A 288,358-nucleotide genomic window follows, 5' to 3' on the forward strand; every position below is an offset into this window, starting at 1 on the left:
AGGCTGAAAGTCGCGTGGCCTGTCACGTGACTCTCGCTCCGCCTACTGCTCGAGTTTCATCTGCCTCCTGCACTCAGTCTGCCCGTGGCGTCTGTTTTAAGTAGTTGACGTTTTGTCTGTGCGTCGGAAAATGTTGAGTGTACAGAAAGAACAGCGTGTTAACATCAAATTTTGTTTCAAACTAGGAAAATCTGCAAGTGAAACGTTTGTAATGTTACAACAAGTGTACGGCGATGATTGTTTATCGCGAACACAAGTGTTTGAGTGGTTTAAACGATTTAAAGATGGCCGCGAAGACACCAGTGATGACACTCGCACTGGCAGACCATTGTCAGCAAAAACTGATGCAAACATTGAAAAAATCGGTAAACTTGTTCGACAAGATCGCCATTTAACAATCAGAGCAGTGTCTGAGTTAACAGGACAAGGAAAGTGTTAGGCAGATTCTTCAAGAAAGTTTCAACATGAACAAAGTGTGTTCAAAAATGGTTCCACAGTGTCTCACAATTGAACAGAAGGAACGCCGAAGAATGATTTGTTCTGACATCCTGGAAAACATTGAAAGTGATCCCACCTTCTTACAAAATGTTATTACTTGCGATGAATCGTGGTTTTTTACTTACGATCCCGAAACTAAACGCCAATCGATGCATTGGAAAACTCCTGGTTCTCCACGACAAAAAAAAAAGCACGAATGTCAAAATCGAAATTCAAGGCAATGATGATTGTTTTTTTTGACATCAAAGGGATTGTGCACATTGATTGGGTACCAGAGGGACAAACAGTGAATCAGCATTACTACATTAGCGTCCTGGCTACCCTACGTGAGCGAGTACGGAGAAAATGGAACGATTTGTGGAGAAAAAAGTCATGGATCCTTCACCAAGACAATGCCCCAGCTCACAGTGCGTTGTCAGTGAAGACGTTTTTGGCAAAACACAACATTCCCATCTTGGATCATCCACCCTACTCACCTGATTTGGCCCCCTGTGACTTTTTTCTTTTCCCTAAAGTCAAGTCAGCTTTGAAAGGAACTAGATTTGAGACTGTTGAAGCAGTAAAAGAAAAAGCGACGGAAGTAATGTATGGACTTACCGAAAATGATCTGCAGCATTGCTATGAACAGTGGAACATTCGTATGGAGCGGTGTAGAGACCGAGGAGGAGAGTACATTGAAGGAGATAACATGAAATTGTAAATACTTGTAAATAAATGTTTTTTCCAGCATCAGTCCGGTTTTTTTCTAGCCGCACCTCGTATTTTCGTCCTCTACCTGTGAAGAATGTCTACTGGAAGTCTGAGATTTCTTTTTTTTACACCTTGTATAATAATAGTATTAACATGGAGTCAGACAACGCTTCGTGATCAGCTAGTCTGTAATAAATCAGGCACGCCTTAACAAACGAGTTGTGTAACGTATGAGCTATTTTTCCTGATCGCATTTTATAATCTTCAAACACATTATGACACTTGCTCAAGAACTGTGAGGTCCGGACAGGGGCACGCGATGTATGGTAGAGCTGAGACAATAGCGGTGCTAGTTGAACCAATGACATTCTGGATAGGAGACAAGAAGTGCAAATCAATACTGTTACATACGCCGCCGGCGCTGCGCTGCGTTCTGTTTTATAGATATGGCTGCCATAAATTCGTTTCTGGAGGCGCCGCCTTATTCTGCAAAGCGAAAACAGTCTCTGCTCCTGCGCCGAAACGTACACTGGCGCAGTGGCGTAAACCATCCCGCCTGTCACGCGAGGCCAGAACAGAGAAGAAGCCTGACCCCTTTATGTGTGTTCACCTCAATCTATATTTCCCGAAACAACAAAAAATGGAAAGAAAAATGAATGGCCATATCGAGAAAATTCTATAATTTTTCATGTTAACGGTCAAAGGCAACTGAAAATTAATAGGGAATTGCTTTTCTCGAAGTAGGGTTAAAAATAAACAAAGAAGAATCATTAAAGTATGGGGGTTCCAACTGCTCGGATACGTTTTCTTCCTTTGCAATAGGCTGTCTCATGTATTACATACTACACTCCTGGAAATTGAAATAAGAACACCGTGAATTCATTGTCCCAGGAAGGGGAAACTTTATTGACACATTCCTGGGGTCAGATACATCACATGATCACACTGACAGAACCACAGACACATAGACACAGGCAACAGAGCATGCACAATGTCGGCACTAGTACAGTGTATATCCACCTTTCGCAGCAATGCAGGCTGCTATTCTCCCATGGAGACGATCGTAGAGATGCTGGATGTAGTCCTGTGGAACGGCTTGCCATGCCATTTCCATCTGGCGCCTCAGTTGGACCAGCGTTCGTGCTGGACGTGCAGACCGCGTGAGACGACGCTTCATCCAGTCCCAAACATGCTCAATGGGGGACAGATCCGGAGATCTTGCTGGCCAGGGTAGTTGACTTACACCTTCTAGAGCACGTTGGGTGGCACGGGATACATGCGGACGTGCATTGTCCTGTTGGAACAGCAAGTTCCCTTGCCGGTCTAGGAATGGTAGAACGATGGGTTCGATGACGGTTTGGATGTACCGTGGACTATTCAGTGTCCCCTCGACGATCACCAGTGGTGTACGGCCAGTGTAGGAGATCGCTCCCCACACCATGATGCCGGGTGTTGGCCCTGTGTGCCTCGGTCGTATGCAGTCCTGATTGTGGCGCTCACCTGCATGGCGCCAAACACGCATACGACCATCATTGGCACCAAGGCAGAAGCGACTCTCATCGCTGAAGACGACACGTCTCCATTCGTCCCTCCATTCACGCCTGTCGTGACACCACTGGAGGCGGGCTGCACGATGTTGGGGCGTGAGCGGAAGACGGCCTAACGGTGTGCGGGACCGTAGCCCAGCTTCATGGGGACGGTTGCGAATGGTCCTCGCCGATACCCCAGGAGCAACAGTGTCCCTAATTTGCTGGGAAGTGGAGGTGCGGTCCCCTACGGCACTGCGTAGGATCCTACGGTCTTGGCGTGCATCCGTGCGTCGCTGCGGTCCGGTCCCAGGTCGACGGGTACGTGCACCTTCCGCCGACCACTGGCGACAACATCGATGTACTGTGGAGACCTCACGCCCCACGTGTTGAGCAATTCGGCGGTACGTCCACCCGGCCTCCCGCATGCCCACTATACGCCCTCGCTCAAAGTCCGTCAACTGCACATACGGTTCACGTCCACGTTGTCGCGGCATGCTACCAGTGTTAAAGACTGCGATGGAGCTCCGTATGCCACGGCAAACTGGCTGACACTGACGGCGGCGGTGCACAAATGCTGCGCAGCTAGCGCCATTCGACGGCCAACACCGCGGTTCCTGGTGTGTCCGCTGTGCCGTGCGTGTGATCATTGCTTGTACAGCCCTCTCGCAGTGTCCGGAGCAAGTATGGTGGGTCTGACACACCGGTGTCAATGTGTTCTTTTTTCCATTTCCAGGAGTGTATTATGAGAATAATTTATTTTCCAGCAAAATCTCACGAAATTACCGGATTCGAGTGCCGCCGGTTAACATTCAACAGAACCTCCTTGGACCTTGTGATAAGGGAGCATAATATTCAATATAATTATTAAAACAATACTGTTGGCGAGTTGTACAAGACTGTTTAAATCACAGGTATTGCACAGGTAGAATTAGGTATAAAAGGAAGGTACCTGCAAAAGAAACTTGGGCAACAGATGAAATACTTCAGCTGATCGACGAAAGAAGGAAGTACATAAGTGTTCACGGAAAGATAGGAACACTGCAGTATAAATCAATTATCAATAAAATAATTAGGAGAGTGGCTGCTCGAAAAATGAGAAGAAATCGAAAAAGAAGTGATTGTGTGAAGGACTGACTCAGAATATGGAAGAGTCAAAACAACCTTCGGTAAAATTGAAAGCAAGCGTGGTGATATTAAGAGTACAATGTAAATTTCGCTGTTAAAAGCAGTAGAGAGAACGGACAGGTGGGGAGACTACATTCAAGGTATCAAAATGTTCAAATGTGTGTGAAATCTTATGGGACTTAACTGCTAAGGTCATCAGTCCCTAAGCTTACACACTACATATCCTAAATTATCCTAAGGACAAATACACACACCCATGCCCGAGGGAGGACTCGAACCTCTGCCGGGACCAGCCGCACCGTCCATGACTGCAGCGCCTAAGACCGCTCGGCTAATCCCGCGCGGCTTCAAGGTATCTTTCAAGGGATAATACTTGTCCGATAATAGAAGAAGAAACGTCGATAGAGAAGAGACAGCAGATACATTATTAGTATCTGAAATAACTTTGGAAGAGATAAGAGCAAATAAGGGACAAGAGTGATAAAATTTCATCGGAATTTCTAAAATCGTTGTGGGAAGTGGTAACAAAACGACTATTCACGATAGTGTATAGAATTTATGAGACTGGAGATATGCCATCAGACCTTCGGAAAAACATCTCCACACAATTCCGAAGATAGAAAGAGCCGAAAAGTGCGAAAATTATCGCACAGTCATCTTAATAGTTCATGCATCAGAGTTTATAACAAGAATAATATACAAAAGAATGAAAAGAAAACTGAGGATGTGATAGATGACGATCAGTTTGGATTTAGGAAAAGTAAAGGCACCAAATAGACGGTCCTGACGTTGCGATTGATAATGAAAGCAAAACTGAAGAAAAATCGAGACATTTCCATAGGATTTGTCGATCTGGATATAGCGGTCGACAATGTGAAATGGTGCAAGATGTTAGAAATTCTGGGAGAAATATGTACAACATGTAGAAGAACCAAGAGGGAAGAATAAAATTGGAAGACCAAGAAAGAAATGCTCGGATTGAAAAGAGTGCAAGTCAGGGCTGCGGTCTTTTACCCTTGCTACTCAGTTTATGCACCGAAGATGCAATAGCGAAAATAAAAAAAAAAAACGCTTTGAAGAATGTGTTCATTTTTGGAACACAACTTACTACCATCTCAGAGACAGAAGTGATGACACTTTCTGCAGGACCTGATCATCATTTTGCAGGACAATGCTCAAGCACGTACAATGCAAGCTGTTACCGATTTGTTTGACTGATGGGGCTGCTAAGTGCTATACCATCTACTGCACTCCCCTGACTTAAACCCTCGTGAGTTCAACTCGATTTCTAATCTAAAGGAAACACTTCACGGCATTCGCTTTAGAACTGCTACAAACTCGTCGGGCAATAGACCGCGCCGAGCGAACTGTCAACACAACTGGCACTGCTAAGAGTATCCTAAGACTTCCACATCGCTGGCAACGGGTTATACACAATCCTGGTGACTACCTTCAAGGTCAGTAAAACTTTGAAACACATATCTATTTTGTACGAGCTGTAAATAAATAGTTGCCACTATTAAAGTTCCAACCCTCATACAATATAGGAAAGCGACGTGCAGATATTTTACATTTAACATTCAATTTTGCATATAGTTCGTGCGGCTGTCAACAACGAATAAGAGACAGGAACCCAGTCATGTGTGGTATATTTTTCCGTTAGAGACGGAAGTGAAAAAACTACACAGCGAGATGTTTGCGCTCAAACGTTTGATTAGTGATTGAGAGTAACGTGTTGTGAAATATACCGCTACAGATACACAGCTTTCATTTAATTTACACTTACATGTTTCTGTGGTTAGCAGACGACTCCAGTGTGCTCCACCTTTTCAATAGTTAATACGTTTCTGGAGCGTGTTGCGGGAACCTGTGGCGGAACAGGGAACACGGTATTCAACAGTTAGTTTGAGGTTCAAAAAAGATTATGATAAGCCAGTAAATTAGTTCAGACTGCTTTATTACAACATTGACTTCGAAAACATTACACCATATCATTATTTAACTACCCAACTCCGCATTTGCATTGAAAAAAAATGAGAAATGGTAATTTTCCCCGATTTGCCCACCGGTGGAGCAAACTGGGGAATAGTATTTCACATACAAAATTTAGTCGTAAATGAAAATTGTAGCAGCTTATAAATATTTTACATAAAAAATTAGTTATAAATAATATAAAAAACTATAAATGTTACTCTTCACCTAAAATGAATGCATGCTCGTCCTCACTGTCGACCCGCCGCTCCTGTGTTGTGAGCCCACTTGAGGCACACGTTACAACAGATCCAGTCTGATCCAGCCCTCTTCAGAAGAGTCAAGACAGTAAAAGTATTCATCGGCTTATTATATTTACCACTATTATTGGAGGAATTCGGCTGATTTAGTTTTGAGGGTGATTTGGAGCGTGGATAACTCTTCTTAATTATTTTTCATTTAGCCGCGCGGGGTAGCCGAGCGGTCTTGGGCGCCTTGTCACAGTTCGCGCGGCTCCACCCGTCTGAGGTTCGAGCCTCCCGCGGGCATAGGTGTGTGTGTTGTCCTTAGCGTTAAGTAAGTTTAAGTTAGATTAAGTAGTGTGTAAGCAGGTGTTGATAGATGTGAAAATTACCGAACCATTAGTTTAATAAGTCACAGCTGCAAAATACTAACACGAATTCTTTACAGACGAATGGAAAAACTAATAGAAGCCAACCTCGGGGAAGATCAGTTTGGATTCCGTAGAAACACTGGAACACGTGAGGCAATACTGACCTTACGACTTATCTTAGAAGAAAGATTAAGGAAAGGCAAACCTACGTTTCTAGCATTTGTAGACTTAGAGAAAGCTTTCGACAATGTTGACTGGAATACTCTCTTTCAAATTCTAAAGGTGGCAGGGGTAAAATACAGGGAGCGAAAGGCTATTTACAATTTGTACAGAAACCAGATGACAGTTATAAGAGTCGAGGGACATGAAAGGGAAGCAGTGGTTGGGAAGGGAGTAAGACAGGGTTGTAGCCTCTCCCCGATGTTATTCAATCTGTATATTGAGCAAGCAGTAAAGGAAACAAAAGAAAAGTTCGGAGTAGGTATTAAAATCCATGGAGAAGAAATAAAAAGTTTGAGGTTCGCCGATGACGTTGTAATTCTGTCAGAGACAGCAAAGGACTTGGAAGAGCAGTTGAATGGAATGGACAGTGTCTTGAAAGGAGGATATAAGATGAACATCAACAAAAGCAAAACGAGGATAATGGAATGTAGTCGAATTAAGTCGGGTGATGCTGAGGGAATTAGATTAGGAAATGAGACACTTAAAGTAGTAAAGGAGTTTTGCTATTTGGGGAGCAAAATAACTGATGATGGTCGAAGTAGAGAGGATATGAAATGTAGACTGGCAATGGCAAGGAAAGCGTTTCTGAAGAAGAGAAATTTGTTAACATCGAGTATAGATTTAAGTGTCAGGAAGTCATTTCTGAAAATACAATCCTGGAAATTGAAATAAGAACGCCGTGAATTCATTGTCCCAGGAAGGGGAAACTTTATTGACACATTCCTGGGGTCAGATACATCACATGATCACACTGACAGAACCACAGGCACATAGACACAGGCAACAGAGCATGCACAATGTCGGCACTAGTACAGTGTATATCTACCTTTCGCAGCAATGCAGGCTGCTATTCTCCCATGGAGACGATCGTAGAGATGCTGGATGTAGTCCTGTGGAACGGCTTGCCATGCCATTTCCACCTGGCGCCTCAGTTGGACCAGCGTTCGTGCTGGACGTGCAGACCGTGTGAGACGACGCTTCATCCAGTCCCAAACATGCTCAATGGGGGACAGATCCGAAGATCTTGCTGGCCAGGGTAGTTGACTTACACCTTCTAGAGCACGTTGGGTGGCACGGGATACATGCGGACGTGCATTGTCCTGTTGGAACAGCAAGTTCCCTTGCCGGTCTAGGAATGGTAGAACGATGGGTTCGATGACGGTTTGGATGTACCGTGCACTATTCAGTGTCCCCTCGACGATCACCAGTGGTGTACGGCCAGTGTAGGAGATCGCTCCCCACACCATGATGCCGGGTGTTGGCCCTGTGTGCCTCGGTCGTATGCAGTCCTGATTGTGGCGCTCACCTGCACGGCGCCAAACACGCATACGACCATCATTGGCACCAAGGCAGAAGCGACTCTCATCGCTGAAGACGACACGTCTCCATTCGTCCCTCCATTCACGCCTGTCGCGACACCACTGGAGGCGGGCTGCACGATGTTGGGGCGTGAGCGGAAGCCGGCCTAACGGTGTGCGGGACCGTAGCCCAGCTTCATGGAGACGGTTGCGAATGGTCCTCGCCGATACCCCAGGAGCAACAGTGTCCCTAATTTGCTGGGAAGAGGCGGTGCGGTCCCCTACGGCACTGCGTAGGATCCTACGGTCTTGGCGTGCATCCGTGCGTCGCTGCGGTCCGGTCCCAGGTAGACGGGCACGTGCACCTTCCGCCGACCACTGGCGACAACATCGATGTACTGTGGAGACCTCACGCCCCACGTGTTGAGCAATTCGGCGGTACGTCCCGCATGCCCACTATACGCCCTCGCTCAAAGTCCGTCAACTGCACATACGGTTCATATCCACGCTGTCGCGGCATGCTACCAGTGTTAAAGACTGCGATGGAGCTCCGTATGCCACGGCAAACTGGCTGACACTGACGGCGGCGGTGCACAAAAGCTGCGCAGCTAGCGCCATTCGACGGCCAACACCGCGGTTCCTGGTGTGTCCGCTGTGCCGTGCGTGTGATCATTGCTTGTACAGCCCTCTCGCAGTGTCCGGAGCAAGTATGGTGGGTCTGACACACCGGTGTCAATGTGTTCTTTTTTCCATTTCCAGGAGTGTATTTGTATGGAGTGTAGCCATGTATGGAAGTGAAACATGGACGATAAATAGTTTGGACAAGAAGAGAATAGAAGCTTTCGAAATGTGGTGCTACAGAAGAATGCTGAAGATTAGATGGGTAGATCACATAACTAATGAGGAAGTACTGAACAGGATTGGGGAGAAGAGAAGTTTGTGGCACAACTTGACCAGAAGACGTGATCGGTTGGTAGGACATGTTCTCAGGCATCAAGGGATCACCAATTTAGTATTGGAGGGCAGCGTGGAGGGTAAAAATCGTAGAGGGAGACCAAGAGATGAATACACTAAGCAGATTCAGAAGGATGTAGGTTGCAGTAGGTACTGGGAGATGAAGAAGCTTGCACAGGACAGAGTAGCATGGAGAGCTGCATCAAACCAGTCTCAGGACTGAAGACCACAACAACAACAACAAGCTTGGGGACCGATGACCTCAGAAGTTTGGTCCCACAAGACCTTACCACAAATTCCCAAATTATTTTTGATTTAGCTGTAGCCTTTTTTTCGGACTTTTCCAGGACTTTATGAACTAGTTGAAAGCGTCTTTTTGCAGACTTAGGCCTGTATGGCTTTGTTTTTTCTTCCTCTTCGTTAATTAGTTCCGTCTTATAAGGAGAAGAGGTCCCAATAGCTGTTTTGTTCCCAATTTTTTGACACACGTTTGTTTTTCTGTGCTATTTTTGGAATTGATAATACGCTCTCTGGACTGTAACCTGGGAGTTACACTCTGGAGATATCGCAACTCCACGAGGAGTTCTAGGAATATGGTGTAGAAGCTGTCCCCTGTGATGGAGTTTCGAGTCCTACTGTGCTAGACAGTGTGGCGGTCCTGCTGAAGTTTCCTTTGGAGTTTGCAGCTCAACGTCAATGGTTGCTAATGGCAGAAAATCTTCAGTTCTGAAGACGTAATTATCAATAGATCAAATCCCTAAAGCTTTAAACATGCCTGCGTTGTCAGCGACCGTTATATGGTAAAATTAAAATGAATTCTTTTTGACCTAGGTTTCGGCCACTTCTAAGAGTGCCTTAATCAGAAATAAAACATTTAAAACTGGCATGTCACGTATAAAATAAATATGAAGCGATAACGCTTTAGTCACAAAGTATTAAAACAGAAAACATAGAAGGCAGGCCACTAAGGGCTGCACCACATGTCCAGCTGCGGTAGCATCAGACTCGATATGTGGTGCAGCCCTTAGTGGCCTGCCTTCAATGTTTTCTATTTTAATTTTTTGTGACTAAAGCGTTATCGCTTCATATTTATTTTATACGTGAAATGCCAGTTTTAAATGTGTTATATCTGAAGAAGGCACTCTTAGAAGTGGCCGAAACCTAGGTCAAAAAGACTTCATTTTCACGACCGAGGGCTGTAATTGTTGTAATTTTAGGTCGAATTCTAGATTTTAAAAAGCCATTAACAGCATGTAACATCGTTGAAGACTGCAAAAATTCATTGCTAAAAAAGATCGCAATTTGAAACAGTGTGATTACCTTTGAAGGATTTGGTCTGAGCCGTTTACGAATTTAATCCTCGTAATACGAGTATTTGCAAAGTGATTTCATGGTGGCTACATCCAGTGACTGTAGGGTGTGAGAGGTATGTGGCGGCAAACAGGAAAGCATAACCCTGTTATCCCTTGCTAGACTGATTAGTCTGAAACTTTTTGTTTGAGTCGAATGTCCGTATAGAATAAAAAGAAATGGATTTTGCTTATTCGCCCCGGTGTTTGAACCATTCTACAAAGTGCTCTTTAGTCATCCAGCCTGTCTCGTAAACCTCTATTATTGCACCACCTGGGTGACTAGTTTGAGATTCCTGCCTCATTCGTTTCTTTGGGATAACTGACATTGGAGAGATGTACACACCAGATGCGGAAAAGCAGATCTCCACTGTCACAAAAAATGGTCCAAATGGCTCTGAGCACTATAGGACTTAACATCTGAGGCCATCAGTCCCCTAGAACTTAGAATTACTTAAACCTAACTAACCTAAGGACATCACACACATCCATGCCCGAGGCAGGATTTGAACCTGCAACAGTAGTGGTCGCGCGGTTCCGGACTGAAGCGCCTAGAACCACTCGGCTACACCGGCCCGCCTCCACTGTCACAATATCACCTCTTTCAGCATAGGTGTACTACACTTGTCTACATCCTTTCGGAGCAGGTATTCTTGAGTGGCCTTTAGGGTTCACTAATAGTCTGGTCTCATTACAGTTAAGTATTCTGTTCCCAGGAGGAGGAGATTAGAGTTTAATTAATGTCGACAACGAGATTACTAGAGACGAAGCACAAGTTCGGATTAGGGTATGATGGGGAAGGAGCTATCCCCGCATTTGCCTGAAGCGAGATAGGGTAATCACGGAAAATGCAAATCAGGATGGCCGGACGCGGGTTTGAACCCTCGTCCTCCCGAGTGGGAGTCCAGTGTGCTAAGCACTGCCCACCTCGCGCGGTCTATTCTCAGCAACCTTGTATTCACCGACAAAACTATCGAGAAAGTCAAGAGCCCATAGCTCGAGGTTCTGGCTTTCGTTGACTGATGCCGCGTCAAATAATCCTCTAATCCACTTTACTCCTGCTTTTCTATCGTTGCCAAATGGATGGGACAAATTGTTACTATTTGCCGTTTCATAAGCCAATTCTCGGAGTCCATTAGTTGTTAATCCAAATAGTTGAGCTTCCATTTTAGTCAAATGTCAAACTAGTGCGGCCTCTTGTTGTACAATAAAGACACAATTATAAGGAACCATTGCCTTTTTAACACAACAAACTTTGTGTTCTCGTTTTTTATTTCTTCACATGACGTGCTAATTTGATTTGAGGGACGTTTAAGTGAATTGCTGCTTCCTTACATCTGAATCTTTCAGTTATTAAAGCTTCTACAGCCTCTTGCATGGATATAGTACACCAACTTTGTCCGTTAGTTTTTCTTTGGTAGATTCGAATCATTCTGTACAGAAAACAGAAAAAAACCTTTGTGTAGAAAATCCAAAAAACGCATAATTACCATGGGGTAGAAGGGGTACTAATGGGGCAGAAAGTGGCAGTACCCCGTTCTACCTGATCAGTTTCTGCCACAAGAATACCCTTTCAGATTACTTAACATTCAGTGACCACCATGAAACATAAAGGATATTTAAATCATGTAAAAATGATGCTGAAGGTATACTGAAGATAATAACGATTCAGTTCAACTGTAACAAATAAATGTTTACTCACATGCGAGATATTAAGACTTGAACATTGCGGAAACGTGTAGGAAAAAACGTATCGACACAGAACAAACAAAGGCACAGTACCTAATGGCGTCGTTACTTTGTTAGGTATTTCGTCTCAACCTCTCCACATAAAAGTAACAATATCCGAAAAATGGCAGCACATACAGGCAAAAAGACATCATTATCCCGATCTGACTCACTATTCCGTTCTGCCATATGTTCCGCTACCTGCTTGCTGGAATGTTGTAACCTGTTAATCGCAGTTTGAGTATCTCGTGCCACCAAACAATCTGCTGTTGCGGAATTGTTTGTGGGGTCTAACATAACACTGCTGCCATAAAATTGCTGTCAGTGACACGTCAGCCACGTTTAGGCAAAACTCTATAGGCAGTAAATGTTCCCGTGCGAAATCGTTCAGCAATGTACAGCTTGTTACAAATTATGGAGTGTATGACGTTTCTGTCCAGGGGAGACCGCAGTCATTGATTGTTTTTGGAATAATTTAATAAACCGGCACAGTCGCAACATTTTCTAACGAAATAAGCGTTTACTGTCGACACCAGTATCCTGCGGGTTGCTAGGCGCTTCAGTACGGAACCGCGCTGCTGCTACGGTCGCAGGTTCGAATCCTGCCTCGGGCATGGATGTGTGTGATGTCCTTAGGTTAGTTAGGTTTAAGTAGTTCTAAGTCTAGGGGACTGATCACCTCAGATGTTAAGCCCCATAGTGCTCAGAGCCATTTGAACCTGCGGGTTACAGGTTTATCTGAAGAGAACTGCACATGCCCCGATTAGTCATTTTCGCTCCTCTGAACATCGAGAAAATTTTCAGCTCTGTATCGTGTTTTTTACTCCTTTGAAGATCGAAAAAACGTTCAGAACTTTATAGTATTTTAGCTCTGCTTATAAATTCATCATCATCACTAGCTGATTTTCACAGCTGCTTGAAGGCCTGCTGTAGACTTCTCCATGCCTTTCGTTGATTTTACTTCGGCATGGGCTCACAGTTGCAAAACTTTTTTTAATGACTTCATATTGCCAGACACTGCGATTTTTTTAATTTATTGACGCCCTCTCTTACACTCTTGTTCTTAGGCTTCTTTCAAGTACGTACATACAGTCATTGACTTCAGGATCATCAAAAATCTGTGATTGTCATTGTTAGCATACTGGTCTCTTGCTCGTCTTGTACATAACTCATATTCTTAGCCTTGTAATTCCGAGGGAAAATACCATATTCGTTATTAAAACTGTACCACTGGTATGGCAGTGCGTCACAATTTGTATTGTAATACATTCTTGATATTGTAGTCAGAAATGTAGGTAATGGAAAGTGGTCAAAGACCGACACTAGACGATGTCAAGAAATATAAACAAAAAACGAACAATTACAGTCGCTTTGGAGTCATTAAAACACTTTTGTTTGCGTTACAGTGTTCAGATATAGCCATCCACTTTGCTTTCTGCATGTTTTATAATGTCTTGTGCACACCTTCCAGTAAGTGGTCATATCGGTGTTTTCATAACCCTTGGAAGCCAGATAGAGAATACTTGGGCCATCTTCTATCCATTCTTGTGTCTGCATGTTCTGCCTGTTTTTATTTGATTTTCATTAGGGTCATCATTACGTCTTTCATTCTAGTCCGTCCACTGATCTATTTTTTCATTTCCCTGTGTCTTCTACTAACTTCCGCACGCATCTGTGCATTATTCTCTGAGCAAGCATTAGTTTTTGAGTAGTTTTTACATTAAAAGTCCACGTCTCACTTAAATACTCATAGCGATCATAAGCAATGATTGTAAACTTTCCTTACCAAACACATAGGAAACTAAGCTCTGAAAACTACATTTAGTGTGCTATTTTTGGCAGCAATTGACATTGTGAGGGACCCATGTTTGTATCATAAAATATGTTGTAAAAACAGCTACCAACCACTAATTTAAAGACTTTTTGTCCAACGCATTTTATTTTTCCAGGCTAATATCAGTTTCGAAATTTTGTTCTCCGTTAGACAGCTGCATTACAGGAAGTTGGTTCTCTTGCTTGCCGTGTTGTCCTACCGTCACAATGTATTAGCTTATAAATATTCATGAAAGAAATGGTCAGTGAAGCTGGAAATTAAGAAAATGAAAAGTGAATGAAACTAGGAATATTGAAATAACACATACTTTTTTTTTGAAAAAATATGTAGAATAAAATAATGACAGTTAAAATTTATTGTCGCTAGCCACACACATAAGTTATGCTACGCTAAAAGAACTCTTGAACAAAAGGCGTTTAATGATTTAAATGAGGACCACCGGACGCCTATACTCTGGCAAAGGAACAGTTTTTAAAAGCTTTTTTTAATTTTTAAAAATTTCAAAATATTTTTAGGTTATTATCATATCAGTGGATGTCTCAGGGTTGTTACTCTTTGATGGAGAAATGCTTACCTGAAGATATGGTTCTTAGTACCATGAACCGAATCTAAAAATAAAGCACTAAATGCTGCTGAAGTGGTTTATTAATACTCAAGATGACTACTTGTAGCTGTGGTTGCCCTATCTGCATTGCAGTTCGCAGTATTCTTTGGAGTTGTGTCACGCACGCCCCAGTGACGGAACATGATCCACTACGGCCCTACTCACGATTTTTATGCTGGGTCAATTAATATTTCCACGAGATATTCATCTCAGGCTCCTAATAACGGCATCTCACCTGAGTCAAACTACATAGAACTTCAATTTCCAAATTTTAGTTCGGTTTTAAACTTTATTTCAAAACTTTGGACAAGGGAGCTGCTACAACTTGCAGATTCTAGATTGCTTGCCATTTTCGATGTCCTAAGTTTCCATGCTGCTTTATTCTCCTGAAGTTAGCTGCGAAACTTGGAAGTTGATAGATGATTCAGTATGAACGCTTCTATAGGAATGATGTTTAACTGGGAGGACAGTTGGCGGCTCTTGACTCTCCCACCCTCACTCCCCCATTATATCGGCGCCTGGGACGGCCACGAAAAGTCTTTGGATGTTGAAGCACAGGGTGACCTAGAAGTCGCTTAATATTTGAAAATCCAATATTTCAAGGAATCATGTAGGTAGAGGGGTAAAAATTGACACACATGCTTGCAATGACACGAGGATTTATTGAAACCAAAAAAATGCCCAAAATGACCAGCAGATAGTGCTGATATGATACCAAACCAAGTTTTAGCAGCGACAGCGTTCTTTATAACAAATGCTCAGCATGTCGGTCGTCATTCATCAACAATACCTGCAGTCGAGGAACAATGTTGTGGAGAGCACTGTACAGTATACAGGTGTCAACGGGTATGTGAGAAATTGTCGTTGGGTGTTGTCTTTTAGTGTTCTTATTGAGGTCGGACGATCGCAGTCGACTTGTGACTTCGGGTAGCTCCACAACCACATTCACACGGATTTAGGTCTGGGGACCTGGAAGACCAAGCGTGATTGAAGTGTCGGCTCAGCACGCAATCCTCACCAAACGATGTGTAGTAACATGCGGTGGAGCGCCATACTGCATAAAACTCTTACTTTCCAGCAGGTTTACATCAGCCAGGATAGAAATGTCGCGATATGTAACATACAGTATTGGCATACATTGCACCCGCCACTATTCTCATGCGATGTCACTAAAGTGTTGCTGCCCAGTGGCCAGCTTTTACACTCCATAAAATCTCATGTCATTTTAAGCATGGGTGTCAGTGTTAACCTCCCTACCTACATTATCGGTTGCTTGGCTGATTTGGGAGATGGGATCAAACAGCGAGGTCATCGGTCCCATAAGATTAGTGAAGGATGGGGAAGCAAGGCGGTAGTGCCCTTTCAAAGGAACCATCCCGGAATTTGACTGAAGCGATTTAGGGAAATCACGGAAAGCGTAAATCAGGATGGCCGGACGCGGGCTTGAACCGTCGTCCTCCCGAATGCGAGTCCAGTGTGCTAACCACTGCGTCACCTCGCTCGGTAGCTACATTATTCAGTGAATTAGCGCGTTTTCAAATGTTAATGGACTTTCCGGTCACCCTGTACATGTGGTACTAAACACATACATTTTCTGTGTGCTGTCCATGAGTAAATGTATTACGTAAGTTATAACATGAAAATGAAGCATTATCGCAATCTTGTCCATTTAAGGTACACTACTGGTCATTAAAATTGCTACACCACGAAGATGACGTGCTACAGACGTGAAATTTAACCGACAGAAAGAACATGCTGTGATATGCAAATGATTAGCTTTTCAGAGCATTCACACAAGGTTGGCACCGGTGGCGACACCTACAACGTGCTGACATGGGGAATTTTTCCGACCGATTTCTCATACACAAACAGCGGTTGACCGGCGTTGCCTAGTGAAACGTTGTTGTGATGCCTCGTGTAAGGAGGAGAAATGCGTACCATCACGTTTCCAACTTTCATAAAGGTCGGATTGTAGCCTATCGCTATTGCGGTTTATCGTATCGCGACATTGCTGCTCACGTTGGTTGATATCCAATGACTGTTAGCAGAATGTGGAATCGGTGGGTTCAGGAGGGTAATACGGAACGCCGTGCTGGATTCCAACGGCGTCGTATCACTAGCAGTCGAGATGACAGGCATCTTATCCGCATGACTGTAACGGATCTTGCAGCCACGTCTCGATCCCTGAGTCAACAGACGGGGACGTTTGCAAGACAACAACCATCTACACGAACAGTTCGACGACGTTTGCAACAGCATGGACTATCAGCTCGGAGACCATGGCTGCGGTTACCCTTGACGCTGCATCACAGACAGGAGCGCTTGCGATGGTGTACTCAAAGACGAACCTGGGTGCACGAATGGCGAAACGTCATTTTTTCGGATGAATCCAGGTTCTATTTACAGCATCATGATGGTCGCATCCGTGTTTGGCGACATCGCGGTGAACGCACATTGGAAGCATGTATTCGTCGTCGCTATACTGGCGTATCACCCTGCGTGATGGTATGGGGTGCCATTGGTTACACGTCTCGGTCACCTCTTGTTCGCATTGACAGCACTTTGAACAGTGGACGTTAATTTTCAAATGTGTTACGACCCGTGGCTCTACCCTTCATTCGATCCCTGCGAAAGCCTACATTTCGGCAGGATAATACAGGACCAGATGTTGCAGGTCCTGTACGGGCCTTTCTGGATACAGAAAATGCTCGACTGCTGCCCTGGCCAGCACATTATCCAGATCTTTCATCAATTGAAAACGTCTGGTCAATGGTGACCGAGCAACTTACTCGTGGTGGTGGTCGTGGTGGTGGTGGTGGTGTGTTGGGGCTTATGGGCGCTCAACATCGAGGTCATCAGCGCCCTGACGCACATTAAAAGGAACGAATGTGGACAGACCTAAGAAAACTAAAGCACACACTCAAAGAAAGCAGGAAAAGAAGGAAAATGCAACATAAGAAAGTAAAACCTAAGGAAAGGGGAAACATAGCAACAAGAATGTCACAGGAAATTGTTATTGGCTGGCCACTTACATAAAATATGGGCGAGCTTGTCACACAGTGAGCAAATTAAAATCCTCTCCCTAAAATCTTTGTAAAAACATTTGACAGGGCACAGAACTTTAAAACTTTAACCACATTCGTCCGAGTGTTGCCTAAAAGAGATGGCAGGTCCGCTGGCAAGTCAGCCGCGATCCGCTGGTCAGAAAATAAAACGCAATCCAATAAAACGTGGCGCACAGTGATCTGGACGACGCAAGCACCACAAATTGGAGGGTCCTCTCGCCGGAGCAGGAAGCCATGCGTCATAGGGCTGTGGCCTATTCGAAGCCGAGTGAGGAGAACCTCGTCCCGTCGATGGGGCTGAAAGGAAGTACACCACACATGCGTTGTGGGCTTGACTAGACGGAGCTTATTGTCAGTCACTTCCAGCCACTCATCCTCCCACCGACGCATGACCAGTGAGCTCAACAGCGAGGTGAGTGCGTGCAAGGGGATAGCACACTGAGATACTTGTGGGGCGAGACACGCCTCCTTGGCTGCGAGATCTGCCCTTTCATTCCCAGCAATGCCAACATGCCGCGGAACCCAGCAGAAAGCTACAACCTTCCCCAGTCGCTGTAGTCGGAGGAGGGCATCGTGGATGGTCTGGACAATTTTGTCTGCCGGATACAAACGTTGCAATGAGTGAAGGGCACTGAGTGAATCGGAACATACAAGAAATTTAGGAGAGGAAGAATGTCTCATGTGCTCCAGTGCCCGCAAGATCGCAAACAATTCTGCATCAAAGACAGTAAAAGTCTGAGGCAGTCGGACCTTGAGGACACGATATGGAAAAACAACTGAGCAACCAACAGAATCCCCTTGTTTCGACCCATCCGTAAAAACAGCTACATAGTCGTGGTGCTCAGATAAAATGGCAGAAAATGCTGCATTAAAAACGGTGGCAGGAGTGCAATCTCTCTTGTACTGCAATAAATCTAAAATCACTCCGGGCCTCTTCAGTAACCAGGGTGGCAGGTGGTTAAAACCCAGGATTTGGGGTTGTACAGACTCCACACCGAGGGACTCAAGCACACGTTGCACTCGGATCCCAAACGGCAACGTAGCCCGGGGACGGCGGGAAAAAAGGCGGTCCAGAGGTGGATGGGCAACAAGATGGTGAGCAGGCGATCTGGGAGCTGCAAGAAACTTACAAGCCTGGCGCACCAGCAGGAGCTGCCGCCGGATGGTAAGTGGCGGTTCGCCAGACTCAGCACAGAGGCTGGGTACGGGACTGGTCCGATAAGCACTCGTGGCCAGTCGGATCCCAGCATGGTGAACAGCGTCAAGGATCCGCAAATAAGATGGCCTCGCTGACCCATATACTGTGCACCCATAGTCCAGCCGTGAACGCACAAAAGCTCCATAAAACTGTAGGAGACGCGCCCTGTCCGCGCCCCAAGACCTGTGGCTGAGGCACTTGAGGATGTTCAGTGCCTTCAGCGTTCTGGCTTTCAAGTCACGTAGGTGTGGCAGCCATGACAACCTGGAGTCACAAATTAGGCCCAGAAACCGCACTGTGTCTCTAAAACGTAGGACAGTATCCCCCATATGTAAGGCAGGCAAAGTAAAAAGATGACGAGAACGATTAAAATGAACACAAACACACTTTTCGGCAGAAAACCCGTCTTTGCAGCCCACTCCTCTAACCGCCGCACTGTTAGCTGCAACTGACGGCTCACGGTTGCAACACTGGAGGAGGAACAGAAAACAGCAAAGTCGTCCACAAATAAGGAGCACTGTACTGGACTCCTCACTGTAGACGTTATACTGTTGATGGCTATGGCAAAGAGGGTAACGCTTAAAACACTGCCCTGGGGGACACCGTTCTCTTGCTCAAAGCGATCAGACAGTGTGTTACCAACACGGGTCCGAAAAAACCTCTGAGACAGGAAAGACCGAATGAAAATCGGGAGGCGGCCACGAAAGCCCCATTGATGCATTTGTGCAAGAATACAGTGTCTCCAAGTAGTATCATATGCCTTACTGATATCAAAGAAGATACCGATACAGTGATGCTGACGGAGAAAAGCCTGCTGAATAGCCGCCTCTAGGAGGGTCAGGTTGTCGACCGTGGACCGAAATTTTCGGAATCCACACTGAAAGCGGCTAAGGAGCTGTCTGGTCTCTAACAGCCAGACCAGACTCCGGTTAACCATCCGTTCCAGGGTCTTTCCGACACAGCTTGTCAAGGCGATACTACGATAACTACCGGGACATGTGCGGTCCTTTCCTGGTTTGAGGAGAGGGATGAGAATTGCCTCCCTCCACGAGGTGGGGAACGCTCCTGTCTGCCATATGAGATTAAAACATTCGAGGAGGATTTCCTTTGACGCCGCTGGCAGATGTCGAAGCATGGAGTACCGGATGCGGTCGTAACCTGGTGCAGTGTCAGAAGTCTCAGTAAGTGCCGATTCAAGTTCCCACATGGAGAAAGGGGAATTGTAGGTCTCAGAACTGTTCGACCGAATGTCCAAGGTCGCTCTTTCGACAGTCGCACGGTAGCGACGAAACGCTGGATCCTGGTTTGCAGTGGCAGTACTTTGTGCAAAATGCTCTGCCAGCGTCTGAGCAATGGCTCTGGGTGTCGTTTGGAGGCATCCCTGGTTCAGGACAGCAGCTTTTGGTAAACGGCTATGTTTACCGGAAATCCTCCGGATGGCTTCCCATACTCTTGTGGAACAAGTGGAACGGTTGATGGAGTCCAGGAACTCCTGCCATGACCTTTTATTGCCCTCTTTAATGACACGGCGTGCCCTGGCTCTCGCGATCCGAAAGGCGGTAAGATTGACCGCTGTTGGGCGGCATTTAAATCGGCGAAGAGCCGCACGCCTGTCCCGGATGGCTGAACGGCACTCTTCTGTCCACCAAGGCACAAGGCGCCGCTTAAGAGTGCCAGAGGACTGTGGTATGGACAGGTCAGCAGCATGATGGACCACAAGCGTGATGTGATCCACTCATTCCTGTACGTTATTGTGGCGGTCAAAGACAGCCAACCGAGTGAACAGTGGCCTGTTAGCCCTGCCAATCATCCACGATGGTGGCCGCTGCTCCAGCAATACACCATCCAGGAGATGAATGCGGATAGGGAAGTGATCGCTGGAATGAAGGTCGTTAATGACCTCCCAGTGAACAGAGTCGGTGAGGGTTGGAGAGTAGAAAGATAGGTCAATGGCTGAGAATGACCCTGTAGCAGTAGAGAAATGAGTCGGAGTACCTGTGTTGAGGAAGCACAACACTTGAGATGTTAGGAGGCTCTCCAAAATTCGACCTCGAGCGCAAAGAGAAGTGGAGCCCCACAGGACATGATGGGTATTGAAGTCTCCCAGGAGGAGAAATGGGCGGGGGAGTTTGTCGATAAGATCTGTGAGAGCGTCTAAGGTCATTGCATCCAGAGGGGGTAAATAAAGGGAGCAAACGGTAAGCCTCCGAGGTGAATGAATTTCAACTGCAACTGCTTGCAGGTCAGTATCTAGGGGGAGAGCAGAGGAGTGGTTGTCATTATTGACAAACACAGCGACTCCACCTTTGGCCCTTTCTCCAGTCAGGTCATCTTTGCGATATGACGTATAGCCCCTTAGTGCAGGAGCATCAGATGGTTTTAAATGCGTTTCCTGTAAACACAAGCACAGGGGGCGTTGCCGTGCTAGGAGGTTCAGTTCCTCCACATGTGCCCGGAATCCATTCATGTTCCACTGTATAATGGGAGCCATCTATCAGGGTGGGAGTATCTTTATTCTCACTTTCTGTCGGGGAGGAGAGCCCACAACAGGTGGAGGCTCAGTTTTGGGGCGAGATGATTGCCCCAGTCTGACATCAACCTCCATCGCCTCAGAAGAGGAGTCGAGAGAGACGTCAGAGAGAATGACATCCACATCAGGAGACTGTATAACTGCAGTCTCCTTTAGTGGGCGAGTCTTCACCTTTGTCTTTGGCTTAGATGTTCTGGCCTAAGGTGGCATTGCACAAGACTGGACCCGGGAAGGGGCAGGAAGTTCCATGATGTCAGCTACCACGGCCTGGTCAGAAGGCCGGGGGGGAGCAGCAGGCTTCACAGGAACGGCAGCAGCACACGTACATTGACAAGCGCAGGTGCTAGTGCTGACAGTAGCAACCTCCGTTTGTGTAGCGGCATCGGTTTTCAAGACTGGTTGTTTGAGAACAGAAGAAAAGGAAGCAGCGAACGTGGGCGGCTGCATGGACTTGTAGATTTTCTTCGCCTCACCATACGGGATGCGTTTTGTAGTTTTTAGTTTCTGGATCTTCCGTTCCTCAAGGAAAACTCTGCATTCCCTACTCCACACAGGGTGATCCCCAGAGCAGTTGACACACTTGGGAGGAGAGGAGCAACCAACTCCCTCATGGGCGGCTTTACCACAATTCCCGCAAGTGGCTTCCCCTCTACAGCCGAGAGTAGTGTGTCCAAAGTGTTGGCATTTAAAACACCGCATGGGGTTGGGGTAATAAGGCCGTACACTGAGACGTAGGAAACCTGCCTTCACATGCTCTGGCAATTTGGTGCTATTAAATGTAAGGATAAATGAGTCAGTCTTTATGAGAGCACCATCCACCCGTTTCATAATGTGTTGCACGTCGACAATTCCTTCCCGGGACCATTCAGCCTTCAGTTCGTCTTGGGGAATGTCAACGAGATCTCTGCAAGTCACAACACCCTTGCTGTAGTTCAAGGTGTTGTGAAATTCAGTCTCTATCGCAAACTCCCCAAGATATTGTGCCTTCTGAAGGTTCTGGACTTGCTTGAAGCTAGATGTTTCAACCAACAAGGTGCCATTTCGCAAGCGCTTTACAGATTTTAATGTGCCAGCAATACCTTCTAAGCCCTTCTGTATATAAAATGGCGAAACTTTTTCAAAACTCCCATCTTTTCTTTTAATTATGAAAAGCACATTCTGCGAAGCAGCATGCGTTCTGTTACTACTACCTGAATCAGGAGGACTGGCTACACGAGCCCTCTTGTTGGATTGGGTGTTAGAATCCACCAGCGGTCCACCCTTTCCACTGGCAGGAGAAGAATAAAAGTTCGAGGGTTCCGTCTCGGTCCCACGAGCAGCTAGGGAACTAGAAGTCCACCTAGACAGAGCCCCACGTGCCTAGGTAAGCCTTATACAACTGGGGTGCGGCAGGTGCCCCAGAGGTTGCCCGCTTGCGACTGTTCCACCCCAACAGCCATGCATCTTATAGGCGCGCAGCACACCGTAAGATTGAGGGGTTTTTATAGAGGTTTACCTTCCTCGCAATCCAGGCGGTCAAGCCAAGATTACCATTCCCCGCAGCACACAACATTCCACCGCCGCGCCATGCGGTGGTCGCTGAAGCATGTCCGGGGGTTACGGTGACAGGAGACTGGCGGCGCTGACCAGTCCCCAGCTCAGGACCCCGGGGTCGCCAAACCCGTACTCAGCAAATGAATGCTGAGCCCCTGGGGGGAACTGGCTCGTCACAATACGCCAGTCACTACTCTTGATGAACTGTGGTATCGTGTTGAAGCTGCATGGACAGCTGCACCTGTACACGCCATCCAAGCCCTGTTTGACTCAATGCCCAGGCGTATCAAGGCCGTTATTATGGCCAGAGGTGGTTGTTCTTGGTACTTATTTCTCAGGATCTATGCACACAAATTGCATGAAAATGTAATTACATGTCAGTTCTGGCATAATATATTTGTCCAATGAATACCCGTTTATCATCTGCATTTCTTCTTGGTGTAGCCATTTTAATGGCTAGTAGTGTATTTTGTCTATGTGAGGAATGTGTCCTGAAAAGTTGACCATTCTATTTTGTTACACGATGTATAGGAGATTCGAATCGTGAGTTAGCATCCAATGCCGTTTAAGCTATTCCATAAAAAAACACAGCGATAAAAAGCTATGAATAAGCACAGAGGACTAGCTGCCGACGAAAAATGAAGTATGATAGTGCTTCTGAGAGTAGGAAAGGGGGAGGGGGTTTGGTATGCAGGAGGGGTGAAGTGGGTGTGAGGGTGGAAGCAATATATCGATGGACCAAAGATCAGTAGGTAGTAGAAGGAGGGCAGTTTTATATGAACCGGAAGCCGTTCCTCAAAATCTTTTGAAATTCCCGCAGCTGAAGGAATACTATGTCCGGGGAACCCGCGCTTCTCGAAGGCGGAGTTGGCTACTATTGAGTCGGGCTTTCGGTGCACTCTCTTCAATCCGTCTGTGCGTCCGCCTGCACCGTAAAAGTTGGCAAGCGATCAAATGAGACCGAAGGCGGGAAACGGGTGGAGGGTGGGGGGAAGGGACGAGAAGGGCGGGGGGGGGGAGAGGGGTTAGGGTGACGCGGGTGTTCGCGACCGTGGAAGGTGGAGGAAGGCGGAACAGGGGTGGGAAATGCGGGACGACCCGCGCGCAGCGAGACGAACTCTTTTCCTCGCAAACACTGCCTTCTCCTGAGGACGTTAATGGATAGCTACAGGAATGGCCAATTAATTTCTAGTGTGGGCGAACGAATTGACTATAACTCCTCTTAAAAAAAGGAGAGAGGAAGAATTCTTAATCCAGCGCTCTCTTTTTATTGTACATAAAAAACAAGCACTGGCATAAAGAATCTCGTTCCCTTCTTTTAGCTCTAGCTATTCCGGACGCGGCAGCAGACACTGCTTTAAGTAAATGAAGCGTCTGATTCATTTCGGTCGCGGTCGGTGCCCTTAGCGTAGCAGCAAGACCCGCGAGTTTGGAATCGCAATCACTTGCCCGTTCCTTTTGTGTTGTCTGCATAGGGACGATGACTGCTCTGTTTCGTCGCGAAATCAGAAACGTGCAGAACCTAAAAGACTATGGGAAACGGCCATGATTTCTAAGTAGAGAAGTGTGATGCAATGTAAAACGATTTTTGGAGCAGGAAGGGGCGTGCAGTACGGACTCGTGAAAACGCGTCGTAATGCGCTGCATGTCGAAATATCGTCTTACAGAAGTTTCAGATATAGGATGTTTCACTACTATAGGGACAAACGAAATGTTCTAGTAGAGGACAATCTTCTTCCTCTTCTTCTCCTTCTTCTTTTTCTTGTCCCCATGTTCCGCATCGGCGCAGGGTCGTTATGATTGTTAACGGATTTGGCATGGGTCGTTCCTTTCGAGATTGATGGGATACGTATGTTCCACTTAAGTTCCACTTTTGAGTGTTTGGATGTCTATATCCCATATCTGTCAAGTACTAGCATGTAGCAAGATGCTTTTGGAACTTGGAGAAAAATACTACTGCCTATGAGGTGGAGGATATACGGAAGGCTATGAGCGATCAAATGGGGCAACGTGTGTTTATAGGTGACACAGTGCGTTTCTTTCCCGAAAATCAGATCGAATAACCTCCTTGTTCATTCCAAGAATGTCTGAAGTAGGCCGGCCGGAGTGACCGATCGGTACTAGGCGCTTCAGTCTGGAACCGCGCGACCGCTACGGTCGCAGGTTCGAATCCTGCCTCGGGCATGGATGTGTGTAATGTGCTTAGGTTAGTTAGGTTTAAGTGGTTCTAAGTTCTAGGGGACTGATGACCTACGATGTTAAGTCCCATAGTGTTCAGAGTCATTTGAACCATTTTGTCCTTAGGTTAGTTAGGTTTCAGCAGTTCTAAGTTCTAGGGGACTGATGACCTCAGAAGTTACGTCCCATAGTGCTCAGAGCGTATTGAACCATTTGTCTGAAGTAAATAATTGTGTTTTCTTATCATCATAGACATTGTTTTGAAACATTTTTACACGCCTCAGTAATTCTACTGGTTTGTATATGATTTGTGTGTAGTGAGATGCATATGCCGCAGAATGAATGAATGTCAAAGCTATCTTCAAATACTTGTGTCCTAATTCGCCGATTTTTAAAATGGAACAGCTTACAACGTTTTTGGTAGTGAAAGCATATTATTTATCACAAAGAAAGACAGTTTTTTAGCTTTTATTTTTCAAATATATGCAAACTAAATTTTAACCGTGGAAGGGGTGGATACATGCCCTCATGTGAAGGGCTTGTGCAGTAGTGCTACAAGTCCATTATTGTTCATTCTGAGATACAGAGTCCTAAAGTCAAATGAGCGCTGAAAAATCTGCATTTGAGATCTCAGAATGAACAAAAATGGACTTGTACCACTATTGAAATAAGCCCTTCATATGTCACCACCCCATTACGCCCCCCCCTCCCCCCCGCCCCATCGTCGCATCCCCCGCAGAACGGAATATAATATGTGTAATATAGCAAATCGTTATGACTCAACGTCAATGGTTTAATTGTACTACAAAAAGTTTAATTCTTCTGCATGTTCTACTTTCTATAGGAATGTCATTTTCCGAATATTTCGAAAAGTGTGAAATAACGCACAACTCTCTGTTCTTCATCTTCCTCATCGAGCTTGTGCACCAGAAGGTCCTGTGTATTTTGATAGCGTAATTTTATAAAGAAATGATAATGAGATATGTAAAATGCATTATGTTTTATTTAGTAGAGGTATATTTAATACCATACACTAATTAAAAATATTTTAAGTATTTTTCAACCTGTTGAATTACACACATCAAAAATAGTTCTGCATCACCTTGGTTCCGAGAGTTCCGGAACCTGTACAGAAAATTGAAATAGATATCAACAGAAACATCTTTTTGCCCTTTTTATTGCTCATGAAAACCACACATTGCATTTGTACCATCATACAGTGAGACCTCCAGAGGTAGTGGTCCAGATTGCTGTTCACACCGGTACCTATAATGCCCAGTAGCACGTTCTCTTGGATTGATGCATGCCGGTATTCGTGTTGGCATACTATCCACAAGTTCATCAAGGCACTGTTGGTCCAGATTGTCCCACTCCTCAAAGGCGATTCGGCGTAGATCCCTCAGAGTGGTTGGTGGGTCAAGTCGTCCATAAACAGCCCTCTTCAAAGTATCCCAGGCATGTTCCATAGGGTTCATGTCTGGAGAACATGCTGGCCACTCTAGTCGAGCGATGTCGTTATCATGAAGGAAGTCATTTACAACGATGGTGACGCGAATTGTTGTCCATGAAGACGAATGCCTCGCCAGTATGCTGCCGATATGGTTACACTATTGGTCGGAGGACGGGATTCGTGTGTCGTACAGTCGTTACGGCGCCTTCCATGACCACCAGCGACGTACGTCGGCCCCACATAATGCAACACCGAAACAGCAAGGAACCTCCATCTTGCTGCACTCGCTGGATAGTGTGTCTAAGGCGTTCAGCCTGACCGGCTTGCCTATAAAACACGTCTCCGATGATTGTCTGGTTGAAGGCATATGCGACAATCATCGGTGAAGAGAACGTGATGCCAGTCCTGAGTGGTCCATTCGGCATGTTGTTTGGCCCATCTGCACCGCACTACATGGTGTGTTGTTGCAAAGATGGACCTCGCCATGGACGTCGGGAGTGAAGTTGGGCACCATGCACATAACACGACGTCCTGTGGCTGCACGAAAAGCATTATTCAACATGGTGACGTTGCTGTCAGGGTTCCTCCGAGCCATAATCCGTAGGTAGCGTTCATCCACTGCAGTGGCCTGAGTGGGGCATGTCATCGACAGTTTCTGTCTCTCTGTATCTCCTCCATGTCCAAACAACATCGCTTTGGTTCACTCCGAGACGCCTGAACACTTCCCTTGTTGAGAGCCGTTCCTGGCCCAAAGTAACAATGCGGAAGCGATGGAACCGTGGTATTGACCGTCTAGGCGCGGTTGAACTACAGACAACACGAGCCGTGTACCTCCTCCCTGGTGGAATGACTGGAACTGATTGGCTGTCGGACCCCCTCCGTCTAACAGGCGCTGCTCATGCATGTTTGTTTACATCTTTGGGCGTCTGCCATGCAAGCAAGAGATCCCGGGTTCTGGTCCCGGTCGGGTCACACATTTTCACCTGTCTCCGTCGATATATATCAACGCTCGTCAGAAGTTGAAGGTATTAATATATAATTAAAAATATTTCTAGACGGCTGCATGTCCGAAAGAACAGACACCATATCCATTATAAGTATATTCTATTCATCGGGTTTATACGCTAACCATTTTTTAAACCATTCCCCTAAGCCACAAAGGTGTGTCAATCAACTATATTACTGTAACGACCCAGTCGCAACGATGAGCTGCAGCTTTAAAAAATTCGGCTTCACGCAATGTCGTGCGAAGCTCATCTACTGTAAACCTATCTCTGCGGTTATGATAATGTACATGTGACGCTGAATCGCGTCCTGTGCAGAAGTATCCAGTAGTGTTTGGTTAGTGATGTGTATGAAACGTGTGTATTTCATTAGCATCGTAACGTATGTGTTTTTCTCTTGGTTATCATGTGTAGTAGAACACTAAATAGAAATGCCAGCCTCTTGATTTCGGATCCAACCGTTCCAAAATAGAGTGCCGGAGAAGATATTGGAAGTGAGCTGACCAATTGTTATGGCGCTATGGCAACAGCTAACGGGTGGGCGTGACATTGAGAGCTCTGATTGGTGGAAACCAGCTCCAACGCCTGAAGTCTCAACTATCGAGTAATTTTAATCGTTCTACAGAGTACATGCCCTCTTGCTGGCTGAGCTGGCGCATCTCCGTTCAAAATTTCATACAAAATTGTTAAGGCTTTCGTGGCCGCTTGTTGACAAACTGCCTATTGGCTTCTGTCTCGGGTTCTTCGGCCGACGTTCATCTAATGATTTTTTTGACGTTTCGCCAGCACGAGTGGCTGGCATTGTCAAGGATTCACCCTCCAATGCCGATGGTGAACTGGAGCCGAGCTCGCGACCGCAGACATCATGTATGTACCCGACGCGCCAACGCCCGAGGACTTCTCCGCGGTCATTTCCGGTGCGGTTCTCCTCTTGCTACCTGTGACGGTCGTTCGCTGCAGTACGGGAAGCCAGGATCGGTTTACCTTAAGGCTTTCCTCTTTCTTGTTCAGAGAAGCTGTAGAAATACAAAAGCACGCAAACAGTTTCATCAAGAAATAGGAAAACCTTAAGGTAAACGGAACCTGGCTTCCCGTACTGCAGCGAATGACCGTCGCAGGTACAGTGTGTAATCTTTTAGATAGCAGACCTCTCCCTAGTCCCGAATCGGTAGAAGTCGGTAAACGTCGGGAGGCTTTGGTAGGCACGCAGTTTCGACTGCTGCCAACATTACGTAGCTGACTGTGTTGTACAAGGTAGCCATTGTCGTCTGCTTCGTTATTGTTTTGCGCTGTACTGTTCTGCGTGTTTTTATTGTGCAGTTGTGCTAAACATTATCAAAATGAGTGAAGAGGCAGTTGCTGGCCCATCTCGGGAGTCGCCAACAACCCATACCGGTAGGCCTACGGTTAGAAGGAAACCAGTATTACGTAGCGATGCTCGCAAAATTATATTGCATGTGATTGAATGCTGCGAAAGGGAAAGGGAGCAGAAAAAATTGCTTCACCCCATTTACAAATCTGCACTGACAGCTGCTACATACACAGGACAAAGCATGCGTAACATTGGAAGATTCAAACAGTTTTCCGAGAATCATCCTGGCGTATCACCACAGACGCCTGGCAAGAAAAGGTGAGTTTCCATTTCATATATTTTGTTCGCGATCACTTTGAAGGAGCCCCCTATTTCGTCCGAATTACCTTATATTTCATTTTTCCTTGCTTCCGTATTGCTTTGTATGGAAACACCACTGGTTACTGTATTATTTCGAAACACATTCATATTACAGTACATTTACAAATTAAAAAAAAATACGTGCAGTGCAGAAGGCATTTTCTTATAAATCTTTTTCTCTCTTTTAACTTAGGAAAAGAAGTGGAGAAATCGAAGTCATGATCGATGATTTCAACCAGCGTGTCATTCGCGACACGATAGCGGAATTTTATTCAGTGCGGAAGATTGTGCCGAGCCTGCGAACACTGCTTCCAGTTTTGCACGACAAAAAAGGCTGGAAGTGGAGTATTGTCTCGCTGAGAAAAGCACTTTTGTCTATGGGATTCATATGGCGTAAGGTGGAAAAGGTGTTGTTAGAACGTCCAGACATTGTGCACTGGCGATCTCGTTTCATTGTTGACATTAAGAACTTCAGGGAAGCAGGCAGAGAAATATTTTATCTCGATGAATCGTGGATCGATAATAACTTAACGTTTAATAAATGTTGGCGGAGGAAGGGTGACTTAGGAGAAGAGAGTGTCGTTGGTGTCACTGCATGGGGGAGCTCATCGAGAAGACTGATAGTTGCAAGTGTCGGATCCAAGAATGGGTTCGTCAAGGAAGGGCAACTTATGTTCTGGTCAAAGTCGACAAAGGGCGATTATCACGGTCAGATGAATTCGGCAAACTTTGAGAAGTGGTTCGGAGAGAAGGTACTGCAGAATCTCCCGCCTAATTCAGTAATAGTTATGAGTAACGCTCCTTACCATAACAGGCAAACAGAGAGGACTCCAACGAAGTTTCACACGAAAGTGCGAATGCTGGAGTGGCTGCAACGCAGAAATATCCCCTGTGATGAGAGTATGAGGAAGAACGAGCTGTATGCAAAAGTACGAGCGAATGAGCCAGCTGAGAAGTCTTTTGCTGTAAACCTGTTGGCTGAAAGCAAAGGCCACCAGGCCGTTCGCTCGCCACCTTACAACTGCGACTTAAACGCAATAGAATTAGCGTTGGCGAAGATAAAAAGGCATGTTAGGGAGCACAACATATCAGGAGACTTGGCTGCCACAAACATGCTGAATCTTGTGGACGCAGCTTTCCAGTCGGTTACTGCCAATGATTGGTAGCAATATTGCAAGAAAGTTAAAGAAACAGAATAAGAATATTGGGCACGTGGTGGCGTCGTAGAAATATCTGTGGACGAAATTATCATTAACACAGCCACATCAGATGTAAGTGAGGAAGACTCAGACACACAAACGGAAGACAGTGACAAATGGTTCAAATGGCTCTGAGCACTATGGGACTTAACAGCTGAGGTAATCAGTCCCCTAGAACTTAGAACTGCTTAAACCTAACTAGCCTAAGGACATCACACACATCCATGCCCGAGGCAGGATTCGAACCTGCGACCGTAGCAGTAGCGCGGTTCCGGACTGTAGCGCCTAGAACCGCTCGGGCACTTCGGCCGGCGAAGACAGTGACAGTGAAAGCAATTGATCACATGGCGTGAAATGTTTTTTTACAAAAGATCACAGCTTGAATAAATAACAAAAACAATCTCCTATTAGTTTGTTGTAAATTGTATTTCTGTTCTATTTTAATCAAATCAAGCGGTGGACCACATGGCTTTAAATGTTTTTACAAATGTATGACATCTCGAATAAATAAGAAAAACAATCTGCCATTCATTGCGTCGTAAATTTTATTTCTATTTCAGACTGTTTCCTTTCCTTGCGATAAGCGTACTTGATTGCTGCAGTTAAGATATTTATTAAACACTAGCTGTACGCCCGTGCTTCGCAACGGAAGAAATCTCGGAAAGTTGTTGACCGATTGACTTAAAATTTTGGCGCAACGTTTTTTAGGAATACGTCCATGGTTTTATATACTTTTTTTAACACGTTTGCGAAACGTGTTGCGAATAGTGTTAGTAGTGAAGAAATAATAGAACCAAACGTCTTGCCTGACGCAGGACTTTTTCACGCACCTCGATGTTTACCACGTCATATCTCCTGAATTATATGTCGTAAAGAGACATAAATTTGCCGGCGCATTTACTGATATATGTGGATACTGTATGCGAAATATGTTGCGATTAGAGTTAATAGTAACGAAATAATACATTAAAACGTCATGCCTACTGCGGCAGATTTACGGTATGTACTGAGAAAATGTAGTAAGCGACAACCTTTTTTCCTTTCATTATTTTGTGGGGGGTGTCAGCGAGAAAAATTTTCGTAAAGGTTTGAAATTGTATGTAACGTTTGTTGCTCGTCGCTAAGTGCTCTCATTCTCAAATAGTGGATGCATAAATCTGGGTATTTTCCCGCGGTGGCATCTCATTGTTTATGACGTCATATCTCCTCAAGAATGTGTCTTATTTCTTTTTATTTCGGCTAGGAACCTTCGTGGGGGTACGGAGAACAAATCACCAAAATTTCATCGCAATCGGATGAATGGTTTGTGAGTGCATAGTAGATAAACATACATACATTCATTTTTATATATATATAGATTTTAATGCACATGAAGATTTCAGTTTCGTTTACGAACAACATTTAAAGCGAGTTTTACATACAAGCCTTTCGTCTGCTTTCGTGTAAGCATGACGTGCAATTTGTAGTGCCAGCACTGCAACTGGTAGGCGTGCCTTGTCCCCCCCCCCCCCCCCTTCCCAACGGCTCCTCACCCTCGCCACCCAATGCTTGCTTCCTCCTGTCCCCCCACTCCCCTCACAACTCTGCCGTCTTACAGTTAACACACTGTATCAAGAGGAGAACCGCACCGGAAATGACCGCGGAGAAGCCCTCGGACATTGGCGCGCCAGGTACATACAGTCTGCGGCCACGAGCTCGGCTCCAGTCCACCACCTTCAATGGATGGTGAAGCTTTGACAATGCCAGCCACTCGTGCTGGCAAAACGTCAGAAAAGTCATTAGGTGAACCCGAGACAGAAGCCAATTGACAGTTTGTCAAAATTTCATACTCTGACACCCTAAAACACCCACAAATGTAATCTTGCATTCTTCCCTCTGCGCTGTTCACGCGCAGTAAGTATAATTCGCTATTCGGTATCTTTCAGGATGTTGCAATTTCGGTGGCCAGCAGATACGGGAGTGAACCGACACTGAACCACCTTCTCTGGCACCGAGAAGGAGCGAATATGAGGACAGAGAGACGGAGGCAGAAGTCACGGAGCCGGGAACAGGCAGCAAGCGGCCGACCTCGGCGGGTGGCCGTTTGGCGGCCCGGCTCGATATAAGACGGCTGTGGCCCAGGAGGCGGGAGGGGTGGCTATTGGCACGTGCGAGACTTACGGCGGCCGACCGACACACCCCCGCTGTTCGTTGACCTCTCACGCTACGCCACCGACTTCCTCACTCACCACTCTCGCCTTCTGGCTCGGTAACTGCGTGCTACCAAGTCATAGCTGCGTTTGTCGTCATAATGTTAAGCGCGTATACAGCGATTGGGCAAAATTATCGAAACACAAAATACACATTACCATGCTTAATACGGTGTGGGAAATACCTTGGCATACGAAACAGCTTCCAGCCGTCTCGGAATGGATAAATACAGGTCCTGTACGTTGGAATCTTATGCCATCCTTCTTGCAAAGTAGTGGCAAGTTCAGGTGGATAGCGAACATACACGTTTTTCTTCGAAGCAGACCACAAGGGCTCACTGAGATCTGATGACTGTGGTAGCTAGAGCAGATGCGATAATTCATCCTCGACCTCATGAAACCACTCCTGGATGATGCGAACTGTGTGACCTGGGGACCTGTCGTCTAACCGTTGGGAAAAAACTATCTACGACGCTGCCCCTGCCATGTCTCATTCTTGGGACGTAAACTCTGCCAGAAGTTGGAAATAGTGTGAGACGAGACTCTTGCGACCAAATGACTTTCTTCCTTTGCTCCATAGTCCAGGTGGTACGGCTTCGGCATCACTTTTTCCTGTTATGGTCGTTTCCATTTGGTCCTGGAATTACAGATTGCCCTTCAATCACAGCTTACTGAGCGTCCTTCGTGTTCTTTTGGTGCTGGCAGACTTCTTGAGTTCGACATTCAATTCTGCAGTAACTTTAGAATCTTTCGTCCTCTAATTGTTCGTCACAGTGTTCCTCAACGTCCGCCGTGACGATCGCTCAACATACACTTCGGTGCACTTTTTGACGTAGCGTACGACCTTCTCCCACTTTCGTAGTATGTAGTATACACTACTGGCCATTAAAATTGCTGCAGCATGAAGATAACGTGCTACAGAAGCGAAATTTAACCGACAGGAAGAAGATGCTGTGATATGCAAATGACTAGCTTTTCAGAGCATTCACACAAGGTTGGCGCCGGTGGCGACACCTACAACGTGCTGACATGGGGAAAGTTTCCAACCGATTTCTCATACACAAACAGCAGTTGACCGGCGTAGCCTGGTGAAACGTTGTTGTGATGCCTAATGTGAGCAGGAGAAATGCGTACCATCACGTTTCTGACTTTGTTAAAGGTCGGATTGTAGCTTATCGCGATTGCGGTTTATTGTATCGCGACATTGCTGCTCGCGTTGATTGAGATCCAATGACTGTTAGCAGAATATGGAATCGGTGGGTTCAGGAGGGTAATACGGAACGCCGTGCTGCATCCCAGCGGCCTCGTATCACTAGCAGTCGAGATGACAGGCATCTAATCCGCATGGCTGTAACGGATCGTGCAGCCACGTCTCGATCCCTGAGTCAACAGATGGAGACGTTTGGAAGACAACAACCATCTGCGCGAAGAGTTCGACGACGTTTGCAGCAGCATGGACTATCAGCTCGGAGACCATGGCTGCGGTTACCCTTGACGCTGCATCACACCTGCGATGGTGTACTCAACGACGAACCTGGGTAAACGAATGGCAAAATATCATTTTTTCGGATGAATCCAGGTTCTGTTTACAGCATCATGATGGTCGCATCCGTGTTTGGCGACATCGCGGTGAACGCACAATGGAAGCGTGTGTACGTCATCGCCATACTGGCGTATCACCCGGTGTGATCGTATGGGGTGCCATTGGATACACGTCTCGGTCACGTTCGCATTGACGGCACTTTGAACAGTGTACGTTACTTTTCAGATGTGTTACGAGCCGTGGCTCTACCCTTCATTGGATCCCTGCGAAATCCTACTCTTCAGCAGGATAATGCACGACCCCATGTTGCAGGTCCTATGCAGGCCTTTATGGATACAGAAAATGTTCGTCTTCTGCCCTGGCCAGCACATTCTCCAGATCTCTCACCAATTGAAAACGTCTGGTCAATGGTGCCCGAGCAACTGGCTCGTCACAATGCGCCAGTCACTACCCTTGATGAACTGTGGTATCGTGTTGAAGTTGCATGGGCAGCTGTACTTGTACACGCCATCCAAGCTCTGTTTGACTCAATGCCCAGGCGTATCGAGGCCATTATTACGGCCAGAGGTGGTTGTTCTGGGTACTGATTTCTCAGGATGTATGCACCCAAATTGCGTGAAAATGTAATGACATGTCAGTTCTAGTATAATATATTTGTCCAATGAATACCCGTTTATCATCTGCATTTCTTCTTGGTGTACCATATTTAATGGCCAGTAGTGTAGATCTTCGATACGGTCGGTCTTCAAATACCAGACACGTCGGTTCCATTGGTTACGGAGAGACCCACAGAAGGAGCACCAACGATTTTCCCACCTTAGAATTCACTTAGCTCCGACATAATGCAGTCACAACTACGCGGAATACTGTGCTGACCACGACTAACACTTGCAAGGTATTGGCGAGATTGCACAGATCACGTTTGTAATCATATACAACAGCGTATCCTGCAGGCTTGGCTATTATCTACATTTATTGTCAAGCATCCATTTCTCGCGGTGTTTCCATATTTGCGTTCAACCTCTGTAGATTTTGCACCGATGTACATCTACACACATACATCTGATCAAAAGTATCCGGACACGTTTCAGTGGACATTTGTGACGGTTTGAACTCTGCTTTGGGAGGGGTCGAAGGGGGGGGGGGGGGAAATAGTCCATTCATCCTCAAGAGCTGGAACCAGAGTAGGTAGTGGTGTTGAGGGCTGCTGTCTGGAGCGAATTCAGCTTTCTAACTCATCCGAAACGTTTTCCATTGGGTTCAGGTCGGGACTGGGCAGGCGAGTCCATTTCAGAAGTATTATTGCCCACAAACTGACACCGTTTGCTGATGATAGAAGCATCACTATTAATCCAGTAAAAGTAATTCCGATAGAAAATGATACAAATAATGTCTTTGGAAAAGTTATTGACTGGTTTTCTGCTAATGGGCTTGGTCTGAACTTTGAAAAAAAAAAAACAGTAGATCCAATTTTCTACTGCAAGGATTACAGTTCCTTCAATAAATACAAAACAGCAACAGAAGTCAGTAGCCACGGTAGAGCATACTAAGTTTTTGGTTGCACATATAGATGAGAATGTTATTTGGAAAATTCATTTGTTGGATCTCCTAAAGCGACTAGGCTCAGGAACTTTTGCAATCGGAATAATTGCTAATTTTGAGGATACAGAAATTAGTAAGCTAACATACTTTGAATACTTTCGTTCTCTGTTGTCATACGGAGTAATATTTTGGGGTAACTAAACACTTAGGCAAAAAGTGTTCACTTCCCAAAAGAAAGTGGTTGGAATAATGTTTGGGGCTCATAGTCGCACATCTTGTAGGCATCTCTTTAAAAGGTTAGGAGTTCTTACAAAAGGCTCACAGCCTCACAGTACATTTACTCAGTATTGAAATTTGTTCGAAACAGCATGGACCACTTTAAAAACAACAGTGACATTCATGATTATAATACCAGAAGAAAGAAAGACTTACACTATCCTCTACTTAACGTATGTTTGGCACAGAAAGGCGTAAAATATGCTGCTGTAAAACTTTCTGATAAATTACCAGGTGAAATAAAATGTCTGACAGACAGTAGTACCAATTTTAAACATAAATGAAATCATGTCTCCTTGACAACTCCTCCTATACCATAGATGAATTCTTGAATAGGAATAAATAAATCTATAGGTACAATATATGCATTTTGTGCATTTTAAGGGAATGCGGTAGGTAATAAAAATTTTAAGCTCTTATTTTTTTTTAAAAAAGAAACTTCTTATGCACTTGACACGTTCCACATCATAACAGTTACCGTGAGATTGATCAGTGGAACACTTAACTAACTAACTAACAAAGCATTGCCTTACAAGTGCTGGTTTAAGACAGTATGCGGTGTCTTGCTGATGCAGTCATCGTCTCCGAATGTTTCTGTAGTGTGCACGATACGCAATGTAGTAAAATACGTCTACATCTACATACATGCTCCGCAATCCACCATACGGTGCCTGGCGGAGGGTACCTCGTACCACAACTAGCATCTACTCTCCCTGTTCCACTCCCAAGCAGAACGAGGGAAAGATGACTGCCTATATGCCTCTGTACGAGCCCTAATCTCTCTTATCTTATCTTATCTTTGTGGTCTTTCCGTGAAATATAAGTTGGCGGCAGTAAAATTGTATTGCAGTCAGCCTCAAATGCTGGTTCTCTAAATTTCCTCAGTAGCGATTCACGAAAAGAACGCCTCCTTTCCTCCAGAGACTCCCACCAGGGTTCCTGAAGCATTTCCGTAACACTCGCGTGATGATCAAACCTACCAGTAACAAATCTAGCAGCCCGCCTCTGAATTGCTTCTATGTCCTCCCTCAATGCGACCTGATAGGAATCCCAAACGCTCGAGCAGTACTCAAGAATAGGTCGTATTAGTGTTTTATGAGCGGTCTCCTTTACAGATGAACCACATCTTCCCAAAACTCCCAAAAAAACCACTGTCCGCCTTCCCCACAACTGCCATTACGTGCTTGTCCCACTTCATATCGCTCTGCAATGTTACGCCCAAATATTTAATCGACGTGACTGTGTCAAGCGCTACACTACTAATGGACTATTGAAACATTACTTCTTTTTCCTATTCATCTACATTAATTTACATTTATCTATATTTTGAAGTAGCTGCCATTCTTTACACCAATCACAAAGCCTGTCCAAGTCATCTTGTATCCTCCTACAGTCACTCAACGACGACACCTTCCCGTACACCACAGCATCATCAGCAAACAGCCGCACATTGCTATCCACCATATCCAAAAGATTATTTATGTAGATAGAAAACAACAGCGGTCCACCACACTTCCCTGAGGCACTCCAGATGATACTCTCACCTCCGATGAACACTCACCATCGAGGACAACGTACTGGCTTCTATTACTTAAGAAGTCTTCGAGCCACTCACATATTTGGGAACCAATCCCATATGCTCGTACCTTAGTTAGGAGTCTGCAGGGAGGCACCGAGTCAAACGCTTTCTGGAAGTCAAGGAATATGACATCCGCCTGATACCCTTCATCCATGGTTTGCAAAATATCATGTGAAAAAAGGGCGAGTTGCGTTTCGCAGGAGCGATGCTTTCTAAAGTCGTGCTGATGCATGGACACCAACTTCTCTGTCTCAAGGAAATTCATTATATTCGAACTGAGAATATGTTCGACTCCGTCCTGTTTTAGCATTTTCTTAAGCGCATAAAGAGGACCACATCCTAACCACTGCCGTTGTCACCTTATACGATGCCAGGTAACGTTCTCCAGGCATTCACCGAATCCAAACCCTTCTATCGGATTGCCACAGCGTGATCCATCATTCCAAATCACTCCTTTCACTCGACAATTGCACCCTATTCTTTTTAACTCCCTAAGCGCAATCATTTTGCTACGTGGACTGTTGGTAGCACTTAGTAACTCACGAGTGATCCCTTGTGCTGATTTCATGTGATTTTTTACTCACCCTCCGCAATTCTCGGCGTTCGTTGTCCGTCAGTACACGAGGTCTAACTGGTCCTGGTTTAGTTTTGGTTGTTCCTTCGCTTTTCCACTTCAAAATCACATCAGCAACAGCCGACTTGGCCAGTGTTGGAAGGTGAATAAAAACAAAAATACTCTATAACCATTCAAATTATCATAAAAATTATTACAATTAAAAGTCAGTACTGATGAGGTGTTTCTAGAAGCCGCATAACCGTATGAAGGGCTTTATTCACAACCATATTTCCATTATAAACCTGAAGATGCGCCTATACTGACGTGAAGCCGATAGTTACGAATAAGCACCTTCACACAGATATGCCGCTTTTGGGAACACCTCATCATTCTTGACTTTTTAGCTGTTATAATTGTTTTGATAATTAGAATAGTTATTGATTGTTGAGTGTTGTTTTATTATCAATGTCTCTGAACTCTGGTTACACTCCACAGGAAGTTGTTTGTAGCTTTAGAAGGGTTTAAATGTCTCTTATTGATGCACTACTGGTCATTAAAATTGCTACACCAAGAAGAAATGCAGAAGACGAACGGGTATTCATTGGACAAATATATTATACTAGAACTGACATGTCATTACATTTTCACCCAATTTGGTTGCATAAATCCTGAGAAATCAGTACCCAGAACAACCACCTCTGGCCGTAATAATGGCCTCGATACGCCTGGGCATTGAGTCAAACAGAGCTTGGATGGCGTGTACAAGTACAGCTGCCCATGCAACTTCAACACGATACCACAGCTCATCAAGGGTAGTGACTGGCGCATTGTGACGAGCCAGTTGCTCGGCCACCATTGACCAGACGTTTTCAATTGGTGAGAGATCTGGAGAATGTGGTGGCCAGGGCAGCAGTCGAACATTTTCTGTATCCATAAAGGCCTGCATAGGACCTGCAACATGCGGTCGTGCATTATCCTCCTGAAATGTAGGGTTTCGCAGGGATCGAATGAAGGGTAGAGCCACGGCTCGTAACACATCTGAAAAGTAACGTCCACTGTTCAAAGCGCCGTCATGCGAACAAGAGGTGACCGAGACGTGTAACCAATGGCATCCCGTACCATCACGCCGGGTGATACGCCAGTATGGCGATGACGAATACACGCTTCCAATGTGCGTTCACCGCGACGTCGCCAAACACGGATGCTACCATCGTGATGCTGTAAACAGAACCTGGATTCATCCGAAAAAACGACGTTTTGCCATTCGTGCACCCAGTCGTTGAGTACACCACCGCAGTCGCTCCTATCTGTGATGCTGAGTCAAGGGTAATTGCAGCCATGGTCTCCGAGCTGATAGTCCATGCTGCTGCAAACATCGTCGAACTGATCGTGCAGATGGTTGTTGTCTTGCAAACGTGCCCATCTGTTGACTCAGGGATCGAGACGTGGCTGCACGATCCGGTTCAGCCATGCGTATAAGATGCCTGTCATCTCGACTGGTAGTGATACGAGGCCGTTGGGATCCAGCACGGCGTTCCGTATTACCCTCCTGAACCCACCGATTCCATATTCTGCTTACAGTCATTGGATCTCGACCAACGCGAGCAGCAATGTCGCGATACGATAAACCGCAAACGCGATAGGCTACAATCCGATTTTTATCAAAGTCGGAAACGTGATGGTACGCATTTCTCCTCCTTACACGAGGCATCACAGCAACGTTTCACCAGGCAACGCCGGTCAACTGCTGTTTGTGTATGAGAAATCGGTTGGATACGTTCCTCATGTCAGGACGTTGTAGGTGTCGCCACCGGCGCCAGCTTTGTGTGAATGCTCTGAAAAGCTAATCATTTGCATATCACAGCATCTTCTTTCTGTCGGTTAAATTTCGCTTCTGTAGCACGTCATCTTCGTGGTGTACCAATTTTAATGGCCAGTAGTGTATGTTACTCAGGTAACATCCAATGGCTAGTTCACGTGTGGATTCAATGAGCTCTGCTGAAGGACCAGTTCTGCTGTTAGTGCTTTTGTACTGACAACACAATACCTTCCACTTCAGTAAATTCTGGCGGGTCCGACACTGGTGACATCTGGTGGTCATTTCCGCATTACATAGGGGTGTCCAGATACTTTCATTACATAGGGTAGTTTGCAAGGCATTGCGAAGTGCATGGCATAAGGTTTGTATCGTCGTTCCTCATATTAGTATTCCTTCCCGTTCCTCTTCGCATATCGAATGCTGGAAGAACGACTACTTAATTCCCACTGTGCCCGCTGTAGTTGGTCTAATACTGTCTTCGCATACTCTACGAGAGCGTTACGTAGTAGCTGAAAAGTATTTCTGGACACATCTTCAAACGTCTGCCTATCCAGATTTTCTGCATTTCCACGATTATCTCGCTCGAGTTAATCAGTCCTGGGACGAGTGGTTTTCTTCAATATCCTACTTAGTCCTATTGAGTAATATTCTGGATGGGTCGCCCATTTATCTTGTAAGCAGTCACGTTAGATGTATTTGCAATACAGAATCAGATATGTCTGGAACACCGGCTACGTCTATTGTTCCTTCCTTTGTTCCTCGATCTGAGGATTTGTTGACAGCAGTCTTGTCGACCGCTAACCTCCAGACTTCACGCTTTTCTCATTTCTTCTTCATTTCTGTGTAGGAATTTCATCTGCATCTTCATGATTACTATGAAATTCACCCTTAAGTTTCTGGATGCTAAAATTCTTTTAAATGTCGCCTGTGGGCTGACAGATTTAAATTAAATTCATGTATTACAGTACATTACTGGTCAGTTTCAGTTTGCGAACACTTTAAAATGCAGTTGTCCCGTTGGAGAGCATAATTAGTTTTCAAATATGACATACATTTCACCGACACAACTGCATTTCAAAATGAACACGGGCTGAAACTCTCCAATTATGAAATACGTAATGCCATAAACTTAATCTTTATATAAAAAAACCTAACAGTTAATGATCGACATTAAAAGTGATTTTGGCTTTCAGAAAATATGCCGTAGCTGTGGACCTACACACGACGGAACTAATCCAACTTAGCCGGAGAGGACGCACAGAACCACTATCAGACTATTTGTTGACAGCTCCGCTCTCCAATAGCACGTGGATTTCCAGGTGCGCTCCGATTTCTTTTATTTTATCACAATGGTCATTTTTCCTACATAGATGAGTATCAGTAAAATACTCTGGCATTCGCAGGAGAAAGTTGATTATAGTTTCGTGAAAAGATCTCTCCCCAGTGGAGAATGCCTATATTTTAATGATGGCACGTAGGTGTAGATAGCAACTCCAGCTGGCTTATTGACCCTGTTTTGTGATGATCCGATCTGACCTTCTAATGTTCAAATGTGTGTGAAATCTTATGGGACTTAACTGCTAAGGTCATCAGTCCCTAAGCTTACACACTACTTAACCTAAATTATTCTAATGACAAACACACACACCCATGCCCGAGGGAGGACTCGAACCTCCGCCGGGACTTGCCTCACAGTCCATGACTGCAGCGCCTTAGACCGCTCGGCTGATGTGACCTTCTCTGAACTCTGAACTTATTTTATACGGTGAGGATCCCATAGCGCACACCAGTATTCTGAAAGATGACGGACAAGCATAGAGTAAACTGTCAGTTCCGTAATTGGATCTACGTGTTTCAGTTGAGGTATTTCTCTAGTTCTTTACTCATCGACATATTTCTCTATTATAGGTTTTAGCAATCTCATGCTTAGTAGGTGGCAGGGTGAAAGGTTTTATGCAATCTGCCACACCTTCAAAACCCACACGCGAGATTTTCATATTCTTTAGCTCGCTATGCCCAAACTTCCTGTAGTCCTTCAGGAAAAATGAACAGGATATTTTTGTAGGATATTTAATGTAGTTAAATTTTGTTTTTGCTAGAGGCTGTAGTTTTCGAATTGTTCAAGAGAAACGTAAAAAAAAGTGATCTCAAATGGTTTTTTCTAGAATAACTCGAAAACCGTTGCTTCCAGCGAAAATGTATCCCATTACAAAATTTAACTACAGTAGATTTCCTGCAAAAAGGTCCTACTAAGTTCCTGTGGGACTAATAGTTTGTGTCTAGCGAGCAAGAGAATATGAAAGTCTCACATGTGGTTTTTGAAGGTATTGTGGGTTGCATAAAACCTATAGGAAGGGGCAGCTATATCACCCTTCAGAGGTTTCCGTGGCCAGTGTCAGTTTGCATAAAATTATTTTCGGTTTTATTCCGTGTCATTACGAAACACTAAAACAACTGAAATGTCGACGTTTCGACCGTCTTTACGACGCTGTTCTTCAGGGTAACGGCTGGATTCTGGTGATGGACTTCCCTTATATATCACCTTATTTCTGTTGTTAGTCGGCTACTAATCTGATGTTCTCGGATACCACTGGGCACTTCAAAGTAACGTCCACGACTGATAGCTGAGTGGTCAGCGTGATGCGTTGCCGTCCTGCGGGCCCTGGTTCGATTCCGTCTGGATCGGGGATTTTCTCCGCTCAGGGACTGGGTATTGTGTTGTCTTCATCATCATTTCATCCCCATCCGGCGCGCAGGTCGTCCAATGTGGGGTAGAATGTAATAAGACCTCACTGAGACGGCCGGACCAGCCCCGCAAGGGGCTTCCCGGCCAATGACGCCAAACGCTCATTTCCATTAGTTCAAAGTAAAGACTGCTATGGAGGGGATGCTGTACGGTAAGCTATTGCCTGTACGATTTCTTCCAGGTGATTTGTAGGCGATAGCGAACTGGCAGCTTGTGTTATGTTTGCGTACAGCGAGACGTTTTTGCCAGACGGCATATCTTTTCTGGCCGCCTGCATAAGCGTTGACTCAGGTCAGAGTTGACTGAGGTCACGTGGAGCTGCCGCTGGCGAACACACATGGGCCGTCAGAATGGGATTGCTGGCAGTGAGGCTTTTGACAACTAGCAGCAACCCTCTCTGTTAATGATGCTACGGATTCTAGCAATATGAACAAGGATGATGCTACAGGGTGTGTCTGACCAAGCTATCCGTTCTTTTAATAAAGTTACGCTAATTTCTTTTTTCCCCATTTCGATTCATTAAGTCGTCGTCGTTAGGTACGTGATCTGCCCATCTTTTTTTCAGCATTCTCTTGCAGCGCAAAATTCTGAACCAGTTATTGTCCACGTTTAACTTCTATACAAGGTTGCACTCCAGACACCTCCAGAAAAGACTATTCGATATTAACAAATTTCTCTTTTTCTGAAATGAATTTCTTGCTACTGCCACTCTGCGTTTTATATCCTCTCTGCTTCGGTCATCGTCAGTTATTTTGACCGAGCGAGGTGCCGCAATGGTTAGCTCACTGGACTCGCATTCGGGAGGAAAACGGTTCAAAGCCATCTCCGGCCATCCTGATTCAGGTTTCCCTGATTTCCCTAAATCGTTTCAGTAAAATACCGGGATGGTTCCTTTGAAAGGGCATGGCTGACTTCCTTCCCCAAAAAAATGGTTTAAATGGCTCTGAGCACTATGGGACTTAACATCTGAGGTCATCAGTCCCCTAGAACTTAGAACTACTTAAACCTAACCAACCTAAGGACACCACACACATCCATGCCCGAGGCAGGATTCGGACCTGCGACCGCAACGGTCACGCGGTTCCAGACTGAAGCGCCTAGAACCGCACGGCCACACCGGCCGACCTTCCTTCCCCATCCTTCCCCAATCCGGGCTTGTGTTCCGTCTCTAATGACCTTCTTGCCGACGGTACGTTAAACACTAATCTCCTCCTCGTCAGTTATTTTGTTGCTTAAATAACAAACGTCATCTACTGGCTCTTTCCATATCAGATACATGGGACATACCTGACTTAGCCAGAAAGTAATGCCTCCTGTTTTCTTTTTCCATTCATGTAGTTGGTAATGTAGTTATAACGACTTTTCCGCAAACCTTATGTAACAGTCCACTCCAGTGACAGCGTCCAACATCAACAAATGTTAGCACTGTATAGGTCAATAAAACAGCGTCCTGTGATTAAATTCCTCACTGCAGGAGGTGAGAGCTCCAATCGCATCCATGAAAAGTTGAAGAAGGTGTTTGGAGATGATATGGTGGATGTCAGCAGCGTTAGATGGTGGGTTCGTCGCTGTGGAGAAGCTTAAGTCTGAACGTAGGGGGCTGATGCATGGCGGAGCGGAGTAGCGCGCCAGTAACTGCTGTGGTGTCACACATCCAATCTGCTAACCACAATTAATTTTCCGTGACCACCGCCCGATAACAACAGATAAATTGTACGATACTCATCCATCGACATGGGGCAAGCGACGTTCAATTGAAATGTCTCCGCTTTATGGGAACATACATAATGGTAAGACGACCGCTAGCGATGAGCGGGGAATCCGGGTTCGAGTCCCAGTCAGGCACAGATTTTCATTATACAGCTGATGGTTGTTCATGTTCGCAACCGCGAATACGTTTCATGTACAGATGAATTGTGTCATATTGTTAGCCAGTAGTAAAGACAGTGTGGTGGCCATTATTGAAAAGCTGGGCTACTCCTAGATTCGTTCACGCTGGACAACGAAAATGCTGATCGACCACAATAAAGAAGCAAGGAAAACAACTTCTTCAGTATTGTTGCACTATCAGACCTTCATCTATTCGGTCCACTCAAAGAAGCTCATCTGGCACGTAACTTTGAAGACTGCGGAGACCTTGAAAAATTCTGTGTGCTAATGGCTGAGGAAGCAAGGACATGAATTTTACCGCAGATGTATACATGGTGTTTCAAGATGGGAAGAAACAGTGGACAAAGATCGTAATTGTGTTGAAAAGTGACAAATTAATCGAGAATGCTGTAGCTGTTGTTCTCATCTGCAGGGTGAACCAGAACTCTGCCGACAAAATTTTGTAGTTTGTTTAGGGGTATTTTCTGAGTAGTCAAATATAAGAGAGTCGTCGTTACAGAGAAATGACGTAATTATGACTTATTCAGTTTTTCAAAAAAATGGTTCAAATGGCTCTAAGCACTATGGGACTTAACATCTGAGGTCATCAGTCCCCTACACTTAGAACTACTTAAACCTAACTATCCTAAGGACATTACACACATCCAAGCCCGAGGCAGGATTCGAACCTGCGACCGTAGCAGCAGCGCGGTTCCTGATTGAAGCGCGTAGAACCGCTCGGCCACACCAGCCGGCTCAGTTTTTCATCTCAGTGGCCTTTACTAGTGGGAAAATAACTCCACAATAGTGAAAAAGTCTGTAGTATGACAACACAAAACACAGAGATACGTAAAAACGCTGAAGCAAGTATAAAAGTAGAGTAACGGAGTTTTCGTCGATGGGAGAACATCTCAGCAAAGATCTATTGTATCGGTCTTCCATTGCATTCAGTGTCGACATACGCCAGATGGATTTCGGGAACCTCTCCATCAAGAAACTTTCCACACTACTGTGTATCACTATTGACGAACAACTAACTCAGCCGGAAGAAAAAAGAGACAGAACCGAGCAATACTGAATGTAATAGAAGAGGAAAGTAGGCTTTAGTGTTGCCAACAACAGGTAACAGGTGTGAATGGAACAAGTGTTTGCGAACAAGACGCACAGTGGTTGCCGTCGATATCTGCAGTGTTGTGTAGGTATTTTTAGTACCATGGAGATACAAAGAAAACGAAATGCTATAACTCTACATCTACATCTACATCTACATTTATACTCCGCAAGCCACCCAACGGTGTGTGGCGGAGGGCACTTTACGTGCCACTTTCATTACCTCCCTTTCCTGTTCCAGTCGCGTATGGTTCGCGGGAAGAACGACTGTCTGAAAGCCTCCGTGCGCGCCCTAATCTCTCTAATTTTACATTCGTGATCTCCTCGGGAGGTATAAGTAGGGGGAAGCAATATATTCGATACCTCATCCAGAAACGCACCCTCTCGAAACCTGGCGAGCAAGCTACACCGCGATGCAGAGCGCCTCTCTTGTAGAGTCTGCCACTTGAGTTTATTAAAAATCTCCGTAACGCTATCACGGTTACCAAATAACCCTGTGACGAAACGCGCCTCTCTTCTTTGGATCTTCTCTACCTCCTCCGTCAACCCGATCTGGTACGGATCCCACACTGATGAGCAATACTCAAGTATAGGTCGAACGAGTGTTTTGTAAGCCACCTCCTTTGTTGATGGACTACATTTTCTAAGCACTCTCCCAATGAATCTCAACCTGGTACCCGCCTTACCAACAATTAATTTTATATGATCATTCCACTTCAAATCGTTCCGCACGCATACTCCCAGATATTTTACAGAAGTAACTGCTACCAGTGTTTGTTCCGCTATCATATAATCATACAATAATGGATCCTTCTTTCTATGTATTCGCAATACATTACATTTGTCTATGTTAAGGGTCAGTTGCCACTCCCTGCACTAAGTGCCTATCCGCTGCAGATCTTCCTGCATTTCGCTACAATTTTCTAATGCTGCAACTTCTCTGTATACTACAGCATCATCCGCGAAAAGCCGCATGGAACTTCCGACACTATCTACTCTACTCAGCTACCGGAGAATACTGTTCCTTATACCAATACTTTCAGAAAATATCCCTGAACACCCTCCGAATTTTTGGTGGTGTTCTGGTTCACCCTGTACATTGAGGTGACGAAAGTCATGGGATAGCAATATGCATCTATACAGATGGCGATGGTATCGCGTGCATGAGATATAAAAGGACAGTGCATTGGCGGAGCTGTCATTTGTACTGAGGTGATTCATGTGAAAAGGTTTTCTACGACGGGAATTAACAGACTTTGAACGCCGAATGGTAGTTGGAGCTAGGCACACGAGACATTCCATTTCGGAAATCGTTTGGAAATTCAATACTCCAAGATCCACAGTGTCAAGAGTGTGCAGGGAATACCAAATTTCAGGCGTTATCTGTCATCACGGACAACGCAGTGGCCAACAGAATTCAATTAACTACCGAAAGCAGCAGCGTTTGCGTAGAGTTGTCAGTGCTACCCTTCGTCAGAGGATCGAGTCCTCCCTCGGGCATGGATGTGTGTGAGTTGTCTTAAGCGTAAGTTGGTTTAAGTTAGATTCAGTAGTGTGCAAGCTTAGGGACTGGTGACCTGTGCAGTTTTGTCCCATAAGATCTTACCACAAATTTCCAATTTGTCAGTGCTAACACACAAGCAACATTCGCCAAATAACTTCTGAAATCAACGTGTGGCATGCGATGATCGTATCCGTTAGGACATTGTGTCGAAATTTGGGGTTAAAGGGCTATGGCAGCAGACGACCATCGCGAGTACGTTTGCTAACAGCACGAAATCGCCTGCATGGTTCGTGACCAAATCGTTTGGACCCTAGACGACTGGACAACCGTAGCCTGCACAGATGAGTCCAGGTTTCAGTTGGTAGGAGAAGATGGAAGGGTTAGAGTTGCATGGGGGCTTAGTTAAAATACAATGAAAATAATTTTAATTTTTTGATTCAGTAGCTGTCTGTTCGGTTACGAAGTCTCGTAACGGTTGGCCCTGACTAGTATTATTACGCTATCTGACTGCAAAGAACAACAACAAAGAATGAAATGGAAATTTTCATTAACACAATTAATTAATTAAGTCCCCAGCAACTATAAAACCTACGAAACCAAAGCACAAGTGTAACTGTTCTGTGTGTGGAAGTATGACTCAACGTACGCATCTGGTACGGTTCTTCTTCAACAACACAAGGAATTTTAAATATCATTTATACTGAATTAATTAAAGAAAATAGAAATACCATAATTACTCAAGAAAACCAGAATTACACTCTAATACAAGAACACAAGCCAGATGCTTTGTTGACTGAACCTGTAATGACGCATTATTCAGGACATTGAAATAATGAGAAAGAAAAGAAAAGTAGTTTGTTACCTTAATTTATATTGATGAAAAGCACTCTAGACATTACAATCTCTCCACACCGACTCGCTACTATCACATCTCAACAAGAACTTTTCAGTATCACATCTCAGCAAGCACTGCCTACTAGCTCATCTCAACAAACACTCCTCACTACGACATCTCAGCACTGACTACCACGAGTTCTCCCAAAGCACTGCCCACTACGAGTTCTCAATAATCACTGCCAGTGGAGGCGGCGGAACAATGCTCTCTAGCGCGATCTCTGGCGCTTTGGCTCAGTGTAGCCACCTTTCATATGCCCTTCCTCCACGGGCTAGAATTTGATGGTATTTTTGCCAGCATTGGTGGTGAAAATACCACCAAATTCGTAAAAAAAATACAGACAAAAATAAAAGATAATATTCATGCGTAAATATCATATAACGAGATAAAATTTTGGCTTTGCACTGACCTTTCAATAACCTAATATATAAAATACAGTAAGCAATACAAATTCTTTCATACATGTGACTTTACATAACAGTTTACACAAGTATTATGTGGTTAAACAGTTCAATCAATAGCGTCAGCAATGACGAATATGTGCAGGTAAGAGTCTCATAACTTTTCACAAACAGTAATACACAAAAAAATCAGTTTATACAAATATTCACATAAACGCTTTCCATAGCTCAAGAATAAGCAGTTGACAGTTCCAGCAGTAGCACCCAGCAATGGTCAACAGGTGCTAATACCAACAAGTGACATTTTTTCAGTAGAAACAGTCCATCAGTGGCACACAGTAATGTTGAATAGGTGCAGACACCAACAAGTAACACCATTTCAGTATAAGCAGTTCCATTAGTGGCACCAGCAATGTTGAGCAGGTGCACACAGCAACAGGTGACATCTTTTCAGTAGAAGCAGTCCATCAGTGGCACCCAGCAATGTTGAATAGGTGCAGACACCAACAAGTAACACCATTTCGGTAGAAGCAGTCCATCAGTGGCACCCAGCAATGTTGAGCAGGTGCAGACACCAACAGGTGACATATTTTCAGTAGAAGCAGTCCATCAGTGGCACCCAGCAATGTTGAGCAGGTGCAGACATCAACAGGTGACATCTTTTCAGTAGAAGCAGTCCATCAGTGGCACCCAGCAATGTTGAGCAGGTGCAGACGTCAACAAGTAACACCATTTCAGTATAAGCAGTTCCATTAGTGGCACCAGCAATGTTGAGCAGGTGCAGACACCAACAAGTAACACCATTTCAGTAGAAGCAGTCCATCAGTGGCACCCAGCAATGTTGAGCGGGTGCAGACACCAACAAGTAACACCATTTCAGTAGAAGCAGTCCATCAGTGGCACCCAGCAATGTTGAGCAGGTGCAGACATCAACAAGTAACACCATTTCGGTAGAAGCAGTCCATCAGTGGCACCCAGCAATGTTGAATAGGTGCAGACACCAACAAGTAACACCATTTCGGTAGAAGCAGTCCATCAGTGGCACCCAGCAATGTTGAGCAGGTGCAGACACCAACAGGTGACATCTTTTCAGTAGAAGCAGTCCATCAGTGGCACCCAGCAATGTTGAGCAGGTGCAGACATCAACAGGTGACATCTTTTCAGTAGAAGCAGTCCATCAGTGGCACCCAGCAATGTTGAGCAGGTGCAGACGTCAACAGGTGACATCTTTTCAGTAGAAGCAGTCCATCAGTGGCACCCAGCAATGTTGAGCAGGTGCAGACGTCAACAAGTAACACCATTTCAGTATAAGCAGTTCCATTAGTGGCACCAGCAATGTTGAGCAGGTGCAGACACCAACAAGTAACACCATTTCAGTAGAAGCAGTCCATCAGTGGCACCCAGCAATGTTGAGCGGGTGCAGACACCAACAAGTAACACCATTTCAGTAGAAGCAGTCCATCAGTGGCACCCAGCAATGTTGAGCAGGTGCAGACATCAACAAGTAACACCATTTCGGTAGAAGCAGTCCATCAGTGGCACCCAGCAATGTTGAATAGGTGCAGACACCAACAAGTAACACCATTTCGGTAGAAGCAGTCCATCAGTGGCACCCAGCAATGTTGAGCAGGTGCAGACACCAACAGGTGACATCTTTTCAGTAGAAGCAGTCCATCAGTGGCACCCAGCAATGTTGAGCAGGTGCAGACATCAACAGGTGACATCTTTTCAGTAGAAGCAGTCCATCAGTGGCACCCAGCAATGTTGAGCAGGTGCAGACGTCAACAAGTAACACCATTTCAGTATAAGCAGTTCCATTAGTGGCACCAGCAATGTTGAGCAGGTGCAGACACCAACAAGTAACACCATTTCAGTAGAAGCAGTCCATCAGTGGTACCCAGCAATGTTGAGCAGGTGCAGACAGCAACAAGTAACACCATTTCAGTAGAAGCAGTCCATCAGTGGCACCCAGCAATGTTGAGCAGGTGCAGACATCAACAAGTAACACCATTTCGGTAGAAGCAGTCCATCAGTGGCACCCAGTAATGTTGACCAGGTGCTGACCGCAGTCCATAAAATTCACTATCACTAATCACACTGTTCATCAGCAGAAATTAAACATGTCCTAGTGGCACCAATCATGTAGAAAAAGTGCAAATAACAGTTCATAATATTCCCTATCACTAATCACACAGTTCATCAGCAGAAATTAAACATGTCCAGGTGGCATCCACCATGTTGAAAAGTGCAGCACCATCACTAATCAGACAGTTCAGGCATGAACAATAGTTTGAATACACATACAATGCTTTTACACTAAACATACAAATCATAACAAACACACAAATGATATCAGATAATTGTCCTATTAACTATTACAATACACAAATACCAGTAAACCTATAATTTTTATGGGTGTCAATGCAAGCCACAACAACAAGTAAAATAATATTTAGGAGATAGGTTGGTACCAATTTGGGATAGGGAAAGGAAAACACACAAAACACACTCACTCATCTTTCATCCACATTAGTGCTACTGTGTAATTGAATAGTGTTAACTGTGTAAATGCAATTCTGTCAAAATTTTATGTTCATCATGTGTATCAAGTAGTAGTGGCAGCAATGATAACAGTCAATAATAGTTAGTCAACGTCATAGTCATCATGTCAAGACCAATGTTTGCCAAGCCAGATCAAAATGTACAGTTGCTGAACAACTGTCAGTGAGCCAAGATATGCAATTGCTTCCTCTCTCCAAAAAAAAAGTATATACTGCTTAGTGATTTAACAAAGTGTGTGTGTAGACAATCTTCCTTCTACTTGAGTGTTCTAGTCTGCCATCTTCATCCTCCTTGTTCCATATGGACCAACAAAAAAAATATGCTCCTCACTTACTTTACCTCTTATCCACCAAAACTCCAATAAACATCAGCATTACATAATCTCAATACTTCAATAATACCTCATTTACCTTACCTCTTGTCCACGAAACTCCAATAATCATCAACTTCACACAATCTCAATACCTCAATAATACGTCGATACATATAAACCTCAGCACCAATATCATTTCACTCCCATAACAACTCTTTCCTCTAGTCAGTCTCCTCGAACAAGTACAGACAAAATCCTAGTGCAACTTCAATTCAGCATCCCATACAATCCGAAGACACAGTGTCCACACACAACCTCTGTATAATCCATCTGACCCAAATCTTCTACTCATTATAAATTATAAGATACATTTTGGTTCCTTGTCCATCGTTAAATAAAAGAAATGCATACATGACCTCTAACAGACTTTAGTTTGAATAACTTTCAGTAAGTAAGTACGATTACGAAGTGTTAATGATGGTGATATTTGAGTGTGTACACCACTTCAAAAATTATGGCAAACAGAAGCAAACATGTGGAGTATTTCTCGTGTCAAGTGTCACTTCCTATTTCAATTGCTCACGAAGAATGCAGTGTAATAACTGTCAATGGTCTAAACCTAGTGTTGGTATGTCATGTCGTTAGCTTCCTTCCTATTAGCATAAATTTATACAGCTTCCATAAAACCTCCAGCTCATGTGACTTCCATGCAGTTTTTTGTACCAATGTCGTTCGTAGAATTATAGCAGTTCATTTTCTTATCTTAAAAATATAAGGCACTGAGCGTAAGCAAAACATGCAATAGCGAGTAAATATACCAGTAGAGAACAGAATGTCAACAAGTGGATGCAGCACAATCCCTACAACGAGGCTCTGCCAGGCGAACAATCTATAATTAATACCATAGTGTGACCTAAACTCTATGTTTGTACACAGTATATCAGCATTTCTATATACCAACTTATAGTTATGACAACAAAACAGAAGTGTGTAAATATGCAATCCATACGCACAGCAGCAAACATATATCTTACGTAATAAACAAGTCATTAGCATCATTCAGCATAAGCAAATAAATGTTCATATGTAATCTTAATAAGTAAACATGAAGGCGCAAGCAGATAAATCACAAAGTGTAACCTACATACCTAACTACAGTCAGCACAATTAATCAGGTGACAATTATAATTTAAATAAATAAGCACAGCAGGCACATAATAGAAAAATGTGACATCAGTGAAAAAGCAGTGCAGCCAAGCGATGCGTAATATATACAAATAACAAGCCTGTTCATTAATCAATCATCGTCAAAATCAGTTAATGTGCGTAAGCACGTCGCTTCACAAGTAAATTCATAGAACACGAAATTTAGCACAAAGTATGAGTCACGTAATCGCAAGCAGCAAATTATGTCTAAAGTACGTACCTAAGTGGAAATATGTTACCTGAAAAATAAACTCAATTAATCGTTACCTTTTTTGTTTATTACTTTCTTCTTCGAAATGACATTCTTCCTGAAATTTTCTCAATAGCAAGTCGTCTTAACGTCGGACACGCACAGAATTTACCTAAAGGTCTTAAATATTTTACACAACCGTATCCTGAAAAATACTGAACGTTAATAACATAATTTATAAAGTCACCATAGCTTTATACAGAATTTAGTCGGAAAAATTAGACTGTGTATTTGTTTACGGCTGTCAGTGCATTCACACTGTGCGCTCGATCAGCTGTAGGTGCGTGACGTATGAAGTAATTGTTTGCGGTCAACGACTGCCTTGTGCGGCGCGCAGACTTCACTGTTGCTTTGAGTATCTGCCGCCGCCGGAAGACGGCGCGGTATCCTTGCATTCTCCACCTGTTTACGTATAACTGTTGGTTTCTCAAAAGTATGTCATTCCACAAAAATTTTTACGTTCGATATATGATGTATTCCCTTAGAGCGCCGAGATTTAAGAGTTTCTACTTCCACAGTATTATCATGTATAATTTTGCGAATCCTATATGGACCGTTATAAAGCAGAAAAAATTTGCGACACAAGCCTTTTCCTTTATGAGACAAACGATGAGACTTAATTAACACCTTCTGACCAACTGACAAGATTTTTAAACGACCAGGACGTTTAGCTGATTTCTCTCTTCTAGCAGCCGCAGATGCAATATTTTGTAGAGCCAGGTTGACAACTTCAGAATGCCGCAGTTTCCGTGAAGGCGGAAATGGAACGATTTCAGAAATGCGATTTGTTTAATATCAATAGAGGCGGTAAAGAAGTTGAGTCATTAGGAAGTTCATTCAGAATGTTTTGAAAAATATGAAGATACTGATCCCAAGTTCTGTGATTCTGATGACAATAAAGACGGCACAATTTATTGATTTCCTTCATCCATCTTTCTGAAGCATTAGATTGAGGGTGGAAAAGTGAAATGAAAATTGGTTCAATCTTACGACGCCGTAGAGTACGAAGCCAAATTTTAGAGCGAAACTGTGATCCATTATCTGATATAACCTTATCAACATGACCAACTTCTTTAAGAAAATGTTTGATGAAAGCATTAGATACTGAACGAGCTGTTGCTTTGCGTAAAGGTGTAAAACACACATATTTTGATGTCAATTCCACTGCTACGAAAATGTACGCAAAACCATTAGTAGAACGAACCACTGGACCGAACAAATCGACTGCAGCCATGTCCTTTAATTTCGCTGGAATGATAGGAAACAACGGTGCTCTGTGAGAAACAGTTGGCGGCTTAGCCTGTTGACATAATTTGCATTTGGCAAGAACAGATCGAATACGTTTTTCCATATTACTGAAGTAGCAATTTTCTCGCAATTTATGAAAGCATTTTCTGGGACCAAAGTGTGCATAACTGAAATGTGTAAACGAGGTGTGGCCAAATCATCCAATCTAACAAAGCGTCTAAGAAAATTACAGACACCAAGGAAACTACGAACAGCACGTTTTGTGGAAGGAACAGCATAATTACGAATAGCGTCTACTTTCTCTGGATCAGGGAGAATACCTTCTGTAGAAATAATGTGACCGAGAATTTTCACCTGTGAACGACCAAATTCAGATTTTTTTCAAATTCACTGTAATGCCAACTCTTGCAAAATACGTAATAATGAATCCAAAATTTTGTTATGCTCGCTCCAAGAATGTTTCGCAATAAGAATATCGTCAACATATGAAGTGATATTGTCACGAAAATAAACAGGTAAAATTTCGTTTAAACTACGAATGAATGCTGCTGAAGATGCAGTAAGTCCAAACGGTAATTTCCAAAGTCACTTTTGGGTAAAACAGTCAAATCCGGTTATTCTTTAACTACTGTCTAGATAGATGGATAGTAGAAGAATTGTTTTTATAGATGCAAAGAATAGTGAAAGAGTAGGCAGCGGTGCAGAAAACTAAAAGGGAAATAGCACCACTACAGCTCGGGGCCCTGTGATCGCTACGGCACATATTCACTTAGTGTAGTGAATCCCCTGAGGACTTTAATAGCTGCACATAAATTTCAGTTTGTAACTTAGTGGCACATCTGGCGGAAGTGCGCACGTAAATCGATCCAACCATGAACATGGACGTATGTCATTCCTAGAATTGCAAAAGATCTTAAATTTCCGGACAGTCAAGAAGTGTTTACAGTCAAAGCTTCCGCCTCGCGGCGACAAAGACCTACCGCGTCTGTTCCAGTCCCAATGTTGATTATTGTCAAGTTCGCGCGCCTGGCGCTCCCTTGTTGCGTCCCGTAAATGAAACAAATTGTTTTCTTCAAACCCCTCCGCTAACTGTGATTCCAAATTTCTTTTGCTGTCTTTACCTACGATTTCGCTTTCAATATGTTTGTCTTGCTTTAGTAATGCCTCAAATTCCCTTTTAACGCGTTCATTAATTTTTCCTTGATTTTCAACATGTTTATTTATGTTCTGATACTCTTCAGTTTCTGCAAACGGTAATGGAGCTGTATCATCCGAATCTCTGTCCCCATTTAAACCAAGACCTGTCAATTTATCCGAAATCTCCTCATCTCTCTCCAACAAGTCTACGTCTTCCGTAAGTGTCGCGATTCGGGTTTCAGTATTGACACATTTGGTAGTTAACTGTTCATATTGTTGTGTTAGATTATTTATTCTGTCATTTGGTACGGATTCCTCGATTCTCTCAAATATTTCTTCCTTATCATGTGCACGTTGTAAATTTAACTCTGAAAATTTTTGTACTATCACGCGATCTCTTTCCTCCTGTTCTCTATCCTGTTCCCTTTGTCTAATCTCTACTGCAATTAATCTATTATTGTGAGCATTCAAAATCGGTTGTACTTCTTCTCTGATTTCTTTCTTTAATTCATCTTTCATGTTTTTGAAACATGTCCCTATTCGTGAGTCTAACTGTGTTTCCATTGTTCCCATCTGTGTTTTTAATTCAGATCCAAACCGTGTTTCCATTGTTCCCATATCAGTTTTTAATTCAGATCGTAAAGTTCCCATCTTTGTTTTAATTGTTCCTATTTGTGATCCCAGTGATTCCATTGTTCCCCTCTGTGTTTTTAATTCAGATCCAAACCGTGTTTCCATTTTTAATATAGCACTCATCAACTGCTCCGTAGTAACTGATTCGAAACTCCTTTCGCCCCTAACATTTCCCGCAAAACCAGTTTCCTTCGTCATAGCTGTAAAGCTATCTGTGTTCGATACTATTTCAGACTCTTCTATCGTTAATCTCGTATTCTGTGAATTTCCTGATTGAGAAAAATTTTGAAATGGTTCCGGACTATTTTCCCGGCTTATTAAATTGTTTTCCACTCCATTATTCATCATACTGTTGTCCTGTGTTGGCGAGTTCGCCATGTCAACAATTTCGTCATTCTCACTGTCCATCATCTTTGCCTTTTTCATCGACTGCGTAATCATTTACAAAACATACAAAACTCGTCACTATATGAAATTACACACAATGACACTTTATCTCCAACAATACCATTCACACGAAATGTTTCCCTCAAACACGATTAATCGAACAATTGAAATAATTGCACTAATTGTCAAACCCATAGACAAGACAACAGAGATGAAATTTTGCAAAAAAAAAAAAAAAAAATTCCATTAGAAGAATGACAATTACCAAATCTACACATGCAAAATAGACTACAATTGCTAAACTACAAATTACTACAACAATACTACTGTCTACTATTTTTACAATCAGAAGATTCCAAGGGACGATCCGAAGCAGCGGTCGCCACGTGCATGGGGGCTTAATTAAAATAGAATGCAAATAATTTTAATTTTTTGTTTTAGTAGCTGTCTGTTCGGTTACGAAGTCTCGTAACGGTTGGCCCTGACTAGTATTATTACGCTATCTGACTGCAAAGAACAACAACAAAGAATGAAATGGAAATTTTCATTAACACAATTAATTAATTAAGTCCCCAGCAACTATAAAACCTACGAAACCAAAGCACAAGTGTAACTGTTCTGTGTGTGGAAGTATGACTCAACGTACGCATCTGGCACGGTTCTTCTTCAACAACACAAGAAATTTTAAATATCATTTATACTGAATTAATTAAAGAAAATAGAAATACCATAATTACTCAAGAAAACCAGAATTACAGTCTAATACAAGAACACAAGCCAGATGCTTTGTTGACTGAACCTGTAATGACGCATTATTCAGGACATTGAAATAATGAGAAAGAAAAGAAAAGTAGTTTGTTACCTTAATTTATATTGATGAAAAGCACTCTAGACATTACAATCTCTCCACACCGACTCGCTACTATCACATCTCAACAAGAACTTTTCAGTATCACATCTCAGCAAGCACTGCCTACTAGCTCATCTCAACAAACACTCCTCACTACGACATCTCAGCACTGACTACCACGAGTTCTCCCAAAGCACTGCCCACTACGAGTTCTCAATAATCACTGCCAGTGGAGGCGGCGGAACAATGCTCTCTAGCGCGATCTCTGGCGCTTTGGCTCAGTGTAGCCACCTTTCAGAGTGTGGTGCAAAACCCACGAAACCGTGGACTCAAGTTCTCAAGAAGACGCTGTGGAAGCTGGTGATGGCTTCATAATGGTATGGGCTTTGTTTACATGGAATAGACTTGGTTCTCTGGTCCAACTGATCCGATAATTGACTGGAAATGGTTATGTTCGGCTATCTGGAGACCAGAGACCAATTTCAGCCATTCATGGACTTCATGTTCCCAAACAACAACGAAACTTTTATGGATGACAATGCTCCATGTCACGGGCCAAAATTATTAGCGCTTGGTCTGAAGTTCGAACGAATGATTTGGGTATCCAGATCGCCCGACATGGACCACACCGAACATTTGTGGGACATAAACGAGAGGACAGTTCATGCACAAACTCTTGCGCCGGCAACACTTTCGAAATTATGGACGGCGGCATCATGGCTCACGGTTTCTGCAGGGGACTTCCAACAACTTGTTGAGTCCATGTCACGTCCAGCTTCAATACTACGCCGGACAAGAAGAGATTCTATGCGATATTAGGAGGTATCGCACAACTTTTGACACCTCGTTGTAACGGAGACGTGGTCTCTGGTGTTGCAGAGAAATGATGTAATTATGATTTATTCAGTTTGCTACCCCAGTTACCTTTACTTATGGAAAAATAGCTTCACACCAGTGAAAATGTCTGTAATACGACAGCACAATAGTTAGAGCACTGAAAGAACCATGAAACAGATGCAAAAGTAGCGTAAAGGCGTTGCCGTCGATGGGAGAACATCTCATCACAGCGCCGTTGTGTCGTTGGTACATAGCATTTAGTGAGCCCACTCTCGGGGCGCATTTCGGCAACCTCTTCATGAGTAAATCTTTCCACACTACTTTGTGTCACTGTTAACGAACAGGCAGAAAAAAAGCGAGACAGAACCGGGCAGTACTGAAGGCAGTCGAAGAGTAAACTTGGCCTTACTGATGTCAACAACAAGTGTTTTCAAACATGACACACAGAGCATACCGTCGATATTTGCAGTGTTATACAGATAATTTCAGTGCAATGCAGATACAAAGATAAATGAAGGCAAGAAATGAAACGAAACGCAATAACTCTCTAGACAGCTACTGGACACAATGGGTCTATAATACCTAAAAACTCAGAGGATGTCCCTGAATAACCTCTGGAACTTTATCAGTGTCCTGGTCCAACCTGTGTATGGTATTTTTTCCTGTGAAATAAATATAAGAAAGAGTGGGAGCCACTGCTATCTGACTGAACCTCGTATGTCCTCTAGGGTCTTTTATTCCAATAAATTATCATTAGCTAGAGCATAAATTGAAACGAGGCTTTTTAAAATTTTATTGCGCTTTTGAAAATCGTAACGCAACACAACTCATCTGCTGGAATTCAACCAGAAACCTCCCTGGTTCGCAAGAGAAAGTTTCTTTCGACCCCTTATTCACCAAAGAATCGCATGAATCAGCAGATAAGTGGGTATTTTACAGCTGCTCCTCCAGGCGCAGTAAAAGCGAGTCTAGTGAGACATTAAACTTGGCCACTGACCGTATTTATTATCGCGGGGAAGAATCTAAATTCTTTCACGAGTGCTGGCTAGGGGCACGCGGCTCTTGAATGTGTCCCCGGGCGTCGCCGAGAATAATCACCATTATCACAATTATTAGAGTAAATTAGCTTAACGGCGTGCCGCACGCGCTGAGGGTCTCAGGCCGTGGGGACGCCGCGGAGAATTTTGTTCGCACGTTGCAGTACCCTGCTGCAGTTATTCACAGCTCCGTTTCACGTCTGAGCACCGGAACTGTCACCGATGTAGGCACGGAAGACAAAGTGAGCGTAAAAGAAATGTACGTAAAAACTAAAAAAATAAATACATAAAAACGACGCACCACTAAGGAATTATCCGAACGGGACGGCGATCGGTAGATGTGATGTACATGGGTAGAGAAACAAATGATTACTGACCAGGGGAGGCCGCCAATTGCGAAATTCAGATTCGATTCATACTGCGCATAATAAAAGCTCATGGTCAGAGGTGTAATGTGGCAAAGCACCAAGATGCACTTCTCAGCCGTTGTCGAGAAAATCGACAGTTAAAAGAAACCGTTGCGGTGAAATACTCTCTACGATTGATAATTCTCTGCAGCGTCGTGGCGCAGCGGTAAGCGCTCTGGTTCGTAATCCGAAGGTTGCCGGATCGAATCTCGCGCTAAGCAACCTTTTTTTTTTAGTATTTGTTTTTATAATTCATATATATATATATATATATATATATATATATATATATATATATATATATATATATATATTATTTCCGGCAATCAGTTGCAACAATTATGCATATAATAAGTTGTTGAAAGTCGTTTGTCGTGGAAAAACTGGCGACTTCGAACATCATTATGTTTTCCGCAAACAAAGTTGTATTTCACAAATGTTATTAACTGTCTTCATAATGTTAACCACGCATAGTTAACGGAAGACGTAGAAACGATATTCCGAAACGAATACGTATAGCGTAAGTCAAACGTTGGAATTAGAATAGAGACCCCACGAACACAAATTTGCTGTGGCGGGTATGAAATATAAACTCCGTTACTCGCTCGTTACACTTGAGTGACAGATGTTGAATGGGCCGAAACGAGCCGCCGCATAACAGCGTAGTTGCCTGCTAACTTCGAAAGAAGGTAGATGCGGTCCCTAGCGCAACTTATAACATCGTCGAAAATCAGTGCAGACGGGAGAGCTTTGGTACACCCTGTTAAAAAAAACGGGAAAATGGAGGCGGTACAATTGGAGAGCGATCCGCCTTCACCAGTATGCATAAGCAATTAATTAATAGTATATATATATATATATATATATATATATATATATATATATATATATATATATATATTTGAATTACAAAAAACTAATAATAAAAAAAATTGCATGGCGCGAGATTCGATCCGGCGACCTTCGGATCACGAAACCGAGCGCTTACCGCTGCGCCACGAGGCTGTAGAAAGTTATTAATCCTCGAGAATATTTCACCGCAACGGTTTCTTTTAACTGTCGATTTTCTCGACAACGGTTGAGAAGTGCATCTTGGTGCTTTGCCACATTACACCTCTGACCATGAGCTTTTATTATGCGCAGTATGAATCGAATCTGAATTTCACAATTGGCGGCCTCCCCTTGTGAGCCGTGCTCACTCCCAACTATGCGATTTAGTGAACTTGGCTGTCTATATGTGTTTGGTTTCCCGTCCTTTCTGCGGTTACGCCGTGGTTATTCTTACTTCTACGTGTGGCAGCAGCGATGTGTATCGATATTTGCACCGTGTACCATCTTTGGTTTTGTGCATATGGTTTCTGGCTAGGGGGTCTGCGAGAAGTCGGTCGGTTGTTGCGGACCAGCGAAGTTGTCTCCGCGGGTGCAGTCGGCTGGGTCCGCTGGTGGTCCCTGCACAGTGTCGGAGCGTGTGTGGAGGTGTCCGATCACTACGAGCTTCGTTGTTCACTGACCCAGGACGTCAAAGTTGAGTAGTGATTTCAAGTACCCAAGCCACGTCCATTCAGGTTGTGTGGTTCGTTTCGGTGGTTCGCTGTTGGGGAGGTTATCCTGTGAGCGACACTGAGTGTTTGTATCGCTGAAATTTAGCCGCCTTGCGGTGGAATTAACTATATTGGTTGACTACAATTCTAAGTGCACCAGCGTAATTTGCTGCCTTGTGGCCGTTAGTGTTCCGGTTACCTGCCATGGCCACTAACGTAATTTGAGGCAGTGTCCTTTCCTCACCTGCTGTCGCTGTCCAGCATGGTGTGTAGTTTTGACAGCTTAATACGTATACATATTTGATTGTGGATAATCATGTCCGTAACATTTTGTATTTAAATTCTCATGTACCGATTGGTGGCAAGCAAGTCGTTTGTCGGTCGGTCCGTGTCTGTCCCTTGTTTGGGTTCCGACGGATCAAGTGTAGTTGGGCTCACCACCTGTCTCACCTAAGTGAACGAGGGCAGACTGACAACCTGGAGGGTTCTGAGTGCTGTTGTCTTTACTGTCCTTCTCACTGGTGTTTAATTGACTGTTTATAATCTATCATAGCCAATGATAAAAGAAAAATTCTTCGTTTTACTGTGTTTTATGTAAGTAGGTTTGAATTTCCGCAAGTGGATGTTTGCTGAAAGGTTACTGCCATTGTGTTGTCTTTTCTTTTAGTTCGGTTTCAGCTACTTAAAACTTAAGGCTTATGGTTATATTTTTAAAAATTTTGGAAAATTAAGTGTAGGCCTTCAGCCTTGGAACCTTATTTTTAAAATTACCTTTCAAGCTTAAACATTGCGGCCTTCTGCCTTTGAAAGATTATGGTGATTTATTTTAAAATCTTGAAAATTTTATTGTGGGCCTTCTGCTGTTTGTATTGCATCTTGTTTATGTTTGTCTATTCACCCTTGCCTTGAGGCTTTCAACCTAGCTGCTATATATAGCCCGGTCGTAGTCGCCGATCGGTTCTAGGCGCTACAGTCTGGAACCACGCTACCGCTACGGTTGCAGGTTCGAATCCTGTCTCGGGCATGGATGTGTGTGATGTCCTTAGGTTAGTTAGGTTTAAGTAATTCTAAGTTCTAGGGGACTGATGACCTTAGAAGTTAAGTCCCATAGTGCTCAGAGCCATTTGAACCATTTTTTGCTATTCATAAATTATTTTATTTCCATTTTTAACTGCATTTTACCTTGTTGCCTTTTAAGATTTCTTGTTTGGAGGTCTTTAGCCATGAAAGATTGAGAGTTTGAAACTCGTAGTTGTAAAAGTTCGGCTATGTGCCGCTTTGATTGTAAATGTGTTATTAAATTATAATAAATTACAATTTTAATGTGAAACTTACTCCAACCTTATTTGGCCCTTTCCACAATCCAAATCACCTGTTCTGCCCAGCGGGTTTAGCGGGGGTCTCAATTACAATTTCAGAAAAATTGGATGAGAGGGAGCTTCACAAATTGAAGAAGTCAATAGCGCGTTGATCCACCTATGACACTTACGCAAACAGCTATCCGGCGTGGCACTGATTGACAGCGTTGTTGGATGTCTTCCTGAAGACTATCGTGCCAAATTATGTCCAACTAACGCCTTAGATCGTCGAAATCCAGAGCTGGTTGGAGGCCACTGCCCACAACGCTCCTAACGTTCTCAAGTGGGGAATGATCCGACAACCTTGCTGGCCAAGGTAGTTTGGCAACTGCGAACACAAGCACTAGATACTCTAGCCGCGTGCGGGTGCGGCATTATCTTGCTGAAATGTAAACCTAGGATGGCTTGCTATGAAGGGCAACAGAACTGGGCGTAAAATGTAGTCAAAGTACCGCTGTATTGTAAGGGCGCCACCGATGACAATCAAAGATGTCCTGCTATGGAAAAGAAATGGCACACCAGACCACCACTTTTGGTTGTCGGTCCGTATGGTGGGCGACAGTCACATTGCATCATTACGAAGTGTCGTATTCATGATCTATGGAACAAGGACTGATATATGTATGTATGTATAAGAATTTTTCTAATGCCTGTAAACTAATGCTTTTGTACTTTGTACGTTTGTACTTTGTACACTGATATACGGTTTTGTGCACACTGATAAATTCTTTTTGTAATGGCTTTGCTTTTGGTACAATTTAGACCCGACGATGAGAGCAAGATTCTGTTGAAATCGTTCATTGTGAAATAAAATAAAAATACTAATCGATCTGGACTACAGAAGATTTTTCTATTCATCAAAGCTTTTATTTCTATCGAAATGACTTTAATTCCCTTTCCGAGTTTCTCCTTGGTATCCTTCACTGCTTCCTCAACATACATATTGAATATCATCAGGGATAGGCTACAAATCTGTCTCATTCTCTTTTAAACTACTGCTTCCTTTTCATGTCCTTCGACTCTTATAACTGCAGTCTAGTTTCTGTATAAGTTGTAGACAACCTTTCGCTTACTGTATTTTATACCTACTAGCTTGAGAATTTCAAAGAATGTGTTGCAGTCAGCATTGTAAACAGCATTCTCTATTCTGTTATAAACGTAGGCTTGCCTTTCTTCAACCAGTTTACTGAGATAAGTCGTAAGGTCAGTATTTTCTCGAGGGTTCATGAATTTCTCCAGAACCCAAACTGATCTTACCCTAGGTCAGCTTTGAATAATTCGCGTATTTTGCAACCACGACTTATTAAAGTGATGGTTCGGTAATATTCACAGCTGCCAGCTCCTTTCTTCTTTGGAACTTGAATTACTTGTTTTCTCTAAAGGTCTCTTTAATTTTCCAGTAGGATTTATCTATTCCCTAGTCATGCATACTTCCGCAGCGTTGCATCTACCCTGTTGTCATTCTTGGTTAGACATTTCGTACTCTCTGTTAATCTTATTACTTAGACATCTATATTCCTTTTTTACGTGATTCCTACATAAGTGTTAGTAACAATTCATTTACGCTTTGTGGAAAATTCTGCCTCGTATCTTCCCTTTCATTCCTTTCTCCATTCCATGTTCAAAAATGGGTCAAATGGCTCTGAGCACTATGGGACTCAACTGCTGTGGTCATAAGTCCCCTAGAACTTAGAACTACTTAAACCTAACTAACCTAAGGACAGCACACAACACCCAGCCATCACGAGGCAGAGAAAATCCCTGACCCCGCCGGGAATCGAACCCGGGAACCCGGGCGTGGTCCATTCCATGTTCTGCTACTATTTTCCCTTCTCGTCTTTTTATCGAACTTCAGTATCCACATGGAATTAAATTATAGTCTCCTTTAACAATTTGATTAATTTCTGTGATCTCGTCATACGTTCTTTCAGTCTTTAGTACGCATATGAACTCGTGCTACTTGGTAGATCTTAGCTTCCAGTCTGTCTTCGCCACTGTAGCTTACCCTTATTCCGATTTACTCATTCATTATTAGACCTACTCTTTCATTATCCTTATTTGAATTTTGTATCTCTGTACTAACCTGCCTGAAAAACCTTTTTTTACTGGCATCGTATTTCGCTAAACCCCAATATATATGTTAATTTAAACTGTTCATTTTTAGAATTCTTGAATCTACCTCTCCGATTAAGGGATCGAACATTGTACACTCCGATCCTAAGAATGTCAGTTTTGTTTTTGTATTAACAGTCCTCGCCCGGAGATCCGAATGAGGCGCTATTTTACCTCGAGAGTAATTTGCCCTTTCAGGACGCCGTCATCACTAAGCCATGTGACAGAGCTGTGTGCCATCGGAAAAAGTAACGGTTGTAGTTTCCCTTGATTTTAGCCGTTCACATTATCAGCATATTAAGAGCATGTTGGCTAATGTTAGAAGGCCAGATCAATCATTCACAAAATATTGCAACGTGCGGCTCGATTCCACATGTATCGCAACTGAAGTGATTTCAATTCCAGACTTACGCCATTGGTCACGTGCCGACTTGGTCTGAAACAGATCGAAATCATTAATTCTACGATGTATCGAAAACTAATAGCTAGGGAGCCTAATATATACAAATAAAATTTCCTTGGATGACTTAATAATAAAATCAATTCACTGTCTCCTCAATAGAGTTTTTGTGTCTTCAGTGTACGTTTCGAAACACAGCTTCAAAATCATGGCATTAGTTCCTGTATAGGTACCGGTACCTTCATTGCGACGTCAACATGCCAAAACAATTTCGATAACAACTGAAGCACTGATGGTGAACCTGCACTTCGAAATGTTCATTGGCAACATAAGAAGGTAACTGATAAGACAGTGGACGGATTTGATCATTACGTTTTGCATTCATTTAACTGTCTCATTTTTGGCAACGAAAGCCGATATGGCTACGATGAAAAAAAAAAGTCCTTGACGAGTGTGCTAATGTCTCTTAACTGGTTCGAAATATATTCTGCACCACGACCTTTGGAATCGATTATTTAGAAAATGGAAGATGTCACGGACAATGTGATTCTATACAACGTGAATTACTAGAGAGGCGCTAAAATATTGTCTGTGAGGACGTGCATAAATAAATGTTTTTCTGTTAATCTAACACGGTTATGGCACAGCATAGTTAGATGTAAAAATTGTGCATCATTGTAAAGAACGCCTATATTTTTAACGTTTCTAACAAGTAATATTTGTGTGTTCAGAACTTTGGATAACGATTCTGTAAAATTAATTTATTTATTTACACGTCAAGCTCCAAATTGAGCAGCAAATCTCCAAGATCATGAAACTTGTCAGGACATGAAATTACAAAATTAATAACAGAAAAAAATAAAATATTTGTGAACCCAAAAAATCAAACTATAAGTTTCAATACATGCAATCAACAATATAACGTAAGAACCAGCTTAATTTTTCAAGGAACTCTTCAACAGAATAGTAGGAGTGATCCATAAGAAAACTCTTCAGTTTCAATAAAAGCTCGTGGATTACTGCTTAGATTTTTGAATTCTTGTGGTAGCTTATTAAAAATGGTTGCAGCAGTATACTGCACACCTTTCTGCACAAGGGTTAAGGAAGTTCGATCCAAATTCAGGTTGGGTTTCTGCCGAGTATTAACTGAGTGAAAGCTGTTTATTCTTGGGAATAAGATGATATTATTAAAAAGGAACGACAGTGTATATATATATATATATATATATATATATATATATATATATATATATATATATATATATTGAGAGAGGCCAATGTCAAAATACCCAGACTAGTGCACAGGGGTCGACAAGGCGTTCGCGAACTTACATTACTTATTCCCCGAACCGTCCGTTTCTGAGCCAAAAATATCCTTTTAGAAAGGGAAGAGTTACCCCAAAATATAGTACCATACAACATAAGCGAATCAGGAACGATCACTTACTTCAGATACCGATCGAATAGTGAAAATGGCAGCATTAAGTTTTTGAACAAGAATTTGAAAGTGGGCTTTCCGCGACAGTTTACTATCTATCTGAACACTTACAAATTTGAACTGTTCAGTTTCACTAATTATATGTCCGTTCTGTGAAATTAAAAAGTCGGATTTTGTTGAGTTGTTATAATTTAATACTATTTCTATTTAAAATTCGTAAATTATTTGAACTATGTTCTCGCGAACGATCAAAATGCAGGGTAATTCACGAAGAATATAAGTATTTCGAACGCATATAATTAATAAACTGTAAGACATATAACAATGAAACTTATATTTACCAATCTCTCAAGTTTAGCTTACAGATGTTTATTGTGTCCTCCACCAGCGACACAAACAATATCACATAGGTAATCGAATTGCTCCAATTCTCGGGTGAGCGTGTCCATCGTCACTGATGTTCTGACAGTACAGATCCGATTCTTCACCTCTTCTAGGTTCTGTGGTAGCGTTACTGCGTAAACATTGTCCTTAATGGAACCGTAGAAGAAGGAGTCACGGGGTGTCAAATCTGGTGACCGTGGAGGCCAGCTGAGAAGTACGAAGTCGCGAGCTTGACGACCAGTCCAACTGTTCGGTAGAATTTCAAAAATGGTTCAAATGGCTCCGAGCACTATGGGACTTAACATCTGAGGTCATCAGTCCCCTAGAACGTAGAACTACTTAAACCTAACTCACCTAAGGACATCACACACATCCATGCCCGAGGCAGGATTCGAACCTGCGACCGTAGCGGTCGCGCGGTTCCGGACTCAAGCGCCTAGAACCGCTCGGCCACAACGGCCGGCGGTAGAATTTCATTCAGATATTTACGCACTTGGCGACTTCAGTGAGTGGGTGCCCCGTTTTGTTGAAAAATGAAGTTGTCCTCGTTCAGTCTCGCAAACAACCAGGGATTGTGTAATATAGCGAGATACTGCTGACTAATAACCGCGTTTACATTAAAGAAGAGTGGGTTCTAAACAGATGAGTGAGATATCGCACAAAACACTTTGACTTTGGGTGAATCTCGTAGGCTACGTGTTCATTGTGAAAATGTGGGTTTTGTAGGCCCCAAATTCTAACATTATATTTGTTTACCTTCCCACTAAGATTGAAAGTCACTCCATCAATGAACAAGATGCGTTGTGCGAAAGTGTTGTCACTGTCAATAGCATTCTGAAGCTCGTCAGAAGATTTCGAACTTCTGCTTTTGTCGTCATGACGCAGAGTGTGTAACAGCAGTAGCTTGTAAGGCTTAATAACCAGCCGACGTCTCTTGACACGCCAAATTGATGTTGTAAGCCGTTGTAATTCCCTACTGGCAGGGCGAGTTAATTTTGTAGGACTATGATGGAAAGCGTTAAATTCGTGTGACATTTTCGTTGGAAACAAGATGGCGGCCACGACTCTTTGCTTCACATCCTCATCCTGTGTCTATAAACTGTTGATACCATCTTCGAAAGCTCCATCCATTGGAAGCATTAGTTTGGCACTTCAACATGAAACCTCTTTGCACTGTAATCACGGAGTTACACTTGACAAACTCGAGAACTGCGGAGTAGCCATTTTGCAACATGTGACACTAACCAAGCGAACGGAAGACAACCGACATCTAGTAGAAATGAGTATAAGCTAAACACTGTATTCGTTCGTCCAATAACCGAACTGTGGCGCAGCGACCGATAAGTTTGACAACAGAATGCTTTGTAATATGTATACTCTTTCTGAAACACGCTGTATACATTCAAATAGGAAATGGAACCGTTACAGAACCATAATTTGAAATTTGTAAGTAATTAAAATGTGATTGAGATATGTGAAAATATAAACTTCCAGACAGTTTTTAAATTCAAAAGTAAATATTTTCAGGATGTTTTCGTTAGCAACTGTGTTTCAGAGCCAATATTGTAGAGGTGCTAACAACATTATGCAGCTGACCGTAGACACAATAAAGAGTACATTAGGCAGACTGGGCTTCAGAGGGAAATGGTGGTACATGTGAATATAAATAAAAAGTATTTCTCGACAAGGATGATAAAACAATTACACTGAAAATTAATACGAAGACGGTTAAACCTCAAACGAAAATATTACTTAAAACTGAATGGAAAGGACTGTGGAGAAAACTATAATGGAACACGAGCAACAAAGATCGCTCTGGACGAACGCAGAAGTATTATTCTCTTATAACACTACACTTACAGTTCTCCAATACTTTTTTTGCATAAGGTGCACAATATCCTCTGTAGTTAGGGCTAACGCACTCCTTTTGCCGTATGAACTGCTTGTTCAGAATTTAGAAGTTACACACGGAACGTGCGAAAAACAAGTGACTAAAATATGTGACTACAGGAGCTTTTGGTATATAAAAAACGTCTTGAAATGGTATTCTACAGGAACTAATAGCTGAAGGAAATTAGCACATACAAAAATCGATAGTAGAAAGAATTGAAATAATACATGAACACTCGGCTCTCTACAATATTATATGTACTCTGATTTCATAGAACTGGCGGCAGATTGAAACTCATGAAACACGGCAAAAAACTGGAACTGTCTAAGAATCGCTCTCTCTCTCTTTCTCTTTCTCTCTCTCTCTCTCGCAAACACACACACACACACACACACACACACACACACACACATACACGCGCGCGCCATGGAAACAGGTAAACACACCCACTTCAAAGCCTACCGACAAAGATTTCGAAATAGCCGCCCAGAACTGCTAAATCATGATGGCGTAAGAGGGGAACCTTTCGTAAACAGTGATACAGCGTATGTTTGCGAGAACAGTTTCATAGAGTCACGACAACGTGGGGACCCTAAAAAGTAGGTAAACCCAAATTACGTACCCAATCTACGCATTGAAATTTACGAAGACCACCATCAAATGCCCTTACGACCAAGAAGGCGATATGTTCGCGGAGTCAACCACAGTACTCTAGTAAACGAAAGGTAAAGTGTAATCAACATAGCAGCGTTGACAGCAGAAAGTAATAAAAGATTAATAGCAGTAAGCTAACGTAACGTAACAAAAATGCAAAATAACTCAAACAGCAATAGTTTCATTTTAGGTGCGACTTTTTTGTTCCATATAAGTAGTTTTCAGAAATGTGCCATATTCAGTTCTGTACGACAGAAATCATATTAACAATTCATGTAGGATATGAACAGGAGCAAGTAAACAGGGTAGACTGTTCGAACTTTTTGTACCTATTGATGAAACTTGAACTGAATGAAACGTATCTCTGAGCTGCTCAAACAATTAAATTTAGCTACTGTTGCTCTTCGTATAGTAGCGTCCTAAAATACTTTGCATATTTCCGCTCAGTAATGCCATATGGAATAATTCGCTAAGATAACTCATCACTTTGGAAAGAAGTATTGATTGTTCAAAAGCAAGAAGTGAGAATGAGATGTGGTGTTCAGTCGCTGTTAGCTTACAGGTACCTTTTACGTGAGTCAGGGATTTTAGCTGCAGATTTACAATAGATAAAGAAATATACAGACACTGCCCGACATAATAAGTGCAGCAGCCAGAATGGGAGGACGAAACGAAACTTCACGGGTTGTGAGAGAATATGGTCTGTGACGATATTTTAGAGATTACCAAATCGTGGCACATTTACAAATATCTTGGCAGTATGAGACGATATTTTTCCCTCTTGGTTCTTGCACAAATTGTATATTACCCATCTTTTGCCGTGCGGTTCTAGGCGCTACAGTCTGGAGCCGCGTGACTGCTACGGTCGCAGGTTCGAATGCTGCCTCGGACATGGATGTGTGTGATGTCCTTAGGTTAGTAAGGTTTAAGCAGTTCTAAGTTCTAGGGGACTGATGACCACAGCAGTTAAGCCTCATAGTGCTCAGAGCCATTTGAACCATTTACCCATCTTTTCCTACAGCTTACCCTTATTTTCCTCAGAATTTCGTACGTCTTGCACCATTTTACATTGTGAAACGCCTTTTCCTGGTCGACAAATCCTATGACGTCTTGATTTTTCTTTAGTCTTACTTCTGTTATCAACTGCAACATCAGAATTGCCTCTATGGTATCTTGACCTTTCCCAAAGTCATACCGATCGCCATGTAATGGATTCTTAATTTTATTTTCGCTTGGATGCACGACTTTCTGAGCTGATTGCGCCATAATTCTCGCACTTCTCAGCTCTTAATGTCTTAGAAATCGTATGGATGATGTTTCTCCGAATGTCTGATGGCATGTCGCCAGTCTCGTACATTCTGCACACCAGCGTGGCACTTCCTCCAATAGTTTTAGAAATTCCGATGGGATGTTATTTATCCCTTCTGTCTTGTTTGGTCTTAAGTCGTAGGAAGCTCTTTTAAATTTTTATTATTTGGTGCTTATAAAAAAAGTGCTAAGGTAAAAACGTTGTTTGTATCTGAACGTGAACTCCGTGCACCAGACGCTTGCGGGCCCACAGGTACCAGCTATCCGCCGTGTCAGCCCGCGGCAAAGGAGTACTAGGATGCGGTATGGAGGGGTGTGAGGTTAGCACAGTGCTCTCCCGGCCGTTGTGTTTTCCAAATCTGCAACCACTACAATTCGGTCAAGTAGCTCCTCAACTGACATCACGAGGCTGAGTGCGTCCCGCTCTAGCCTTCCAACCATGGAAAAAGCCCAGGCAGCATGGGGGATCGAAGGCACGTCAGCCGTGCTGGCCTCTCTCTTACGGAGGCAAATACTGAAAAACTGATGGACGAGCTACATGTTGAAATCTCAGTGGAAATGAATAAAATAGGGGGACATGTTGGACAGATGTCTCCCAATTATGCACGGGAAGTTGGACACCATATGGCATGAGGTCACCGTGAGTATAGCGCAACACGTGTCAGTTGGAGGAACGGGAAAAGACAGTTTGTGGCAATCAGCGAGCATTTACAGTTTACTGTGGTGGTGTTATTCATTACAACATGGCCCAGAGACACCATTTGGATGACTTCACATGGGGAAGAGTCACCGGAAAACTTAAACGACGGCAATGTGAGACGAGTGTTGCCCAGAAGTTCGGCATTACTCGCAGCGTTGTTTCATGTGCATGGAGAGCGTTCCGAACTACAGACACTGCTGCCCGAAGGAGAAGAGGTGGTCGTCCACGGTCAACTACAACAGGAGATGGCCGGTAGATTGTTCGACACGCAGGCGTCAAGCAGCGGGTGCGATGGCAACAACGTCTGACAGGACACGCAATCTCTCGCTCCACGGCGGTACGGCAGCTGCATGGGTGTGATCTCTCTGCCCGACGATCAGCGCACTGTATTCTGACGATACCCACCCACTGCCGACACCGCTTGCGATGGTGCCAAGAGTACAGGAGCTTGACCAGCGAGAAATGGGGTCACGTGTTTTTCTCGTATGAGAGCAGATTCAGCCTGCATAGTGATTCCGGTCGTACAATCATATGGCGAGAAGTAGGAAACGTAATGCACGGTTTGGTGGTTCAGGTGTTTTGGTGTAGGGAGGCGTCATTTTGCCCGAGCATACTGATCTCCAAACCTTTGAACTCGTCACACCCCACAGGTCAATGGTATTGTGGCACTATTCCTTCCACCTGCGCGTCTTTTCAGGGGTCCATTTTTATGGATAACAATGTGCGAAGCACTGAACAGGTCAGGTGGGGAAGCTCTTCGAACGAGACATTCGGCGAATGGACTGGGCTACCCGTTCCCACAACTTAAATCTCATCGAGCACGTGTGGCATGTGTTGGGCAGACGTTTTGCAGTTTCTCAACTGCTCTGGTGTAGGAATGGAACGCTCTACCACAACAACTGATCAGCGTTGTACCCAGCATGGGAGCACGTTGTAGAGCATGCATTGCTATCTGTGGTGATCACAGACCCTGTTAAGAACCATGACCTGCGTTTTGTAATGTCCAGGGAACCATCATAAACCGTGATCACTTCAGCGCAATTATCATCTTTGAATAACAGCATCGCTTGTCTTCGTCTCATTGCATGTTTCTTTCAGTTACCTTTTGTAGTATACTGAAATAGTTCTTTCCGTGTAAGGTACAAGTTTCTTAGACTGTGCTACTGGGCAGTGACACATCATGTGAAAGTTACTTTCGCTCTTGCTTTCTGCATACCAGTGTAGATAAGACTGACTCACGAGGAAGGTTTGTGTGTATAAATTATTACGATTACGCCAGACAAGTCTTCCGGTCGTAAATATTTTGTACAACCAGTGCGGGGTGAGTGGCTGGTTGCCTTAAAAATATTATTTGATGTGTGTATATATTTTCGTTGTAAAATTAATGACGATGTTTTGAAATGTTTGGACGACACTTTTCTTGTTGTATTACTCTTCAGCAGTTTACCTTACCAGCTTAATCAAAAACTTCCGTTACGAAGTTTGCTTGGTCATTCATAAAATTAGTCATTGCTATTTACTTAATTCAGGTAGTACATTCTGACTTTTTACATCACGGAATATCACTCGACTGTACTGTGCTAAGTTAAGTCATGTCTTGTTGACCTTTTATGTAGTATGAACCTTACACAATTTGACAATGACATCGCCTCACGCTCCTTTTCGTTTTGTTGACGTCTAGTGTGAACCGGTCTTAACTAAGACAAACTTCCACTATGCATTTCAGAACTGGAAGAAACGCAGGGCATCAATGTATTGGCTACTGAATTAAATTTGCATTGTCTATAATAGTAATGTTCCTTGTCTTTGTGTTTTTCTGCAACCATCACCCTAACATTTAGATGGCTACCTATCGTTTTACTGTGGCATCTCTCTCCACACTTTGTTGGTTATTCCTTCACTGTGACAGAAGGACGGCTATAGGTTTTCGTTATTTCAGTTTATTTTGACTAATTTATCTTGAGTAATCTGCTATCACTACTCTCTTACAAGACCATATACTATTGCAGCGACGACAAACAATTTGACTATTACAATTACAAAATGTCGGTAATACTACTGCCAACATGAAATGGTCATATTACATTCCAAGGAATTTGTAGGAAAACATTCACATGGAAAGACTTGACCCCTAGTCGTTCAACAGCATTAAATGATCTATTTCAAACACATATACATATTTATCATACTCACCCAGAAAATAGCAAATTGATTAAACAATTAATCAATGAAACGAAGGTTACTTTAAACCATCAATTAATCCAGAATCAGCTTTATCAATCTCAAGACTATGTAATGTGTCTCTTAGCAATAACACCAATATCAGGGGTGACTGGTTGGTCGATACTCAGAGTAAAACTGTACATGAAAGTTTCTTCTTTTACAAAAAACAAATCAAATTCATTTGCCACAGGGAACCAGCCCTTTAAGCAGAGCAGAACCAGTTAAATAAAAAATTGCACCCTTTAGGAAAATTAAGTGCATAAAAATTAAAAGAATAATTAACATTTTATCAATAACATTGCGTTAAAGAAATAAGAGTCAGAACAATATGTAATTAAGGGAAACTAGGCCCGTAAAACTATTAATCAACACAGTAACAGATCAGTTGCAAGAACATCAAACAGTACAGTAAGCAAGATCTTGGAACATGAAATACAAAAAAGTTTCAGTTATTACCTGAAATACTAAAGTCCCAAGGCCAGCTCCCAACCACAATGAACAACAACTTAACTTTGCCAGTAGGTTGCGTGGACTGTAGGTACAATATTCAGACAGAGTCCTCTTGAATGGTTACATATGACAAGGTGCATCGCCCTGGAACGCTCTAAGCAACAGCATCGACGATTAACGCAAGTAAGGTAGCCTCACGCAAGGAAATACAGCAACAACTAGAATTGAACGCAGAAATAGCATACAAAAATTTATTAGTCGAGATACAAGAGAGAAAACGCGTTAACTGCACAGAGGTATAGACCAAACTTGAACTACGGTATGAATATTAAATTTTCTGTTGCAAAACCTTGCACCGGGTCACTACACTTGGGACTGACACAAATTTAAGCAACCGTACGAAGTATCTGGACGTCACTCAACAACATGAACAAGCTTTCAATCAAAATAAGGTGCAATTATCCTGCTGAATAGACGTCAGAATAAATTTACGGAAATCTTGAATATATAAATTGCAATAAAATATTAGCTAGGTCAGGAATTTACATCATCAAGATCTGCAATGCTGCGCAGCGTGCAACACGTAAAACTACAGACCTTAAACCAAGACAAATTAAGCTTCAGTAGCTTACAGTTTACCACGGTCCCAGCAGTGAGTTCCTTAGTAAATAACCGGCCATATACTCCCAGCGGAAGAACCGTCCAGTGACGTGACTACAGTTTAAACTTAGCAGTCCACGTGGGCAATACTAGAAAACACCAAGATTTCCGTGAATTTTCAGTGGAAATGAATGCGTGAATTTAAAACAAATCGCTCACATCCAAACTTAAACAAGGCCACATTACACACAGCCGGACCAAAGCAGGTAAAGGCAGTCATTTAAAATACAATCTCAAGCCAGCTATGAGCCACGCTGGCAATACAAATGCAGAAATGCTTGAATCCAGACTTCGGAACAGTAATATCTTCACATCGAGAAGATCAACTTCGTTCTCCACAAACATGGCTTCACTGACAAGCGGAAGGCACCAAAAATCAGTTCTGCCCTTCGGCCAACGTGCAAACAAAATACAGCACGACCACAGGACAGCGACCGCTGCAAAATGCTGCCTGCACCCAGAGCCCGCGGACCTATCACCGGCCTGCATCACGCCCAGTAACGCACACTTCCTCGTAAATGTTCTTTCCAAGCTCGGCTCTCTCGCCTATATCTCCATCTATATCTACATACATGTGCCTCAAGTCACTGTAAGGTGCGTGGCGGAGGTTACCCCTTACAACTAATCTTTTTCTTTCCTGTTCCACTCGCAGATAAAGCGAGGGAAAAATGACTATCTATACGCCTCTGTATGAGCCCAAATTTCTCATATATTATCTTCGTGGCTCCTACACGAAATGTATTTTGGCGGCAGTAGGATCGTTCTGCAGTCAGCTTCAAACGACGATTCTCTAAACTTTCTCAGTACTGTTCTTCGAAATGATTGTCTTCTTCCCTCCAGGGATCCCACTTGATCTCCTCAAGTATATCCACAACACTTGCATGCTGATCGAACCTACCGGTAACAAATCTAGCAGCTCGCCTCTGTGTTGATTCGATGTCTTCCTTCAATTCGACCGGTTGCGGATCCCAAACACTCGACCAGTGCTCAAGAATAGGTCGCATTAGCGTCGTACATGCGATCTCCTTTACAAATGAACCACACTGTCCTAAAATTCTCCCAGCAAACCGAAGTCGCCGGCCGGATGGCCGAGCGGTTCTAGGCGCTACAGTCTGGAAGCGCGCGACCGCTAGGGTCGCAGGTTCGAATCCTGCCTCGGGCATGGATGTGTGTGATGTCCTTAGGTTAGTTAGGTTTAAGTAGTTCTAAGTTCTAGGGGGCGGATGACCTCAGAAGTTAAGTCCCATAGTGCTCAGAGCCATTTGAACCATTGGAAACCGAAGTCGACAATTTGCCTTCGCTACCACAATCTTCACATGCTCGTTCCATTTCATATCACTTCGCGACGTTTCTCCCAGATATTTAAGTGACATGACTGAGTATGCGAACATGACGGTTTGTTTTTCCTGCTCATCCGCATTCACTTACATTTTTCTACATTGGGCGACAGCTGCAGTCATCATGTTGTTGTTGTTGTGGTCTTCAGTCCTGAGACTGGTTTGATGCACTCTCCATGCTACCCTATCCTGTGCAAGCTTCTTCATCTCCCAGTACCTACTGCAACCCACATCCTTCTGAATCTGCTTAGTGTATTCATCTCTTGGTCTCCCTCTACGATTTTTACCCTCCATGCTGCCCTCCAATACCTAATTGGTGATCCCTTGATGCCTCAGGGCATGTCCTACCAACCGATCCCTTCTTCTATTCACGTTGTGCCACAAACTTCTCTTCTCCCCAATCATATTCAATACTTCCTCATTAGTTATGTGATCTACCCATCTAATCTTCAGCATTCTTCCGTGCGCCACATTTCAAAAGCTTCTATTCCCTTCTTGTCCAAACTACACTCCTGGAAATGGAAAAAAGAACACATTGACACCGGTGTGTCAGACCAACCATACTTGCTCCGGACACTGCGAGAGAGCTGTACAAGCAATGATCACACGCACGGCACAACGGACACACCAGGAACCGCGGTGTTGGCCGTCGAATGGCGCTAGCTGCGCAGCATTTGTGCACCGCCGCCGTCAGTGTCAGCCAGTTTGCCGTGGCATACGGAGCTCCATCGCAGTCTTTAACACTGGTAGCATGCCGCGACAGCGTGGACGTGAACCGTATGTGCAGTTGACGGACTTTGAGCGAGGGCGTATAGTGGGCATGCGGGAGGCCGGGTGGACGTACCGCCGAATTGCTCAAGACGTGGGGCGTGAGGTCTCCACAGTACATCGATGTTGTCGCCAGTGGTCGGCGGAAGGTGCACGTGCCCATCGACCTGGGACCGGACCGCAGCGACGCACGGATGCACGCCAAGACCGTAGGATCCTACGCAGTGCCGTAGGGGACCGCACCGCCACTTCCCAGCAAATTAGGGACACTGTTGCTCCTGGGGTATCGGCGAGGACCATTCGCAACCGTCTCCATGAAGCTGGGCTACGGTCCCGCACACCGTTAGGCCGTCTTCCGCTCACGCCCCAACATCGTGCAGCCCGCCTCCAGTGGTGTCGCGACAGGCGTGAATGGAGGGAGGAATGGAGACGTGTCGTCTTCAGCGATGAGAGTCGCTTCTGCCTTGGTGCCAATGATGGTCGTATGCGTGTTTGGCGCCGTGCAGGTGAGCGCCACAATCAGGACTGCATACGACCGAGGCACACAGGGCCAACACCCGGCATCATGGTGTGGGGAGCGATCTCCTACACTGGCCGTACACCACTGGTGATCGTCGAGGGGACACTGAATAGTGCACGGTACATCCAAACCGTCATCGAACCCATCGTTCTACCATTCCTAGACCGGCAAGGGAACTTGCTGTTCCAACAGGACAATGCACGTCCGCATGTATCCCGTGGCACCCAACGTGCTCTAGAAGGTGTAAGTCAACTACCCTGGCCAGCAAGATCTCCGGATCTGTCCCCCATTGAGCATGTTTGGGACTGGATGAAGCGTCGTCTCACGCGGTCTGCACGTCCAGCACGAACGCTGGTCCAACTGAGGCGCCAGGTGGAAATGGCATGGCAAGCCGTTCCACAGGACTACATCCAGCATCTCTACGATCGTCTCCATGGGAGAATAGCAGCCTGCATTGCTGCGAAAGGTGGATATACACTGTACTAGTGCCGACATTGTGCATGCTCTGTTGCCTGTGTCTATGTGCCTGTGGTTCTGTCAGTGTGATCATGTGATGTACCTGACCCCAGGAATGTGTCAATAAAGTTTCCCCTTCCTGGGACAATGAATTCACGGTGTTCTTATTTCAATTTCCAGGAGTGTATTTATCGTCCATGTTTCACTTCCATACATGGCTACACTCCATACAAATACTTTCAGAAACGACTTCCTGACACTTAAATTTATACTCGATGTTAACAAATTTCTCTTCTTCAGAAACGCTTTCCTTGCCATTGCCAGTCTACATTTTATATCCTCTCTACTTCGAGCATCATCAGTTATTTTGCTCCCCAAATAGCAAAACTCCTTTACAGGCTGTTGCAGTCATCATACCAACTAGAAATTTTGTCTAGGTCATCTTGTATCATCCTACAGACTGTTATCTTCGACACCTTCCTGGACACCACACCATCATCAGCGAACAACCGCATATTGCTGCCCATCCTGTCTGCCGGGTCATTCATGTGTACAGAAAATAACAACGGTCCTGTCGAGCTTCCCTGCGGCACTCCTCATCTTATCCCTGTCTCCGATGAACACTCGCCGTCGAAGACAACATACCGGGTTCTACGCCCGTTCTCCTTCGCTTAGCTCACCTCCTGGCCCCGTAGCGCCATCTAGCCACACCGCGCGGCAGCGAACGGAAAACACACAAGCAGAAATGGATCGTTTCGAAACGGGCCGTCACGACTCTTTTTTTTTTTTTTTATAGAAAAGGCTACTCTGCTGGAAGTTACATTGCTTTTAATAACGCTAATACCAATATTTCAATATTTCTACTAAGATTACGTGCGATCCCTAATTGTCTTCATTGTATAACGAGACGGACGTCCGCCCAGATAGCTGAGTGGTCAGCGTGACGGATTGCCGTCCTATGGGCCCGGGTTCGATTCCCGACTGGATCGGGGATTTTCTCCACTCAGGGACTGGGTGTCGTGTCGTTTTCATCATCATTTCATCCCCAGTCCGGCGAGCAGGTCGACCAATGTGGCGTCGAATGTAAAAGACCTGCATCAAGGCGGCAGGACCTGCCCGCAACGGATCTCCCGGCCAATGACGCCAAACGCTCACTTCCATTTACAATGAGATGGACGCACATACACTTGAGTACTATCGAAATCAAAATGTAACTAGTTCCTCCCTTTCGTACGAGCTCGGTCGCCACGTCGGGCGCAGTAATACACTGCTCAACAAATGTCTGGAATACAATCGTAAAATGTAGTCTATGATAACAGAGATGTCATGGCACTAGGCACTTCATGCATTATCCACTTAGAGCCCCTATACTGGATGCTGTTTACCACTGGTGTGCTTTGTGACAGTTTCCCAGTCATGTAAACGTACCTCTGCCACGCCGGCACACCGCGAGCAGTCCAGTCTCAACAACAGCTTCATTCAATTTGTATTCATCACTGCAGTTACATGCCATGTATATGCGTACAACACAATGACAGAGTCCGGATAGTGGCTTTACTTTCAGCGGGTCACACACAGCAAGCTGTTACCGATCGGTTACGTGTCACTCAGACCGATGTGTCTAAGGTGTGGAGAAACTGCAGAGAGACGGGAAATGTGAATGATAGATCTCATAGTTGTCGACCTCGTATGACAACACCAATGCAGAATCGTTTCCTCCAACTGTCGGCTCGCAGGCGCCTAGCGTCAACTGCCAGAAATATTGGAAATGACTTCTCCTGGCCAACAGACGCTCGTATCTCAGACCAAGTAATGCGTAGAATTCGCATCAGGGTGATCTTCATTCCAGAAGACCGATGAGAAAATTTCCATAGAACCAATGAAACCGACACAATCAACAGATCTGGGATCTTGCAAAACAGCATTGGACCATTGCAGAATTCAGTTATCTCGTGTGCGCTGATGAGACCAGGATCGGTTTGCGACCGGACACTAGACGTGTTAGGGTATGGAGAAGCGCTAAACGACACAGGAAACGCCGACAGGTTCAGTAAGTCATCCGTTTGCAGGTGAAAGTGTAATGTTTTGGGCGGCAATAATGATGGGACATTTGGTCCCTCTATTTTCCATCTACGGCAATTTGACTGGTTCCTGATACCTCGTACACACGATTGTAGGGCCCTACAGTCGTGAAGTTGGCGACAACTTCATCCCAGTCGATGACAATGCAAGACAGCAGCGTACTCTGGCAGTATCGCGGTATCTTCAAAGATGCAACATCGACCGAGTGCATTGGCGAGCATAGAGTCCAGACATGAATGAAACTGAGCAAGCATGGGACCTGTTGAAGATGTCCGTTGTACAGCGTTCGAATCCACCTTACAGTCTTCAGGATCTCACTGAAGGTGCCATTGAGGACTGGACCTCATACTCCAAGATAAACTTGATGGTCTAATCCAGAGTATGCCTCACAGAGAGAAAAAACTCTCTCGTGTGCGTGGAGGATTACCCACTACTAAAGACTAATGATGTTCATGAGAAATAGATTTTACCTTTTTTTGTTCTCATGATGTACACTTAGGAGAGACCCTGCTTCGTTTTGCGATAATTTTTTTTGTAACTAACCTAAATCATTCTTGTTTTCACAAGGAACTATGTTTATTTTGTTAGTAAGGTGTTGTACAAACCTCAAATGTGCGTGAATTCCTAAGGGACCAAACTGTTAAGGTCATCGGTCCCCAGACTTACACACTACTTAAACTAACTTATGCTAAGAACAACACACACACACACACACATGCCCGAGGGAGGACTCGAACCTCCGGCAGGAGGGGCCGTACAAACCTCAGTGAGTGTGCTATAACAAGTCGTTGTGGTAAAATTTATCATATTCCAAACTTTTGTTGGAGTGTGTATTTTCCTGCCGCCACTCAGTATGGTGACGGATGAGAGACTTCATTCTTTTCACTGTTATTGGGGACGCCTGTGATCACTTTCCTTCAATCCCTCCCTCACAGCGCCATGAGCTCGTAGAGCTATTGTGCTTCGTCCACATTCCCTAGGATCGTATACAGCCCCTACTCAGCTCTACTGTGGTGCCTGTTGGCTATAGTTGACGCCTTGTTCTTTTTAAGACGGCATTAGCTAAGAGATTTAAGGTATCAAAGTCATAAACTGTTTTATCTCCTAAAGCCTGCCTAGCAGTGCTTGCTATATTTTCAACTAGAGTCATTCCCCTAGGATATCATCTGGTGAGCTGCTGTCATAGGTGGTCTCTGCCCTTTTACCCGTGCTACTGACATACACTCCTGGAAATTGAAATAAGAACACCGTGAATTCATTGTCCCAGGAAGGGCAAACTTTATTGACACATTCCTGGGGTCAGATACATCACATGATCACACTGACAGAACCACAGGCACATAGACACAGGCAACGGAGCATGCACAATGTCGGCACTAGTACAGTGTATATCCACCTTTCGCAGCAATGCAGGCTGCTACTCTCCCATGGAGACGATCGTAGAGATGCTGGATGTAGTCCTGTGGAACGGCTTGCCATGCCATTTCCACCTGGCGCCTCAGTTGGACCAGCGTTCGTGCTGGACGTGCAGACCGCGTGAGACGACGCTTCATCCAGTCCCAAACATGCTCAATGGGGGACAGATCCGGAGATCTTGCTGGCCAGGGTAGTTGACTTACACCTTCTAGAGCACGTTGGGTGCCACGGGATACATGCGGACGTGCATTGTCCTGTTGGAACAGCAAGTTCCCTTGCCGGTCTAGGAATGGTAGAACGATGGCTTCGATGACGGTTTGGATGTACCGTGCACTATTCAGTGTCCCCTCGACGATCACCAGTGGTGTACGGCCAGTGTAGGAGATCGCTCCCCACACCATGATGCCGGGTGTCGGTCCTGTGTGCCTCGGTCGTATGCAGTCCTGATTGTGGCGCTCACCTGCACGGCGCCAAACACGCATACGACCATCATTGGCACCAAGGCAGAAGCGACTCTCATCGCTGAAGACGACACGTCTCCATTCGTCCCTCCATTCACGCCTGTCGCGACACCACTGGAGGCGGGCTGCACGATGTTGGGGCGTGAGCGGAAGACGGCCTAACGGTGTGCGGGACCGTAGCCCAGCTTCATGGAGACGGTTGCGAATGGTCCTCGCCGATACCCCAGGAGCAACAGTGTCCCTAATTTGCTGGGAAGTGGCGGTGCGGTCCCCTACGGCACTGCGTAGGATCCTACGGTCTTGGCGTGCATCCGTGCGTCGCTGCGGTCCGGTCCCAGGTCGACGGGCACGTGCACCTTCCGCCGACCACTGGCGACAACATCGATGTACTGTGGAGACCTCACGCCCCACGTGTTGAGCAATTCGGCGGTACGTCCACCCGGCCTCCCGCATGCCCACTATACGCCCTCGCTCAAAGTCCGTCAACTGCATATACGGTTCACGTCCACGCTGTCGCGGCATGCTACCAGTGTTAAAGACTGCGATGGAGCTCCGTATGCCACGGCAAACTGGCTGACACTGACGGCGGTGCACAAATGCTGCGCAGCTAGCGCCATTCGACGGCCAACACCGCGGTTCCTGGTGTGTCCGCTGTGCCGTGCGTGTGATCATTGCTTGTACAGCCCTCTCGCAGTGTCCGGAGCAAGTATGGTGGGTCTGACACACCGGTGTCAATGTGTTCTTTTTTCCATTTCCAGGAGTGTATATAGGATACGGCCCATGTCGGGATACGTAGTGGATAGTCCCCTGCTTGGCTCAAAATGTGTCATCTGAAGCCTTCCGATGAAGAACTGGACGCTATTTCGTAGAACAAATACAAGCGGACTGGCGGCAACTTAGGGTATAGTGCCCCTTTGTTGGCAGCCCTGGAGCACGCGGGCGCCTGCAGGCTGCTCACCGTTTAACGGCGCCTTGCTCGTTGCGGGAAACGCCGGCCCATTCTGTGGCCGGATATCGCGCCCACTTTGTCTGGCGCTACCCCACGCCACCCACCCCGCCTCCGCGCGGCCTGGAGTGCCGGGCGCAACAACTGGAGCACTGTATTCAGCAGTCACTCAATGCGGCTGGCAGGCGAAATCCCGGCGTGCTTTATATGCGGATATCTGCTTTACGAGCCACCTGTTGCGCCGCAGCCCGGCTGACACGGAACGCTCTGTTCTGCCGCTTGCCGCACAGTGGAGAGAGGAGGCGGCGGCCTGGTGGGGGTGGCGGGGGCGGCAGCGAAAAAGGGCGAAAAAATCCTAGCCGCTAGAGCGGGGCCCGCGCCCGCGCCCGCGCCCGGCTGTGCCACTTTGCGGAAATTGAGTGCAATGTCATCACTGGCAACTTTGTCCGACGCTGCCGGCGGAGGGGCGCGAGGCGCCGCGACGGAGGCGCAGATGAAAGATAAAGTTAAAAATCTGCAAGTCGCGTTGAATGCTACAAGGGCGTTACATCCATCCACTTCAAAGCGACCGAGGATGCTCTCTTTCTCTCCTTTTTTTCCCTCTTCGCCACCTCCCACTCCCGTCAGTCCACTTTTCTCGTCGTTTTTCTTTTCCTCGCCTGTCTTTTTCGAGCGACCTCTTCAGTGGAGTGTCCTCGCCACAGTAAGGCTTCTGATTACCAAAAGATGGAGCGTCATTTTTTCGTCTCTTCCACAAAAAATCCTCAATTTGTATGAATCTTTTGGTATCTAGCTATCCAGTTCTTAGAAATAGTTTATCGTTTCAGAATTTTGATCTATTGCTAGAGGGAGGTTTCTATATTCTAGCCGGCCGCGGTGGTCTCGCGGTTCTAGGCGCGCAGTCCGGAACCGTGCGACTGCTACGGTCGCAGGTTCGAATCCTGCCTCGGGCATGGATGTGTGTGATGTCCTTAGGTTAGTTAGGTTTAAGTAGTTCTAAGTTCTAGGGGACTGATAACCACAGCAGTTGAGTCCCATAGTGCTCAGAACCATTTGAACCATTTTTTTTCTATATTCTAATTTTTTCTGACAATTGTATTGTAACATACTTCACACTGAACAATACTACGAGGGCCACTCTGAAATTAATGCACAACACTTAAAAATTTTAGTCTTTATGTTTCAGACAAAACAAGTACGAGGATTAATGGAAAAGTAAGGAACAATTGGTCACGAAATGGAAACCACAGTGAAAATCAAAACTGTTTTCTTTGCACATTTAGCTACACCTTCCAGGTTCTTCTCTACATAGTCGCCGCTCTGACTTGGACATTTGTCGGAGCATTATACCAAATTTCCAACAACATCGTCATAGAAGGCAGCCACGTGTGCTTTCCGATAATTCTCTATGCTGGTCTATAGCGCGTAGCTTGCACCCATGTGTTGTCTTCATATCCAGCGTTTCATGTGAACAGAGATGATACTTACGACGAGCCAATCACGGCTGTGTTGTGGGTGATGGAACAGTTCCCATCGAAAAGGCTGCAGGAGCGTCTTCACTGCCCCTGTAGAGTGCGGCTGAGAATTGCCATGAAGTGCGTGGCAGTTGTGTTAGGCGGGCTGCATTCATTAAGGCGAACGAAGCCTCTGAGTGGGCCATCATACTTGGTGGGAGGCATTGTTGTTCTAGGCACCTTTACTCGCTCACAGTGCGCTCACAACTGAAAAGAGCGTCTTGATTCGATCGATGGGCATACTAGAGACACTGCCCAAAAGTCTGTGAAAAGCCTCGTTGGATTTTTACAGTGGTTTCCATTTCGCAACCAATCGTTCCTCACTTTCCGAATAGCCCTCGTACGTCATCTTAATCCAAATTTACGAAAAAAATCGCAACACCAATAAGGAGATGTGCAACATAAGGTAAATTTGGTAGGCGTGTCTCCACCTCTGAAAGATGATGTCTATTCACATTTCACGCCAGTCAGCATAAGAGTGACGCTAGTAGCGCAATCATGGGGATGCAAATCAGGTTTGCTTTAATACACGCTGTAATGGTCGTGAGCGTGAACTACGGTTGAAATTGGACGTGGTGAGTTGATGTTAGTAAGAATGCCTTTAAGGCGACAAGGACGCCATAATCAACACCTCACCGACTTCGAATACCTATGAGAAGCTGGACGTCTCTTCTGTGCTAATTCAGGAAGACTTTGCAGGAATGTAGCCTCTGGCAGCGATGGCGACGAGAATGTACGGTCGCAAGAAGACCAGGCTCCGGATGGCCATGTGGCACTACTGAGAGGGAAGACCATCGTGTTCGCCGTATCTCTGGCACATCATACTGCACCTGCAGCGCAATATGAGCAGCAGTTGCCACAAACGTATTCGCGAAATTTCATTATTCCACATTAATTACTTTTTGGTTTTTCCATTTTTTTCCTTCAGTGTACATACTTTCCGTGTTTTCATCTTTGAAGTGTTTCACCCATCTCCTATCACTGCTGGTGCCCAAGCAGACATCTCCATTGGCACCTTGAAGTCTGAGTTGAATGACGTAGCATGTTTTCCCTCTTTAATAAGGAATTCATTGATAGCACACTATCGAAAGAAATACTGGTGTCCACCATTTTGGAAATACTGCCTTTGGTCACCTGATAGCTTTGGAGGATTGGATCACACACGAAATTGTAATTTGTAAAAAGTAATTTTTTTTACGAAAAAGTTATGGGTGCAGTATAAATGGTTATAAACATTTGACTGAAATGAGTACTATGTAATGCAGAACTCACCGCCAGATGTCACGAGAGGCAGACTCACGAGTATAAAAGGAGGCTGGCAGTATTGTGTTGCCAGTAGAAAAGATGTGAGAGTCGAATGGATCGGTCACGACAGCTCAGTGACTTCGAACGTGGACCTGTCATAGCTGCCCAAGTCGACTGTTGGTGTTGAAAGGGAAACGCGAAGGAAAAACCGCAGCTAAACCACGACCAGGCGAGTGATTTGGAGTGATTATTGCCGCTATAGTCTGTGGCAGTCAGTTGGAAAGGTTTGTGTTGGTCAAAGCCTGGAGAATGTTGCTCGCCATCATGTGGTGTGCCAGCGGAGGAGGTTTTGTTAGGGCATGGGGGTGGTTTTCGTGGTTAGAGTCTGGTCCACTCTATCGCGCTTAAGGAAACGTCAAATGCGAGAGAAGGTAAACAAATATTAAGCATTATGCACTGCTTACAATAGAGGAACAGTTCGGAGACTATGACTGTATCAGCATGACAATGCACCTCACCATTAAGCAGCATCTGTGAGGCAATAGTACAGGGAAACCTCTGGAGTGAGAATGTCAACTTCGCCCCAGACCCCAGCCTCCAGTATCACTGTGTTATGAGCTTTCGGCTTGGGGAAGAAAATACCATTCTTCCACAAACGTTGAGACACCACACAGAAAGTGTCCACAGTCGAGTTGAGCACTACATAAAGACAAAGGGTGGAAACACGCCATGTAATAGTTCACTAATAACTGTCCGGATATTTTTGATCAGGTAGTGTATATATGAGTAACAGGTTTCCTCGTTCGGAAGGCCGGCCTCTGTGGCCGAGCGGTTCTAGGCGCTTCAGTCCGGAACCGCGCTGCTGCTACTGTCGCAGTTTCGAATCCTGCCTCGGGGATGGATGTGTGTGATGTCCTTAGGTTGGTTAGGTTTACGTAGTTCCAAGTCCAGGTGACTGATGGCCTCAGATGTTAAGTCCCATAGTGCTTAGACACATTTTTTTTCCACGTTTGGAGAAAGTGCAGTCAGTTATGCAAAAATTCGTGATAGAATCATTGATTTAAAGTTTTCTAGAGAGTGATCCTGAGACAAAATATTAATTTAGCCTTTACTAAAATCCCAGTCACGTATAGTAAATACACCCTCGTAAACGCAGCACTGAATCCGGTCTTCATCGAAGGCTTCATTGATCGTATATTATTGTTCACTGTTCATTATTTAATGTTCTTGGGAAAACGTATTGTTTCCTACAACAGGATTTACGTCAAGGCTTTGTTTCCCCGCTTGGCTTTGTCTGTCATCTAATGCACTTCTTGGTTAAAAAAAAATGTTCAAATGTGTGTGAAATCTTATGGGACTTAACTGCTGAGGTCATCAGTCCCTAAGCTTACACACTACTAAACCTAAATTATCCTAAGGACCAACACACACACCCATGCCCGAGGGAGGACTCGAACCTCCGCCGGGACCAGCCGCACAGTCCATTATTGTGCACTTCTTGGAACTGAATCGTTTCCCTGATTGTCATCCAAAGAATTCTGTCTTCTTTTCCAGCTTCATTCGTGCTACATTCATGTTCAGAAAAAAACAACACCTTGAATAACTAGAGATAGGACGTTCATAGTGGCAGGACATGTACATTAGTATGTTTCGCAGAAGTGATTAGCAGTTGAATCCTGTCGGCCCACGGGTTCAAGGTCAGTATCGATACCACCTACCTGTCCCTGCGGCTCTAGTTGTCACTATAAACCGAAGATAATGTATCAGTGTCACTCGAGCAGATTTCAGGATGACTCGCAGACGAATGCGCGAACCGTACCGTCAAATCAGTGAATTTGAAAGAGGGCGCATTATTGACATGAGAGAATGTGATCCATCCATCCGGGAAATTGCTGCTCGTGTGGAATTTAGTGTTTCAGCAGTGCAACGGGTGTGTGCAGAATTTTTCACGGAAGGCAGTAGAACACGACGACAAGGGTCAGGACACAGCACCCAGACCAGCTCCAGAGATCCGAATGACATTGAAGGACAAATCTGCATCCTCCTCCGTTATTGCGGGTCAGTGGAACAATAGAACACATCGTACAGCTTCAAAGATGACAGTCCGTCGCCGTTTATTACGGCATGGGTTACGTGCGCATCGTCTACTTCTCCGTCTAGCTCTGACGAATGTGCAGAAACATGATAGAGGGCAATGGCCTATAGAACGACATCAGAGGATACAGGAATGGCATCAGACAGTGTTTCCGGACGAATCCAGGATATGTTTGTCTGAAAATGATGGCCGCATCTTGGTTCGGCGTACGGAGGGGGAGCGACATCAGAGCGACTGCATTCGCACAAGACATACAGCGCCAACTCAACGCCTTATCGTGTGGGGTGCTTTTGGGTATAAGCAAACATCATAGTTGGTGCGTGTCCAGGGCACTGTGACCAATGTACCTATTTGAATGACATTTTGGGACCCGTAGTGTACACTTTCTCCACAGCACCCCAGATGCTATTTTTCAGCAAGACAGTGCTTGACCACATGTTGCTGCACGAACACGTGCCTTCTTGGTGTCACAGGATGTCAGCCTTTTGCCCTGGCCCGCTGGATCACCAGACTTGTTGCCAGTCGAAAATGCGTGGGATATAGTGAAGATACGGGTGCAGCTCTGTGATCCAGGGCTACCAACACAGATGAACTTTGAAACCAGGTGAGGCCAGCATGGATGGCTAAACCACAGCATGCCATTCGCGCCTTATACGCCTCGATGCCATCACACACGGGTCAAGTTATCAGGGTCCGTGGTAGAAACTTTGCCAGCTTGACAATAGAGCGCATGCTGAGGCGAGCTGACTCATATGCTAATCATTTCTGCAGAACGTACTAATGTACGTGCCCTGTGAATATGAACGTCCAATCCCTAGTCGTTCGAGGTGTTCTGCTTTTTCTGAACATGTGTGTATATTCATCCCATGTATTTCGTAACTTCTCCATGTTTGCCTTTTAAAGAAAAAACAAGCGAAAAACCCAAAAGATATACTATTATGCCCTCTATTTTCCCTCGTACAAAAAGAAATTGATTGGCCCGATACAATCCGAATATACCGCATTGTTAGTTTAACATTCCAATGGTTATTACTTGTGCTAGACATTGTCACAGCATACAAATAGAGGATAATGTCTTGTATAAAAATCTAATATTACTAACTTGCAAACAAAACACATATCTCCAAAGTTGACCTGGTGCAACAAAAAACTCACTAGAAAGAAGTAACTTGTTGTCACCCCGAAAAGCGCTGTTGTTTTGATTCAAAATCTCATTAGCGTCACTGCAGTGGCGCGACAGGTGCTGCCATCATCCGCAGAATTTTAGAAACAGCTGTCGTCTGATAAAATCCGCTGTCCGATATCACCCGACCTAGCCTTCTATAGGAAGGGAATCCGTATGTCGCATCCGCTATTAGAAGTTATTTTATCATATCGAATTTTGAATAGTACAGTATTTCACCTAACACACACTGCCGGGCCGGTTTCGGAACATTTAATCTACACTCCTGGAAATGGAAAAAAGAACACATTGACACCGGTGTGTCAGACCCACCATACTTGCTCCGGACACTGCGAGAGGGCTGTACAAGCAATGATCACACGCACGGCACAGCGGACACACCAGGAACCGCGGTGTTGGCCGTCGAATGGCGCTAGCTGCGCAGCATTTGTGCATCGCCGCCGTCAGTGTCAGCCAGTTTGCCGTGGCATACGGAGCTCCATCGCAGTCTTTAACACTGGTAGCATGCCGCGACAGCGTGGACGTGAACCGTATGTGCAGTTGACGGACTTTGAGCGAGGGCGTATAGTGGGCATGCGGGAGGCCGGGTGGACGTACCGCCGAATTGCTCAACACGTGGGGCGTGAGGTCTCCACAGTACATCGATGTTGTCGCCAGTGGTCGGCGGAAGGTGCACGTGCCCGTCGACCTGGGACCGGACCGCAGCGACGCACGGATGCACACCAAGACCGTAGGATCCTACGCAGTGCCGTAGGGGACCGCACCGCCACTTCCCAGCAAATTAGGGACACTGTTGCTCCTGGGGTATCGGCGAGGACCATTCGCAACCGTCTCCACGAAGCTGGGCTACGGTCCCGCACACCGTTAGGCCGTCTTCCGCTCACGCCCCAACATCGTGCAGCCCGCCTCCAGTGGTGTCGCGACAGGCGTGAATGGAAGGACGAATGGAGACGTGTCGTCTTCAGCGATGAGCGTCGCTTCTGCCTTGGTGCCAATGATGGTCGTATGCGTGTTTGGCGCCGTGCAGGTGAGCGCCACAATCAGGACTGCATACGACCGAGGCACACAGGGCCAACACCCGGCATCCTGGTGTGGGGAGCGATCTCCTACACTGGCCGTACACCACTGGTGATCGTCGAGGGGACACTGAATAGTGCACGGTACATCCAAACCGTCATCGAACCCATCGTTCTACCATTCCTAGACCGGCAAGGGAACTTGCTGTTCCAACAGGACAATGCACGTCCGCATGTATCCCGTGGCACCCAACGTGCTCTAGAAGGTGTAAGTCAACTACCCTGGCCAGCAAGATCTCCGGATCTGTCCCCCATTGAGCATGTTTGGGACTGGATGAAGCGTCGTCTCACGCGGTCTGCACGTCCAGCACGAACGCTGGTCCAACTGAGGCGCCAGGTGGAAATGGCATGGCAAGCCGTTCCACAGGACTACATCCAGCATCTCTACGATCGTCTCCATGGGAGAATAGCAGCCTGCATTGCTGCGAAAGGTGGATATACACTGTACTAGTGGCGACATTGTGCATGCTCTGTTGCCTGTGTCTATGTGCCTGTGGTTCTGTCAGTGTGATCATGTGATGTATCTGACCCCAGGAATGTGTCAATAAAGTTTCCCCTTCCTGGGACAATGAATTCACGGTGTTCTTATTTCAATTTCCAGGAGTGTATTTCCCTTGACGTAGTCTTTTTTTTTTTTTTTTTACAATGTGGAGCCTAACGCTCTTCTGCACAGAAGAATGCCATTGGTTCCTGTTCACACCGTTATGTTTCCTGCATTTTTATTCAACTTCTTATTTTCCGTTTTCATTTACTAACTGGTTTTAACCATGTATTCTTAAACAAGTGAAAGAACGCTCTTTAACTCTCATATTAAGGAATAACCCTAGTCATGCTTTATATTAGCATACTTCTTTTCAGTGTGCAGGCACGCTAGTGCTATGTCGCCTGCGAATCCACTAGCTTTCACGTCTTTTACTTCCATGTAACGATTCACTGGTCTCCATGACGTCCGATTGTGATTGGTTGTAGACAACTAGTTCACAGGTCAGAGGAAGATGCCAACAGAGGGACACAAGTGGTGTATCTTTATGTAGCACTCACACTTCGTAGATATTCTATAAGTTCTGCGCAACTTTATCTGTTTTACAAGTGCATTTGATTGTATTAATATTAAATCTATATTTGATATATATCGTTATATTTCTGATATAATACAAGTATTCACACATAACCAATCGCTGTGACTCTGCTATAATGAGTAGCCTAATTTCCACAAAAAGATAAAAGTCTAGATTAAGATACGCATTAACTCATATAATAAGGTAACTTTCTCGATACAGCACTTATTAAACACTGTAAGACATATCGGAGTGTCATGGTTGAATATTGACCACAAATGTTATAGAAATTGAACGTGTGATATTCTCAGTTGCTGTACGATTTTCTTTCCTAGCAACATTATGTTTGCTGCATCAGAGCACGCGACAACTTCGATTTGCGTATAATCGCAGTCTCATAATGACGTTTTCCTCATAATAATCCTATGCTAATGTACCAGAAAACATGGGCGACCAATTCTTAATCTGGAAGTCGTAGTGATAGTTCTTCTTGCAAAGGTACAGTCCTTAAACTAGGTAATGGTAGAATTTTAAATTGACCCTTTGAATAATGGATTCCCCTTCGTTTGTTCTTACAGTACGTGCCTGCGTCTATATCAGGAAACCATAAAATTCTTTGCATGGAAGCCTCAGGTCATAATGTTATCTTTTTATGGTTTTCATTTACGCTGTTGTGTTGCATAACGAAGTTAGCGCCTATATTTGAATACAAAGCTTTTAGAATTTATGTAAGTCAGTTCAAAATGTCACAAATACTTCATGTGTGCATTTAAGGTTTTATTTTTTTTTTCACTTTTTATCATCAATATTTCTTCTGGTTCGTAGTTGCCCCCCTCCTTTTCCTATCTTGGCTTAATCTTTTCATCTCTACGTTACTTTTATACCCGACATCACATATAATCTCTCGTACATGTTCCAGTTTTTGGATGATCCCACTATTGTGGACTTCAGCCACTATTTCCAGCCCCTAGCTAACTATTCCTGGATACTGTAGTGTATGTTTCATTCACCTGTAATGCTTCTGCTATGGGTCCTATTTAGATTTGTTTATTCACCTTTTTAACATTCGTTGGTAATAACTCAAATAAAATACTTGGAGAGAAAGTGTGTGAAAAATGCCAGTTTACATCGTGGTTAGATCTCCACGTTCAACTGTAAGCTGCGATGTAACTTCCTCAGACAGGTCACAGTTATGTTCAAATGGCTCTTAGCACTATGGGACTTAACTGCTGAGGTCATCAGTCCCCTAGAACTTAGAACTACTTAAACCTAACTAACCTAAGGACATCACACACAGTTATGTGCCCGATCATAGGTTTAGTGAAGGACCCTTCACATGCGTGTTCTTTTAAATTTGGAAATTGCCTTTTCCGGCTTTTGGCATATTTATATGGGCCAATATTAGAGGCTTTAAAATATATAAAAATTTTTATGTTGAACTTAACGAAAATCACAGAAGAGAAAAACATGAATTTACATTAATAAAATGAAATGTTTATGAAATTTTGTCATTGTAATGTCTGTTAAACGAAAATGTTAAACGACATATAGTAAAAACTCTCTCATGAGTTACTCTCTCTGTGATCAAATGAATTGTAGCTGGTATTGTAACAAAGAAATTAAAAGTAGTTACTGTTTGGGAACAACACATGCATAAGTGGCAGAGGCCACACTGGTTTGTTGTTTAGTGTTTTGGTGGTTTTTGTCCTGGTGTAGATTGCATGAACAGTATTTAACAGCATCTTGTTACATTTTTTAAATACGTCTGATCCTAATCAACTCTCTACAAAAGCACGTATTTCAGTTTTATCTCTAGCATTGCTCCCCCATCGCTCAAATGTGTTATATAGCTTGTGTGCTTCAGGAATCACAGTGATGCGTTAATTACTTCTAAAAGTATTACCTTTGAATAGACACTTACATAATAGAAAATCCTCTTATAACTGTCTGGGTAAGTCAAGGGCATACCACCTCCAGCTAGGCCATGTCTAATACAGCACCACAACGTTCAAACAGCCTTAGGATTGAGGACAACTTGACTATTTTTTATTATAGAGGCACTTAATTTTACTTCACAAAACACAAATAAGATTAAATCGTGACAGTTGTGTGGATATTACCATTGCTCAAGTTTCAAACAGGAATACACGGGCGAGATGAGAGATTCTGGCTTAGCAGAACATTGAGCAGTTGTCCAACAATGGAACGTTGCGACAACACACTGACTTTGGTGTCTGAGAGGCGGGATGGGAAAGGACACTGCAAAATGGATGGAGAGGAGAGAGAGAGACGTAAGGAAAAAACAACAAAATGAAGAGAGTATACAAGAAAACAGTCCACTAAAAGAAGGTAGTATTATGTAGTTGAAAATTCTAACTCATCAGTTCAGATTTTGTACTTCAGTAAACTGCCATTCGACGCCAAACGTCCAGTGTGCTTTAAGAGTATTCATAGAGGACAGACTCGCGTTTTCCATTACACAACTCATTCAGTTCCTTTTATGTTTTATTTAGACAAGTAACGAATAATTGCAATTATGACACCTCAATAACGAAACGCATAAGAATGGCCTTTCTCTGCTGTCTCCATGTTTGTGACTGTATTAGCAACTGCTAACTGAATACTGTGATGCGCTGACGGGGGGGCTAGTCGTTTGTATGGGAATAGTCAGCTCAATATCGTGTTTTATAATGTTACGTTCTATGTAACTGATGCCATTCGGACTGCTATGTCGCCCATTCTCGTCAATTAATCCATTTCAGTCAAGTTGCGACATGCATCCAAGCGTCATTGTTGTTCGGGAGTAAATTTTTCAGACTTTGCACATACCTTCTCTTCTTCAAGACATTCTGCAGAATGTCTTGAACACATGATTTAGAGACTTTGCTCCATTGCGATTGTGACATAACAATTTTGACACGCTAGGGCTACACATGCCAGCTCACAGATGACTGGTCAAATGTGTATCTGTTGTTTACAGTTCTTAGTTGAAGCTGCCACCGTAGCTACTGCTCTGACGTCACTTATACGACAAAAATTTTTTTTACTGATGGTCTAAATGCATAAATCAAACCCATGTGAAGCAACTAAAAAAATATAGTTACATTGTGAGAGAATTTATGTTCTGTAAAACATATTCCCTAAGGAGCATATATTTAGGGGAACGTGTAAGCTTTGTTTCTGTCATATGTGGCACCCTATTTTATCATGGCACTTCCTCAAGAATCGTACAATAATAGATTCATCGAACTTATGCAATTTTTGTTTGATAAACGCTTTGGACATTTCGAGTCCAACTTTTAGAGGACCTTTCAGTATGTAGATACACTCCAGACAATTGTTGACTCTAACGAAACTATAATAAATTTTGTATCTTATGTTAGTAAGAAGGACATTAGTTATGATCTCTGTAATACAAAAATATTGAACTTAATGTTTCACCAGTTTAAATAAATTTCATCAAGTAGTATACAGTATGTTCCAGAGATATATTCAATTACAAGCTTCAAATCATATAAAACTGTCGTCATATAAAATTTTTATCTTAACTTTGCATTAGTAAACAAAGATATAATACAATTTGTTCAAGTTAGTGCAAGGCACACTCATGATAAAGGAATCAAAATAACATCAATGTAAAAAGAGTAAATATTTTCATTATAATATGCAGCTTTCTCAGAGCATTTTTAAATAAGTTAGAGAAAGTTATGAACTGCAATTTAACTTTATTACAGATATTAGTTACACAGAAACTTCTTATTTAATATCATGGATAACATTGTCCAAAAGAAGAGGCACACTCAGAATTCTATGTATAAATGTGAATTTTTATATATAAAAAAGATCATTAGCTACTCTATACCTCCAGTCAATGGGTATATTACTGACACTTCTTGGATCATTTCGATTCCAGACCAAACAATTCATTAGCAAATACTACAGCTTAGAAAGATATTCAGAACTGCGTACATTGAGTTTCAAGTTAGTTGGCTTTAAAATATGGTACACAGCAAGAACACTAAAACACAAGACAGTCCATATTATTAAATGATGTTCTTGTTGCTGATGTAGTTTAAGCTTTAACTTGAGGTCAAGCTAAATAAAACATTTTAAAAGACTGAACATTCTTTTAAGTACATAATCAGTTTGCTTATAGAATGTAAGTTCCATTATAATCCACTGCATATTCGATAAGTTTTGGATACCTCTAAGTTTATGGTAAGTACTGTTCATTTTCCTAAAATGTCTTATAAGAACATTTTTTGATGTTTGATTTGTCATGTGTTTACTACAGAATTCACATGCCATGTGTAGAAGTATGAAAGCGGAATTTCCTTATAGAGGGTGCTAGGCATCAGTGTAGGGCCCGTAAGACCGCGTCTGCAGCGTCGTCTGCTTACTGTAACTACTGACGACTAATGTCCACACTCAGAAACCCATGTTCCACACGTCGATATCGGTTTCAAACCCGTAAACATGTCGAGTTTTATGCCTACAAACTACGATTTGCGGACAGCATTGGTTTTCTGTTATCATTTGAAAAAAAAAACTTGTGTAGAATCGCATCGAATGCTTGTCGAAGATTTCGGTGAACATTCTCTTGAGAAAACACAGTGTTTCGAGTGGTTCAAAAAACTCAAAAGTGGTGATTTTGATGTGAGAAACGACGAGCGCGGGAAAAAATCGAAAAAGTTCGAAGACAATGAATTGTAGGCCTTATTGGATGATACTCAAATTCATCAGAAACTCACGGAAAAAATTGAATGTGGCGCAGAAAGCCATTTCTCTTCGGTTGAAGGCAATGGGAAAGGTGCAGAAAGTGGGAAAATGGGTTCTGCATGAACTGAGTGAAAGACTGCAAGCAAATCGAAAGACCACTTGTGAAATGCTGCTCGTCAGATACAAGAGAAAGTCATTTCTCCATCGAATAGTGACAGGTGATGAAAAATGGATATATTTTGAAAATTTTAAGCGTCGTAAATCATGGGTGAATCTAGAAAACCATCGACATCAACTGCAAGACCAAATCGCTTTGGAAAGAAAATATTTCTCTGTGTTTGGTGGGATCAGAAGGAGGTTATCTATCATGAGCTGCTAAAACCTGTTGAAACCGTTGACACTGATCGCTACCAACAGTAAATGATCGATTTAAATCGAGCATTACGTGAAAAACGACCGGAATAAGGAAAAAGACAACACAAAGTCGTATAGCTCCATGATAACGCCCCTTGACACACAGCAAAACGGGTCAGGTAAACGATCGAGGTGTTCAGTTGGGAATTTCTTGGGCATGTGGCTTATTCTCCAGACTTGCCTCCGTCCGAGTATCATCTGTTTGCATCACTGGGATACACTCTCGCTGAATAATTCGTATGAAAATGTACGAAAATGACTCACTGACTGGTTTGCTTCAAAGAAGAACTGTTTCTTTGGCGTGGAATTCATAGCCAACCAGAGAGGTGGGAGAAAACTATAAATATCAATGTAGATTATTTTGAATAAAATATTATTGATGTTTAAAAAAACAGACCTGTAATTATTGCAACTTAATTAATGTTTCATACTTCAACACCTGGTAATCCAAAGGCAGATAGCAATTACTGGTGGATTTTATGCCTTAGTTTCATTTGTTCACTATTTATATGGATTTTAACTCTTTCTTAGTAAACTCGGATTTAAATAACGTTAGCATCATTCCATCCCGTAAACTCCTCACACAATCGCTGCCACCAGAAGTTCATAATTCTCCCTTTATGATATAGCGACTGAAGATGTTACAAAAATATGCTCCTCAGTTTTTTGTAGAAGGAAAAATATCTAGACAGGCTATGAAGTGGTAAAGCGTGACATGAATGTCAGGATAACATGAGCTCAATTTTTGGTCAAAACAGGCTTACATTTTATTTATGAGCTTGGCACCTGTCAGTCTTAAACTCTTGTCTTCCTTTCCTGTTTTGGGGGAAGTTGTGTAATACTTTTACTTCTGCTTATGATGTGACGATATTATATTTATTTTCGTTGGAAACCAATATAAAAGACACAGAGTGATCGAACATATCGTAAAATACGAAATAAAAACCGAAAATGTCAAATATTTCACTGTGGAATGCCAAGTGAAAGAAGATGATAAAAATTCAGTGTAAGATATTTTCTCATTTGTGAAAGCGTAATAACAGCCAAGGAAGGTCTGGATACTAGCGAGAGCCTATCACCAGGATCCATCTCAGTGTTCAGTTGCAGTGATGCAGTAAAATTATATGTAGATGACGAACCAAACTGGCTGAAGTAGATAGAGTAAAATTTCTCTTCAAGTGATATTTTCCTACTGTTCAATCAGTTTTAGTAAATCGCAGCTAGAATAAGACAATCATGTGGGCATAATATATACGAACATAAACAGTATATTTCAATTTGTCCATTCACTGCATTGGATTAATATTTAAATTGCACAATTAAGTGGACCTAAATTATTCACCAAAAATTGAGGGAGTTTTCAAGATTAAAACCTTCAATTTCGTTCTTCTACATCAGTGGTATTGTGGGAGACAATTGAAAATCTGTGTAGAGGTTTTTTTTAGGAAAGCAATTATTGATATGCTAGTAGTATGAAGACCATTTCTGGTCTTCAACGACTGGATGCTGCTGTGTCTAGCAATGAACTTCAGGTTTTCGAAGTGTTGAAGGCGAACAGACATACTGCGATATCAGGCTAAGAATTATTGTCTTTTACTTGTCCATCTTCATCAATGGAATGATGACGAACGTTACTACCTGAGTAAGCAGTAATAAAATGTCAGGCCTCACTATTGCTTTGATTTATTTTTCACTTTGAATGTCTTAGTAGGTATCTTCCATTTCCAGGCGAGTTTATAGAATATTGAGAAACAAGAGGAGTAGGTAAAACTACTCAATTTGTTCTTATTAATGGACCTACTTTATTTTGTGGTGCGAGGTTAAATTTTTCCTTAGTGAAAGTTTCTTCTTCCTCCAGTTTGGGTAACGGATGGTTAACTGTAGCTTTCGTTGCTTGCAACAATGCAGGAAGAGCCGGTTTGGAATCCTTTGAAACGCGGGAAATCTTAGCTTACCGTACTATACCTGTTTCTGAAATTATTATTGCTAGTGAGGGTTCCTACCTTTTACCTCACGGGAATTTGTCTTTGTCTTGTCGTAGACGTATGAAGATAAATTCTGATTCTAGCGTTCACTTATGGGTGAAGGCGAGTGGTCCTTCTTCTTTGGAAGATTGTCGCATTGTGGGTGATTGTACTTTATATAATCATTGAAAGCAGGTTATGTCATCATTGATATGACATGTTATACTCAGCTTGTAAAATAGAGGGCTATAAGAGGTTCATGAATTAGGATTACACATGGTGTTGATGAGTACTTTTCTGGAAGTTAATGTATTTTTTACCTGATTTTCAATGAACTGTCAAATGAGTACAGATTATGGACTGAGACTAAAGTGAAGAAAGATGAATGTAACGAGACAAATCAGGAATGAGAACAATGAGAAACTTAACATTCGAATTGGTGACCACGAAGTAGATGAAGTCAAGGAATTCTGTTACCTAGGCAACAAAATAATTCATGAAAGACGGAGCAAGGAGGACATAGAAAGCAGACTAACAGTACCAAAGAGGGAATTTCAGATCGACAAGAGTCTACTAGTATCAAATACAAGTCTTAATTTGGGGAATAAATTTCTGAGAATGTAAGTTTGGAGCACGGCATTGTGTGGCAGTGACACATGGACTGTGGGAATACCGGAACAGAAGAGAGAAGAAGCATTTAAGGTATTGTGCTACAGACGGATGTTGAAAATTAAGTGGAGTTATAAGGTAAGGAGAGGTTCTCCGCAGAATCGGCGGGGAAAGAAATATACCGAAAACATTGAGAAGAAAGAGGGAGAGGATGATAACATATCTGTTAAGACATGAGGGAGTAAGTTCCATCGCGCTAGGAGGAATAATGACTGAGATACATTCAGCAAATAACTGAAAATATCAGTTGGATGTGCTACTCTGAAATAAAAAGGTTGGCACAGGAGAGGAATTCGTAGGGGACCACAGAAGGCCTATGATAAAGAAAATAAAAAAACTGATCTGAATTATCGGACGTATTTCCACATACGTCACCGAGGAATGAAAGTTTGGAGAGTAAAAATTTTTCCTTGTATCACAGATATTGACTGCGAACATCATTCTAATCTTGATAGTGAAACGTTCCCTTTGGAAAATTAATGAATGACTGTGCTGATAAACCTCTTACGTTATTTGATTTTCAAACAGCTGAGCAAAACTGAACGTACTCAGATATTTCTCTCTTTACTTATTCTGATCAAGACTAAACTGACACACAATAATCCCTACAAAAGAATGGCCCTGACTAACAATAACCTATACCATTCATGAATCACTTACCTCACAAAAATCTTCGTTACTCGAACTACTGCAATACAGCGAGCGCCAATAGTGCCAGCTAAATAAAAGATTCAAACTACTGAAGGCACTAAGTACTGATAGGCATAGTTAGCAAATGAAAGATTTTGATAGAGAACAAACAATGTATTTACCTTAATAATGTTCAAAAGTCATCATATATATATATATATATATATATATATATATATATATATATATATATATATATATATATATATATAAAATCAGTTCATGATGTCCAGTATTACAAATTTACTCTTTCTGATGGACACACGTCCAGATCGTCCGCTCTCAAAATTCTGCCATCTCTCTCCCCACATCCACCAATGCTGGCGGCTCACCTCCAACTGCTCAACGCTACGTCCTGTTCACATCTAACTGCCCAACACTACAATAGCGAATATTCCAACAATGCAAACCAGCCACTGACTGCACACGGCCAGTGATTTTCATACAGAGCGCTACGTGACGCTACCAACATAAAAACCTAAATAGCCCACTTACAATAGTTTTGGAGGTGGCTGTGCATATGTATACGTGTCTTGCGTAAAAACCTCCCTTTCAACCTTCGTCGCATAACTCACGTGTCACTCCCTTCGTAAACAGTATTATCATTGCTGAAGAGCTGAACGTCAGCTAGAGGAACGAAATTATCTGTCAGAAACAAGATGTACAATGTTTTATTAATCTAAACTAACTAAATAATCAGTATGCCTTGAAGCATCAGATGACTGAATGTAAGTACTGGTCTGTTAAAACAAAGAATAATAAATTAACAACTGAGATTCAACCAATTAAAAACAACAGAGGGTTGTTTCTACGTTATTCCGTTCCTCATCTTACGGCAAGAAAAAAGGAATAAAAATGAGATAGTGTTAATACTTTCATCCTTCTTTACCTCCTCTACATTACTGCGGATGACGTGTCACTGAGCACATTTGTAGTGTGCATGCAGTACACGTGAGCTGCCTAGTTGTTTCCACTGCCCTGTGTGGAATACGTAAGTTCTTGTACACTTCACTAACCTGCTGTCTTCATGATGATGATGATGTCCCCAGCGCAGAAAACAGCACGCAGGTGGTGGATTATTTTTCTTGAGGCTGAAATTAACTTCTCAAGGAACTGCTGCTACGAATAAACTATAACATTTGGGATGACACTCCCGTTGTTATTGATATAGACGCGAGAAACTATTCTTGATCACAACGTATTGAACATATCTTTCCACAGTCATTATATCTGGCTAAAATAACATGAAATACATCCTGCGACAGACAACATGTCTGTCTACTGGAACCGTCAGAACTGGAGAATAAAATTACATGAATCAAATACTACTATTACAGACAACATGTCTGTACCTAGCGACGGTCGGAACTGTAGTAAATAAAATTGCATGAAACAAATACTGCTATAACAGACAATATGTCTGTCTACTGGAACGGTCAGAACTGGAGAGCCGGACTGCCCGAGACACTTCGCGCGCCAAGCCAGCAAGGTGTGACCCGAACGCCACCGAAGTGCATCGGCAGTAATATCGTCAGTCTTTCGTTTTAGTAATACTTTGATTTTAATAATTGTGAAATGACTGATTGATAGCTGGCTGTTGAGAGATGTTTATTTAAAAAAATGAAGTAATTTGGATGAGAGGTTTAATTAATAATAGCAACTAAAGTTTAACGTTTTGGCGCCCTACCGCCGAACACAGCAGCCTATCAAACAGCAGCATCATGCAGGCGGTCTTTCTCACGGGAATGGTACCGAATATAACATCTGTTACCGGTACCTCATCCCACATTACGTCATCTATATGCTTCTTGCATCTCCACTGCACTGGGAATAGCTTCCTGGAGCCTAATATGATGGCTGAATAAGCCAGAAATATTACAATCTCCTGTCACTGCCAGCGACATTAAGAAATACCGAATATAACATCTGTTACCGGTACCTCATCCCACATTACGTCATCTCTATGCTTCTTGCATCTCCACTGCACTGGGAATAGCTTCCTGGAGCCTAATATGATGGCTGAATAAGCCAGAAATATTACAATCTCCTGTCACTGCCAGCGACATTAAGAAATACCGAATATAACATCTGTTACCGGTACCTCATCCCACATTACGTCATCTCTATGCTTCTTGCATCTCCACTGCACTGGGAATAGCTTCCTGGAGCCTAATATGATGGCTGAATAAGCCAGAAATATTATAATCTCCTGTCACTGCCAGCGACATTAAGAAATCCATCACTGGGAATGCGAAATTTTTTCGCTGGAATTCTATTGTCCTCTCGGATAGCATTAACTGCTTGAGGAAACAGGTGCCGTGGGACGGAAGCCAACAGCAGGTAAATAGGATTCATTTGGACACTGGAGACTGCTAGGCACACATGGTACAAGGGGGATGGGGCAAATTATTCCCGCCAGTGCTCTGACAGGAGCGTTGCTCCAGCGGAGTCTGTGATACGAATAAGGGGGAGAGTGGGGAAGGAGGGCTAGAGTCGGGGGGGGGGGGGGGGGGTAGGCGGTAGGGGGATATCTGAAATGGCGGCGGGGCGCAGGGCGTCTTGCTGGCGACCGTCAATCGAGAGCAGATTGCGTCGTCGTCTGCTTCACGCAGATTCGCGCGCGAGACAAGTGTAGCGAAGGTACGGGCCGAATAAAGCGGAGAAGTAATACGAGTTAATTACACCCGGGAGATAGGCAGCCAGGGAAGAGCGCGTCCTCCTGCCGTGTTTTCTTTGCTCCTCACGGCCCTTCTAATATATTTTACCGAGGATGTCGAGCGAACGCACGCGCCCTGTGCGTGTGGAGTCGGGCCCGCAGTGCGAAGGGGAGGAGGGCCAGCAAACGGCGAGCTCCGCAGCTGAGCCGAGCTGAAAAGTACGCCAAATAAAACGCTATGTTCCTTGTTCCAATGGCTCACTGTAAAGCGCCTCGAATTTCACACGCAACGGAATGAGTTTCATTTTCCTGCCGCTTGTGTAGAATATAGATACAGCGGCGTGGCGGGTTGCTCTCGCGCGCTCTTAATATCGTAAACTATAAAAGCGTAGGTGCTCTGCGGGGTGGGGAGGGTGAAGGGATGGGTGGCACCGTTAGCCTCCGGGTGGGCGCGGGGGTGGAAAAGAGGCAGCTGCCAGCGCTTCCGGAGGGACGGAGAGAAAAAGGGACGGCAGATTTGCTTATGTTTCCTGAGCGGACTCCTGAAAATTCTCCAACAACCGGTCTAAATTGGGAAGGTGAGCAGTTAGCGAAGATACAACAACGACACGGGCCGAGGCGAGGTGTAGCGCGGGAGGGCCTGCCGCCTGGAAGGGAAGGGGTGCCCCGCGGGTGCGCTACCCGGCAGGGGCGCTCCGGCTGCAAAATGCATGCGCGCGCAGTGTAAATATTTCCCAGCCGTGTTAATCCCGCGCGGGATGGCCGCCGCTGCCCGACCTGATTACTTCATCTGGCCGACTCGCCTCGACGTGCGCATGTAGCTGCTGCTTTCTCTCCGGCTGCCGCACTGCCCCGACGGTCCGTTAGTAAGGCTTTCGTCTTCTCGTCTCTACCTATTGCGTTCCTCGTGCTACTCTGTTCCTGGAGTTAGTAATTTACGACTGACATCAAAGAATGTGTAAATTAAAAGACGTTCGGAAAAACGTCTTTCCCAAGACTGCAACAGCCGGAAAGTGCGAGAATTATCTCACAATGAGATTAACAGCTCACGCATTCAAATTGCTGAAACGAATAATTACAGAAGAATGCAAAAGAAAATTGAGGATCCGTTAGATGACGATCAGTTTGGCTTAAGGAAAGGTAAACGCACCAGAGGGACAGTTTTGACGTTGTCTTTGATAATGGAAGCAAGACTGAAGAAAAGGCACTGTCATATAATATGTGGACCTGGGAAAAGCTTTCAGCAATGAAAACTGGAGCAAGATATTCGATATTCTGAGAAAAATAGGGGTAAGCCATAGGGAGAGACGGGTAATATACAATATGTACAAGAGCTAAGACGGAGTAATAAGAGTGGACGACCAAGAACGAAGTGCTCGGATTAAAAAGGTTGTAAGACAGGAATGTAGCCTTTTGCCCTTGCTGTTCAGTCTGTCTGTCGAAGAAGTAATGACGGAAATAAAAGAAAGGTTTCAGAGCGGAATTAAAATTAAGGGTGAAAGGATATAAATGTTAAGATTCACTGGTGACACTGATATCCTCGGTGAAAGTGAAGAAGGATTACAGAATCGTTTGAATGAAATGAACGGTCTGATGAGTATCGAATATGGATTGAGAGTAGATCGAGGAAAGACAAAAGTAATGGGAAGTAGCAGCGAGTAACTTAACACTGGACTTGGTGATCACGAAGTAGATGAAATTAAAGAATTCTGGTACCCAAGTAGCAGAATAACGCATGACAGACGGAGCAAGGAGGACATCAAAAGTAGACTAGCACTGGCAAAAAGGGCATTCATGGCCAAGTCAACTAGTACCAAACATAGGTTTCAGTTTGAGGAAGAAATATCTGAGAATGTACGTTTGGAACACAGCGTTGTATGGTAGTGAAACATGGACTGTGGCAGAACCGGAATGTTAGAGAACAGAAGCATCTGAGTTGTGGTGCTACTGAAGAATGTTGAAAATTAGATGGACGGATAAGGTAATCCGTAAGGAGGTTCTCCACAGAATCGGCGAGGAAAGGAATGTATGAAAAACCTGACAAGAAGAAGGAATAGGATGATAGGACTTCTGTTAAGACATCAGGGAGTAACTTCCACGGCACTAGAAGGAGCTGTAAGGGGTAAAACTGCAGAGAAAGACAGCAAATATTTGAGGCCGTAGGTTGCAAGTGGTAGTGTGAGATGAAAAGTTTGGTACAGGAGAGGGATGTGGAGCGTCACACCAAACCAGTCAGAAGACTAGTGACTAAAAAAATAGGAGGAGTGATGCAGTCTTCTTTCTCTGCTGTTAAAGTCACATTGACGAAAGTGAAAGATTCAAGAGTGGGATTACGATTCACCATGAGAAGATGTCAATGATGAAATTCACTGATGAAATTGCTATCCTCACTGAAAGTAAAGAAATACAGGACTTACTGACTGGAATGAACAGTCTGATGGATTCAGATTATGGGTTGAGGCAAGTGATGAGAAGTACCAGAAATGAGATTAGCAATAAAATTAACATAAAAATTGGTGACCACGAAGTTAAGAAATTTAGTTGCCTTGGCAACAAAATAACACATTCCTATCCAAAAAGCCGGCCTCTGTGGCCGAGCGGTTCTAGACGCTTCAGTCTGGAACTGCTCGACTGATACAGTCGCAGGTTCGAATCCTTCATCGGGCATGGATGTATGTGATGTCCTAAGGTTAGTTAGGTTTAAGCAGTTCTAAGTTCTAGGGGACTGATGACCTCAGATGTTAAGTCCCATAGTGCTCAGAGCCATTAGAACCATTTTTTTTCTAGGGGACTGATGACTAGTCCCATAGTGCTCAGAGTCATTTGAACCATTTTCCTATCCAAAACAGGTCTACAAGCAGTAAACATAGGCCTTAATTTAAGGAAGAAGTGACTAAGAAAGTACGTTTGGAGCAGCGAGCTGTATGATAGCATATCTTCAACTGAAAAGTTTGAATGTTGAAAATTCAGTGGGCTTAGAAGCTAATGAGTGAAAAAGTTCTCCTCAGACTCGGCGGAACATGCCAGTATAAAAATGTAAAATAAGCCCGAGGGCAAGTCAATAAGCAAAGGTAAAACGATAGGGAGTTAGTCGGTGGAGTGGTAAGGTGCTGGATCGTAATAAATTTTAATTTTAATTAAAAAACATTTAAAATATATCAAACTCCAGAGTGTGGAAACAGAATTCACCTTTTCTTTTTCAGGCGCCGCAGTGATGGGCTGTGCGGCTGGTCCCGGCAGAGGTTCGAGTCCTCCCTCGGGCATGGGTGTGAGTGTGTGTGTGTGTGTTTGTCCTTAGGATAATTTAGGTTAAGTAGTGTGTAAGCTTAGAGACTGATGACCTTAGCAGTTAAGTCCCATAGGATTTCAGAAAAAACAAACAACCACACCTTTTCTTTTAAGTAATAAAAGGTGTCCGCCGTGCACAGTAGGAAATGGTAGTCTTGATCAGAATGTATTTAATAAAAACAACTCCAACCAAAAGCAAATATTAAACGCATAACTAAAAACTTTTGGCTGTTTAAATAATTCTACAGCGGATGATATAGTATGAACCTTAAAAGAATAAATCTTTAGTGTTTAGAAAAGTTATTTAAAAATAACAAATTTAGGTTTATAATTGTAACTTCCAGAACACGGGGCCATGCAATCTCTCAAATGTGCAAAGCGAAGATCCAGTGGCAATGTGGTGATAAAAAACCACCTTTGATTACTATAGCATGTGCCACGGCCTCCATGTAGTAGCTTATAATTTCTACGCTTCTACAATATAATAAACAAGCTAACTTAGCACACCAAATATATATAAGCACAAATAGAGCTAATACACACATAGAGTAAAATAACTCTTCCTCACTTCAAAAGCCGAAAGCACTTCAAATTTGAAAACAATCTTTAAATTATTACACAATGGCCACAGCTGAGTGATCCACCAAACATTGTTTAAAATAATTTTCTAATGGGTTAGAAAATTTACAGGTCAGAACAAGGAAGTACTGATTAGTCATACTACGACTTAATGGCAACAGCATTCGCTCGGGTCAGAATTACACAGCAACTCTTAATAAATGGCAACGCTTTCTTACGTGTAAGACCGCGGAACAAATATTACTTGATATTGCACTTCATTGTAAACATACATATTGTTCTGCTCTCTCAGTGAGTTCTTTGTAAATCTGAGTATAACAGATTGGAAACAAGGATGATATAGACTGGTAGGCTGCCTAGAATAAACCGAATAATTTCTTGAAAGAGCATATTTAAGGCACCATTCTAACACCGACGCAATCCGCTTGAAGTAAGCTGCTCAAATACCGTAGTAGGAGCTATAGCGAGACTGAGTGCAACTTTAAATATACACCCCCAGCTGCTGTGTTGTCCTCGTATCGGCTTCTCCCAAGGTGTGACTCTGGCTAAAGCAGCCTGCCGAAGAATCACGACTCTTTATGGGAGACAGAGCCGTGTCGCCTACTGCCAGCAAGAAACTGCACTCCACGCTGTACTGGACTCTTGCACTACGCAAAACCTAGAAACGCAGCTGAGCGTTCTTGCCAAATATCGCTCTCATAATGCCTGCAGACCAAGCACTAACATGGGAATGTTCCAATTCGATACGTTGAGACTGACCTTGAAGTTTTTTCATACAGGAATAATACACCGAAAGAAATGCACTGTCATAATTTTAGTTGCCAAGGCGCACTGCAAGCACTTAAAAAATATTAAAGTTACCCAGTATTTCCGCACGAAAAACCGCTTATAACAGCAGTCTGTACAGCTCTTCTTGCTTAGCGCATGATCCGGCGAACAAGCAGACACAGCCGTGATAAAAGAACGTAGCGCGGCATAGCGTGGAGTCCAAAGTAGACACACGCGAATTTTAACCACTTAAACCAGACCAGAAATTCTCAAATTGTTAATTTTTTGGATAACGTGCAGCTCAAATTGACAGCTAATCTCTTGCAGATGTGTTATGCAAGTGACTGGCAGAGGAAACAAAATCATTGAAGTGTATTATGTTACATTAGAAACTACATACATATCCCAGGACTTTAATTTGTTGATAGGAAATATTTTATAAAAACTGACAATGCACAAAAGCACTGATAAAAGATAAAACTACATGACAAAGAGCTATCGATAATTATAAAGTCTGATAATTTTCTGGAAAATGCTTCATAATGTTGAAAAATCTATTTACTGAGGGGCTCAATAACACAATTAGTTTCAGGTTGAAGCCAAATTACATTAACAGTCTTTTCATCCTCCCTCCGAAGACAGAGGTGTCCCTATGTAGAGGCCAAAGAGTCCAGCAAAAGGAATGAATTATTTTCTGGAACTAGTAAGACGATGTTTAGGATGTATTATTGAAAATTAGTCTCTCCCACTAGTCTAGATTTTGCTACATCGATTACTAGATTTTTTCAGATAAGCAGTCTTTACCTAATTTTTGGCCTTAACTTGCCTTGAGATACCTGAAGACAGATATAAAGCTGTGGAAACAGTAATCCACTGATTCTTCTCCCTGGCACTTTTGGATACGAATATGTCATCGACGGTACAAACAAAGTTTTTGCTCGGAATGAAAAAGTGCAATTTGCACGTATTCCTTACAGAAAAGTTCACTGACTGGCTTTATACACAGCATTTTAGTGGATAACAAGGACTTGCGAATTTGTCTGTAGTACTGCTTATTAATGACATCTGCTTTAAATGTATAGGTGCAGTAAACTTCGTAATTTTGCGAATTCCTTTTCTGTATAATTTTCCGTATATGTTTAATCAGATCTAAGAAGCCCGGAAATTAGTAATGTTCACCTCATTTGCAATTCAAAGGCAACGGTTTCGGAGGCCTATTTTCAGTGATGGTGCATTGAATCTCATGAGCAGTCCTAAATCTTTTGAATAGTTTTTCTTTCATACTTTTACGGGTTCCATTTTGGTGCTCATTTTGTAGTGTGTGTAAATCTTTCTTTCATTTATACAATTCATGTTCAGATTTTATAAAATGAAACTGACTTTACAGACTTCTTATCCTTAAGCGATTTCGTTCTCCCTTGTTTAACCAAAAAATTTATGTCCCTTTCTTTGTCACTAAAAGGTACTACGCTCCATGTTTAATTTGGGCTAGGAAGGAACTATATTTTTGATCTGGACTTTAATTCGCACAACAGTCATCGTTTGAATCACAGTTCACAGAACCGAGAGAGTTATTTTCTCTTTCTTCTAACATTTCCACAATTTATAACGAAATGTAGACGTCATTCGAATGAACTTTCAAGTAATTAACTAATAAATAACACATATTTGGCCTTCAGGAGAAGTAGGTGATTTCGACTGTATACCACTTTCTTCTTATTTTATCTTTGCGAGACTGGAAACATTAATTAGTTACCATGCTACTATGAAACTCTGGAACTTGCACAAAGACCGATGGTATCAGCAAGCATATACGAAGAAAACACCCAGAAAATTAATTCAATTTTTCCTCCGTTGTTAACACTTAGCGATACCACAAAGGCAACTGTTAATTATTATGGATATTAAATGAGTTGCAAGTTCAAGTGTGCAGTATCTGAACAACAGTGTCAGCAAAACTATGAAAGGAAACTGAAATTCTCTTTACAAATTACGATTGCATTGTGTTGTGTTATCTGTTTTCCATTGTGCCGTAAATCAAAGATATGTATCTGTCATGTTGCACAGTGGCAGTCTGCTACAGCTACGGTAAGGGTGAACGTTTCTCCAGGTGCCTGGAAAGCTACGAATTTGGAAATTTTAACATTATTTTTAAAAATTCTTGCTGTGTGTCTTAGCAGCTAAAATATTGACATTGTGTTGCTTTTGGCGTATTCTTCATCTGTAAAAAGTTTCAAGACAAGTTTCAGCATGTACAATTAGAGCACACTACCCATGCATGTGTGCCTCTGTATCCCCCTTCTTCCATTTTCTGCCTGGGGCTCTACACTTTCTTCCGCTCTGCCTCTCGAGTCGGTAGGCGAGCGCACTGACTGGCCTTGTTTTCTAAGGAGAGACCCCACGTTATTCTGTAAGCATTTCGGAAGCAATGCCGCAGGGTTCTAACGAACCATTGCGCTGTTGTCAGTTCTCCTGACACCAACCAATCAAAAGCCAGCAGCCCCAGATCCACGCAAGCGCACTGCAGTGCGCACAGCACCACGAGGCTAAAGTGGCTAGCAGCCAACACAGGCATGCTATTCTTCGTAGTATGGAAAATTGTGTTTAGAGAACATAGTACTTCACAAATTTTGCTGGCCAAGTCTTTCCATGCATGCATTATAACGATAGGTTATTTGAGTGTGTTCTGGAAATTGTCATAGATTCTGTATTATGTCATTTTATTCCCATTCACATTGACATCTAGTTTTGGATTTTACGTTTCGGAATATGAATTAGGAATGGTGTGTAGTACCATATTGTACAAAAACATCTATAAAAATACCCAAGAAATTGCATAAGAGAGAGTCAACGAAAAGAAGATGCAGAGAATGTGGTTGTAGCTCGCTCATAGAGATCCAAATGATGACGTAGCCTGCTTCCCTATATTAAACACCAACGATTTGGGTCTTAAAAACAAAATGTAAAAGTCGCCTTTTCGAGAGCGTGTGGCGAGTGCAGCTGTTGGAGTTCATTATAGTTTATAACAGGCTTTAATGAATCAAAAAATTTCATATACGGTGGTATAGTCTAAGAATATTATGGTAGGGATTTCATCTCTGTCTACTGTTGTTAAGGATTCGATTGCACATAAACATTTGTGACAAGCAAGAGTATAAAGATTATTGCTGCTAGTTTAATTCGCAGTAATTTAAGTTGTGCTCTTAGATTCCTGTCCAACCACACACTCGGAAATCGCCACGTGTTCGGAAAAAAATGGTGAATTATTTGTGACAAGAAAAAATATAAATATCACTTTCGGTTGTTTTACGCACAGCAATGTCATCCGCAGAAGTTCCATCTTTCATTTTGTAAACACACTGAAGTCACGAAACCGGAGATACTCATTGCTCTTACATGTAAATAGCAACGAATACTGCAGAGAAATGCTTAACTTTCACGAATAACAAAGTCTCAGAATGTGTTACAAACATGAAGAGGAAAACAATTTCTTTATAGGTAGTGGGATGCGAACCTACGATCCTTAAAGTGCGTTTACATTTGTGCGACTTCACGAGCGCACAAGGTGAATGCAGCCGATGCACGAAGAGAAGAAGAGGCGCATGCATCGGTGCAAACTAGCGGATGTTTCTAAATTGTGCGCACGGGGCCGCAGTAGTCTCCCCATACCAGGTGGGAAGTCACGTGCATCTTCTTGCGTGTGGAGCAAGCACAGCCGCATGGTGACTAGCTGCGAAGCGCACAGGTGAACACGCACCTTTAGCATTACAGTCTCTTGTCTTATCCACTTGGCCACGACAACTAGTAAGCAGCGAGCGCTCTAGTCCTGCTTATTTAAAGGAAGGTGGACGCTGCCTGACATCGTTGCCTAATGATGCAGGCGTTAGCCGTAAATGCATGAAATTTTGGAAGGTTTCCGCTATTAATCTTCACAAAATTCCTTTCCATTGTAACTTAAAAGTTGTAAACGCGTGTCCATAATCAATAACTAAACCATTAGCGGGAAAACGAACGCGAAGTCACTAGTAATTTCAGATAACAGACATGTAATATACACTACTACACATTAAAAATGGCTACACCATGAACTTGACGTGCTACAGACGCAAAATTTAACCGAGTCGAAGAAGATGCTGTGTTATGTAAATTATTAGCTTTTCAGAGCATTCACACAAGGATGGCCCCGGTGGCGACACCTACAACGTGCTGACATGGGGAATTTTTCCGACCGATTTCTCATACACAAACAGCAGTTGACCGGCGTTGCCTAGTGAAACGTTGTTGTGATGACTCGTGTAAGGAGGAGAAATGCGTACCATCACGTTTCCGGCTTTGATAAAGGTCGGATTGTAGCCTATCCCGATTGCGGTTTATCGTATCGCGACATTGCTGCCTGCGTTGGTCGAGATCCAATGACTGTTAGCAGAATATGGAATCGGTGGGTTCAGGAGGGTAATACGGAACGCCGTGCTGGATCCCAACGGCCTCGTATCACTAGCAGTCGAGATGGCAGGCATCTTATCTGCATGGCTGTACCGGATCGTGCAGCCACGTCTAGATCCCTGAGTCAACAGATGGGGACGTTTGCAAGACAACAACCATCTGCACATGCAGCAGCATGGATTATCAGCTCGGAGACCATGGCTGCGGTTACCCTTGACGCTGCATCACAGACAGTAGCGCCTGTGATGGTGTACTCAACGACGAACCTGGGTGCACGAATGGCAAAACGTCATTTTTTTCGGATGAATCCAGGTTCTGTTTACAGCATCATGATGGTCGCATCCGTTTTTGGCGATATCGCGGTGAACGCACATTGGAAGTGTGTATTCGTCATCGCCATACTGGCATATCACCCGGCGTGATGGTATGGGGTGCCATTGGTTACACGTGTCGGTCACCTCTTGTTCGCATTGACGGCACTTTGAACAGTGGACGTTACATTTCATATGTTTTACGAACCGTGGCTCTACCCTTCATTCGATATCTGCGAAACCCTACATTTCAGCAGGATAATGCACGACCGCATGTTGCAGGTCCTGTACGGGCCTTTCTGGATACAGAAAATGTTCGACTGCTGCCCTGGCCAGCAGATTCTGCAGATCTCTCACCAACTGAAAACGTCTGGTCAATGGTGGCCGAACAACTGGCTCGTCACAATACGCCAGTCACTACTCTTGATGAACTGTGGTATCGTGTTGAAGCTGCATGGGCAGCTGTACCTGTACACGCCATCCAAGCTCTGTTTGACTCAAGGCCTAGGCGTATCAAGGCCGTTATTACGGCCAGAGGTCGTTGTTCTGGGTACTGATTTCTCAGGATCTATGCACCCAAATTGCGTGAAAATGTAATCACATGTCAGTTCTAGTGTAATATATTTGTCCGTTTATCATCTGCATTTCTTCTTGGTGTAGCAATTTTAATGGCCAGTAGCGTACATAAGAAAATCCGACGTCTTGAAGTTTAAAGATTTTTAAACTTTTAATTACACAAAAATAACCGGTATTTTGTGAGAATTTGACTGGAAACGTTTTTTGATGTTATAATCACTCACAGTAACAGCAAAACAAACCACGTTTCTTATAAAGGAAAACAGTTTATTACGAACTCACTGTCCACTCGCATTTGTCCTGGTGGTTCTTCAGTAAATTATAATCACTAAATCAGAAACTAAAACCACTCATTGTTTGTAAAAGAACAAAATCTAGCTGTAAATAAATCACACCAAACCGAACGAATGGCCATACCGAAACCCCGAAACCTAACCACCTCTTGGTACAGTTGTCGGAAAATCGACAGGAGGACCAATCAGTATCAGGTCTCAGAAGTTGACAGAATAGCAAAAAAAATGGTTCAAATGGCTCTGAGCACTATGGGACTCAACTGCTGTGGTCATAAGTCCCCTAGAACTTAGAACTACTTAAACCTAACTAACCAAAGGACAGCACACAACACCCAGCCATCACGAGGCAGAGAAAATCCCTCACCCCGCCGGGTATCGAACCCGGGAACCCGGGCGTGGGAAGCGAGAACGCTACCGCACGACCACGAGATGCGGGCTGACAGAATAGCAGCTTCGGAAGAAGAACTGAAAATGTCGTCACTACCGAGGCGAACCTACTGCAACGATCAGTATGAACGATACAGAATATGGCCCCCGGTGACAACCACAGAAGATAAATCTATCGATAAAGAGGAAATATCTCTTACTCGCCACAGGCTGAATCGAAAGATCGCGCGCCACGGCTAGAAAGTCATTATTAATTTCTGCTGTATAGACTGACAGCAATGACACAACAACGCAATGCCTTAACCTATCTGGCATAGGATGATTCAGTGAGTAGTGCCACGTAGATGCTCATCAGACGTTTCAAAGAGACGTAGTACATCGCAGTGTGGTTTAATGTTAAAATTCAGTGAATGTGAGAGTCCATTAAGATATCACTTCCTCCTACATACGTCTCACAATACCGGAGACTAAATCGGGGAGGTTGGAGCTACAGGGAGCCTTTCCAGTAATCGTTCTCCCCGCACACAGTATGCAGTGGAACAGACAAGGGAGATATCATAATGCCTCAAAAACACACTCTGCTACACGCCGTGAAGTGGCTTGCAGAGTGTAGATGCCGATGTTGATTTGTAATGATCTCAGAGCATTTTTTTATGACCACGACGAAAGCCGTATGCACCAGTCAGAAAGGTGTCGGAGTTATTTGTTTTCTACACTTTGGAAGGAAAAAGTTACGGAGAGTCTTCAAGAAATGCATCTGCCGTATGGCAAAAAAATTAACAGAGTATTGTATCGCGTCACAATGTAAAAACTATACTGGAGAAATCAGAAAAAGGTCACTGATGCCGTGGCCGAACCGTTGGTTTCTTCAGTATTATTTTTTACGTTATGACGCGGTACGATGCTGAGGAAACTTTTTTGTTCACTGATACTGGCCGCAGAAGCCTACGCAGTTACGTTGATGACTGCGTTAGTGAACGAAAAATTTTGCGAGTGCATTCAAAATCTTTGTTTTGAGTTGCTGAAGCACCCACCATACAGTCCTGACCTAGCTTCAAGTTATTATCCTCTTTTTGGTCATGTGGAGCAGCATATGCGTGAAAGCAAGTTTTAATCGGATGACGAAGCTGTAGAGATGGTGCAAGAGTGGATGTGTCCGACGCCAGAAATTTCCCTCATCTCCCCCCCCCCCCCCCCCCCGGAAGGAATTAGGAAGGGACCATGTGTGGTGTAGATATTCATGGAGGATGTGTAGAGAAACGTGTTATTTGCAATGCTGAACTCGCAATGAGAAGTTTCTTTTACTTCCCTTTATTTTTTGATATGTCTTCATCTAAGAGATCAGAGAGTTGCCAGGAAATGGAAAATATTTAGCTGTATGCCAGATGCTTGTAGGTGAAGTCAACGCATTCCAGATTGTGAAATAGTTTCATAACGTGGGAAGGAAATGATACGAGATCAAAGTTTCTCACGATAACGCACTTGTATAAAATATTCTGTTTATATGCCGCGACAAGTTCATCGCCTTCATGAAGAAGAAATAACGTAGTGGCTGCTATTATTGCAATCATTTATAGCCTATAGACGGTTTGTGATTGGTCGGTGCTCGTAACCATTACGTCATGCTGCCAAAGATTACGTCCATGTCAGCACTGGTGACATCCCTTTGTGACTTTTGTTCAGCTTCACTTTCACATTCGTCAGCGGATAAATCTGTGACAAGGGATAGAACAGTGTCTCCAGACACATTCTCAGTATCCCTGGAGGAGGCTTTTGGCATGCTGTGTGCCTGAGATAGACATCGAGGATACATGTAACTATAGTAAATAGAATTGTGGGTTCAAAAATGGTTCAAATGGCTCTGAGCACTATGGGACGCAACTGCTGTGGTCATAAGTCCCCTAGTACTTAGAACTACTTAAACCTAACGAACCTAAAGACATCACACAACACCCAGCCATCACGAGGCAGAGAAAATCCCTGACCCCGCCGGGAATCGAACCCCGGAACCCGGGCGTGGGAAGCGAGAACGCTACCGCACGACCACGAGATGCGGGCAGAATTGTGGGCATACGTAAGAGTTTGAGCTTGAAGATCAACGAAGAGCACATGTGGTGCGAGTCTAGGAGCACAGACAAAAAGTCATTACCGAAGAACTCGTGTTGGAAGTGAACTGATGAAAGTTAAGGAGAATAGGCTCTCAGGAGAGGAGAACGGCAGTACATGTTTCACGTGATGAGGTCAAAGGACGATGTTGTTAATTTTGGTAAAATGCAGGTTCTCAGTTTGACTTTTTCATTTCCTCTTGGTTGTTGCTGTTGTGGTCTTCAGTCCTGAGAGCGGTTTGATGCAGCTCTCCATGCTACTCTATCCTGTGCAAGCTTCTTCATCTCCCAGTACCTACTGCAACCTACATACTTCTGAATCTGCTTAGTGTATTCATCTCTTGGTCTCCCTCTTCGATTTTTACCCACCACACTGCCCTACAATACTAAATTGGTGATCCCTTGATGCCTCAGAACATGTCCTACCAACCGATCCTTTCTTCTAGTCAAGTTGTGCCACAAACTCCTCTTCTCCCCAATTCTATTCAGTGTTTCTTGTGGTTACACTGTTTTCGAAGCTTAGCATTCACTGTAACTACCAATTTCTGTGGCTAGGGTCACCGTTTCCGTATTGCCAACTTTCACAGTTTTTGCTTTCAATTTTTTTGTTTGTTTGTTTGTGTGTGTATGTGTGTGTGTGTGTATGTGTGTGTGTGTTGATGTAAATTGTGTGTGCGTATGTGGGCAAGGGGTGTCTATACACTTTTTTTTCTTTTCTTTTTTTTTTTTGCCGGCTGTTATGGCCGAGCGGTTCTAGGCGCTGCAGTCTAGAACCGTGCTATCGCTACGGTCGCAGGTTCGAATCCTGCCTCGGGCATGGATGTGTGTGATGTCCTTAGGTTAGTTAGGTTTAAGTGGTTCTAAGTTCTAGGGGACTGATGACCTCAGATGTTAAGTCCCATAGTGCTCAGAGCCATTTGAACCATTTTTAAAATTTTTTTTCGTTATATTTTATTTTTATATTCTTAGAAGAGGAATGAGATTTGCGATCATCTGTTGGGATTTCCGTCTATTATATGATCAGCGTAAACAGTGAGTCGTTAATTATATCAACTTGGTCATTTCGTAGTAGCTTCTATTTAGACTTTGAAAATTTGCTTGAAAGGTTAGGAGGAGCCTTTCATTATTTTAACTATTTTCACGTCTTTCTGTCTTGTAGTATGCTTGCGATTCATTTCTCTTAAATGTTCTGCAGAAGGTAAGTAGCTTGTCGGTGCTCTGATATGCACCAGTATGTTTCTTATATCGGGTGTAGAATGTTATGCTGGTTTGTGCTTCTTAAAGAAGGATATTTGCAAATTGCTTTGGCGAAGATAGTTTTATGTTGATAAATACTCCATTTGTCCTCTACCGTTACAGAAGGTTACCGATCGAAATAGCCAGCGCACCGAGTTCATTCCAGCGCTATGCAGAAGAGTTCGGAAATCTCCTAACGCTGCCTTGACGACATAGCTGTTTCAGGCACAGCTCGACAGGAACTCTTAGAGAATTTGAATCTGGTTTCAAAATTCTGTTAGTGGCAAATCTGAAGTGCAACAAGGACAAGTGCATCTTCTTTGAGCGTGAAGTACGGTACTTAGGACACATAATGTCTGCACATATTGACACCATTAACAACCCTCCGGCCACCAAGGATTTTAAGCAATTATGTTCTGCATTAGCACAAATAAATTATTTTATGTTTATCCCTCATGCGTCTTCTATCAGTGAACCATTACACCAGTCGTTACGAAAAGGCACTAAGTGGAACTGGAATCGTGAATGTCAACGCGCATTTAACAAGATAAAAAATCTTTGTTTGACGACAGATGTCTTACGATTTATGACCTGTGCAAAATGGTCACACCTGTTGCGGATGATTCCACCTACTGCATAGGTGCCATTCTGCCACATCAATATAATTTTCTGAACGATCAGAGATATTTACTTCAAAAACGCTGACAGTGCCCAAAGAAATTATAGTAAGATCGAGAAGGAGGCTCTCGCGATTATGTTTGCAGCTAGGAAATTTCATGATTACGTTCACGGATGTAAACTGATGGTTCAAATGGCTCTGAGCACTATGGGACTTAACATCTTAGGTCATCAGTCCCCTAGACTTAGAACTACTGAAACCTAACTAACCTAAGGACATCACACACATCCATGCCCGAGGCAGGATTCGAACCTGAGACAGTAGCAGTCCCACGGTTCCGGACTGAAGCGCCTAGAACCGCACGGCCACCGCGTCCGGCTGTAAACTCATCCCACTCCCCAAGAGCAAACCTTTAATGCCTATATTTGGACTGAACAACGTTGTTCCTACACGGCTAACTCAATGTCTGCAACGCTAGGTGCTGCTTTTGCCGATTTACGACTATGAAATTATGTTCAGGCCCACAGCAAAAAGCCCGAACGTTTGTCAGTACAGAGAGATAAAAAAGGTGTCATCAGCTGATGTTTATTTTTCAACAGATATCGATAGTCGAGACACTGTGGAAAATTTCCCGGTAAACTCAATTTCAGTTGCCAAACTTGTACCTAAAGATCCAGTTTTGACTTAGTTTAAATACTATATTCAACTTAATGATAAGAACTTACTTACTCAGCCTAAGATTAAATGTTATTAGAAAAGAGACGTGCACTTACAGTGTACAAACGTGTCATTGTGGTACATTCAGAATCAGGCAAGATACGAGTGGTTGCTCCTGCAGTGCTTAAGCCCGCGGTATTACAGATATACATCATTGCCATTGGGGCATAATTCGTACTGAATTCATTGCCAGACACGCTACCCTCCTCCAGTTTCTGCATCCAAGCTTTCGTAGGTCTTTTTCCACTCCATCCTGCCATCTTGTTCGAGGTCGACCTCGCCCTCTTTGTCCTCCTGGATTACAAAAGAGAATCTTTTTTACCACCTCAGACTCCTCCATTCTTGCCACATGACTTGTCCATCTTATCCTACCTGCTCGTGTGAATTTTGTTACAGGAGCATCGGCATATACAGTGTACAATTCTGCATCGTACCTTTTCCTCCACTGTTCTGTGTCATACAGAGGGCCAATTATTCTCCTCAATACTTTTATCTCAAAGCCGTCGAGCAGCCTTGCATCGGTTTCCGACAAGGGCCATGTTTCCGAAGCATAAGTGAGAACTGGTCTAACAGGGGTTTATAAATAGTGAATTTTATTGGGCTGCTGAGGATACTTGACCCAAATAAATTACTCAAGGCGGAATATGACTTATTTTCTGATATCACCCTAATCTTAATTCCAGTTGAGATGTCATTAAAGGCCGGTAGGCGTGGCCGAGCGGTTCTAGGCGCTACAGTTTGGAACCGCGCGACCGCTACGGTCGCAGGCTCGAATCCTGCCTCGGGCATGGATGTGTGTGATAGGTTAGTTCTAAGTTCTATGGGACTGATGACCTCAGCAGTTAAGTCCCATAGTGCTCAGAGCCGTTTGAACCATATCTGTCATTAAAGCAAGTGACTGTGGAACCAAGATACTTGAAGCTATCAACTCTTTCAAATGTGTATCCATTCATACTGAAAGCTGGCGGCATATTGGGTTGATATGCTTTTCCATAGGCCATGTATTTAGTTTTATCTTCATTTATCGTAAGACCCATCTTCTTACTTGCTTGACTTAAGGCTGTGAAAGCGTCTTTCAGTTCTGTTACTGTCCGTGCTGTGATGTCTACGTCATCTGCATACGCTAAAATCCGCACTGACTTGTAGAAGATGGTGCCCATTGTCTGTAGGCCTGCTTCCCTAATCACATTCTCGAGTGCTACATTAAATAATAAGCATGCTAATGCATCTCCTTAACGTAAAGCATTTTTTTTTATTTCCACTGGGTCTGAGTAATTTCCTCGAACTCGAATGCAGCTTTTTACTTCAGACATCATCATTTTAACCATTCTCAGGAGTTTTCCCTGTATCCCCATCTCCTGTAAGCCATGAAACAACTGGTTTCTATTGACGCTGTCGTAATCAGCCTTAAAGTCAATAAAGAGGTGATGTGTTCCAACTATAATTCAACAGTTTTCTCCAAAATTTGGCGCAGGTTGAAAATCTGGCCTATTGTTGACCTTCCTCGTCTAAATCCACTTTGGTATATTCCCGTTTCTTTATCCGACTGTGGGAGTAGACGATCAATAATAATATTAGATAACTCCTTGTACCCCAGGTTCAGGAGGATGATTCCACGGTGGTTTCTACGCACCATTCGGTCGCCCTTTTTATGTATGGGACATAATATTCCTTCATTCCATTCATCTGGTATCCTTTCCTGTTCCCATACGAGAGTGATAAGTTCAAACAGAGACTGCTCTAATGTTGCTCCTCCACATTTTAGCAATTCTGCAGGAATGCTATCAGTACCGGTGGCCTTGTTATTCTTCAGTTTCCTTAAAACTTTTTTAACGTCCTCTAACGTTAGGCCATCCAGTAGCTGTTCATCATCTAATCCTTGATTAAAATCATTAGAGATATCCTCTGCTTGCTCAGTCTTTCGATTCAGCAAGTCATAAAGTATCTTCGCTATCTTTCCAGAGACTGTTTATTCTCGCTTACTATGTTTCCTTCTTCATCTCTAATCAAGATGGTTATTGGAGCAAATTGTTTTCTAGCAGGGTTTACTTTTATAAAGAATTTCCATGTTTCATTCTTATTTTTGGACATCTACATATACGAGGTTACTCTGCAATTATGACTTAAGTGCTTGGCAGAGGGTTCATCGAACCATTTTCATACTACTTCTTTACCATTCCACACTCGAATGGCGCGTGGGAAAAAGAAAAACCTAAATCTTTCCGTTCGAGCTCTGATTTCTCTTATTTTATTATGATGATCATTTCTCCCTACGTAGGTGGGTGTCAACAAAATATTTTCGCATTCGGAAGAGAAAGTTGGTGATTGAAATTTCGTAAATACATTTCGCCGCAAAGAAAACAGCTTTTGTTTCAGTGACTGCCACCCCAACTCGCGTATCATATCAGTGACACTCTCATCCCTATTATGCGATAACACGAAACGAGCTGCCCTTCTTTGCACTTTTTCGATGTCCTCCGTCAATCCTACATGGTAAGGATCCCAAACCGCGCAGCAATATTCCGGCAGAGGATGGACAAGTGTAATGTAGGTTGTCTGTTTAGTGGGTTTGTCGCATATTCTAAGTGTTCTGTCAACAAAGCGCAGTCTTTGTTTCACCTTCCCCACAATATTGTCTAATTGGTCTTTCCAATTTAAGTTGCTTGTAGCCGGCCGCTGGTCGCCGAGCGGTTCTAGGCGCTTCAGTCTGGAACCGCGCGACCGCTACGGTCGCAGGTTCGAATCCTGCCTCGGGCATGGATGTGTGTGATGTCCTTAGGTTAGTTAGGTTTAAGTAGTTCTAAGTTCTAGGGGACTGATGACCTGAGATGTTAAGTCCCATAGTGCTCAGATCCATTTGAACCATTTGAAGTTGCTTGTAGTTGTAATTCCTAGGTATTTAGTCGAATTGACAGCCCTTAAAATTTGTGCGATTTATCGTATACCCAAAATTTATCGGATTTCTTTTAGTACCCTTGTGGATGACCTCGCGCTTTTCTTTGTTTAGCGTCAATTGCCACATTTCGCACCATACAGAAATTCTCTCTAGATCATTTTGTAATTGGAATTGATCGTCTGATGATTTTACTAGACGGTAAATTACAGCGTTATCTGCAAACAATCTAAGGGGGCTGCTCAGATTATCACCTAGATCATTTATGTAAATCAGGAACAGCAGAGGGCCTGTGACACAACCTTGCGGAACGCCAGATATCACTTCTTTTCTAATCGATGATTTACCGTCTATCACTACGAACTGCGACCTCTCTGAGAGAAAATCACGAATGAAGTCACACAACTGAGACGATACTCTATATGCACGCAACTTGATTAATAGTCACTTTTGAGGAACGGTATCAAAAGCCTTCTGGAAATCTAGGAATATGGAATCGATCTGAGATCATTTGTCGACAGCACTCATTACTTCATGAGAATAAAGAGCTAGCTGTGTTGCACAAGAACGACGTTTCCTGAATCCGTGTTGGTTATGTATCAATAAGTCATTTTCTTCAAGGTGATTCATAATGTTCGAGTACAATATACGCTCCAAAATCCTACTGCAAATTGAGGTCAGTGATATGGGTCCGTAATTCAATGAGTTACTCCTATTCGCTTTCTTGAATATTGGTGTGACTTGTGGTACTTTCCAGTATTTAGGAACAGACCTTTCGTCAAGTGAGCGGTTTTATATGATTGCTAAGAAAGGCGCTATTGTGTCTGCATACTCTGAAAGGAACCTGATTGGTATACCATCTGGACCGGAAGACTTGTCTTTCTTTGGTGATTTGAGTTGTTTCGCAACACCTAAGATATCTTCTTTTATGACACTCATGCTAACAGCTGTTCCGGTTTCGAATTCTGGAATATTTACTTCATTTTCTTTCGTGAAGGAATTACGGAAAACTGTATTTTGTAACTCTGCTTTAGTGACACCATCATCGGTAACATTTCCATCGCCATCGCGCAGTGACGGTATTGACTGTTTTTTGCCACTGGTGTACTTCACATACGACCAGAATCTCTTTGGGTTTCCTACCATATTTTGAGATAATGTTTCATTGCGAAAACTATTAAAAGCATCTCGCATTAACGTCCGCACCAAATTTCAAGATTCCGTGAAACTTAGCCAGTCTTGGGGAATTAGCGTTCTTCTGAATTTGGAATGCTTTTTTGGTTGCTTCTGCAACAGTGTTCTGACGTGTTTTGTGTACCATGGTTCATCAGTCCCATCTCTTATTAACTTATGCGGTAAGAAGCTCTCTATTGCTGTCGATACTGTATCTTTGAATTTGAGCCATATCTAGTCTACATTTACATAATTAGCTTGGAAGGAATGGAGACTCTCTCTTAGGAAGGCATCAAGCGAATTTTTATCTGCTGTTTTAAATAAAAATTCGCTTGATGCCTTAGCGTGAGGAGGGCCATGCGTGAGGTATTCAACAAATTCCAAAGTAAAGTTCTATCTGCCGGCTAGATAGAAAAGTCTAAGAAGTTTTGGCCTTATGTTAAAACAGTAAACGGGTCTAAAGCATCTGTTGAGACACTCTAACCATAACAGCTTTGAAACGGAGGATGACAGAGAAGGCCAAAATACTAAACGTTCTTTTCCAAAAGTCAGATTGGATTGAAGTTCGTACGAAGAAGAGGAATGCGAATTGTCACTGACTTGACTGAGCATCGTATAATCTAAAAAAAAAGGCGACTAACATTTCGCAAAAAGTAGAGGTATTCAAGGGCAACAACTCGCACGGAAGAAAATAAGAGCAGTCGTTCTTTCCTCGTTCCTTTCGTGTACTGGACGAGGAAGAAACCTTGAACGCGCTGTCGTACACGGGCTTAACAGTGATTTCCGGGGTACACATGTAGATGCGCACGTAAATTATGAAAAACGTTCACATGGAGAAATCCAAGCACGAAGTAACTCACCACGTAGTCTCTTGGGTTAAAGATCATTTGGCAGCGCCTTACTGTTACTGTCGTTGTATAGAAACTAGTTCCTCAAACTTAAGAAAATCAAACATATTTGAAACAGTAGATGTCAACAGGCATCTAAAAGCCACATTGGGCTCGCTGTCTCAACAATAGATGCGTACATTTGCCTCAAGGTGTTAAGCCAAGCTTTTCAGCAGACAAATGCATAAGTCCTTCGCAATTTGTCCGGATTAAACTTCTCCAGGAAACTGCAACAGTAGCTCAGGAAAAAAAAACCTGTTACATATAAGTCCATGAGGTATACCGAGAAAAAGAGTGGGCGGAGAAGAAAAAAATATGCACAAACACTGTAAACAAACGCTACGATATTAGCATATTACCACAAATTGGAATTATGTTGAAAGATCTGTGATGTGATAAAAAGCGAACCATAAGTAGTGGTAGTTAAACTCTGAAATCTTCAAGATATCCAAAAAGTGTTATTCTTGTGCCCCACAAAACCGTATGGATATGCTGATTCGTTAAGTTTAGTGGGAATTATCACACACGCACTTTCATAACTGAGTGCAGCTGAAAAAAATATGAATAAGTGCGAACAGGACTCAAGCACAAGGGGTACCGTACAAATTTAATTGAGTATGTTGAAAGTTCTTCCATACCGAAAATTTAGAATCAGGACGATTTTTGCGTGTTAACATATCGATACTGGCGTGATATGGGTCCTGGGATATCTAAGACTTTAGAGAATGTCTTTGTTTCAAGCTTAAATTTTTTGTGACTGTTTCACATTTGCTACTGCAATTTTTCATTTAGCATGTTAACTTTGGAGTTATACTACCGTGCTACGCTAACTGGCAATCGCCGATTCGTTGACTTCGTCTGCTGTCGTTCCCGTAGCGATTACTGGCAAAGATTTGACGTAAGAAGATTCAAATGGTTCAAATGGCTCTAAGCAGTATGGGACTTAACATATGAGGTCATCAGTCCCCTAGACTGACAACTACTTAAACCTAACTAACCTAAGGACATCACGCACATCCATGCCTGAGGCAGGATTCGAACCTGCGACCGTAGCAGCAGCGCGGTTCCGTACTCAAGCGCCTAGAACCGCTACGTTCCAAAGATAGAAAATGGTATAGCTAGCCATGAGGCTACTGTTCTTGCGTAAATGTAGAACTTCAGTGAATGTTTTGTGAGATAACAGGAACATCATCCCGAATAATGCGTCTGCAATCCTGTATCAGTTACCGGTATTACTTTGCTTTGAAACATTGCATAAATTGTCAACGTTGTAGTCGGACAGCCTTACGCCTATCACCGCTAGATGGCGAAGGCGTGGTTTTCACAGCGGTACATGGCATCGTTAAATTGTAGCTCAGCCAATGAGGACGAAATATTTATAAATTTTAAACACAAACCTTTCTCGTGAATCACTCTGACTATTATTGAAAACCAGATCAAAATTTCCGAACCGTAGTTCCTGAGATTAAGCATGCAATGCAAGTTTGTAAAGGCAAAAAAATATTTCGTTTATGTGATATAATTACAGTTTAACAATTCCCGGATTTTTGGCTTTACTTGTACCGTGAAACCTTACTTCTTGCCAAAATTCATGGTTCTAGGTCAACAGAAAGTACCCTATAGGTTCTGATGAGTGAGTTTTCAGTTTATAAAAATATGTGACATAAACTGATTTAGCTTAGATTTTGTACACCGCCGTTGGACCGTAGATCTTAGTTATGTGACATAAACTTCAATTTGAACCTCTGTCCGTTCATGACAAGGAGGTAGCCAAACAATCGGGACAGACAGACAGTCAAAAAAGGTATCCATTTTTATCGATAGAGGTACGAAACCCTAAAACAGGCTTGCATAGCTTCTATTTGAATAGTACACACTGAGAAATGATTCGTCAATACAGCAATCCAAAACTGAACGAGCGTTTGATTTCTGCTTATATTGTCTAGCTGTTCAGTGAGAAAGTTTCCATAATTTGGTGATCATTGACTTTGAAAGACATATTGTGACACAAAGCAAAGACTACTCCGCTACGTATTGATAATCAAGCCCTGATAACTTCAAACTACGCAAAATGTAGAATTCTCATACCCCAAAAAACATACACACACGAGTACTTTCATAATTCGGCACTGTCCTTGAATATAAAGAATCTGTAAACTATCCGAAAAAAACAAAGCCTGAATGGTTGTTTCACTTGACATCATTGGTGAAGCAACATCCAGCTACCTGCCTCAGCTGGATCTTGATCCTAGTGGCATGTAACGAAAAATTGATTATACTTATTACTAATGTCTTTTGAGATCGGAATTCGGCATTTGATTTCCTATACGGTCTGACGAGGTGTAGATCGCCACAATGTTCAACAAAATGGCAGCCGTAGAACTTCGCATGATCTAATGCCTTAATACAAAAAATAATATCATACATACCGAAATAGATCCGAAAGAAGTAGACTGATGACTGATTATGTTGAAACTGAACGCTAAGAATTAGTTTTTCAAGCTAACATGAGTACTCATATGTACAAGCCCCAGATCCAGATCTACGACAAGCAATAACTATTATATACTTCAGGAGAGAGTAACATCTTTGTGTTCACAGCATGAAGAAGTGAAAAGATAAAATACGGCGCTATAATTAGCTTCCATTCAACTAAGTAAGAGCAACGTACGCGCTTCCATTTTACTATGCAAAAGTACACAACGACATTCCTTCTCGAGGAGTAATTTCAACCAAGAAATGGCAATATAAACTTCTCACTTCAACTAAGCTTCTCTAAGGCTAGTAAATGAAAAAGGTCTCATCTGGTTCTATATTCATTGTAGAACCTCCACAACAGCATGGACCTACACCAGGAAAAGGGCAGTCTTCTCTTCAAAGACTGCTCCACCAACTAGAATCCAACAGAACCCATAACAGAACAAAGACTTGAATGACAAATATTCTTTCAAAGAAGGACTTCATGGTGTGCTAACCGTGAACGATTGTCATTGATAGAAAACAAATTAAATCACCAGTGGTATGAAATTGGTTGAGGGACCATACAAAGAGGCTGGTGAAATGTTTGTATCGTTTAATCGAAATAGATTATATGGTAAAATATTGAAAAGACAAATATGGCGAAGTGCCGAATGAAGAGGCAAATTTCAACATATTAGAAAAGAAAGAGCACTGCAGCGGATAGGTACCTGATAAGGAATGGAATTATGCATTAGCTCCTTAGTATCTCAGTCGTATTTATTTCAGTTGTAGTATTTCCAATTATTTTCTTTAGTTCCACTATCAATGTGAACAATTAATTTCCGAATGTCTCTGCTCCTCTATCAACTGTTGAATTGTATTATTTATGCACTACTGTACAATTTCGGCCTTAGGTCATATTCAGGAGTCAATGTTTGGCTGTTTGGCCATCAAAATTTGTCTGTCTTAAACCTCGAGTGTGACAATATTTTACTGTCATACCTTATGTTATTTTAAACTAGTGAGGCGCTGTCGTGTCAAGGACCTTAAAAAGGCTCATTATCTTCATTTATTCTTAAAACAAATTTATTTATTTCTTAATTAACTTCACTCTATTGCCAAACGAAAGAAAATACAGCCTTCGATACTAATAAACTCTTCTACGATACGCAACATACGATGTCGTTTTTATGACGTTTATTTGCAAATACATTGGAGTTGTGTCGGTTGGACTCACTGTTCCAGAGATATTACAAATAGGCAGTTCAGAGTAGATCATAGTTCTTGCAGCAAAACTCGTAGACATGGTAATCGCATTTCCACAAGCGAGCCACCTTTCTGCATAGACACATAATACCAAATTACTATCGGTACGCGCTTTCAAATGCAAATATTTCTGAAGTACGCGTAGTGTTCAAATCTTTCGCAAAACAAAATTAAAAGTAAATAGAATCTGCCCGAGAAATAAATATACGCCAAATTAAGGTAAGTACTGCTACAATAGCGAGGAAAAATATTTTCATATCGTTGTTCCTACAACTGGAAATGATTACAGTTTGTAGATAATAATACATCTGAAAAAGAATAAGAACTACCAAACAGAAGACAAGGAGTTAAGTGAATGTCTCATATATCAATTATCTTTACATGACAGCAACAGGCAAACTATAAACTGAGTTAACGAGCTTAGTTGAAAGCATACTATGCATCTATCGCTTGTGCCTGTTGTCCCGCGTGACTCAGGGTCTGCGACTAGCATAATCCATCGAAAGTGCGAACGTGTTAAGATGTCTGCGAGTTGTGTAACTGAGACAGGACGTGGGGACTAGCCCACTATTCACCTAGTGTGATGTGGAAAACCACCTAAAAATCACATCCAGGCTGGCTGGCATACCAGCTGTCGTCGATAATCCGACAGGCGGATTCGATCTGGGTCCAGCACTCCTACCCGAGTCCAGGAAGCAGCGCATTTAGCGCTCTCGGCTACTCTGGCGGATATAAGACAAGAAACAAAAGAATTAAAAAGAAGAAACAACGCACGACGCAGTAACCATCCGAATGGGACGAAGATCGATAGATGTGATGTACATGTACAGAGAAACAAATGATTACAATTTCAGAAAAAACTGGATGATTATTCAAGAGAACGAACGTCACAAATTGAGTAAGTTAATAATACTTTCCTACACCTACGGCCGTTATACAAGCAGTTATTCGGCCTGACACTGACAGAGTTGTTGGCTGTCCTGAAGGATATCGTGCCAGATCATATCGAACTGGCATGTTAGACCGTCAAAATCCATGGCTGGTTGGCAAAAATGCAAGGAATCTAGAATTATTCAGCGATATACTATCCTAAATTTCCTCATTCAAGTATGCATCAGTCATTTCTTGCAATGTAGAAAAATCATTTTCTGCATTACAGGATGTCCCACCAGATAAACGAACGAGCCTAAATAAGGAGGATGTGGATTATTATTCAGTTATCGTATGGATTTTAGTGTTCAGCAGTCTCCAAAGAAATGTTCGGCTCACCTTTGATACAGCTTTTATCATCTAAGCGGAGAGGGTTCATCTTTAAAGGAATTGGGTTCTGTTAGGGAAGAAAGGAATTCGGAAGGAATTGGCTGTGGCCCATAGTAAGGGACCAATCCCAACATTTGCCTGTGCTGAAAATGGAAAGAAACCAGAGAAAACCATTGTCGAGGTTGTCGATAGATGGATTCGAACCACCTCACCTCTACAATCCAGATTCGCCTCATCTTAACTCAGCGCCTTAGTGTGCAGAGCTCAGGTATTACAACGGCGTAATTAGATTTTGGACGAAATGAGTTGAGGCGGGGGGGGATACAGGGCGCAGTCGACTCTGATTCCTGCAGTCCGCTGAAAAAAAGCGAACGAAATATGGAATGTTCTGTCATCACATACCCCTTCTCTGTACAAACCTATCCCCATCTTTCGGTATCGGAACCGATTATCGTAATTGAGTACAACACACGTGACCGCACTGGTTGATATTTTGCCATTTGGGTACTAATGATCGAATTTTAAGTAACTTTTTTTTAAAGAAATGCTACCGTCATCTTTTGGGCGTAATCTGTTGATGGACGCGATTTTTTGGCCACACAGGTAAATCTAAAACTATTTTGGCGCATTGATTTAAATTTAATGTTAATTATAATTATGTTTACCACTCCGCTCCTCAAAGTTCTACCAGTCTCCAAATATAGACTCCATTGCTACCATTAAACGGCTATAAATAGGTAATTAGGCTGTTATTTAGAAGTGCGTACAAATGTTTCACTTACCGTAACGCTGGTATACGAATCAAAATCGTTTTTCTTCTTCTTTCGTGTCACAAAATTATCGATAGTTAGAAATTATCACAACAGCACACAGCACAAAGACGATAGACGCAGTACATCTTACATTAAATCCAACTACAATTAAGAACTGAACTGATCGATGGGCTTTCTGACTATCGATAGTGCGTATCTCTTTCTTGTCGTATGATCAAAATCTCTTTCACCACCACTGTAGGCAACTATGTCGTGTGTAATTTCATTCTAGTGATTTTTTTTGGGGGGGGGGGGGAGGGGGGCTCCAGACATCGGACCCCCACTCCCCACCTTTGACTACGTCCTTGGTGGTGCTGGTTGGGACATTTGATTCGTACGTATGCAAATGGCGTCTTTTATAAACAATACTTACGACGCCCCTCCCCCAGTAGGGGGAAGGTACATGGTTGTAAAACAAATTATAGTAATCTTCAGTTCACACGTCCGGGCTGAGAGGCTGTGGTCGATGTAAAAAGCTGCTTCCTAACGTTTCGTCTCCAAGTGCGGGAGCCGGGCGTTTTACCTCGGAAAATATTTCCCGCAGTCGGAGACGAAATGTTAGCAAGCAGTTTTTCTACATCGACAGGGCCATCAGCTCAGAAGTTTTTAACTGAAGATGCCTGCTATAAAAGCCTACAACGTATAGCAATACTTGCCATCTAAGAACATTTATAATCAGTCAACGACTGTGGCTTTAACATGGGCTAAGGAGGGACATTGTGCAATAGAGCATAAATAAACTAAAATACAACAGCCGATGGAAGCATGGAGTAATTTTAGAAATTTATGGAAACTTCATTCAAGTAAAATTCCTTTCCGTTACAGAGATCACTTACGATTTTAGTAATGAAACCATCGTCCAAATAGGCTGTGATCTGTTTATTATCTGTGTCAGTAGCCAGTTTCAAGAGTGGGTCACTTCCAAGCACCATTAATACATTAATAAAATGTTAACATTGGTTTCTATATTAATTGTCTACAAGCTGTCGCATATATACATGCTTTATAACCCAAATTACTTACACAGTTTAAGCTTAAAGCTTCATTTCATATTTTACTACATTGTTGATATATGTAGAAAGATATATATCTCTGTGCGTATGTGAAACAAATACAATTCAGTATCGTACATGATTACGTCAATTAGCTGACACATACAGAAAGCTGTCACACTGTAGTATAGAAAAAAATGTTTCAAATGGCTCTGAGCACTATGGGGCTTAACATCTGAGGTCATCAGTCCCCTAGAACTTAGAACTACTTAAACCTAACTAACCTAAGGACATCGCACACATCCACGCCCGAGGCCGGATTCTAACCTGCGTCCGTAGCAGTCGCGCGGTTCCGGACTGAAGCGCCTAGAACCGCTCGGCCACCGCGGCCGGCTGTAGTATAGACTCAGCTGTAATGGTATGACCAAAGATGTTAAGAATCGTAACTATGGATACTCGATAAGATTAAGCAAGCTACTGACTATTAGACTTTACAGTACAAAGTTCGAGCTACAATAGATTATGTCGGGCCTCTTAATGAGGCATGCCAGTCAACGTATATAAATAATATTAGTGATGTAGTAACAAATGCTGCCAAGAATTAAATTTTTTTTTTTTTTGATGGTTCATATGTCATGTGGTACATTAAAACCAGTGACAGATCGCGTATGTACTAGGCGCATTTTGACTATAATTTTTTATACAGTGTTATAATAAAACTGGAATCCAAAGTTGGATTGCACAGTGCCGATACAGTTACTTCAACACTATATTGCAGTACAGACGATGGACCCTACACGTGTTAACTGAAAAAGGAGGACCAATTTAAAATTGCCTGCATGGGCCATCTAAATTAATGTACAGCATGATGCCATACAGAAGTAGTAGCTACAGGTTTGAGGAAAACAGCCTCATTTAAAGCTCATTTTTGAGTCTTATAGTACCAGCGTCATGCTACACGTATTGTTGTAACTTTGCCGTATTAGTAAACAAAGATATGGTGGGATCTCTCGTGTACAACTCGATGTGAACCCGAAGTACTAGCTATAGTTTAGAGAACAATAGCTTTTTTTAAAGCTCACACGTTTTAAATGTTACAGTACTAGCGGATTCAGGCTATTTTCCTCAGAAATGTACGAGGGTTATTCGGTAACTAAGGAACGATCGGTTCCGAAATGGAAACCACAGTAAAAATCCGATTAAGTTTTGCACGGGTGTGTTGGGCAGTATTTCTAGTATGCCCGTCGATCACATTACGTCGTTCTTTTTAGTTGTGAGCACATAGGAAGCACATAAAGATACCTAGAACAATAGTATCTCCCTCCAAGTACGAGGGCCTGGTGAGAAATTCCGCCTGAAGCTGTGCAGCCAACATTACATAACTGTCGTGTGTTTTCTTCTTCAAGACAATTCTCAGCCGCATTCTGCAAGTGCAATGAAGATGCTCCTGCATCGTTTTCAGTTGGAAGTGTTTGATTATCCCCAATACAGCTCGTAATTGTCTCCCTCTGAGTTTCATCTCTGCTCACATGAACCGCTAGCTATGAAGTCATCATCTTGGCACAGACAACGAGCTATACGCCAGCGTAGAGAATTGGCGGAAAGCACTGGCGGCTGCCTTCTATAACGAGGGTATTGGGAAGTTGGTACAACGCTACGACAAACGTCTAAGTCGAATCGACGACTATGGAGATAAGTAGCTGGAAGTTGTAGCTAACCGTTGGAAATAAAACAGTTTTGATTTTCACTGTGGTTTCCATTTCGCGACCTGTCGTTCCTTACTTTCCGAATAACCCTCGTAGCTTGAGGCTATTTCCATCAAAACTATAGCTTCTGCTTCTACATCACATCAGGTTGTAGACTAATTTAGATCGCACATACGGGCAATCCAAAACAGGCCTCTTTTCCTTGACCTAACACCTGTAGGTTGTTGAAATCACTATACCGACATAGTGTAATCCAACTTTGTTTTCCATTTTTAATGTATAATGTATCATAAAGGATACTGTTAAACTGCGCCTAGTATATACGTAATCTCTCACTAGTTCCAGCGTACCATATGAAGTATGAACTTCGAAAAAATTTTTTTTGATACCTGGTAGCATTTGGTACTACATCACTTACGTTTATTCTAAAGACCGACTGTCACGCCTCATTAAGAGGCTCGTCATAATTTTTTGCAGTTCGTACTTTGCACTGTAAATTCTCGTAGAACAGGGGACATGACATACGTGTGTGATGTATGAGTGACGATCGTCTACTTTAAGTAACATAGCGCATGTGAGAACAAAGAACATAACATGGGACTGAATACTCAGTTAGTGGCGTACTTAATGTTATCGAACATTCATAGACAGGATTCTAAACAACTTTGGCCGTACCATAATAGCTGTGCCTATTGATTGGCGACTCCATAGAGAGCTGTGTGCACAACGACCATATACGTGAAATTAGAAGGAAGGTCAGCGTAGGCCGTAATATTGATGGTTTATTGACAGCAAAATCGATTTTAAATTACATAGTGATCATCTTCAATGTTGTGGTGTTCAAATTAAACTCATAGGCTCTGGTGTCAAGTTATTATCAGTAACCAAAGCTATGAAACGATCACAATAGTTCAGTTATTGTGATCGTTTCATAGCTTTGCTTACTGATAATAACTTGATACCGGTGCCTATGAGTTTAATTTGTACACCACAGCATTGAAGATGATCAATATGTAGTTTAAAATCGATTTTGCTGTCAATAAACCATCAATATGACGGCCAACGCTGACCTTCCTTCTAATTTCAGCTGTGCCTATACTACGATAACGCATTTTACTCTGTGTGTCAGCTAAGGGACATAATTATGTACACTGTTGTATTGTTTCTGTGCTACGTACGCACAGAAATACGATGTATACTTCTCCACATGTACCAGCGATGTAGCAAAATGTGAAGTGAAGCGTGAAGCTTAAAATATGGGTTAAGAAGTATATGTACTCGTATATGAAAGAACTTTTAGACAATTACACTGAGGTGACAGAAGTCATGGATTAGCAATATGCACATGTACAGACGGCGGTAGTATCGCATGCACAACGTATAAAAGGGCAGTGCACTGACTGAGCTGTCATTTCTACTCTGGTGATTCATGTGACGTGATTATGGCCGCACGACGCGAATTAACAGACTTTGAAGGCGGAACGGTAGTTGGAGTTAGACGCACGAGACATTCCGTTTCGGAAATCGTTAGGGAATTCAATATTCCGACTTCCACAGTGTGAAAAGAGTGCAAGAGTACCAAATTTCAGGTATTACCTCTCACCACGGATAACATAGTGGCCGACGGCCTTCACATAACGACCGAGAGCAGCAGTGTTTGTATAATGTTGTCAGTGCTAACAGACAAGCAACATTGCTTGAAATAACCGCAGAAATGAATGTGGAACGGACGACGAACATATATGTTAGGACATTACGGTGAAATCTGGTGCTAATTGTCTATGGCAGCAAATGCCCAACGCATGTGCCTTTCCTAAAAGCACAACTGAGCCTGCAGCGCCTCTCCTGCGCTCATGACAATATCTGTTGGACCCTAGAGACTGGGAAACCGTGGCCTGGCCAGAAGAGTCCCGATTTCAGTTGGTAAGAGCTGATGGTAGGGTTCGTCTGTGGCGCAGACTCCACAAAGCCATGGACCCAAGTTGTCAAGAAGACACTGCGTAAGCTGCTGGTGGCCCCATAAAGGCTCTGAGCACAATGGGACTTAACTTCTGAGGTCATCAGTCCCCTAGAACTTAGAACTACTTAAACCTAACTAACCTAAGGACAGCACACACACCCATGCCCGAGGCAGGATTCGAACCTGCGACCGTAGCGGTCGCGCGGTTCCAGACTGTAGCGCCTAGAACCGCACGGCCACCCCGCCCGGCGCCCCATAAAGGTTTAGGTTGTGTTTACATGGAATGGACTGGGTCCCACTGGCGCAGCTGAACCGATTATCGACTGGAAATGGTTATGTTCGACTACTTGGAGACCATTTGCAGCCATTCAAGGACTTCATGCTTCCCAACATGTCAACGAACCACAACTGTTCGCGACTGGTTTAAAGAACATATTCTACAATTCGTGAGAATGATTTTGCCAACTAGATAGCCCGACATGAATTCCTTTGGGAATTTACGGGATGTAACTGAGAAGCCATTTCATGCACAAAATCCTTCACTGGCTACACTTTCGCTATTATGGACGTCTGTAGAGGCAGCAGGGCTCATCACTTCTTCGTGTTACTTTCAACGTCTTGTTGAGTCCATGCCACGTCGAGTTGCTGCATTAGGCTGGGCAAAAGAAAGTCAGACACGATTTAGGGGGTATCCTATGACTTCGCTACCTCAGTGTAATGTATAAATCAATTTCACCGTTTTATTAATGCGTTACAGATGCTTGAAAATGATCCGAAGTTGAAATTGGGGAAGGCCACTGGACCTGATGGGATACCAGTTCAATTTTACACAGAGTACGAAAAGGAAGTTGCCCGCCTTCTTGCAGCGGTGTACCGTAGGTCTCTAGAAGAGCGTAGCGTTCCAAAGGATTGGGAAAGGGCACAGGTCATCACCGTTTTCAAGAAGAGACGTCGAACAGATGTGCAGAACTATAGACCCATATTTCGATCAGATGTAGAAATTTGGAACACGTTTTATGTCCGAGTATAATGACTTTTCTGGAGACTAGAAGTCTACTCTGTAGGAATAAGCACGGGGTTCGGAAAAGACGATCATGTGAAACCCAGCTCACGCTATTCGTCCACGAGACTCGAAGGGCCATAGACACGGGTTCCCAAGTAGATGCCGTGTTTCTTGACTTCCGCAAGGCGTTTGATACAGTTCCCCATAGTCGTTTAATGAACAAAGTAAGAGAATATGGACTATCAGACCAATTGTGTGACTGGATTGAAGAATTCCTAGATAACAGCATGCAGCATGTCATTCTTCCGAAGTAAGAGTGATTTCAGGTGTGCGGCAGGGGAGTGTCGTAGGACCGTTGCTATTCACAATATATATAAATGACCTTGCGGATAACATTGGAAGTTCACTGAGGCTTTTTGCTGATGATGCTGTAGTATATCGAGAGGTTGTAACAATGGAAAATTGCACTGAAATGCAGGAGGATCTGCAACGAATTGACGCATGGTGCAGGGAATGGCAATTGAATCTCAGTGTAGACAAGTGTAATGTGCTGCGAATACATAGAAAGAAAGATCCTTTATCATTTAGCTACAATATAGCAGGTCAGCAACTGGAAGCAGTTAATTCCATAAATTATCTGGAAGTAGGCATTAGGAGTGATTTAAAATGGAATGACCATATAAAATTAATCGTCGGTAAAGCAGATGCCAGACTGAGATTCATTGGAAGAGTCCTAAGGAAATGCTATCCGAAAACAAAGGAAGTAGGTTACAGTACGCTTGTTCGCCCACTGCTTGAATATTGGTTCAAATGGCTCTGAGCACTATGGGACACAACTGCTGAGGTCATTAGTCCCCTAGAACTTAGAACTAGTTAAACCTAACTAACCTAAGGACATCACAAACATCCATGCCCGAGGCAGGATTCGAACCTGCGACCGTAGCGGTCTTGCGGTTCCAGACTGCAGCGCCTTTAACCGCACGGCCACTTCGGCCGGCCTGCTTGAATATTGCTCACCGGTGTGGGATCCATACCAGATAGGGTTGATAGAAGAGATAGAGAAGATCCAACGGAGAGCAGTGCGCTTCGTTACAGGATCATTAGTAATAGAGAAAGCGTTGCGGAGATGATAGGTAAACTCCAGTGGTAGACTCTGCAAGAGAGGCGCTCAGTAGCTCGCTACGGGCTTTTGTTGAAGTTTCGAGAACATACCTTCACCGAGGAGTCAAGCAGTATATTGCTCCCTCTTACGTATACCTCGCGAAGAGACCATGAGGAAAAAATCAGTGAGATTAGAGCCCACAGAGAGGCGTACCGACAATCTTTCTTTCCACCAACAATACGAGACTGGAATAGAAGGAACAAAGGATAGGGGTACTCAAAATACCCTCCGCCACACACCGTTAGTTGGCTTGCGGAGTATGAATGTAGATGTAGATGTAGATTGGTTAATTGCACAAATAACAAACAGATTACAGCTCACTTGGACCATGTTTTCAAACTCAAAACGCTCTGAGTCTGTGGACCCTCTCAAAAAACAAATAATTTGCTTATGATGTCTGAATGACATCTTACTTTTCTCAACATCTGACAGAGTGCCCAGTTCTTCGTAAACTTTAATTATGCTTAAAATTATTATATTTGCTTGTTATTTTTGTCAAAGCCATAGCAAAAGCAATCGAACTTTTAACCCAACTTTTCCTGTTAGTAGACTGTGTTTCTGGAATCATAACATGGATTCCCTTTTCTTTCGGGTTTTTCTGCTCCTTTACCAATCACACCAACTGGTACGTTCCCATTAGTCTGAATGGAACGCAGAAGATTTACGCTGATCTCTTCCCCCTCGTTGACAAAGTACTGTGGTGAGAAAGGATGTGGAGAACGAGAGGGATGTAGAGGGCGAGCGCGGGGAGGGGGTGGCGAATCGCGGAAACATAAAAACCCGTCCTCGTTTATTCGGGGCATCACGCGACTGCTAATTTAGGGCAATTTGGGAAAAAATATTTCCGAGCGGCGCCGTAAATTAATTAGGTTTTATGGGTGCGGCCAGCGCGAACGAGGCCGGGAATTGGCCATTGACGGGCGTAGGCTGACGTCACGTGACGTGACGTGACGGCGGCGGTGGCCTGAATAATGGAAGAGCGGGCAGCGCAGCACACAGCGCGGATAGGCACTGACTGCTGACGGGCCGCTTAGCGCCGTGTCAGCGGCCTGCTCGCGGCTCTTCATTAGCTACAGACAGGGCGGGGGCAACAGCGTCACCATCTGCCATGTGAGGAAAAACAACGACTTCATCCCTAAACTGCTCACAAGTGGTTAACAGCCGTTAGTTTTTGAAATGAGACGCGATGAAGGACTTTAAAACTGTGAATGGGTCAAGTACGGAATATACAGTACTGGCCATTAAAATTGCTACACCACGAAGATGTGCTACAGACGCGAATTTAACCTACAGGATGAAGACGATGTGATATGCAAATGATTAGCTTTTCAGAGCATTCACACAAGGTTGCCCCGGTGGCGACACCTACAACGTGCTGACACGAGGAAAGTTTCCAACCGATTTCTCATACACAAACAGCAGTAGACCGGCGTTGCCTGGTGAAACGTTGTTGTGATGCCTCGTGTAAGGAGGAGAAATGTTAACCATCACGTTTCCGACTTTGATAAAGGTCGGATTGTAGCCTATCGCGATTGTGGTTTATCGTATCGCGACATTGCTGCTCGCGTTGGTCGAGATCCAATGAATGTTAGCAGAATATGGAATCGGTGGGTTCAGGAGGGTAATACGGAACGCCGTGCTGGATCCCAACGGCCTCGTTTCACTAGCAGTCGAGATGACAGGCATCTTATCCGCATGGCTGTAACGGATCGTGCAGCCACGTCTCGATTCCTGAGTCAACGGATGGGGACGTTTGCAAGACAACAACCATCTGCACGAACAGTTCGACGACGTTTGCAGCAGCATGGACTATAAGCTCGGAGACCATTGCTGCGGTTACCACTGACGCTGCATCACAGTCAGGAGCGTCTGAAATGGTGTACTAAATGACGAACCTGGGTGCACGAACGGCAAAACGTCATTTTTTTCTGTTGAATCCAGGTTCTGTTTACAGTATCATGATGGTCGCATTCGTGTTTGGCGACATCGCGGTGAACGCACATTGGAAGCGTGTATTCGTCATCGCCATACTGGCGTATTAACCGGCGTGATGGTATGGGGTGCCATTGGTCACACGTCTTGGTCACCTCTTGTTCGCATTGACGGTATTTTGAACAGTGGACGTTACATTTCAGACGTGTTACGACCCGTGGCTCTACACATCATTCGATCCCTGTGAAACCCTACATTTCAGTAGGATAATGTACGACCGCATGTTGCAGGTCCTGTACGGGCCTTTCTGGATACAGAAAATCGACTGCTGCCCTGGCCAGCACATTCTCCAGATCTCTCACCAATTGAAAACGTCTGGTCAATGGTGGCCGAACAACTGGCTCGTCACAATACGCCAGTCACTACTCTTGATGAACTGTGGTATCGTGTTGAAGCTGCATGGGCAGCTGTACCTGTACACGCCATCCAAGCTCTCTTTGACTGATTTCTCAGGATCTATGCACCCAAATTGCATGAAAATGTAATCACATATCAGTTCTAGTATAATATATTTGTCCAATGAATATCCGTTTATCATCTGCATTTATTCTTGGGGTAGCAATTTTAATGGCCAGTAGTGTAGAAGTACTGCAAAAATGTATGAGGGAAGAGTAATTACTAGAAGAGGGGCCAAATTGTCTGGGCACGCAGGATGAGGCAGCTAAGACACCCCACTCAACACAAAACGTGAATCACGTATAACTTACTCCCCTTTTATTTCGTGAACCGTTAGAGTCATCGAAACGAGATACTCGAGAAATTATTGTTCGCGGAAGACGCATAATCCACATCTACATCCACATCTATACTCGGCAAGCCACCTTGCGTCGTGTAGCGGAGGGCACACTCTGTACCACTATCACTTCCCCCTTTCCTGTTCCAGTCGCGAATAGTACGCCGGAAAAATTCCTGCCAGTAAACCTCTATGTGGTCTTGAATCTCTCTAATTCCCTCCCCATGGTCTTTTCGCGAGATATACGTAGGAAGAAGCAATACATTTTTTGATTCTTCTAGCCACGTAGGCCCTCGGAACTATAAGCTACATCATGATGCAGAACGCCTCCCTTGCAGCGTCTGCCGCTGGAGTTAGCTGATCATATCTGAGATGCTTTCGTGCTTACTGAGTGAACCTGTAACGAATCTCGCCGCTCCTCTTTGGATCTTCTCTATTTCTTCTACTACTCCTATCTGGGCGGCCGTTGTGGCCGAACAGTTCTAGGCGCTTCAGTCCGGAACCGCGCTGCTGCTACGGTCGCAGATTCGAATCCTGCCTCGGGCATGGATGTGTGTGATGTCCTTAGGTTAGTTAGGTTTAAGTAGTTCTAAGTCTAGGGGACTGATGACCTCAGATGTTAAGTTCCATAGTGCTTAGAGCCATTTTTTGAAGTCCTATCTGGTACGGATCCTATATTGAAGAGCAATAGTCAAGTAGAGGTAGAACAAGTGTTTTGTAAGCTATTTCCTTTGTTGATGGACTACATTTCCTGAGGATTCTTCCAACGAATCTCAATTTTATTGTATGCTTAACCTACCTAACTCTTGTATCAACTGAGATATTGAAAATAGTGTATATTTTTAAAGGCGTCCGCATGCAGATCGACAATGTTGATTCTTCCAAGTTTTAGGGGCTTTTTCCCATCCCTAGAACAAGAGGGTGCCCTGAAGCTTACCAGATGCTTTTCTGTCCTGTTGTTGGAGATCTCCAGGCTGTTTGAATTCGAAACATATCAGTAATCTGTGTTAAGATTGTGTCGTTGCTCACGAGATGCCGAGTGCAAAGCGCAGGGTGCCTGAGTGAGTAAAAGTGCGCGTGATATCTGGTTACTGTGTCGAAAGAGTTAAATTCGACGCAGTCAGGCGACGGTGAACATGATTAAGTTCGATTTAGAGAAGGAATTAGTCTTATGAATACAGCATATAAAAACTATATTATAATATTAATAGATTAAAAAATGTTGCAGGTTGTAAGCTAGGAGAAGAGCAAAGTGAATTTAGCATAGAAATATTGTGCATGGATAACGTCTTCACCATTAGACAAACAACAGAGCACAGAAGACAAATGAATTTGGAAACAAATTTCACTTTCATGGATTTTGTTAAGTGGTATCATCCACATCTAATTTTGGTAATAAGGAATCTTTATAGAAACACAAATTTTATCATAGATACAGGATTTGAAAGAAGTGAACGGATTCTAGAAAATACACCAATTAAATAAGGGTGTAACTTATCAGCCTATCGTATATATATATATATATATATATATATATATATATATATATATATATATATATATGTCCACATAAGATATTTTCTTTCTTTGTGTGTGACGAATGTTTCCTGAAAGTTTGGCCATACCTTTTTGCAACATTTAAGAGAAATGGAATTTGCTACTAGATCCAGGAATTAAATTATCAAACAGTGTCTATTCGAAAGTATCAATTCGAAAGTGACTATTGGAACACTCTTCTATTTGCACACGTTCAAATAATAGTTCAGTTAAATGAGACACAACTACAGAAGTTAGTCTATATTTTAAATAATCTGTGTAAACCTCATAACTTTAAAATCACAGTTAATGAAGCGAAAATTATTGCACTTAAAGGAAAGAATACAGTAAGATCAATGATTGTACTACAATACAACATTTTACAACCGGCATCGAATTTTAAATATCTTGGCTGTAAAATGAGTTTTTATAACGAGAAGGACATCTGGCAAAATGTTAGCAAATTTAAAGTTGTATGTGAGACCATTGGAAAAACTTTTAAGAATAAGTTAGAAAAGAAACAAAAATGACATTTTGTAAAGCAACAGCTTTAAATACATTGTCAGGGAAGCCGACACAAGCAACTAAGAAAATTATGATCGGCGCAAATCATATTTTTAAAGAATGTTGAAGGACGTACGAAAATGCGTAACATGCGAAACGGAGATATTACGAAAGAATTACATATCGAATCAGCCTATAATACAATATTAATTTATGGAAATGAGTCGACCACTTACAGGGAATGGAATATACCAAAATTCCCAAGGCGGCGTTGATTTACATGCCGAGGTAGAGGAGAGATGGAGGACGATCCAGGGTACTGGAGACAACTGTGAAGCCGGGACGAGCAAGAATGCCTAATGCGTGAAGTGCAGAAGATGAAGAATAAGAAATTTTTAAATTTTTCTTATTGTGACAAAACCTTTGCAATTACATGAATTGTGTTAGAAAGAACGTTTGAGAAGTTTTGTCTCACATGGAGTCATACACAGTGCGTTCATTGCACCTGGGTGTCATGGCATTTCAACGAAACAGGGAATTAAACACTTCGGAAAAGATTTTCTGGCGGGAATCACACAAAAATGGTGTTAAGACGTGGATATACACTGATGTTAGAGGCGAGACACTGAGCTATTGATATGGTTTAGCCGTTCTGTGAGTGCTTTACTGGAGCGAATTTCGGTCACACAGCAGATTAAAATGACAAGAGATCATATAACTGATTTCAGAGTCACTAATGAAAGCAACTATTGGTCAGATATACGTGTAACATCAATAACTGTAAACTGTGGTACAATTATTTTGAGCCCATTGAGGTAAAACTTAAATGATAATGCAGTTGATATTCTGATGAATGATTCCTAACGGAAATCTTATTTAATTGTCCATGATTCGCAGCTTTATTTGCAAAAGGCAATAGCAAGATAAAGACCGTCGCCTCAAATGTTTATGTTTGTTCAGTGTTGAAGATTTAACTGCCTAATACGTAATACAGAACTTTCACTCGTTTTACGAAGTATTACAGGAGACAGCTTTAAGTAAACACATTCAGTACCAGAACACGTGAAATAGACAAAACAGTGGTTTACTGTTCTATTAGTAGTTTCATGCGATATAGCTATTAAAGCAGTACCGTATGTTTTTAGTGCTCCTTTTGTTATGTCATACCGGGGCAGAATTGATCTAATAAAATTGTTTTGTGGGGAACTTGAAAGCATTATTCTCTTGATTTTGTGTTCACATGTTGTTTTGATGAAGACTGTTTTCAGTTAAATGTACTTGTACGTCAATTAACTTCGCAAAGTGAGTGCTCAAATGGTGCTGCAAAGGCTACAAAATACGTTTAACCATTTAAACTAGTGACCACTACCAATCAATATTTATTAATTATTAACTTATTGTGTGACTGACTAATACTTTCATCAGTCTGAGTCAGATATTTTACTCTTAAACAGTTCATGGTTAGTATTTGAGTTATTTTAAAAGTTCAAATGGTTCAAATGGCTCTAAGCACTATGGGACTTAACATCTATGGTCATCAGTCCCCTAGAACTTAGAACTACTTAAACCTAACTAACCTAAGGACATCACACACATCCATGCCCGAGACAGGATTCGAACCTGCGACCGTAGCAGTCGCGCGGCTCCGGACAGAGCGCCTAGAACCGCTAGACCACTGCGGCCGGCTATTTTAAAAGTGACAGTACAGTATCTACTTATTTTAAATTTTTTACAATTTTATTAACTATTGTAGAGACAGCAAAAACTGCATAGCATTACAACTTCTTAAACGGTACGTCACTGATCGCAGGCCTGTGTGATAATAAAGCGCGCTACATAGAAACGCAAATGCCTATGGGTCGACCAGGACTACATCCACGATCCTAAAATTACTAAACTAGCACTAGGTAGTGATGCTAGCCGGGACACTGCTTGATATTTCAGCGTGTGTGGACACTTTTAGACTTTGATATTGCATCGTGTGTGGACAGTCCTTAACGACCGCCATTTGCAACTGTAGGTAGATGGCTAAACTCGTCAGTTGGTTTTATTTTTCAAATGAAACATTTTACGATGAAATAGCAATAGTGATAAATTCAGTTTTTAACAGTCTGAAGTCTTCTGTCTAGCTTGATGTCATCTGCCACGATTTCTTCTTGTGTACCGACCTCTTCATCTCAGAGTATCACTTGCGCCCTACATCTTCAATTAGGATATTTATTGGATATATTCCAGTTTTCCAACCAAATTTTTATCTTCTATACCTCCCTCTAGTATTATTGAACTTATTTCTTGATGTCTTAACACATGTCCTATCATTCATACTGCCACTTCATCTAGTCAGTGCTTCATAAATGTCCCTTTCCTTACAGATTGTGCGGAGAGCATCGAATTTCGTGTCTAACGACTCCACCTAAATTTATATATCCCTCTAAAGCACTACGCTCAAACGCTTCGATTTTCTTCTTCACTAGCTTTTTCCACATCAATTATTCACTTCCATACAATACTGTTCCCTAGATGTAGAGCAGGGAGCACGATCGTTATCCATCTCCATCAGCATTACCTGAATTTGCCACTATTTTGCAAGAAGAGTGTCAGCGGCCTTGCCGCAGTGGTAGCACCGTTTCCCATCAGATGACCAAAGTTAAGTGCTGTTGGGCTTGGCTAATACTTGGTGGGTCACCGTCTGGGTCTGCCGAGAGCTGTCGTCAAGCAGGGAACACTAGGCCCCTGTGAGGACAATTGAGGAGCTACTTGATTGAGAAGTAGCGGCACCAGTCGCGAAAACTGACAATGGCCAGGAGAGCAGCGTGCTGGCCAATGCCCTCTGTATCCACATCCAGTGACGCCTAAGGCCTGAGGATGACACGGTGGCCGGTCGGTACGGTTGGGCCTTCAAGGCTTGTTCGGACGGTCTTTGTTTATGTTTTGCAAGAAGAATGATATCAGATTCCCTTGAAGACCATAAAGGATCTGTATATATTCATTCCGGGACGACTGGAAAATGTTCTGAATGTGAGTGGGTTTCACAACTGTATTAGGTACGATATTGTGCCGTGTATGTGGTGTCACCACATTTTTTTTCGAACCTCTATATGTCCTCCTTGTTTCGTCTGTTATGCGCTAATTTGATTCTAAGGTAGCAGAATTCCTTTCATTTTATACTTCATGGTCCCGGATTTTGGTATTCAATCTCATTTCCGGTACTCTTCATTCCTTTCTTTTTTCTTTGCGTTACTGTCTATCGATATTCTGTGATCATCAGACTGTTCATTCTATTAATCACATCCTGTTATTATTTCCCAGTTTTACTGAATGAAATGAATCTGTTACTGATATTCTCTGACCCAGAATTTTGATCCATAACGTGAATATTAATTTTACTTTCGTCGTTGTTTCTTTGGAGCACAGACTGAAGAGTAGTGGAGAAAGACTACATCCTCGTCTTATGCCCTTTTTAAATCGAGCTCTTTCCTGTTGTTATTCCATTCTTGTTGTCGCATCTTGCTTTATAACATTGCATACTGTCCGTATTCCACTTATAGTTTTATGCGTAGTTTTCCAAGAACTGAAAAACTCTTACACCATTTTATGTTGTCGAACGATTTTTGTAGGCTGAGCTATCCTGTAAATAAGTCTTGGTTTTTCTGAAGCCTAGCTTCTATTATCAAGCACAACGTCAAAACTACCTCGCTTTCCTAAACCAAACTGACATTTATGTGATTCCCAATTTTGTTTTTCTTTCTGCTGTATATTATCCTTATCGGCGACTTGAATGTGTGAGACTTTGAGTTGACTGTGCAATAGTTGTCGCATTTATCAGCCATTACTGTCGTCAAAATAGTGGGGGTTATATCTTTCCCGAAGGTCTAGGGCGCCTTGCCACGGTTCGTGCGGCTTCCCCTGCAGAAGGTTCGAGTCCTCCCTCGGGCATGGATGTGTGTGCTGTCCTTAGCGTAAGTTGGTTTAAGTTAGATTAAGTAGCAGGGACCGGTGACCTAAGCAGTTTGGTCCCATAGGAACTTACCAAAAATTTCCAATATCCAAAACACGTAGCTAGGTATACAGTCCTACTGTATTATAAATATCTTTGACCATCCTTACGGAAATCGAAAGTAACCTACACACCCCATACACCAAAACCGCCTTGACACGTCTAACTCGTAAGATATCCAAACAAAATAAACTGGAAAACCACTTTTCAGGCTACGTGCCTCACGAGTAAATAATAGTCTTGCATATGTACATACAGCCTAATTTCGGATGTTTACGAAAGAAAAATCACCAAACAGCCGTCTGTTTTCGGAAGTTATTTTATCTAGACGACCGGTTTCGGCATCTCATTAATGCTATCTTGAGGCCCCTGCATGTTAAAAACGCGAGTACTTTAACAAAATTACCTTTGCACATACAACACAACAAAGAAGGTATTTTTCTTAACGCTGCAAACTGAATTTTGTAGATTTTAAGGATTTTTATTGGTACGTATCATTTTTTGCAATGTCAGTTGTGGTATACCTTGTCATACTCGATTTTAACACGCAGGGGATTGAAGATAACGCTAATGACATGCCGAAGCTGAGCGTCTACATAAAATAACTTCCGAAAACAGACGGCTGTTTGGCGATTTTTCTTTGGTAAATATTTAACCTGCCGCTGTCCCGTATCCAAGCTGGATCAACAGAGACAATTGAGAATGAGTAGAAATGTCAGCTTAAGAACGTATCTACGGTCGACTGAGTTCTCTCAGCCTTACCGATATCGTTCCGTTGGCAGTGCCCCCCAACTTCGTAGCAACACCGTGCACGAAACTGTTATATGCATTACGGCCAATCGAACTAAACAGCGCCGGCCGGGGTGGCCGAGTGGTTCTAGGCGCTCAGTCCGGAACCGCGCGACTGCTACGGTCGCAGGTTCGAATCCTGCCTCGGGCATGGATGTGTATGATGTCCTTAGGTTAGTTAGGTTTAAGTAGTTCTGAGTTCTAGGGGACTGATGACCTCAGATGTTAAGTCCCATAGTGCTCAGAGCCATTTTTGAACTAAACAGCGGACATCTCGCACTGGGGTCACACTGTGTCGTCTAGTGGTCTGTTGGCGCTGCGTACGGCAAGAGGAATGTAAGTGTAAGAATGTACGTATGGTCGACCGAATTTTCCAAATGTTATTGGTTTCTCTGTTCAGTTGGTAACACCAAAAATTCACAGAGTCTGAACGGGGTGGCTGCTCATCGCGTCGCGCTCCGGGTCGGTGGGTAAGACGTAAAAATCGCGTGCGGCTGTTACGTCACGGGGCTCTCAGGCAGAGTGGCGGTAATGAGCGCTGACCACGGGGCTTTCGAGACGCACTGACGAAACCGCCGACAGGTATAAGCGCCGCCATCAGCGTCATTAGCGACAACGCCCTCGTCGCGCACCCGCTTCCAGCTTTGCGCGCTGTTAATTACTCGCTTTATAGCACCGCCTCGGTCCACAGCTCTGCCCAATGCGTCGCCATACGTTATTAATGGCTTAATTGATGCGCACATTAACTTTGCTCCGCGCCCAGTCGCTGGAAAACCATTCTGGTGGCGCGCTGCTCTCTTCCTTCGTCGCTATTTACTGTATGGCCACGAGGCGGAGTGCAGTCCTACAAGCAACTAGGTGAAGCCTCTGTGTGTGTGCATAACTGCATCTATTAGCAGCTGTAACTGTACCTACCCGTATACTCTAGAGCAGATGTGCGTTTTTCCATAAACCCAACCCATAACAAGCAAACATTTGAGCTCCTGTGGAATGAATAAACCAACAAGAGATCTGCTTGAGTCCTTTACACTGACTAGGACAAACAACCTCTTCTGGCCCTTTACTTCTTTGTACCATGAAGGTGTCATATAACAGACGCCAGACTGGCACAAAGTGTGATACATGGTTCAGTATGCAAATGATTAGTATTTCAGCCCAGCTGCACAAATATACTACTGCCCATTAAAATTGCTACACCTTGAAGATGACGTGCCACAGACGCGAAATTTAACTGACAGGAAGAAGATGCTGCGATATGCAAATGATTAGCTTTTTAGAGCATTCACACAAGGTTGGCGCCAGTGGCGACACCTAAAACGTACTGACATGAGGAAAGTTTCCAACCGATTTCTCATACACAAACAGCAGTAGACCGGGGTTGCCTGGTGAAACGTTGTGGTGCCTCGTGTAAGGAGGAGAAATGCATACCATCACGTTACCGACTTTGATAAAGGTCGCATTGTAGCCTATTGCGATTCCGGTTTATCGTATTGCGACATTGTTGCTCCACGCTGGTCGATATCCAATGACTGTTAGCAGAATATGGAATCGGTGGGTTCCGGAGGGTAATACGGAACGCCCTGCTGGATCCCAACGGCCTCGTATCACTAGCAGTCGAGATGACAGGCATCTTATCCGCATGGATGTAACGGATCGTGCAGCCACGTCTCGATCCCTGAGTCAACAGATGGGGACGTTTACAAGACAACAACCATCTGCACGAACAGTTCGACGACGTTTGCAGCAGCATGGACTATCAGCTCGGAGACCATGGCTGCGGTTACCATTGACGCTGCATCACATACAGGAGCGCCTGCGATGGTGTACTCAACAACGAACCTGGGTGCATGGCAAAACCTCATTTTTTCGGATGAATCCAGGTTCTGTTTACAGCATCATAATGGTCGACATGGCGGTGAACGTACATTGGAAGCGTGTATTCGTCATATCACCCGGCGTATCACCCGGCGTGATGATATGGGGTGCCATTGGTTACATGTCTCGGTCACCTCTAGTTCGCATTGATGGCACTTTGAACAGTGGAAGTTACATTTCAGATGTATTACGACCCGTGGCTGTACCCTTCGTTCGATCCCTGTGAAACCCTACATTTCAGCAGGATAATGCACGACCGCACGTTGCAGGTCCTGTACGGGTCTTTCTGGATACAGAAAATGTTCGACTGCCCCGGCCACTACATTCTCCAGATCTCTCACGAATTGAAAACGTCTGGTCAATGGTGGCCGAGCAACTGGCTCGTCACAATACGCCAGTCACTACTCTTGATGAACTGTGGTATCGTGTTGAAGCCGCATGGGCAGCTGTACCTGTACACGCCATCCAAGCTGTGTTTGACTCAATGCCCAGACGTATCAAGGCCGTTATTACGGCCAGATGTGGTTGTTCTGGATACTGATTTCTCAGGATCTATGCACCCAAATTGCGTGAAAATGTAATCACATGTCAGTTCTAGTATAATATATTTGTCCAAGGAATACCCGTTTATCATCTGCATTTCTTCTTGGTGTAGCAATTTTAATCGCCAGTAGTGTATTTTCGGAAATGATTTCATTACACCTTTTTTGTTCCATATCATCTCATTCATCTGTCTCTAGAGTTTATACACGGTGGAAAAATGGCCCTTTATAGGGATACAAAGGTGACGTGTTGACCACTGAATTGCTGCGAAAAGCGTTGCTTGAGACTCAAGTTGTTATGGCTGCATAACGCTACAGCAACCGTTACATGATAATTTGATAACCATCGGATGGGTTTCACCACTTGCCGGCAACGCATTAAGTTTGGAAATCCGATGGAGCTTTCCTTATGGACGCTACTTCCAGAACACCTGCCGGGACCATTTGCATTGTTCGCAGGCAGCAGTACGTGTGCCGTGCGGACAAAGCCTGATAGCCCGCACTGGTTATTTCTTCCGTGGATAGAGCATTACATACGAGGCGTTTGTTCCAGCGTTACGTGCATTCACGGTCTCCCGTGCTTCCGCGGAGGCAGCCGGAGACCGCAGATGAGAATGTGAGAGGAGGGAACGTGGCTCGAGGGCACCCTGAGGACGTAATGTGATTGCATTTGCAATGGTAAACGCCGCAGATAGGTTTCAAACTAATTTTCTTTCTATTTTCTCCGGCACGCTTGAGTATTCTCGCTGGAAACTGCTTCAAAGTTAACTATGACTTGCGGTTTTTAAAACTCGTCTAAGAGTAATTAGATTCAGTCGTTAAGAGTTTAACTGATTCCTTTTTTTACGCTGCTTACGTATTCATTCGGCGCTGAAATTCTTTCGGCGAAATCGTATCGCAGAAATAAAGAGAATAAAGGCTTACGTTCAGTGTGGTCACCCTAAATGGGATCCCACTTGGACTATATGTATAAAGTAATATTAATCGATAATACCATCATTTGGGCTTTAAGTATATCCTTTCAGAACATTGTGAAAACCTTACAAGTAGAATGTTTTGGTTATGATAGCGAAAAAAATTCCACTTGCTATTCGGGCATTCGGTGATTGGTGCTATTTTAAGAAATTTTCCTTCAGCTCAGTTATTCTTCGAAATTAATTGACAGTGTGCCAAGTCCTTGACGTGAGCTGTGTTTTATGTAGATATGTTACCCAATAATGACAACCGAAAATTTGTTCCGGACCGGGACACGAACCCAGATTTCCCGCTTATCGCATGCAACCTTACTCACTTCGACTATTCGTGCATGCTTCTCAACAGACCCATCCTTCCATATGTAACACTGTCTACGCCCTTCTATCGTAGTCCACTTTATTCAGCTTGTAAGTGGCGCAACATTACTTGGATTCCCGCAACAGAAGAATAAGACAACGAGGAATTAATTTCGAAGTATTTCGTACAGCTGTGGACTGTCAATATGTCTACTCATTCCGACGTGTGTATCAGTTCAGTTGTTATTTCATCCGCCTTTTTCCTGGCTATACTTCAAATTTCGGTTGATCATCTATGATGACGACCTCAACAGGCCGTCAATAGTATTCATTACGTTTACCACATCGGCATAGGAAAAAGTGTTAGATTCTAACCAGCAAAGAAGCTAGCTGGCCGTAAATGTGGATACACCACATTGGACATTCGTAGGTCATGACCAAAATAATTTAATTGAGTGCTGATTATGAGCTATCATTTAGCAAGTTGCTCACAAAATTCGAGAATACTTTTACTCAGTTTCAACAAAATTGACTCTTACAGCCCCTAAAAAATAGCTCATTGCTTAAACACATTTTAATGTACGGAAGAACACTGCAATGTCCATTACATAGCAAGAGATTCAAAATTGGAAGAGGGCTCAGCAAATAAAACTCCCTACCATCGTAACTATGCTCAGCAGCTCAACAGCAAAATGTCACATCCTTAAACTGCAATGAAGAAGAAGAAATACATCCTGGAAGAACCTTCGTTTGCCTGAAGACATAGTACCATTTGTATCTGGTGCAAATAAACACCGACATGCAGGAAAGAAATTGACTATTTGGCAGTAGTATAAAGTGGTACAAAGTAACAATAAAGTTATAGAACTATCTGATATATTTCATTTAGGGCTGTTGAAGTCAACTAGTAAATGGACAGCGAAATAAATGAACAAAAGAATAAAACTAGGTGTACTGCTTTTGGTGCGCTCGGTAATACCTTTGGGCGGTTTCCAAAAGTAAACTTTCAATGTTCCAGAAACGAAATGTTTACTGGCGTTCCAAATGGTTCAAATGGCTCTGAGCACTATGGGACTTAACTTCTGAGCTCATCAGTCCCCTAGAACATTGAACTACTTAAACCTAACTAACCTAAGGACGTCACACATATCCATGCCCGAGGCAGGATTCGAACCTGCGACCGTAGCAGTCGCGCGGTTTCAGACTGTAGCGCCTAGAACCGCTCGGCCACTCCGGCCGGCCTTACTGGCGTTCCAGCGGATTCGATTCTGTGGCCACTCCTGCTCTTATTATACGTAAACAACCTCCCACAAAAATCAGAAATAGCGCCATTTGCTGATGACGCAAGCCTATAATGAAGTCCAACAGATCTGCGACAAAATAACGAACAGTATATGAAATATTCAAATCAATTAACGATTAGTTCTCGGTTAAATGGTCTGTCACTTAGGAAAAAAAAACATTCATTCAATTCTGTACAGTGCAAGATACGTCACAATCGATAAAAACAGCTTGAGGCAAAGGAAACATGTAAAACTGATTGTTCAAATTCCTGGAAGTGTATACTGAGCAGAACATTAACTGGTAATCAAATAGGTATTATAGACCATCTCAAATACTTGAGTCCAGCAACAAAAATGGCTCTTAGCACTATGGGACTTAACATTTGAGGTCATCAGTCCCTTACTTAAACCTAACTAACCTAAGGACATCACACACATCCATGCCCGAGGCAGGATTCGAACCTGCGACCTTAGAGGTCGCACGGTTTCAGACTGAAGCGCCTAGAACCGTTCGGCCACAGCGGCCGGCCGAGTCCAGCAACATTTTCTACACCTGTAATTGCTAATTTTGGTGAGGAAATCATTAGAAAATTAGCTTACTTTCCCTCGAAATTCATATAAGCATCTGTTTAAAAATTAGGCCTAGCCTACTAGGGACATCCTCAGAATACGTTACTATCTTTATTGTGAAGAATCAGGCACAATCTGAAAATAATATTACCATTTAGGACTAGGGAGAAACTAGTGTTTACTCTGCACAATTTAGCCTTACTTTTGCACAGAAAGGGCAAAGCAGCCACAAAAATATTTCGTCAAAATCCGGAGCTGCTTGGAGGGACCCTACCCATAATACCCCAAACTTTCTCAACTGGGAAGAAATCCGGCGACCTTGCTGGCGAAGGTAGGGTTTGGAAAGCAATAGAAACTCTCGCCGTGTGTGGGCGGGCATTATCTTGCTGAAATGTAAGCCCAGGGTGGCTTGCCATGAGGGGGCGTAGAATACCGTCGAAATACCGCTGTGTTGTAAGGTTCCGCGGTTGCAACCAAAGAGGTCCTGTTAGGAAATGAAATGGCACCTCAAATCATCATTCTTGGTTTTCGGGCCGTATGGCGAGTAAGTCAGTATCTCACCTCTGTCCGGGGTGTCTCCAGACACGTCTTCAATGGGAATCGGGGCTCGTAAGTGAAGACAATCCTGCTCCAGTCAATCAAGGTTTCTGAAATCGACTACGGCCCTTTATGCGTGAGAAATATTGGAGCCGATTGAGGGGATTTGAAAAGATGAATAACATCTTGTTTGAACATATCCTATATTAAACATTTCAGTTCTTTCACAGGTGGGGGCGACAAATGATTGGGGGCCTCTGGCACTGTATTCACCAACTCAGTGCTACGAGAGTTACTCCAAAACAAATGCACACTATTTTTGTAAAAATACAGTTTTCATTCTGCATGTGTGAAAGTTTTACAGTGTGTAGATACATCCTTCTCGCTTGTTTTCAAACTTAGTTCAACCTGTTCCCTAGAGTGACGCCGTCACAGCATGTCTTCAAGATGGCTGCTGCACTTGACGTTCGCCAGAAGCAACGTGCTGTCATAGAATTCCTGTGCTGTGAAAACGAGACAGTGGGAAACATCCAAAAGAGGTTGAAAAAGGTGTATGGAGATGCTGCTGTCGATCGCAGTACAGTTAGTCGGTGGGCAAGCAGGTTACGTGATGAAAGCGGGCACGGCAATATTGAGTATTGTCCTCGCAGCGACAGGCCTCGTACTGCAAACACTCCAGACAATGTGCAGAGAGTTAACGAACTGGTGACTGCTAACAGACGCATCACAGTGAACGAATTGTCACACTACGTTGAGATAGAGGAAGGAAGTGCTTGCAGAATACTGAAAGTGTTGGCGTTAAGAAAGGTTTGTGCCAGGTGGGTTCCCAGGATGTTGACAGTGGCTCAGAAAGAAACAAGAAAAACGGTATGCAGCGAACGTTTGGAACAGTACGAGAATGGTGGAGATGAATTTCTAGGAAGAATTGTGACAGGAGATGAAACAGGGCTCCATCATTTTTCAACAGAGACGAAGAGGCAATCAGTGGAGTGGCATCATGCAAATTCACCCAAGAAAAACAATTCAAAACCACACCTTCTGCTTGAAAGGATATGGCTACGGTGTTTTTCGACTCTGAAGGACTCTTGATTGTGGACATCATGCCAAGTGGAACCACTATGATATCTTTGGGAAACTGAAAGACTCTCTTCGTGGAACAAGGTTTGAAGATGATGAGTCCCTTGTGCACGCTGCCAAACAGTGGCTCCAACAGGTTGGTCCAGAATTTTACCATGTGGGTATACAGGCGCTGGTTCCAAGAAGAGGTAAGGCAGTTAACAGGGATGGAAATTATGTGGAGAAATGAAAATATTGTTCCTAAAGGATGTATCTACACACTGTAAAACTTTCAAACATGTAGAATAAAAGATGGATTTTAAAAAAAAGTAGTGTGCATTTCTTTTGGAGTGACCATCGTATATTTAATAAAGTTAATCCTATCCAAGTTCAAAAGTGTGTGAAATCTTACGGGACATAACTGCTAAGGTCATCAGTCCCTAAGATTACACACTACTTAACCTAAATTATCCTAAGGACAAACATACACAGCCATGCCCGAGGTAGGACTCGAACCTCCGACGGAACCAGCCGCACAGTCCATGACTGCAACGCCTTAGACCGCTCGGCTAATCTAGCGTGGCCCCTATCCATGAGTACATAGTTAAATTCACTGCACAGTTGTTGTACTTGCTCCCTCTGACGCGATAGCAAAAGATCTAATTGAACAACATCTTTCCCGCCTTATATCCGCTTTACAGCCGCTACAGGTTATATTCTTACAAAACTGGAAGGCTACCACCGTCAGTTGCAAAAGCACTTAGGTAGTGCTCCTTATAACCAGCAGAGCCATTCCTTCGTCTCCTCCGGAACTGTTGTGCGGCTAGGTAAGGACAGCAGCCATTCCGCCAGGATGTTGTGCACACGATAGCCCCGTTCCAACTGCCCGACATCTCGTCTGGTAACCATGCCGCAGTCATCAGTTCTTGTGGCCATCAGACTTGGCACTGCCAAAGACTCGCTGCTTCATGTCACTCAAGACGGATTTCAAAATCACATGACATTTGAAAAGGATATGCAAGAGACTGTGAACTAGCCGCAACAACAAGAGTTAACTCTGTAAAAAAATTGAGCTTTATGAAACACAGGAGGAAACTGCATTAAATCCTGCCATTGTTCAAACTCTTGTACATTTTGAATACATTTCAGGTAAGAGTTCCCGTACAGTACTGGCATGTGCGGATAAATAATCATTTATGCAGATTTTTAAGTAAAGAAGTATTGCTTGACTCTTAACTGGTAAGAATATTTTATTTGGTTATGAAAGGCTTCATTGATATACCAAATAAGTTGGAAATGAGCATTTCGATCCCCGTTTACATTTTCGAATGACGAGTAAAGATGTTACGAGCTTTTAATCAGCTTAAAAGCAAGATCGTAACTGAAACTGAAACAGGAAAGACAATTAATCAAGTATTCAACCCCTAATAAACGAAATAAATCATATTAAACTGAATATAGCTGCTATTGGAAGTATAAATTACAGTGGCAACACCCATTGTAGAGATAGCACCAATAGATCTCATTAGATCGCGAACCTTTCGAAAACTGGAGAACTGGGCTGAATTATGATTGCAATCTTTTATTTATTTATCAGTTATTGTTTTTATGTATGATCTGCACACAAGTTACAGCAATCTATGTTTAACAGTTTTTTTATTATTATAATCTGTAGTACACTAGAAGCCGGCCGTTGTGGCCGAGCGGTTCTAGGAACTTCAGTCCGGAACCGCGCTGCTGCTACGGTCGCAGGTTCGAATCCTGCCTTGGGCATGGATGTGTGTGATGTCCTTAAGTTAGTTAGGTTTAAGTAGTTCTAAGTCTAGGGGACTGATGACCTCAGATGTTAAGTCCCATAGTGCTTAGAGCAGGGGTCTCCAAACTTTTTAGTCCGCGGGCCACATTGACTCCACCACGAAGTCATAAGGGCCAAGATCTACCTAGTGGGATTAAAGCACCATAGCACTCCATGATCACCGTAAAGGAAAGAAGAAATCGCAAAAATCTACGGTTGTGGGAATAGCTAGCACTGAAACGAACTCGATTTTTATTTAATTACATAATTTTGATTGGTGGACGTACCTGACCGAAATTCTGGCGTATTTTATTCTGGCGAATTTCACCGACAAAAAAGTATGTCACTGCACATTCTTTACGAAAGCGTCCTGGAAAGTTAACGAAATCTCAAAATCATTGTTAGCAACACTATTACTGCAAGACGTAATAGAGGTAGAGTATGTCTACGCATTGTTATTTCAAGCGGCGCAACAAGAAGTTTATCTATGTAGTCTTGTAGCGAGTAGCAGAGCCAATGTCGCGGTGTATTGGTCGCGATAGGCCTCGAAACTCAATTGTTGGAGGTATAGGTACTACCTCAAATATTTGGCGGGCCGGATACCGGGTATGTCCGGCCAGCTAACGCGTGCCGGTTTGCCGGCCCGCGCAGGCCGGTTTCGGCCCGCGGGCCGTAGTTTGGAGACCCCTGGCTTAGCCATTTGAACCATTTTGAAATACACTAGACTGCTTAGGCAAGTCTCTACATTGAGACCGAAGTCTCTACATTGTAGGCAATCGAAAGATCGAGCAGAACCCGAGATATCCCGAACTGTGAAGAAAACGGCTCAAGCAGTTGGGACCGTGCCCGAAACAGCACTAGCTGTTTCTTTTTACTTTCAAAAAGTATCAGTGTATCCAAAGGAATAATATTGGAAACGATTATTCAGAATCCACTGATTATCCTGTAATGACTTTTTTCGCTTTCTTGGAGTGAACGTTTCAATTTCCACTTTTTAATTGTTCAGGATAGATTTGAAGCGTTAGCATAAAAGATTACATGTTCATGTTCAATAATTTTGCATTGTAGCTTCTAATACAGTATCGCAATGACGGAACACCAACATCTCAAAAGCAAAAGCATATTGACTACAGATCAAATAATATACACTCCTGGAAATTGAAATAAGAACACCGTGAATTCATTGTCCCAGGAAGGGGAAACTTTATTGACACATTCCTGGGGTCAGATACATCACATGATCACACTGACAGAACCACAGGCACATACACACAGGCAACAGAGCATGCACAATGTCGGCACTAGTACAGTGTATATCCACCTTTCGCAGCAATGCTGGCTGGTATTCTCCCATGGAGACGATCGTAGAGATGCTGGATGTAGTCCTGTGGAACGGCTTGCCATGCCATTTCCACCTGGCGCCTCAGTTGGACCAGCGTTCGTGCTGGACGTGCAGACCGCGTGAGACGACGCTTCATCCAGTCCCAAACATGCTCAATGGGGGACAGATCCGGAGATCTTGCTGGCCAGGGTAGTTGACTTACACCTTCTAGAGCACGTTGGGTGGCACGGGATACATGCGGACGTGCATTGTCCTGTTGGAACAGCAAGTTCCCTTGCCGGTCTAGGAATGGTAGAACGATGGGTTCGATGACGGTTTGGATGTACCGTGCACTATTCAGTGTCCCCTCGACGATCACCAGTGGTGTACGGCCAGTGTAGGAGATCGCTCCCCACACCATGATGCCGGGTGTTGGCCCTGTGTGCCTCGGTCGTATGCAGTCCTGATTGTGGCGCTCACCTGCACGGCGCCAAACACTCATACGACCATCATTGGCACCAAGGCAGAAGCGACTCTCATCGCTGAAGACGACACGTCTCCATTGGTCCCTCCATTCACGCCTGTCGCGACACCACTAGAGGCGGGCTGCACGATGTTGGGGCGTGAGCGGAAGACGGCCTAACGGTGTGCGGGACCGTAGCCCAGCTTCATGGAGACGGTTGCGAATGGTCCTCGCCGATACCCCAGGAGCAACAGTGTCCCTAATTTTCTGGGAAGTGGCGGTGCGGTCCCCTACGGCACTGCGTAGGATCCTACGGTCTTGGCGTGCATCCGTGCGTCGCTGCGGTCCGGTCCCAGGTCGACGGGCACGTGCACCTTCCGCCGACCACTGGCGACAACATCGATGTACTGTGGAGACCTCACGCACCACGTGTTGAGCAATTCGGCGGTACGTCCACCCGGCCTCCCGCATGCCCACTATACGCCCTCGCTCAAAGTCCGTCAACTGCACATACGGTTCACGTCCACGCTGTCGCGGCATGCTACCAGTGTTAAAGACTGCGATGGAGCTCCGTATGCCACGGCAAACTGGCTGACACTGACGGCGGCGGTGCACAAATGCTGCGCAGCTAGCGCCATTCGACGGCCAACACCGCGGGTCCTGGTGTGTCCGCTGTGCCGTGCGTGTGATCATTGCTTGTACAGCCCTCTCGCAGTGTCCGGAGCAAGTATGGTGGGTCTGACACACCGGTGTCAATGTGTTCTTTTTTCCATTTCCAGGAGTGTATTTTATTTTTTTTACAATTAAAGAACGATATCGCAGTCGGCTATAGTCGATCGCTTTGTTCGCACAGCACACTCAGCTAACGGCTTCTGTGTTTTGCGTGAAATCCGCGTCACTTGGTGATCCATGAAACATAGAAAAACAAAACTAGCATTCCATTCTTACGTTTTAAAAATTAATGTACACTCTAGGACAAAAAGACGACGCACCATATTATCCGAATGGGATGGAACTCGGTGGATGTGATGTACACGTACAGATCAACAAATGATTAGAGTTTCAGAAAAATCTGGTGTATTATTGAAGAGAAAGAGCTTGACAAATGGAGCAAGTCAATAACGCGTTGATCTACAAGCAGTTATCCGGCTTGTCATTGATTGATAGAGTTGTTGGATGTCCTCCTGAGTACCTGATGGCTCAACACAAAAGTTTTGTCTGAAGTACAGATAGTGTTGAGGATCAGTGGACAAAGTTCAAAACCATCGTACAATATGCGTTAGATGAGTATGTGCCAAGCAAGATCGTAAGACGTGGTACAACAACCGAGTTAGAAAACTGCTGCGGAAGCAAAGGGATCTTCACAGCAAACATAAACATAGCCAAAGCCTTGCAGACAAACAAAAATTACGCGAAACGTAATGTAGTGTGAGGAGGGCTATGCGAGAGGCGTTCACTGAATTCGAAAGTAAACTTCTGTGTACTGACTTGGCAGAATATCCTAAGAAATTTTGGTATTATGTCAAAGCGGTAGGTTGAAAGGTGGCTACACTGAGTCACAGCGCCAGAGATTGCGCCAAAGAGTTTTATTCAGCCGCCTCCACTGGCAGTCGTAGTTCAGAAGTTGCCGTGGGAAGTCGTAGTTCTGAGGTTGCCGTGGTTAGTGCTTGTTGAGAGGACGTCGATAGCAGTACTAGTTGTGAGCATGTCGTGTGCAGTTGTTCTGATGGGCTAGACAGCCGATGCTGTTCGATTGGGGATGTTGTAATGATCAGAGTGTATATTTCGTCAATATATATGAAAGTAAAAAAGACATTTTTTTTTATTTCAAATTTCCTAACTAAAAATGTCTCTTGGTCACAGGTTCAGTCAACAAATCATCTGGCTTGTGTTCATGTATTAGAGTGTAATTCTGGTTTCTATGTGCAATCACCGTATTTCTGGTTTTTCTTAATTACTTCATTGTAAATGACGTTTAAAGCATCTTGTCGTATTGAGGAAGAACCGTGCCAGATGTGTACGTTGAATCACACTTCCACACACAGAACAGTTACACTTGTGCTTTGTTGTTTCGTAGCTTTTATAGTTGCTGGGGACTTAATTAATTAATTGTGTTAACGGAAATTTCCTTTCATTCTTTGTTGTTATTCTATGCAGTCAGATTGCGGAGTAATACTAGTCAGGGCCAACCGGTTACGAGACTTCGTAATCGGACAGACAGCTACTAAAATTAAAAATTATTTGCATTATATTTAATTAAGCCCCCATGCAAGATGGATCAAAACAAAATGTCCAGACATTCAGTGACCAAAATGGTACTGAAACAGAGGATGACAGACTAAAGGCCGAAATACTAAATGTCTTTTTACAAAGCTGTTTCACAGAGGAAGACTGCACTGTAGTTCCTTCTCTAGATTGTCGCACAGATGACAAAATGGTACATATCGAAATAGACGACAGAGGGATAGAGAAACAATTAAAATCGCTCAAAAGAGGAAAGGCCGCTGGTCCTGATGGGATACCAGTTCGACTTTACACAGAGTACGCGAAGGAACTTGCCCCCTTCTTGCAACGGTGTACCGTAGGTCTCTAGAAGAGCGTAGCGTTCCAAAGGATTGGAAAAGGGCACAGGTCATCCCCGTTTTCAAGAAGGGACGTCGACCAGATGTGCAGAATTATAGACCCATATCTCTAACGTCGATCACTTTTAGAATTTTCGAACACGTATTATGTTCGAGTATAATGACTTTTCTGGAGATTAGAAATCTACTCTGTAGGAATCAGCATGGGTTTCGGAAAAGACGATCGTGTGAAACCCAGCTCGCGCTATTCGTCCACGAGACTCAGAGGGCCATGGACACGAGTTCCCACGTAGATGTATTTCTTGACTTCCGCAAGGCGTTCGATACAGTTCCCCACAGTCGTTTAATGAACAATGTAAGAGCATATGGACTGTCAGACCAATTGTGTGATTGGATTGAAGAGTTCCTAGATAACAGAACGCAGCATGTCTTTCTCAATGGAAAGAAGTCTTCCGAAGTAAGAGTGATTTCAGGTGTGCCGCAGGGGAGTGTCGTAGGACCGTTGGTATTCACAATATACATAAATGAACTTGTGGATTACATCGGAAGTTCACTCAGGCTTTTTGCGGATGATGCTGTGGTATGTCGAGAGGTTGTAACAATGGAAAATTGAACTGAAATGCAGGAGGATCTGCAGCGAATTGACGCATGGTGCACGGAATGGCAATTGAATCTCAATGTAGACAAGTGTCATGTGCTGCGAATACATAGAAAGAAAGATCCCTTATCATTTAGCTACAATATAGCAGGTCAGCAACTGGAAGGAGTTAATTCCATAAATTATCCGGGAGTACGCATTAGGAGTGATTTAAATGGAATGATCATATAAAGTTGATCGTCGGTAAAGCAGATGCCAGACTGAGATTCATTGGAAGAATCCTAAGGAAAGGCAATCCGAAAACAAAGGAATCAGGTTACAGTACGCTTGTTCGCCCACTGCTTGAATACTGCTCAGCAGTGTGGGATCCGTACCAGATAGGGTTGATAGAGAAGATCCAACGGAGAGCAGCGCGCTTCGTTACAGGGTCATTTAGTAATCGCGAAAGCGTTACGGAGATGATAGATAAACTCCAGTGGAAGACTCTGCAGGAGAGACGCTCAGTAGCTTGATTGGGGCTTTTGTTGAAGTTTCGAGAACATACCTTCACCGAGGAGTCAAGCAGTATATTGCTCCCTCCTACGTATATCTCGCGAAGAGACCACGAGGACAAAATCAGAGAGATTAGAGCCCACACAGATGCACACCGACAATCCTTCTTTCCACGAACAATACGTGACTGGAATAGAAGGGAGAACCGATAGAGGTACTCAAGGTACCCTCCGCCACACACCGTCAGGTGGCTTGCGGAGTATGCATGTAGATGTAGATGTAGATCTAGATATCGTACCAAATTCTGTCCAATTGGCCAGTTGGACCATCAACGTCCCGAAATAGTCTGAGAACCCTGCCCATAACGATCCAAAAGTTCTCAGTTGGGGAGAGATCCGGCCACCTCGCTGGCCAAGATAGAGTTTGGCAAGCACGAAGACAAGCAGTGAAACTCTCGTCGTGTGTGGGCGGGTATTATCGTTCTAGAATGTAAGTCCAGAATGGTTTGTCATGATGGGCAGCAAAACGAGGCGTAGAATATCGTCAGCGTACCGCTGGGTATAAGGGTGCCGCGGATGACAATCTATGTGGTCCTGCTTTGAAAAGAAATGTTTCCCCAGACTGTCACTCGTGCTTGTCGAGCCGCACTGTTGGTAAAAGTCCGGTTGGTATCCAACCACTGTCTGGGGCGTTTACAGATACGTCTTCGCTGGTCATCGGAGCTCAGTTTGAAACGAGAATCATCACTGAGTAGAAATCTACTTCACTCAATGAGATTCTAGCCCGAATGTGACAGAGGTCAATGGTAGCCGGCGCAAGGGGTTCCGTGAGCTGGCCCCCCTTTCTGCGAGTCGCCTAACCACGCTCCTTGTGGTTTCTGAAGCACCAGTTGCACGTCGGATCGACGATAACGGCGAATCAGGGACTCTTAGTGCGTCTCTGACATTTGCCCTCTCCTCATGTTTTGTCCTCTACCTAGGTTGACCGCTTCCTTCTTCGTGGCTCTATTCCAATGTCGAGTGATTCGCCGATTATTGCAACCGACTTCTTTGAGCCCAACTGTTCTCTCAAATGAGGACATTCCTCACGCACCTGTCTGCGAGGCGTAGTTACTCGCCAACTGAGTACACGGAACAAAACTCGCAAAGACTATGTGCCCTGGTATCGACGTGTCCCCTGTTTGCTGTCCTTGCCAGCTGCTCGTTGATATTGCGCTGCAGCGTCACGCATTGATCCATCGGCCGCCAAAGATTACACTTTTACATTTTCCGTCGATACCTACATTAATATCAATTTGTGACCAATTTCCATAATGCCTCCTTTCAGAACCGGTAGAAATAGGAAACGCGTTAACTCACTTTCGTCACACTACAGTATCTGAAGAAATTCCACACCGAATTATGGTTCTGTCAAGACTAGAGACGGTGTTGGACTGTATTAGCGTGATGTGTTCTTCTTTTGTTCTTCTCTGTCTTTTCCCCCTTTTAGTATTCGGTTGGCATTGTTACATGAGTTGTAACAATATCGGTAGCTGACGCCATCGCTCTCTCAGGGACAGAATTTGTGTATCCCAATTGTTTGCGTCTAAATTCCATATTCAAATGCGAGCACGTTTCTAAATGTCAACATGCGTGTATCTGAGGAGGGACATCGGTAGCAGCTCCGTACTGCGTGTGGGAAGAGTCTAAAAGCAACATCCGGAAGAGCCGGTTCACCAGTTCCTCCTCTTTACTGCGCGAGGCGGATTCGATGTGGGGTATGCTGGCCACCCAGAATCCCGGAAATCTGTCCTTTCACGCGATGTTAAAACGCGCGTGGAATTCCGGTTTCCACCATACTGCGGAGCGTGGTATAAGGAATCTGGCATGTCATATTTTTGACTCGTGAAGAGGAACGTGGCGAATGAGATGCGACATCGTTTTATGGCACAATCGGAGTAAAGGAGCCGCCATATTGTACGGCGTTAAAAGTCGTATTTGGTGGTTTTTCTTTCTCATAGGGTACGTAGTATGAATATAAGCTGTTTCAGAGCCTCAAAAAAATTATTATCTCTCGAAAACTCGTAATTCTGTCCACGATTTGTTGTAATAAAACAACAGAAAACTACATATCGGCAGAAAAAGGCTTTCTGTAGTTGATGTCTTTAGTGTTACAGTTGTCTGCTGCGAAAGTACACCATTTCAATGCTCTGGTACAATGATGATCTATCGAAAACGCATATTTCTCGTACAATTTGCATATTAAATATGGAATAATAACATTTGTACAGGGTGATAACTGTTGAACTATATGAAATAAAATCGTCATAATTTGTGAACGATTTGCGTTAGGACGTTCTAACTGCACGGTTGGCCGCGGGGCGTGATGGGAATTAGTACGTGCATGTTTGTTTGGTTTATCGGCGAAGCCCACTTTGCCGCGTCGGGTAGCCGCGTGGTTTAAGGCGCCATGCAACGGTTCGTGCGGCTATCCCCGTCGAGGTTCGAGTCCTCCCTCGGGCATGGGTGAGTGTTGTCCATAGCGTAAGCTAGTTAGATTAAGTAGTGTGTAAGCCTAGGGACCGATGACCCCACCAGTTTGGTCCCATAGGAACTTACCACAATTTCTCTGCCTCGTGATGACTGGGTGTTGTGTGCTGTCCTTAGGTTAGTTAGGTTTAAGTAGTTCTAAGTTCTAGGGGACTGATGACCATAGATGTTAAGTCCCATAGTGCTCAGAGCCATTTGAACCATTTTTTGCACTTACCACAAATTTACAAAAATTTTCAAACCCACTTTCATTGGGATGTGTTCGTCAATAAGCAAAACTGGCGCATTTAGGGGACTGAGAAACCGCATTTCGCGATCGAGAAGTCCCTCAACAGCTGATGGTGTAGTGTGCAATCTACAGCCACGGAATATTCGGTGCGATATTCCTTGATGGCACGGTGACTACCGAACGGTGCGTGGAGGCTTTGGAAGATGATTTCATCCCCATTATCCAAAGTGACCCTGATTTCGACAAGATGTGGTTCGTACAAGAGGAGCTCGACTCCATCGATGCAGGAGAGTGTTCGATGCCCTGGAGGAGCACTCTGGAGACCGCATTCTTGCTGGGGGGTCAGTGGCATTGGCCTCGATTGGCCGCCGTGTGCTCCGGATCTGAACACATGCGACTCCTTTTTGTGGGGCTATATTAAAGACAAGGTGTACAGCAACAACCCCAAAACCAATCCTGAGCTGAAAACAGCCATTCAGGATGTCATCGACTGCATCGATGTTCCGACTCTTCAGCGGGTCATGCAGAATTTCGCTATTGGCCTGCGCCACATCACGTCCAATGATGGCAGGCATATCGAACATGCCATAACCTAAATCTGAATATCTGTACTGACGTTTGAATTTTGAATAAAGTGTGTGCACGCCGTTGTTTATAACTAATTTCCTTTTCTTTTATATAGTTCAATGATTGTCACCCTGTATATACAGTCTATACAGAGTGTATGATGACCGATTGGTTCTAGGCGCTTCTGTCCGGAACCGTGTTGCTGCTGCGGTCGCAGGCTCGAATCCTGCCTCGGGCATGGATGTGTGTGGTGTCCTCAGCTTAGGTTTAAGTAGTTCTAAGTCTAGGGGACTGATGACCTCAGATGTTAAGTCCCATAGTGCTTAGAGCCATTTGAACCATTTGAAGAATGTGTTATATTGTAGCCTAGTTAGCATTTCGAAGCTGTAGCGCCGTTGATAGCGTGGTGAGAGAGTTGGAGAGAGAAAAGTAGCAGGTGCGCATCCACCTCCTGTCAGTTTTTTTTCACCTTTTGTTTCCTAAAATATTCTGGGTCTTTTTTATTCATTTAATACAAGTACAACAAAAGTCGCAGTTATTTATTGTAAGTCGTGTATTGCTACAATTCTTAGTGCAAGGGCCAACGTCTAGAATATACTTATATGGATATGATGTCTGTTAGTTCTGGCAATACCGGCCATGACTTTCTTCTTCTGTGCGGATGCACACATACTATCCGACCTCTTACGGGACATGGTAAGAATGCCTTCCACGAGTAATGAGTGTGTTGGGTAGGGACACTACAATTGTAGTGTGTGGACATATAAGGTGAGAATGTGGATCTCGCGGGAGACGTTCGTGAGGTAGTCCCTGCAGTCGCACTATCCGCTGTCCCATCGGTGGCTCAGATGGATAGAGAGTCTGCTTAGGAGATCCCGGGTTCAAGCCCCGGTCGGGACACACATTTTCACCTGTCGCCATTGATATATACCAGCACCCGTCAGCAGCTGAAGGTATTAATATGTAATTCTAACGTCCAGAATGTATTCTCGGAGGCCACAAATCTTAATGCGACTGTCAGTTTTTGTCTGGAAGTTTTTGCTATTATAAAATTTTGTGTAAAATATATATACCTCTCTCTGGGTTTATGAATTGGTTCATGTTTGTGTCTTGCTGGTAATTATCTTTTTCAGTGATGGTGAGCATCTTCGAAAAAGTCTCCTGTTTCATTCGAACGAAATTACGAAATGAATCTCGATCCTGAAATCTATGTGAAGAAGTGTTTCAGAGTGTTGGTTGTCAGTGCTACATCGCGAACATCGATCTTACGCGTGCGAATGCTGACAGTAGACGCTATACCTTATTTAATTATAAAACCGAAAACGGGATCAAAATTCAGTTGAATTATCGGTAACGAATAATTTCTACCATTATGTATCTCAGATCGAAGTACAGCATTATGTAGTCCTCCACTGCGAACAGTTAGCATTTCAAGCCAACGACGAGTCACAGAATCAATGCAACTGTCGATTTTCGTAAAGAATCCGAGTGTTTTGCGAGCAGTGTAAACAACCTCGTCCCTTGTGCCGAAGGTGCTGTCTCTCATGAGGTCGGATGTGCCGCCCTCGTCCATGTCAACATCAGTTGCATCGTCCCGTGGTTCAAATGGCTCTGAGCACTATGGGACTTAACTGCTGAGGTCATCAGTCCCCTAGAACTTAGAACTACTTAAACCTAACTAACCTAAGGACATCACACACATCCATGCCCGAGGCAGGATTCGAGCCTGCGACCGTAGCAGCAGCGCGGTTCCGGACAGAAACAGAAGAGCCTCGACCCGTGTGAGGACGACAGAAGCAGTTCGTTAACGCGCTCAGATACCCGGCGAGTATGAGCATGATGTCCCGGTGAGGGAGGGAGGGGGGCGATGGGGTATGTTGAATTGCAAGTAAAATATCAGTAGTGGCTGGGAACACTACAAGCTTCTGGTCAACTGCTGCACACTAATGTAAACAAGGTGACGACCGTGATACGATTCAAATGGCTCTGAGCACAATGGGACTTAACTGCTGAGGTCATCAGTCCCCTAGAAATTAGAACTACTCAAACCTAACTAACCTAAGGACATCACACACATCCATGCCTGAGGCAGGATTCAAACCTGCGACCGTAACGGTCGCGCGGCTCCAGACTGTAGCGCCTAGAACCGATCGGCCACTCCGGCCGGCAGAAGGGAGTCAGGAAAAGAATTTGCACCGAAGAGTGAAATTGTATGCTGGAACCGGAATCCAACCCGTGATCTCGTGCTAAATAGGTACTTGGTTTAACTACTGCGCTATCCCCACACTGTTAATCCCCAATGCACTGACTATCTCGGGACGCTCCCCAGCCGCCAAACATTTCCACCTAGCGCCACCTGTCTGCAGTACCCGTCCATGTTCTCCATGCTCGCTAATTTGAGATTCCCGTAGGAGATCGAACAATATTAAGCTACCGCTCTGAAGATTGTGGATTCGTTGCCCATCAAGGCGAATCAATTATTTGAAAGAGTGGTGTCTGTTCTTTCGGACATGTCTGAAACAACATGTTCCACGCGGAATCAGCAGTTGTGGTATATTTTATGTGAATTAAAGGTGGAGGCGGGAAAGGAAAAGAACGGGTAGGAACTGATCGTAACAGGGGCATCAGGACTGCAGATCGGTGGCGTTAGATGGTAATGTGGGGTCGTCTGGGGAGTGCGCCGAGATATTCCGTGCATTTGTGATAAAAGCTGTGTCCGGATGGCGCAGTGGTTAACGCAGCTGCTTAGTAAGGAGGAGATCCCGGCTTCGAGACTCCGTCTGGCGCACATTTTCACTCTTCGCCGCCGATTCCGCATGAAGTCCCGATGCAGCTGATATCATCAGTTCTTTCTCTTTTCATTCCTTTCTTCCCATCCACCTGTGATTTATGTAATATATGAGATAAAGTACTATCACAGTTGCATCTTGAGAATGTCTTTATCGTCTCACACGACAGGTTTCGGCTGTACATTACCGCCATCATGAAGCCCCGACACTGCATTTGTTGTGGAGTCCTTGCTACTAGTACACGTGGGTTAGCTTTCCTCGTGGTCTCTACTCGGCACCATGTCAGTAATTGCGTGGCCCCTTCCGCGAGAGCTTCGAGTCCTCCCTCGGGTATGAGTGTGTGTGTTCTTCTTAGCATAAGTTAGATTAAGTTAGTTTAAATAGTGTGTAAGTACCGGGCGAGGTGGCGCAGTGGTTAGCACACTGGACTCGCATTCGGGAGGACGACGGTTCAGTCCCGTCTCCGGCCATCCTGATTTAGGTTTTCCGTGATTTCCCTAAATCGCTTCAGGCAAATGCCGGGATGGTTCCTTTGAAAGGGCACGGCCGATTTCCTTCCCCATCCTTCCCTCACCCGAGCTTGCGCTCCGTCTCTAATGACCTCGTTGTCGACGGGACGTTAAACACTAATCTCCTCCCCCTCCGATGACCTCAGCAGTTTGGTCCCTTAGGGATTCACACACATTTGAACATTTGAGTCTCCACTCGACGTCGTATTGTCTGCAGTCATCATCTGATTGGAGACAACACGGTGTTGAGTAGAGACTCCTGCGGAACGCTAGTCCACGTGTGCTGCAAGAAAGGAATCCACAATAAATGCGCCACGGAAATCTAGTACTCTTTGGCAGTGTCGGTGCCTGAGGACGCCGGTAATGTGCCGCCAAAACTAGTCGTGTGAGACAATAAAGAAATACTCAAGGTAAGCTTTGGTGGTACTTCATGTCTTATATAGGGTGAGCAAAAATTACTGCCCTGATTATAACAATTTATTACAGAATAACCGTTTGACATAATAATTGACATTTGATGCCGTTACATAGGTTAGTGTTACTAGTTTTTTTAAGGCCACTTACGTTAGTAAACCACACCGTGTGCTCCCTTGGTAGCTCGGAGAATGTCCAGGTGGTATTCCAGTTCCCGACAGGTGTTTCGTAACATGTGTTCTGTCACAGTATCCACAGCAGCTTGTATCCTAGCCTTCAGTTCGTGGACGTCAGCAGCTGGTGTGATGAAGACTGTCCTTGATATAGCCCCAGAAAAAAAAAAGTCAAGGGGCGAAATGTCTGGAGAGGGGAGTAATGTCCAGATCGGTAGATTGGAAGGAACGGTCCAACACCCTGGACACTCCGCTCTCCAAGTACGATGGAGCTCCTGCACATTTCAGTCGAAGTGTTCGTACCCTTCTCAACAACAGATTCGGTGACCGTTGGATTGGTAGAGGCGGACCAATTCCATGCCCTCCACGCTCTCCTGACCTCAACCCTCTTGACTTTCATTTATGGCGGCATTTGAAAGCTCATGTCTACGCAACCCCGGCACCAAATGTAGAGACTATTCGTGCTCGTATTGTGGACGGCTGTGATACAATATGCCATTCTCCAGGGCTGCATCAGCCCATCAGGGATTCCATGCGACGGACGGTGGATGCATGTATCCTCGCTAACGGAGGACATTTTGAACATTTCCTGTAACAAAATGTTTGAAGTCACGCTGGTACGTTCTGTTGCTGTGTGTTTCCATTCCATGATTAATGTGATTTGAAGAGAAGTAATAAAATGAGCTCTAACATGGAAAGTAAGCGTTTCCGGACACATGTCCACATAACATATTTTGTTTCTTTGTGTGTGAGGAATTTTTCCTGAAAGTTTGGCCGTACCTTTTTGTAACACCCTGTATACGTGATCTTTTATTGTCACTGGAACAGGACACGACTGTTTTAGGTTCTTAGAGACTTGCAAAACTCTCATTTCTAATATACTAGCTGTCGCTAGCTATAGCGTTGCATCCAGTTTGAAAATACTAAATAGAGAGAGAGAGATTGACGAGGGCTGGAGGAAGGTGGGGGTTGAGTAAGCTACTGCGACCACTCGACGTGCACTCTCGTAACAACTTGTTCTTACTGAGCACACCATTGTTCTCGACACATGGGTGCCGAAGTAAGGGCAGAGAGAAGCATTACCTGTTGACGAGCGATATTGGACGAGTACTGTCCCAAGCGCAAGATGAGAGGAGACATGTGGAGGCGATCACGCGCTCTGTGTCTGCCTCTCTTTTTTTTTATTGGCGCCACCATCGGGCCGATGAGAATTTCCGGAGCAGTTATTCCCGTAATATCGGAGGACAGATAGACAGGCGGCGAGAAAACAAACACACGGCCGGAGCAATTGCCACTTTGGCATACGTAACGAGCTCCCGTCAAACGCGTGGGCCGGGCAAAGGCAACCGAATTTCCCCTTAGGCGAGGGTGGCCCGGGAGGCCGTCGGCCCGTTCGATTTGGATCAAACATTATTTACCTCGGGCCGTGACAAGCCACTCGACTTGACGCGCCGGTAGCGACCGTTTGTTCATCACTTACTGGATTACGCCTTCGCTGCTCGTATCGACGCCTCGCGATGCGAAGTGGTGTAGGGGGAAAAATAATAATAAAAAAATAAAAAAAAAGCGGAAGGGTGAGAGCTCGCTCACCTGCTGGTACTTCGCAACGCGGCGTTGTTATGGTTATGGATTTACTGCAGTTTGGTTTCCTTCGGAAACGTCTGCTTCAATTTATTTCTGGTCAGAAGGGGAAAAAAAAATTGCGCTACATGTCTTCTGTCTCTTTCTCCCCTCCGCAGTGGTGGCAGCCGAACGGTACACTCTAGGATATGACCGAGTGTTTTATGATTAATTGAAAAAAAAGGAAGAGGGAAGTACAGCAGAATTCGTCCCCCCCCCCCCACCCCCCAAACGCAACACCTCATGCTCGCGTGTCTCTCCGCGGAATTACTACTCCGTTATGCCTGCGGGCGGCATTATTCAAATTCAGTAAAATGTCAAGTATTAATCATACGGCGCTGCCTTGCCGGGAATACTGCCGGTTGCCGACCCGATGATGAATGTTGGCAGCGCCACGGCTGTCGGTCGGACCGCGCGGACCGAAAGAGTGGTGCGACGCGGGGAATTGCTCGGTAAAAACGGGCCCAGGGTAATTTGGGAGGGCGGCGAAAAATGGCGTGGCCGGCGGCGGCGCGGCAGCGCTCGGTTTTGAGGGACGGTTCACGGCTCGCGGCCAGGTGGGCCACAGTTTACGGCGGTCGCCAGGTGCTCGCCGCGCACCCATATTTCGCAGCTCTTTCGGACCCTTCGAACTGGACCCACGATCCGACTCGGGAGCTGCTGTTTGCGGAAGCGAAGAGTGCGGGCGAAACCGACGCCCCAGCTGCCGCGGATGGCAGTTTCTGGCAGGGAAGAAAGTCTCTGCAGCAGAAATCCCTGTCTGCCGGCCGGGGTGGCCGAGCGGTTCTAGGCGCTACAGTCTGGAACCGCGCGACCGCTACGGTCGCAGGTTCGAAACCTGCCTCGGGCATGAGTGTGTGTGATGTCCTTAGGTTGGTTAGGTTTAAGTAGTTCTAAGTTCTAGGGGACTGATGACCTCAGAAGTTAAGTCCCATAGTGCTCAGAACCATTTGAACCAATCCCTTTCTATAGCGTGGACAAACATTCAGAGTCTGTCAACTTCCGGTGTTGCTCACTGAACTAAGGGATCGGTGAGACTTTGGTCATTCAGAATGAACGAGGGATGATAAGGGTTTGACATCCCGTGGACGACGATCTCATTAGAGTACAAGCTCGGATCAGGGACGGGAAAATTGACCTATTAAAGCCGGCACCGCTATTTTCCTTTGCAAAACATGTATTTCGCGGTATTTCTTTGTTCTCTGTTATACAGGTGTTCTTATTTTTCACTGATAACCTCGTGAAAAACTAAGTTTTATTCGAAACTTTGCGTTGTTTTGAAATATTGCGTTGTTATAGAATATTAGATTACGAAATGAGAGGCTTAAAGTAGTAAATGAGTTTTTCTATTTGGGGAGCAAAATAAATGATGATGGTCGAAGTAGAGAGGATATAAAATGAAGACTGGCAATGGCAAGTAAAGTGTTTCTGAAGAAGAGAACTTTGTTAGTATCAAGTGTAGATTTAAGTGTCAGGAAGTCGTTTCTGGAAGTATTTGTATGGAGTGTAGTCATGTATGGAAGTGAAACGTGAACGATAAATAGTTTGGACAAGAAGAGAATAGAAGCTTTTGAAATGTGATGCAACAGAAGAATGCTGAAGATTAGATGGGTAGATCGCATAACTAATGAGGAGGTATTGAATAGAATTGGAGAGAAGAGAAATTTGTGGCTCAACTCGTCTAGAAAAAGGGATCAGTTGGTAGGGCATATTCTGAGGCATCAAGGGATCACCAATTTAGTATTGGAGGGCAGCGTGGAGGGTAAAAGTCGGAGACCAAGAGATGAATACACTAAACAGATTCAGAAGGATGTAGGTTGCAGTAGGTACTGGGAGATGAAGAAGCTTGCACAGGATAGAGTAGCATGGAGAGCTGCATCAAACCAGTCTCAGGACTGAAGACCACAACAACAACAACATAGAAAACGATAAAAGCAATCAGATCCAGTTTATTAACAATGTCAACAGAAACGAGGAATAAGCACATGGCATAAGAATTAGAGCAACAATTCAGAGACAAATGGCTCTGAGCGCTGTGGGACTTAACTTCTGAGGTCATCAGTCCCCTAGAACTTAGAACCTAATTAACATAAGGACATCACAAACATCCATGCCCGAGACAGGATTCGAACCTGCTACCGTAGCGGTCGCGCGGCTTCAGACTGTAGCGCCTAGAACCGCTCGGTCACTCCGGCTGGCCAATTCAGAGACAGTAATGTACCTGTTACCAGGTGGTGCGGCCTATTTGGATGGTATGCGTGTAAGACTTTCCTCATCTGGTCTATATGGTAGTTTATCGCTGTCGTCGTCGCACATAGTTGTATTACAGGAAGGCACCATCCCTGGTCTGCGAGTTTTTACGAAGAGCGGTAGCAACGATGTACGATGTTCCATTTTCTTTAAAAGATTAAAAAGGGAGGAGCCGCAACGAACTTGCCATATAAGGAGAAAACTCTAAACTTAGCAGTTCTTTCACAGTTTGCAATAAAAATAGAAACCAGCTGATCTGCTACCTGTGTCTACAAAACATTCTTTCATCTGCTTGTAGCCCTTGAGAACGGACAAATTAATACGAAAAATACAGCCCTTCAGCCTCAGTTTTTTACTCTTTAGCACTGACTATTCGTAATATCCAAATAGTGGTACGATCCCCGATTACAGCATCGTGATTTTTGAGCAGGGTTTCAAATACTTTGGAGCAATAGAAGAATACTGTAATAGTCAGCATTTTATCACTTTTCGAGAAAATCTGTGAACGGTGGACGTACTAAGTTTTGTTGTATTAGCTATTTAATTTAATATTCTGAGTCTATGTATCTTAAAATTGAGGAATTCAAAGTTTTCAGTCTTTGTTCGATTTCTACGTTTAATTCAGGAAGTAACGGAAATAAAAAAAACCGAAGTTGAGAAAAGGCAATATATCCGAAAACCTACACTCCTGGAAATGGAAAAAAGAACACATTGACACCGGTGTGTCAGACCCACCATACTTGCTCCGGACACTGCGAGAGAGCTGTAAAAGCAATGATCACACGCACGGCACAGCGGACACACCAGGAACCGCGGTGTTGGCCGTCGAATGGCGCTAGCTGCGCAGCATTTGTGCACCGCCGCCATCAGTGTCAGCCAGTTTGCCGTGGCATACGGAGCTCCATCGCAGTCTTTAACACTGGTAGCATGCCGCGACAGCGTGGACGTGAACCGTATGTGCAGTTGACGGAATTTGAGCGAGGGCGTATAGTGGGCATGCGGGAGGCCGGGTGGACGTACCGCCGAATTGCTCAACACGTGGGGCGTGAGGTCTCCACAGTACATCGATGTTGTCGCCAGTGGTTGGCGGAAGGTGCACGTGCCCGTCGACCTGGGACCGGACCGCAGCGACGCACGGATGCACGCCAAGACCGTAGGATCCTACGCAGTGCCGTAGGGGACCGCACCGCCACTTCCCAGCACATTAGGGACACTGTTGCTCCTGGGGTATCGGTGAGGACCATTCGCAACCGTCTCCATGAAGCTGGGCTACGGTCCCGCACACCGTTAGGCCGTCTTCCGCTCACGCCCCAACATCGTGCAGCCCGCCTCCAATGGTGTCGCGACAGGCGTGAATGGAGGGACGAATGGAGACGTGTCGTCTTCAGCGATGAGAGTCGCTTCTGCCTTGGTGCCAATGATGGTCGTATGCGTGTTTGGCGCCGTGCAGGTGAGCGCCACAATCAGGACTGCATACGACCGAGGCACACAGGGCCAACACCCGGCATCATGGTGTGGGGAGCGATCTCCTACACTGGCCGTAAACCACTGGTGATCGTCGAGGGGACACTGAATAGTGCACGGTACATCCAAACCGTCATCGAACCCATCGTTCTACCATTCCTAGACCGGCAAGGGAACTTGCTGTTCCAACAGGACAATGCACGTCCGCATGTATCCCGTGCCACCCAACGTGCTCTAGAAGGTGTAAGTCAACTACCCTGGCCAGCAAGATCTCCGGATCTGTCCCCCATTGAGCATGTTTGGGACTGGATGAAGCGTCGTCTCACGCGGTCTGCACGTCCAGCACGAACGCTGGTCCAACTGAGGCGCCAGGTGGAAATGGCATGGCAAGCCGTTCCACAGGACTACATCCAGCATCTCTACGATCGTCTCCATGGGAGAATAGCAGCCTGCATTGCTGCGAAAGGTGGATATACACTGTACTAGTGCCGACATTGTGCATGCTCTGTTGCCTGTGTCTATGTGCCTGTGGTTCTGTCAGTGTGATCATGTGATGTATCTGACCCCAGGAATGTGTCAATAAAGTTTCCCCTTCCTGGGACAATGAATTCACGGTGTTCTTATTTCAATTTCCAGGAGTGTATTTTTTCAGCGATAACCGGCATCCTTAGCTCGGATTGGGTATGAGTTCGTTTATAAATAATCCGTATGCTACCATTCACGATTTTCTATATTTACTTTTAACACGATGCGTTTCGGGAAATCATTCCCATTTTCAAGTGCATTTTTTGTGCTTATTATGCCATTTCTATGTGATGTTGTCGATGTGTGAGATTCTGCTTCATTTCGTTGAATTTACTGTAATATATAGGAAACACGCAATTTTTAGTTGGTTATCGATCATTTATGTGAAGTTAGTGGCGCATTTAGAAGAATTTGTACTTACAATTTTCTTATGGTCCATTTGTACAGAGTCTCACACACACTTGCTGTACACTTTAAACATCGAAAAATCTTACATAACAAAACAGTTACAAAGATGTTCCTACAAATAGTCAACAGAGATAACATTATAGGCCTTCCACAGGTCTTTTGTACAAAGGTTATTTATCTTTACGATTTATATCATAATATAATTATTTAGGGTTTACAATTGTCCTTATTTCTAAGTGTTACTATTTTTATGTAAGCATACTACGAAACATCTAAAGAAATTCTCTGATTCAAGTTTTTTGTTCAATATTTTATCTCCATATTTTCGGTAATGTGAATACGTCTCCAGTTCTTCTAGTAAATCCGTTTTATGTCCTTTATTTCATCGATGGAGTACTTTGACATTTTGCTCTATTTTTCCAAATGGGTGTCCTGTATTATGTATGTGTGTTGCTGTTGGCTGATGTAGCCTGTCTGTTGTGTGTGTAGGCTTTATGTGCTCTGTGTGCATGGTGTTGAAATTTCGACCTGTTTGTCCTAGGTAGGACATGGAGCATTCCTGGCGTATTACCTTGTATATTCCAGAGTCTGAATGTGAATCATTATTACACTTTATATTATGCATTAGTTTTTGTTGAAGTTTATTAGATGTTGAAAACTTTTGCGATTTTTGAAAATATTTGCAATCCTCTTATTCTGCGATGTCTTAACAGATGTACTGCCATTCTTTCTCTTCGTCTTGTCAGTATTTTGCACATATTCCTTTCCCCGCCGATTCTCTGTAGAAGCTCCTAATTCCTTACCTTTTCAACCCACCTAATTTTCAAAATTCTGCTGTAGTACCACACATCAGATGCTTCGATCCTCTTCTGTTCCGGTTTCGCCACACTCCATGATTCACTACCATACAACGCTGTGCAACAAATGTACATTCTCAGAAATTTCTTCCTCAAATTAAGACTTATGTGTAATACTAGCAGAATTCTCTTGGCCAGGAACGCCATTTTTGTGAGTTCTACTCTGCTTTTTATATCCTCCTTATTCCGTCCGTCGTCGATCATTTTGCCTAGATAGCAGTATTCCTTAACTTCATCTACTTTGTGATCAGTAATCCTGCTGTTAAGTTTGTCACTGCCTCATTTCTGCTACTTCTCATTCTTAGATTTACTCTCATTCCATATCCTTTATTTCTCCGACTGTTCATTCTGTTTGGCAGATCCTGTAATTCTTCTTCACTGTCAATGTCGTCTGAGAATCTTATCATTGATAGTTACTCACCTTGAATTTTAATTCTAGTTTTGAACATTTCTTTTATTTCGATATAGTTTGAACAGTAGGGACGAAAGACTACATCCCTGCCTTACAACCCTTTTAAGCCGACGTCTTTATTCTTGGTCTTCCACTCACGTTGTTCTCTATTTGTTCTTGTACATATTGTATATTAACCGTATTTACTGGTAGCTTACTTCCGCCATTGGGCCTGTCGAACGTCCTTTCCAAGTCGACAAATCCTATGAACGGGTCTTGATTTTTCTTTACTCTTGCTTCCATTATCAACCGCAACGTCAGAAGCGTCTCTCTGGTGCCTTTACATTTCCGAAAGCCAAACTGATCATCGTCTAACTGAATCTGAATTTTTTTCCATTGTTCTGTATATCATTCTTGTCAGCAACTTGAATGCGTGAGCTCTTAAGCTGACTGTGCGATAATTCCCGCACTTTTCGACTCTTGCAATCTTGGCGATAGTGTGGATGACGTTTTTCCGAAAGTCAGTTGGAATATCGCCAGACTCATACATTCTACATACAAACGTGAATAGTCGTTTTGTTGTCAATTCCGCCGCGCGGGATTAGCCGAGCGTCTAGGCGCTGCAGTCATGGACTGTGCGGCTGCTCCCGGCGGAGGTTCGAGTCCTCCTTCGGGCATTGGTGTGTGTGTGTGTGTTTGTCCTTAGGATAATTTTGGCTAAGTAGTGTGTAAGCTTAGGGACTGATGACCTTTGCAGTTAAGTCCCATAACATTTCACACATTCTTGTTGTTATTTGCCCCAGTGCTTTTAGAAATTTCGTTGGAGTGTTTTCTATCCCTTCTGCCTTATTCGCCCTTAAGTCCAAAGCTCTTTTAAATTATGATTCTAATTCTGAATCCCCTATCTTCTATATCGATTCCTGCTTCTTGTTCCATCATGTAACCAGCCAAGTCTTCTCGCTCATAGAGGCCTTCAATGTACTCTTCCCACTTATTTGCTCTCTACCCTGCATTAAACAATGGGATTTTCATTGTCCTCTTAACGTTATTACGGTTGCTTTTAATTTCACCGAAGGCTGTTTTGGCTTTTTATGTGCTGAATCAGTCCGTCCGATAATCATTTCTTTTTCGATTTCTTCACTTCCTATTTATTTCATTCTTAATGAATTGTATTTCTATAGTCCTAATGTTTTCTGTACGTTCATATCTGCACCACCGAGTGGACTAAGCCCGTCAGTATAGACTAACTGTTTTGCGTCAATGTGTCCATAAGTCCACACCTCAACATCTGACCTGCTGCCCAGGGGCAAATAACCGTTAATGGCTTGCTCTTGCTACAGGTACATGTACTTGGAGGTACTAACCAACACAAAAACCTACTACTCGTGGTAGGTATAATTATAAGTCTGCAAATGAAGTAAATATGGATGTAATGTAGTTCAGTACACTGTCCCCAGTCATAACTAAAAACAGCTGCACTTAAACGCCTACAACCTTGTATATATATGATGTAAGAGAGATACAGACCACATCCGAAATTGGACATTGAGTTAAATTCAATGGCGACAAGTGAAAATTTCTGCTTGTCCAGGACTCGAATCGGAATTCGCACTTTCAGCGAGCGGTCGCCTTAACTGCTATGGGTACCCAGACATCCTTCCCTTCCTGTCCAAACTGTCAAACTGTCGCACACAACGTATGTAACGTCTACCGTTTATTGTCCTCATTGCTCGCAGCTTTACCTCATTTCCACAAGAGTTTGGATGTAGTGTGCGTCCACACTGAAGTCATCACTACTGTCAAGGCATAGATATATTATTATATGTGTGGTGTCTATTCCATAGGATATGTTCGGCAAAACAGGCACCATATTTGAAACAGCAGCCATTTATGTATATGTGGTTTAAGAGAAGTACAGATCTCAGCCGAATGGTCATTGAATTCAATTCAATGGCAATAAATGAATATTCGGGATGGCCAGGACACGAAACCGGATTTCCTACTTCATGTGAGTGGTCGCCTTTACCGCTTCATAACGGAGACCACTCATATAATAATATACACTGAGATAACAAATGTCATGGGATATCTCCCGATATTGTGTCGGACCTCCTTTTAAACGATGTAGTGCAGCAACTCAACGTGGCATGGAAACAAATCATTGGAAACCTCGACAGAAATATTAATCCTTGCTGCCTCCATAACCGTCCATAACTGCGAAGGTGTTACCGGTGCAGGATTTTGTGCACGAACTCGCCTCTCAGTTATGTTCCATAAATATTCGATGGATTCATGTCGGACGATCTGGATGGCCAAATCATTCCCTCGAACTGTGCAGACCGTTCTTAAAGCCAAACGAGAACAGTTGTAAGCCGGTGTCATGGCGCATTGTCATCCACAAAATTCCATCCATGAATTCATTCTTAATGAATTGTATTTCTATAGTCCTAATGTTTTCTGTACGTTCGTATCTGCACCACCAAGTGGACTCTGCCCGTCAGTGTAGACTAACTGTTTTGTGTCCAAGTGTTGAATATATCCATTTCTGGCCAATGATCTGTTCAGTTGGTCCAGAGGACCCAGCCCATACCATATAAACACAGCTCCCACCATTTACGGGCTACCACCAACTTGCACAGGGACCTGTTGGCAACCTGGCTTCGTAGGGTCTGCGCCACACTCGAACACTGCCATCAGCTCTTACCAACTCGTCTGACCAGGCCATGGTTTTCCAGTCGTCTAGGGCCCAACCGGTATGGTCGCGAGGCCACGAGAGGCGCTGCAGGCGATGTCGTGCTGTCAGCAAATGCACTAGCTTTGATCGTCTCCTGCCATAGCCCAGTAACGGCAATTTTCGGTGCTCTGTCCTGACGGATACATTCCTCGTACGACCCACAGTGATTTCTACGGTTATTTCTCGCAGTGTCGCTTGTCTGTTAGCTCTGACGACTCTAAAACCTGCTGTTCTCGGTCGGTAAGTGAAGGCCATCGGCCACTGTGTTGTCCGTTATCAGTGGTAATGCCTGAAATTTAGTATTCTCGGCGTACTCTTGACACTGTGACTCTCGGAATAATGAATTCCCTAAAGGTATACGAAATGGAAAGTCCCATATGTTTAGCTCCAACTACCATTCCGCATTCATAGTCTGTTAATTACCATCGTGCTGCCAACCTTTTCACATGAATCAGCTGAGAACAAATGACAGCTCCGCCAATGCAGTGATACCTTATGTACGCGATAGAACCACCATCTGTGCATGTGAATATCGCTATCCTATGGCTTTTGTCACCTCAGTGTATATGCGCCTTGAGAGTAATAGTAGCTGCAGTGCGGCTTCACACAATGTCCTAACTCTTGGGGATAGTACTGTGAAGCTGCGAGCAATGAGGGTAACATATGGTGGACGCTACATGTGTAGTGTGTGAAATATTGAGAACTTGGCTTGGGCGGTAAACGTGTCTGCGTAGCTGAAGGAATTAAAGTGACTCCGAGCGTAAAGCGGGAAATCCGAGTTCGAGTCCCGATCGAGCACAAATTGTCACTTGTCGAAACTGAATTTAATTCAGTGCCCAGTTGCGGTGGAGATCTGTTTTTCATTTATCATACTTACCTCAGTAGCTTAGGCCTATTAGTTATATTGAAGCTAAGCAACAACACATGATGTTCATTAGCGTCGTAAAAGCCGTAAACGAGAAGGCAAAAGCAATCTGTATATGTATCACATTTTAAAGTTTATGAGCAACGATCCGAAACCGTTTGTGTGTTCATCGTTGCAAAGCGCTATTTTCCGTCTCTGTTTATCAAGAAACTTAAAAACTTTGTGTTCTGCCTTACGGCAGGTCTTGTCATTGGGGAAGCCTCGTCAGAGAGATCCACAGCATGAGCGTCAAGGGAAGTGATTCCAGTGGTGGTTTCCCGTTGCCTTCCACTGACGATGAGGAAATGATAATGAGGACAACACAACACCCAGTCCCTGAGTGGAGAAAATCTCCGACCCAGCTGGGAATCGAACCCGGGCCCCTTGGCGTGACAGAACGCCGCGCTGACCACTCAGCTATCGGGGTGGACATATCAAGAAAGGAGTGCGTTTATTGTTTAGGAATTTCATTTTTTCAGATGCACGTAGCAGAACGAAAAATTGATTTCTGGCGATTCCTTTTGAGTATGTAGATGAGCCAACAACAGCTATTGGCGAAAGGCAACGGATACTGGGGATCTAGCCCATAATATACATAGAATGAAATGATAAATACAAAAGGAGGAAACGGAGATACAGTAATGACATTAAACATAAAAATGACAACAAATAGTCTTAACTTACAATATTACATTAACACTAGTAAGTCATTACATTGTCAGAAATAGCTGTGACAATGAAGAACATGTAGTCAGAATCCCACTTTGTGAATCAGAGTGGCACAGTGATATTTTACGAGTACAGGTTAGAAGTGCTTTACAATCGCTTTCTCTGCACTGTACGAGTATATGATAAAACAATCTAAAAATATTAGAAAAGGGCTATAAAAATATCTCCCCTTGTGCGGTTATTTATAACATATTATTCAATAATATAAAATCCATATTCATAGTTTGAAAAAAAAGAACACAACATAATAGTAGATACCACTTTTCAGGATTATAAACTTTCAGTACATAATGCAGACTAGACGATAACCTGAATAGCACACTAAAAAACTATAATTATATTATTACATCATATACGTAGGTAGCCAAAATGCCTGATACAGATCAATCAAATTATGCTAACTTCATTAAGTTACATCCATACAGAAAAAGATATATATTTGAGTAAAAATAAATAGAAAATAAATACACTAGTTAAGAAAGAGCATTGCTGTAGTCGTGCTTCATACACTAGTTAGGAAAGGACATTTCTGTAGTCGTGCTTCATTAATTTTATGATGTTTCTGTTATTTTTATGTCATTTCTACACTCCTGTTTCAGTTTTTACCTTTATAATTTTATTCTGTATTTGAAGATGCCTCACTGTGGCAGAAATGATTATTTCGTTTTGTTATTGTTTTGAAGACTAAGATGAATGAGAAAGGAATTTCTCACAACCACTTTGTTCCATGTTCTCCTCAAAAGCTCTATGAAGCAAGACTTAAGTAAACCAGTAGTTACGAACTTCAACAAATATATTAGTACATGCAAACATAATGTATTTCTTTACTTAGTCTTAGCATGCGTGTTATGTCCATTATGATAATCCGGGCTGTTATGCCGTGGTCGGTTGATGAATTTTGTCTCAACTCCCAACGTTTCGTCCCCGTCTGCGGGAGACATCTTCTAGGGGTCTGTAGCTCGATGGAAGGTCCAACACACCCGCTAGCTCGCTACTGACTGCCGCTAAATTCCGTGTCCGCGCGCTCCCGCACAGTGGTTAAAATACCAAATGCTTATTCGGAAGTCAGCTTCAGTTCCCAATCTGCATTCAAATTTAATTTTTTCTGATTATTCTAAACCAGTTATTCTACATAGGTTTTTGAAATAAGATCCAGTCGAGGCGACCGCCATTATGAAATACTGGTGTTATAACATGATCTCCATTTTGCTCAAAGTGTAACTCATGAATTGTTTGTATGGCCTAAACTCACATCTAACAATGAAAGATATGATTTATATTTACTGTGGAAAATTCCTGTAAAAAAATTTCTCTAGACTTCATTTATAAGAAGGAGAAAATTTGGATAAATCTCGCTTTCATCTATGATTACTAAGAAGTGCAAATTCATGACATTAATTGTTCGGTATTAGCCTGTGGTCTAAAAACACGTAACTGATAAAGAGGAAAACCACATAGTTCTCTTGAAATTGAAATACACGGTTTTACTGATGAAACTCTTTGATCCTGTGAACCATACATATTCTGTTTTTCCATGATGGCAGGATATCCATAAAAAGGGATCAAAACATAAAATGGGGGAAAGAGAATCAGTGTACAAGCCACAACTTTCAAATTAAGGGATCAACTAAGCCTGCTTGGAATTTTCTTTTCTTTGCCATTTTAGCAGTTGTTTAATATACAAACGAGAAACGTAAATTACAATTATTTGCTAAGCTTGTTTCATTTCTCACTCAGCAACTATCGAAAGATGTAATTTACAAACTATTTTTTATTACGTATCTCTGTTTTTGGTCAAACAAATGGTATCATTACCAGTTTCGACTTCTTAGAAAGTCACCATCAGACGATCTATTTAAAGAGAAGCAAAGAGGGAATACTAAGACATGCATTCTTTCGCTAAGAAAAAGGAAAGCGAAGTAGTAGTCCTTGCTGGCAATCAACTTTTACATATAGTCCTTCATAAATAAAGAGTACTTTATAGTAAATACTTGGCCAAGAACGCATAAAATAGGATATGGTGCCAGTCTGATATTTTGTATCGGTCAAAAAACAGATCTTTTGATGTCTGTTTGAGAGAACTATGCGACATAGGAACCAAGATTTTGGAAACTCATTTTAAAAAATGCGTACATAAAGTGGGGTGTATAGATCAACATCTTCCTACCTGTCATTATATTAATAAAGGATGGCATTTATGTAGTTCAATCTGATTGTGGTGTATGTCTAAGTCATCTGATCGGCTGATAATATAACTTACTTTGCTAGTTTGCACGCTGAGAATAGTCTACCTCACAATCACTTTTGCAATCTGAACATCATAATTTGTTATTAAAGACGTGAAATTTACCAATGTTATACTGTTATGTAATTGTAGCTTTCAGTTCCAATAAACTGAGTACAGATATGTTTACATTGGGACCTATCTTGGGCTGTTCAGCTGTACTATGAACAGTTTCTAAGAGACATAATCAACTTTTTATAATTGTGTTTCCACATCCTTTTGATTTTGCAATTTAAATTCCTAGTATTTTAGGAACACAATTTTTTATTTTTAAACTGGTCATTCTTTGTGACTAGTTCCAGGGTCACAGGTCCATTTTCAATTGCTCCCGTGGAAAAATGTTATTTAAAGAATGATTCTTATAACAATACAAAATGTGATTAATTACATTATAACAGAGTTATATATTTGTTTATGTAAGACGCAACAGAACATTATTCCCTAATATTAAAGATAGTGCAATGCTGTATCGTGTAATTTATCAAATTTCGTGTCTTAATAAGAATAATTCCCTATGTAACACTTTTTATGCAGGAACACTTGAGAATGGGGGACCCCAAAATTAGTTGCAGAAAAAGAAATATTAATAAATAAGTAAAATACAAACAATAAAGTGCAGCTTTAGTACTCACATAACACAAAAAAATTTTATGAGTTACTGATCGATGAATAAAGTATTCCTTCGAAAATAATGGAGAAGAACGCGATAAAAAATTAGTTTATAAAATAAGACAGTCATTACTAAAGCAATATGACAGCAAACCAAGTCAGTTCAAACAAATTTACAGTTCTATTTAGCCATGAGATGTGGTGTAAAGGATTACCATGTAAGTAGTATACGTATTTTTCCCCATGTTTCTCCTCTTTCTTCTGAATAGGTTAAAAATCTTTATAGTTGAGACGCAGGCGAGTGCAGTCTGCTTGCAGCTGCACGTCAATCTGTGCGCGGCGGCGCACGGTTCGTAGCTCGGGCCTTCCTTTCTTTGCCACAGAGGCGGATTTTGTTTACGCTGGCAACAGCGCCGGCGGAGCGAGGTTGGCTGCAGTGTAATCAGCAGCGAGGCCCGCGCAGGAGCCAGAGCCGGGACCGCTTGCCACTTATCTCTGGCCCTCGTAAGACGGCGCGCCGCCTGATTCACGGCCACCTAGTGACATGGCTCCATCAGCCACGGCCGCCATTTCTATGCAAATGGCGGCGCCGCGGTGGAAGCGGCTGGAGATTCACGGCGGGCGCCGCTGCCGCTGCCGCCGTCTTGCGCTGTTCCAGGACGAGCTGTGCGCTCCAGGCCCTCGCGACAATACGGCTCGCAGGGGACGCGCCGCACCCCGCTGCTCTGCACCACCCTGCTGCCTACCTCCAGGCGCGAGGAACCCACACAGTAGAGGGGGCCAGCACCAACGTCTGCAAAGACGACATGAAGCGGAAGATCTGATAATGTATTAGCAACAAAATGGCACCGTTTTAATTATAATTGTTCAGCAAATACTAAAAGGTATTTTTTTACACTGCGAGAGGATCCTATGGTTTATGACGGCTGTGGCAAACAGATCACTGTATTTTAGGACAGATATTACTTTTCACTATCCTTTATACTACTGTCCATTTTATCCATTGTACAAAAAAATGAGTGGTGTGCAATTTTGCTCAATACAAAAGGGAAAAGAGAGCATCTCATTCCAAAATTGAAAAAATCGAAAATCGGACTAAACTTTGTTTATTTGTTTATATATTGTTAATGTAGCCTGACCATATTTGGACCTTAATCCAGCTTAGAAACCCAGCCAGGAACGACACATACAGAATTATTGCAAAGGATTTCCAATTCTTATGCATACTTCTGTTTCAAGTATGCGCATTTGAGAAATTATTATGAGAATAATTATAATGACTGACACAAATTACATGATGTAATAATACTAATTTGCGCTGTTAATAACAGTGACAATAATAATAATGATAAAGGGAACAGCTTAATAAAGACTCAGAAGACGGATAAGATTAAAACAAAATTCGTCGAAACAGCTCTTAAAGTTGCTGCTGTTGTTGTTGTCGTTGTGGTCTTCAGTCTGAAAACTGGTTTGTTGCATCTCTCCATGCTACTATATCCTTTGCAAGGCTTTATATCTCCAAGTAACTACTGTAACCTACAACCTTCTGAATCTGCTTGCTGTATTCATCTCTTGGTCTCCCTCTACGATTTTTACCGCCCCCCCCCCACATTTCCTTCCAGTACTAAATTAGTGGCCCCTTGATGTCTCAGAATGTGTCTTATCAACATATCCTTTGTTCTAATCAGGTAGTGCCACAAGTTTCTTTTCTCCCCAATTCTATTCAGTACCTCCTCATTAGTTAAATGATCTACCAATCTAATCCTCAGCATTCTTCTGTAGCACCCCACTTCAAAAACGTCTATTCTTGAAGTAGCACCACTCAAAAAGTGCAGTTGGTGGGATGAAAAGCGTGGGAAAGCATTGTTGCTTAGAAAACAGTTCAGGGAGAAACGGTTCTCAACCAAAACAAGTGAAGGTTTCACCAGCTTTAAACGACAGAGGTGTCAAATATGACAAACCGCAAGGGCAGTCAAAAGGAAGTTTACAAGGGATCAACTATCGCTAATTGAGGAAGGATTCCAAATGAGAAACATCAGTGTTGTTCTACAAAACTTTTAAACAAAGCCACCAAAACTGCCAACGATATAACTTTTGTTTGAAGAATGAACTGGAAAATCATCTCTAAATAACCAAGACAACTGTGAAATATCTGGAAGCTATTTCGATAACTTGTTAAATTGTGAGGAACCAAGAGCAAAATTTCTAGAACCAGAATCCAGCATATACTTACATAAACTTTGAATCCTCCAGCATGGATGAAATCCAAAATATCATGATAAATTTGTAGAATGAGAAGCCCACCAGGGGAAAATCAATAATTCCCGAAATGTTGGAAATTCTATGTGCTGGAGCAGTCAAGAAGGTACATGGAGTTTTTCAGAAAGTCTGGAAAACAGCATTAATTCACCGAATCCATAAAAATGGCGATAAAACTGAGCCCAAAAACTACAGAGGAATTACTTTCTTTCCAGTGACTTACGTGATGGTATCAAATGCATTACAAAACATGCAAAAAAGTAATTGAATCAGCAATTAGGAGACTATCAAGGAGGGTTTAGAAAAGTAGTGTCCCGTGTGGAACAAATTTTAAATATGAAATTTAAAATGAGCTGCAGAAAGATAAGAACCAAGCGTATGCATATAGCATTTGCAGACTTAGAAAAGTATATGATTCGATTGATAGGGAAATATTATTCAGTACCTTAAAAGAGTTTGGAGTTGACAATGAAACACTGCCAAAGCAAAATACTTAAATGAATTTTTGTATGAAACATCCAAGGCTTTTGAGAACAAATCTGATGCGAAACAAGGAGATGAATTAGCCCAATTCCTGTTCAGTTGCATTCTAGGTATTCATATAGTGGAGGAAAAAGAAAGGAGAAGAAGAAATTTAAAAACTCGCAACTGGTGGACAAGAAAAAAATTGAGTCTTTATTGTTTGGCTTTTACAAACGACCTTACCGGCTTATCTGAATCTATAGAAGATGCAACAATTCAGATAAATCACCTACAAGAGACAGCCTCAAAAGCAAGCCTGTGTATAAATTTGAAAATCTAAGTATGTGACAGATGTAACGGAGGGATCGAAATACGTGGAAACTAATTGTGGAAGAATAAAAAAAAAACTAAAAGCTCTAAATGTCTATATGAAACAGTACAACTAAATGCTTTGCAGAAACATGTTAGGCAACAAAGAACCAATGTAACAAGAAATCTATTTCCATAAATCCAAAACTCGAACACTACAATACTGTCATTGGATCAGAATGCCCTTATGGTTGAGAATGCCTTTTGTTAAATACAGCCATACAATAAGCTGAACTAAAAAAGGACAGTAAAATACACAGCAAAATTTTGACATTCAAATATGACAATGGTAAATGGAAATTAAGAGCTAATAAAGAAGTTGATGTAAAAATAGAACGAATTTTAGAACCAATGGGGAAGAGAAGAGGCGTATTTTATGGAAACCTAAAAAGGCTAGATGAAAACAGAACAACAAGCTGAATCTTTAACTAAGTTAACAATAACAGTAATATTTACTATATGATTAAAATTCTTCTGGATGCTGTACTGTCTTACTGTATAAAACAAACTCTAAAACCACCATTTCGGCCATATTGAAATTACCTTCCTCAAAGAAAGACGGATTATACTGGAGAAAAGTAAAAGTAGCCTTGCACTAAGGAGGGCCTGTGTAATACGGCTGAAATATCTGTTGTATAGTTTATGTTATATTTTACATAATGATGCAGTACAATACCCAGAAGAAGTTGAATGACCTTGACACTGGCCCCAGAAGGCTGCATACTTATGACATAATATTAACTGTTTTAACACATTGGAACCTGGTGTAGTAGCAAGATAAACAGAAGTGGGATTGAAATGACGATGACAGTGACTGTTAAGAAAGAACAGATTTGCAATAAAGGGCGCTGTGGAGAAGGAGAAGAGTGAAGTGGTAGGCAATTGGAGAGAGGGGATTGACAAGAGTGAACTGCAGACAATCTCCTTAATTCTGTATATAGGTTTTTCATCCATTCCAGGAATCCAGAATCTCGAAGATTTTTGACTGCTATAGATATTGATACTGGCAAGATATCAGTCCTGGGAATTCTAAAGCTTTCACTAATATTTTAATTTTAAGTTCAACTCATTTGCATAATTTAGGATTTGCTATTGTACTTTTCTATTTGTTTTATTAATTCTGCAGTTATATTAGCATGTTTTGAAATTGGCAATTGGAGATACATTTACTTCATCTGCTCTTGTCCCTTTTGCATTTACTGGTAAGATTTGATGGAATTTTCCATAGAAGAAAGTGGTACAGCCAGCTACATGTCAAGTGGTTTTAAGCAAATGTTGAATTGTTCTTTGGAATCCTTCAATGCATACTCATATTTTGTGGGACACTGGAACCTCATTCCAAACAATGGAAGTGCAATCAAATGACAATTAACAATATTTTTTTGCTTTGAAACATTACAGATGCTGTATATATCATATGCATAGATTTTCAGGAAATGTTTGTGTGTAAAATGAGCAGTTCATGAAGGACCTGCGGTTCTAGCACTGCTGTGGCACAGTTGCTGAGCTGCCTTACACCTATCACTGCTAAATGGCAAATGCTTTTGTAAATTATGATGATACTCATAAGCAGTGTAAAGCACATCACCTTTTCTATCTGGTTCTTTATAAAAAAAGTTTAAGTGTAAATGTCTTAGGTTATGTTTTACTGTGACAGCTACTGATGTCAGTTGAAACTAAAAGTTTTGTGTCACCAGTTCTAATTTATTTATGACTGGTAAAAGTAAAAATATAATTCCAATCGATGTAAAAAAATTATTGTAAACATCCTTGAAGATGACACCTGTCTCATGCAACATTTAGAACACATTACATTCCAAATTATAATAGATGTGAAAATAGTAGACCAAGTAACAAATTTTAAATGCTTAAGATGCAATATATATGATGTCAAGGCAAAGTTGATTTTTAAGATGCAACAGAAAAAATTAACTTGATAAATGCCACTATTAGAAAAATTTTACAAAATAAACTTATGAAAGAAACATGTTTACAAATTTAATTTTGTTAACTTGGTGTAGAGCATTTCCAAATTCTTCATTTTCATACTAATGTGAAGGACTTGTCTTAAGGACTACATCATTAAAACAAATCTCTTAAAAATATAGTTATTTTACTACAAAGAAATTTTTCAGCCCCAATATCGATAGTTTCAGGGATTTAATTAATTCCTTATTTAATAATTTTCACATTTTTATCTATTGTTCCCACCTTACGATTCTATTACTTGAGAATTTACAATTTTGCATTGAAAAGACTAATTATAATCAATACAGGACAAGATCGCAGCACAGGAGAGAGACACCATACTTGAGAGATGCTACTCTCGAAAACCTAATATTTATAAAGTATTAAAATAATACTGAAATCGAAATGAAAAACTGCTTGGTCATAATCACTGATAGGGAAAATACTAATATAAAAAATTGCTTACTCTTCTTGTGATTATAGTTCAAATTCATATTTGAGAACAAATAATTTGAAGCAATAAATAACTTTTGCCTTCCAACTCATGTGATGGATATCCTCTGGATCACAGGTACATACACCAGAAGCTAGTGGTTCAACACGAAAACTTGCACTTAATGCTTAAACTTTAATGTAACTAATTAGATTTCTGTGTCCTAAAATTTCTCCAACAAAGTTAAGGGTTCGAAACGACTCATTTTGATCCAAATGTTTCCTGACCTTTTTTTGCTGAATTCCACAATGGAATTTAATAACATCAATTCTGGATCAAGTGTTTCGAAATTATTTCAAGTTTGTTATTGTTGAGCCTGTTTTCTTAATGCTGACCTTCTTCCATGAAAACGCAAGTTATATACAAAGGGTCTTTTTTCAAAATGATTCCAATCTAAATATTTGTACATTTAACATTGCTAATATTTAATGCCATTGTGTAAAAAATTAATTTGTTGACATAAGAGTACCCATTCAATGATTTCTCATATCGTGAAGTACATTTGGGTGTAAACTTTGCCTATACTGCAGACATACCTCAGTAACACATGGACGAATGTAAAGAACCATGTTTTAAAGTAAGCCTGAAAATCAGTTACCATAATACCATAATATTGCGAAACAAACGTATAGAAAGGGAAATTTTGTGAATTAAAGTAGAAATTATAGAAAAAGCTCACGGTATTTGCTATTAGGGCAGTTGAAGATAATGAATGGATGGGAAAGAAGAGAAAAATTGCCTGGATCGCTTTTGTCGAACCTACTGACTCTTCAGAACTATGTTTCGAATGTGTCTGACATAGTAAGTGTATCACCAGTTGGATTATTGTAGGGTACAGTCTAATAATATGGTAATCACTCGAAAAATTAGAAGTACTCATGGACCAGTGGACAGAAGTATAATGGGAATTACTGAGTGAGACACAAAAACGAGTCAGTCAGGTAACAAACTGAAATGGAAGACGAATAATGAAAACAAAATGGAAGTAGTTGGGACATGTAGCGAACTGAATGAGAGTGATGAGTAGACCAAGTATACTGGAGATAAGAAAATAGAATGGAAACTATCTAGTGGACGCTGAGTGGACGACAGAAAATATGCACGAGGAATGTGGATATAGATAATGGAAGAGAGTGACATGTGGTGAAGTGTGGGAGAGTTGTTCATGTACGCCAAATGTCTGCAAGTACGACGATTAACTCGGGATAACTTCATTAATATACTTTTCATCCCTTTCATGATAATCCTTGTCCACGTATAGTCTGCGTTTTTCGTTCCGTTGAATACCTTTCTCTTTATTTTATGAAAATAAACATGATTTAGTGCAACTATGGGATGTTTTTCATTCGAGACAATATTTTATGAAGCATTTTACTTAACTCGAGTCATTTTATTACAAACATTTCCCACCTTAACATGTACTCGTAATTACATACTTTTAGTTTTGTTTTATGAACATTAATGATAAGAAGCTAGTTCACACATTTCTGTGGCATATCTCATTTTTACTGAAATTAGTTACGTAGATTTTGGTTTGGAAGTTGGATCAACATTATTGTTTAACAGAATGAGATTTTCACTCTGCAGCGGAGTGTGCGCTGATATGAATCTGCCAGGAAGTTTCATTATTGTTTAAGTCGAAACAATGGCAACGGAAGAAATAATGGGAACAGCCAATAAAGATGAACCTATAACAACTAAGGTAATTTAAGATATTGTGATGTTTGGCACTGACTGTGCTTCAAAATGGCTCTGAGCACTATGGGACTTAACTGCTGTGGTCATCAGTCCCCTAGAACTTAGAACTACTTAAACCTAACTAACCTAAGGACATCACACACATTCATGTCCGAAGCAGGATTCGAACCTGCGACCGTAGCGGTCGCGCGGTTCCAGACTGTAGCGCCTAGAACCGCTCGGCCACTCGGGCCGGCGACTGTGCTTCCATAAGCAGAAGCACATATCTCTGTTTTCTCTAAACTACTTTGAAACCAGTCCCCATTTGTTTCATATTTATGAATATTTTCACATCTTGATATTTGCTGCACCCGAAGTCGACAACAAGCAGTTCGAAATAGACCTGAGACTCTGGAGTTTCAAACGTATAGAGGGAACTGAGTGACACATCAAAATTTTGGTGCATTACTTAGACATTCTATGATAGTGCTAATCCTAGTGCATGAGACTCAAAAGCTTTCGTATCCCTTTCAGAACCCTCATTTGAGAATATATCGTTTTGCGATTTGGGCATCCCGGGCTTAGATACATAACAGAAATACTATACTTTTTTTAAAAAAAGGCTATTGAAATCTTCTAAAAAACTTCTCGGAGCTGCATTAGCTTTAACAGTTTCTCTATTACAGGCTCATACACGATCGGATTCGAACTGATTTAATCGGATTCTGACGCATATTCATCTACGAAAAAGACAGTGAGAGTTAGAAAGAATGATCTACATCTACATCTACATGATTACTCTGCAATTCACATTTAAGTGCTTGGCAGAGGGTTCATCGAACTACAATCATACTATCTCTCTACCATACCACTCCCGAACAGCGCGCGGGAAAAACGAACACCTAAACCTTTCTGTTCGAGCTCTGATTTCTCTTATTTTATTGTGATGATCATTCCTACCTATGTAGGTTGGGCTCAACAAAATATTTTCGCATTCGGAAGAGAAAGTTGGTGACTGAAATTTCGTAAATAGATCTCGCCGCGACGAAAAACGTATTTGCTTTAATGACTTCCATCCCAACTCGCGTATCATATCTGCCACACTCTCTCCCCTATTACGTGATAATACAAAACGAGCTGCCCTTTTTTGCAGCCTTTCGATGTCCTCCGTCAATCCCACCTGGTAAGGATCCCACACCGCGCAGCAATATTCTAACAGAGGACGATCGAGTGTTGTGTAAGCTGTCCCTTTAGTAGACTTGTTGCATCTTCTAAGCGTCCCGCCAATGAAACGCAACCTTTGGCTCGCCTTTCCCACAATATTATCTATGTGGTCTTTCCAACTGAAGTTGTTCGTAATTTTAACACCCAGGTACTTAGTTGAATTGACAGCCTTGAGAATTGTACTATTTATCGAGTAATCGAATTCCAATGGCTTTTGTCCGCAGCTCGTGGTCTCGCGGTAGCGTTCTCGGTTCCCGAGCATGGGGTTACGGGTTCGATTCCCGGCGGGGTCAGGGATTTTTCCTGCCTCGAGATGACCGGGTGTTGCTGTGTCATCTTCATCGTTATCATTCATCCCAATTACAGTCGGAGGAAGGCGGCGCGGGTCTCCCGGGTCGTTCCCCTACGCTCTGTAAAGAAGTATGGGACATCATCATCATTCTTTTGGAACTCATGTGGATCACCTCACACTTTTCGTTATTTAGCGTCAACTGCCACCTGCCACACCATACAGAAATCTTTTCTAAATCGATTTGCAACTGATACCCGTCTTCTGATGACCTTACTAGACGGTAAATTACAGCATCATCTGCGAACAACCTAAGAGAACTGCTCAGATTGTCACCCAGGTCATTTATATAGATCAGGAACAGCAGAGGTCCCAGGACGCTTCCCTGGGGAACACCTGATATCACTTCAGTTTTACTCGATGATTTGCCGTCTATTACTACGAACTGCGACCTTCCTGACAGGAAATTACGAATCCAGTCGCACAACTGAGGCGATACCCCATAGGCCCGCAGCTTGATTAGAAGTCGCTTGTGAGGAACGGTGCCAAAAGCTTTCCGGAAATCTAGAAATACGGAATCATCTTGAGAGCCCCTGTCGATAGCGGCCATTACTTCGTGCGAATAAAGAGCTATCTGCGTTGCACAAGAACGATGTTTTCTGACACCATGCTGATTACGTATCAATAGATCGTTCCCTTCGAGGTAATTCATAATGTTTGAATACAGTATATGCTCCAAAACCCTACTGCAAACCGACGTCAATGATATAGGTCTGTACTTCGATGGATTACTCCTATACTTCGATGGATTACTCCTACTACCCTTCCTAAATACTGGTGCGACCTGCGCAGTTTTCCAATCTGTAGGTACAGATCTATCGGTGAGCGAGCGGTTGTATATGATTGCTAAGTAGGGAGCTATTGTATCAGCGTAATCTGAAAGGGACCTAATCGGTATACAACCTGGACCTGAAGACTTGCCCGTATCAAGCGATTTGAGTTGCGTCGCAACCCTTAAGGTATCTACTTTTAAGAAACGCATGCTAGCAGCTATTCGTGTTTCAAATTCTGGAATATTCCATTCGTCTTCCCTGGTGAAGGAATTTCGGAAAACTGCGTTCAATAACTCCGCTTTAGCGGCACAGTCGCCGGTAACAGTACCATCGGCACTGCGCAGCGAAGGTATTGACTGCGTCTTGCCACTTGTGTACTTTACATACGGCCAGATTTTCTTCGGGTTTTCTACGAAATTTCGAGACAATGTTTCGTTGTGGAATCTATTAACGGCATCTCGCAATGAAGTCCGTGCCAAATTTCGCGCGTGTGTAAATTTTAGGCAATCTTCGGGATTTCGCGTTCTTCTGAACTTCGCATGCTTTTTCCGTTGCCTCTGCAACAGCGTTTGGACCTGTTTTGTGTACCATGGGGGATCAGTTCCATATCTTACCAATTTATGAGGTCTGAATCTCTCAATTGCTGTTGCTACTATATCTTTGAATTTGAGCCACATCTCGTCTACATTTGCATAGTCAGTTCGGAAGGAATGGAGATTGTCTCTTAGGAAGGCTTCTAGTGACACTTTATCCGCTTTTTTAAATAAAATTATTTTGCGTTTGTTTCTGGTGGATTTGGAGGAAACGGTATTGAGCCTAGCTAAAACGACCTTGTGATCACTAATCCATGTATCAATCTTGATGCTCTCTATTAGCTCTGGATTGTTTGTGGCTAAGAGGTCAAGTGTGTTTTCGCAACCATTTACAATTCGCGTGGGTTCGTGGACTAACTGCTCGAAATAATTTTCGGAGAAAGCATTTAGGACAATCTCGGGAGATGTTTTCTGCCTACCACCGGTTTTGAACAATTTTTACCAACATATCGAGGGAAGGTTGAAGTCCCTACAACTATAACCGTATGAGTGGGGTATTTATTTGTTACGAGACTCAAATTTTTTCTGAACTGTTCAGCAACTATATCATCGGAGTCTGGGGGTCAGTAGAAGGAGCCAATTATTAACTTAGTTCCGCTGTTAAGTATAACCTCCACCCATACCAATTCGCACGGAGTATCTACTTCGACTTCACTACAAGATAAACGACTACTGACAGACACAAACACTCCACCACCAATTCTGCCTAATCTATCTTTCCTGAACACCTTCTGAGACTTGGTAAAAATTTCTGCAGAACTTATTTCAGGCTTTAGCCAGCTTTCTGTACCTATAACGATTTCAACTTCTGTGCTTTCTATCAGCGCTTGAAGCTCAGGGACTTTCCCAGCACAACTACAACAATTTACAACTACAATTCCGACTGTTCCTTGATCCAAGCACGTCCTTTATTTGTCATGCACCCTTTGAGATTGCAGCCCACCCCGTACTTTCCCGAGGCCTTCTAACCTAAAAAAACGCCCAGTCCACGCCACACAGCCTCCGCTACCCGTGTAGCCGCCAGCTGAGTGTAGTGAACTCCTGACCTATTCTGCGGAATCCGAAATCCCACCACCATACGGCGCAAGTCAAGGAATCTGCAGCCAACACGGTCGCAAAACCGTCTGAGCCTCTGATTCAGACCCTCCACCCGGCTCTGCACCAAAGGTCCGCAGTCGGTTCTGTCAACGATGCTGCAGATGGTGAGCTCTGCCTTCATCTCGTAATGATAATGATAAAAATGGTAAAAATTAAACCAGAAACGCAGGGGAACAAATACATAACTAATGTAACATTGGGTCATTAGAGATACACTGTCGCCCAATGTTCGGATGGCGTTGGAATTGTCGGAACTGTCTAAATTGGATGGTTACAGAATGCAACAAACAAAAGTCGAGTATGTAGCAGGTGCAGTCTGCATACATGAGCACAGGGAGCCGCGCACTGCTCTAAACATTTGTTGTGTTACTCACTGTCTTCTCGTCTTTATTTTGAAATGTTTGCCAGCACCCTCAGTTGGTACGACATCTTGTTTTTCTGTCTCCATCTTTGCACCCTCTAATGGAATACTTCCATACTTCTTGTTGGCCGCTTTCCTAATGCGCAGTGTGGGTCAGCAGTTTAAAAACACTATGTCAACTGGACGGTTTGGTGGCCAGGCCTTCCTACTTCAGACATAGTCACATCTCCAGCAAGTGACTTTTTACATCATCTGTTGACTTTTCATTACCAGTGAGACTTTATATTTTTGTATCCAGATGCAGGTTCATTCCATATAGTATTCTTCTAGGGTCTTATTTAAGTTGCTTTTAGATCTATATCTGTGTCTCCCAGTGATCACATACACTGCCCGTGCCTGCTAAGCACTGGAATTTTGGTTGTTTCATTTTGTAACCAGCCAGTTTAAGAGGTTATGACAGTTCGAATGCTGTCTAAACATCTGGAGACAACATATTTTAATTAATTATGTGAATATTTATCATCATATGTTTCTGGTTTAGTTGCCTTATTCTTTACCATTATTGTATTTCCTAGTTTTCATTACATTTTACATGACTGTATAAACCTGAGAACATAATTTATCTTTATTCTTTTTTTAATGGTCATTATTTTCATACTTTAAAGTCAACATTAAAAAGAAGTCTTCTGAATATAATCATTATTTTTATTAGTCAGCTGATAATGATTTTCTGATGCATTATTTCTGAGAAGCGGAATTTTCTGTGTCAGTCTTCAGGTAAGTGTACACCATACATTAATGCCTTTATCCTGCGATCTCTTTTTTATATTTGTGACCCTGACTTTGTATGATACCGTGGAAGTCTTTCATTTTGCTTCAGGCCTGAGCATCAATATTTTTCTTCTTGCATATATTGTGAGACTGTTTTATTTCGTAATAACAAAAAATGGTTCATACGGCTCTGAGCACTATGGGACTGAACATCTGAGGCCATCAGTCCCCTAGAACTTAGAACTACTTAAACCTAACTAAACTAAGGACATCACACACATCCATGTCCGAGGCAGGATTCGAACCTGCGACCGTAGCTGTCGCGCGGTTCCACACTGAAGCGCCTAGAACCGCTCGTCAACTCCGGCCGGCGACTATGTATAATCTTGGATCAGATGTACATGTTGATGAGTGGAAGAATCTCTTAAAGATCCCAAGATTTTAGTTCAAGCCTTCAAAAGGGATATGAATTAAAATGGAAGATCAGAGCACTATTGCTATTCAAGGGGAACAAAGCTGTGTCGCTGACGTAGGATGTGGTAAAAGCTTCTGCAGGAAGGGTAAATACAGGATGGAAGTAAAACCAGCAGAGATGCATAAACGTATTATGGTAAAACCAGAAAAAAAAATCGAAGATGTAACAATCCTTTTACAGAATCACTATGGATCAGCTGGATGGACATTAATGAACTTTTATTCTATCAGAACATCTGCGCCGGCCGCTGTGGTCGAGTAGTTCTAGGCACTTCAGTTAGGAAGTCGCAGGTTCGAATCCTGCCTCGTGTATGGATGTGTGTGACGTCCTTAGGTTAGTTGGGTTGAAGTAGTTCTAAGTCTAGGGGGCTGATGACCTCAGATGTTAAGTCCCATAGAGCTTAGAGCCATTTGAACCATTTCAGAACATCTTCAAACAGTATTCCGGAGCTGAAGTGGATGAAGAATCTGATGGTGGACAGGTGCTTGATGAGGCTGAAGAGCAGATCAGTATTTGCTTGTAAAAAATGCAATTTTAATGTAGAGTTGACGGCAGTTGTTCAAAAGAATCAATTAGCAGGTATGTGCTATATCATTCTGTCATTCTTTCTCGTGGCCACTAGTAATTTTGTGACAGGAATAAATATTATGAAATGTCTATGTTATTTTTCATTTGCACCCATCATTTTGAAATCAATACATTCCCAGAAACCGTTATGTCCAGATGACAGTTCCAAAAGACGGTATGTTCAAAGTAAAATATTTATTTGTAATGAAAATATTTTATTGTGATTTATGCGAAATAGATATATAAGTCCAGAATGTAAAAGAAAATTGAATAGATATATAAGTCCAGAATGTAAAAGAAAATTGTTGTAAATAAAGAATAACTATAAAAACCCAATAACAAATGAGTGACAGTTGTTACACGGAGATAATGGGCTTTGGAGACGGTCGATTCACTTGGCTGTGCAAAGTTATACAGTCACGTCATGTAGTTTGAGTAAATACACGATCTTGTTTGCAGCAAGACAAGTAGCCACACCGAAAGCAAGACGACACCCGGAGCACCACGGACTGTCAACACAGTGACCACTGTTGCAGTTTCCTTTACCACGGCAGCAGAGAGAGGCGCCCGGAGGGTGGTGTGGCAAACAACAACATTGATCACAGGAGTGGCATTGTGTCATCTTTTGGTAGACGAGTCCCGCTTATGCGCGCAGCAGCACGACAGATGTATCCATGAGTGGAGGCTCTGAGTATCGTGAGGGGACTATTCGTGAGCAGAGGATCTGAGCATCATGATGGACATATGCATGAGTGGAGGGACTGAGCATCACGATGGACATATCTGTGAGTGGAGGCCCCGAGCATCATAACAGATGAATCCGTGAGTGGAGGTTCCAAGCATCACGACAGACGTATCTGTGAGTGGAGTCTCTGAGCATCATGACAGGCCTATCTGTGAGCGGAGGCTCTGAGCATCATGACAGATGAATCCGTGAGTAGAGGTTCCAAGCATCACGGCAGATGTATCTATAAGTGTAGTCCCCGAGCATCAAGACAGGCCTATCTGTGAGTGGAGGCTCTGAGTATCATGACAGATGAATCTGTGAGTGGAGGTTCGAAGCATCACGACAGACGTATCTCTGAGTGGAGTTTCTGAGCATCATGACAGGCCTATCTGTGAGCGGAGGCTCTGAGCATCATGACGGATGTATACATGAGTGGAGGCACTGAGTATCACTATGGACATATTTGTGAGTAGAGGCTCCGAGCATCATGATGGATGTATCCGTGAGAGGAGTTTCCAAGCATCACGACAGACGTATCCCTGGGTGGAGGCTTCGAGCATTATGACGGGCCTATCTGTGAGCGAAGGCTCTGAGCATCTTGACGGACGTATGCGTGAGTGGAGGCACTGAGCATCACGATGGATATATCTGTGAGTGGAGGTTGCGAGCATGATGACGGATGTATCCATCACTCGAGGTTCCCAGCATCATGATGGACGTATCTGTGAGTGGAAGCTCTGAGGAAAACGAACGTTATCAGGTTGCATTCGTTATCGCCGGGTGACCACAGCGCCTGACATGATGTACGGCGTGCCATTGAGTACACAATGCCATTACCTCTGTGACGATTACATTGTTGGATGGGCATTGTCTTTGAAGTCTCGGTGACATTGTTATGAAATGGAAGCGTCTGGTCATGGTTTGGCAAGAGAATGATATGCCGCCATTCGGTAACCATTATGATTGATGAACTCTGACACATAACTGAAAACGAGCATAAAATAAAGTAGCCATATTGGTCGTCCCAGTTAAGTTCGATTCCATGCTCCACCCGTCTTACAAGGGTACTATTTGCAGTGTCTGTCTTTTACAGTGTACAACGCATGCATGCATGTCTGAAGGATATTGCGTTGTACACCGCAAGACACAGATACTGTAAATAGTATTACATGCCTAGACCGGCCACGACAATAATAATAATAATAAAGTTTCTTCTTACGCGGGAACCATAGGAATTGTGCGGTTGAAGGACGTGGACACAGTAAGATCTGGAGGTCTGTGTCGATCCTGGAAGCGCGCTCGGACAGCTGAAGTGGTTAAGGAAACCGCTCACGCAAAGCGGGAAATCCGGTGTCGAGTCCCGATGTGGCACAGATTTTCATGTGTCAGTAATAAATTGTGCAGCTGCACTCTAATCGTATACGTAATTGCGAATACATTCTTCCGAGGTGACAGCGCCTACTCGTCATCACCGATTTCTTCCAAAGTTACGAGATGAGCAGGTTTTGACCACATGTGAGAGTGATGGAAGTGGGAGTTCCAGATGGCCAAGCGTTCAGAAAAAATAGCATTTCAGAAACTTTACTTTTAGAGTTGCTTCCAGGGAGCAGTGGGCGCTGCGGAAAGAGCACGGAATGGTAGTCCGAGCGCTGTGGGGTCGAGTCCCTGTGCGGAAACAAGTTTGTAATTCTGAGTTCTTACGTTAATTACACTGCAAATGAGCCGAAATAATGCTCAATATACTGTCTTTATTAATACTTTCTTAAAAGTTACGAAGAGGAAAGACAAAGAAAATTTGGGATTGCAAATTTCCAGGAAGTGATTGCAAGGCGCACATGAGAACTTTGTGTGTAAAATTAGATATTTTTGATTAGTTACACATCGTAGTAAACACCGCATTTTTAGAATTACATGGCTGTTTTAAAGCTCCTATAGAAAAACAATCTTAGTTTCCATCCACAAAACGTTCTCTCTCATTGCACAGTTTGGCAGAGAAACACACGTAACACAACATTTACCTAAATATTGGCGAGGATAGCTGGTCTTATTGCGATGTGATTTCTTATTCTCTATCGATGAGGTAAGAGCAGTTTCGAAGCTATTTGATCAAATTACGAGGGCTATTCAGAAAGTAGGGATCGTTTTGGCATTAAAAGAAAACTAAATACAAGAAATACATTTTATTACATACCTCTGAATGAGCGACTGACATACTACTTTTACAGATACTCACCGAACACATTGAGGCACTTATCATAGCGGTGGACAAGCTCTGAAAGACCTTCGTCGTAAAATTCTGCCGCCTGAGACTTCAGACAGTGAGTCACGCCCGCCTGGAGATCAGCGTCTTGATCAAAGCGGTGCGTTGCAAGCCAGTTCTTCGTCTTGGAAAACAAGTGGAATCGCTTGGTGCAAGATCGGGGCTGTAGGGCGGACGAGGGAAAACTTCCCGTTTGAATGAATTAAGGAGTTCTTTAGTGCGGTTTGCCGTGTGAGGTCGGGCATTGTCTTGCAAAAACAAAATTTTGAACGTCAGCTTTCCTCGGCGTTTGTTTTGAATTGCTCTTCTAAGGCTGTGCAAAGTTTGACAGTACCGGGCAGAATTTATGGTTCTCCACGTTCGAGGATATCAATAAGAAGCACACCTTGCCTAACCCTAAACACTGTTGCCATCAACTTCCTTGCTGACAATGTTTGCAAACATTTGCTTGGTTTTTGGGGGGACCTTGTGTGCCTCCACTCCATGGACTGTAATTTTGTCTCGCAATTGACATGTTTCACCCAAGTCTCGTCACCGGTTACGATTCGATCCAGTAATCAATCACCATGTTTGTGGTAGGCCTCCAGAAATTTCAAAGTTGCCCTCATTCACTGTTCTTTGTGGTGCTCTGTAAGCATTTTGGGCACCCATAGTGCACAAAATTTGTGGTAGCCTAGCTTTTGACTGACAATTTCAAACAACAAAGTCCGTGAAGCTTGTGGAGAAGAAAGTGAAAGCTCCGTTATTGTGAAGCGACGGTTTTCACAAATCGGGTCATCAACTTTAGCGACAAGATCGTCAGTCGCAATGCTCGGGCGCCCATTCTTCTCTTCATGATGAACGTTGGTGCGGCCATTTTTAAACCGAATGCACCATTTCCGGACGGAAGATTCACTCATTACATTGTTTCCGTACACTTAACACAGTTCACGATGAATTTCTATACGTTTTATGTTTCTTGCCAACAAAAACCGTTTCACAGACCGCACCTCACAACTGGCGGGATTTTAGATTGTAGCGCACATTTCAGATTCGAATATCGAAAAGACTAGACGCGCAGAGACGTTATCACTGTCACGGATGGATACCGACTGAGCTGCCGCACACGCACGTATCAAAATATACGCGATCGGCCCGCGCCTATCGCCGTCAGACGGAAACGTTCCCTACTTTCTGAATAGCCCTCGTATTTACCTATCGATAAAAGTATACATGACATGGTTGCGGGGGGAATCATTTTAAAACTTACTATGTTAATCCGAAATTTTGCTCTGTCCTTCCTTTTCATCCCTACTATGAAAATATTAATAAATGCAATATATTGAGTATTGCTCCGGTTTCCTTGCAGTTTAAGTAACGTAAATATTGAAAATGGAAAACTTTTACCGCATAATAACTAGACCTTACGGCCTTCGATTACCGTTGCGTAATCTTTCCGCTGCGCCAAACACTGCCTGGGAAGTATGCTAACATACACTGATCAATCACAACGTTATATGACCACCTCCTTAATAGCTTGTTTATCCGTCTTTCAGACGAAATACAGCACCGATTCTGCTTATCAGGGATCCGACCGTCTGTTAGCAAGTTTGTGGATGTTATGTGGTATTAGATATCTACGCACAGGTCATTTAACTCTCGTAAATAACGGGTCGCTAATCTGCGTACGCGGTGATGGCGCCCAATAGCGACCAAGATGGATTTCATAGGATTTACATCAGGCGAATTTAGTCGCCGAGACATCGACATGAAATCACTATAATGCCCCTCAAACAACTGTGGCACGCTTCTGGCTGCGAGACAAGGACAGTTATACTGGTGAAAGATGACGTCACCGTCGGGGAAGACAAGCATGAAGTGATGCATGAGGTTAGCAGCTGTCGGCGTGTCTTCGATTTCTACTTACGCCCCATGCAAGCGCAGGAGACTTGGGCAGCGGACATAATGTTTTTGCCTCATCAGTGTGAATGGCTAATGTCTCAAATGGCTCTGAGCACTATGGGACTTAACATCTATGGTCATCAGTCCCCTAGAACTCAGAACTACTTAAACCTAACTAACCTAAGGACATCACACAACACCCAGTCATCACGAGGCAGAGAAAATCCCTGACCCCGCCGGGAATCGAACTCGGGAACCCAGGCGCGGGAAGCGAGAACGCTACCGCACGACCACGAACTGCGGACGCTAATGTCTCGCCCGACCTGCGCCACAACTGCTATTTTTCCTACTTCACTCTATTTGCACAATAAGTAAAATTTCATCATTTGATGTATTTTCTAGTGTTGCAGTTTTAATAGGCATATAGAGCTACATCTCTGTCTAATACATATGAACAGTGTATATACCAATAAAAAATTTACTATGGAGATAGAAAAGACCAAAGATATCCTTTCTAGATATTCTGGTAATGAGGAATGGTGACAACCTGGGGCACAGCCTGTACCGAAAACCGACACACACGAACCAGAACCAGAGAAGAGGGATGATTAAGACGTTCGCGAAAGACCAATATATGAGCCGCAGCATCTCGTGTGCGAGATATAACACCTGGAAAGTGTTCTGGAGAGCAATGGGTACTCCACCAGTAGCATAAGTGTCACGAAATCTCAAACACGGCGAAGGGACAGATTGGAAGAAGAAATGTCAGGTATTATATTTCTGCTAAACATCCCCAGGATGACGAACAGAATCGTCCACCGGAAAGGACAAAAGGGACCTACCTGTAATGTCGGGAGAATAGACAGCACATGTGGAAAAGTCCATGTTGGACTGACTGGACGATCCATCAACACCAGGATCACCGAACATAAATGATACTGCATGATGAAACAAGTGCTGAAAGCGGCTGTGGTGCACACGCCGTGTGAGACCACCTCATAATAAAATTCGCCGGTCAGGAACTTCTCGCTAACGCTTCTTGCCACTTTATATTTCTCCTGTGCCACCAGTGAGGTAGTAACAACTTCAAAGTTTTCCGTACCACTTCCAACCATTTAAAGAGTAGTCACTTTGTTCCTTGCCGTACAATTCAGTACTGACATCATCTCCTGAACAAATACTTTCCCTATTATCCGCTTCTATATTCTCCCGATCTACCTCTAAATGTGTAGGCTTCAAATAGCCTTCAGAATCCTTGCTTTTAATATTCTCGTAAGCATCAAATATACTTCACAATAATAGGATGACAGCCAAAACAGTTGCAGGATAAAATTTTTTTATTAAAATTCTTGACCAAGGTTTCGGTACATATAAATATACCTTCATCAGAAGTAAAACTTCTAAAATTACATCATGCAATGGAGAATAATAAAACAATTATGCCAAAGGCGTCGTCAGTAATTAAAACATCATCTCCATTTGTACAACATGTGTAATGGACGCAGGGTCAAAGCGAACAGTTTAGCACCATTACTTCGCCTATGAACTATAAAAAATTTTATCCTGCAACTGTTTTGGCTGTCATCCTTTTATTGTGAAGAATTTTAACAGTTGCTGCTGCAGCCATGTTTAAAATCTTGAGATCAAATATACTGTTCCCTTCCTCTGAAGTAACGATATCAGTAGCTACAACATTCTCATAATTAACCAGATAACTTAAAACTTCGTCTCCCTTACACAAAACCTCACTTATTTCCCCCCAATCACTACAGATTTTACACAATTAACTGCATTAGCATTCACCAATAACTCATAAGGTAAAGACGCAACTGGCTTGGTCGTACGGACTGCTGTTTAGAAGAGTAACTACTCGGTAGTATCCGTCAGGTACCATCGCAATTGGAGTTTCGTCCGGGACATGAATTTAATCGCTTTTGCATTACAACTGTAGTTCTAACAGTTAACAATATTCTGCGATCCACATCCCAAATCTATTTCATGATAGGCAGTTTACGTGGCGGCTCAGAGCATAATATTTCACAGCAGCTGTACGCGTGAGGATCGGCAGAAAAAGTTAGGTGTGGGGAATCTGGAACTTCATGAAAGAAGAGGAAGGCTACGCAGAGGCGTGTAGAGTTCAATTTGCAGTGGCTAGCAGCAGCGGAGATTTCGACGATGCCCGAGCAGCAGCGTTGGTCATGGCAACGAGGACTACCAGCAGCGATTTCGAGATCATCGATGTCAGCAGCAGTACAGCAGAAGCAGCCAGCACGTCCAAGTTAAGCACTTGCGTCGGGGTAGCGTTAATATGTGTGAACCTTCAGGGTAATCGTCAGTGATGCAGCTTCCAACGATTAAGTAATCACCCAGTCTGTGTGGTTGAGATAATGTTAGTGGGCCAGTTAGTCTAAAAACTGAAAGTGGATATGTTGATAGGGACATAATTAACCAGATAACTTGTAGATGTAGATGTGCCAGCTTAGAAGTGGTTGGCCTATTTCCAAAACAGGTGGAGGTCATAGGAAAAAGGAGAGGGGAAGGAATGTGGCTCAGGAATGGGGGAGATGGGAGATGATAGGACGGGAGGGGAGTGGGGGGGGGGGGAGCAGAAGAGTGTCGATGGGGAAAGGGGAGGAGATGGGAGAATCCTCTCAGGTGCCAGTCGCGTGGACCGAAATAGTCCGTTGCTCCTACCTCATTAACTCGTCAATGAAATATCCGCCAATAACTGGTGCTTCGCCTAGTTACGCTAAAGAAGTTGAATTATTATAAGTGATTGCTAAAAATGCTGTTTTTTCTCGGAAATACGTACCGTTTGGATTAGAAAAAGTCTAAATACTTATTGATAACAAGCTTTTACCAACAAAAATAGACTGAATACTTTATACGCATATTTCCAAAGTACTACTCATAGGACATAAAATGTTGAAATCATTCTACGGAAATCAGTTTCACCTTTTGACATGATTAACATAAAGCACTTAGATCCGACATAATGTACTCAGAACCCTCTGCCAGGCACTCAAATGTGAACTGCAGAGTATCCATGTAGATGTAGATGTAGATGTAGACAATATTAATGGGGCAGACAGTCCCTAAACAAAGAGGGAAAGTAAGCTTTCGGACAATATATGATCCCAATTAACGCAAATGCAAATTTAGCTAGAATTGCAATCTAGTATTGGGGCAATGAGTACAAAGATGGAACAGGAAAATTATCTCAATTGGCAATGGAAATGAGTGTTTGTCGTCATCGTCCAGGAGACCCCTGACGGGGCAGGTCCGGCCGCCTTGGTGCAGGTCTTATTACATTCGACGCTATATTGGGCGACCTGGGCGCCGGATGGGCATGAAATGATGATGAAGACAACACAACACCCTGAGCGGAGAAAATCCCCTACCCATCCGGGAATCGAACCTGGGTCCATAGGACGGCAATCCGTCACGCTGACCACTCAGCTAGCGGGGTGGACATGAACTCAATTCAAATATTGAAAGTGAAAACTAAGGTGGAAAAAATTAAATCAGATGGTGAAGAATTTATTGATACAATATTAGAATTTATAAGGTCAGACATGGCCAAGACTTCTAAGGAGGCCGGTGTGGTAAACACCATAGTCGATGCAGATGCAAAAAAGTTTTGGTAAAAACTGGGAAAGATAGATGACAAGGTGGTTGGCAATATAAAGAATTTTGTGCTGAGGCAAAATCACAAGACGAAGTAACCAGTAAATCTGTTAACGATTGTTCAGGTAGAGCAGTAGAAAGTGAAAAGGAGTTGCTTAAAAATAGAGAACATTTTGAATCAAAATTAAATGAAGAAGCTGTGCAGGATGAACTCACTTTAAAGACATGAAGGCTGAATTAAATTCTTTAGCAGCGAATCAGGCTACCTGTGATAAGTGTTCCACGGATTAATTAGGAAACGACAAAGAGTTTTGAAAATAATGGAAAATACCATCTAGTAGGTTTTATTGCTGCATGTGGAGATGGTTTCGTGGGAGGAATATCGAAAGAGGTAAAAATTAAGTTTGTTAAGACACATCTTGAGGGCAATGCGCAATCATGGGCAAATTTAATGAGTGTTTCATTTGCTACCTACTATGAAGTGTTGGAGAGTTATTTCCTGTACAAATTCTGGAGTGAAGCGAAACAAAAGCGACTTCTGAATGAGTTCCTAAGCGGACCAAGTTTCAAACACGGAATTGGGTCGATGCGGGATTTTTGTGAGTGTAAACAAGCTAAGTTGATGCATATAAATCATCCTCTGAGAGTGTTGACGGAGATAACGATGCTCAGGAGGCGACTACCAGAATTTTTACGTTGTAGCTTGTCCATAGCACAATAAATTCCATTGACGAGTATTTAGATTTTATTGAGAAATTTTAACAGGCGTTGAAATTCAAGACACATAATTGTAAGAGTGGACCGGGAAATAGGTACCAGAATGGGAACAATAGTAATATCGCCAATAATTATAATGATCGCCGGCCGAAGTGGCCATGCGGTTAAAGGCGCTGCAGTCTGGAACCGCAAGACCGCTACGGTCGCAGGTTCGAATCCTGCCTCGGGCATGGATGTTTGTGATGTCCTTAGGTTAGTTAGGTTTAACTAGTTCTAAGTTCTAGGGGACTAATGACCTCAGCAGTTGAGTCCCATAGTGCTCAGAGCCATTTGAACCATTTTTTTATAATTATCATAACAGAAACAGTTATCACTTTAACAATAATTTTCAAAGGGGAAATACAAATGGGAATTCATATAATGGAAATCAAAGCCGGAAACGAAGATCTGAGGGGCAGGAACCTCAGGACATGCAAAGCCAGAGTATGAGGGCGCGCGATCGCGTCATGTCAGGTCTGGTGGTGGCGAAATAAACCGGCGTTTAAAAGGACACTTTATTTTAAAAATTCCGTGGGCGTCGAAAATTTGGCAAAGATGCCACAAATGTTGGAGATGGAGGTTATAAAAAATAAAAATAAAATGGAGAATAATTTTAAACAGAGCAACCACAAAGAGGGCGCAAGGAATACTATAAGATGTGTGAAGAAGATTGATAATGACACGGACTGAAAAATTTATTTTGTGAAAGGGAAGTATATGATGGAATGAATGTATGTCTGGTGGAAAATTGTGAGACCAGAATAGATGCTGAGGTGGATCTGAATTTGGTGGAGGTGGGGTATATGTCGAATTCTGATGAGGCACTAGTCTGTAACAACTATAAGAATGTAGGTGAAAGGAACATTTTTGTATAAGTGGAAGTAGGTGAAATTATCTGTGAAGACGGCAGAGCCGTAGCCTTGTCAGATGGAGATGAATTTTGTGGTGTATCGACGGAATTATGCGAAGGTATTTGTGAAGACAACGTAGTAGTAGTCTCGTCAACTGGTGATGAACTATATTATGTACTGGCGGATGTGGATGTTTATTGTTAAAGGGAGGTAAAGGTGATGTTTTAGATTCTGAAGTTGCGAAGGTTGAAGCTCCGGATACAGATAATTTGATGGAAGGAATTCGTGCATTTATTTCTATTGATGGGAGTAAATCAATGGCTCTTGATGAAATCGTGAATTATGGGTGGATGTGGAGGGGTGAATGTGAAAGTAATGTGTTAGGTATTGGGTCAGAATGCAGAGTGTCGTAGCAGTCTGAGAGTAGAGAAAAATGTAACGAAGACGAAGGAAAATCTGAATTAGGCACAATTAGAGTGTATTGTGAATTCTAACGGGAAGCGATGCAGTAGGTGAGTTTTGTATGGTGTATCGGCGGAGGTTGACGGAGTTATTGGCTGTGATTTCTATAATGTAACGACAGATGTAATGGGCGTTTTAAGTAATACGATATTCAGTTAAAATAGAGATGGAAAATACCCTTATGAAATGCAGTAAAGTTACTTTGAGAGTGTTACGAGAATAGTAGAAAAATCTCGAAGCTAAATTTTAATCAAAGGTACGCGAAAACTAAATCCATTTCTTAATCACAATACTCGAAATATTCATCAGCTCAAAACAGTTCAAAGTCCAAAATGGTGATTCACAAGCTGGCACACGTGATACACGAATAGTAACTCATACTCTATACTTAAACCGCCAGGTTAGCTGAGGGCGCTAATGCGCTGCTTCCTTGACTCTGGTAGGCGCGCTGGTCGCGGATTTACCACGAGGACCGGTGTGCCGGCCAGCCTGGATGTGGTTTTTAGGCGGTTTTCCACATCCCACTAAGCGAATACACGACTCGTAGACATTTGAAAGCGTTCGCACTGTTTCAGGGCTTACATTAGACGCAGACAGCTGGGGTGCACTAATTCCGTCCCAGAGAGTACAGGGTGGCGACAGGAAGGGCATCCGGCCACCCTCTGACGCTAACATTACCAAATCCACTGCAACAAGGCAGACCCAGCGTTGACGTGCGACAAAGGCCCGCAGAAAATGATGATGACTCTGTCTATCCTTAGTTCCGTAATAGACGCGGATAGAGTCTTACACTGGAGGACATTCAAACCTCTCGAAATTTAAAGTCACTTCAGAAGTTAAAGTATGACACCATCCGGTCAGTATCCAGAATCAATCACGTACGTGATCGAACACCACTCGTTACCACAGGTAGGCCTGCCTCGTTCAAGCACAAACTTAAAAGTGCCCAGAATCGCTCCATTGAGCTCCTGACTCGAAAAGTCTGCTTGACACCCTTCGTGTTCCGGTACTGACTCGTTTTCCACTTGTTGAAGATTTTAAAGATATTGATACAATTGTTGTGTCATTCGATGGGCCTCATTTTTCTAAGGTTGTAAATCTATTCAGATTTGAAACTTCCTGGCAGATTAAAACTGTGTGCCCGACCGAGACTCGAACTCGGGACCTTTGCCTTTCGCGGGAAAGTGCTCTACCAACATTTTTTTTTAATAACATTTTGTTCGTTTTCGTTCGTTGTATCCGCTCGGGGCGGACGTCGGAAGACACCCGATTCAGTTAGTGGCTGATCCATTAACTCAGTTTTTTTTTATTACAGAGGGCAGCTAAACCTTTGACCGAACACGCTGAGTTACCGTGCCGGCAACCAACTGAGCTACCGAAGCACGACTCACTCCACGTCCTCGCATCTTTACTTCTGCCAGTACCTCGTCTCCTACCTTCCAAACTTTACAGAAGCTCTCCTGCGAACCTTGCTTTAATACTTGACCTAGCATTATTATAGGTTGTCAAGGAGATGTGAGAAGCCATTTTCAGCTTGTCTAACACTCCGCCGTTTTCGGTGCGTCTGCTGTACAAAGGCCATGCGATTGACAGCAGTCCGAATTACCCGGCTTCTGGATTTTCCCATTTCCGGCAAAACGCTTCTTGTCTCGGTACCTGAGCTCGCCTGGGGCGGCCGCGTGATGCCTTCGTGCCGCCGACTTGCAACCAGTCCAGCAAGCAAATTCAGCTCTCATCAGTACCAGCCCTAGCTGGACGAATGGCTTGCCTTTATACTGATAACGTTACAGTAGTCAGCCGCAACTGCTAGCTCTCTAAGCTTTCTCCAGAGTGTTTCACTCAAGGGATCCCCATTTGAGTTCAGGTAGCATTTCCATAATACTCGATTGTAACCTAACGGTAAGTAAGCTAGCAACAAGCCTCTAAATTGCTTCGTTGTCCTCCTATGACCTAATATGGTGGGGATCAGAAACTCACAGCTGGTCTACACGCAGTCTCTTTCGTAGATGAGTTACACAGTCGTCGAATTTTTTCCAGTAAACCGACGGTAGCCGCCTGCCTTCCGTACAAATTGGTTCAAATGGCTCTGAGCACTATGGGACTTAACTGCTGAGCTCATCAGTCCCTCAGAACTTAGAACTACTTAAACCTAACTAAGGACATCACACACATCAATGCCCGGGGCAGGATTCGAACCTGCGACCGTAGCGGTCGCGCGGTTCCAGACTGTAGCGTTCAGAACCGCACGGCCACACCGGCCGGCATTAGCGATGGTGAAGCTCGACCCAGTGTTAGTGGTGATGTGTGTGACAACAAAGACACAGATAGTGACGAACTGTGGCGATGACAAGAAACACTGTGCCCGGAAAAAAACAATGCTGTTATCAGCCCTCTTGGAAACAGCAATTTGCATGGATCGATTACAATAAGGTAAAAGATGTTATTTTTGCAAATTTTGCAGACAAATGTTTGAAGAAAATAGTTTCAAGTTTTCTCACAAAATGGAAAAAACTTTCATGGAAACTGGTTTTTCGAACTGTAGCGCCTAGAACCGCTCGGCCTTCCGTGCAACTGGCCTTAAGTGCTCGTTTCATTTTATGCCGCTTCGCAGTGTTATACCTAGATATTTAATCGACGTGACTGTATCATTCATTGCTCCACTGATACTGTATTCTAAAATTACAGTATTGTTTTTCCTACTTATCTGCATTAGCTTACTGTTTACTGCATTTAGAGTTAGCTGTCGTTCATGCCACCAAACAGAAAGTTATTTTGTTTCCTTATATTGCATAGGAAGGAAGACTGCAACCTCTGCGTGCCCCCTCGCCCCCCTCTTTCTGAGAAATATTTCACATTCCTCCATTTGATCTTTGAGTGGGTAAGTTCCATTCCGAATTATGCCAACAGGTCTTCTGCCGACTTCTGCAGGACTTGTGACAGCGGACAAAGTACACCGACTGGCATACAGTGACTTCAGCTAGTGCCGCAGATGCCGGTGGCCCCCTCTGAAAACTGTCCGGCGCCAACTTATTCCACACAGGATGCGACACAGTCGCGACGAGACGGGCCCAACTCGGCGGCGGCGGAGTTCTCATCAGCAAACAGCGCGGCTCCCGCCAGCTCAAGTGATTGCCGCCGCCTGGCTGGCCTTATCTCTGGCGCCGTGTTCTCTAATTGCGAGGCGGGACGCACCCGTCAGCACGGTATCAGCCGCCCCTCCCCTAGACCCTCACACCACACCCTGCGAGCCGGGGCGTCCTCCCGGTATCGAGGCGACGCCGGAATGAAATGGCCTAGCAAGTCTCCAACTCTGCTTGCACGCAACGTACACCCGGGCGACGGGCGGCTCAAGTCTTTGCCTTGTCTGGGCTGGGACAGTGTTCTCGGCTACATCCACCCGCCGAAAGGGACGCATCTCACAACTGGATGGGAAAGAAACACAGCGGCTGGCTCTGGGTAGCTCGACTGAGGTCACACTTTAAGATTCCGGTAACAGCGGGACGGACAAACGTGAGAACACTCCCACACGCAGTTTGGCAATACATGCATTCAAGTAGGTGGAAGTCAAAGTGAAATGTTATGGGGGGGGGGGGGAGTTGTTTGAGGGAAGAGTCCATACAGCGAGGTCATCAGTCTCATCGGATTAGCGAAGGACGGCCATCTGTATTTACTGAAAAGCCAAAACATTATGACCACTGCCGACCAGGACGTTGGATGCCGCCTGGTGTCGTTGCGAGCACGTGAAAAATGTTCAAATGTGTGTGAAATCTTATGGGACTTAACTGCTAAGGTCATCAGTCCCTAAGCTTACACACTACTTAACCTAAATTATCCTAAGGACAAACACCCATGCCCGAGGGAGGACTCGAACCTTCGCCGGGACCAGCCGCATAGTCCATGAATGCAGCGCCCTAGACCTCCGCGGGCACGTGACGTGGTAACGAAAGTATGTAGGCGTAGCAACACGCACAAAGGTTCACTTTAGCGAAGATATGAGCTGCGGATAGTGAAATCTATTGAGATAAGCGATTTTGCCAAAGGGCAGATTATTATTACACATAGTCCGTGAACGAGTATCTCAGAAACTGTGAAGTGGGTCGAGTGTTCAGGCGTTACTATCGTCAGCACGTCTGGAAAGACGTAGAAGGACAGTAGAACTATCACTAGGTGCCCTTTCAAAGGAACCATCCCTGTACTCGCCTGGAGCGATTTAGGGAAATCACGGAAAACCTAAATCAGGATGGCTGCACACGGGGGTTGAACCGTTGAACCGTCGTCCTCCCGATTGCAAGTAGGTGGCTAAGGTTGTAAGTAGGATGTTTAGGTTTTTATATTGGTAACGCCACGTAGCGCTCTGTATGAAAATCACTGACTGTGCTGTGTGCAGTCTGTGGCTGGTTTGTATTGTTGGAATATTTGCTATTGCAGTGTTGGGCAGTTGCATGTGAACAGCGCGTAGCGTTGCGCAGTTGGAGGTGAGCCGCCAACAGTGGTGGATGTGGGGACAAAGATGGCAGAATTTTGAGAGCGGACGATCTGGACGTGTGTCCATCAGAAAGAGTAAATTTGTGATGCTGGATATCATGAACTGATATATATGATGACTTTTGAACATTATTAAGGTAAATACATTGTTTGTTCTCTATCAAAATCTTTCATTTGCTAACTATGCCTATCAGTAGTTAGTGGCTTCAGTAGTTAGAGTCTTTCATTTAGCTGGTAGTATTGGCGCTCGCTGTATTGCAGTAGTTCGAGTAACGAAGATTTTTGTGAGGTAAGTGATTCATGAATGGTATAGGTTATTGTTAGTCAGGGCCATTCTTCTGAAGGGATTATTGGAAGTCAGATTGCATTGCGCTAAAAGTATTGTGTGTCAGTTTAGTGTTGATCAGAATAAGTAAAGAGAGAAATGTCTGAGTACGTTCAGTTCTGCTCAGCTGTTTGAAAATCTAATGACGTTGAGGTTTCCCAGGACTGTCATTTACAAAATTTTTCTAAGGGGATGTTTCAAGGTGGTATACACTGACGTGACAAAAGACATGGGATACCGATAAGTACGTCTTTGGAACGAAATGAATCACTGATCTCAGAGATCCGACACTTTGTTGGTCGTTTTCTGGAGGTATATGACTTTAGATGTCTACGCACAGGCAAATGTAATTCGCGTAAATAACGGGCAGCAGATTCGCGTACTCGGTGATGGCACCCGATAGCGATGCAGGTGACATCTGTAGAATATACATCAAGTAAATTTGGTCGCCTAGACAGCAACGTGACTTCACTGTAATTCTCCTCAAACGACTGTACGACGGTTCTGGCTCCGAGATACAGACAATTATATTCTTGAGAGACGACATCGCCGTCGGTCGAAGACATCAAGCACGAAGGGATGCAGGTTGTTCGCAGCTGTGGCGGTGTTTTCGATCACTACCACAGGTCCCATGTAAGTAAGAGCAGGAGAATGTCTCCCATAGCATAATACTGCTCCCGTCAGCCAGCGGCCCTGTCGCGCTGCACGTTAGCCGCCGTTCACTTCGATGACGGCTCTTAACGAGACGACCATCGACCAACGCCAAAATGCGATTAACCAGAAGAGCACGTGTCCATCGATCGGCGGTCGAATCCGATGGTCCCGTGCTCAGTGCAGTCGTAACCGACGATGTCGTTGGGTCAACATGCGCACACTTCAGGGTGGTCTGCTCCGGAACTCTATATTCAAAGATGTACAATGAACGGTCTGCTCTAAGACACCTGTGCGTACACCAGCATTGTGCTCTTTCGGCACGGATGCCACAGGTCACCATCTATATTTATCCTAATCTAAAGATCAGACAAAACTCCGAACCCCACGTTCTGTGAAGAGACGCGGCTGCTACGGTCGCAGGTTGGAATCCTGCCTCGGGCGTTGATGTGTGTGATGTCCTTAGGTTAGTTAGGTTTCAGTGGTTCTGATGACCTTAGATGATAAGTCCCTTAGTGCTTAGAGCCATTTGAACCATTTGATCTGTGAAGAGACGTGAATGTCCAATTATTTAGCACCTAGTGATAGTTTCACCGTCCTTCTACGTCTTTCCAGAGGTGCTTACGATAGTAGCCCCTGAACTTTCGACCAGGTTCGTAGTTTCCGAGATAATCGTTCACAGGCTTTGTTTAGTAATAATCTGACCTTTGCCAAAATCGCTTATTTCAATAGACTTCACCATCTGCAGCTCATATCTTCGCTAGAGTGATCCCTTGTCCGTGCTGCTGCGCCTGCATACTTTCAGTCACGCGCCCGCAACGGCAGCAGGCAGAATCCAACGTCTTGGTGGGCAGTGCTCATAAGGTTTTGGCTTATCTGTGTAAACAGATGCTGTAGTATCGCACACACAAAATACAAAAGAGCAATGCATAGGCGGAGCTTTCATTTGTACACAGGTGATTCATGTAAAAAGCTGTCCTACGTGATTACGACTGCACTACGGGTGTTAACAGACTCTGAACGCGAAATGGTAGTTGGGGCTAGACGTGTGGGACATTCCATTTATGAAATCGTTAGGGAATTCAATACTCCGAAATCCACAATTTTAAAAGTCTGACGAGAATACCAAATTTCGGGCTTTACCTCTCTATATTGAAAAGAAAAGGCAAACCTACGTTTCTAGCATTTGTAGACTTAGAGAAAGCTTTTGACAATGACTGGAATACTCTCTTTCACATTCTAAAGGTGGCAGGGGTAAAATACAGGGAGCGAAAGGCTATTTACAATTTGTACAGAAACCAGATGGCAGTTATAAGAGTCGAGGGGCGTGAAAGGGAAGCAGTGGTTGGGAAGGGGGTGAGACAGGGTTGTAGCCTCTCCCCGATGTTGTTCAATCTGTATATTGAGCAAGCAGTAAAGGAAACAAAAGAAAAATTTGGAGTAGGTATTAAAATTCATGGAGAAGAAGTAAAAACTTTGAGGTTCGCCGATGAGATTGTAATTCTGTCAGAGACAACAAAGGACTTGGAACAGCACTTGAACGGAATGGACAGTGTCTTGAAAGGAGGATATAAGATGAACATCAACAAAAGCAAAACGAGGATAATGGAATGTAGTCGAATTAAATCGGGTGATGCTGAGGGGATTAGATTAGGAAATGAGACATTTAAAGTAGTAAAGGAGTTTTGCTATTTAGGGAGTAAAATAACTGATGATGGTCGAAGTAGAGAGGATATAAAATGCAGACTGGCAATGGCAAGGAAATCGTTTCTGAAGAAGAGAAATTTGTTAACATCGAGTATAGATTTAAGTGGCAGGAAGTCGTTTCTGAAAGTATTTGTATGGAGTGTAGCCATGTATGGAAGTGAAACATGGACGATAACTAGTATGGACAAGAAGAGAATAGAAGGTTTCGAAATGTGGTGCTACAGAAGAATGCTGAAGATAAGGTGGGTAGATCACGTAACTAATGAGGAGGTATTGAATAGGATTGGGGAGAAGTTTGTGCCACAACTTGACTAGAAGAAGGGATCGGTTGGTAGGACATGTTTTGAGGCATCAAGGGATCACAAATTTAGCATTGGAGGGCAGCGTGGAGGGTAAAAATCGTAGAGGGAGACCAAGAGATGAATACACTAAGCAGACTCAGAAGGATGTGGGTTGCAGTAGGTACTGGGAGATGAAGAAGCTTGCACAGGATAGAGTAGCATGGAGAGCTGCATCAAACCAGTCTCAGGACTAAAGACCACAACAACAACAACATTGAAAACGTAGTGGTAGACGGCCTTAACCTAACAACTGAGAACAGTGGCGTTTGCGTAGAGTTGTCAGTGCTAATAGATGAGGAAAACTTAATGAAATATCACAATCATTGTGGGGCCTACGACGAACATATCCGCTTGGACAGTGCGGCGAAATTTAGCGTTAGTGCTGTGGCAACTAACGGCAGACACGGGTGCCTTTGCTAACAACACGACATCGCCTGCAGCGCCTCTCCTCGGCTGGTGACTTTTTCGGTTGGACCCTAGACGACTGGGAAACCGTGGCCTTGTCAGATTGAGTCCCGATTTCAGTCGGTAAGAGCTGATGGTAGGGTTCGAGTGTGAAGCAGGTCCCACGAAGTCATTGACCCAGGTTGTCATGAACGCACTGTGCACGCTCGTAGTCGCTCCGTAATGGCGTGGACAGTGTTCACATGGAATGGACGGAGTCCTCTAGTCTCACTGAACCGATTATTGTCGGGAATGGGTTATGTTCGGCTACTTGGAGGTCATTTGCAGCAAACAACGACGCAGTTTTTATGGATGACGATGCGCTATGTTACCAAGCTACAATTGTTCGCGATTGGTTGGAAGGACATTCTGCACAATTCGAGCAAATGATTTGGCCACCCAGATCGCTGGCTTGAAACCCATCGAACATTGCTGGGACATAATCGGGAGTCCAGTTTGTCTACGCCGGCCTTGTGACCGAGCGGTTCTAGGCGCTTCAGTCCGGAACCGCGCTGCTGCTACGGTCGCAGGTTCGAATCCTGCCTCAGGCATGGATGTGTGTGATGTCCTTAGGTTAGTTAGGTTTGAGTAGTTCTAAGTCTAGGGGACTGATGACCTCAGATGTTGAGTCCCATAGTGCTTGGAACCATTTGAACCAGTTTGTCTACAAAATCCTGCATTGGAAAGACTTTCGCAAATATGGGCGGCTCTAGAGGCAGCATGGTTCATTATTTCTGCAGGGGACTTCCAACGACTTGTTGAGTCCGTGCCACGTCGAGTTGCTGCACTACGTCGAACAAAAGAAGCTAAGACACAATACTGGGAGGTTCGTCATGACTTTTTCACCTCATAGTATAATGGAATGGGAAAGAAAGTGAAGTATCCACTAAATTACTATCAGTCTGACTTGGAAAATGGTAGAGGGACCAGAAAGGCAATTATGGCGTCACACTCTGTAGAAGAAGCAGGAACTGTGAAAGATCAAGACACCTTCGCAAGATTTTTCAAAGTGGAGCACAGTTAGAACTATTGTATGATCAGTTTCACGGGCCATCCACGAGACTGCACGAGAGGAGAATCCACCAGTATAAAAGGAGACGGGGAGTATTGCCTTGTCAGTGAAGAAGCAGGAACGGCAGAAGGGATCGGTCAGGAGAACTCAGTGACTTCGAATGTGAACCAGTCGTGTGACGTCACGCGAGTGAGAAGTGCATCAGGCATATTTCGTTCTTTCTCAAGCTGCTCAAGCAGACTGTTGGCTGTGCGGTTGCGGAGAGAAAACGTGTAAGAACGACCACAACTAAATCGAGACCAGGCAGATTTTATGTGCTGACGGACAGGACTGTCGAGCATTTCGGTGGGTGGTTGTAAAAAATTATATGAAATGAGCAGAGAGAATCACTTGTGAGTTCCAAAGCGCTGCCTGCAACCCATATAGCACAATGAGTGTAGGCAGTTAAAAGGGATGGGGTACAATGGTCGATCCGCCCTTCATAAACCACATCTTTTGTACTCAGTGCTACGCTACGCTTGAGGCGGAATAGAGAACGACATCACTGGACAGTGGGTGACTGGAAACAATGGATTTGGAGTCGTAAATCGTGCTATATTATGTGCCAATCAGATGGGGAGATTTCGGTCTGACGACTGGAGAACATAGTCAGCACCAACAGTGAAGTATGGAGGCCCTTATTACCCTTAAGAAAACGCTAAATGACGAATATGTACACTTTTCACGGTATAATGTCCTTCGTACAGTGGAGGATCAGTTAGGAGACGATAATAGTATCAGCAAGGCAATGCACACTTTAATAAAGTAGCCTCTGCGAGGAAATGGTTTGCGGGCAGAAACATTCCTAAACTGGACTGGTCTATCCAGAGTCCCGACCTGAAAGCAGTGGTAAACCTCTGGAATGACTTGAAACGTTGAATTCGCTCTAGACTACATCATCCAGAATCACTACCTTTTCTGCTTTCAGCTCTTGAGGAAAAATCGGCTGCCAATCCTCTACAGACATTCAGACTCCTAATTAAAAGTGTCGCCAGCAGAGTTCAGGTCGCCAAAAGGGCAAGGGATGGACACACTACATATTAGCAATCACTAATATGTTTCACGATCCTTTTGGTCATATGGTGTACAATAGTAGGAAACAGGCTCTATTACATTTAGGTCATTGTATCTTATGCAAAGGTAAAGGAAATTCTGACGTTACGGGTTGGGTTGGGTTGGGTTGTTTCGGGGAAGAGACCAAACAGCGAGGTCATCGGTCTCATCGGATTAGGGAAGGACGGGGAAGGAAGTCGGCCGTGCCCTTTGAAAGGAACCATCCCGGCATTTGCCTGGAGCGATTTAGGGAAATCACGGAAAACCTAAATCAGGATGGCCGGACGCGGGATTGAACGTCGCCCTCCCTGACGTTACGCTTGATAAAAAAAGCAAGACGTACGATTAGTTAGGATACCTTCATAGGATTTATCAAGATAGAGAAAGCATTCGACAATGTAAAGTATTGAAAGATATTTTAAATTCTAACTAAAATTTGGCGACTGGCAAATGCTTTGCTGCATCACTGGTGTGTTCTATGCGTACAAATAGCAAAGAAAAGCAACATTTTGCAGAGAAAATGTCAGCTACAGTGTTCGAAAGACAGCCAATAAAACGTTGTAATCTACTGGGCCAACTGAAATGGGTGAAACATTGAAAAGCATCTTAGCATAACTAAAGATATATCAAAAGTGACTGCAGTAATTAATCCATAGCCATAGCGTCCAACCGCGTTTATAAATATAAACGAAAAGCGCATATTATACAATATGTATAACAATGAAGAGGGAACAATAAGACTGGAAGAATAGGAGAGACATGTTTGCTGTCCGTCTCCTCTAATTTTTAAACAATTTATCAAAGAAGTAATGGAGGAAATGAAACGAAGATTCAGAAGTGGAATTAAAATTCAGGGTGAAAGTATGTCTATGATAAGATTCTCTGATAATACAGCTGTCCTCAGTGAAAGTTAACAAGAATTACAGGATCTGTTGATTGGACGTAAGTCTACTAAGCATAGAATAGGGTTCAAATGGCTCTGAGCACTATGGGACTTAACATCTATGGTCATCAGTCCCCTAGAACTTAGAACTACTTAAACCTAACTAACCTAAGGACAGCACACAACACCCAGTCATCACGAGGCAGAGAAAATCCCTGACCCCGCCGGGAATCGAACCCGGGAACCCGGGCACCCGCATAGAATAGGGATTGAGAGTAAAGAAAAGATAGACTGAAGTAATGAGGATTGGCAGAAAAGAGATTAGTGCAAACATAACTTCAGACTGGAGACTATATAGTAAAAGAAGTCAAGGAATGGGCTATCTTAGAAGCAGAATAATGTCTGAAACATACTGACGGATGAAAACTGTATGTGGAATCGTGATCTGAACCTTGGACGTCTGTCTATCGCAGACAAGTGCTGTACAGAGTGAGCTATCCAAGCCCGACGCCACGACCAGCTCTCGCCCCTCTAATTCCTCCAGTACGTGAAAACAGTGTCTGATGGAGAAAAAGGCACGCAGAGCATAAGAAGCAAAACAGGACAGGTACTCATCGCTAAAAGGAGGACTTAATGTTTCGAATCGACGTTGTAAAGGTAACAGACGTACATCCTCTGCAGCTATTTGGCTACTTTGTACAGTGTTGGTCATTACACTATACTGGTCAGAATTACGTACTTGGTTACTTTGACGTAGAAGACCCAGACGGATATGTCTACAAGTCAGATGAGTTAGCTAACACCCTTATTTTATACAAGTAGGGGGAACATAAATGTACAATTTTGGCTCGAAGGATGTAACTACTGGCCGACCACATACTGCTGAAAAACAGTTCCTGTTTAAGACTTTAAAAGTTTGTACTTTCTTTGCAGACTTATTAACTGCGATTTAAATGATTGTAGCTGGATTTGTTGATAACAAATAAACTAGGCGACACTGTGAATAACTACAAAACTGAATTGTTTATTCATCAAAAGCACAACTGTACTAGTGGCGCTAGCTAATTGTAGTAAAAAACGCGTGTACCCCGACTCACAAAATGTACTCAATATATCTGTAGCAACACACGATTAATGCTTCAAACTGTTCGTATGTGTTAACCCATTTTCCTACAAAACTGTACAGTCTATCGCTGAAAAATTTGTCTGACGTGATAGAAGAAGAAACAGGAGTCGATGTAGAAGAGATAGGAATCCAGTATTAGAATCAGAATTTAAGAGAGCTTTGGAGGACTTAAGATCAAACAAGGCAGAAGCAATACATAATATTCCATCAGAATTTCTAAAATCATTGGGGGAAGTGGCAACAAAACGACTATTCGCGTTGGTGTGTAGAATGTGAGTCTGGCAACATACCATCTGATTTTCGGAAAAATATCATCTACACAAATCTGAAAACTGAAAGAGCTGAAAAGTGCTAGAATTATCGTTCTATCAGCTTAACAGCTCATGCATCCAAGTTGCTGACAAGAATGGAAAGGAAAATTAAGGATTTCTTCGACGACGATCAGTTTGGCTTTAGGAAAGGGAAAGGTACCAGAGAGGCAATTCTGACGTTGCAGTTGATAATGAAAGCAATACCAAAGAAAAATCAGGACACGTTCATACGATTTGTCAACCTGGAAATGGCGTTCGACAATATAAAGTAGTGCAATACGTTTGAAATTCTGAGATAGGGGTAAACTATAGGGAGAGAGGGTAATATACAATATGTACAAGAGCCAAGAGGGAACAATAAGAAGGGACGATCAGGAACGAAGTGTCCATATTAAAAGGGCTGTAAGACAGGGATGTAGTCTTTCGCCCCTACTGTTCAATCTGTACATCGTAGAAGCAGTGATGGAAATAAAAGTTTCAGGAGTGGAATTAAAATTCAAGGTGCAAGGATACCAATGATGCGATTCGCTGATGATATTGCTAACCGGAGTGAAAGCGAAGAATTACATGACCTCCTGAACAGTCTAAGTCTAATGAGTACAGAATATGGATTGAGAGTAAATCGAAGAATGTAATGAGAAGTAGCAGAATTGATAACAGCGAAAAATTTAACATCAGGATTGATGCTCACGAAGTAGGTGAAGTTAAGGAACTGTGCTACATAGGCAGCAAAATAACCAATGACGGACGGAGGAAAGAGCACATCAAAGGCAGACTAGCAGCATTAGAATCACAATTTAAAAGAGCTTTGGAAGGCATAAAATCAAATAAGGCAGAGGGGATGGATAACGTTACACCATTCTAACATCTTTGGGGGAAGTGGCAACAAAACCACACTATTCACACTGGTGTGTAGGACGTATGAGTCTGGCGATAAACAATCTGACTTTCGCAAAAGCACCAACACAATTTCGAAGACTCCAAGAGCCTTCAAGTGCGAGAATCATAGTAACAGCTCATGCATCCAAGTTGATGACGAGAATAATATACAGAAGAAAGGGAAACAAAATCGAGGACGTATTAGATGACCATCAGTTTGGCTCTAGGAAACGTCAAGGCACTGCAGAGGCAGTTCTGACGTTGCGGTTGATAATGGAAGCACGTGTAAAGAAAAATCAAGACAAGTTTTAGGATTTGTCTACATGCTGGAAGAATTCACAATGTAAAATGGTGCATGGGTAAGCTATAGGGAGAGACAGGTATTATACATCATGTACAAGAGTAAGAGGAGATAATGAGAATGTAAGACCGGGAACGAAGTGCCAAGTGGCTAGGGCCTCCCGTCGGGTAGACCGTTCGCCTGATGCAAGTCTTTCGAGTTGACACCACTTCGGCGACTTGCGTGTCAGTGGGGATGAAATGGTGATGATAGGGACAACACCAGTCCCTGAGCGGAGAAAATCTCCGACCCAGCCGGGAATCGAACCCCGGCCGTTAGGCATGACATTCCGTCGCGCTGACCACTCAGCTACCAGTGCTGGACAGTGCTTCGATTAAAAAGCGTGTACGGCAAGGATGTAGTCCTTCGCCCCTACTGTTCAATCTAGACACTGAAGAAGCAATGATGGAAATAAAAGGAAGGTTAAAGAGTGGATTTAACATTCAAGGTGAACGGATATCAGTGATAAAATTCGCTGATAACTTTACTATCCTGAGTGAAAGTGAAGAAGAGTTACAGAATCTGCTAAGTGAAATGAGCAGTCTAATCCATACAGAATATGCAATGGGAGTAAATCGAAGAAAAACGAAAGTATTAAGAAGCTATAGAAAAGAGAGGAGCGAGAAACTTAACATCAGGATTGATGGTCGTGAAGTAGATGAAGTCAAGGAATTCTACTACCTAGGCAGCAAAATAAATGATGACGGCAGAACCAGGAGGACATAAAAACCAGAGTAGCATTGGCAAAAAGGGCGCTCCTAGGCAAGAGGAGTCTACTAGTGTTAAACACAGGTCTTAACTCGAGGAAGAAATTTCTGAGACTGTACATTTGGAGCACACATTGTATGGTAGTGAACATGGACTAGTGTTAAACACAGGTCTTAACTTGAGGAAGAAATTTCTGAGACTGTACATTTGGAGCACACATTGTATGGTAGTGAACATGGACTACGGGGAAAACCAGAACAGAAGAGACTCGAACATTTGAAATGTGTTGCTACAGACGAATGTCGAAAAATTGGGTGGACTGATAAGGTAAGGAAAAGGAGATCGTGCACAGAATCAGAGAGGAAAGGAATGTATAGAAAACACTGAGAAGAAGAAGGGACAGGATGATAAGACATTTGTTAAATTACCAGGGAATAGCTTCCATGATGCTAGATGGAGCTGTACAGGATAAAAACTGTAGGAGAAGACGGAGATTGGCATATACCCAGCAAATAATTGAGTAATTGAGGACGTGGGTTGCAAGTTCTACTCTGAGATGAAGAGGTTGCTACAGGAGAGGAATTCGTGGTGGGTACTCAGAAAGAGAAAGAAATATTATGAACCGCTAGAAGTTTGTGAAATCATCTGTCCTGCTCCAATTGGTGGTAAATTTAATGTTCACTTGATTACATTGGAGAATACAGTAAATTTCAAAACATGATAGCCAAAACTGGACAAACGAACCAGAAAAATTTAAATCCAGTGCAGTTTCACTATAACAAAAACAAGATTTCACTATTGCTGATTTCACGTTGTTTGAAAAAAAAAACTAAGCCACTAAAGGCATAGTTACTGCTTCACGACAGATAGGGGTTTAAAAAAGCATACTTATATACTAAGACGCAAGTTTCATACGAATGTCTAATGTGTAATTTCAACTGAAAGAGCATATGATGATGAAGAACTGGCTGTCAATCGTGATAAAGTTAAGGACTTATCTAAAACTGTGAAATACATACTAGATAAACATCAAGACTTTTCGTCCAGTGGCCTGCAAACAATTCTTATGGGTAACTATGTTTTACAACTTTCTGGAGTTCGTTAAATGACATCACATATATGTTATGCTATTTGTTTATTCTAAAGTAAATGAAAATTAAACATTATTAATGAGTATCCAATGTCATTCAATAGGTTTTTTTCTAAAGTGCGTATGTTTATTGACATGAAGAAAATTTTCAAACTTGAATATTTTTTGTAATTACAATGCATTACAATGCATTTTGCAATTACATGAATTTTCATGTACTAAAAATTCCCACTAATATCCTAAATATATGGACAAATAATTTAATGAATGTAATGTTGGGTACACTAAGAGCTGTACTGATTTATTAAGTCTTTTCTCATTTCCCAAAACTCAGCTGCTCTCAGTTATATCCTTTCCCAAATAAGCATTTCACTTCCTAACAAATTTTTATAGTAACAGTCACAGCCACTAAAAATCATTTAATGTATTTTCCTAAGTTTTCAAGTTATTATAATGTTCATGGCAGCTACTTTTAAATTTAAATTGTTGGCTGTTAAGCATCACGCATGAGAATCTATCATAATCTCTGCCTTATTTCGCGTTGGACACGAGTGGGTAACAGTGTAGTTTACATACTTGACAGCTGACGAAAATGTGTTTTGTCGTATATTATTTACGATTTTGTAACTTGTTTAATTTACACAGTGAGAGCTTTCTCATAGGTTAATGAACTTGTGCGTGCTTGGGATCATTTCATGTCACTAATCGTTGTAAATGTCGATGGGAAAACAAATGTACTGTCGAGGAAGAATAATTTAGTAGATTCTGGGTTGGTTCTGTATTTTCATGCTCAACGGAGGGATTCAATTCATGGAGAAAAACACAATCTACTATGTGATTTTGTGTTATTGGTTTGTTACATCTGAAATTTCCATCTCTTTTTAGCGTGACGTAATTGGTAAAAATAGGGCTCTTACAGTATCACTTTGATGTCCGTCCGGCTGTCTGTCTGTGTGTCTGTTTGGTCGACTATTAAGACGTCTGTTTACTTTTAAAAACTAGGTCGTCCAATTCGTTTTGCTACAGATTCCCCAAATTTCAGTGATTTTTACATCGTGATCTACACTAGACCACAATGTTAAAAAATATATTGGCTCAACCACTTGTTTATAGTGTAAAACACTAAGATTGACGCGTTTCGGAAGTCAAGCTTCCATCATCAGAATAATAAAAAGTAAAAGAACCTGTTAAAACTCGCTAAAATTGAATATGCACCAGGCACAATAAAATTGATAATAAAATTAAAACATATTGGCTACTTCCCTTGTTGCAGCCGTGTCTTCCAAGGTGCATCTCCACGTAGTCGTCAAAATATAAAAAACTCTAAAGTGGTGTCGCCTATGGTGTTCAACATCTAACCACATGACTCTCTCCTCTATCGTCGTAAACCGCCCGTGCGTCTTCATTGATACCACACACCACGTAGCCAAACACGAGTGAGCTCACGCGCAAGTAATTTTATTGTACCTGGTGCATGTTCCAGTTTAGCGAGTTTTAACAGGTTCTTTTACTTTTTATTATTCTGATGATGGAAGCCTGACTTCCGAAACGCGTCAATCTTAGTGTTTTACACTATAAACAAGTGGCTGAGCCGATATATTTTTTAACATTGACATTCACAACCACGACCTCTCATCCAGTATGGATAAAGTCAAAGTACACTAGACCTGTATTGGGTTATGTGGTACGTCTCTTCGCTCGTTGTGGAACTTTAGCTTTCAATATTTTTTGACTGAGGTTTTACCTAAGGATAATTGCTTTTTCTTAGGTCTCCTCTTGCAGTTTCTTGATCTCTAATGGGATCGAAGCTGACTGGTGATCAAACCTTTAGATGCGCCAGTTGGTTGTTTGTATGCAAGTAATGACGAACACTCTCAAGTTGGGTGGCTGTTATCTCTTTTGATAATGAGTGTAATAAATGTGATGTAGTAATTGCAGCAGGCTACACTTCTGTAAAAGTTAGACATTTCGTGTTAGATGTGTCTCAGTGAGCAGAGCAGCTGAAGGACGAACGACGGTTGGCCGCTTGCCCATGTGGCGGCTGGCAGCGCGTTTCGAAACAAAGTCACGTCGAAGCCGGCGGAGACGGGCAGGCTGCGGAGGAAGGCCTGCCCCTCCCATCACTCGCGCGCCCCCCGCGACCTCACCCTGAATCCTAGTTTGCCGCTAGATGCCGCTATTGGCGTCGCAAAATAAATCTATTTGCCGGCGGGGGTTCCCCGAACGCGAGTGTGCGCGAGGCTTTCGCAGGGAGCGGGCGACTATAAATCGCGCCCTTTAATTAGGCGCGGGGCGGCGGGTGTTGGTGGGGGGGGGGGGAAGGGGGGTAGCAACGGGGAGGGCCCGCGCAGCTGTCACGTCAGCCCGGCTGACACTTTTATGACGATTTACCGTCACTGCGCCGTTCCCCGGGCGCCGCAGTAATGGCGACTTGACTGACGGACAGGCATGCATTCAAATGGCTTGCTTTGCGCGCGCTCGATCACTCACCCAAGAAGGGGAGGGGGCGTCTGCTGGATAGGAGCTCGGGGAGGCGCACGTCTGGTGGTGGGGGACGGCGGGCGCGGCGTCTGCGCCGGTGCTGCCGCGTTCCGCTTGGCGGCCAGGCCTGGAAACACCTGCTGCCGTGCGGCGCTGCCTGAAGGCGAAACGACACCGGAGCGTTTGTTGCGCGTGGAGCTGACCAGTCAGGGGCAAACAGAACATTGTCCGTCACATCTGAAACAGGCGGAATTTTGCCTTTGCGGCTGGGCATTTCGCTGAGTGTGTTATTTAATCTTTTTATCGATTCCTGTCCAAACTTACCGTGACTGTAGTCTCTCAGATAAAAGTACATTCAGAGCGTTTCTGAGAAGTACCTTTTGTGTTCTCCAAATGCAGTTGGCGTCAAACTTACGTGTCAGGAAGAGAACCTGCTACCACCGAAGTAGTTGTTCTCTTGAGGGGCCTGTCTTACATGCAGCAAGTCTACAGATGTATCACAACGCTAGAAAGGTTTAGGCAAGAGTTATGGCAAAATAGATGACAACACAGATTAACAATTTAAAAAAAAATATATTGATAGAAGTTTTGCGGTACTTAACTGGAGTATGACAATTGTGCGTGGCAATACATGGTGAACATTAATAAAAGCGACAAACTGTAGGGACGCATTCCTGAATGGAAACTGAGGAAAAATATTCTTTGAACAAGTATCATTGCCACGATAGATGGCGCTCACAAGTGAAAGTTCCTCTGACCACGTGCCGTATATTCCAGCCGAGATGGTGTTTGTGTACGGCCAAGGATATGGAAACGGTCGAGAGGCAGCACCGCTACACCAAAAAAAGTACTATCACAGATACCAAACCAGCTCCGTCACATAAAATTTCAAGCCCTTCTTGGTTGTCTAATCATGGATCCTTTCAGACAGACGAACGTGCAGGGAGACTGCGAACTGTTCGTGCCATCAGATTTGCAGGACAATGTTCTACAGGAAACTGAGACGAAACCTCGTACAAGCTCCAGGCAAGTGTCCCGCCAAAACGGTGTAATTCAAAGTGGGATTACGTCTATCCTGCATGACAACCGCTTCTATCACTACCACTATCACCTGATATCCCATGGAGCCCACTTTGGATATCGGTTGACGTGTATGCGATGCAGCTCTGTACTGTGTTCCGAGACAATGTGTTAATGTTGCAAGCACTCCGTCCTTTTCGGAAACATGTTCCTAGGACCATTTTTCCTTAATTTCCAGTGAGGAATCCATCCCTGCAGTTAAAGTTCACCCTGCATACTTAAATGTCCGATTGCAATGATCTGTGGTTAAAAACTTGTGTAGAACTAAATCCAGTGAACGATGACCAGTATCACTTACACAATGTGCCCTTTGTATCTCTTTGGTGTCGACTGTAGATAAGTCCTGATACATTCGCTGAGACACTGTCCTGGTGATGTCAGATGATTGACCACCGAGATGTCTTGAGGTACTACGCGTTGAGTGGAGCGGCGGGTCTACTTGTATTTACGTTTGACGGATTGTCGACCACTTGATAACTTTTTGTGTTACATAAGAGGGTTGTGTAACATGGTTCTTGTCATGTACGCCCTCTATTAAATCTGACATTAACTATGTTGCGCCTGAGTCGTAGGCAACTAGATGCTCTAATACATAAACTGTCCCCCGTACCTTCTGCCTGACACTGTAGTAACCCACTTGATTAAATGCTGGACTATGTGTCGGAACAGTTTCGTAACGCCGCTTCTCGCTAGAGTGCGAGTGAACAAACTAGCTTCATCCCTTTTGAATTAATCTTGATCGTAGAAAACAGAGGGTATCAGATTATTCTTGTAAGACAATTATGAATTTGACATAAGGTTAATTTAGTCTTCGTATCCAATTTAAGCGGGGTATTATACTGCTAGAACCCAATAAATGATTGACATTATTGAAATACATCAGTAAGCCAAAAATGGTACAGGCAAGCTGCCACGCCACAAAAACATTACACGTCACGAAGGAAGATAAACTGATTTTATGTAACAACTTGTGCCAACTATTTTTACGACTTATTACCACGTAAAATTTGACAAAGTGAAATGAGTGCAAGAAAATCAGCAATAATCATCATTTGCAATCGAACAATTTTAATTTGAGGTTTTAAACCGTTACATTGTTTAGAGCTTCGCCTCACTCTAGTGATTCCGTCTCACAATAAATTCATTGAATGGCCGTATGAATTCAGGTACTAGGAAAAACACAATACATTCCCATTAACAAAATTGCACAATAATATATGAAACACCAATAAACATGTAGTTAACACGTCAATCAACATCCGTAAGCACAAACCACACCAGATGAAAACTGGCCATGAGCACAACAAAGAAATGTGAAAATAAATCGAAGAATTATTATTTGAACACTCATAAAAAGATAGCGGTTGTTTCATTAAAGAGCGCGAGATTAAGAAAAAACAGGCAAACATGGAATTAGATAGAATGCATATATCAGCCAAAGAGATTGTACCAATGTACATGGCTCGATTTTAAGTTGTGATAACTTATGCTACTTCTGTAAAAGAACATGTAAATAAAATTTAAAGTACAACGCCCACCTCGTTAAACTACAATAGCAGGTAGTAAAACTGTACTTACATTAATCCTGAGCACAAAATCAATCATACATAAGCAGCACTTATAAAAATCATAAATTACCGACACGGCTCAAACCCGACAGATATGACCTAATCAACCAGCCCCGAAAAACTGTGGCACAGGCAACTTTCGCAGTGTACCGTATTTCGGCTGTTTTTCACAAGTATTCAATTTATTATACCTTGCACGATTGACCAATTCGGCCTTACAGGCCATTTTCAATCGCATTAGGTGCTGATTTCTTGCACATTTACCCTGCTATTAATCAGCAGATATAGCCTTTTAAGACCGAAATTGGCCAATCGTGCAAGATATAATATAGTGATTGTTTGTGAAAAACAGCCGAGGTGAAAAACTTCAAAACCTCCTTTAACAAATACATTGCTGTGGTATCCCATATGATGAAGATGAATCAGCATTGCAAGCCAAACTGGAACCCGTAAAGGGCTTAAACAAAATTAGGGTTAACTTAAATCTAAAAAAACAGCACACATAGTATAAAAAACTCTACAGCACAGAGGATAGCTCCGAATAACTGTTTGTATAGTTCACAGAATAAGGAGCTCGCCAAAGAAGTTCAACAAGTGGCGATGAGCGCAGATCACTAACCCCTTTTTGCCCATGAATCCTGTGGACGCAAGTAACAGACAAAGTTCCAAAACCGTTTTCCATCAAATCCGAGCGATGTGTTTGCTGGGTTTGTAACTGGGATATTCATCTCCACCAAATGCTCATAGAATCCACGTCCTATTTGACTGACAGGACTTGTCCTATGAGGGACATTCTGCAGTTATTGGTGTTAAACGACTGAGGTTGAGCTCGGTGAGAAGACTGTACTTGCAGACTGGCTGGCGCGAAGAATGCGCTTGCTTAGCTACACAACCAAATAAATAGATTACATCATGTTTTCAATTTCATATCGCAATATGTAACAGGTCAGTTACAGATAAGAAAAACAAAAGACAGGAAGGTAGACCTCGATAATTAAATAATAACACCTATCTGTTTGATGATTTGAAAGCAACTCTTACATTACTGCCAAGGGTACAAAGGACAGAAAATGATAGCCCAGCTACTAGGTCGACACTGAGGTGACATAATTTATGGGATAGCAATGTGCACATATACAGATGGCACCAGTATTGCTTACACAAGGTATAAAAGGACAGTGCATTGACGGAGCTTTCATCTGTACTCAGCTGACTCATGCGAAAAGGTTTCCGACGTGATTACGGCTGCACTACGGGAATAAACAGACTTTTAACGCGGGACACTATTATTCCGTTTCAGAAATAATTAAAGTATTCATTATTCCAAGATTCATGGTGTCAAGCATGTGCCGAGAATACCACATTTCAGGCATTAACTCTAAGCATGGAAAACTCAATGGTCGACGGTCTCCACTTAACGATCGAGAGCAACTGCTTTTGCGTAGAGTTGTTAGTGTTAACAGACAAGCAACACTGTTTGAAATAACCGCAGAAATCAATATCAGATGTACGACGAACGTATCCTTTAGGACTGTAGGGTGGGATTTGGCGTTAACTGCCTATGGCACCAGACGACCGACACGAGTGCCTTTGCTAACAGCACGACGTCGCCTGCAGCGCCTCTCCTGGGCTCTTGATCATATCGGTTGGACTCTAGACGAATTGGAAACCGTGCCTCGACAGATGAGTCCCGGTTTCAGCTGGTAAGCGCTGATGGTAGGGTTTGAGCGTGTGCCTTTGCTAACAGCACGACGTCGCCCGCAGCGTCTCTCCTGGGATCATGATCATATCGGTTGGACTCTAGACGAATTGGAAACCGTGCCTCGACAGATGAGACCCGGTTTCAGCTGGTAAGCGCTGATGGTAGGGTTTGAGCGTGTGCCTTTGCTAACAGCACGACGTCACCTGCAGCGTCTCTCCTGGGATCATGATCATATCGGTTGGACTTTAGACGAATTGGAAACCGTGCCTCGACAGATGAGTCCAGGTTTCAGCTGGTGAGCGCTGATGGTAGGGTTTGAGCGTGTGCCTTTGCTAACAGCACGACGTCGCCTGCAGCGCCTCTCCTGGGCTCTTGATCATATCGGTTGGACTCTAGACGAATTGGAAACCGTGCCTCGACAGATGAGTCCCGGTTTCAGCTGGTAAGCGCTGATGGTAGGGTTTGAGCGTGTGCCTTTGCTAACAGCACGACGTCGCCTGCAGCGTCTCTCCTGGGCTCATGATCATATCGGTTGGACTCTAGACGAATTGGAAACCGTGCCTCGACAGATGAGTCCCGGTTTCAGCTGGTAAGCGCTGATGGTAGGGTTTGAGCGTGTGCCTTTGCTAACAGCACGACGTCGCCTGCAGCGTCTCTCCTGGGCTCATGATCATATCGGTTGGACTCTAGACGAATTGGAAACCGTGCCTCGACAGATGAGTCCCGGTTTCAGCTGGTAAGCGCTGATGGTAGGGTTTGAGCGTGTGCCTTTGCTAACAGCACGACGTCGCCTGCAGCGCCTCTCCTGGGCTCATGATCATATCGGTTGGACTCTAGACGAATTGGAAACCGTGCCTCGACAGATGAGTCCCGGTTTCAGCTGGTAAGCGCTGATGGTAGGGTTTGAGCGTGTGCCTTTGCTAACAGCACGACGTCGCCTGCAGCGCCTCTCCTGGGCTCTTGATCATATCGGTTGGAGTCTAGACGAATTGGAAACCGTGCCTCGACAGATGAGACCCGGTTTCAGCTGGTAAGCGCTGATGGTAGGGTTTGAGCGTGTGCCTTTGCTAACAGCACGACGTCGCCTGCAGCGCCTCTCCTGGGCTCATGATCATATCGGTTGGACTTTAGACGAATTGGAAACCGTGCCTCGACAGATGAGTCCCGGTTTCAGCTGGTGAGCGCTGATGGTAGGGTTTGAGCGTGTGCCTTTGCTAACAGCACGACGTCGCCTGCAGCGCCTCTCCTGGGCTCATGATCATATCGGTTGGACTCTAGACGAATTGGAAACCGTGCCTCGACAGATGAGTCCCGGTTTCAGCTGGTAAGCGCTGATGGTAGGGTTTGAGCGTGTGCCTTTGCTAACAGCACGACGTCGCCTGCAGCGCCTCTCCTGGGCTCGTGATCATATCGGTTGGACTCTAGACGAATTGGAAACCGTGCCTCGACAGATGAGACCCGGTTTCAGCTGGTAAGCGCTGATGGTAGGGTTTGAGCGTGTGCCTTTGCTAACAGCACGACGTCGCCTGCAGCGCCTCTCCTGGGCTCATGATCATATCGGTTGGACTCTAGACGAATTGGAAACCGTGCCTCGACAGATGAGTCCCGGTTTCAGCTGGTAAGCGCTGATGGTAGGGTTTGAGCGTGTGCCTTTGCTAACAGCACGACGTCGCCTGCAGCGCCTCTCCTGGGCTCATGATCATATCGGTTGGACTCTAGACGAATTGGAAACCGTGCCTCGACAGATGAGTCCCGGTTTCAGCTGGTAAGCGCTGATGGTAGGGTTTGAGCGTGTGCCTTTGCTAACAGCACGACGTCGCCTGCAGCGCCTCTCCTGGGCTCGTGATCATATCGGTTGGACTCTAGACGAATTGGAAACCGTACCTCGACAGATGAGTCCCGGTTTCAGCTGGTAAGCGCTGATGGTAGGGTTTGAGCGTGTGCCTTTGCTAACAGCACGACGTCGCCTGCAGCGCCTCTCCTGGGCTCGTGATCATATCGGTTGGACTCTAGACGAATTGGAAACCGTGCCTCGACAGATGAGACCCGGTTTCAGCTGGTAAGCGCTGATGGTAGGGTTTGAGCGTGTGCCTTTGCTAACAGCACGCCGTCGCCTGCAGCGCCTCTCCTGGGCTCATGATCATATCGGTTGGACTCTAGACGAATTGGAAACCGTGCCTCGACAGATGAGTCCAGGTTTCAGCTGGTAAGTGCTGATGGTAGGGTTTGAGCGTGTGCCTTTGCTAACAGCACGACGTCCCTGCAGCGCCTCTCCTGGGCTCATGATCATATCGGTTGGACTCTAGACGAATTGGAAACCGTGCCTCGACAGATGAGTCCCGGTTTCAGCTGGTAAGCGCTGATGGTAGGGTTTGAGCGTGTGCCTTTGCTAACAGCACGACGTCGCCTGCAGCGCCTCTCCTGGGCTCTTGATCATATCGGTTGGACTCTAGACGAATTGGAAACCGTGCCTCGACAGATGAGTCCCGGTTTCAGCTGGTAAGCGCTGATGGTAGGGTTTGAGCGTGTGCCTTTGCTAACAGCACGACGTCGCCTGCAGCGCCTCTCCTGGGCTCATGATCATATCGGTTGGACTCTAGACGAATTGGAAACCGTGCCTCGACAGATGAGTCCAGGTTTCAGCTGGTAAGCGCTGATGGTAGGGTTTGAGCGTGTGCCTCTGCTAACAGCACGACGTCCCTGCAGCGCCTCTCCTGGGCTCATGATCTTATCGGTTGGACTCTAGACGAATTGGAAACCGTGCCTCGACAGATGAGTCCCGGTTTCAGCTGGTAAGCGCTGATGGTAGGGTTTGAGCGTGTGCCTTTGCTAACAGCACGACGTCGCCTGCAGCGCCTCTCCTGGGCTCTTGATCATATCGGTTGGACTCTAGACGAATTGGAAACCGTGCCTCGACAGATGAGTCCCGGTTTCAGCTGGTAAGCGCTGATGGTAGGGTTTGAGCGTGTGCCTTTGCTAACAGCACGACGTCGCCTGCAGCGCCTCTCCTGGGCTCATGATCATATCGGTTGGACTCTAGACGAATTGGAAACCGTACCTCGACAGATGAGTCCCGGTTTCAGCTGGTAAGCGCTGATGGTAGGGTTTGAGCGTGTGCCTTTGCTAACAGCACGACGTCGCCTGCAGCGCCTCTCCTGGGCTCGTGATCATATCGGTTGGACTCTAGACGAATTGGAAACCGTACCTCGACAGATGAGTCCCGGTTTCAGCTGGTAAGCGCTGATGGTAGGGTTTGAGCGTGTGCCTTTGCTAACAGCACGACGTCGCCTGCAGCGCCTCTCCTGGGCTCTTGATCATATCGGTTGGACTCTAGACGAATTGGAAACCGTACCTCGACAGATGAGTCCCGGTTTCAGCTGGTAAGCGCTGATGGTAGGGTTTGAGCGTGTGCCTTTGCTAACTGCACGACGTCGCCTGCAGCGCCTCTCCTGGGCTCTTGATCATATCGGTTGGACTCTAGACGAATTGGAAACCGTGCCTCGACAGATGAGTCCCGGTTTCAGCTGGTAAGCGCTGATGGTAGGGTTTGAGCGTGTGCCTTTGCTAACAGCACGACGTCGCCTGCAGCGCCTCTCCTGGGCTCATGATCATATCGGTTGGACTCTAGACGAATTGGAAACCGTACCTCGACAGATGAGTCCCGGTTTCAGCTGGTAAGCGCTGATGGTAGGGTTTGAGCGTGTGCCTTTGCTAACAGCACGACGTCGGCTGCAGCGCCTCTCCTGGGCTCTTGATCATATCGGTTGGACTCTAGACGAATTGGAAACCGTACCTCGACAGATGAGTCCCGGTTTCAGCTGGTAAGCGCTGATGGTAGGGTTTGAGCGTGTGCCTTTGCTAACAGCACGACGTCGCCTGCAGCGCCTCTCCTGGGCTCTTGATCATATCGGTTGGACTCTAGACGAATTGGAAACCGTGCCTCGACAGATGAGTCCCGGTTTCAGCTGGTAAGCGCTGATGGTAGGGTTTGAGCGTGTGCCTTTGCTAACAGCACGACGTCGCCTGCAGCGCCTCTCCTGGGCTCGTGATCATATCGGTTGGACTCTAGACGAATTGGAAACCGTACCTCGACAGATGAGTCCCGGTTTCAGCTGGTAAGCGCAGATGGTAGGGTTTGAGCGTGTGCCTTTGCTAACAGCACGACGTCGCCTGCAGCGCCTCTCCTGGGCTCTTGATCATATCGGTTGGACTTTAGACGAATTGGAAACCGTACCTCGACAGATGAGTCCCGGTTTCAGCTGGTAAGCGCTGATGGTAGGCTTTGAGCGTGTGCCTTTGCTAACAGCACGACGTCGGCTGCAGCGCCTCTCCTGGGCTCTTGATCATATCGGTTGGACTCTAGACGAATTGGAAACCGTACCTCGACTGATGAGTCCCGGTTTCAGCTGGTAAGCGCTGATGGTAGGGTTTGAGCGTGTGCCTTTGCTAACAGCACGACGTCGCCTGCAGCGCCTCTCCTGGGCTCTTGATCATATCGGTTGGACTCTAGACGAATTGGAAACCGTGCCTCGACAGATGAGTCCCGGTTTCAGCTGGTAAGCGCTGATGGTAGGGTTTGAGCGTGTGCCTTTGCTAACAGCACGACGTCGCCTGCAGCGCCTCTCCTGGGCTCGTGATCATATCGGTTGGACTCTAGACGAATTGGAAACCGTACCTCGACAGATGAGTCCCGGTTTCAGCTGGTAAGCGCTGATGGTAGGGTTTGAGCGTGTGCCTTTGCTAACAGCACGACGTCGCCTGCTGCGCCTCTCCTGGGCTCTTGATCATATCGGTTGGACTCTAGACGAATTGGAAACCGTACCTCGACAGATGAGTCCCGGTTTCAGCTGGTAAGCGCTGATGGTAGGGTTTGAGCGTGTGCCTTTGCTAACAGCACGACGTCGCCTGCAGCGCCTCTCCTGGGCTCGTGATCATATCGGTTGGACTCTAGACGAATTGGAAACCGTACCTCGACAGATGAGTCCCGGTTTCAGCTGGTAAGCGCTGATGGTAGGGTTTGAGCGTGTGCCTTTGCTAACAGCACGACGTCGCCTGCAGCGCCTCTCCTGGGCTCTTGATCATATCGGTTGGACTCTAGACGAATTGGAAACCGTGCCTCGACAGATGAGTCCCGGTTTCAGCTGGTAAGCGCTGATGGTAGGGTTTGAGCGTGTGCCTTTGCTAACAGCACGACGTCGCCTGCAGCGCCTCTCCTGGGCTCGTGATCATATCGGTTGGACTCTAGACGAATTGGAAACCGTACCTCGACAGATGAGTCCCGGTTTCAGCTGGTAAGCGCTGATGGTAGGGTTTGAGCGTGTGCCTTTGCTAACAGCACGACGTCGCCTGCAGCGCCTCTCCTGGGCTCTTGATCATATCGGTTGGACTCTAGACGAATTGGAAACCGTGCCTCGACAGATGAGTCCCGGTTTCAGCTGGTAAGCGCTGATGGTAGGGTTTGAGCGTGTGCCTTTGCTAACAGCACGACGTCGCCTGCAGCGCCTCTCCTGGGCTCGTGATCATATCGGTTGGACTCTAGACGAATTGGAAACCGTACCTCGACAGATGAGTCCCGGTTTCAGCTGGTAAGCGCTGATGGTAGGGTTTGAGCGTGTGCCTTTGCTAACAGCACGACGTCGCCTGCAGCGCCTCTCCTGGGCTCTTGATCATATCGGTTGGACTTTAGACGAATTGGAAACCGTACCTCGACAGATGAGTCCCGGTTTCAGCTGGTAAGCGCTGATGGTAGGGTTTGATCGTGTGCCTTTGCTAACAGCACGACGTCGCCTGCAGCGCCTCTCCTGGGCTCTTGATCATATCGGTTGGACTCTAGACGAATTGGAAACCGTGCCTCGACAGATGAGTCCCGGTTTCAGCTGGTAAGCGCTGATGGTAGGGTTTGAGCGTGTGCCTTTGCTAACAGCACGACGTCGCCTGCAGCGCCTCTCCTGGGCTCATGATCATATCGGTTGGACTCTAGACGAATTGGAAACCGTACCTCGACAGATGAGTCCCGGTTTCAGCTGGTAAGCGCTGATGGTAGGGTTTGAGCGTGTGCCTTTGCTAACAGCACGACGTCGCCTGCAGCGCCTCTCCTGGGCTCTTGATCATATCGGTTGGACTTTAGACGAATTGGAAACCGTACCTCGACAGATGAGTCCCGGTTTCAGCTGGTAAGCGCTGATGGTAGGGTTTGAGCGTGTGCCTTTGCTAACAGCACGACGTCGCCTGCAGCGCCTCTCCTGGGCTCTTGATCATATTGGTTGGACTTTAGACGAATTGGAAACCGTACCTCGAGAGATGAGTCCCGGTTTCAGCTGGTAAGCGCTGATGGTAGGGTTTGAGCGTGTGCCTTTGCTAACAGCACGACGTCGCCTGCAGCGCCTCTCCTGGGCTCTTGATCATATCGGTTGGACTCTAGACGAATTGGAAACCGTGCCTCGACAGATGAGTCCAGGTTTCAGCTGGTAAGCGCTGATGGTAGGGTTTGAGCGTGTGCCTTTGCTAACAGCACGACGTCGCCTGCAGCGCCTCTCCTGGGCTCTTGATCATATCGGTTGGACTTTAGACGAATTGGAAACCGTACCTCGACAGATGAGTCCCGGTTTCAGCTGGTAAGCGCTGATGGTAGGGTTTGAGCGTGTGCCTTTGCTAACAGCACGACGTCGCCTGCAGCGCCTCTCCTGGGCTCTTGATCATATCGGTTGGACTTTAGACGAATTGGAAACCGTACCTCGACAGATGAGTCCCGGTTTCAGCTGGTAAGCGCTGATGGTAGGGTTTGAGCGTGTGCCTTTGCTAACAGCACGACGTCGCCTGCAGCGCCTCTCCTGGGCTCGTGATCATATCGGTTGGACTGTAGACGAATTGGAAACCGTACCTCGACAGATGAGTCCCGGTTTCAGCTGGTAAGCGCTGATGGTAGGGTTTGAGCGTGTGCCTTTGCTAACAGCACGACGTCGCCTGCAGCGCCTCTCCTGGGGTCTTGATCATATCGGTTGGACTCTAGACGAATTGGAAACCGTGCCTCGACAGATGAGTCCAGGTTTCAGCTGGTAAGCGCTGATGGTAGGGTTTGAGCGTGTGCCTTTGCTAACAGCACGACGTCGCCTGCAGCGCCTCTCCTGGGCTCATGATCATATCGGTTGGACTCTAGACGAATTGGAAACCGTACCTCGACAGATGAGTCCCGGTTTCAGCTGGTAAGCGCTGATGGTAGGGTTTGAGCGTGTGCCTTTGCTAACAGCACGACGTCGCCTGCAGCGCCTCTCCTGGGCTCGTGATCATATCGGTTGGACTCTAGACGAATTGGAAACCGTACCTCGACAGATGAGTCCCGGTTTCAGCTGGTAAGCGCTGATGGTAGGGTTTGAGCGTGTGCCTTTGCTAACAGCACGACGTCGCCTGCAGCGCCTCTCCTGGGCTCGTGATCATATCGGTTGGACTCTAGACGAATTGGAAATCGTACCTCGACAGATGAGTCCCGGTTTCAGCTGGTAAGCGCTGATGGTAGGGTTTGAGCGTGTGCCTTTGCTAACAGCACGACGTCGCCTGCAGCGCCTCTCCTGGGCTCTTGATCATATCGGTTGGACTCTAGACGAATTGGAAACCGTGCCTCGACAGATGAGTCCCGGTTTCAGCTGGTAAGCGCTGATGGTAGGGTTTGAGCGTGTGCCTTTGCTAACAGCACGACGTCGCCTGCAGCGCCTCTCCTGGGCTCATGATCATATCGGTTGGACTCTAGACGAATTGGAAACCGTACCTCGACAGATGAGTCCCGGTTTCAGCTGGTAAGCGCTGATGGTAGGGTTTGAGCGTGTGCCTTTGCTAACAGCACGACGTCGCCTGCAGCGCCTCTCCTGGGCTCTTGATCATAGCGGTTGGACTCTAGACGAATTGGAAACCGTGCCTCGACAGATGAGTCCCGGTTTCAGCTGGTAAGCGCTGATGGTAGGGTTTGAGCGTGTGCCTTTGCTAACAGCACGACGTCGCCTGCAGCGCCTCTCCTGGGCTCTTGATCATATCGGTTGGACTCTAGACGAATTGGAAACCGTACCTCGACAGATGAGTCCCGGTTTCAGCTGGTAAGCGCTGATGGTAGAGTTTGAGCGTGTGCCTTTGCTAACAGCACGACGTCGCCTGCAGCGCCTCTCCTGGGCTCTTGATCATATCGGTTGGACTTTAGACGAATTGGAAACCGTACCTCGACAGATGAGTCCCGGTTTCAGCTGGTAAGCGCTGATGGTAGGGTTTGAGCGTGTGCCTTTGCTAACAGCACGACGTCGCCTGCAGCGCCTCTCCTGGGCTCGTGATCATATCGGTTGGACTCTAGACGAATTGGAAACCGTACCTCGACAGATGAGTCCCGGTTTCAGCTGGTAAGCGCTGATGGTAGGGTTTGAGCGTGTGCCTTTGCTAACAGCACGACGTCGCCTGCAGCGCCTCTCCTGGGCTCTTGATCATATCGGTTGGACTCTAGACGAATTGGAAACCGTACCTCGACAGATGAGTCCCGGTTTCAGCTGGTAAGCGCTGATGGTAGGGTTTGAGCGTGTGCCTTTGCTAACAGCACGACGTCGCCTGCAGCGCCTCTCCTGGGCTCGTGATCATATCGGTTGGACTCTAGACGAATTGGAAACCGTACCTCGACAGATGAGTCCCGGTTTCAGCTGGTAAGCGCTGATGGTAGGATTTGAGCGTGGCGCAGACCCCAAAAAGCCATGGACCCAAGTTGTGAATAAGGCACACTGAAAGCTGGTGGTGGGTCCATACCAGTGTGTGCTGTGTTTACATGGAATGGTCTGGGTACTGGTTATGTTCCTCAGCTTGAAGACCATTTGCATCCTTTCATGGAGTTCGTGTTCCCAGACGACGATGGAATTTTTATGGATGACAATGTGCCGTGTCACCGGGCTGCAATTGTTCGCGGTTGTTTTGATGAGCACTCTGGACAATTCGAGCGAATGGTTAGACCACACAGATCACCCGGTGTGACTCTCAACGAACATTTACGGAACGTAATCGAGAGGTCAGTTTATGCACATACTGCACTGGCAACAGTTTCGCAATTATGGAAGGATGTAGAGACAGCATGGTTCAATAATTCTGCAGAGGATTTCGAACGACTTGTTGAGTCCGTGCCACGTAGACTTGCTGCACTACTCCTGGCAAAAGGAGGTCCTACACGACATTAGGAAATATCCCATGACTTTTGTCACCTCACTGTATATTAGATACCACTGGATATTTAGAAATTAATTATAATATTGAAGATTTGTACACCCATACTGAAACGAGATTTTGTTTCTGGTGTAATAAGATGATCAAATGAAACAGGTCTCAGAAGCAACAGATGAGTATCCACAAGGGAGAAGGAAATTATTATTGCCTGAATATAGTGCAGACAGAATTATGAGCGAAAGGGAGGCTGTTGACCTATGAAGAAGATTCCGTGTGCCGTGTTTCGCAGCTAGTGGGCAAAGCATGGGATGCACTCTTTGGAGGAATGCCTGCCGAAGCGATTTGACACTGACGACCGCTTCTACCTAACCCTGCGATTTCGGAACAATACTGCGCTCAATTCTCATTTAACGAAAGCTAGTCTGTCTCGCTGAATCTTCAGTAATGGAATCACATTCGCAGAACGTACATTATGTGCAAAAGGTGATCGAAGCTGCAAGAGATAATGCGAGAAAGCAAATCAGATTCTTCCTTTTACAGCTTCCATCGTGGAGAAGCGACGTGAGAAGTCTTTTTCCCACTGTTACCCGATTCCAATAGAGCTCCACAGTCGTTAGAGATGGCACCCTTGCTTCATTCTATAAGGAAGGCGGTGATGGACCTGCTTTACGAGGTTGGTGGACACCAGGAATACACAGAAAATGCCAGTGGAGGTGTATTTGTTAGATGGCTTCACATCACTTCTTTAGCCGGAAATCGCCAGGAGTTCCCTGTGCCATATTGTCGTTTCGGCCACGTTCTGGTATCTCCAATAATGGCAAAGCTTTGTCCACTATCTTAGATAATTTCTAAAAAATTGAATGTGGAATGATAACTTCCCTGGAATCGGGACAGTTTTTCAGGAAGATAATTGTACTGCTGGTAGACCTCTAATCCCTTCAGGTGTCTGAGAAAGCAGCATATTAATTTACATGAATTGGTAACTAAACAAGTAATGAAAATTTTAATAGAGATAATCTGTTTCACATCACGTCCTCATCAATTTTTGCAAGTGTCGCTTCTCATTCATACACCATTTCCTACCTCTGCCAAAGAAAGTAAGCTTTACAAGTAGTAAAATGAGACTTACGAGAAAAATGTTGAGACTACCGCTTTCTCTTACTTCCTCATTTAATCAACATTTATTTTTCAGCATTATTCGTATCTATAAACGATTTGATAAATTTCGTCTGCATAAAACTCTGTCATCCGAGATCGCACCCAGTCTATGACAGCTCCGTTAAAATTTTCGTCGGAGTCAGAGCGTTTAGAGTCAAGGCACGCACGCTTCCATATATATGAAGAAGTTGCGATTCTGGTGAGTAGACCTTCATCTTCTGCATTATTACTATTACATAAAAAATACAGAGATAAAAAGAGGAGTGCGGCATTGTGGGCTGGAGACAAGGCGTTCTGTCTCCTCGTCGGCGAGTCTTTTCTTCCTTAGGATACAAGGGCCGCTTTCTTTGCTACGTATGCGCGTTGTGTCGTGAATGAACCCGTTGAGTGCAGTTGACTGCAGTATCCATCAACGCCAAGCCGAATAACTGTTTGCATAAGAGCCAAAGGTGGACGAACGCGATATTGACTTGCCCAATTTGTGAAGCTCTTTCTCTTGAATAAATCATCCAATATTTCAGAAATTATAATAATTTGTTTGTCTGTACATGTACATCAGATTTACCGATTTACGTCCCATTCAGATAATTCCTTAGTGGAGTGTATTTAAGTTAAAACAATCAACGCATACCAGGCAACCATTTGATTTGGAGCTTCTGTTAAAATAAAACATCTTTAGAAACCCCAAACAGTTTATAACGAGTACACGAATTCTCGCACATTTCATGCCTATCAACATGTGTTTCGACCATCAGTTCGGGTACTCGTAAACGTATTCTCTAAGAAGACGTAAACATCGGCTTTAAATGTGACAAAGTGTTATGTGATTTACTGTGTATCACGAGTCGTTGTGGTACAAAGAAAAAAACTAGTCTTTAACCAGCCAAAGGAACAAGCTAGCTTTTGGACACTTTGATTTGCTGAGAGAGCGTTGGAAAGATGCATGCGAGGGATGTCTTTGAAATTGGAAGAGCACCTGCATATCACGCTCGCACTTACTAAACAATCTTATTTAGGTCTTTATCTCTTCCATTAATCCCATCTGAGAATGGCCGCAGAAAGCCGAGCAAATCTAAAGAACTGGCTAGACAAGGACTTCGTAGGCTATTTCCTTTGTGAGTGAATTACATTTTTCCATCATTCTTCGTCTGAATCTCAGTTTGATATCTGCTTTGTCTACACTTGGCTTTATCTGGTCGTTCCATTTTTGAAATGCTCCTGACGCGTGATATCAACACATTGCGACTGCTATCAGCGTTTGGTAGACCATCGATGCGATGCCATGCGTTTATAATGAAGGTCAGTTGCCAGTCTTTGGATGAAACATCGATCCTCTAAAATTCCCTATACTTCGGCACAATTTTCCATCGTTTCGAATTTACCATATACAAGAGCATCCTCTACGAACACCTTTATGGAGTTTAAAATATGAAATTAAAGATTTCCAAAATTAGATTTTCCAAAATTAGGCACCGAAAAGGATACAATGACTGGTATTGACTAAAAGACAGCATTGTGCAGTCGTAGAGGTACCAAAGTGATCTATACTGATGAGGCAAAACATTATGACCACCTGCTTAATAGCTTGTTTGTCCGTCTTTGAAACGGAATACATCACTGAATTTGCGTGTCGGGGATCCGACAGTTTGTTGGTAGGTTAGTGGAAGTAGATGTCTACACACAGGTCATGTAGTTCGCACAAATAATGGGCCGCTGATTTGCGTTTGCAGTGATGGCTCCCGACAGCCATGCAGACGGTTTCCGCTTAACTTCGGTGATCTGATGGGAACCACCATCGACCTATGCAGCAAAATTGTGATTCAGCCGAAGAGCCGACGCTTTTCCATTAATCGGTGGTCGAATTCTGATGGTCTCGTGGTCATTGCAATCGTAATTGACGATGTCGTTGGGTCAACACGTGATCACGTAGGGGTGGTCTGCTGCAGAGATCCATGTTCAACAATGCACGACGAACGGCGTGCTCCGAAACACTTGTGCATGCACCAGCATTCTGCTCTTTCGGCAGAGATGCCATAGATCAAAATCTGTCCGAGCCCCACGTTCTGTTACGAGTCGTGGATGTCAAAGCATTTAGCGCCTAGCAGTAGTTTCACTGTCCTACATCTTTCCCAGATGCTCGCTACAGTAGTACGTGAACATTCGATCAGCTATTTGAGATACTCGTTGACAGGCTTTGCATAATAATAATCTGGTCTTTCACCAACTGCGACATGGTCGCGTATACAAACAGTGAACTAATGCTGTCAAATGTTTTTTATTCCAGCCTTAGAGCACAATATGAATTCTTTAGACGATGAGCGGTTTCAGTCCGTAATGAACATCCTCAGATCTTTTTTACACCATGTCCTAAAGTGATAAGGACATAATGCCATCGTCAAAACATATAAATACACTACTGGCCGTTAAAATTGCTACACCAAGAAGAAATGCAGATGATAAACGGGTTTTCTTTGGACAAATATATTGTACTAGAACTGACATGTGATTACATTTTCACGCAATTTGGGTGCATAGATCCTGAGAAATCAGTACCCAGAACAACCACCTCTGGCCGTAATAACGGCCTTGATACGCCTGGGCATTGAGTCAAACAGAGCTTCAATGGCGTGTACAGGTACAGCTGCCCATGCAGCTTCAACACGATACCACAGTTCATCAAGAGTAGTGACTGGCATATTGTAACGAGACAGTTGCTAGGCCACCATTGACTAGACGTTTTCAATTGGTGAGAGATCTGGTGAATGTGATGGACAGGGCAGCGGTCGAACATTTTATGTATCCAAAAAGGCCCGTACAGGACCTGCAACATGCGGTAGTGCATTATCCTGCTGAAATGTAGGGTTTCGCAGAGATCGAATGAAGGGTAGAGCTACGGGTCGTAACACATCTGAAATGTAACGTGCACTGTTCAAAGTGCCGTCAATGCGAACTAGAGGTGACCGAGACGTGTAACCAATGGCACCCCATACCATCACGCCGGGTGATACGCCAGTATGGCGATGACGAATACACGCTTCCAATGTGCGTTCACCGCGATGTCGCCAAACACGGATGCGACCATCATGATGCTGTAAACAGAACCTGGATTCATCCGAAAAAATGACGTTTTGCCATTTGTGCACCCAGTTTCGTAGTCGAGTACACCATCGCAGGCGCTCCTGTATGTAATACAGCGTCAAGGGTAACCGCAGCCATGGTCACCGAGCTGATAGTCCATGCTGCGGCGAACGTAATCGAATTGTTCGTGCAGATGGTTGTTGTCTTGCAAACGTCCATATCTGTTGACTCAGGGATCGAGACGTGGCTGCACGGTCCGTTACAGCCATGCGGATAAAATGCCTGTCGTCTCGACTGCTAGTGATACGAGGCCGACGGGATCCAGCACGGCGTTCCGTATTACCCTCCTGAACCCACCGATTCCATATTCTACTAACAGTCATTGGATCTCGACCAACGCGAGCAGCAATGTCGCGATACGATAAACTACAATCGCGATAGGCTATAATCCGACCTTTATCAAAGTCGGAAATGTGATGGTAAGCATTTCTCCTTACACGAGGCATCACAACGACGTTTCACCAGGCAACGCCGGTCAACTGCTGTTTGTGTATGAGAAATCAGTTGGAAACTTTCCTGATGTCAGCACGTTGTAGGTGTCATCACCGGCGCCAACCTTGTGTGAATGCTCTATCATTTGCATATCACAGCATCTCCTTCCTGTCGGTTAAATTTCGCGTCTGTATCACGTCATCTTCGTGGTGTAGCAATTTTAATGGCCAGTAGTGTACTTTTGTTACCGCGAGACATGCCCACACCGACATCAGGCGGCATCCAAAGTTGCGGTGGGTAGTGGTTGTAATGTTTTGGCTTATCGGGGTGTATATTGAAAGTATTTGAGTGATAGAATCTAGATCACATTATATATATTTATCTTTTTGATGATCGGCTGTGTTACTCAGACAAGACTGCTATGGAGAATTTAATTCTCATTTTCAGGTTTTATAAAGATAATTTTGTCTTATGGCCAACAACAGACTTATAAAGTGGTAAGATTACAAGAGAATTAAATAATTCTGTATACTGAAACTAAGTTCAGACCATAAATGTCGGAACTAAACTAAATCTATGAGTGTTTCACAAAAATACTTCATGTAAGAACGGAGATACAATCCGTTTTTGTTTTTGGAGTTCAAAAAATGGTTCAAATGGCTCTGAGCACTATGGGACTTAACTTCTAAGGTCATTAGTCCCCTAGAACTTAGAACTACTTAAACCTAACTAGCCTAAGGACATGACACACATCCATGGCCGAGGCAGGATTCGAACCTGCGACCGTAGCGGTCGCGCGGTTTCAGACTGCAGCGCCTTTAACCGCTCTGCCACCCCGGCCGGCTGTTTTTGGAGTTACTCAATGGCATTGACACACAGTAAAAACACTCACAGTTTTAGACCGATGACATGTTCCGTTACGTTGAATATCTAATGTTTGTCGTGTGACAAAATAATCTGCGAAACATTTGAGAATGAGCTTTCAACATCAAAGTCGATTTTATGATAAAAGATGTAACTCTCACTGTGGATAGATTACTCGCTTTCTTGATGTACTCACATCAAAAAAAGTTTGGCGTAACCCCGGTTCGCAGAACTCCTGAAGTTAGACGTTGACTGTGGATATTGTATCACTGACACAGTCCCTTTGACTGTTCAGAGATGTCACTAAACCCGCCCAAAGATGTAAACAATCATGCATGAGGAGGGCCTATTAGACGGAGGGGGTCCGACAGCCGATCAGTTCCAGTAATTCCACCAGGAAAGAGGTACACGGCTCGTGTAGTCTGTAGTTCAGCTATGCCTAGGCGGTCAATACCGCGGTTCGATCGCGTCCGCATTGTTACTCTGTGCCAGGGAGGGCTCTCAACAAGGGAAGTGTCCAGGCGTCTCGGAGTGAACTAAAGCGATGTTGTTCGGACATGGAGGAGATACAGAGAGACAGGAACTGTCGATGACATCCCTCGTTCAGGCCGCCCAAGGGCTACTACTGCAGTCGATGACGGCTGCCTACGGATTATGGCTCTGAGGAGCCCTGACAGCAGCGCCACCAAGTTGAATAATGCTTTTCTTGCATCCACAGGACATAGACTCAAACTGTCCGCGAAAGGCTGCAAGGTGCTTAACTTCACTCCCGACGTCCATGGCGAAGTCCGCCTTTGCAGCCACGACACCATGCAGCGCGGTACGGGTGGTCCCAACAACATACCGAATGGACCGCTCAGGATTGGCATCACGTTCTCTCTACCGATGAGTGTCGCATATGCCGTCAACCATAAAATCGTCAGAGACGTGTTTGGAGGCAACCAGGTCAGGCTGAACGCCTTAGACACACTGTCCAGCCAGTGCAGCAGGGTGGAGGTTCCCCGCTGTTGTGAGGTGGCATTATGTCGAACACACGTACTCCGCTGGTGGTCACGGAAGGGACCGTAACGGCTGTACGATATTGAAATATCTTCAACATTTCGCAGCCCCGTTACCAACTGTATAGATATTAATTTTAATTTTAATAATCAACAGCCGCAGTTTGCACCGTGTACTAGAATTTACCTAAGTTTCAGTCGGGATAACCCAACCTTCTTCAGAATAACAGTAACTACCGTTTGTCCGTAGTGGACATCGTCAAGCTAAAACTACAAATCCATAAATTATCGTCAGACTATAAAACATCTGGAACTGCGTCGGTCCAACTTCGCGACCGCGATGCGGCAGCCACGAGTTCTGTACTTGCTGTACAATAAGTGAATGCCATCCTCCGATCGATAGTGCAACCACATCGGCAGCATATTGGCGAGGCATTCGTCTTCAAGGACGACAGTTCGCGCCACCATCGTACACATCTTGTGAATGACTTCCTTCAAATTAACGACATCGGTCGACTAGAGTGTGCAGCATATTCTACAGACATAAACGCTATTGAACATGCCTGGGATGGATCTAAAAGGGCTGTTTATGGACGTGAGCCACCAACCACTCTGAGGATCTAAGCCGAATCACCGTTGAGGAGTGGGACAATCTGGACCAACAGTGCCTTGATGAATTTGTGGATAGTATGCCACGACGAATATAGGCATGCATCAATGAAAGACGACTTGCTACTGGGTGTTAGAGGTACCGGTGTTTACAGTAATCTGGACTACCACCTCTGAAGGTCTCACTGTATGGTGGTATAACATGCAATGTGTGGTTTTCATGAGCAATAGAAAGGGCGGAAATGATGTTTATGTTCATCTCTATTCCAACTTTCTGTACATGTTCCCGAACTCTCGGAACCGAGGTGATGCAAAACTTTTTTTTGTGTGTGTATATTTCATATCCTGACTCTCAGACACATAGTATTTATGAAGCTAACTACCAGTTAAAATGTTTCCCTAAAAGTTCTTACTAAATATATTACGCAGTAAAACAATTTACAAAAGAAGTACATATTCGTTGTAGTCGAGTTACCGGATGAATTAATACTGGAAGACTCAGATACAATGTAAATAAAAAGGGGAGCATATAAAATATGTTACTTATAAGACGACTTTTTGAAAACGAAGAAGAAAATTAAAGGAAAAGGCTGGCATTGAGAGAGTGGCACAAAAATTATCATCAGGTTCTGGCATAACCTATAGCTTCACAGTTTATTTTCCAGTATATTATAATCTGTATGTCTTATGCGTTGGCATTTATCTCTACTTCCTGTATCAAGGAAAGTGAGATGTTCTTCGAGAAGAAACACTTTGTTAAAACTGATGTCAGTAAATGAGGTGGAATACAACAAAGCTTTTACATATGAGCTATCGAGAATGTTTTTAGCCTTCTGTTTAAATTCATAGCGTGTTTTACAGTATTAATGTTGCTATTTTTGCGCATTTCTGATACAAAGACGATGTGAAAAAGTCAGGAGGATACCGTTCCCACGTCTGAAGAATGAATGTATGCCACTTGCCTGGAGATTTAAAAAAATACGTTACACTCTCAGTCAATGGAATGTTTGTAACTCTAATGCATATTTACATTCTTGCCAACAATAAATTACTACATTCTGGAAGATAGTTTCCCGGAAGGCGACGGTGTGCTACACCACTGGACTTTATTTTACGAGGACATTTGCGTGTGGATTTCATTTCTTAATAGTATTGAACTGTTAGTATTTTTTGATGTTCACATAAAAACAATGTGCCTGGTGATCAAGAACCAGCCTGCACAGAATTGATGGATGTTGCTCTTGAGCTGAATGATAATGATGAAATAAAAAGGAGCAAACAGCTGTCAATAGACTTGTACTGTTTTGATCTAAAGCTCTCTTTTGACTATAATCTACTGTAGATTCCTTGAACAACAAACAGTCATCAGTAATTGGAAGAAAGCGCAGGTCACACCCATCTACAGGAAGGGTAGCAGAAGTGATTTAACGATTTCAACTGTTTCTCAACGCCACTGACACTAATATCTATTTCACTCATCTTTTCAGTTGTACAAGAATTAAATTGCAGCAGTGCTCCTTGGTTTTTCTTTTTTAAAGAACACTTGAACACTGAATTAGCCTTTTCTGCTTTTGCTTTGCTTGCCTGATTGGGCATAGCTATAATGGCTCCACGCCAATCCGCGCCACACTATAGGCGATATGTACCCTTTAATTATTTAATTACTCTGTTTTATGTATTTGACAAGAAAGTAGGGCACTTGTGTTTTATAAATGAATTGTGCTCTAGTTATAGTTATACTGTTCAACACGGTAATATTATTTCCAGAAGATCCGAAGATGACAGGTAGACCTGCAAACCGGTCATTGGAGAAATAAAAATATTTCAACACGCCATCTTGGCGGCAAAAATTCTTATTTAAGTTAAATAATTATCTCTGTCCTTTAGGTACGACCTTTGCAGCGAAACGAGGACTACTCCAATAAAATAACATCTTTCTTTTTACAATAACTCTAGTAAAGTAGTCAAACAATTGGCAGCCGAAGACGATTAAATAATCTAACTGTACTACGACATATGACATAATTATGAGTAAATTCCGTAGAAATAATAAAGGTCTCCTTGAACCGGAAAAAATAAGTGCAAATGAGAATGAACAAAGAAGATTTTTGTTTCGAGTGCAGGCATAATTTAGGACTAAGTCACCAAAAGATGACATTTTTCAATAGAAAGCGGAATTACAGAGATATATTGTAATCACATCACCACTTTTATTAAACTGAGCAGTTTTAATAACCTGTCCTGGAGATGGAGATTTAAAATCGTGAACGTGTCGTGGCAAAATATCAATAAAAAATAAGATCTGCATATAATTCGTTTCTAAAATGTCTTCACAATTTTGCTATACTAGGTATTTCTGTTCATTCATAAACTTAGTAATGTGCTATTGATGAAGAACATTTATTATACGAGTGGGATACATGGCGATTAAATTTCGACACTGCATGTTTATAATGAAGGACACCAGAGAAATTCTAAATACCTTTCGGTCATCAGTGTCGTAGTTGTTGTCTTATGTCTGACGACTGGTTTTAAATGTTGGGCTCCATAAGGTTCCCTACAGGTTTTATGCAGCTCTGTATGCTAACGAATCGTGTGCAAGCCCCTTCTTCTTGTCTTAACTACTGGAACCTACGTCCACTTGGACCCACTAAATGTAGTTGAGTCTTAGTCTCCCTCTATACATTTTACCTCACCCCTCCCATAAATTACCAAATTAATTATTCCTATATTCCTCAGGATATGTCCTGCCACCGTATCGTATCTGTAAGACAAGTGCCATACAACACTTTTCTCCCCAGTTCGATAAGTTTGTCTTCATCAGGTGTCCGATCCACCCACCTAATCTTCAGCATTGTTGTGCAACACCTCAAGAACTTTTATTCTGCTCTTGTCAGCAGTTAAATGTCAACGTTTCACTTCTGTATAAGGCTACACTTCAGAAAAGCACTTTCTGAAAATACTTATTTACACTTAAGTTTGTGTTGGTTGTCAACATACATCTCCTTTCCAGAAAAGCGTTTCGAACTATTGCGAGTCTGCATTTTATACCCTCTGTACTTCTGTCTGTATCTACCACTTTACTATCCAGTTAACAGAACTCCACTATTTATTACTTCTTCTGCTACTTCTTCTTCTTGATCACCAGACTTTCGACTTCAGTATTCGTATTTTAGCTTTATTGATATTCATCTTGCAGTCTCTTTTTCAAGACACCACCCATTCCAATGAAATACCGTCCAAACCAATATTGAATAAGCTAGAAAAGTATATAGACTAACTTTTCATACTGATTAGTTACATGGGTGAATAACGGAATGATTTGGGGTAAAGAAGATAACACGGCAATTGAATTTTCAGCTAAAGTTACTGAATCACACAAAATTTTTGCTTCCAAAATGAAAAAAATGAGATTTCTGATCGCAATTAAATTGCAGTCCTATAGAACTATAGCAGGGATTATACAGACCGTCAGTAAACAGAGCTGTTTTTTTCTGTCTGACTCTAGCAGCAGGCGCAACAATCGCTGCTTTGCAACGTCATTGCGTCGCTGCGCGCCAACATTCCGCAGATCGGAGTTCTCCTCCGCGCCACTAGATGTCAGGCAGATCTGCAAATGCAGTCGAGGTGGCCCGTGCATAGGAAGCACCTCATAGCCAAGCACTGCGTCTCGCGGGAACGTACGAATATTCCATCGCGGATCTCGCCTCGCCATCAGAGAGGGGACTTCGTTGTACCCGTCTACTGCTTGTTTTTGTTCAGTTTTGTTCCAGGGAGGTGTCGTGTATCGACCACACAGCTGTGCGTCTCAATGGTAATTCACTAATAACATCAAAAAGGATTTACAGTACCGGTAACAACAAATTTGACTACCAAGATACACGCCCTTCAGGCGTTGTTTTTTCTTCATTAATGGTAAGTTTAATGTATTATAGAGCACTCACACAGATGCTTTATCGAAGAATACAGCATGGAACTTCGGTACTGGGCGAGTATTCCTAGGCAAGCGTGTTTACTGAATTAGGGAAGTTTAAATGGCCATTCTTCACTTTTCAGTCCAATCCCTCAATTTAGTGAAAGGTAAATTTGGATAGTTTCTTGCCCTACTCAACCGACTATTTCTTCTCAAAATATTGTGGAAGCATGTTGCTACTCTACGCTTACAAGAGAAGTAGTCCAATAGCTAAACGGAAAAAATTATGTTAAATTACGGAGACATTACTGTTATAACTCCGTCTACACTTGTTAGAAATGGGTCACAATAGCCTATAATTTAGTTTAGTGTAAAGCGATTCAGTTCAAATGGCTCTGAGCCCTATGGGACTTAACATATGTGGTCATCAGTCCCCTAGAACTTAGAACTACTTAAACCTAACTAACCTAAGAACATCACACACATCCATGCCCGAGGCAGGATTTGAACCTGCGACCGTAGCGGTCGCGCGGTTCCAGACTGTAGCGCCTAGAACCACTCGGTCACCCCGGCCGGCGCCATATTCATTAAATTTTCTGTATTAAGTATTTCTAAACGATTCTTTTCTGGATTATCTCTCTCTCTCTCTCTCTCTCTCTCTCTCACTCCCCCCGCCCCCTCTCTCTCTTTCTCTTTCTCTCTCTCAAGGCGTGATCTTCGAGTGTGCCCTCACACTGGAAATTTCATAATATCATAAAGTATGGATTTAATGAGGACAAATAAAATGTATTTTAAATTTTTATTAATTTCTTTAAATCATAAGAACTGATATGTCCCTTTGTTTCCTTATGCTTCATGTGCATAAGGACTGACTGCTAACGAGCGAACCCCATCTTATGGTTCGCCGAGCTGGTCGTTATACTAAGGCGCGGTGCGTGTCTACAATCGAAAGAGGATTGACTTCGGCCGACTGTGCCATTGCTGCATATTGTTACTTCACTGTCATGTAATTGAAAAACAAGGGGTACCCTTGTCTCTATAATAAAATTTATGAAAGTCATCCTGCAAGCATGTTCTCTGAAGAGTGCCGTATGTTTCAGTTCTAGGCTCACTTTCGTTTTCCTTTTGCGTCAGTGATATTTCGTCGGTTCCGTCCTGTAAATGTCATTCCTATACCGACGACCTCCAGTTTTACGTAAGTCTCGGACCTGAAGATAACGGAAGTGCGAGAGTCCAGGTGAATGATGACCTGTCTTCAGTGGTAGGAAGTTCGCAAAATCCGGGACAAACTAAATGCAAAAAAGCCACACATAATTTTAGTGTCCCATCAGAAATTAATAAGTTCACAATTCTTTGAAGTATTGACATGCACCTCATACCGGGACAAAACGTCTGTGCCTCCGACATACAATTTTCTGTGTCACATTTATTGAACATAAACGGGATCCGACGAAGGTATACGTATATGTAATGGGCCAGAACATTTGATTCCTGTTTTTAATTTTGTGTGATCCCGTTAAGTCAATTTAACGTCTCAATTTACCACCTGAAACCGTTGTTAGGAGCCTTTTGTTCAGAATTGATATGTTGTATTTCCTAACAGCGTAGGATGGGCGTGCATATACAAAGTCGACCATGTGCTGACATCATATGAGAATAATCACACCCCGCGGATCCTACATATAAAAACCGCATTAAGATGTATATTGTACATTACATGTTGCCTTCATCGTACAACGTCGTATGTTGTAATTTTAATTACTCTGCGTGGAAGTATGTTCTGCCTATCCAGTGACATGTATTTTGAGGCAAGACGGAAAAAATGAAGATTTTTAATTACCGTGTTTGACAATAGAAGCCATACATTCTTTCTATTCTATTTCATTTTGCGTAGTGTTGAGGAACAGGAGATTTAATTTTGTTCTGTGTTTGGTTGTTATCACTGTAGTTATGGTTTAGCAAACGTTTAATATAAAATCTTTCACTGTGTCTGACTGATCTAACACTTACTATGTCTTGAAGGAAACCAAGTACTGCACTGTGAGAAACGAAGCCAATCAATCCTTCGACGCATTTAATTGATTCTAAAACGCCAGCTGAACACTTGATCAAATTTCTTTGTATCCAATTTCATAGGAAGATTTATTCGCTAAATAGAATGATCTATAGATATATACGTCATTCACGCCTTTTGACACGAATTTCGTATTCGGTGACTGTATATGTTATCTCTAAAAGTGTGTTAGTAGAAATGACAATAAATTGTGACTGTAATAGGTGAGAATATTTTTTGTTAGAATGTACAGTAGTTTAGCGTAATATCACAAATTGTATTGAATCTCATTACCAACTACATGGTTCAGCAAATTTACCTCACGGAAAACAGTGTTATTTTCTTCATATGCACGTTGCTTTTTAGACTCCATGGTCATTCTCATTGGCCTCCGGCGTACACTAACTGACATTTTGTCATTTTATCACGTTCGTTTTGGATTATTTTTCTTTCTGACTCGCTGTTTTTATGTAAATGTAGCAGAAATGACTGTATGTTCACTCTCGTTTCATTCTCTCCGATACTTTCCTGTGCTTTGTTAGAGATATTACCCTGTATGTCATTTTATCTGTGCGCTTCATTCTCGTTCTGCAAAATTGCTGTATGTGGCTTTCGAGTGGAATGTTTGGTGTTGTGTGTGTGGGTATGTGTATGTGCGTGTGTGTGTGTCTGTGTGCTCGTTATGAATGATTGGTGCCGTACCATTTTTACGGATGTTTTGTAGTTATCTCTGTGTTTCCATTGGTGTACACATGTTTCGAAGTTTCCTGTGACCTTAGATTGACGAATAAATACATCCACTGGAAGTATAAAATTGATGATTTCGTACATGAAATTTCTGACACTTTTTCTACATCCAAAAGCCTTTCCGTAGCATTAAAATCTCTGTAACTGTTGATGGAATTTATACTTTTCACTTTCTCTAATCAGCTGTAAAATGACCGTGATATCTTGAGTCTAATCGTATCGGGAAAGCAATCGTTTCTGAAGTAAATAACTGATTAGCTGGGCAAAGTGTACAACAAGGTATTTTTACAAATAACTTACTTCACTCTTGTCTTGCGTAAATTTTCACAAATGTTATAAAGCGGTGCAAATCACACATGACAAATACAGAGAAAATGTACCACAAAATCTTTATTAATCCACAGCAAATCAGTAATGTTTTTTCTAAATATGGCCGCCAGTCAAATTGGACACACTCTGTTCATTGAACAGTTGGTTATTGAAATAGTAATTATTACGTAACTAATCTCGAGAATAGTGCATTGACGAAAGAGTGGTCATACCTAAACAACACAAAACTTTGCGAGATACTAAAGAGAAACGTTATTGTTTGACTTTACCAACTCGGAAAGCTGTGCAAATAATCGTTACGGAAATCGTTAAACGGTAAAATCTCTCTACTGCAGTCAAAACTGCGTTACTTAACAGTAACGTTTACCTACACAGGATAACTTAATTTGAACAAAACTCAGGGAATTTCACTTTTTAAATAATTCCAAAACATTTGTATTAACTAAAACAATCAAGAATCAACACAGCTGCAGCGCCGGAATACGAATCGTCAGGCCAAAAGAGAAAACATATTCACGAAATATTTATGAAATGTAAAATTAATAAAACTATAATTTTAATCTTAGTTTTGCCAGTGTATTTTATTTAAATTTACATTGCTATTTAATTTTAGTCAAATCTCTAATTATATCTGCTGCCTCTAATTGTAAAATAGAAAAAAAATGAACTGACTTATTGAGGTGTCATTAATCCAAACATACTATAAAAATGTATGACCGTGTACGAGAAATGTAGGCGTAGAGACATTAACTGATAATCAAAACGACAACGGTCTCGAGTTCGAACTCCACTACTGCTTAAATTTTGAATAAAAATCATCTCCAATGGCGGCATAAGAAGTCACCCTCATTCTACCAACGGCCTTCTCAAAGAGGGCGGAGGAGTGGAGAGAGGTTCAGGGCACTCTCTTGCCCTTCGGGTGGGAAACTGCCCCTGAAGGCGGAAGAATCAGCAATGATCAACGGCACGAGGATGAAGAAGACACATAATGTGTATCCACAGGACATGTGGTCCGTAACTGAGAAAGTGTCGTGATGATCTTCCTACTGGGAAAAGATTCCAGATTAGTCGCTCATTCGGATCTCCAGAAGGGGACTGCCAAGTGACGGGGGGGGGGGGGAGATTGTGTATGACCATGATTGATTGAAGATTGAATAACCAACAAAAGGATAACGTTCTACGAGTCGGGCCGTGGAATTTTAGAAGTCTGAACATGGTAGGGGAGCTATAAAGTTGAAAAAGGGAAATGCTAAGGCTCGTTCTCGCAATGAGAGGGGGGGGGGGGCGTGAAGTGAAATGAAAAGACGACAAGGATTTCTGGTACAGACGAGTATAGAGTAACGTCAACAACAGGAGAAAATATTATGACGGGGGTAGGTTTTGTTACGAATAGGAAAGTATCGCAGAGAGTGAATCACTGAGAACAGTTAAGTGATATGGTTGCTCTCATCAGGATCATCAGCAAACCAACACCGACAACGTTAGTGGAGACGTCGCAAGAGGAAGATGAAGAGATAGAGAAAGTATATGCGGATATTGAACGGGTAATTCAGAACGTATAGGGAGCTTAAAATCTAATACTCATGGAGGATTGGAATGCGGCTATAGGAGAAGGAGTAGAAGAAAGCCTTCCGGGTGAATATGGAATCGTCCGCAGCTCGTGGTCGTGCGGTAGCGTTCTCGCTTCCCACGCCCTGGTTCCCGGGTTCGATTCCCGGCGGGTTCGGGGATTTTCTCTGCCTCGTGATGACCGGGTGTTGTGTGATGTCATTAGGTTAGTTAGGTTTAAGTAGTTCTAAGTTCTAGGGGACTGATGACCATAGATGTTAAGTCCCATAGTGTTCAGAGCCATTTTTGAATATGGAATTGACTAGCAATGAGAGAGGAGAAAGACAGAGTTCTTGCATAAATTTTAGGTAGTAATAGCGAATACTCTATTCAAGAATCACAAGAGGAGGGGGTATATTTGGAAAAGGACGGAAGATACGGAAAGATTTCAATTAGATTACATCATGTCGGGTAGAGATTCCGGAATCATATACTGGATTTTAAGACATACCCAGGAGCAGATATACGAGGGCGGTTCAGAAAGTAACCTCCGATTGGTCACAGTGCGGGTTGTGGGGGGAGTAGCGACGCCATCTGTGCGTTCACGCACTCGACAGGTCAGTCGGCATCAAGCCGTGGTCGAGTGAACGTCGTACCTGCGCTAGTTTAGTTTTTGTGGCAGTTTGAAATGTGTGCTGCAATAGAAAACTCCGCCAAATGTGAAGTGCCTGCTGTCATAAGGTTTTTTACAGCCAAAGGATATTCTGCAGAAGCTATTCATCGTGAGCTTTGTGCCGTGTATGGACCAAGAGTTATGAGTGAAGGAGTTGTCCGTGAATGGGTACGTTTACTTAAAAGTGGACGAGAAAACGTTCATGAAGAAGAGAGGAGTGGTAGACCATCATTGGTGACTGACGAACTCGTTCAGACATTTGATGCAAAAGTTCGTGAAAATCGAAGTTTCTCAATGTCGGAGTTGTCTACTGGTTTTCCACAGATTTCTAAGACTCTCTTGTACGAGATAGTGACAGCAAGATTTGGTTACCGTAAGTTCTGTGCACGATGGGTGCCCAAAATTCTTACCGACCACCACAAAACTCAAAGAATGGCCTCTGCATTAGACTTTCTGTCACGTTATGAGGACGAAGGAGAACCATTGTTAAACAGAATCGTGACCGGTGACGAAACCTGGATTAAGTACGTGAACCCTGAGACAAAAGAACAATCAAAGATGTGAGCACATTCAAATTCGCCTACCAAACCAAGAAAAGCCTCGCAAGATTTTTCTGCCAGAAAACTGATGGCAACGGTGTTTTGGGATGCCAAAGGGGTGTTGTTGGTTGAATTCATGGAACCTGGTACGACCATTAATCAAGACGTGTACTGTGAAACAATAAAAAAGTTACGACGGGCTATACAGAACAAACGCCGTGGTATGCTGACTTCCGGTATCTTTTTTTTGCACGATAACGCCCGTCCAAACTCTGCTCGCAGAACAACGGCCCTTCTTGAGTCCTTCAAGTGGGACGTTATCAACCATCCACCTTACAGCCCAGACCTGGCGCCAAGTGATTATCACCTCTTCATGCATTTGAAGAAATGGCTCGGATCACAGCGGTTTGATGACGACGAAGAGCTCAAAGATGCGGTCACAGGCTGGCTCCAGGCACAAGCGGGTGATTTTTATGCAGAAGGAATTTCAAAGCTTGTGAAGAGATACGATAAGTGCCTCAATCGCTATGGAGACTATGTAGAAAAATAGTGCAAAGATGTAGTTGTAAGATGTATATATTAAAATATTTTTATTTAACTTGGTGTATTTTTTTAAATCAACCGGAGGTTACTTTGTGAACGGCCCTCGTATAATCAGATCAAAATTTAGTAGTGATGAAGAGTAGGCTGAAGCTTAAGGGAATAGTCAGGTGCAAATAATGCGCAAAGAAGTGGTATAAAAAAGTGATAAGGAATAAGTAGATACGTTTCAAGATACTGCGATAAGGAATAGCTTAGTAGGCAGTTCAGTTGAAGAGGAATTGACATCTCTAAAACTGGACGTCTCTAAAAATGGCAATCACAGTAGTAGTAAAGAGAAACATAGATACAAAGAAGGTAACTGCAAAGAAACCATGGATAACAGAGGAAGTAATACCGTTGATCGATGAAAGAAGGAAGTACAAATATGTTCAGAGGAAATCAGGAAGACAGAAATACAAGTCACTTAGGAATGAAATAAACAGGAAGTGCAGGGAAGCTAAGGCGAAATGGCTACATGAAAAATGTGATGAAATCGGAAAAGAAATGATTGTCGGAAGGACTAACTCAGCAAATAGAAAAGTAAAAACAACCTTCTCTGATTTTAAAAACAATGCTTGTAACATTAAGAGTGCTATGGGAACTATTAAACGCAGAGAAGTGAGCGGATAGGTGGAAAGAGTAAATTAAAGGCCTCTGTGAGAGGGAAGACTTGTTAGACGACGTGATAGAAGAAGAAACAGGATTCCATGTAGACTAGATAGAAAATCCAGTATTAGAATTTAAAAGAGCTGTGGAAAACTTAAGATAAAATGAGATATAAGGGACAGATAACATTCCGTCGGAACTTCTAAAAGGGGAGGAAGCAACCAAACGACTATCCGTGTTGGTGCGTAGAAAGTATGAGACTGGCGATATACCATGAGACATCATTCACACGATTCCGAAGAAAGCAAAAGCCGGTAAGTGAGTGAATCATCGGGCAGTCAGCGTAACAGCTCATGCATCCAAGTTGCTGACGAGAATAATATACAGAAGAATGGAAAACAAAATCGAGAATGTGTTAGATGACGATCAGTTTGGTATTAGCAAAGGTAAAGGCACCAGAGAGGCAATTCTGACGTTGCGACTGATAACGGAAACAAGAAAAAGCGTTCGACATTGTAAAATGGTGCAAGGTGTTCTAAAATCTGAGAAAATAGGGGTGAGCTATAGCGGGAGACTGGTAATATATAGTATGTACAAGTGCCAAGAGGGAATGACAAGTGTGGACGGCAAAGAAAGAAGTGTTCGAATTAAAAAGGATGAGACAGGGGTGTAGCTTTCGCCCCTACTGTTCAACCTGTACGTCAAAGAAGCAATGATGGAAATAAAAGAAAGGTTCAGAGGTGGAATTAAAATACAAGGTGAAAAGATATCAATGATACGATTCACTGATGACATTGCCATCCTGAGTGGAAGTGAAGAAGAATTACATATTCTCCTGAATGGAATGAACAGTCTAATGAGTACATAATATGGATTGAGAGTAAATCGAAGAAAGGCGAAAGCTGTGAGAAGTAGCAGAAGTGAGAACAGCGAGAAACTAAACATCAGAACTGGTGACCACGAAATACAGTAGATGAAGTTAAAGGAATTCTGCTACCTAGGCAACCAAGTAACCCATGACGGACGGAGCAAGGAGGACATAAAAAGCAGATTAGCACTGGCAAAAATGGCATTCCCGGTCAAGAGAAGTCTACTGGTGTCAATCATAGGTCTTAATTTGGGGAAGAAATTTCTGAGAATTTACGTTTGGAGCATAGTAATGAAACATGGACTGTGGGAAAACCGAATAAAAGAGAATCGAAGCATTAGAGATGTGGTGCTACACAAGAATTTTGAAAATTGGGTGGACTGAAAAGGTAAGAAATGAGGATGTTCTGTGGAGAATCGGCAAGGAACGTAACATATGGACAATACTGACAAAAAGAAGGGACAGCATGATAGCACAACAGTTAAGACATCACGGAATAACTTCCACTGTACTAGAGGAAGCTGTAGATGGCAAAAACTGTAGAGCAAGACGGAGATTGGCATATATATAGAGCAAATAATTCAGTAATTTAGGAAGTTAGTCCACTAATGTCAGGCAACAATCGTTCTGGAGCTAAGAACCACCTATCTGCCATAGTTCAGGAAATATGACGTCATAAACAATGGGATGCGTGAAAAACATTTGTATCATGCATGACGTTTCAATATATAACTTCTGTGTTGTTAACTGTATTCGCAGCACATTTTTCAGACAGTATCTACATATGCCGCCATATGCACATACAGAGATATATTATGGTGCCGGTACTACATATTGTACAGGAGATAATACACGTAAAAAAACTGAGATGCGTGAAAAACTACCGTTTTGTGCATGATGTTTAACTTTACTACTTTTTTCATATTAGCTTTACACGCAGTTCATTTTGCAGACAGTATTGATAAGTATTGCTAAATGTTCTACAACATGTAATTGAAGGAATATGATGAGAGATACTTAGATTCGTGATAAAATGCAACATCATGCATGGAGAATTGGTTCATTCGTTCTTTAGAACTTACACACTCTTCCAGCCAAATCAATTACAGGAATTTTCAGACACCTGGCAACGCCTTTGACGGCTTTAAACTGCGAAACGGAAACGGCTGTAGGCGAAAACAATTACGTTCTATAGAAGTAGGAAGAGGCGTTGCCGTAGAGACATTTACAAAATTGCGTTGTAGACACGTGAAGCAGCTGTGCCCATACAGGAACTGTCCGGGATCATGTATCTTAATTTGGATACTGTACTTATACATTTGTACATTATGCATATTTCTCTGTACGACTGTTTCAAAATTTCAAAGGTATTTTCACGAATAGTTTACAAGGAAATGACATTTTTTCGGTGCTTCATTGCAAACAAAATTCAATTGTTTTCTCATTTCTCATAGAAAATAGGAAAAAACGAATACCCTAGAAATACCGGGTTTGTCAGAAAGTTTTCAATGAAAGCAATACTGTCATAGATATTGTTCCATAATTTTTAACATATTAACAACACTCGGTTATATTAAATTAGGAAAGGTATAGGATTATAGTCTAGGTAACAATGATTGTAGCTTATATGCAAGCCAGAGACCGAGAATGTAGCACAAGTAATTTGAATTCAAAAACGGGTCTCGAAAATTCAGTGAGTATGCGTTAATGAAGTTCTAAGCCAATCTAAATGTGGAAGTGTTATAGGTTTCCTACGCTGGTGAGACGATGACAAGGCTACATTAGCTTCAAGTATTACGATAGTCTGATTAGTTGCAACAATTACGGGAAAGGGTCATGATGTTATTTGGAGCGTACTTCATCGCACCACATACGTCACTCCCAATGTGCCTCGTAAACTGCGTTTTGGCCTCACATGGACCAACTTCTCGTCTTGTACGAGATACACACTTCCATACTGTACAGCGGCTAGTACATTAGTGCCCAGAGCAAGCACTTTCTAGCGTAACACACGTATCACTCACATACGCTACTACCACTGTAGTTAACTCCTTGCAAATACACAAAACGCCTCCCAACCGTTTCCCTACCATATCCCTAACGACAGTGACACAGTGTAACAATGATTTACGTAAAAATAAAAGAGTTGCTACAATTTGTTTTACAAAACATTTTATTTAAGGACATACACATATCAAAAAAGTTTTGCGTCACCCAGGTTCCCAGAATTCCTGAAGTTAGACGTTGATTGTGGATATTGTATCACAGTCACAGTCCCTTTGACTGTTCAGAGATGTCACTAAATCCGCCCAAAGATGTAAACAACCACACATGAGCAGCGCTTATTAGATAGAGGGGTTCCGACAGCCGAACAGTTCCAGTCATTCCACCACGAAGGTGGTACGCGGCTCGTGTTGTATATAGTTCAACCATGCCTACACGGCCCCAATACCGCGCTTCGATCATGTCCGCATTGTTGCTCTGTGTCAGGAAGGGCTCTCAACAAGGGAAGTGTCCAGGCGTCTAGAAGTGAACCAAAGCGATGTTGTTCGGACATGCAGGAGATAGAAAGACATTGCCTTTGTATGTGCATATAGCGGCATATGTAGATACTATCTGCAAAATGACATGCCTCGTTCAGGCCGCCCAAGGGCTACTGCTGCAGTGGATGACAGCTACCTACGGATAATGGCTTTGAGGAACCCTGACAGCAACGCCACCATGTTGAATAATGCTTTTCGTGCAGCCATAGGACGTCTTGTTACGAGTCAAACTGTGCACAATAGGCTGCAGATGCGCAACTTCACTCCCGACGTCCATGGCGAGGTCCATCTTTACAACCACAACACCATGCAACGCGGTACAGATGGGCCAAACGATATGCCGAATGGACCGCTCAGGATTGACATCACGTTCTTTTCACCGATGAGTGTCGCATTTACCTTGTACCACACATTTGTCGGAGACGTGTTTGGAGGCAACCAGGTCAGGCTGAACGCCTGAGAAACACTGTCCAGCGACTGCAGCAAGATGGAGGTTCCCTGCTGTTTTGGGGTGGCATTATGTGGGGCCGACGTACGCCGCTGGTGGTTATGGAAGACGCCGTAATGGGTGTATGATACGTGAATGCCGTCCTCCGACCGATAGTGCAACCATATCGGCAGCATATTGGCGAGGCATTCGTGTTCATGGACGACAATTCGCGCCCCCATCGTGCACATCTTTTGAATGACTTGCTTCACGATAACGACATCGCTCGACTAGAGTGTCCAGCATGTTCTCCAGATATGAACGCCATCGAACATGCCTGGGATAGATTGATGAGGGCTGTTTATGGACGACGTGACCCACTAACGACTCTGAGGGATCTATGTCGAATCGCCGTTGAGGAGTGGACAATCTGGACTACCAGTGCCTTGATGAACATGTGGATAGTATGTCACGACGAATAAAGATAAAGGCATGCATCAATGCAAGAGAACGTAGTACCGGGTATTAGAGGTACCGGGGTATACAGCAGTCTGGACCACCACCTCTGAAGGTCTCGCTGTATAGTGATAAAACATGCAATGTGTGGTTTTCATGAGCAATAAAAACGGCGGAAATGATGTTGATGTTGATCTCTATTCCAATTTTCTGTACAGGTTCCGGAACTCTCGGAACCAACAATAGAGAAGTGTTAATTACAGATGAAACTTCACAGTAATATAATGCATCAGCGTTGTTAGTTTTATATGGCTAGAAAACAGTTGACAAAATTATTGGGAAAAGTTAATATCACATCTGCCTTTTAGTGTCACATTTTCATGCAGGTGTACACTGAGATAACGTCATTCCTGTGTGCGAAATGCTTGAGTGAAATATTTCGCAAAGTAAGGAAGAATGACAGATTAGGGAGAAACGTTACGTCGACAACGATGTCATTTGAAATACAACACAGAAGCTAACTGGAGAGCAGTGGAATTGAAAATCTACAGCGGTACATTCAAAGTAACCATCTTGACGTTAGGAAGCAGTGATTTTTGAAGAACGAGGCCGAACATAAAATTGAATGGCTGGGTGGAAATAGGAATCTTACACCTCCAAAATTAGAGGTCAGCGCCTTATGAGACTTAATATTTTAGTATACATTTGTAGTATTAAATGTCATCGGGAGATGTTTTCTTCGGGATTTATAGTACTGCCCTGTTTTATTTTCAATACGTAACTAGCATTGGATCGTTTTTGTTGCGTCTTTTAATGCTGTCTATATCACTTGCGTCCTCTTTGCCATTTTAAGTTTTGACGTGTTGTTGTTGTTGTGGTCTTCAGTCCTGAGACTGGTTTGATGCAGCTCTCCATGCTACTCTATCCTGTGCAAGCTTCTTCATCTCCCAGTAACTACTGCAACCTACATCCTTCTGTTTAGTGTATTCATCTCTTGGTCTCCCTCTACGATTTTTATCCTCCACGCTGCCCTCCAAGTGTCTTTTTTGATTGATTTATGCACCTATTCACGCCTCGTTAGCGACTTTTTGGCAATACTTTATGTTATTTCTTCTTTTTAACTTACAGTGTCGATGTTTTGAAAAAATTAGAATAACTGAATATTTCGCTTTCCAGAGTAAGACGTATTATTCTATAAATCTCTGAAGCGAGAGGAATGGTGTTTTTCTTATATGGTAAACAGGTCCAGTGGCAGGTTGCCTATCTAAAAGCTTCCAGGGACAACACAACGTTGATTTTTAATATTTCATATAATTATTATCCATATTTAAATCGCTGTCATAGTCTACTCATAATGAGAAATAATGTTATGTTAAAAGCCTGACACTCGCAAAAAATCACCCAGACTACATTTATAAAGGACTTGGAAATAGAGCACTTAGTGACTTCGAACAAACTTAAATATAATTTCAAACTTTTTCTCGCTTACATGCTTTACGTCAAACATTCAACGCATCAAAACTCATTTGTAAAGTAATCAGGGGTTATAAGCTGTTTTACACATGAGGATTCTGGATTCGGGAGATAAACTGTCGTAAGAAGGACGTTATAGTGTACTGAAAGTTCACTTACCGCAGTAATTTCCAAAACTATGTATAAATTTTCCAAACATTTTCTGGTTGATCGGAAAGACTCTTCTTGGGCGTAGATAGCACACAAGAACGAATTCCATAACAAAGAGAAAGCAAATATTTGTTTTAGGAGATTATTCCGTACATTTGAGTAGAACAAAAACTAAACTTCGAATCACAGATACAAATGAATTATCTCAATTTTTCTCCTTTTCAAAGCATGTGGCTTCTTTGTAGAGCTACTAGCTTAGTACCCAGCGTTGCCAGGTACGTATTCATTCCTCTCCTCCTTCCCCTCTCTCTGTCCTTTTCTCCTTCAACTCCTCTCTATCTCCCCAACCCTCTCTCACTGTCCATCTCCTCTACCCTCAAATTCTATCCATTTCCTCCTGTACCTTTCTCCCTCTCTATCTCCTCCTTCCCCTCTAATTCCACTCCGCCTCCCCCCCCTCCCCCCCCCCACTTCTCTTCGACAGTCTTCTGCTCCCTGTACTCTCTCTTTCCATTTCTTCGTCCCCCCTGGCCCTGTTCATCTCCTCCCCTTTCCTTTCAGTGTTCATTTTCTCCTCGCCCCTAGTTATCTGACTACCTCTTCCTCCCATCATTCTGTTCATCTCCTACACTTTCCTAACTCTGTCTGTATCTTTCTCCGTTCATTTCCCCTCCGCTATTTCTGTCCATCTCCTCCTTCTCTTTCCACGTTATGACGCTCAACCCAATGGGAAGTTAGTGGTTCTTACCTCTAAAGTATTTCTTTACAGATGGTAACTAATATGTATACTAAATTTGTCTGCAGCCGTTCCAGGGGTAAGGATGAGCTTCTCCCCGTGGTTTTGACCGCAAGAGCACATGAAAAATATACTTCACAAACGTTTAACACATTTCAAACGTATTTGTACATCTTTTTCAGCTCTACGTCTAGCGAATTACTACCTGCAATTTCATTTTCAAGCTGCTCAATGTTTATGACGTCATATCTCCTGAACTATGTGTTGTACAACGATATAATTTTGCAGGTACATCCAATGTCGTATGTACCTGCTGCCTTTGAAATGTGTTGAGAATAGAGTTATTAATAAAGAAGAAATAAATTAAAACGTCATGCATGATGCCGTAGTTTTTGACGCATCTCAGCATGTATGACCTCATTTATCCAGAAGTATGTGACGTAAAATGATTTATTCTCTAGATACATTCAGAACCATATGAGGATAATATTTGTGAAATGTGTTGCAAATAGAGGTAATAGCAAAGAAATAATAAATTAAAGCGTCGTAAATTATGCCACAATTTTTTACACTTCTCAATATTTCACGTCATACCTCCTGGACTATGTGTCTTACAATGATATATTTTTGTATGTACATTCAGCGGCAGATATGGATACCGTTTGCGAAAACTGTAGCGAATAGCGTTAGTTGCAAAGAAGTAATAAATTTAAAAGTCTTGCATGGTACAGTAATTTTTCACGCAACTCAACGGATATGATGACATATCTGCTGCACTAGGTGTAATTTTTCTGGTACATTCTGTGGTATAAGTGAATACTGTCTGAAAAATGTGGCGCGAATGCAGTTGATACTAATGCAGTAATAAATTAAAACGTCATGATTCGTGCAGCAGTTTTAATGTATAAACAGAGCAAATGTGGTAACCGATAAACTTTTTTTTCCTTTCATCATTTTGTGCGGATCGTTATTCGAGCAAAAGTTTGTTAAAGGTTTCAAATTACGTGTAGAATTTGTTGCAAGACTCTACGTGCTACCCTTCTCAAATACTGAATGACTAAAGTATGGGTTTCCGCGTGTCGTGGGCTACACTTCCTTTTCACATTCACCCCCATCCCTTTGATAGTTGGGTGATTCCTACGATTGAAATCGGTTTACTGGTTTAGGAGGAGATGTGGAGCATATATACATACTTATGCACATCCATTTTTATAATTTTTATGGATTTCAGATGTTCTGCTGTTCTTTCCTATGTACAAAGCATCACAACTGTTCCAATAAAGCTGGTAAATGCTGGTGATTTTGGTGTTATCTGTCAAATACCTCAATGCTTCTCAGATGCATTAGCCATCTAAACCTCGTCCCACCTTAAATTTTCATTTCCGACCACTGGTTCCTTTATCTCAAAATATTTTGTTTATGAACTATACCTGCACCACATGAATAGTTTTTGTGCAAAAGTTTTAAACGGCTTGTACAGTATAGCTGTAATATACTAAACGTATACTGTAGCAGCTTACAGGCCAGTGAAATGTAAGCGTCTGTGATTACATATGAAGTGTGAATAAGAAACGATTGTACAACATATAATCCTCAGTGTACTTGTATGTTTACCAAACTTCTTTAAGATAGTTGTCAGAAAGCAGTGATAAAATGTCTGTGAAAATGAGAAAAAAGTAACACTTGACAACTAAAAGGCAATATAATTTTTGTATCTTTCGTCAAATACCTTTTTGAAAAGATGGTTTCTTATTAATGGATTCGAAGCTTGGTCCTATGAATGACTACTTATTCTTTGTATCATGAAGCAATTCGGTGTTGTCATTAGAATGCCAGCCCTGGGTGCTTTTATGGTTCAGTAAAATAACTTAGACTTCAATCTTAGTGAAGATACTGTAGAAACTACTGTTTTTTTCTAATCTACACCTGCGAGATAGACCACATTGTCAAGAACATTTCTTTTCTGTGGTCAAAGGCGTGTGGGTTATAAACGAGTCAATCAGTCTAGGGTACCAACAGGGGCTAGACAAAAATATGGGACACCAAAAACACAACACATTCCGTGTTTAACACATTGTAGAAAACTGTTGGCATTCTATGTACACTGCCGGAAAAAAAGTGATACACCTGGAAATACGACGACGATTTTGATCTGATTGTGACGAAGCAAGCTGGGATCTCTTTACTTCCTTTCTTGTTTTGTCATCTGCCTCCTTAAGTTTATTTTTCCATTTTTGACTAATTATCATTAACATGCATGAGTAGAATCTGAATTTCCACAAAAGAGAAAGGTTGGTCCTCAGTCTTAAGAAATATAGCACCAGGTATAATTTTGTGCTTAGTTTTGTGTATGTAATCAATTTCTTAATTATTTTGACTATTCATAGTTAATATCTTTTGTCATAGGGTGAAATCAGTGATTGTTTAGTGACTTAGATTCTAGTGTTGACTTACAAACAAACAAAAAATCTATACTAATTACAAACATTTGGAAGAATTACTCGGATTCTTAAAGTATTTATTAAGCTCTATTCCAAAACGTATTAGCAAAGTAAGCTCTCATTTAATTCCAAAATAATTACCAGATTTGTCAAAAGTATTGTTTGTGTAACATTGCTTGTGTAACTATATCTGTTAATTCCATTATTTAAACAAATAACTAGGCCTAGCCTTTGTGGTAGAAGAAACTGTTAAAAAGAGGGAATTTTTCTATACAGGGAGTCCCATTTATGTTGACCACCCTAAATAACTGAAACTTACTGGCAGATTAAAACTGTGTGCCGGACCGAGACTCGAACTCAGGACCTATACCTTTCGTGGGCATATGCGCTACCATCTAAGCTACCCAAGCACGATTCACGCCCGTACTCACAGCTTTACTTGTGCCAGTACCTCGTCTCCTACCTTCCAAACTTTACAGAAGCTCTCCTGCGAACCTTGCAGAACTAGCACTCCTGAAAGAAATGATATTGCGGAGACATGGCTTAGCCACAGCCTGGGGGATGTTTGCAGAATGAGATTTTCACTCTGCAGCAGAGTGTGTGCTGATATGAAACTTCCTGGCAGATTAAAACTGTGTCTCGGACTCGGTCCAGCACACAGTACCCCCCGGGATGGAATTAGTGTACCGCAACTGTCTGTGTCTAGTGTAATCCATGGAATAGTGTGAATGTGTTCAGATGTCTGCAAGTCGTGTAACTGAGGTGGGATGTGGGTACCAGCCTGGTATTCACCCAGTGAGATGTGGAAAACCACCTAAAAACCACATCCAAGCTCGCCAGCACACCGGCCTTCGTCGCTAATTTTCTGGGCGGATTCGATCTTGGGCAGACACATGTACCCAAGTCTAAGAAGCAGCGCATTAGCGCTCTCGGCTAACCTGGCGGGTTAATGAAAAGGATAACTGTACACAAACAAATGTGCTGTAACTATATTATCCAGTTTTCAACTAGGCAACATTGGGTACTGTCTATATTCTGCAATTCATGAAACTGCAGCTGGGAATGGGAGCTTCATTGAAAGAGCAATATTTTAGTGAGGTACAAGTCATATAATGCTGCATTATCGGATCTATAGGTTATCTGAAAACTTCTATTTGTGTTCTGAGGAATTATGAGCTTAAAGTGGTAACACTGGAAAGAAGAAAAGTAATTTTGCTGATTAACGGATAGCTGTGGTGCTAGAGTGATGTGAATATTTTGACAGGTCAACTATTTGGTAACATTTTGTGATTTTGTAAGTAATTTTCTGGTTGAATGAGAGTAGTACTCAGAGCTGCGTGGAGAAGTGTGGCAATGATTTGGTACAACTTCCATTACCTTAATTTTGATTTGAGTAGTAATTAAGTTACGTGATGATGACAGTTTTTTTCATAATATAATGACCAGTTAATCTATGCTAATGCACATCTTGAGTTATTGCTAGAGGTAATATACATATTTTAGACACTAAGATGTTGAGTCAATGAACTATGTGAATTTAAAACCAGGGCTTGGTATTTTAGTGATTTTGCAAATGGGAAATAAACCCAAATCTTTCAAGTTTATTAAGTTTGAGACAGAGTTATAACCTATATAACACAGCATAATGTTTTGTAGTGTAAGGCTCACTTGATTTTAAATTTTTACTGTTCCCTACCTTTCGTACTAGTCATTTTAATTTTAGTGCTAATTATTATAATGTTATGAGAACTATTTAATGTATTTATTTATGAAGTAATGACTATCGTTTGCCGTTAGTGTTAAACACGTTTTACTTATACTTAGTTAATACTTAGTTTGAAGTACAAGTGAGTGTACTAAAGTAGGGTATTTTGTCTAATTTTTTCATGTACTATGGCGGAGGAGAACCACCTCCAATGGAACTGATAGCAGTGCATTTCCTTACTAACTGCCACTTGGACCTATAGAAGGCGTGGTGACTTGGTGAGAAAAGGTGTTAAAGATCATTATAAGAGTGATAGTGCTTGCACTGGAAAAGTGAAATTTTCTGTCTGAAAACGAACTGCAAGCCGCAGTGCAATTTAACTTTTTGCAACTCATGATGAATTATCCTTTGAAGCAAGACAGGACTTGTATAAAGTGATATGTATCTTAGAATGTAATCCTTGTTTACCCAAAAAGGACATCACTTGTGATGAAGATGCCAAATTTTTATTAAAAATATGACTTGTGGATATTTTGTGCCATTGTACAACACACTATTAGTAAATATTTTTTACAGGGATTTTCATATGGTCAGTTCATACGAGTAGAAATTAGAAAAACATATGTACTGCACTTTTTGATAAGGAGATTTCTTATGTAATATTATTTTGTGTGTAGATTGTTAAATCCTCTTTCTGGGGTCATTTGTGGTCATTGAATTGCCTAGTTAGCTATTTGCAATATTTATCTGGTCAGTGTAATAAGAGGGTAATATGATGAAGCAAGCTGGGTTCTCTTTACTTCCTCTCTTGTTTTGCCATTTGCCTCCTTGTTCACTTTTGACTAATTACCATTAACATGCATGAGTATAATCTGCATTTCCATAAAAGAAAAAGGTTGGCCCTCTCTCTTAAGAAATATAGCACCAGGTCTAATTCTGTGCTTAGTTTTGGGCATGTAATCAATTTCGTAATTTATTTTGACTATTTATAGTTAATATCTTTTGTTATAGGGTGAAATCAGTAATTGTTTCGTGACTTAGATTCTATTGTTGACTTACAAACAAATATAAATTCTACACTAATTACAAACATTTGGAAGAAGAATTACTCGGATTCTTAAAGTATTTATTTGGCTCTATTCTAAAACATATTAGCAAAGCCAGCCCTCATTTAATTCCAAAATAATTACCAGATTTCTCAAAAGCGTTGTTTGTATAACTATACTGTTAATTTTATTATTTAAACAAAGAATTCAGCGTAGCCTTTTTGGTAGAAGAAACTGTTAAAAAATGAGGTAGTTTTTTATATTTTCAGTTAATTGAGTGAGTAGTGTTTAAATTGTAATTTCTGTGACTTAAACATCGAACAATGTATAGTTTCAGTACCTATTATTGTGATAATATATAAAGGCCCAATTTTTGGTCGTGAGTCAGTCAGTCCACGACCGATTTTCAGACGGGAAGTGTGTATCAATTAGAGTAACACAAATGCAGTGGAATTAGTGTAACACCAATAGGTCGTGTGTTAAAACAGTGGGAGTGTCTGTTCAATTTATTTGAGTAATAGTGAGCTGTGTGGTTAGGTATTGACTGCTGATGGATGTTCAACAGTAAACTATTGTTAATAGTGAACTGGCCATATAACTGTGTAATGTTGGGGGTTGTGAACTGAAAGTAAAGAACTGTAAAACGCAACTGCGCAACTGTCAGCTACATCATTTACAGTAGTCAGAGTTGAACTTCCAACCATCATTTCTGCAGCCAGTATAACAATGCACCGAGGACTACAACGAAGAAATAAATCAGGCATACATAACACGATGACGGCATGTGCCACTTGGGTGATAGTAGATGTACTAATTAAGGTTTCGGCATCATCCACCAACGGATAGCGTGGTGGCATGGCTACCAGAATGGCCGTCTGTGTCTAATCTTTAATAGGGAATGCTCACAGCTAGAAGTTGCTGCCATACTTGGACTTCTGTCTTTTAACTCTCATAGTATGTGGTTCCTTGTGTAAAGTACTTCTTCATTTTTATCTCCATTTTACAGTCACCACTTTTTTGTATACTTTCTCCCATTACGTTCTCCCTTGTTTATGTCTCTGTTCACGCATGTTTCTGTTTTTTGTAGTTCTAAATGTTCTACTGTGCAATTGTACGGTATCTAGCCTGAAGAGCAGCGCCTCTGCTGCTGCCAGCCTGCCCCGGATTTGGAACTGAAAATACAATAAAGGAAAAACAAAACAACAGGTCTGGGGTACACGCGTGAAGCAAGCAGGCAACCGTGTCATGGAGATGCCCTTGTGCTTCCTGCAGGCAACGGAGCGAGTTTGAATGGGGTCAACTTATGGTCTTCCGAGTGGCCGGATGGTTCTTTGGGAGAACTGCCACACAAGTAGGACGTGCCGAGTCAGTTGCGCAACGATGCTGGTATCAGTGGTCACGTGAACATCCACACTTCTTGACGTCCAAGCAGTACAGACTCCCGGCAGGATCGTCGTATTGTAAGCTCAGCAGTGGCAGACTGTACAGCTACGACGGCACAGATGATTGGGCTTGTCAGTCCAGACGTGTCTGTACGAACTGTTGCGAACTGCTTATTCGCATTGGGACTATGGGCACGCACATCTCTAGCCTGGCTTCCAGTCGCGCCACAGCATCGACGTGCATGGATCGTCTGCTGTCGCCAGAGGATCACCTGGAAGATTATATGGCTCGCCGTGGTCTTCAGCGATGAAAGCAAATTCTGCATACTGCGTATGATGTAGACCTGGTGAATTGTGTGTCGTACAGCGTATTCGTCCAAGACACACTGGCCCCAGCCCACTCCTTATCCCCTAGCATACAATAAGTACAACTCTCGTTCACCTTTGGCGTCTCTCGAGGGTACGTTAACCAGAGCTCGGTATGTGCAGAATGTTGGTAGACCCATTCTTTTGCAGTTCTTGCAACAGGAAGGTGATGTGTTGCTCCAAAACGGCAATGCTCGCCCACACACTGCTCAAGAAACTCAATATGCTCTGCAAGACGTGCAGCAAGTTTCTGTCAAGCGCGATCTCCAAAATTGTCTCCAATCGAGCAAGTGTGGGATGTGATGGTACGTAAGTGACTCGTGCGACTTGTGAACCAAAACTTCTTACAGAACTACATGAACAGGTGGAGCAGGTTAGCATAACGTATCGCAGGACAGTGTTCGCCATCTATACAATCGACTGGGTGATAGAGTCAGCGCCTGCATTGCCGCCTGTGGAGGCTTCACGACATACTAATATTGGTGTTTCTGCATGGGTTGTTAGCTGGTATCTCACAACCGGTTGTGCTATTGATCTGTAAATGTAATCATTTCATGGACTCCTTAAGCACGGTTGCATCAATATGCACTACTGACCATTAAAATTGCTACACCACGAATATGACGTGATACAGACGCGAAATTTAACCGACAGGAAGAAGATACTGTGATATGCAAATGATTAGCTTTTCAGAGCATTCACACAAGGTTGGCGCCGGTGGCGACAGCTGCAACGTGCTGACATGAGGAAAGTTTCCAACCGATTTCTCATACACAAACAGCAGTTGACCGGCGTTGCCTGGTGAAACGTTGTTGTGATGCCTCGTGTAAGGAGGAGAAATGCGTACAATCACGTTTCCGACTTTGATAAAGGTCGGATTGTAGCCTATGGCGATTGCGAGTTATTGTATCGCGACATTGCTCCTCACGTTGGTCGAGATCCAAACCCTTGACGCTGCGTCACAGATAGGAGCGCCTGCGACGGTGTACTCAACGACGAACCTGGGTGCACGAATGGCATAACGTCATTTTTTCGGATGAATCCAGGTTCTTTTTACAGCATCATGATGGTGGCATCCGCGTTTGGCGACATCGCGGTGAACGCACTTTGGAAGCGTGTATTCGTCATCGCCATACTGGCGTATCACCCGGCTTGATAGTAAGGGGTGCCATTGGTTACATGTCTCTATCACCTCTTGTTCGCATTGACGGCACTTTGAGCAGTGGACGCTACATTTCAGAGGTGTTACAACCCGTGGCTTTACTCTTCATTCGATCCCTGCGAAACCCTACAATTCAGCAGGATAATCCACGACCGCATGTTGCAGGTCCTATACGGGCCTTTCTGGATATAGAAAATGTTCGACTGCTGCCCTGGCCAGCACATTCTACAGATCTCTCACCCACTGAAAACGTCTGGTCAATGGTGGCCGAGCAACTGGCTCGTCACAATACGCCAGTCACTACTCTTGATGAACTGTGGTATCGTGTTGAAGCTGCATGGGCAGCTGTACCTGTACACGCCATCCAAGCTCTGTTTGAATCAATGCCCAGGCGTATCAAGGCCGTTATTGCGGCCAGAGGTGGTTGTTCTGAGTACTGATTTCTCAGGATCTATGCACCCAAATTGCGTGAAAATATAATCACATGTCAGTTCTAGTACAATATACACTCCTGGAAATGGAAAAAAGAACACATTGACACCGGTGTGTCAGACCCACCATACTTGCTCCGGACACTGCGAGAGGGCTGTACAAGCAATGATCACACGCACGGCACAGCGGACACACCAGGACCCGCGGTGTTGGCCGTCGAATGGCGCTAGCTACGCAGCATTTGTGCACCGCCGCCGTCAGTGTCAGCCAGTTTGCCGTGGCATACGGAGCTCCATCGCAGACTTTAACACTGGTAGCATGCCGCGACAGCGTGGACGTGAACCGTATGTGCAGTTGACGGACTTTGAGCGAGGGCGTATAGTGGGCATGCGGGAGGCCGGGTGGACGTACCGCCGAATTGCTCAACACGTGGGGCGTGAGGTCTCCACAGTACATCGATGTTGTCGCCAGTGGTCGGCGGAAGGTGCACGTGCCCGTCGACCTGGGACCGGACCGCAGCGACGCACGGATGCACGCCAAGACCGTAGGATCCTACGCAGTGCCGTAGGGGACCGCACCGCCACTTCCCAGCAAATTAGGGACACTGTTGCTCCTGGGGTATCGGCGAGGACCATTCGCAACCGTCTCCATGAAGCTGGGCTACGGTGCCGCACACCGTTAGGCCGTCTTCCGCTCACGCCCCAACATCGTGCAGCCCGCCTCCAGTGGTGTCGCGACAGGCGTGAATGGAGGGACGAATGGAGACGTGTCGTCTTCAGCGATGAGAGTCGCTTCTGCCTTGGTGCCAATGATGGTCGTATGCGTGTTTGGCGCCGTGCAGGTGAGCGCCAGAATCAGGACTGCATACGACCGAGGCACACAGGGCCAACACCCGGCATCATGGTGTGGGGAGCGATCTCGTACACTGGCCGTACACCACTGGTGATCGTCGAGGGGACACTGAATGGTGCACGGTACATCCAAACCGTCATCGAACCCATCGTTCTACCATTCCTAGACCGGCAAGGGAACTTGCTGTTCCAACAGGACAATGCACGTCTGCATGTATCCCGTGCCACCCAACGTGCTCTAGAAGGTGTAAGTCAACTACCCTGGCCAGCAAGATCTCCGGATCTGTCCCCGATTGAGCATGTTTGGGACTGGATGAAGCGTCGTCTCACGCGGTCTGCACGTCCAGCACGAACGCTGGTCCAACTGAGGCGCCAGGTGGAAATGGCATGGCAAGCCGTTCCACAGGACTACATCCAGCATCTCTACGATCGTCTCCATGGGAGAATAGCAGCCTGCATTGCTGCGAAAGGTGGATATACACTGTACTAGTGCCGACATTGTGCATGCTCTGTTGCCTGTGTCTATGTGCCTGTGGTTCTGTCAGTGTGATCATGTGATGTATCTGACCCCAGGAATGTGTCAAAAAAGTTTCCCCTTCCTGGGACAATGAATTCACGGTGTTCTTATTTCAATTTCCAGGAGTGTACATCGCGGACTGTAGATACACAGATGACTCATTTACAGGGATGTTTCTGTTGGACGTGTTACACAATGTCAATCTGAGGCGATTTTGTGTTACGCTTTGGAGCGGGCACCTAAGTGTCATTAAAGGTGATCAAGATCATTTGCCCCTCCCCTTCCCCTTTGGAATCTGGAGTACGCAGTCCTTATCCATTTCTTATGGCATAACACCTGTCGAAACTGACTAACTCATATACATAAAAATGGCAATTTCAGAAGCTTCCAGAACCCCCCCCCCCTCCCCCGGAGAAGTTTCTATGGACGCCCCCTTGTATACAGACTGAAACAACGCACGTAAAGGAAAGTGTGTAATCATGCGTATATAGAGTATTGTTAAAACTGAATGTACAAGCCCTGTCCGCTCAAATAAGAGAATGTAGGAAGTAAATACTGTATGTTATTTTACGTATCACTGCATGTGTTTGACAATGACAATAATAGTACACTCTGTCCATGACAGCCCAGTAAATGTCGGAAAGGCAATGCTCATCAATTTTCTATTATGTTTGAAGACAATAACTGTCTTCAGGCAACATGAAACGTTACTTGCACTCGAGTAAGTTAATGTCCCATGAGGCGCCAGTACCGAAAATTTCAAACCAGGAATTCATTATCTTTAGTTCGGGCATTCACAGGTGGAATCACCTATATGATATGTGAGCAACAATAGACCAGTTCTGTTGGATGCAAACAACAATCAATCAAGAATGCCAAGTAGAAAACAAACAATTATCTCTGTGATAAATGGGTCTGATACTAACCGGAGTATGTTCTGCCGACTCAGTTCGCCATTTGATTTTCAGTACTTTCAGAGCTAGATTTCAAGTTAATTACCTACGTATATGACTGAAACTTCCTGACAGATTAAAACTGTGTTGCACTGGAACTCGCACCTGGGACCTTCGCCTTTCGCTGGCAATTGCTCAACCTACTGAGCTATCCAAGCACTACCCACAGCTTTAGTTCCGCTGGCACATAATCTCATCTCACAACACTTAGCATATTATTTAGTTGCATTCACTGATACATCAATTTCTACCATAATTTGGAAACAATCACAAATGGTAGTTCATAATGCGATTTTGGTGCGAATTTCACGTTATATGGTGTAAATACGCGAAAAATTGTTGTATAAGCAGAAAATAATTGTGTTACTTAGAAGATGCCTCAATAGGTTTTACTTACTAACATTTTCAGCAAACGATATCGACTTCGACTTTCTAGACACAGGACAAGCGGCTTACACCAACCAACAGCTATAAATGCTATTCTGTTTTGCGTGCGTGGACGGGCAGTCGTGTCATACAAGAGTACAAGTATCCATTAGATACATAAAATATCATGTGCATTCTTTCTTAAGGAGCACTCCGTCTTCAAGCCACAAGTGGCCCATCGGGACCATCCGACCGCCGTGTCATCCTCAGTTGAGAATGTGGATAGGAGGGGAGTGTTGTCAGCACTGTTATTTGTTATTGTGTGGAATTGTTCAAAAATAGTTCAAATGGCTCTGATCACTATGGGACTTAACTGCTGAGGTCATCAGTCCCCTAGAACGTAGAACTACTTAAACTTAACTAACCTAAGGACATCACACACATCCATGCCCGAGGCAGGATTCGAACCTGCGATCGTAGCGGTCGCACTGTTCCGGACTGTAGCGCCTAGAACCGCTCGGCCACTGCGGCCGGCCTTGTAATTGTTCCTCTCAACCACTAATTTCGTTTTGAAGGCATTAATGTACTTGTATGAATGCAAATAATATAACTTTTTCAAAGAAATGCTTTTAGAAGTTTTTTTTAAAGTCTCTTAAAGGGTGTGGTGACGAATCCAAAGGGGTCAGAGCCCTGGGATATCCAGGTATTTCCTTGGTTGTGGAGATTCCGCCTGGATACTGTGAAAGCTAAAACTTTAAACTTCTATTGTTCACATTTATTATTTTAAGGCTGTGCCCTGAGTTACTGTAAGGGATCTTATTTGACTGTGAATGGGGTCTGTGGGCACACTCCTTGAGTTTCGATTGCCAGACGGGTTCGTTTATTGTAACAAAGATGTCACATGTGAGTTGTACACACCTCTCCCACCTACTGCCACAACACAATAAGTCTGTAATTCTTCTTCACTTCTGCTGAGTATAGCAATGTCATCAATAAAACTTTTCATTGATATCTGTTCATCCTGAATTTTAAATCTGATCCTCAACTTATGTTTTAAATGTGTCATTGCGAATTCAATGTTCTGGTCGAATAGAAGGGGGAGAAAGACAGCATGCATGCCTTATGTCTGTTTTAATCCTAGCACTTCCCTTTTCGACTTCCATTCTTTTTGTTCCCTCTTAGTTCTTCCTCACATTGTGTATTCACTGTCTTTCCCTACAGCTTACACCATCTTTCTTAGATTTCAATGCATCTTGCACCATTTTACGTTTGCGAACGCGATTCTAAATACGCAAATCCTGTGGCGTGTAGCTTTCATTGAGCCTCAGCGTCGGAACTGCCTATTTGGTGCCTTTACCGTTCCTAAAGCCAGACTAATCGTCCTAAAAGAACCTCAATTTTTCTTTCTTCATTTATTATACTTGTTAGCAAATTGGATGCATGAGCTGTTAAGCTGATTGTTCGGTATCATTCGCTTTATCTTCCGTGGTTAACTTCGTGACTTTTGCGGATGATATTCTTCTCAAAGTTAATGATATGCTTCTAATTTCAGAATTTCTGCACACTAATCTGCGTAATCGTTTATTTACGATTTCCTCCAATGATTTTAGAAATTCCGAAGAACGTCATCTACCCCTTCTGCCATGCTAGTTTGCAAATATTTCAAGCTGTGTTAAACTCTGTCACTAATTACAGTCTACAAATTTGAAGGAAAGTCACACTACATTGTTGTATGTTCTTCTTATTGTTTGACTTTTCTCGCTAGAGTTTAGTCGTCCCCTTCTTCCAGTAGTCTCGATTACTCCAATAGAAAGTCGTTAAACCCTTCTCATCCACTGCTTGATCAGTATATAATTCCTACGACACTGGAGACCGTCCCTTTTCAGTTCATCTAGGAACCCACATTAATATCCTCTTAGACCGATTATTATTCCTCTTCTTTTATCATTCCCAAACCGCTGTTGCATTCCCCCAGATGTGGTTTTTAACATCCATTGAGCCACGGTTGTTTCCTATTTCAATCAATGTTTGCTTTAAATTTAGAAAACTTATATACTGTGAAATCGTCTGAAGTCCTTAGCAAACATTTCTACTCACTAATCAGCCACTACATCTTTGTTCTCTTTCAAAGTATTTGTGGAGTGAGGAAACTGCATAGTAGAGGTTTCCGAATGATTGTTTATTAATTATTTCGACAATTTGTTTCGCGAGGCACCTAGAAACTTCCAGAATGAGATTTTCACTGTGCAGTGGAGTGTGCGCTGATGTGAAACTTCCTGGCAGATTAAAACTGTGTGCCGGACCGAGACTAGAACTCGGGACCTTTTTCCTTTCGCGGGCAAGTGCTCTACCATCTGAGCTACCGTAGCACGACTAACGACCCGTCCTCAGAGCTTCAATTCTGCCAGTATCTCGTCCCCTAGAGATTTGTCTGAAGCTGCCTCATAAATACAGGAAAAGTTTTCCCCTTTTGGATTTGCGCTCTGTTACATGACTGGCATGTATTCCTCTATTCTTAATTTGTTCTCAATCTCCTTTAAGTTTGCTTTTGTTCATTTTGCTGCTCACACCGTTATGAAAAACAGGTAGCAGTGAAACTCCCTACGCAAACATATACATGGCTCGTCACGTTCGATTGATAGCGCAGTCTCTTGTCAGATCCAGCAAGCTGAACGGGTCCCATTGAAGCTCGGCAGGTTAGTGGAAACCCAAGTTTGCCTGCTTTAACCAACGTGCTTCACTACATATGAACTCTTTTGTATCTCCGCTGTGGCAGGTTGGGCTCCTTTAATAGTTACCATGGATACAGAGGCAGACAGGTAGGAAGAAGAATTTGTACATCTCTGTTATTTCCTCCCGTGTCCGCCCCCGGGTAGCTGACTAGTCAGCGTGACGGATTGTCACTCCTCTGGGCACGGGTTCGATTCCCGGTTGGGTCGGGGCATTTTCTCCGCCCAGGGACTGGGTGTTGTGCTGTCCTCATCATCATCCTATCATCCTCGTCGACTGCAGGTCGCCGAAGTGGCGTCAAATTGAAAGACCGACGGGGGCCCCTAGCCATACGAATAAGTAATTAAGTTTCCTCCCGTGTCCTCTCGCATTCTGAAACCACCTCCTCTGTATATTGCTGTATTTGTTGTTGTAACAGTGCAGTGCAATGCGTTATCGATATTACTATTTTGAAAAATCTTATAAAAAAAACAAAGAAGTCATTAGTATCGACGCCATCGCTTGGACTAAAATAAGATTCACCGGATTTTTGTAGCAGTAACACCAGCTTGTGCTCCAGTGCCGCGGGACTAGCATCTCCGCCCCGCCCCCCTCCGACACTGCGCTCCCCCCCCCCCCCCCCCCCAACAGAGCCATACACGACAGCCGCGAGCGGGCAGTGCCCGCCTGCAGCAGAGACGCACATCGCGACCCGGCGCCGATGCGACGGCAAATTCCGCGCCGCTTAATGACACGTGACGGCAGAGTTGCATAAAGCACCCGCCGCCGCGACCGCCGCCGCCGCTCCGAAACACGGCGATAAATTGGACGCGAGCGGCCATCACGCCGGCACTCGACGCGGTACACAGCGCGTATTTATTGGCGCACGCTCCATAAAGCACGGCACCGCGGCAGCGGCACCGCCGGCAGTCGTCAGCCGCCCCAGCCAGCGGTTTTGACGTCCGAACGCCGCCGGTCCCGGGGACCCCGATCGGAGTCATCGCCTTTGCGATGATCGCAAAATTAACGCTTCAAAACGGCCACTGTCACGCCGCGGACGTAAATTGCCAGTTGGCCTCGATGCGGCGGCAGTTTTCCATAGCGAGGCCGCGACGCGCCATTAGGTAGCAGTCGCGCGATGCGTCCAACGGCGGGCACCTCCACGCCGTGCCTAGAGTTTGAAGCTGTGCATAATTTACGATGTGCCGAATCGTGGCTGATATACAAATGAGTAATCACGAAAAAACTGCTGACTGTTTTCACGTACTCCGGATCCCAAATCGAACCCAGAACCCTGTGTTTCGCTGGCAGTGCCCTTAGCTAAGCAGGTGCGACTCTCATTCCACCATAATGACGCCACTTCTGGCAGTATCTCTGTCGTGTTCGACTTCGTACACAACAGTAAAGAGAGGTTCAGCAACTTTCGTTGTAGGGAAGCCTGGACAGGACCAAAAAAAAAAAAAAAAAAAAAAAGGTTCAAATGGCTCTGAGCACTATGCCACTTAACTTCTGAGATCACTCCCCTAGAACTTAGAACTACTTAAACCTAACTAACCTAAGGACATCACACACATTCATGCCCGAGGCTGGATTCAAACCTGCGACTGTAGCGGTCGCGCGGTTCCAGACTGTAGCGCCTAGAATCGCTCGGCCACTCCGGCCGGCGGACAGGAGAAGAAATGATTAATGAACATGTTAAAACAGCAAACAGAAGAATTACTTAACTTTTGTTTTTCAAAATGAACCAAGACTCCTTACAGATGGTGCAGCAAGAAACACTATCACATCAGTAAAAATGTCCACTCCTGGTAGCTGAGTGGTCAGCACGACAGAATGTCAATCCTAAGGGCCCGGGTTCGATTCCCGGCTGCGTCGGAGATTTTCTCCGCTCAGGGTCTGGATGTTGTGTTGTCCTAATCACCATAATTTCCTCCCCATCGACGCGCAAGTCGATTAAGTGGCGAACGGGACGAACGATCTACCCGACGGGAGGCGCTAGTCACACCACATTTACATGAGTAAAAATGTAGTAACAATGCAGTAATAACAACAAAAAAGACTGTAGCGTCTAGGCAGCTTCCACATAGTGTCCTGAAACAAAGTGGCTCCAAGTGTGAGTCGCTGCTGCTGACCATCCTCTATTGCAGCACTGGAGGGCGCTCGTGGTCTGGAGCTCCTGGAAGCATGGCTCAGTGGGTATGCTCCATTGGGTTTACCGGTTTCCGCACGACCGCTATTAGTGTCTCACGGAAACTTGAAATTCCTTTACCAACTGCGTGACGTCTGTGGGGTGGTATCCATTCGTGATACCACAGTTCTGTCTCCTATGGTACATATATTTTTAAAACTAAGTCAAAAATTTCCTGAATCGATTATAGAATGATTATACAGTAAAACTTGATCAAAGCGGAACGTGTATAATTCGAAACCGTACAAGTATTTCAGTCCCCATGTGGGGCGGCTGGTGGAAATTAATTGCTGTTATTCAATAAAAATGATTTGTAATGGGGAAAAGATGCATTTCCCTGCCGTTTTACCACATGTGGGGCGGCTGGTGGAAATTATGTTGTTTAATATGTTCCTATTATTTATGCTGTTTTTTGCCGTTCTCAACACTGGCTCTCTAACTACAATTTTGGCAACCAGAAAGTGATTAGCAAAACGTGAAGCCTGTAATTAGAATTCCTAGTGCCCACTTCATCTGAGAAATACACTTATAACTACAGCTTATAGCTCTGAGGAATTAGGAGATTGTCTGGGATTTATAATCAAAAACGATCGTGAAAAAGAAAGCGTTCTCTATATTCTGAAAGTCACAGATGAAAAAAAAGAAAGAATCCACACAATCTGACTAACAGAGCAGTTCAGAGTCTAATGCGCCACTATAACTGTCCAAATTAAATATTTAAATGAATGCTCGCCTTAATTTGATGATAATGTTCATCAAACGCCACGCTAAATAATGGTAAAATGTCTGTCCCGCGGCGGCACGTGAAAATACGACATACGCAAACTGAAGATAGATAATTAAAGTTATCCCAGAATTAACACTTCTCTCGAAAATGATTTCATGGTTACGCGTATCTCGAGTAACTTAATACGGCATCCGAGGCTGTTTATAGCAATGATACCGACGCCACGCGACTCCCGACACAGATGGTGTGCTATTCAGCGTCTGGAGAGAACTGGGGCCTTGCTTCCTCGAGCAGCGTTCTTATATATAAAGCCACGGTGCGGACGGCTAAGGGAACGCCTGATCAAATCTGCTCTCCCGACTAGCTGCTGGGCTAGTAATGCACCACATTAAGTTATTGAATAAATCATCGCTTCCTTTGCTGATGGCCGATAAAGCTCTCAATTTAAATGTGCAATCAGCATACAGGTAAGTAATCATAATAAAAGTTTGACATGGCTAAATTAAATATTTTGGGCGAGAGAATTAATTTAATTACACTACACGCAGTAGACGAGCTCTGAACTTGCCCTTTGGAGATACGCTATCACTATAGTTTTATAGTTATTCAGTTGAAACTTCTCACATCTTTATAATTATAGCGGATCTCCATTCTACTTAAATATAAACATCCTAGCCTTATTTATTAGCCTACTTAATCTATCTTGCTTCCTTAATTTTTAAGACAAAAACCAGAAAATCATGAATTTCAACAAAAATTTTAATTTGAGAGATCCAAAGTACTGTTTCTATTAAATAATTATGGAAAAGGAATCTAAATATAAATTTTTAAGTCTCTAGCTCTTTTCTGTTGCGCCAATGATTTTTACAGAAAAACGTCCAAATTTCGAAAATGGTTAAAGTTATCCAACTGATATTCAACACATATTAATTTAGTATTACTCCTGACATGCTAGAACCGTTTCAGGTTATTTACTTGATTTTGCGCAACATTTATGACGTCAGAGCTAGTTACAGCGGACTGGCTGGCACACAATGGAAAGACTGACGTGAATTTATTACGGCGTGAGTGGGCTGCTTCCCTACATCACCCTCTACTTAAATTTTTTGTTTTTGACTGTTAATGAATGAAAAAAAAATTAATTACAAAAAGGGAAGCAAGAGTACAGCTTAACTCCCTATGAAAATTAAAATTGAAATGTAATCATATAGAAATATTAAAAGAAAACTGATTACCTACTTTAATTATTTAAATTACTGGCATGTTCACTGCCTCTTAAGCAATATTATCCCTCAAAATTTAATCAAAAACAATGAAACACTTTGGCATACATATTGCCTTAGACAAACAAACACATAAAAATATGTAAAATTATGAAAATCTTAAATCCATTAAATACATTTTTAAATATACAAATTCAAAGAAAATAACACAGTTATTCATGATACATAAACAGATGATTAAATCTTAGCAGTCTTTTCTAAACCTGAAAGAAAATTTCACAAATCATTTTTACCCACGTGGTTGTAGCCGCTTTGGCTGGCGTTCTACACTTCCATTCACAAGGGTAGAGGAGGGGAAGTTGCTATGGTGTGCGTCCTTCACGTTCCCTCTAAATTACATGGGAAAAGGGGGGGGGGGGTCACTGTGAGTTGTGTCCAAGTCACTCCACGCTTTCACGCAGCTAACAGGCTGCCATTATCTGGTTTGTCCTGTAGAACAAACAAAAAGAGTGCCTCAGACTCTGTTCACTTAATACCTAAGGGTGGGTCACAATGAAATGGGGATATATACATTTTATCTTCCAATATGTTACTGGAACAAAGTTAACAGAACCTTTTTAATTTTACTCTCGCGGTTACTTAACTGTCATAAAATCGGTAAACAAATGGCTCAAAACACCGTTAGTCCGTACTAGAGAAAATTTATGCCCAAGGCATACAATCATGAATCCTATTTAATTTCAGTTTATTATTTCTGGGCTGGAACACTGAACCAATGCTCGGTGCATTCCTGACAAATCTGTATTTTATTTACTTAGCTGACTCATCTTCACTTACCTTATTCTTAGAGATAGTATGAGTATATTTGATTAGCAGTTGTTTTCTCAGCTTCTTTGTACATGTGAGTAACTTTTGGTAATAATACAGTTCTGAGTGTTCAAAACACACTACGTTTAGTTGACCACAAAATCCACTTATTGGTCCTCTGCTGCTGTGTCAGTTCCACATTTGCAATTATGTACTTACTTCATCGAAGTGTATTTATGCTGAGCTATAAATAATGTTTTACGTCTGCCATTAGGTTACTCAAATACGTTTCTAGTGTATGTACTTATTTAACACTCACTCTATTAACATTTAAAGCATAGGATAGCACATTTATTTCATATCTATAGTATATTGCAGCTGATGAGTTTGCTCACGTGGCAATCCATTTCCACTCGATCGGACGTTGAAACCACAGGTAGTCTCTCTCGACCTACCACTAAAATGCATTAAATAATTATGGACGAGCGTAATGCTAAATTCCTTAAACCTATAGGACACCATGAGCTACTCTGTCTCATCTAACATAAGGGTACCTATGGCCGCATTCACGCCTCCAACTCATAACCTCAATACGTGTAGGTGTGTCCTGTCACACACTACACCAAATAACGGCCAGCTCCAACCTTATAGATATTTCAGGGACGTGTCCTTCACGTCTCAACCACAAACACTACTCCTACACTGCCATTCCTTGCTACACAAGGTGAGTTCATTTTTACAACTTATCTGCATATTTTTCATAACACTGAGCAATCTCTTTTACTATTAATTAGTTAGGTCTAATGCATACAATAGGTTTCACTGCCACTTCAGATCCTGCTTGTACACGAATTTGTATATCTTTTAAAATTACTGTTGGTGGACCATTTCCAATAAAACAACACTTTGTACTTACAATATTACCAGGGTTCTATACATACTTGTTACTCAAATACATTTGTATCTTAATTACATCATACTTCTCTGTTGTTTATGTCACTGTTAGGTTTGTCACATTAGGTTTTTTTTCACTAATCGGTGGATAGAATGGTTACAGAACTCATGGCTTGATAGCCATGACGGAAAATTTTCGTATTGGAAAGAAAGGGTTAACATTTTTGTAGACAGGAGAGATGAAGAATGAGTGAGACCTGAAATGGAAAGAAGATCTCACACAGCTGGGACTGCACAGCTGCTACACTGTGTAGAGGTTTCAGAACAACCGCCTCGCTATAGAATTAATTGGTTTCAGAAAATTTTCATATTGAACAGAAGGGGTCAAAATTTTTGTGTATAGGAAAGATGAAGAATGAGTGAGACCTGAAAAGGAAAGAAAATCTCACACAGCTGGGACTGCACAGCTGCCACACTGTGTAGAGGTTACAGAACAACCTCCTCCCTACAGAATTCATTCACTACCTATGAACTTCTTTAGGTCGATCACGTTTCTGAGACCTAATAGCTTTTTACTCTTAGGGTACTCTAGCCTATATGCATTGGCATGTGGTTTTCCTATGATCCTGAAAGGTCCTTGGTATTTACTAAGATTAACACCATTGTCCCAATACCTCCTATTTTTCAGAACTCGTATAGGCAGCTCGCAAGTTTCATCATTAGTTACTACATGTTTATCACTAAAAGGTACGGTAATTACTCCAGTTATCAGCAAGACCATTTTTAACTGGCTTCTTTCAAAGTCAACAACACTCTGATATTTCGACAAGAAATCTATGCCAATTAAAACCTCAATACTGAGATTGTTTACAATTAAGCATGGATGATCAATTAAATTACCATTAATGTTAAAGGGCAGCAAAACTTCTTGTTTTACCGTTTTTGACACCTTGCTAGTAGCACCAATTATTCTTAGTCCTGATACCCTCATTACTGTAGGCTTGTCTTTAGCAGGTAATGCATCAAAGAAGGACTGAGATATCGCACTCACCTCACTTCCACTGTCTAAGAGACAATGTACATTGATACCCAACATATTCACTATATTATAGGGTGGCTTATTCTAGTTTGTACAGGTGGTTCCAAAAACTCATCCAATAGTTCCTTTTGGATTTGTCTCCAACTAAAGTGATCGACATCTGTCTTCATTACATTTAGGTCAAAGTGTGTAGGGGTTTCCTGAATTACATTTTCAGCTGCCTTTTCCAGTCGGTCTATTAATTTCAAATCGAAACACCGCATGACTTCATTACATTTAGTTTGCTGAAAATGACCCAAATTACTGTAGTCTGAGCGATTCTGCGCCTCCAGACCGGGCATAACACTAGTTACAGCTAAACCACTTTCATTATTATCGTCGCGTTCCTTCTCAAGTGACAACTGGTCACAGCTACTGGGTTCATCGACCCCCAACAGGCTACATTCTCACTTACCTCCTGTCCTAAATCTATTAGTACAGTATCAACATCCTGCACAGGCACTTAAGATAAGAGCACATCATCCTCATTGTAAATATAAGCATGAATTTCTTCTGCTTCTTCACCTGACAATTCAGTATCTTGTAGCTCTTCCCTACCGTTACACTGCTGCGCCTTCTCTTTCTCTTCCCACTTAGAAAGCGTCTCTAACACGGTATCTATCAAATACTGTGAGTGATCTAATATTTCTGCTGTATCCTTAGATGCTACCGACCCTTCATCCACATGTTCCGTCTGAGTATTCTGATCTGTCTTACCAATTACCGTAACTACTGGCTTAGGAAAAGTAACTGTCTGGTGAGCGCCAGTGTCCTCATAGACGGGAACTAGTTTTCCTGCGTCGGCCTACTACTGTTTCCTTTATTTCCTTTATAGTTAACTGGCACAGCATTGCTTTCCGCACTGTTGCTTACCTGCGTAAATTTGTTCGGAACAAAATTACTATCATTTGGATGCCATTGTTGGTTCTGATAATTATTTCTCCAATTCCTACCTCTCTTAGGATGGCGAACACCAACTGTTCTGATGTTTACATTGCCATTCTGCTCGTTCTTAAAATTGCTACTAGTGTTATTAGCATTTCTGTTATTACGTGCTGGCTCCTCATTTACAGCCACACGCTCTACACGTTCCAAATATTCAATGAAACGATCAAGATTGTCTCTGGGGGCAGATATAATTCTAGTTTGCCAATACCATGGCAGTTTGGCTTCAAGACCTAGTATTATCATTTCAGGTTTCAGCTTTTCCGCCAAATGTGACAAACGTGAGATCCATGACCTAGCAAATTCTTTAATAGATTCCTTGCCTACATTGAAGCGTTTTCCACTCCAAAATTATCTCAACACTTCATTTTGCTTATTACTAGACCAATACTCATTAATGAAAGCTGTTTTAAATTCCGCTAATGTTTTACACTTCATCGTAACATCAGCTGACCAACGCATGGCGTCACCTGCTAAATGGCTTCTAATAAATGAGATTTTCATTCGTTCAGACCAAGTTGGTGGAATCACATCTTCAAAATCGTTCCAGAAATCTAGCGGGTGGATATTTTTATCTGGATCGAACCGCAAGAACTGCCGACACCCGATAAAAGCGGCGTTTGCAGCTACAACTTGTTGTATACTACCATTACCAGAAATTACTGAAGCTACTTTACTCTCAATGTTAGCAATGTTAGTACTAATATTTTCTACTCTCATTTCAACATTATCTACTCTTTGCACAATATGAGTAGTATCAGTTTTGATTGCATCTACTTCTGCTTGACATATGTTTACTTTTATATTAACATCTTTAAACCTATTTGAGCACAGTTCAGATTCCGCCTCGATCTTTTCTGTTAACTTGTGCTCCAGCTTCGCATCTTCCATTTGGAAGTCTTTGCGAACCTCAGCAACTTCGGATTTTACTGTTTTATACATTTCAGAAAATTGTTGAGCAACCTTTTTCTTAATATCGTCATGGTTGTAATCAATTTTATAATTCAAACTATCCAGATCCTCTTTCAACTTACTGCAGCCAGTCTTGAAGAAAGTTTCTAATTCAGTTTTATTGGATTCTAATTTATTGTCCATTGCCTCAAACCGTTTATTAAAATTGGTTTGGCTGGCCACAATTCTGTTATTTACCTCAATTATATCCGATTTTAACTCAGCTGTCATTCTAGCATTACTGGCTGACATTTTTGCATTACTGGCAGCTATTGCTTGTAATATAACATTTAAATCAATAGCCCCAGTATCTTTGGGTTGCTCACTAGCTGGCTTTTTATCACACTCATGTGGCGAAAAACTAGCTCCAACACCAGAATCATCAAAACTAAATGAAACTTATGATTGATTAGTCATATCTAACTTCTCCTTCTTAAACTCTACCATCTCTGATGACTGATTCGTTTTGAACTCATCAGATAAACTATCATCCAATAAATTAAGAATTTCTGATTTCTGCTTTACTACAGGGGTCTCTATTATTGAATCATTGCCCCTTTTTACACAACTGTCAGGAGACAATACTTCAAATTTCACTTTAATATTACTATTTTCATGCATATTTACACTTGAGCCGTTGTCTGGATTTACAGTTCACTCAACAGACATAGGTTCTGATTTAAGTGTAGCCTCAGTTTCTTCTGGCAGTTCCATTTCCGACAGGTTAGTAAAATTTTTTTAACAGCCTTTCACTTAACTTAGTTCCTTCTGCACAACGTATGGCGGTGCCGGTGCGGCTTTCCAGGATTACTGATGCGACGCAGCGTGCTGAATTGCAGACAGCACTCCGACGCCTGTTGTGTGTTTGCGTGGCCCACAACTGCAGACGCGGCTCCTGTTGCTCCAGCAGACGACTGCGGTGAGGCGAAACTGGCTCCTCGCGATGCCGGCAGCGCCGCTAGACTCAGTGCCAGCACCGTCAATCCAGATGTGTTGTTAATACAATTGCGTCGTCCACATGCACACGTCACTATCACTGTTTTATTACTCAGTTACGTGTCGCATTTCACTCGCGAATCCGAATATTAAAAAATCACTTTCACTTTACTCAGTTTGTAAATTCCCAGCCGATGCACCATACGTGGGGCGGCGGGTGGAATTTTATTATTTGTTTAATGTAATGTAGAAATTATGCATTACCCGGCCGATTTACCATATAGTGGGGCGGCGGTGGAATTTATTTTGTTAATATATAATGTAGAATGTAAAACCAGTTCCTATTATTTATGCTGTTTTTTTGCCGTTCTCAACACTGGCTCTCTAACTACAATTTTGGCAACCAGAAAGTGATTAGCAAAACGTGAAGCCTGTAATTAGAATTCCTAGTGCCCACTTCATCTGAGAAATACACTTATAGCTACAGCTTATAGCTCTGAGGAATTAGGAGATTGTCTGGGATTTATAATCAAAAACGATCGTGAAAAAAAAACGTTCTCTATATTCTGAAAGTCACAGATGAAAAAAAAGAAAGAATCCACACAATCTAAAAAAATGGCTCTGAGCACTATGGGACTTAACATCTATGGGCATCAGTCCCCTAGAACTTAGAACTACTTAAACCTAACTAACCTAAGGACAGCACACAACACCCAGCCATCACGAGGCATAGAAAATCCCTGACCCCGCCGGGAATCGAACCCGGGAACCCGGGCGTGGGAAGCGAGAACGCTACCGCACGACCACGAGATGCGGGCACACAATCTGACTAACAGAGCAGTTCAGAGGCTAATGCGCCACTATAACTGTCCAAATTAAATATTTAAATGAATGCTCGCCATAATTTGATGATAATGTTCATCAAACGCCACGCTAAATAATGGTAGAATGTATGTCCCGCGGCGGCACGTGAAAATACGACATACGCAAACTGAAGATAGATAATTAAAGTTATCCCAGAATTAACACTTCTCTCGAAAATGATTTCATGGTTACGCATATCTCGAGTAACTTCATACGGCATCCGAGGCTGTTTATAGCAACGATACCGACGTGACGCGACTCCCGACACAGATGGTGTGCTATTCAGCGTCTGGAGAGAACTGGGGCCTTGCTTCCTCGCGCAGCGTTCTTATATATAAAGCCGCGGTGCACGGCTGAGGGAACGCCTGATCAAATCGGCTCTCCCGACTAGCCGCTGGGCTAGTAATGCACCACATTAAGTTATTGAATACTCTATTTCAAATTCTAAAGGTGGCAGGGGTAAAATACAGGGAGCGAAAGGCTATTTACAATTCGTACAGAAACCAGATGGCAGTTATAAGAGTCGAGGGACATGAAAGGGAAGCAGCGGTTGGGAAGGGAGTAAGACAGGGTTGTAGCCTCTCCCCGATGTTATTCAATCTGTATATTGAGCAAGCAGTAAAGGAAACAAAAGAAAAATTCGGAGTAGGTATTAAAATCCATGGAGAAGAAATAAAAACTTTGAGGTTCGCCGATGACATTGTAATTCTGTCAGAGACAGCAAAGGACTTGGAAGAGCAGTTGAACGGAATGGATGGTGTCTTGAAGGGAGGATATAAGATGAACATCAACAAAAGCAAAACGAGGATAATGGAATGTAGTCGAATTAAGTCGGGTGATGTTGAGGGTATTAGATTAGGAAATGAGACACTTAAAGTGGTAAAGGAGTTTTGCTATTTGGGGAGCAAAATAACCGATGATGGTCGAAGTAGAGAGGATATAAAATGTAGACTGGCAATGGCAAGGAAATCTTTTCTGAAGAAGAGAAATTTGTTAACATCGAGTATAGATTTAAGTGTCAGGAAGTCGTTTCTGAAAGTATTTGTTTGGAGTGTAGCCATGTATGGAAGTGAAACATGGACGGTAAATAGTTTGGACAAGAAGAGAATATAAGCTTTCGAAATGTGGTGCTACAAAAGAATGCTGAAGAGTAGATGGGTAGATCACATAACTAATGAGGAGGTACTGAATAGGATTGGAGAGAAGAGGAGTTTGTGGCACAACTTGACCAGAAGAAGGGATCGGTTGGTAGGACATGTTCTGAGGCATCAAGGGATCACCAATTTAGTATTGGAGGGCATCGTGGAGGGTAAAAATCGTAGGGGGAGACCAAGAGATGAATACACTAAGCAGATTCAGAAGGATGTAGGTTGCAGTAGGTACTGGGAGATGAAGAAGCTTGCACAGGATAGAGTAGCATGGAGAGCTGCATCAAACCAGTCTCAGGACTGAAGCCCACAACAACAAACAAGTTATTGAATAAATCATCGCTTCCTTTGCTGATGGCCGATGAAGCTCTCAATTTAAATGTGCAATCAGCATACAGGTAAGTAATCATAATAAAAGTTTGGCGTGGCTAAATTAAATATTTTGGGCGAGAGAAATAATTTAATTACACTACACGCAGTAGACGAGCTCTGAGATACGCTATCACTATAGTTTTATAGTTATTCAGTTGAAACTTCTCACATCTTTATAATTATAGCGGATCTCCATTCTACTTAAATATAAACATCCTAGCCTTATTTATTAGCCTACTTAATCTATCTTGCTTCCTTAATTTTTAAGACAAAAACCAGAAAATCATGAATTTCAACAAAAATTTTAATTTGAGAGATCCATAGTACTGTTTCTATTAAATAATTATGGAAAAGGAATCTAAATATAAGTTTATAAGTCTCTAGCTCTTTTCTGTTGCGCCAATTTTTACAGAAAAACGTCCAAATTTCGAAAATGGTTAAAGTTATCGAACTGATATTCAACACATATTAATTTAGTATTACTCCTGACATGCTAGAACCGTTTCAGATTATTTACTTGGTTTTAAAAGTATTGCGCAACATTTATGACGTCAGAGCTAGTTACAGCGGACTGGCTGGCACACAATGGAAAGACTGATGTGAATTTATTACGGCGTGAGTAGGCTGCTTCCCTACACCCACGCATTCAATACACTTTTCTATGCTATTTCGTATAAGGCGGAATGTGTGTAACGTGAAAACTGAATGCATATTTTAAGACTTAATTAATAATTCGTTGTGTAATGCGGAAAGGGGCTTATACAGTACTAATGTATTACAGTATACATTAGTTATTCACGAGTAGACAAGAACGCTTCTTTTTACACAAAGACCTTATAGCCCTGACATTGCTGTTAAGCAGCTCAAAACTAAGAAAAGTGGTCCGGTGCAGCGGCGTTGCGGGTGAGGACATAAAACCGCACCGCTCTATGCAACAACGAAAAAGTTAAGCACAGTGTCGGTCCATCAGATGAAATGGTTCTTCCGTGAACGCTCCCTTTGTCGGTGTTCCTTGCTTTACTTATTACTGACGCGCACGCATGCACACACTTGAACATTGTTGCGCACGTACGAAAACTAGACCGCAATCTGCACAATGAAAGAGGTGGGTATTATTCCGTTGATTATTGGTTTTACCCAGAATGGTCAAGTAATCCAAAGAAATGTATTGCCTGCATTATTTTCTGCCAGTTTCAGTTACCTAGTAGCACTTCAGTTATTGGTACCGGTAACACGAAGTTGAATAAAAAGTGCGTGTCGGTAACGCCTTACGAAAAGATTAAGGTAATCGGGGCAACTGGGAAAGAATAAAAGATATAATACGGGATGACTGGATGAAAGAGAACGTCCAAATGACGAGGAAAATGACTGGAAATTAAGAAATTAGCGAGATATCGTGGGAATGGTTCGTAGGTGCGTCAGCAAAAAATTTACCTTTGTCTGACACATTTTGTAGAGTGAGGCTCTGAAAGTCACTAAAGAGTTTCGAAATGCGGAGTTTAAGACATCCACAGTATGAATGGACAGTTTCAAAGCCAGGCACAACGTCGTGTGGAAGGAAGTATCTGGGGAAGCTAAAAATGTGCAAGAAAGTGTGGCAACAGAATGGAAGACAACACTACACAATCGAATTGCGAATTAATTAAAATGTGGAACAATTCGTCTAGCGCAGATGGCTACATTCTAAGTTATTACTTCCT

General features: G+C 43.2%; 1 protein-coding gene across 1 annotated transcript; it reads right to left on the bottom strand.

Moving 5' to 3' along the window:
- Positions 1 to 82,467: 82,467 nt before the first annotated feature.
- On the bottom strand, positions 82,468 to 222,496 carry LOC126227562 (uncharacterized). Its single transcript, XM_049942238.1, has 3 exons — positions 222,481 to 222,496; positions 222,232 to 222,379; positions 82,468 to 82,759 (listed from the first exon to the last, which is right to left on the bottom strand). Exons 1-3 carry the CDS (start codon positions 222,494 to 222,496, stop codon positions 82,468 to 82,470), a joined length of 456 nt encoding a protein of 151 aa, XP_049798195.1.
- Between the last annotated feature and the right edge of the window lie 65,862 nt (positions 222,497 to 288,358).

This window comes from Schistocerca nitens, chromosome 1, assembly GCF_023898315.1.
Source record: "Schistocerca nitens isolate TAMUIC-IGC-003100 chromosome 1, iqSchNite1.1, whole genome shotgun sequence".
NCBI classification, from domain to species: domain Eukaryota; kingdom Metazoa; phylum Arthropoda; class Insecta; order Orthoptera; family Acrididae; genus Schistocerca; species Schistocerca nitens.

Bases quoted from the DNA above. Each gene is read 5' to 3' on its own strand.
- LOC126227562 (XM_049942238.1), bottom strand. The intron at 82,760-222,231 runs GTGAGTGATCGA...CGCGACTTGCAG, and splicing joins ACGCCCCCTCCCCTTCTTGG to ATTTTTAACTTTATCTTTCA.